Source organism: Pituophis catenifer, unplaced genomic scaffold (genome assembly GCF_029215685.1).
Source record: "Pituophis catenifer annectens isolate HBS135680 unplaced genomic scaffold, rPitCat1.0.hap2 SCAF_1, whole genome shotgun sequence".
In the NCBI taxonomy this organism is placed as follows: domain Eukaryota; kingdom Metazoa; phylum Chordata; class Lepidosauria; order Squamata; family Colubridae; genus Pituophis; species Pituophis catenifer.
In genome coordinates, this window is record NW_027256881.1 from 2,718,714 (window position 1) to 2,978,353 (window position 259,640).

A 259,640-nucleotide genomic window follows, 5' to 3' on the forward strand; every position below is an offset into this window, starting at 1 on the left:
GTTTACAAATGGAAAGACTCACGGATAAAAACAGGGAAGTCCTTGAAAGCTCTCAAGGCACCATGTTTTCGCGTTGCTATCTTTGTGCCGTTTCAAGCATTTGTTCTCTCTGTAAACTGCCGAAAGCACTTTGAGAGGGTAAAGTGTCCTTGACAATAGCAACGCACCGTTTCGGCTTTCAGCTTTTTGTGCTCCAGCTGCCGGCGTTTTACTTCTGCACAAACGGATTCACAATTTCCTTTTTCTAACCTCGTGGCCTGCAGAGCCCTTGAACTTCAGAGCTCAACCCTGCCTGGGTCACTAATCCAGCGTCATGCTGGACAGGTAGAGGATGAAGGTAAGCAAACTCAGTTTGGTCTAGTATTTAAGGCACCAGACTGCAAACCAGGAGACGGTGAGTTCTAGTCCCGCCTTAGCCATGAAAGCCAGGTGGCTGACTTTGGGCCAATGACCAGGAGATGGTGAGTTCTAGTCCCAACCTAACATGAAAGCCGGGTGGGTGAATTCAGGCCAATCACTAGGAGACTGTGAGTTCTAGTCCTACCCTAGGCATGAAAGCCAGCTGGGTGACTTTGGGCCAATCATCAGGAGATCATGAGTTCTAGTCCCATTTTAGGCATGAAAGCCAGCTGGATGACTTTGGGCCAATGACCAGGAGACTGTGAGTTCTAGTCCCACCTTAGGCAAGAAAGCCAGGTGACTGACTTTGGGCCAATGACCAGGAGATGGTGAGTTCTAGTCCCACCTTAGGCAAGAAAGCCGGGTGGGTGACCTTGGGCCAATGACCAGGAGACTATGAGTTCTAGTCCCAACCTAGCATGAAAGCCGGGTGGGTGAATTTGGGCCAATCACTAGGAGACTGTGAGTTCTAGTCCTACCCTAGGCATGAAAGCCAGCTGGGTGACGTTGGGCAAATCATCAGGAGATCATGAGTTCTAGTCCCATTTTAGGCATGAAAGCCAGCTGGATGACTTTGGGCCAATGACCAGGAGACTGTGAGTTCTAGTCCCACCTTAGGCAAGAAAGCCAGTTGGGTGACAAGAAGCAATCAAGGAGAGAAACAATTTAGAACTAAAGAGAAATTTCCTGACAGTGAGAACAGTGGAACGACTTGCCGCCAGAAGTTGTGGGTGCTTCCATCACTGGAGGTTTTGAAGAAAAGACAGGACAGCCATTTGTCTTGGAATGGTGTAGGGTCTCCTGCTTGAGCAAGGGGTTGGACTAGAAGACCTCCAAGGTCCCTTCCAACTCTGTTATTCTGTTATTGTAAGTTCCTTCCTTCAGTATATCATAATTTCAAATGGCAGCTGAATGAACGGTCATAACTCAAGGACTCTCTCTATTACAAAAACAAGATCGTCAAAAGACCTGTAGGTCATTTCAACAAATTGTCATTGGTCATTTCATCGATCTCCATCTTCGTAGGATTACTTTGGGAGATTTAAATATATATTTTAGTTCATGCAGCTATCTTTAAGTCTTGTAGTTATGGGTCATGGGTTCATGTGTTGTTACCCCTGCTTTGCAACCTAGATACGACGAAGAGAAATACACAGAGTCCTCGACTTACGACCACAACGGAGCCTAAAACTGCCATCGCCCAGCAAGACGGTCATTAGGTGAGTTTTGCTCCATTTGACGACCTCGATCGCCGCAGTTGTTAAGCGAGTCACTGCGGCGGTTAAGTTAGTAACACGGTTGTTAAGTGAATCTGACTCCCTCGCTGACTTTGCTCGTCGGAAGATCGCCAAAGGGGAACTTGGTAACCCCAGCCGGAACTTCGGCAACCGTCGTAAATACGAGTCGGTTGCCAAGCGTTTGAATTTTGATCGCAGGACTGTAATTTTTTTTTTAATTTTTTTTTTTTTTACTTTAATTTATATGCCGCCCTTCTCCGGAGACTCAGGGCGGCTTACAATGCGCTAAGCAATAGCCTTCATACTTTTGTATATTTTTACAAAGTCAGCTTATTGCCCCCACAAACTGGGTCCTCATTTAACCTACCTTAGAAAGGATGGAAGGCTGAGTCAACCTTGAGCCTTGGCGAGATTCGAACCCTGCAGTAATTGCAAGCAGCAGATGTTAATAACAGTGCTTTAGTCCACTGTACTACAGGCTCTTACTAGTAATGGTTGTTAAGTGTGAAAAACTGTCACTTTTTTCAGTGCACTATTGTCTTTAACTTCGAACAGTCACTAAATCAATGGCTGTAAATCAAGAGCTACCTGTAAAAACAAATTTCTCATTTTCTCAGGGTATTCTTTTTTAAAAAAAGAAAAAGCAGGTAGGTGTTTCTCTAAGAAGTTGTAAATGCTCCAACACTGGAAGTTTTTAAGAAGAGATTGGACAACCATTTGTAGGGTTTCCTGCCTGAGCAGGGGCTTGGACTAGAACAGCGGTCACCAACTGGTGGTCCGTGGACCACTGGTGGTCCGCGAGAAAATTTTGGTGGTCCACAGAAAAATTATTTGCATTTTTTTATATTGCACTAAATCAGGGGTCCTCAAACTACGGCCCCTGGGACATATACGTGCAATGAACATTTGTGTTGCTGCAGAATCGGCTTCAGCCTCCTGGTGTGGGGCTTTGGGCAAAGGCTGGAGGGAAGTGCCGCTGGTGGCGAAGAGCCGGAGAGCCTTGTTCCACTGGGACTGCCTCATGGCCTGGAACTGGCTGACCATCTCAGCCTGCTGAGGCTCCAGGCGCCGGTACCTGGCCTTGGACTCCCACAGGTCTGTTGTGGCTCCGTTACCTGAGCCTGTGTCATCATCAGGAGAGGACTCCGAGAGTGAAGGAGAGGAGTGGGCAAGGCCTCCCTCTCCAGGACCCTCCTCTCTGGCAATGCCTTCGGTGTCCGCCGAAGGGCAAGAGATAGGGCCAGGGCCAAGCACGTCCACGCAGCCACAGATGGACAGTGATGAGGGTAATGAGTCTTGGCTGGATCCACGCCAGCGTCGCAGAGATAAGCGCACGCAACAGAAGAAAAGGTGTGCCCGAGATTAGGCTGAGTCACTGGACCACACCCCACAGGGTATAAAAGGGAGCGTGGTGGCCAGTCAAACCTTGTGACGAACAAAGCTGAAAGCTTCCACGCCATTCTGCATTGCCGGACTTTTTGCTATAGACTTTGCTGGATTATCTCTGGACTTGATTAACTCCGTAATTATTGAGCTATTTCTTTTGATGTACCAGAAGTGGGGAGAAGTTATCTCTCCCCTTCGTAAATAATAAACTCTTGGCAGGCAGCCACTAGGTTGTTGCCAAGTTCCGTTGTCATAAGGAAAAGGATTTTGCCGGCTGGTTTGGTCTTTAACTCTTGAACGTCTGTTGGTGTGTGTGCGTGTGGTTGGGGACAGAACAAGATCTTCCCTCTGCTTGGAAAGCCTGTGCTCCTAGTCCTCAGTGAGGTGCTTCTGCTGAGCCTCCTTCTCGGTCAGATCCAATTTGAACTGAGCTGTTTTGCCAACTCTTTCTTGTGGTGGCTACTTAGCTCCAACCACTGCTTCCTGTTGGGGCCCTAAGGAGCCCGGGTGGGGAGGCGAGGAGTGGCTGGGAGGGGAGGGGCAAATAGAGGCTGGCGAGATGCTCCTCGACGTGAGTGACATTGAGTTGGCCACACCCACCCAATCACATGACCACCTAGCCACGCCCACCCCGCCGGTCATTAGGCAGATCAGTATTAGTGGTCCGCAGGATTTAAAATTATGAATTTAGGGGTCCCTGAGGTCTAAAAGGTTGGTGATCCCTGGACTCGAAGACCTCCAAACTCCCCCACCCACCCCGGCAACTCTGTTATTCTGTTCTGTTCTAATCCCCACCCAACCATGGAGGAAAGAAAGCACTTTTTGTTAAAAATAAATGAATAAATAAATAAATGGGGGAAGACCGAAGGAACCTTGATGTGGGCAGGGAGAAATTCACATTTTTGAATAGCAATGTTAGCACACCTGCCCAAAGAGTTCCCTTTTGTGCTTGTGGGTTTGGGTTCTTCTCTTTGTGTCCCAGTGATAGAAAAACAGACAAAAGAGTTCCTTTTCACTCGTTCGTTGGAAGCTTTCAAACCGTCAGTCTCTCTGCCGTTTTTGGCACGGGGCAAAAGGAAACCTCCGCAGTTAGCTACGGCTGGACCTGTGAACAGAGCAGCGGAGCAGGTGAAAGGATGAAAGAAAGGGCAGGTTTCACCAAATGGCAGGTTTTTGTGTTGGCGGGAGGGGTGGGTCCCCCCCCAAAGACCTCAGCACTACTGAGTTGTTCTGCGTGACTTTGCTTTCCTGAAAGATTGAGTCAATGGGGAGCACGGGGGGGGGGGAGGGAAGGAAGGAGGGAGAGAGAAGGAGAAAGAGCAGGAGGAGAAGGGAAATGGAAGGAGGAAGAGAGGAGGAGGAGGAGGATGGAAGGGAAGGAAGATAAGAAGGAAGGAAGAGGGAATGGAAGGAAGGGAGATAGGAAAGAAGGAAGAGAGGAAGGAAGGGAGGGAGGGAAATAAGAAGGAAGGAGGGGGGAAGGAAGGAAGAGAGATAGGAAAGAAGGAAGAGGGGAGGGAGGGAGGGAGGGAGATAAAAAGGAAGGAAGGGTGAAGGAAGGAAGAGAGATAGGAAAGAAGGAAGAGGGGAAGGGAGGGAGGGAGGGAGATAAAACGGAAGGAAGGGGGAGGAAGGAAGAGAGATAGGAAAGAAGGAAGAAGGGAGGGAAGGAAGGGAGATAGGAAAGAAGGAAGAGAGGAAGGGAGGGAGGGAGGGAGATAAAAAGGAAGGAAGGGTGAAGGAAGGAAGAGAGATAGGAAAGAAGGAAGAGGGGAAGGAAGGGAGGGAGGGAAGGAGGGAGATAAAAAGGAAGGAAGGGTGAAGGAAGGAAGAGATAGGAAAGAAGGAAGAGGGGAAGGAAGGGAGGGAGGGAGATAAAACAGAAGGAAGGGGGAAGGAAGGAAGAGAGATAGGAAAGAAGGAAGAAGGGATGGAAGGAAGGGAGATAGGAAAGAAGGAAGGGAGGGAGGGAGGGAGGGAGGGACATAAGAAGGAAGGAAGAGGGGAAGGAAGGAAGAGAGAGGAAAGAAGGAAGAGGGGAAGGAAGGAAGGGAGGGAGGGAGATAAAACGGAAGGAAGGGTGAAGGAAGGAAGAGAGATAGGAAAGAAGGAAGAGGGGAAGGAAGGAAGGGAGGGAGGGAGGGAGATAAAAAGGAAGGAAGGGTGAAGGAAGGAAGAGATAGGAAAGAAGGAAGAGGGGAAGGAAGGAAGGGAGGGAGGGAGATAAAACGGAAGGAAGGGGGAAGGAAGGAAGAGAGATAGGAAAGAAGGAAGGAAGGAAGGGAGGGAGGGAGGGAGGGAGGGAGGGAAATAAGAAGGAAGGAAGGAAGGAAGGAAGGAAGGAAGGAAGGAAGGAAGGAAGGAAGGAGAGACAATACTTTATAGATAGTCTCTGGCAAGTGTGGCTAACTCAGAGAAAGTTCATATCCATTTACTCGTAAAAACTTGCTGGCTTCCTTGTTGAACTACAGCTCCCAGCATCCTTCACTCCTGACCTGGCTTGGCACTGATGTGTAATTTCCAAGGAGAAAAGGCAGGAGACCCCCATAGTTGCTCCTACCTATCCCTTCACTGGTGGTGGTGTTCATGTGAAGTGCGATGCACCTCAGGTGTCCTGATCAGGAAGTTCTCAGCCTGGAGTTCACTGTGGGCTGCATCTGCCGTACAAGGACATGTGAAGAGCAGACAGTGAAGATGGCTAGTTGAGATCCAAACCATCAAGAATAGAGCCGGAAGAGACCTGGGAGGTCTTCTAATCCAGTGGTCCCCAACCTTTTTATCGCCGCGGACCAATCAACCTTTGATAATTTTACCGTGGCCCGCTGAGCGCGCGCAGGGGTAGGGGCTTTGGGCCACACGTGCGTACCTGCGCGGGGCTCTCTTCCCTGGAGCCTTTGCGCACGGCCCAGGAGCTTTTGCGCACGGCCCAGGAGCCTTTGCGCTGCAGCGTTCATGTCCCCCGGCCGCTGCGCGGCCCCGGTGCCAGGTACTCCACGGCCCGGCACCGGTCCGCGGACCGGGGGTTGGGGACCACTGTTCTAATCCAACCCCCTGCTCAAACAGAAGATCCTATACCATTTGAGACAAGTGGTTGTCCAATGATGAAGCACCCACAACTTCTGGAATCAAGCTATTCCACTAATTGTCCTCACTGTTAGGAAGCTTCTCCTTAATTCCAAGTTGCTTCTCTCCTTGGTTAGTTTCCACCCATTGCTTCTTGTCCTGCCTTCAGGTGCTTTGGAGAATAGCTTGACCCCCAAATCTTCTTTGTGGCAGCCCCTGAGATACTGGAACACTGCTATCATGTCTCCCCTAGTCCTTCTTTTCATTAAACTAGACGTACCCAGTTCCTGCAAGCGCTCCATGGCATAGGACCCGGGTACCTTGGAGACCGACTTCTGCCACCAGTAGCCTCCCACCGACCAGTCCGCTCCCACAGAGAGGGTCTCCTCCGGGTGCCATCGGCCAAATTATGTCGGCTGGCGACACCCAGGGGGAGGGCCTTCTCTGTGGGAGCCCCAGCCCTGTGGAATGAACTGCCCCCCGAAAAGATTTCCGACCTCCGGGTGTTTCGCTGCGCTCTGAAGACCCTGTTGTTCCGCCAGGCAGGGCTATTAACATAACGTTTTAAATTGGGGTATTTTAAATTTCTGGGATTTTAATTGGAGCCTAATTATTTAATGATTTTAAATTTTAAATTGTTGTCGTGTTTTTTGTGTTTTTAAATAGGCTGTACACCGCCCTGAGTCCTTCGGGAGAAGGGCGGTATAGAAATAAAATTATTTATTTATTTATTTATTTATTTATTTATTTATTTATTTATTTATTTATTTATTTATTTATTTATTTATTCTTCATAAGTTTTAGCCTCTGGGCATTTAATCCAAGACTTACGCATCTTCCGCCGCGCCCTAAAAACGTTTTATTCCAACAGGCTGGCCTGGCCTAACTCTCCCTTTTAAATTGGTTTTTTTAAATTGGGTTTTAAATGTTTTTTAGATAAATTGGATGTTTTTAATTTGTTTTTTGAGCCTAAATTATTTAATCTGTTTTTAATAGTTTTTTTTAACTTGTGTATGTCTCTGTATTTTATTTTGGCTGTTCACCGCCCTGAGTCCTTCGGGAGTAGGGCGGTATACAAATATGATAAATAAATAAATAAATAAATAAATCATATTAAATTAGTATTTAATAATACCAAAGAAGACTTGGTAAGGGTGGATGCTTAAAAATGGACCCTGGGATTCTTGGTTGAAGACAACGGATAATGCTTCTCCTCTTCTTCTTGAATGGATTTGCTTTCATCCCGTTTTATAGCTCTCCAAAGAGTGGACATGACCATCGCCGAAATCTCGGGGCCAAGTTAAAAATCTTAAGTTAATTACGCAGCCGAGACAGACGGCTTCACGTTATCAACCCTGTATCTTGGCTCGGTTTCATCAGGGATTGCCAATGTTTACAAGAGCCTAACACTAAGTTGGGCTAATCCTAACAACCTGATAAGATAAGAAAGATCAGAGGCAGCAAAAGAAAACAGACCCCGGTGGTAAAAGGATGAAGCTAGGATGAAGACCCATTGAAAGGATTTCAGATGCTGCCAAAGCTGGAGAAGATGGGGGGTGGCGGCTTCATTAGGTGCTAAATCAGGGGTGGGCCACGATGGCGCCTTTACATTTTGTGGATTTCAACTCCCAGAATTAATTTTGAAAATACAGGCCGTCCTCGACTTACGTCCACAGTTGGGGTCCAGGATGTCCGTTGCTAAGCAAGGCGGCTGTTTTAAAGAAGTCGTGTCCGATGTTATGATTTTTTTAAAAAAAATCACGTTTGTTAAGGGAATCACCGCAGTTGTTAAATGGATTGTTAAATGCAACCTGGAATTAAGGAGAAACTTCCTAACCGTGGGGACAATTAACCAGTGGAACAGCTTGCCACCAGAAGATGTGGGTGCTTCGCCACTGCAGGTTTTTAAGAAGAGACCAGACAATCACTTGTCTGGAATGGTATAGGGCAATGATGGTTAATCTTTTTGCCATCACGTGCCAGGAGTGGGGAGGGGGGCTGTCGCGCGCATGTGTGCCCACACTCATAATTCCATGCGCCCTGCCCCCGCACTCTCCCCGCTCTTGGCACATGATGGCATGGAAGGCCCGTTTTTTGCCCCCCCCCCTTTTTTTAAAAATTTGATTTATATGCCGCCCTTCTCTGGAGACTCAGGGCGGCTTACAATGCGTTAAGCAATGGCCTTCATCCTTTTATATATTTATACAAAGTCAGCTTATTGCCCCCACAAACTGGGTCCTCATTTTACCTACCTTAGAAAGGATGGAAGGCTGAGTCAACCTTGAGCCTTGGCGAGATTCGAACCTGCAGTAATTGCAGGCAGCTGGTCTTAATAACCAGCTTAATAACAGGGTGCCTTAGACCACTGTACTACCAAGACTCTTGCCTCCAGAGTCTTTCTAGGAGTCTGGGGAGGGCGAAAATGGCCTCCCCCACCCCCTGGGAGGCTGAAAACGGCCCATTTGCCAACTTCCGGTAGGACCGGAAGGCCCATTTTTTTGCTGTCCCCAGCCTCCAGAGCCTTTCTAGGAGTCTGGGGAGGGCAAAAACAGCCTTCCCCACCCCCCCAGAGGCTCTCCGGAGGCAGGAAACAGCCTGTTTCCCTACTTCCGGTGGGCCCAGAAGGCCCGAAAATCAGCTGGCCGGTGCGCACGTGTGCTGGAGCTGAGCTTGCGTGCCCACCGATATAGCTATGTGTGCCACCTGTGGCACGTGTGTCATAGGTCCACCATCACGGGTATAGGGTCTCCTGCTTGAGCGGTGGGCTGGACTAGAAGACCTCCAAGGTCCCTTCCAGCTTTATTCTGATTCTGAATCACTCAATCATTAAGGGAATCCATCTTTTCCCCCATTGCTTGTCAGAAGTTGGCTGGGAAGGTCACAAACGGTGATCACGTGACCCCAGGATGCTGCATCCATGGTAAATACATGCAGCTTGCCAAATGCCTGATCACCTGACCGTGGGGATGCGATGCTGCGACGGTTGTAAGAGTGAGGATTGATCGTGAATCACTTTTTCCCCTGCCGTTGTGATTTGGAACAATCATGGAACAAATGGTTGTAATTTGAGGACTACCTATACTCATACTAGTACCATGGTGGCACAATGGTTAGAAGGCAGGATTGCAGGCTAACTCTGCCGACTGCCAGGAGTTCGATCCTGACCAGCTCATGGTTGACTCAGCTTTCCATCCTTCCAAGGTGGTTAAAATGAGGACCCAGATATGTTGGGGGCAAGAGGCTGACTCTATAAACCACTTGGAGAGGACTGTGTAAAGCACTGTGAAGCTATTGCTATTGCAGGCTGACTTTGCCCACTGCCAGCAGTTCGATCCTGACCAGCTCATGGTTGACTCAGCTTTCTATCCTTCCAAGGTTGTTAAAATGAGGACCCAGATATGTTGGCGGCAAGAGGCTGACTCTGTAAACCACTTGGAGAGGACTGTGTAAAGCAATGTGAAGCTATCGCTATTGCAGGCTGACTGCCCACTGCCAGCAGTTCGATCCTGACCGGCTCAAGGTTGACTCAGCCTTCCATCCTTCTAAGGTCGGTAAAATGAGGACCCAGATTGTTGGAGGAGCAAGAGGCTGACTCTGTAAATCGCTTAGAGAGGGCTGTAAAGCACTGTGAAGCGGTATATAAGTCTAGATGCTACGGCTATGGCTATTGCTAGCTGGTAGCTAATCCACCCAGTCTCCATTTGCCTTCCAGGGATGTTTACGAGGCAGTCAAGAAAGCCAATAGCTCTATTCTATTCTAATTCTATTTCCTCCCCCCCAAATATTATAAGGGGTGGGGGGCAAGAGAGAGACAGTATGATGTTTCTACAAAGACTGAGTAAGATGGAAGAGGGAAGACAAGAGAAGATTGCTCCATGCAATAGCCTTGTGCTTTGCTGCCACCTAGTGTTCGATTAAAAGAACTGCAGCCGCTGAATCAATAGTTTGCTTGGCAATCCCCAGCGTTGACTTATAAGTGGAGTCCAATGCGGCTAGTCCTCAACTTACGATCACAATCAAGGCCAGCATTTCCGTGGCTAAGCAAGGCAGTTGTTAAATCAATGGCGGCCTATTTTACCATCTTTTTTTGCCACCGTTGTTAAGCAGATCAGTACGGTTGTTAAGTGAAGCAGGCGATAGGTTAAGCCAGTGTTTCTCAACCTTGGTAGCTTGAAGATGGGTGGACTTCAACTCCCAGAATCCCCCAGCCAGCAGCGCTGGCTGGGGGATTCTGGGAGTTGAAGTCCACCCATCTTCAAGCTACCAAGGTTGAGAAACACTGGGGGAAGCCAATGTGACTTCCCCCATTTCTTGTCAGAAGCCGGTTGGGACGGTCACACATCATGATCACATGACTCCAGGATGCTGCAACTGTCATAAGTACATGCCAGTTGCCAAGTGCCTGAATTTTGATCACGTGACCATGGGGACGTTGCAACAGTCATGTGAAAGAGTCACAACCATAACAACGATAATAATCAGAATAAAGCTGGAAGGGACTTTGGAGGTCTTCTAGTCCAGCCCCCTGCTCAAATAGGAGAACCAATGCCATTTCAGACAAGTGGATGTCCAGTCTCTTCTTAAAATCTTCCAGTGATGAAGCACACCCATAACTTCTGGTGGCAAGTAGTTCCACTGGTTAATTATCCTCACTGTTAGGAAGTTTCTCCTTAATTCCAGGTTGCTTCTCTCCTTGATTAGTTTCCATCCATTGTTTCTTGTCTTGCCTTCTGGTGCTTTGGAAAATAAGTTGCCTTCTGGCAGAAGATACAGAACAATTAAAACTCGGACCACACGTCTTCTGAATACGTCTTTTATCCCAGAGCTATAATTGTACTCAACAATGAACTAAAGGGCCACCATCGATGAGCTGTTGGACAGTATTACTTGGTCTGCTGTGTGGATGTTTGGGTGGTTTAGGGGTGGGGAATTTGTGGTGGGTGGGGGTGTGTTTGGGGATTGTTATGTGTGTGGGACCTGGTCTTTGGGTGTTAAGTGAATTTCGTTGTATGGGTATACTGTGTATACACGTACAATGACAATAAAGTTATTATTATTGGTTAATCTTTAGTGAGATTCACAGCCTTTGAGGCTGGTTAATAGCTCAGCAGCTCGAGTCCTAACCAAGGACCTAGGAACTGTTAAGGTATCATCGGAGGATGTAAGCTGTTCCGAGTAAGGTGGTTTTTTGTAGAGTCAAAATGTTCAAGTCCGGTAAATTTAGAATTTCTAAATAGCGGGGTAGCCCTTTGGGTACTGCTCCAAGGGCTCCAATTACAATTGGGACAACACACGATTTCTTTTTCCACAGTCGCTCAACTTCAATTTGAAATTTCAATTTCAAATTATTATTATTATTATTATTATTATTATTATTATTATTATTATTATTATTTAATCTTTAGTGAGATTCACAGCCTTTGAGGCTGGTTAATAGCTCAGCAGCTTGAGTCCTAACCAAGGACCTAGGAAATTATTATTATTATTATTATTATTATTATTATTATTATTATTATTAAATCTTTAGTGAGATTCACAGCCTTTGAGGCTGGTTAATAGCTCAGCAGCTTGAGTCCTAACCAAGGACCTAGGAACAACAACTTCTTCTTCTTCTTCTTCTTCTTCTTCTTCTTCTTCTTCTTCTTCTTCTTCTTCTTCTTCTTATTCTTATTCTTATTCTTATTATTAAGTTGACCCCCCCTCCTCTTCGTGGCAGCCCCTCAAATACTGGAAGACTGCTTCTTCCAGTATTTGAGTCCTTCTTTTCTGGATTTGGCCAAACCCAAATCCTTCATACGTTTTAGTTCCCAAGCCTTTAAACATCTTTTGAATCATCATTTCGAAAGATGAATTCACTTCAAATTGTCAGGTCATCAATTCAACGACTGAAACCGACAACACAACCTTGCTTGCTGCTCTGTAACACAATCAACATCCGCACCACTTTTCTGCCCCCCCCCCTCCACGAACATCTCTAGGACTTCCTCCCCTTCTCCTTCTGTGGGGGGTCATCCCCAGAAGCTATAGCAAAGTTTAGGCAACCTGCGTGATGGTCTGTTCTCTCTCCACAGTCCCATGGTGTCTCTATATACAGTTTTTAAAAATAGAATAGCACACATAACAGATTGATTTGCCAAAGCTGAAGGTCCTACGTTGCCTTCCAAACGATTGGAGTTTAAGAGAAGAAAGTTGGAGGCGTTTCTGATGCCTTTTAAAAAAAAATTTAAACTTGGACATGGAGGAGAATATTTGCAGCTCGGGGTTGAAATGAGGGGTCCTTGGTGCTCTCTGAGCTTGGTGGTTTTCTTGCAGACGTTTTATGACTCAACTTGCTAACATCATCAGTGTGAAAACCTCACTTCCTCCTAACACGGATCGCCCCAAAGGTGCTTATTTTCGAGAGGCAACTGGACTTTCTGGTTTTTCTTTGAAGACGTTTCGCTTCTCATCCAAGAACCTGAAGAAGCTTCTTGAATGAGAAGCAAAACGTCTTCAAAGAAAAAAATAAGAAAGTCCAGTTGCCTCTTGAAAAAACCATGACCTGGATGATGGAGACTCTCCGTTGTCATTTAGCTATACTAGCACTGATGTTGCTACCCAGTTGGGTCCTTTCCCTTCCCTTCCCTTCCCTAGTATTCCCTCCTTCTTTCCTTCCCTAGTATCCCACCTCCCTTCCTCCAACTTTCCTCTTTGTCTCTCCCCTCCCCTTGTCTTTCCTTCCTTCCTTCCTTCCCCTGGTATCCCTCCATCTATCTTTCCTGTTTGTCTCTCCCCTCCCCTTGTCTTTCCTTCCTTCCTTCCCCTGGTATCCCTCCCTCCATCTTTCCTCTTTGTCTCTCCCCTCCCCTTGTCTCTCCTTCCTTCCTTCCCCTAGTATCCCTCCGTCCAGGTTTCCTGTTTCTCTCCCCTCCCCTTGTCTTTCTTTCCTTCCTTCCATCCTTCCTTCCTTCCCCTAGTATCCCTCCCTCCATCTTTCCCGTTTGTCTCTCCCCTTCCCTTGTCTCTCCTTCCTTCCTTCCTTCCTTCCCCTAGTATCCCTCCCTCCATCTTTCCTCTTTGTCTCTCCCCTCCCCTTGTCTTTCCTTCCTTCCTTCCCCTGGTATCCCTCCCTCCATCTTTCCTGTTTGTCTCTCCCCTCCTCTTGTCTTTCCTTCCTTCCTTCCCCTGGTATCCCTCCCTCCATCTTTCCTCTTTGTCTCTCCCCTCCCCTTGTCTCTTCTTCCTTCCTTCCTTCCCCTAGTATCCCTCCGTCCAGCTTTCCTGTTTCTCTCCCCTCCCCTTGTCTTTCTTTCCTTCCCTCCATCCTTCCTTCCTTCCCCTAGTATCCCTCCCTCCATGTTTCCTGTTTGTCTCTCCCCTTCGTCTTTCCTTCCTCCCTTCCTGTAGTATCCCTCCTCCATCTTTCCTGTTTGTCTCTCCCCTCCCTTTGTCTCTCCTTCCTTCCTTCCTTCCCCTAGTATCCCTCCATCTATCTTTCCTGTTTGTCTCTCCCCTCCCTTTGTCTCTCCTTCCTTCCTTCCTTCCCCTAGTATCCCTCCATCTATCTTTCCTGTTTGTCTCTCCCCTCCCTTTGTCTCTCCTTCCTTCCTTCCTTCCCCTAGTATCCCTCCATCTATCTTTCCTGTTTGTCTCTCCCCTCCCTTTGTCTCTCCTTCCTTCCTTCCTTCCTTCCCCTAGTATCCCTCCCTCCATCTTCCCCTCCCTTCCCTTTGGTTCTCTGCCACTTCCCACCCCTTCCTCATGACCCCTTAAGCGTCGAGACCTGGAAAACCTTGGTTAATAGAATCTACCTGCATTATCGTTTGTACGCCACATGTGCAGGCCGGATTAGAGTAGATAGCAGTTCAGAAACTCAAAGGCAACGTAGGACAATCATGTTGTTGTTTCTAAATCCAAGGGTGATTACAGGCAGGCCTCACCATATCTGACTTAAGCTCTTTTCAGTGTTAACCAAAGAAGAGCATCCAAAGTTCAAAACGAAGAGATCAAAAACTTCTCCCAGCAATCGCGCGGGACAGGTGTGTAGCCCTTTGAGGAAGGTCACAATGAACGGTGCGTTGGAATTATTTTTTATTAAAGCCCCACGGAGGAAGAGGGTGGCTATGAAAGAGCTGGTTTAATGCTTCTCCAAACCCTAATGATGACAGCTTTCTTTCTTTTCAAGGATGAGTCACCGCCGGGAGCCAATCAAAGGCAACATGTCACACACATTACACCAAAGTCACAAAGCGTGTCTGGGCATTGAGCGAGGAAGGCTGGGAGAAAATGAGCGTGGACAGCTGGGCAGAGACGATCAAAGGAAATGCAGCAGATGCGTCATTTGGAACCTGCTAATTATTCCATCTTGGACAAAATAGTTGTCCAGTCTTTTTTTTAATTGAAAAAGACTCCAGCGATGGAGAACTCACAACTTCTGGAGGCAAGCCGTTCCATGGATTCATTGTTCTCCCTGTCAGGAAATCCCTCCTTAATTTCAGATTGGATCTCTGATGTCCTTCCACCCATTGCTTCTTGTCCGGCCTTCAGGTGCTTTGGAGAATAGCTTGACTCCTTCTTCTTTGTGGGCAACCCAAGTTCTTCCCAAGATCTGAGGACAATTATCATGTCACTCTTAAGCCTTCCCTTTGTTAAGCTAAACATACCTAGTTCCCATTCATCGAGTGATTTAATAACAGAATAACCGAGTTGGAAGGGACCTTGGAGGTCTTCTAGTCCAACCCCCTGCTCAGGCAGGAAATCCTACACCATTTCAGACAAATGGTTGTCCAATCTCTTCTTAACTATTTCCAGTGTTGGAGCATTCACAACTTCTGGAGGCAAGTTGTTCCACTGGTTAATTGTTCTCACTGTCAGGAAATTTCTCCTTAGTTCTAAATTGTTTCTCTGCTTGATAGAAAAGAAAAGAAAAGAAAAGAAAAGAGAAGAGAAGAGAAGAGAAGAGAAGAAAAGAAAAGAAAAGAAAAGAAAAGAAAAGAAAAGAAAAAAAGAAAAGAAAAGAAAAGAAAAGAAAAGAAAAGAAAAGAAAAGAAAAGAAAAGAAAAGAAATCACAGGGCTTTTAGCCAAACCAAGATGGGCTTGAGAGATGGCATGTGGTCCTAAAACCTTTGAGAAGAAGACAAAAGTCAATATAAAGGCAGTTCTCAAGTTACAACAGTTCATTTAGTGACCAAAGTTACAAGGGCACTGAAAAAAGTGACTTATGACAATTTTTCGCACAGCATTCCCCTGGTCACATGATCAATATTCAGATGCTTGACCACTGGTTCAGATTTATGACGGTTACAGTGTCCCGGGCTCATGTGATCCCCGTTTGCGAACTTCTGACAAGCAAAGTCAATGGGGAAGGCAGATTCACTTAACAACGGTGTTACTGACTTAACAACTGCAGGGATTCACTTAACAACAATGGCAAGAAAAGCCGTAAAAAGGGGCACACTCACTTAACAAGCGTCTCACTTAGCAACAGATATTTTGGGCTCAATTGTCGTAAGTCAAGGACCTCCTTTTACCTGCTGGCAATCTCTCTAATTATACGTCCCAGAATTATAAGAACAAAATCTTCATTGCAAGGGAGTCCTCGACTTACGACCGCAATTGAGCCCAAAATTTATGTTGCAAAAGTGAGAAATTTGTTAAGTGACTTTTGCCCCATTTTATGACTTTCCTTGTCCCATTTGTTAAGTGAATCCCTGCAATTCTTAAGTTCGTAACCCAGTTGTTAAGTGAATCTGGCTTCCCCATTGACTTTGCTCGTCAGAAGGTTGCAAAAGGGGATCATATGACCCCGGGACACTGCAACCGTCATAAATGTGAGTCAGTTGTCAAGCAACTGAATGTAAATCGTGTGACCGTGGGGATGTTACAATGCAATGGTTGTAAGTGTGAAAAATGGTCTTAAGTTACTTTTTCCAGTGCCGTTGTAACTTCGAATAGCCACTAAATGAACTGTTGTAAGTCAAGGACTACCTGTCTATGGAGATTCTCAGTCATCCAGGCATTGGTTGTCCCTAAGGTGCTTTTTCAGGAGACAACTGGACTTTATGGTTTTTCTTTGAAGACGTTTTGCTTCTCCTCCAAGAAGCTTCTTCAGCTCTGACTGGAGGGTGGGGAATGGAAGGATTTATATGCCTTGCAGACAGCTGGTCATTTGCATCCTTTTAGAGAGTCCTTGAGGCCACTTGGAAGTTTATCTGTGTCCTCAGAATCTGGTTTAGAAGATGGGCCAAAGAGGCCTTTATGACAAAATTGAGCAGCCCCCTCTCAACAGAGGGGGAGGGGTCAGTGGTGGGATTCAGCCGGTTCGCACCACTTTGGGAGAACCGGTTGTTAACTTTCTGAGCAGTTTGGCAAACTGGTTGTTGGAAGAAATCATTAGGGCAGAGAACCGGTTGTTAAATTACTTGAATCCCACCACTGGATATAAAGGATGGATAGATAGATAGATAGATAGATAGATAGATAGATATGGATGGATGATAGAGATAGATAGATAGATAGATAGATAGATAGATAGAGATGGATGGATGGATGGATGATAGATAGATAGATAGATAGATAGATAGATAGATAGATAGATAGATAGGGATGGATGGATGGATGGATGATAGAGATAGATAGATAGATAGATAGATAGATAGATAGATAGATAGAGATGGATGGATGGATGATAGAGATAGATAGATAGATAGATAGATAGATAGATAGGGATGGATGGATGGATGATAGAGATAGATAGATAGATAGATGATAGATAGATAGATAGATAGATAGATAGATAGATAGATAGATATGGATGGATGATAGAGATAGATAGATAGATAGATAGATAGATAGATAGATAGATATGGATGATAGAGATAGATAGATAGATAGATAGATAGATAGATAGATAGATAGAGATGGATGGATGATAGAGATAGATAGAGAGATAGATAGATAGATAGAGATGGATGGATGGATGATAGAGATAGATAGATAGATAGATAGATAGATAGATAGATATAAAGGATAGATAGTTAGATACGGATGGATAATAGAGATAATGGGAGGGATACAACATCATCTATCTTCAGTCCACAACACTGAAGTTCCAAGAAGGCTCCACACCCATTTGTGCCACTCAGGTGACCCTGAAGATAAACACAGATAAACCTCCAGGTAGCCTCAACGACTCTCGAAAAAAAGGATGCAAATGACCAAGCTGTCTGCAAGGAGTATAAATCCTTCCGTTCCCCACCATCCAGTCAGAGCTGAAGAAGCTTCTTGGATGAGAAGCGAAACGTCTTCAAAGAAGAACCCAGAAAGTCCAACTGCCTCTCGAAAAAAGCACCTTTGGTTCAAGAACTACCTATAGTAGGTAGTCTTGAGCCTTGGTGGCGCAGCAGACTAAAGTGCTATTAAGTAGCACCAGCTGCCTGCAATTACTGCAAGTTCAAATCTCACCAGGCTCAAGGTTGACACAGCCTTCCATCCTTCCGAGGTAGGTAAAATGAGGACCCGGATTGTGGGGGCAATAAGCTGACTTTGTATTAAAAAAAGACCACCACTTGGGGGGGCCCGAAAGCCTTACTAAGCAGGTATATACAAAAGTATGAAGGCTATTGCTTAACGCATTGTAAGTTGCCTTGAGTTTCCGGAGAAGGGCGGCATATAAATCGAACCAATAAATAAACAATAAATAAAAATTAACAAAAACTAAATATATAAATATAAATATAAATATAATATAAATAAATATATAGGGAAAAGTTGCAAGAAATCCTTAGCACACCAACTTTTTTCCTCGGGAGAGAGTCAACCCTTGGGCTCACCTGACAAACCGTGAGCGATTCTGTTCAGCGTCTCGCTAAATAAACTTTCGAGCTGAGTGAGCCATCCATCCATCAAACGTGCAAGCCCGGGCATTGTTAATATTTACTGGATTATAGGGTGTCTTTCCAAAACCGAACACGTTGTTTCTTTATTAAGAAAATCCCCAGTGCATTTAAATATTTTCTAAAAAGCTTTTTAACAAAACAAAAACGGCTGGGTTTTAACACTTTTAACATTACTTCAGGTAAGACCGTCACCGGTTGATCAAACAGCGGAGAGTAAAGAATGAAAGACAAGAAAAGGGGGTGCCTGCAAAACTTCTGGAGGGAGAGGCTTGGATGGAATAAGAGGCCCAAAGGAACGGGAGAAGGGTGGAGAAATAAGGGCATCCTGCATTGCAGTTATTATATTCGAATTTTATTTTTTTAATCTATTACATTTATATCACTTTATTATTTTGTAAACAGCTCAAGATGGCAAACGCACACGATGCTCCTTCCTCCTCCCGTTTTCCCCACAACTACCCAGTTGGTTTCATGCCTAAGGCGGGACTAGAACTCACCGTCTCCTGGTGATTGGCCCAAAGTCACCCAGTTGGTTTTCATGCCTAAGGCGGGACTAGAACTCACCTTCTCCTGGTGATTGGCCCAAAGTCACCCAGTTGGTTTTCATGCCTAAGGCGGGACTAGAACTCACCTTCTCCTGGTGATTGGCCCAAAGTCACCCACATGGTTTTCATGCCTAAGGCGGGACTAGAACTCACCGTCTCCTGGTGATTGGCCCAAAGTCACCCAGTTGGTTTTCATGTCTAAGGCGGGACTAGAACTCACCGTCTCCTGGTGATTGGCCCAAAGTCACCCAGTTGGTTTTCATGCCTAAGGCGGGACTAGAACTCACCGTCTCCTGGTGATTGGCCCAAAGTCACCCAGTTGGTTTTCATGCCTAAGGCGGGACTAGAACTCACCTTCTCCTGGTGATTGGCCCAAAGTCACCCACATGGTTTTCATGCCTAAGGCGGGACTAGAACTCACCGTCTCCTGGTGATTGGCCCAAAGTCACCCAGTTGGTTTTCATGTCTAAGGCGGGACTAGAACTCACCGTCTCCTGGTGATTGGCCCAAAGTCACCCAGTTGGTTTTCATGGCTAAGGCGGGACTAGAACTCACCTTCTCCTGGTGATTGGTCCAAAGTCACCCACTTGGTTTTCATGCCTAAGGCGGGACTAGAACTCACCTTCTCCTGGTGATTGGTCCAAAGTCACCCAGTTGGTTTTCATACCTAAGGCGGGACTAGAACTCACCGTCTCCTGGTGATTGGCCCAAAGTCACCCAGTTGGTTTTTATGCCTAAGGCAGGACTAGAACTCACCTTCTCCTGGTGATTGGTCCAAAGTCACCCAGTTGGTTTTCATGCCTAAGGCGGGACTAGAACTCACCTTCTCCTGGTGATTGGTCCAAAGTCACCCAGTTGGTTTTCATGCCTAAGGCGGGACTAGAACTCACCTTCTCCTGGTGATTGGTCCAAAGTCACCCACATGGTTTTCATGCCTAAGGCGGGACTAGAACTCACCTTCTCCTGGTGATTGGTCCAAAGTCACCCAGTTGGTTTTCATGTCTAAGGCGGGACTAGAACTCACCGTCTCCTGGTGATTGGCCCAAAGTCACCCAGTTGGTTTTCATGGCTAAGGCGGGACTAGAACTCACCTTCTCCTGGTGATTGGTCCAAAGTCACCCACTTGGTTTTCATGCCTAAGGCGGGACTAGAACTCACCTTCTCCTGGTGATTGGTCCAAAGTCACCCAGTTGGTTTTCATACCTAAGGCGGGACTAGAACTCACCGTCTCCTGGTGATTGGCCCAAAGTCACCCAGTTGGTTTTCATGCCTAAGGCGGGACTAGAACTCACCTTCTCCTGGTGATTGGTCCAAAGTCACCCAGTTGGTTTTCATGCCTAAGGCGGGACTAGAACTCACCGTCTCCTGGTGATTGGTCCAAAGTCACCCAGTTGGTTTTCATGCCTAAGGCGGGACTAGAACTCACCTTCTCCTGGTGATTGGTCCAAAGTCACCCAGTTGGTTTTCATGCCTAAGGCGGGACTAGAACTCACCGTCTCCTGGTGATTGGCCCAAAGTCATGCAGTTGGTTTTCATGCCTAAGGCGGGACTAGAACTCACCGTCTCCTGGTGATTGGCCCAAAGTCACCCAGTTGGTTTTGATGCCTAAGGCGGGACTAGAACTCACCGTCTCCTGGTGATTGGCCCAAAGTCATCCAGCTGGTTTTCATGCCTAAGGCGGGACTAGAACTCACCGTCTCCTGGTGATTGGCCCAAAGTCATCCAGCTGGTTTTCATGCCTAAGGCGGGACTAGAACTCACCGTCTCCTGGTGATTGGCCCAAAGTCATCCAGCTGGTTTTCAGAGTTTGAAACTTTAAGATGGGTAAATGTCATCTCCCAGAATTCCTCAGCCAGCATCTACATTCAGATGCTTGACAACTGACTCACATTTATGACGGCCGCAGTGTGGCGGGGGTCATGTGATCCCCTTTTGAGCGACCTTCTGACAAGCAAAATCAGTGGGGAAGCCAGATTCACTTAACGACCCGTGGTATTAATTTAATAACTGCAGGGATTCACTTAACAAAAGTGGCAAGAAAAGGCGTAAAATGGAGAAAGACTCATGTAACAAATTTCTCACTTAGCAACATAAATTTTCGGCCCAATTGTGGTCGTAGGTTGAGGACTACCTGCATTCAGGTGACCCTGAGAGCACAGATAAACCTCCAAGTGGCCTGAAGGACTCTCAGAAAGAGCAGCAATGACCAGAGGACTGCAAGGAATATAAATCCTTCCCTTCCCCACCATCCAGCCAGAACTGAAGAAACTTCTTGGATGAGAAGCGAAATGCCTTCAAGGAAAAACAAATAAGTCCAGGTTTTTTTTTTTTATTTATATGCCGCCCTTCTCCAGAGACTCAGGGAGGCTTACAATGCGTTAAGCAATAGCCTTCAATACTTTTGTATATTAATACAAAGTCAGCTTATTGCCCCCACAATCTGGGTCCTCAATTTACCTACCTTAGAAAGGATGGAAGGCTGAGTCAACCTTGAGCCTGGGGAGATTCGATCTTACTTTAATTGCAGACAGCTGGTGTTAAATTACAGTGCTTCTGTCTGTTGAGCTATCCAGGCTCTTTCAAGTTGTCTCTTGAAAGAAAAAAAAGCACCTCGGGACAACCATGACCTAGATGACTGAGAATCTCTATATACATTGATTTTCATTCATTCTCTTTATATCACCAAACCAGTTATGAGTTCGATCCTGACCAGTTCAAGGTCGACACAGCCTTCCATCCTTCCAAGGTCGGTAAAATGAGGACCTAGGTTGTTGGGGGCAAGAGGCTGACTCTGTAAACCGCTTAGAGAGGGCTGCAAAGTACTGTAAAGCAGTATATAAGTCTAAGTGCTATTGCTGGCCATGTATTCAACTCAGGGGTGAAATGTAAAATTTGTTACTAACGGTTCTGTGGTCGTGGCTTGGTGGGGGTGGGGGTAATGTGACTGGGTGGGCGTGGCCAATTTTTTTTAAAAAAAAAAACTTTTCAAAGCATTTTTTCTAATGCTTTGAAAAGCCTCTGCCAATCAGGCAACTCAACTGGGATCGTCAGAGACTTTTCAAAGCATTTTTTTTACCACCTCTTTGGCCAAGAGGTTGCAGAAAAATATGCTTTGAAAAGCCTCTGAGATCCCAGCTGAGCCGCACGATCATCAGAGGCTTTTTTTTTTAAAAAAAGCATGTTTTCGTCGGAAGAGGTTGTAGAAAAAATGCTTTTAAAAGTAAAAAAAAAAAAAAGCCTCTGATGATCATGCGGCTCAGCTGGGCATGGGGGGGGCACAGGGATTTTTGCTACCGGTTCTCTGAACCACCCACTGCCATCGCTACCGGATCGGGCGATCCGGTCCGAACCGGGAGCATTTCACCCCTGATTCAACCATATTCATTCAGCATTTATACATAGTCCTCAGTTTAGGAAGGCAATTGAGCACAGAATAATTGTTGTAAGTTGTGCTGGTTGTTAAGCGGGTCATCGCCGTGATCGTGACGGATTTCATGACCGTTTTTGCAGCAGTTGTAAGGAGAGCATTGCTGGTCATAAGTTGAAGGCTGCCTGTATTTACTTTTATAACGGAATGACAAAGTTGGAAGGGATCTTGGAAGTCTTCTAGTCCAGTGGTCCGTGAGAAAATTTTGGTGGTCCGCAGAAAAATTATTTGCATTTTTTATTTTGCACTAAATTCCACTAAATACTATTTATCTTTTTTAAAAAAATCATATTAGTGGTCCGCGGGATTTAAAATCATGAATTTAGTGGTCCCTGAGGTCCAAAAGGTTGGTGACCCCTGTTCTAGTCCAACCCCCTACTCAAGCAGGAGAACCTCTATCATTCTGGACAAGTGGCTGTCCAATCTCTTTCTAAAAACCTCCAGTGATGGTGCATCCACAGCTTCTGGAGTTATAGACAATATGCAAGTCTGTTGGCATGCATGCAAGTATAGAGTTCTAGATCTAGATTAGGTGTTATCAAGCTGGAATCAAGTCTTAAGACACCACAAAAATATTTTCCATGGCAATCTGACCCTAACCTGGTCTTTGAGATCTTCCAATGTAACCCATCACTAGGTTAATTGAGTCCTTCAACCTTGCTACTGGTCATCAGCTTCTTCTCTTTCCCGCCATCTTTCCCAGCATCAGGGTCTAAATAGAAAAATCAGAGTTGGGAGGACCTTAGAGGTCTTCTAGTCCAGCCCCTTGCTCCAGCAGGAGGACCAGAGGTGAGATTCACTTACCTTCGGTACAGGTTCGCAAATGTGGGAGCCTGGATAGCTCTGCAGACAAAAGCACTGTAATTTAACACCAGCTGTCTGCTATTAAAGTAAGATCGAATCTCGCCAGGCTCAAGGTTGACTCAGCCTTCCATCCTTTCTAAGGTGGGTAAATTGAGGACCCAGTTTGTGGGGGCAATAAGCTGACTTTGTATAAATATACAAAAGTATGAAGGCTATTGCTTAACGCACTGTAAGCCGCCCTGAGTCTCCGGAGAAGGGCGGCACATAAATCAAATTAAAAAAATAAATAAAAAATTCTGCTTTACTCTCATACACCTTCTCAATAAGGTCTTGTTCTCTTTAATCTTGTTCTCTTTAATTGAGAAAAAGTGCAGAGGAGAGCAACCAGGATGATGAGGGGACTGGAGGCTAAAACATATGATGAATGGTTGCAGGAGCTGCGCATGGCTAGTCTAGTGAAGAGAAGGACCAGGGGAGACATGATAGCAGTCTTCCAATATTTGAGGGGCTGCCAAAGAGAGGAGGGGGATCAAGCTACTTTCCAAGGCACCCAAAGGCCAGACAAGGAATAATGGATGGAAACTGATCAAGGAGAGATTCAACCTAGAAACAAGGAGAAATTTTCTGACAGTGAGAACAATCAACGAATGGAACAGAAGTTGCCTTCGGAAGTTGTGGGAGCTTCATCACTGGAGGCTTTCAAGAAGGGACTGCCATATGTCAGAAGTGGTGTAGGGTCCCCTGCTTGGGTTGGGTGGATGGACTACTGTGTTTTTCCCGAAAATAAGACCGGGTCTTATATTAATTATTAGGAGCCTGGTGGTGCAGTGGACTAAACTACTGTTAAAGTAGTATTTAGCTGCCAGCTGCCTGCAATTATTGCGAGTTCAATTCTCACCAGGCTCAAGGTTGACTCAGCCTTCCATCCTTCTGAGGTAGGTAAAATGAGGACCCGGATTGTGGGGGCAATAAGCTGACTTTGTATAAAATAGAACACCGCTTGGGGGGGCCCAAAAGCCTTACTAAGCAGGTATATACAAAAGTATGAAGGCTATTGCTTAAAAGCATTGAGTCTCCGGAGAAGGGCGGCATATAAATCAAACTAATAAATAATAAATAAATAAATAATTTTTGCTCCAAAAGACGCATTAGGACTTATTTTCTGGTTAGGTCTTATTTTTGGAGGAAATACAGTACTAAATGCACCCATGTGGCTGACAATCTTAACTGGGGCTTATTTTGCGGGTAGGACTTATATTACGAGCATCCTGAAAAATCATGCTAGGACTTATTTTCCGGTTGGGTCTTATTTTCGGGGAAACAGGGTAGATGACCTACAAAGTCCCTTCCAACTCTGTTAATCTAAATTCCATGTGAACCCATACATACATTGAAGCAAAACACAATTGCAAGCTGGCCAACCTGTTTATTGTGCCAACACTGCGTCTCTTGCCAATTTGAAAGAAAGACAACGGTGGCGAAGAGATGGAAATTGAGGTTACGCTGTCAACAAACATTTAGTTAGAAAACTCAATCCCATCTAATGCCTATTCAGGAAGGTTGGTCCCCTCCTTAGATTCGCCTGCTTGTACAATTGGGTAAAACCAGATTATAAAGCTAAATCCTTAACGGATGAGGATTTCGTTTCTGGGGCCTGTAAAGACTGTGCTTTTAGCCAAGTCTTATCAGCTCTGCTGGCAGAGAGATTATTCGAGATGTTCCTAGGATCAAAACGGAGCCTTACCTGGCTTAAATCAATTAGGCACTTAAGGGCGAAGCTGTCAAACGGCGAATGCCTGCCAAATCTGTACATCTCATTTTCTTGGCACGGATGCGTTTCACGTGGCATTCAAAATGCTTCGGGAGGGAGCGAAAAAGCCGCTGAGAACAGTAATATAAACCTTTATTGGGAAGCCATTTCAGGCGGGGTCTCAAATCTGGCCTCGAAATAGCATAGGACCGGCCCGTGGTACCTCTGGCAGCCGAAATGGGGCGCGGAAGGGGGGGCGATGGGAGCAGCCATGTCGTGCCCCATTTTCGTCCTGGACGGCCTCGTGTAGACCTTTGCTGGCCAAAACTGGTCTTGGCGCAGCTGTGCGCTGGCCCCCAGCACCCCGCTTTGGCCGGCAGAGGGCTGCAGGAGGCTGTCCAGGCTGAAAATGGGGTGTGGGGGGTTGTGTGCCCCATTTTGGCCAGCAAGGTGCTGCAGGAGGTGTCCGTCCCGTTTCCCCTGTGCCGCAGAGGAGAACTACAATGCTGATCTGGCCCTCGAAGAAATCCAGTTTGACAGCCCTGATTTAACACAACAAAGTTATCGCAGGAAAAGAGTTTGCCAGGAGAACAGATTTCCTCCTTAGACCCAATGCTTCAACATTGTACAGGTAGCCCTCGACTTTCAATCGCTTGTTTAGTAACCGTTTAAAGTTTGGGGGAAAAAAAAGACTTATGGATGTTTTTCACACTTAACAACTGTGGCAGCGTCCCCGTGGTCACATGATCAGAATTCAGATGCTTGGCAACTGGCATGTACTTACGACGGTTGCAGTGTCCTGGAGTCATTTGGTCACCTTCTGACAAGCAAAGTCAATGGGGGAAGCCCGATTCACTTAATAACCGTGTTGCTAACTGAACAACGGCAGGGATTCGCTTAAGAACGGTGGCAAGAAAGGCTGTAAAATGGGGCAAAACTCACTTAACCACTGCCTCGCTTAGCAACGGAAATTTTGGGGCTCAATTGGAGTCGTAAGTCGAGGGCTGCCTGTAGTTTGGAGGATACTTTTATTAAATAGCTTACATTTGTTTTCAAAAATTCCTTTTAAAAAGGAGAAAAATGCGATTGGATCAAACTGCTGTCAAATTATACTGATCTGTCCTCCTCCTGCTTTGTGGAAGCTTGAAAAAAGTGGTAAATAAAAATGTACTCCAGTGCCTTTTAGTTTTTCGCTCAGAGTTTCCCTGAAGCGTGAGACGGGAAGCAAATAAATTTGATAAATAAACAAAAAGTTCTGTTCTTCTCTCCTAGTAAACGTTTTGTGATTTGGGGAGGGGGGGGCTCATTTGCCCCCAAATATAACCCAGACCGTAAAGAAAAAGAGAAGGAAAAAAGGCACACGCTTAATACAATTTAATCTGCACGTTTGTCAAATAATCCTGATCTTTCTCATTATACTTTGTGGAAGCTTTAAATATGGCAAAGAAATATGTACCCTGATATATTTTAATTATTCGCTCAGAGCTGCCTGAGCCATGAGCTGGGCAGAAAATAAATCTGAAAGCTAGATAGATGATAGATAATAGATAGATAGCTAGATGATAGGTAGATATAGATAGATGACAGACAGATAGGTAGGTAGGTAGGTAGGTAGATAGATAGATAGATAGATAGATAGATAGATAGATAGATAGATGACATATAGATATAGATGATAGATAGATGGATGACAGATAGATATAGATAGATAGATAGATGATATATATATATGTCATATAGGAAAAACACACATAAACCCTATGAAGAAGTAAGAATATATATATATATATATATATATATATATATATATATATATATATATATATAGAGAGAGAGAGAGAGAGAGAGAGAGAGAGAGAGAGAGATGGATGATATATCTATCTATCTATCTATATATAGAGAGAGATGGATGGATGAGAGAGAGATGACAGAGATGGATACATAGATGATAGATAGAGATAGATAGATAGATAGATATGGATGGATGATAGAGATAGATAGATAGATAGATAGATAGATAGATAGATAGATAGATAGATAGATAGATTCTTCTTCTTTTCTATTAAAAGGTTTGTGATTTGGGAGTCTCATTTGCCTCAAAACATAACCCAGACCAGTGGTGGGTTCCTCCCAGTTCAGCCCGGTTCTCCCGAGCCAGTAGCGGTGACGATATGACGTCACTGAACCAGTTCTGACCCCCCGAACCCCTCCTGTGTTATTCTTACCTTTTATTTGGCCCCACCCCCAATCTATTGCTGCTTCCTGAGTCCCAGCTGATGGCTAGAGGGAAAAAAACTATTTAAACTCTTGCCTCGGGGCTTCAAAGAGCCACCCTACAGCTGATCAGTGTTAAAAGAAAACAAATGAGTAGACCGGTGCCTGCAAAAATAAATGGGTAGACCAGTGCCTGCAAAAATAAATGAGTAGACCGGTGCCTGCAAAAATAAATTGGTAGACCAGTGCCTGCAAAAATACATGAGTAGACCGGTGCCTGCAAAAATAAATTGGTAGACCAGTGCCTGCAAAAATACATGAGTAGACCGGTGCCTGCAAAAATACATGAGTAGACCGGTGCCTGCAAAAATAAATGGGTAGACCGCTACAGCTCTGCAAGCAGTTAAAAGCCTGGTAGACCAATACCTCTTCTAAATCCTAAATAATTGTCACATGACCATCAAGCCACGCCCACAAAATAAGCCACCCCCACAGAACCAATAGTAAAAAAAATTAGGACCCACCCCTGACCCAGACCATAAGGAAAAAGAGAGGGGGAGGGGAGAGAGGAAAGGACACATGGATGATACAATTTAACCTGCACGATTGACAAATAATCCTTATCTCTTCTTCTCATTATACTTTGAGGAAAGCTTGAAACAAAGATGCACTCAACTCTGCATTTCAATTGTCCTGGGGTCTCATTCACCCTGTATTATTCAAACATAATGCAAATCATTGAGGAAAAGAGAGGTTGGGGGGGGACAAAAAAAAAAGCACACGGAGGATTCAATTTAACCTCCACGATTAGCACTTACTCCCCCCCACCCTCAAAGTCCCTATTGAAACCTCCCCCACCCCTATTGCAAATCAAGGGAGAGGGCGAAAGCATTAATGAGACGTTGGCATTTCCCTCTCTCTCTCTCTCTCTCTCTCTCTCTCTCTCTCTCTCTCTCAAATGTGTGTTTGCATCATAATGAGGACCAAGCTTCTGGAAACACACACACAGACACACACACAAAGAAGAAATTAAAAAGCATGTCATTTAAAAAAAAATTGGCCTCTTTAGAGCTTTGTACAGTTTTCTACTTCGCTTGGGACAAAAGAAGGTTGCAAGGACATCCCCGGGTTATGCAACTCGAGGGGCGGGGGGCAGTTGAAATCTTTATTAAACCAAATCTCGTTAATGCACGATAATAAATAACGCAGCCGGGGGTGGGGTGGGGATGGAAGGGGGTGGCTACCGCCACCTCCAGTGGACTTCCACGGCTTTTCTCAGATTGAGGTCAGACTGGGATTCCCAAAAGACACATTAAGCTAAAAGTTGGCTCAATCTGGAGGCATAATGAAGAAGACAATATCCTGTTACAGAAAAAAACCCAACGCTGCTTAGCGGCTGATGGGCTAAATCAGCAAGGGTGAGAAGCCCTTCCTGGAAATAAATTGGTGTTCTGCCCCAGCTTCCTGAGGATATTGACACACACCAACGGTCCTTATCAAATTTATTAAGTAGCAAGAATAAAGCAAAGTCCGGTAAAGGTTGGCAACCAGCACAGAAAACAAGATATGATAAGACTTTTCCAAAAATGCTCTGATGATAATTACAAGTTGTTTCCAGCAAGAAACCTACTAACTGCGTGTGACTTAAATAGGCTAAGGGAGTGGCCAATTATCCTCAAGCCTTACTCTCGAGGAGACCTCCTCCTCCTGAGTAGCCACTCCTGCCTTTTGGCAGCCCTGCGTGCCCGAGCATTGAGGAGAGGCTCCTCCACTTCGCTCTCTCCACTTGAAGGAGCCTTTGGAGGTTCTGAAGGCCCTGGCTGAGTCTCTGCCTCTGGCACCACATCCTCTTCAGCCTCCTCGCTGTCCGACGTGAGCGCCGGCTGCACAGGCTACTGGCGCGACCCCACACCAGCCTCCTCGTCGTCGGGATCAGCCATGATCTGCGCAGGCCGCTGGCGGGCCACAACAATTGGTGGTGGTGGGGGGAAGATGTTATTTTGTTTTTTAAATAAGCTTTTGTTATTAAAAAAAGAATAATAATAATAATAATTGCCTTTAACGTAGGCCTGGCTTCGGTGGTGGTTAGTTTTTTTTTTTTTTTTTTGCTTGCTTGTTTCCGAAGCAGCCTTTGGATGAAGGCTCATTCGTTCACTTCTATGGGAATGTTGGGTTGTTGTTTTTTTGAGGGGAGTCAAACAAAGGCTGCAAGAATACTGTGCTCTCTAAGGCAGGGTTTTCTCAAATTTGGCAACTTTGAATTATCCCTGGGGAAGTCTGGGAGTCGAGGTCGACAGGACTTAAAAGCTGCCAAATTTGAGAAAACACTGTTCTGGGATGCCCTTGGAGCTAGCTAGCTCTTTGTCTATCCCTCCCCCACTTTTCTCTATCTTTTCTAACATCTATCTCTGTATCTCTATATCTACCGATCTCTATTATCTCTATCTGTCTTTCTATCTATCTCAATCTGTATATGCCTGCTTCCCCCATCTATCATCCATCCATCCATCATCCATCTATCTATCTATATCTGTGTATGCCTGCTTCCCCCATCTGTCTATCATCCATCCATCCATCCATCCATCCATCTATCATCTATCAATCTATCAATCTATCAATCTATCTATCTATCTATCTATCTATCTATCTATCTATCTATCTATCTATCATCTATCTATCCATCTATCTAAATCTGTGTATGCCTGCTTTCCCCATCTGTCTATCATCCATCCATCCATCTATCTATCTGTCTGTCTGTCTGTCTGCCTGTCCCCCTATCTCAGGGGTGAAATGTACTTACTTTCCCTATCAATTCGGAAGTGCGCATTCCGGCATCATGTGTGATTTTGGACCATCTGTGCATGCGCAAAGCCTTCTGCGCATGCGCAGAGGGTCAAAAACAGGTTACTTCCTGGTTAAAACCAGGAAATAATGACAGGTGGGCGGAGCCTCGTGCCGCCCCTGCTACCGGTTCACCGAACTACGTGCCACCGTCACTACCGGTTCTCCTGAACCGGTGTGAACTGGTAGCATTTCACCCCTGCCTTATCTCTGTCTGTCCGTCCGTCCGTCCGTCCGTCTCTCCATCTATCATCTATATCTATCTCTGTCTGCCAGCCCCCCTCCCTCCCCCCTCTCTGTCTGCCTGCCCCATCTTTCTGTCTATCATCTATCTGTCTGTCTGTCTGTCCCCCTATCTGTTTATCTGTCCGTCCCTCTATCTATCATCTATCTATGTCAATCTGTGTCTGCCTGCCCCCCTCTCTCCCCCTTTTTCTGTGTCTGCCTATCTGCCTGTCCCCTCTGTCTGTCTGTCTGTTCCCTCTATCTTTCTGTCTGTCTGTCGGTCCGTTCATCCATTGACCTGCTTGCTGCCCATCTCACCTAGTTAAACAGTTCAGGAGGTGCAGAGGGAGCCCTTGTGCATCAGCTCAGTTCTGATTTATCCTATTCAACACACTTTTTGCAAAATAACAACCCACACCGCCCCCACCCAGAAATCCTTCCAAATCAGAGGCCCCTGAAATTGGCAAAAAACACCTACTTTATTTCTGAGATAAAACTGTCCGGGAACAGTATCAGCAGAAATGGGTTTCTTGAAATACAGACTTCCAAACATTTTCAGACAATGGAACCACTTAAAATAAAATTTCCTGAAACTGTGATGTCTTTGGTTCCTCTTTTTTTTGCAAACTTTTCATTACCCAAACTGGGTAACATCATCAATGATCATCAATAACCGTTTTGCTGTCGCGTGCCAAAAGCGGGGGTCGCGCGCATGCGTGCCCATACCCATAATTCAATGCCCCCCCTGCGTCCTCTGTGCCTGCGTGGGCAACATCCCCATTCTCCCCCACGCATGCCCGCACAACCCCTCATGCCCCATTTTGGGCCTAGCAGGCCTCCCTGAAGCCTCCGGAGGCCAGAAACGGCCCATGTCACAACTTCCGGTGGGCCCGTTTTTCACCCTCCCCAGGCTCTAGAGGCTTTCTTGGAACCTCAGGAGGGCGAAAATGCCCTCCCCCCCTGGAGGCCCTCCGGAGGCTGGAAATGCCCCATTTCCAAACTTCCGGTGGGCCCAGCAGGCCCGTTTTTTTGCCCTCCCCAGGCTCCAGAATCTTTCCTGGAGCCTGGGGAGGGCAAAAGCAGCCTCCCCCACCCCCCCGGAGGCCAAAACACCCTCCCAGAGTCTCTGCGCGAGCCAGGTACTTACCTGGCATCTAAAAGAGGCCGTTTGGAGACGGGAAGGGGCGGCATGGGTGGGGCCAGCTGGCTGGCCACGTGCATTTTCACTGGAACTGAGCTAGGGCAATGGCTCGTGTGCCCGCAGATATGGCACCACATGCCACCTGTGGCACGTGTGCCATAGGTTCGCCACCACATACTAGTGGTTTGCTAGTCAGTGTTGCTAGAAGTGATCTTCCAAACTTTTGGTGGACCAAAATACTTCTCAGTATCAATCAATAAGCAGATGAACAGAGATTAATGCAAAGATTAACACTAGACCAACAATCAAGGTATACCCAAATCAAGGAACTACCAACTCAGATAAACAATCAAAGAATAAACAACAGCCTAATCGGCTGTTTAACAAATTAACAAATATCTCACTTAGTAACAGAAATTTTAAGCTCAATTGTCGTCGTAAGTAGCGGATGTCCTGTAAAAGATGGCAAGCATCCGCTTTGGTATCTTTACACTTGAGAGCTCTAAATTCAGTTCCCTAAATCCGCCCCCCACCCACTTAAAATGGACTATATTCCCAGTGTCCCTTTTCAAGTGAAGAGAAGAACCAGAGGAGACAGGATAGCAGTGTTCCAATATTTGAGGGGCCGCCACAGAGAGGAGGGGGTCAAGCTATTTTCCAAAGCACCTGAAGGCCAGACAAGGAATAATGGATGGAAACTAATTAAGGAGAGATTCAACCTAAAAATAAGGAGAAATTTTCTGACAGCGAGAACAATCAACCCATGGAACAGAAGTTGCCTTCAGAAGTTGTGGGAGCTTCATCACTGGAAGCTTTCAAGAAGAGTCTGGACTGCCATCTGTCAGAAATGGTGTAGGGTCTCCTGTTTGGGCAGGAGGTTGGACTAGATGACCTACAAGGTCCCTCCCAACTCTGTTAATCTGTTAAAAATCAGAGAAAAGAGGGCTACCTTTTCACCCCAATATAATTTTTAAGAAAGGAAAGCCTGAAGCCAATTTAGTATGTCAACAAAGTTTGAAATTCCTGCCTTCTAACCCTTCCTGTTTCTTTTGACCAGGTAAACCCAACAATCCCATAGAAGCAAAGGGATCCCGTGTGCCAAAAATGTGTTGATTTTATTGGTAGAATGCCATCGTGTCACCCCTAATCCTCCTCTTCGTTAAACTAGGCAGAACCATTTCCTGCAACTGTTCATCGTATGTTTTAACCTCCAGCCCCCTCATGCCCTCTGTTGCTCTTCTCTGCACTCTTTTTGGAGTCTCAACATCTTTTTTTGTATCATGACGACCAGAACTGGATGCAGCTTGGCCATCAGAATAGAATAGAATAGAATAGAATAGAATGGAATAGAATGGAATGGAATGGAATGGAATGGAATGGAATGGAATGGAATGGAATGGAATAACAGAGTTGGAAGGGACCTTGGAGATCTTCTAGTCCAATCTCCTGCTTAGGCAGGAAACCCTACACCACTTCAGACAAATGGTCTAATCCAGTAGTTCTCAACCTGTGGGTCGCGACCCTTTTGGGGGTCGAACGACCCTTTCACAGGGGTCGCCTAAGACCATCGGAAAACACATATTTTCAATGGTTTTAGGAATAACTTTATGGTTGGCGGTCACCACAACATGAAGAACTGTATTAAAGGGTCACGGCATTAGGAAGGTTGAGAACCACTGGTCTAATCTCTTCTTAAAAGCCTCCAGTGTTGGAGCATTCACAAGTCCTGGAGGCAGGTTGTTCCACTGATTAATTGTTCTAAGGAAATTTCTTCTTAGTTCTAAAGTTGCTTCTCTCCTTGGTTAGTTTCCACCCGTTGCTTCTTGTCCTGCCTTCAGGTGCTTTGGAGAATAGCTTGACTCCCTCTTCTTTGGGGCAGCCCCTGAGATATTGGAAGACTGCTATCATGTCTCCCCTGGTCCTTCTTTTCATCAAACTAGACATACCCAGTTCCTGCAACCGTTCTTCATAGGTTTTAGCCTCCAGTCCCCTCATCATCTTTGTTGCTCTTCTCTGCACTCTTTCTAGAGTCTCCACATCTTTTTTACATCGTGGCGACCAAAACTGAATGCAGGATTCCAAGTGTGGCCTTACCAAGGCATAATAAAGTGGTAAATACGCTCTTGTGATACGTATACATTAACCAAACAATTCATATATTTTACAAGGTTAAGATTACCAGCAAGAAAACCCCAAACCCAATCAACGTGCTTTGAAAAAACAAAGCCTAATTTATTTCTGATTCAATCCATGGTTTATCGCAAGCGTGATCAGCGAGGACGGAGTGATATAATAAATTCTCTCTCTTAAAATAACAGTTACGTCTGTATTTTTAGACACACGAGGCTTTGGAAGGTTAGGTTGTTATTTGTTTACGGTCCAGATTTAGAAAATAGGATTGACTTGTATTCTCCGCGGAGCTGAAAATCGCAGCTGGTAAGAACATAACCAGCCTAAAGTAGCTGGTAAGAGCTTAAGAGTAATCTCCTTTTGCTGTAATATTATAAACTGATTTGGGGCAGCCATCATCCTGTTTCGGAAGCGCTTCACTGCATAGGTGGGCTGCAATTTGAGAACAAACTCAAGTCCACTTACACAAAGGTTTGTTTGTTGTGAAGTTGTTTTGAATTGCAAGCTTTTCTGGAGGCCTTTGCAGGGCCTGCAATCCACTGATATTAAATTTAATTTGTTTTTACCTAGAGTACAGGTAGTCCTCGACTTACGGCCACCATTGAATCCAAAACTTGGCAGTTGCTAAGCAAGGTGGTTGTTAAACGAACTTTGTCCCATTTTACGACCTTTCTTACCACGGTTAGTAAGTGAATTGCTGCAGTTGTTGTTAAGTAGCACCGTTGTTAAGTGAGCCTGGCTCCCCTATGGACTCTGCTTGTCAGAAGGACGCAAAAGGGGATCACATGACCCCGGGACACTGCAAACGGACCACTGGGAAGCTAAGATGCTCCAGAGAGCAGGCAGAGATTAGATAGATAGATGGATAGATAGGTAGATAGGTAGGTAGATCGATCGATCGATCGAGGACAGATGAAATAGATCAGGGGTGTCAAACTCACACCACGTGCTGGCCCCACCCCTGCCCGGTTTAACGAAGGGGGGGGGGAAATCCCGATATGTAATGTGATGCCGCCGTGACACTGCGAGTCTGACACCCCTGAAATAGATGATAGAGATAAATGACAGATGAAAGATAGATAGGCATCAGGGGTGGGTTCTAATTTTTTTTACCAGTTGTGGGCCTGGCTTGATGGTCATGTGACAATTCTTTAGGATTTAGCAGAGGTACTGGTCTACCAGGCTTTTAACTGCTTGCAGAGCTGTACCGGTCTACTCATTTATTTTTGGAGGGCCCGGTCTACTTTATCTTTATCTTTATCTTTATTTGATTTGTATACCGCCCTACTCCCGAAGGACTCAGGGCGGTGAACAGCCAAACAGTAAAATACATAAATACAAAATTTAAAAACAGGATAAAATCGAATTAAACAATTTGGCCCAGACAAATTAAAACACCCCAATCATTTCAAAAACAGATTAAAATTTGCATATTAAAAGAAAAGAGGGAAAAGATTAGGCCAAAAACTCATTTGTTTTTGGAGGCCCCAGTCTACTCATTCGTGTTTGGAGGCACCGGTCTACCACTACACTGCCTTTTAACACTGATCAGATGTAGGGCGGCCCTTTGAAGCCCCGCGGCAAGAATTTAAACAGTTTTTTTCCTTCTAGCCGATCAGCTGGGACTCGGGAGGCAGCAATAGATTGGGGGTGGGGGCAAATAAAAGGTAAGAATGTTGCTAGTTTGGTTATCCTGGTTAGGCCCATATATAAGAGACTGTAGACTTTCTTGTAATAGTAATATTTATTTCTTTTCTTCCTCAGGAACACAATTAGACAAGCACTAATCTGGGAGGAGAGAGAACTTATATACAGAGAAGGCGGGGCTAATGGTAAGTACTAACCAATGGTAAGTGACACAATGACATCACACAATGATATATACACAAGCACACTTATTTACAGATATCAGGTTAGGTATTTTCATCTGTAACAAATCCCCCTCTAAAATACCTAACTAATGGTGGGTTATTAAGATTATATATGTACATCAAGTTTGGATGTCAAATACATATGTTGTTTGATTGGCAATGGCTTAGTGAGGATATCAGCAATTTGTTCACTAGTATCGCAATGGACAGCTTTAATAAATCCTATACTTGACAGTTGTCTCACATGTTTATATTTTATATCAATATGTCGAGATCGTTGACCTATTGCTTCGGAAGCAGATATATCAATTGCTGCCTTATTGTCCTCATTGATAATAATTGGATAAACAGGTTCATCCCACACATTGGTTAACAAGTCATCGAACCAAGTTAGATTGTTGACCGCTTTGGATAAACAAACATATTCGGCTTCCGCTGTGGAAGTGGCAATTAAATTCTGTTTGCCTGTGTACCAGTGCACCGCACAGCCATTTATAAGAAAAACATATCCAGAAGTACTTTTTCTGGTTTTTGAATCAGTAGCCCAATCAGCATCAGCGTAGCAGGTCAAAGTTGGTTTTTCTGAAATGAATGGTTCTAAGAATAAGCACATATCAATGCTAGACTTTAGATATTTTAGAATCCTCTTAATTCCTTCCCAGTGGTATGAGTTAGGATTGCTTACATGTCTTGATAACAAATTTACAGCAAGGGTGATATCAGGTCTGGTCCAATTAGATATGTATAATAAGGACCCAATAATTGATCGATATAACGTGTTATCCTTGAATGGTTCGTATTCATTATACACATTCCTATAAAAATCAGTTGACATAGGAGTATCACAAATTTTTGAGTTAATTAAGTTACATTTTTGTATGAGTTCCATAATCTTGTCTTTCTGAGATAATTTGAACCCCTTATCTGTTTTGTCAATTTGGACTCCTAGATACTTATTTACCTTTCCTAATATTTTTAAGTTGAAATTTTTGCCTAGTTGTTCAGCGAAATTATCACATTTAATTTTGTCGTGTCCAAAATACAATATATCATCAACATAAATCAAAACATATTCAATAGAATCATTATTTTTTTTTGTGAAAAAACAAAAATCAGATGAAGTAGCTACAAAACCCATATTTTTAAGTATCTTTGATAAGCACTCATACCACCGCTTACCGGACTGTTTTAGTCCATAAAGGCTCTTATTTAATAGCCAAATTTCTCCCTTTTTTGTATCCTTTCCTGGGGGTGCTTTCACATAAATTTCTTTATCTAGATCAGCGTGTAGATAGGCTGTCTGCACGTCAAATTGATATACTTCCAGATTTAAGATAGAAGCTAACACTAGTGCTGTTTTCACGCTTTCTGATCTAACGGTTGGGGAGTAAGTGTCTTCATAGTCATCCGGAAATCTTTGGGCAAAGCCTTGAGCCACCAACCTGGCTTTGTATAGGAATTTACCATCCTCTAGCTCCTTGATTTTATAGATCCACCTAGTGCCAATAGGGGATTTCTCAGTAGGCAGGTCTGTTGGTGTATATACATTTAGTTCTCTCAAACTGTCCATCTCTTTTTTCATTGCTTCCTCCCACTTACTTTTTTCTTCTAGGGGTAGCTTAAGTATGTCATCATATGTGTTAGGAGTCAGGTGTTTAGCTTGGATAGACAGTACGTAATCATCTAATCTTTTAGGAATTATGCCCCTATTGGATCTAATGGGCCTATTCTGGGGATGTTCATCGCTATGCATATACTTAGCTTCTTTTTCGGTTAATTGATCTACTTTCAAAGTGGGGTGTCCTTTTTTCCATTCATCATTAACTATTACTGGGCATTTGATTCTGTTAGTGGATGTGGATTTGGGGTTCGTATCTGATGTGTGATGTTTTGCGTGCGTGTGTGTAATATTTTTTGATTCTGGGTAAATTTCATTGAGATGTAATTTTGACCAGTTCATGTGTTCATGAAACACGGCAGATCTGGATACAATGAAGTGATTATTTTTATCAATGAAGCGATATCCCTTGGTTCCTGATTCGTACCCCATAAATATTAGTCTTTTGGAAACTTTCTCTCCTTTGCGCCTTAACTGTGAGGGCACATATACATCAGCAGATACACCAAACACGTGTAAATGCCCAATTTTTGGTTTCCTTCCGTACATGAGTTCGTATGGGGTCTTGTTGATTGTACTGGACCATAAGCGATTTATAGTGTAATTGGAATAATTAAGGGCTTCAGCCCAGAATGACTGGTTTAAGCCAGCATCATCTAACACACATTTAACCATGGTTTGTAGCAAACCATTTTTCCTTTCAGAAACTCCATTTTGAAATGGGGAAAATGGACAAGATTTAAAGTGTAATATTCCTTGTGATTTTAGCCAAATTGAAAATTCGTTGGATAGGAATTCCGACCCCCTGTCGGTCATTATTTGTTTGATTTTGGTATTGTGTTGTGTTTCTACCATTTTAAAGAACTCCTTAAATTTTTTGAAAACCTCACTTTTGTGGTTAAGGGTGTATACAAACCCAAATCTACTATAATCATCGACTATGGTCAGAAAGTATCTTTTTTTATATTTAATTGAAGGTTTTAATGGGCCTACTACATCCATATGAATTAGTTGAAAGGTTGATTGTGTGGTGCGAGTGGCTTTTTTGGGTTTTGGCTTGTTTTTAATTTTGGATGAATTGCACACAGAGCACTCTAAGTAATTTTTACAGTTCTTTATTTTTAAATCTTCGGAACACTCTAACATTTTTCGTATGACTGGAAAGCTCGCGTGTCCTAGCTTTCTGTGGAGTAAGTGACTACAATTATCGTGAATAGGTTTTCCATTGTTTAAATTTTCAGACATATTAGTATCAGCGTTTGATGCATTCTTATCATTATTTTCATCATGGCTATCTGAATTTGGTTTTTCGTTTCTTAATTGATAGTTTGCATATACTAGTTCGTTATCTTGTGGCAGTAGGTATGTTAGTCCATCATTTGTAAATAGTTTACCTATGTTTCTGTTGTTCTTAGTCATGAATACCTTTCCACCTCTGAAAGTGGTTTCTATTTCATTCTCTATGCTTAACTTTAGGGTTGCCAATATGTTATTTGGAATTTCGGGCACAAATAGTACCCCCTCTATTTTTCCTATACCTTTTATATGCGTGTCTCCTATTCCTCTCACTAGGACTTTATTTTGGTTTGCTACTTTAATATAATATTTCTTTTCAGTGAAGTTACTTAATATTTCTCTATTATGAGTTGTATGGCATGTGGCTCCTGAATCTATGAGCCAGGTGTTGAGTGAATCAGATATCAAAGTGTTATTATTTCTTATTCCATATAGTGATCCTTTCTTATTTTCTCTAGGGTTATTTCTGTATGTTTGTCTTTCTCTAGAGTGTGGTGATTCTCTTCTCTTATACCTGTAATCTGGGGAAGTTCTGTCTAAAAAATGTATTCTTCTATCCTTGTGTTTATATGAGTCACCGTATCCTATATTCTTGGGGCAGTCTCTACTCTGATGTCTTTCAGATCCACATGTGAGACATTCATGTGGGTATCTGTCTCTGGCTCTGAAATCAGTCCTTCTTTGATTTCTACCTTCTCTTTGTTGTATATATCGCTCTCTTCTAAGTCTATCTTCAGTAATAAGCTTATTGGTAAGGTTTTCTAAAGTAATTTGCTCTATACTTAGGTTATCTATTAAGGTAATGTAGTTATCCCAGCTGTGATCTAGTGAGTTAATTATAATGCTTTTCATGGTGTTGTCAGAAATGGTTTCTCCCCTTTGAATAAGGTCTGCTCTTACAGCGTTTAAATTCAAGATATGTTCACTCATGGATGTATCATGTTTTAGTTTGGCAGAATAGAATTCCCTAGAGATTTTTGTGGTAGTGGCTACATTTTTGCTATAGAACAGTCTGAATAATTTTTGATATACTTCAAATACAGTTAAATTATGCTCTATACTGGGGAGTATACTTGGGGAAATAGAAACAATTAACATATAGTATGCTTTGTGATGGAGGCAGTCTATTTCATAGGTCCAAGGCTTATTTGGTGGGTTATCAATAAAAAATAAAACATTTTCTTTCAAATATACAATCTGTAAACACTGATCCCATTCCATTAAGTTGCTTCCATCTAATTTCAATTTTATAAAGTCTGGAGGTATTGTCCTTGAGTGTAGTGAGGTGTTATTCATGTTTAGTAGCTGTCCATGGTTTAAGACCTTAGCATACTCACAATAAGGTCTGGGGATGGTAGATGTATGTCTGTATTTACTTATCTCTATGTTGTCTTGACTTGTATCTATGTTTCCTTTTTCCTTTTCTGCAGGCTCTTTCTGGGCATGCTCAGTCTTCATTTTCTTCCAGCAGTCGGCGAGGGAGGTTCCTTTGTTTGCAGCTCCCGGGGTGATGTCCCAGACGGCCTTCTGTTGTTCTGTTTTGTCTCCGGAGGGCCTCTGGTGGCTGGAAAATGCCTGGGATGCTGCTCTGCTCGTCGTGGAGTCTCCGGAGTTGCGAGGATCGGGGGAGAAGACACTGGAGGCTTGTCGGCCATTTTCTCTGCTGCTGTTGCCGATGGAGCCGGGTTGCTCTGCGAGTTGCTCTTCGTTAGGTGAGTATGATTGCCAGCGCGTCTTTCTTCGGGTGGCTAGGTCTTTGTTTAGGCAGTCTGTTTCTTTTTGGCTTTTTGCTGATGGTAGTTTAGAATTTTCTAATTTGTTTTCTGATAGTTCGTTTGGTATTTTTAGTTTAGTCCCGAGTGCTGCAGTCAGCACTTGTATAGCGTTGTCTATTTCTACTTCAGTAGGTTGAGCTTTGCTTTGTTTAAATAATTGTTTTTTATTTGTTTTTGGGCTCAGGTAGTCATCTTCTTGATAGTTTTCATTTTTCATTTCGTATTTTGAGGTTTGGGATTCTTTTAGTAATTGGTCAGGCATTTTAGAGGTATTAGGTGGGTAAGATGGCTGCCATAAAAAAGGCGGGAAGCTGTCGCCATCTTTGGTGTCGTTTTTGAAGTTAGGGGTTGAGTTTCTTACCTCGTAGTTTTCTTGTTTGCTATTTTCGTTATCTGCTGCTGTTCCGTGGTCTTTTATCATGCTGCGGATTTTCACAAGCAGATTTGATTCAGTTGTAGTTGTTTCTATTAATTGTAGTATTTTTCTTTTTACTTCATCTTCTTTGTTTGGCGTTGAGAAGGGTTCTTCTGCTTCAGCTAGTGGTTGTTCGTTTTGCGTTAGCTGTTCATATTCTTGTGATTGCGTTTGTTTCTTCATGTTTTCAATTGGTGTATATATGTCAGGAGTCAGCTGGGCTGCCATTCTTTTTGTTGTGTATCTGGTGACAGGTCTTCTTTTTTCTTTTTGTGAGTCTTGCATCTTTATTTTTGGTTGGGCCTACCAAACCATCCTCTTGCTACCAATTTGTTGCTAGTTTGGTTATCCTGGTTAGGCCCATATATAAGAGACTGTAGACTTTCTTGTAATAGTAATATTTATTTCTTTTCTTCCTCAGGAACACAATTAGACAAGCACTAATCTGGGAGGAGAGAGAACTTATATACAGAGAAGGCGGGGCTAATGGTAAGTACTAACCAATGGTAAGTGACACAATGACATCACACAATGATATATACACAAGCACACTTATTTACAGATATCAGGTTAGGTATTTTCATCTGTAACAAAGAATAACGCAGGGCGGGGGCGGGGCCAGCTCCCGAACAAAGAGAACTGGTTCGGTGATGTCATATCGTCACTGCTACCAGCTCAGCCGAACCGGGCCGAACCATGAGGAACCCACCACTGATAGACATAGAGATAGATGTACATGCAATAGATGAAAGATAGAGATGTTAGAAATAAATGACAGATAAAAGATAGATGATAATGAGATAGATGAAATACGATAGAGATAAATGACGGATGAAAGATGACATAGATCAGTGATGGCGAACCTTTTCAGCACCGAGTGCCCAAACCGGAACGTGCATGCATGCATGTGTGTGCGTGCGCTAGAGCGCCAGAAACCCAGACCAGCTGGCCAGCACGCCCATGCCTGTTTTTTGGGCATTTTTTGGGTCCAAAAACAGCCTAGAAACAGCCCAAAAAACAGCCCTGAAAATGGCCCCAAAAAAGGCCTAAAAACGCCCCAGAAAACTGACTGATTTTAGGCCATTTTTCGGAGCTCTGGCACCCGTGAAGACCAGCTGGCTGGCGTACTGGAAACCAGAATAGCAGCTGGCGATGGCATGCGTGCCCACAGAGACGGCTCTGTGTGCCACCTCTGGCACGCCTGCCATAGGTTCGCCATAATGTACATAGATAATAGAGATAAATGACAAAGATAAATAGATAAGAGGATTGATAAGATGATAATGACAGATAGGTATGACAGATAGATGTGGCTGATAGATGATAGATTAGATAAGACAGAGAGACAGACGGACAGACAGAATTAGATAGGAAGAAGCAGAGGAGATAGTGGAAAATGATCAAGTAAGTTAGGGCGTCCTTACACAGAATCTAGCCTGCCAAGCAATTTTTTTTTTAATTGAAGGCATTTCACACTATGTTCAAGAGTAAAAGCCTACCAAGCGATACACAGAACAAGTGAAAAAGAAGATACAATTACGGTAACGGCATCAGAAATAGACATCTGGAAATCACACGATGCCTCTGCTTCTGTTCTGCCAATTCCATATGGAATCATCAAAGCTAATGCTGCAGAAAAACCTGTGAAGCTAATTTAAGAGGAGTAAGTTGATTTGAGTCTACGTTCCATGTCGCCTGGTTTTTGCACCTTGGCAACTATTCATTTTAACAGAATAACAGAGTTGGAAGGGATCTTGTAGATCATCTAGTCCAACCCCCCGCCACCCAAGCAGGAGACCCTCCACCATTTTTGACTGATGGCAGTCCAGTCTCTTCTTGGAAGCCTCCAGTGATGAAGCTCCCACAACTTCTGAAGGCAACTTCTGTTCCATGGGTTGATTGTTCTCCCTGTCAGAAAATTTCTCCTCATTTCCAGCTTGAATCTCTCCTTGTTCAGTTTCCATCCATTATTCCTTGTCTGGCCTTCAGGTGCTTTGGAAATTGAATTTTTTTGGGGGAAATTTTTTTAATGATGATTGTTCTAAAAGGAATCCAGAGATAACTCTAAGCACTAGTGGGTTATATAACAGAATAACAGACTTGGAAGGGACCTTGGAGGTCTTCTAGTCCAACCCCCTGCTCAGTGAGTAAACCCTATACCATTTCAGACAAATGGTTATCTAGTCTCTTCTTAAAAACTTCCAGTGTTGGAGCATTTGCAACTTCTGGAGGCAAGTTGTTCTACTGATTAATTGTTCTAAGTGTCAGGAAATTTCTCCTTAGCTCTAGGTTGCTTCTGTCCTTGATATATTACTGTATATCAAGCAGTGGTGGGTTCCTCCCGGTTCGGGCTGGTTCTGCCAAGCCGGTAGCGGTGACAATATGACATCACCGAACCAGTTCTGCCCCCCCCGGCCACCCACCCTCCCCCACCCTCTGTATTATTCTTACCTTTTATTTGGTCCCACCCCCAATCTATTGCTGCCTCCTGAGTCCCAGCTGATGGCTAGAGAGAAAAAAACTGTTTAAACTCTTGCCGCGGGGCTTCAAAGGGCCGCCCTACAGCTGATCAGTGTTAAAAGCAAACAAATGAGTAGACCAGTGCCTGCACAAATACATGAGTAGATCGGTACAGCTCTGCAAGCAGTTAAAAGCCTGGTAGACCAGTACCTCTGCTAAATCCTAAAGAATTGTCACATGATCATCAAGCCATGCCCACAAAATAAGCCACGGCCACAGAACCGGTAGTAAAAAAATTTAGAACCCACCCCTGATATCAATCAACAAGTGGAATTGTTAAATTTTATGAAGCAATAAGCAACTATGTTATTTATGGTTAGACTTTTGGGGAAAACGAACAAGATTTAATTCTTTTTTTTTAAAAAAAAATGCAGATTTTTTATTCCACCAATTTCCAAAGTCTCATAGTTCTTTACAGTAAAAAACATCAACCAAAATAAAATACAGAGGTGCATATAGGTATACAAAATTATCAACAATTACAATCTTAATTCAAAACATCTGCACGTTTAAGGCTTTCAAAAATGCTAAGAAGCAAGTAGCCTTCTCAACAAAGCAGAAGGTTCTTCCTGAAGACCTTTTTTAGGTGTGTGGCACATACAAAAAGCTGGGAGACTTCACTTACTTGATTCCATTTACCATCCTGATTTTTAAAACCAGGGATGTCCACCAATCCCAGCAACTTTTAAGACTTGTGGACTTCAACTCCCAGAATTCCCCAGCCAGAATGGAATTCTGGGAGTTGAAGTCCACAAATCTTCAAAGTAGCTAACCAAAAGTAGACATCCGTGTGGAGGTCCTTAGAAAGCTATGGATCCTAGCTTGCTGGCACAATGAATGTGGGAGTCAACTTTGGGAGACACCTCAGTGGAATGGGAGTGAAATCCAGGAAGAATCATAGAGTTCTTTGCCATTCTCTCCTCACTTCTATAAGGTGAGAACCTCAATTCTTGCAGGAAAAGCCCTGCATTTCCATGAATAAATTCTGCCCTGCACTGCAAGGGCACCATTTTGAAACCGAGAATAAATGACTGTTCTACGTGACAGGAACCCAAAGGGAAGTAGTCACTAATGGGTGTAGTAATGGCCGGTCCCCCTTCCTAGGTTAGCTATAAGCTGTTGTTGGAAAAAGGAAGGAGAAAAATTACACTTAAATATTTCTGGGACATTGTCCACGTTTCACAAATCAGCAAAACTCGGTTTCTTCTCAAGATGTCACCTTGGGGATTGTCAACGTCCCCACAACCTAATTCCTCCTTTGGTTACCTGGAAGTAAAGTCACATGAGAAGACCTTGCATGATGGCTCTTACCAAGCTCACACCATCCCATTTCCGTGTCTTCTTCTGTTTGGTCTTGCACAATGCAGAAGGACAATGTTTCTAGCCAACGTTCAATCTTGAAACTCATGAGCATCAGAAGGGGTCTTGCAATTGATGTCCTTATCTATTGAGATCTTTATTTAATGGGATCTGAAGGTTTCATACAACATGGACCTCACTGGGTAACCAATATTTCCACACGTACACTTCGATCTACACATTCTTTAAGGTTACCTGTTGTTGGTGTGCCTTTCTGTTATTGGATGGCTTCCTTGCTCTTCGTTTATACCTTCTCTGCACTTTCAGCCCTTCAATAAATTCAGGATTCAATTAATTTTTTTTTCTAGTTATCACAACCCCAAAACCCTCCCTTGCTTATATTTAAATGACGACGTATTATTTAAGACGGCTTTGTTCTAATGCTGAGGTGGAGAAACATAGTCCCTTGTATGACGTGTGGGACTTCAACTCCCAGAATTCCTGAGCCACCATTTCTGAGGGTTGGCTCAGGAATTCTGGGAGTTGAAGTCCACCAGTCATCCAAGAGCCATTGTTCCCCACCCCTGTTCTAATGTTTCAGAAGCCTTCCTTCAATTCCTCCATTGTTGTCATTTGTTTCACAAAGAGGCAAACGAAAAACGATGAAACTCGTGGGTCAAAATCTAAAACGCCACCATCATTTATTTGACAAGGATTCAGAAGACAAATGTTTGTCCCAAAGATTGGGGAAAAAAAGGAAGATGTCTAACCCAGTTTGGGAGAAAGAAATTTAAAAAAAGACCCCTAACATTTTGTGTAAAAATTATACCACATACAATAGTTAATAAGCTGTTATAAAATTGCAACTAATGGATTTAGAAGTTTGTATGATACGTTCTTTACAAAGTGTTCTATTTAGAAGAAATGTATAACATGATGGACATTACTGGTGAACTAATGGATATGGGGTGGCATTACTCGTTATAAAATTAATTTCTAATGGTCTCATCGGTCTTGATATGACACAAATTTTGGCCCTCACTTAAAAGCTCTCAGACTTACATCTTTAATTAAATGTGCTTCAGTGCCCGAGACCTGATTTGGCTCCCAAAAATATTTTAAGGATGCATTTATATTTGACACAAATCAAATCATTATGCAGAAAACAATAAAGTCCTGGTGAAGAACCGTAGCACCGATTTATGCTGTTTATTTTCCTAGCAAAATAATGCCTGCAGACTTCTTCATAATAAAAATATGTTGGTGATAGGCTCATGAAATGATATTTAATTATTTCTACAGGCTTATGCTGTTAATATTCAGCTTTGCCCGTTTTGATGGTGAATGATGGCATATAAAAGTGCATAATTGTTTGCTGTAAAAAAGCTACTTGGGTTTAGTTTTCCTAGTTCATGATAGGCACACTGTGAAGTTCACGTGATTGTTTAAAGGATTGGGGATGGGAACATGTTTGCTGGTAGCTACTAAACTAACTCCACAATGGATCTGTTTGCAAGCATTGTGTTATGTTGAACAAACTACACTCGTATAACCTGACAATTTTCACCTTACCTCAAGAAAACAAAGTAGTGAGTCAAATAGGCTCTGTTATATTTATCTGGAAATGATCTCACTGACCAGAGAAACCTGATTCCTGATTCCTTTTGCAAATAGGCTGGTGAGACATAATAATAAAACAAGGGTGGGACGATCAGCTTGCAGCAGAAGAGACCAAAACCCAAGTGGTTTCTCCTGTCCTTCTGTAAAGATCTCCTAAAATTACACCAGTTGCTGTCCACCATAGGTTGGATATATTGCTGAAAGGAATGGTTCAGCCTCTTTTAGGAGAAGGACAGGCAGAGACAGGGAGTGGAGTCAAGAGAGGAATCAGCCTGGAATCCTTATGTTCCCAAAAATGGCTTCCAGGCTAGTTCAGGGGTCAGCAATCTGCAGCTCTGGAGTTGCATGTGGCTCTTTCATCTCTCTGTTGCAGCTCCCTGTCGCCAGTCAGCTCCACAATTGATAGGGCTTTTGGTTAGGACAGGTAGAGGAAAAAGGACGCTGCTCTAGGAGATGACTCTATGGTGAGGGAACCAGACTTCCAGTCAGCAGAAGAAAAAGGACGCCATGCTAGGAGGAGACTCTATGGTTGGGTGGGAGTACCGGACTTCCGATTGGCAGAGGAAAAAGGATGCCACGCTAGGAGGCTCTGTGGTGGGGGAACCGGACTTCCGGTCGGCAGAGGAAAAAGGACGCCGCACTAGGAGGAGACTCTATGGTGGGGTGGGAGTACCGGACTTCCGATTGGCAGAGGAAAAAGGATGCCACGCTAGGAGGCTCTGTGGTGGGGGAACCGGACTTCCGGTCGGCAGAGGAAAAAGGACGCCACGCTAGGAGGAGACTCTAAGATGGGGGAACTGGACTTCCAGTTGGCTCCAGAATTGAGCAGGGGGCTTCCGGTTAGGACCTTTGTGGCTATTTGAATCTTTAAGGCTGCCAACCCCTGGTGCTAATTCCTCTCTTGACTCTGCCCCATCTCTGCCTGCCCTTTTCCTACATCTCCTCCTGTTTGGTCTGCCATGTTCTGTAATAAGAATGGATCCCAATCCGTCATTGGTTGGAAACACCTGTCATCTCAGTGGATGCTCTCGTTTCACTCGTCAACACTCGTAGAGACAGGAACATGGTTGAGGGCACATCACATCTTCCTATCTTCCGGAATGTTGCAGAAGTGAACGGGAGGAGAGATGGGACATTTTGGGACAGGGTTGGTCAATCTCCATTCCGAGCCAACTTTTTCCATGAAGGCAGGCATCCCTGAAGTATGAGTGTCCCTCCAGTTTTCCCGAAACATGGATTCTCTGAAACCCGTTCCTGACCTGAACTAGAAACAGTGATCCTATTTTTTCCTCAAGCCTGATTTTTTTTACTGGTTAAGTGAACTGATTGCAAGACACACCTTTGCTTTGTGATCCAGCAAACTGGTTTTCCTTTCCCTTTTCCTCCCGCACGGTTACTTCAATGCCAACCTTATGCCCAGCTTCCTCAATGGCACTTTTGTTATTGTGGCTGTTCTCCGTGATCCCCCACCACTCTGGGCCCACTCCTGCTTCAACTTTAAACCTGGAGGTGGCATCTCCCGGCTTTTGAGCATTGGGTGGACAAGATTCTTCCACCAGAACGGTGTTTGCGGTTTCAAAGGAAGTCAAAGTACTATTGTAATTGTGAATCAAGCCTTCGTTCTTCTCTTCTTCCACCTCTTCATCATCATATAGTTCAGGCGTAAAACAGAGCCTGTCATCTCCAGCATCAGTTTTGACACCTGGATCTGACCTGGATAATTCCACATTTGCTCTCCTTGGAGAAGACACCACTTTCTCCAAGTCTTTATGTCCAGTGTGCTGTCTTTCACGGGGATATTTCTCAGTCATCGAGATAATCTCTGTTCTTGGAGAACCATTAATCGTTTCGCCATCTGGCAACTGTCTTATTGGTTGGTCTTCTTCAACCCACGAAATATTCTGCTGGGGTCCATGTGCAACAGAGTGACCGTCTTCCTCCACTGCTTTTTCTGTTGGCCCGGTAGCCTTGAAGACGTAATTCTTCTTTACTGCTGGTGTTGAATTCAGCATTTTAGTGAAGTAACTTTCTATGTTGCTGGCAGAGAAACGACCGTTTGCTCTCTTCCTCCTGTTTTCAGCAGGTGAACCCATGGGGCTGGTGGAGTCTGTAAATTTATTTTGCTTTATGGAGAAAGGTGAATCTGGGGAGGAAGAACAAATAATAATAAGATAAGAGACAGAAGGAGAGATTATTAATTCTTGTCATGAGGAGTCAGTACTTGGTGTTTAGGATAGGATAGGATAGGATAGGGTAGGGTAGGGTAGGGTAGGGTAGGATAGGATAGGATAGGATAGGATAGAACAGAACAGAACAGAACAACAGAGTTGGAAGGGACCTTGGAGGTCTTCTAGTCCAACCTCCTGCTTAGGCAGGAAACACTACACCACTTCAGACAAATGGTTATCTAATCTCTTCTTAAAAGCCTCCAGTGTTGGAGCATTCACAAGTCCTGGAGGCAGGTTGTTCCACTGGTTAATTGTTCTAAGGAAATTTCTTCTTAGTTCTAAAGTTGCTTCTCTTCTTGATTAGTTTCCACCCATTGCTTCTTGTCCTGCCTTCAGGTGCTTTTGAGAATAGCTTGACTCCCTCTTCTTTGGGGCAACCCCTGAGATGTTGGAACACTGCTATCATGTCTCCCCTAGTCCTTCTTTTCATCAAACTAGACCTACCCAGTTCCTGCAACTGTTCTTCATATGTTTTAGCCTCCAGTCCCCTAATCCTCTTTGTTGCTCTTCTCTGCACTCTTTCTAGAGTCTCCACATCTTTTTTACATTGTGGCGACCAAAACTGAATGCAGTATTCCAAGTGTGGCCTTACCAAGAATAATTGATTAAATGATAGATTTATATCCCACCCTTATTTATTTTTTTAAACTTTCTATCTTATTTTAAAGAAAGTTAAAACACAAAGTTCTAACAAATAATAATAATAAAAAAAAACGCAGCAGCAACTGGAAGTAAACATCAGTTTCCAGCAAAAAAAAATGTTGGAAATTGTTGGAAATTGTGGTCACATGTCCATGGAATGCTGCAAGTTAGGGAAGAGGAGAAGGGAAGGAGGATGGAAGCGAGGGAGGGAGGGAGGAAGGAAGGGAGGGAGAGAGAGAGGGAGGGAATGGAGGGAGAGAAGAAGGACAAGAAAGAAGTTCAGGGAGGGAGGGAGGAAGGGCATAGAAGGAGGAAGGAAGGAAAGAAAAACCATGGAGGGCAGGAGGAAGGGAGGGAGAAAGAGCATGGAGGGAGAAGAAGGAAAGGAAGGAAGGTCAGGGAGGGATGGAAGGAGGGAAGTTGGAACAAATGAACAAAGGACGGGTAGAGGAAAGGAAGGAAAACGAAGGAAGAAGGAGGATGGAAGGAAGGAAGGAGAATAGAAAGGAGGATGGAAGGAAGGAAGGAAGGAAGGAAGGAAGGAAGGAAGGAAGGAAGGAAGGAAGGAAGGAAGGAAAGAAGGGAAAAGGAGGGAGGGTTACAGCATTAAAAATGTTAACGTTGTAAATAAGGAATGCCACCCTGTGCCCAGCATTGCATCAACCCTCTACACAGCTTGTTCTTGTGTATTAGCAAAATTAAACAGCCACATTGGGGGCCTTTCCACCCTCCGGAACTTCCTCACTTTGTAGACTGTGACTAGTTTTCAAGCGAGCGGATTGACACGCCGTAATAGAACCTCCTGCCTTCAGTGTATATACAACTAAGTATGGGGAGGAACTGCTGTGGAACATTTTGTTAAGACGGGTTTAATCCCTTCTTTCCACTCGGGAACAAAAGGGAGCCCTGTGGGTGGCCCAACACATCTCTGCACGCCCAGAGGTGGTTTTTTTGGGACTTTCCTTTCCATTGGCAGATTTTCGCTCTCTGCCAACTCAGAACGATGCTTCAGAAGCCAAATGTATTTTCTTGGGATTGCAGTGCAGCCATGGAAGGCAGCTGTACTATCCCAGGAACTGCCCTTAAATCTGTCCAGCCAAGACTCAGGTGATGGGACTCTCTTGAAAAGCAAAAGAAACTCTTCCTTCCATCCATCCTTATTTTTTTTCCTTCTCCTTCCTTCCTTTTTCTTCTTTCCATCCTAATTTTATTTACTTCATTTTCCTTCCTTTCTTCTTCCTTCCATCTGTATTTTTCTTCTTTCATTTTCCTTCCTATTTTTCTTCCTCTCCTTCTTCTATTCTCCTTCCTTCCATCCTCATTTTTCCTTCTTTCCTTCCTTCCCTCTACCCATCTTCGTTGATTTGTTCCAACTTCCTTCCTTCCCTATTTTTCTTCCTTCCACCTGCCTTCTATTCTCCTTCCATCATTTTTTCCTTCCTTCCTTCTTCTTTTTCCTTCCCTCTACCCAACCTTGGTTTGTTCATTCGTTCCAACTTCCTTCCTTCCCTTCTCCTTCCTTCCTTCCCTACTTTTCTTCCTTCCATCTACCTTCTATTCTCCTTCCTTTCATCCTCATTTTTTCCTTCCTTCCTTTTTCCTTCCCTCTACCCATCCTTTGTTCGTTCATTCGTTCCAACTTCCTTCCTTCCCTGTCCAACTTCGTTCCTTCCCTTCTTTGAACTTACCAACTCACTCATCCATTGATTCCTACCTACCTACCACGTTGTCAAAAATGACCTCAGTTTTCTTGCACCTTAAAAGATTTCTGACAAGGAGATTACAGACAAAAAAAGAGCTTCCAAAAATTTTGTATAAAACTGCATGAGATGACAAGATTGCTCAGGATCTCCGAGGTGAGACCTGTGCAATCTTATGAGACTTGTCCATCTGAAACAGTTTTAGCCATTTTAAAAATTTTAGTTTTCAGATACAGGGTTCCTGATTGATGGCTTGGGATGAAACAGCTCCTGGTACTCTTTGGCTGTTGGTCATACCCAGAAGGCTGTCCAGAAATAAGCAGAATGATGAAAGAATTTGATTTTTAAAATCTTAGCAAGATTAACTTTGCTCTGGTGAGGGACCTCGTGACTAACCAGATGTTGTTGGGCGAGTCGCGATGCGTTCTGCAGCGCCTGTTTCCAAAACTGAAACTTGCGCTTCCCTTTCATGAAGAGCGCCTGGTGTTAAAGGAAGAGTTCCCTCTGGAACAGAAACTGGTGTCAGAATATTTAAACTTGTAGACATGAGCAGAGAGCTGTTGGTATCCTGAAGTGCAACTTTGGCGTCATTCTGGTTCATTTTAGCAAAGGCATCCAAAGAGCTAAGGGCAGAATCAAAGTCTTCGTAGTGATGGATCTGATGACGAATCCATTTGGACAACCCTGGGGAAATGATATAATGAATCAGAGATGAATTCCATTCCATTCCATTCCATTCCATTCCATTCCATTCCATTCCATTCCATTCCATCCCAGTTCTATTCTATTCTATTCTATTCTATTCTATTCTATTCTATTCTATTCTATTCTATTCTATTCTATTCTATTCTATTCTGCTCTTGTTCTGTTCTGTTCTATTCTATTCTATTCTACTCTTATACATTACACCAGGAGTATCAAACTTGCGATGTCACGACAGTGTCATGTGACGTATTGGGACTTCCCCCCTTCGCTAAACCAGGCAGGGGCGGGGCCAGCGTGTGACACAACCGGCCCGCGAGTTTGACACCCCTGCATTACACACGAAAGAGCCGTGGTGGCACAGTGGTTAGAATGCAGCATTGCAGGCTAACTCTGCCCACTGCCAGCAGTTCGATCCTGACCGGCTCAAGTCGACTCAGCCTTCCATCCTTTCGAGGTCTGTAAAATGAGGACCTAGATTGTTGGAGGCCATAGGCTGACTCTGTAAAACCGCTTAGAGGGGGGCTGTAAAGCGCTATAAAGCAGTACATTAAGTCTTAGTGCTATTGCTATCTTTTCCTTAACACCTCCAGGGATGGAGCATCCAAAACCTCTAGAGGCAAGCCATTCCACTGATTAATAGTTGTAACTATCTGGAAATTTCTCTCCTTCGTTTTTAGGTTGATTTCTCTCCTTGTTTAGTTTCCACCCATCACTTCTTGTCCTGCCTTCTGCTGTTTTGGAGAATAGTTGACCCCATCCACTTCTTTGTGGTAGCCCCAGAAGGGGAGGGGTGGGATTCATCTGGTTCGTACCGGTTCGTGCGAACCGGTTTGTGACCTGCGGACGGGCCGACCCACCGGCCCTGGCGCTATGCCATCCTATTTAGCTGCATTTTTTAAGCCGCACACATGCGTGCAAGCGTGCACGCTCACATTTTCGGTGCTGGGGTGAACAGTGGCTCAGTGGCTAAGATGCTGAGCTTGTCAATCAGAAAGGTTGGTGGTTTGAATCCCTAGTATAGGTCTCCTGCATGGACTAGATGACAAGCCGAGGTGGCGCAGTGGTTAGAGTGCTGTACTGCAGCAACTTCAGCTGACTGCTAGTTTAGCAGATCAGCAGATCAAATCTCACCGGCTCAAGGTTGACTCAGCCTTCCATCCTTCTGAGGTGGGTAAAATGAGGACCCAGATTGTTGGGGGCAATATGCTATTTAGTATACTGTCGATTGTTGTAAGACGCCCAGAGTCCTCGGAGAGTGGGCGGCCTAGAAATATGACTAATAATAATAATAATGACCTCCAAGATCCCTTCCAACTCTGTTACCGTTACTTCGAGAGGTGGCTAAATTATGTGAAGCCCATCTCTGGATGGGGGCCTGGTGTACTATATGGTTCATGGGGCCGCGAAGAGTCAGATGTGACTTAGCAACTGAACCACAACAAACCTAACCAGGACCACAAAGCTAAGCCTATTAGAACCAAGTAAGTTGGATCCTATTTGTTGTAACGATTACAACGATCCTTTCTGGATCGCGACGCCTTGCGCACGGTCACTCATGCCCTTGTCACCTCCTGACTGGACTACTGTAATGCTCTCTACATGGGGCTCCCCTTGAAAAGCATCCAGAGGCTCCAACTGGTCCAGAATGCGGCCGCGCGGGTGATTATGGGCGCAACTCGTTGCGCCCACATGACACCCCTCCTGCGCGAGCTGCACTGGCTCCCAGTGGTCTTCCGGGTGCGATTCAAAGTGTTGGTTACCACCTTTAAAGCGCTCCATGGCATTGGACCTGGGTACATTTGAGACCGTCTTCTGCCACCAGTAGCCTTCCACTGGCCAATCCGCTCCCAGAGAGGGTCTCCTCAGGGTGCCATCGGCCAAACTATGTCCGCTGGCGACACCCAGGGGGAGGGCCTTCTCTGTGGGAGCCCCTGCCCTTTGGAATGAACTGCCCCCAGAAATGTGTAAGATCTCCGACCTCCGTGTATTTCGCTGTGCCCTCAAAACCTTGTTGTTCCGCCAGGCCGGGCTGTCAATATAAAGATTTTAATTGGTTTTAAATGTGGGATTTTAAATTTGGGGGTTTTAAAATTGAGCCAATTATTTAATAATTTTAATTATTTTTAAATTTTGTTTGTCTTTGTGCTTTTAATCAGGCTGTACACCGCCCTGAGTCCTTCGGGAGAAGGGCGGTATAGAAATAAAATTATTATTATTATTATTATTATTATTATTATTATTATTATTATTATTATTATTATTATTATTATTAGTTTTGTAAAACAAGTTTTGCTGAATTTTCAGTCCAAATCGTACAATCTCACAAAAAAAGCAGAAGGCCGAGGACAACCAAGGATTCAAGTTCTAATTTTTTTTTTAACTGCACCATTATTATATGTCTTCCGTAGCTCAAGGCACTTGGCAAATTTGTTTTATTTACCATGTTCCCTTCCTCTCCCACTTCTCCAGGGTCAGAGGGAAGAGAAGTTTTGGAAAGGTTCTGGTGTCCTTAAATCCTCAGCTGTTCACTCAAGGACACCTCGGGAAATTAAAGGACTCTGTTGATGCACAACAGGGCCGCTTGTTCTCATGCCAAGGCAAGATCGAGGCAGCTAGAAAGACGTGTCTCAGAGATGTGACGGAAAGAGCAGCCGGCCAAGGCTGCTTTTCACAGATCTGGAGAGAAGACAATGTCTTTTGTCTGCTCGTTGAAGAGCAAAGATAATCTTTCAGCCTTGGTCGGGTCCAAGAGCCCAACTTTAACAACAAATGTTTGAATTAAGCAATGAATAAACCACAACTGCTACATAAGACATTTACTTTACTTTACTTTACTTTTATTTATATATAGGAGCCTTGGTAGTACAGTGGTTTAATGCACCCTGTTATTAACACAGCTGCCTGCAATTTCTGCAGGTTCGAATCTTACCAGGCTCAAGGTTGACTCAGCCTTCCATCCTTTCTAAGGTAGGTAAACTGAGGACCCAGTTGTGAGGGCAATAAGCTGACTTTGTATAAATATACAAAAGAATGAAGGCTATTGCTTAACGCATTGTAAGCCGCCCTGAGTCTCCGGAGAAGGGCGGCATATAAATCAAATTTAAAAAAAAAAAAAGATTTATATACTGCACTACTCCCGAAGGACTCAGGGCGGTGAACAGCCAACAATAAAATCCATACATACAAAATTTAAAAAGCAGAATTAAAATCAAATTAAATAGTTTTGGCCCAGACAAATTAAAACCTCAATCAATTTAAAACCAATTTTAAAATTTGAATATATAAAATACTAAAAAATATTAAAAATTCTTTTATAAAAGAGGGAGAAAATTAGGCCAGGCCCGCCTAGTGAAATAAAATGGTCTTTAGAGCGCGGCGGAAGGTGCGCAGATCCGGGATCCTCCGTATCTCTGGGGGGAGCTCATTCTAGATAGTAGGTGCCCCCACAGAGAAGGCTCTCCCCCTGGGAGAGCGTTACAATAGTCCAGGCGGGAGGTGACGAGAGCATGAGTGACCGTGCATAAGGAGTCCCGATCCAGAAAGGGACGCAACTGGCGAATCAGGCGAACCTGATGAAAAATCCTCAAAATTTCATGATCCTTTTATATTTTTGCTGGTGTACACGTAGTCCTCGCCCTACGACCACAACTGAGCCAATTTTCATTGCTAAGCAAGACGGTTTCTAAGTGAGCCGTGGTGGCGCAGTGGTTAGAATGCAGTATTCAGGCTACTTCTGCTGACTGCCGGCTGCCTCCAATTTGGCAGTTCGAATCTCACCAGGCTCAAGGTTGATTCAGCCTTCCATCTTTCCGAGGTGGGTAAAATGAGGACCCAGATTGCTGGGGGCAATACGCCGATTCTGTAAACCGCTTAGAGAGGGCTGTAAAGCCCCGTGAAGCGGTATATAAGTCTAAGTGCTATTGCTATTTTACAACCTTTTTTTGGCCACAATTAGATTAGATTAACAGAGGTGGAAGGGACCTTGTAGGTCATCTAGTCCAACCTCCCGCCCAAGCAGGGGACTTTACACCATTTCTGACAAATGGCAACCCAGTCTTTTCTTGAAAGCATGCAGGGATGAAGCTCCCACAACTTCTGAAGGCAACTTCTGTTCCATGGGTTGATTGTTTCTCACTGTCAGAAAATTTCTCCTTATTTCCAGGTTGAATCTCTCCTTGTTCAGTTTCCATCCATTATTCCTTGTCTGGCCTTCGGGTGCTTTGGAGAATAGCTTGACCCCCTCCTCTCTGTGGCAGCCCTCAAATATTGGAAGATGCTATCCTGTCTCCCCTGGTCCTTCTCTTCACTAGACCAGCCATGCCCACTTCCTGCAACTGTTCTTCATATGTTTTAGTTAAGTGAATCACTGTAGTTGTTCAGTGAATCATGTAGTCATTAAGTGAATCTGGCTTCCCTCGTTGACTTGGCTTGTCGGAAGCCAGCTGGGAAGTTTACACGTGATCAAATGACCCTGGGACAGTGCAACCGCGAAAAATACATGCCAAATGCCACGTGCCCAAATTTTGATCACCAGCTTGGTCGCAAGTGCAAAGTCACTTTTTCTCAGTCCTGTTGTAACCTTGAACTGTCCCTAAATCAGGTGTGGGCAAATGTGGCTCTTTTACAACCTGTGGACTTCAACTCCCAGAATTCCTGAGACAGCTTCGCTGTCCACAGGTTGTAAAAGAGCCACATTTGCCCACCCCTGCCCTAAATGAACAGTTGTTAAGTCGAGAACTTCTTGTACAATGTGTCCTGCAGCTTTATTCTGAAAAAAACAAACAAACCTGAAGCTTCTCTTCTGACAACCTGCCAGAACAGCAGGATAAAAATAAAAAAACAGAAATAATTACACAATGCACCCAAAAATTTAGCGTGAAAATTATGTGGGATCAATGTCCTTGTGTACACTGAGTGTGCCTGTACGTGTGCACAGAAATGCACGGACAAGCCAAATGAGAGGGGAGGCATTCCACATGTGGGATTACAATTCCCACATATATATTTTTTCCTGGCCTTTGGCCATACCGCCTGAGTTCCTGGGAGTTGAAGAGCCACAATACTGGGACGGCTACAGGTTCTCCGCACCTGTGAAACAGGCGCCAGCCAGCGATACTTTCTAAAGCTTCTTAGATTTCCTTGCGAATGTAATTAATTCATAAATATTTAGTGCCTCCTCTGATTTAATGGGCCTTGTTTCGACAAGAAAGAGGTTAAGTGGAAAAAAAAAAATACTGTTATAGCAAAGACCAAATTGGGAAGGGAAAAATAAAAACAAAACGCCCCACCCACCTTTGATGGCGTCTAAAATTACCGTGAAAGATTTTAAAGGAGAGTCACTGTCATCCTTTCATCTTACGCCCTTCAGTGACATGGCCCGAACGGTTCATATGATGGAAATGGAGTGCCCCCTACTGTCAAGATGAGGGAAGGGTGGGCTTTATCAATTCCATAACGTTGCTTAAAAGGTAAAGGTAAAGGTTCCCCTCGCACATACGTGCTAGTCGTTCCTGACTCTAGGGGGCGGTGCTCATCTCCGTTTCAAAGCCGAAGAGCCAGCGCTGTCCGAAGACGTCTCCGTGGTCATGTGGACGGCATGACTCAACGCCAAAGGCGCACGGAACGCTGTTCCCTTCCCACCAAAGGTGGTCCCTATTTTTCTACTTGCATTTTTTACGTGCTTTCGAACTGCTGGGTTGGCGGAAGCTGGGACAAGTCACGGGAGCTCACCCCGTTACGCAGCACTAGGGATTCGAACCGCTGAACTGCCAACCTTTCAATTGACAAGCTCAGCATCTTAACCACTGAGCCACCGCATCCCTCCTATTGCTTAGGAAGGCTAAAAAAAAGAAAAGAATGAAGAATGCATACAGTAGAATGCAGAATAAAAAAAATTGGGAGGGGAGCTTAGTGGACTTCTAGTCTAGTGGTCCCCAATCTTTCCAGCTTGGTGGATCAGTGGGGGAGAGGAGATGGTTATGTGAAAGTGGTAGGTGCTGGGAGGGGGGTCACACGCGCATATGCCCACACCCATAATTCAATGCCCCCTGCCCCCTGCGCATACGACACCCCCACGCTCCCCATGCTTCTGCCACGCGATGGTATGGTGGGCCAGGTAGGCCCTTTTTTTCATCCTCCCCAGGCTCCAGAGGTTTTCTAGGAGCCTGGGGAGGGAGAAAACAGCTTTCCACACACCCCCGGAAATCGGGAGCCCATTTCCTGACTTCCGGTGGGCCCGGAAGGGCCGAAAATCAGCTGGCTGGAGCTGAGCTAGGGCAACACTCATGTACCCACAGATATGGCTCCGCATGCCACCTGTGGCACGCGTGCCGTAAGTTCGCCATCATAGTCCTATACCATTTCAGACAAATGGTTATCCAGTCGCCCTCTTGAAAACCTCCAACAACAGAAACAGAACACCCACAACTTCTGGTGGCAAGCTGTTCCACTGGTTAATTGTTCTCCCTGTCAGGAAATTCTTCCTTAGCTCTAGGTTGGAGCTTTCTTTAATGATTACTTCTTGAGCTGCCCCTCAGGTGCTACGGAGAATAAGTTGACCTTCTCTTTCTGTGACAGCCCCCCCCCCCCCCCAAAATATTGGAAGATTGGTATCATGTCACTCCTAATCCTTCTCTTTTGTTAAGACTAGACTAGACTAGACCAGGAAGGGATCTTGGAGGTCTTCAGCCCCCTGTTCAAGCAGGAGAGTCCAGTCTCTTCTTTAAAAAAACTCCTGTGATGGAGCACTCACGATTTCTGAAGGCATGATTATCTACCTGCTGCCATTTTTCCTTGTGCCATTAGCAGACCCCAACTCTATTTGTAGCACCAATGATCAGGAGTCCATCAAATTGCCTGACGAGGTGGCTCAGTGGCTAAAACACTGAGCTTGTCGATCAGAAAGGTCAGCAGTTCGGCAGCTCGAATCCCTAGTACAGGTCTCCTGCGTGAGCAAGCGGGTTGGACCAGATGACCTCCAAGGCCCCTTCCAACTATGTTATTGTTAAATACTGTTAAATGTCCTTGATGGCCACCCTCAAAGAACATTAAAGGGAGCGTTCCTTTGTTGATGGGTTTTCTTTTGCTTTCTTAGGGTAGCTGATCCTTTAAGAAGCCTCAAATTACTCAAGCGCTAAGAGTTCTGGGGGTGAATTGCAGTCACACGATAACCGAATCCTTTTTTTATGATGATCCTAGCCAGCCTTCAAACCTAATTTCCAGAGATCTGGTTCCGCAAAGTGGAATTCCGCTAGAATTTCATGCGTAAAACCTCACTATGGTTTTGAGTACTTCCGTTGCAATGACTATCTGAAGGGCAAAGGCATTTTTAAAATATTGACGTCACCAGAGTTCCCTGGTTTAGAAGGAAAGGGAGAGGAACATGAGATATTGTTGAACTTATCCACGCCTAAAGATTTTGAAAATCTCAGAAAAACATAGAGTTGAAAGAGATCTTGGAGATCATCAAGTCCAGCCCCCTGCTCCAGCAGGAGACAATGTACCGTTTCAGACAAGTGGTTGTCCAGTCTCTTCTTAAAAGACTCCAGTGATGAAGCACCCACGACTTCTGGTGGCAAGCTGTTCCACTGCTTTATTGTCCTCACTGTTAGGGAATTCCAGGTTGCTTCTCTCCTTGATTAGTTTCCAGCCATTGTTTCTTGTCCTGCCTTCCGGTGCTTTGGAGAATAATTTGACCCCTTCTTCTTTGGGGCAGCCCCTCAAATACTGCTACCATGTCCCCCCTAGTCCTTCATTTCTTTAGACTAGCCATAGCCAATGTTCCATTCTCTTCCATTCCCCTTGCGTTCTTCAATGAAAAGAAGGACTATCAATTGGAATAGAGCTGGAAGGACCTTGGAAGTCTTCTAGTCCAATCCCCTGCTCAAGCAGGAGACCCTATACCAGTGATGGCTACCCTTTTTGCCGTCGCGTGCCAAAAGCAGGGGGAGTGCAGGGGGGGGGTCACGCACGCATGCGCCCACCCCTATAATTCAATGCCCCCCACGCATGTGCGCACAACCCCTGCTTTTGGCACGTGATGGCACAGTGGGCCCGGTAAGCCCATTTTTCACCCTCTCCAGGCTCCAGAGCCTCTCTAGGAGCCTGGGGAGGATGAAAACAGCCTTCCCCATCCCCCCAGAGGCCGGAAACAGCCCATTTCCTGACTTCCGGTGGGTCCGGAAGGCCCGAAAATCAGCTGGCTGGCATGCACATGCATGCTGGAGCTGAGCTAGGGCAACGCTCGCGTGCCCACAGATATGGCTCCGTGTGCCACCTGTGGCACGCGTGCCATAGGTTCGCCATCATGGCCCTATACCATTTCAGACAAGTGATTGTCCAGTCTTTTCTTTAAAAACCTCAACTGATTAAGCACCCGCAACTTCTGAAGGTAAGGTATTCCACTAGTTTCTTGTCCTCACTATTAGGGAATTTCTCCTCAATTCCAGGTTGCTTCTCTCCTTGATTAGTTTCCACCCATTGATCCTTGCCCTGCCTTCTGGTGCTTTGGAGAATAATTTGACCCCCTCTTCTTTGTGGCAGTCCCTCAAATACTGGAATACCGCTATCATGTCCCTCAGAATTCTTCTTTTCTTTAGACTAGCCAGACCCAAAACCTGCAGCCCGTTCTTCGTATGGTTTAGTCTCCAGGCCTTTGATCATCTTAGTTGCTCTTCTCTGAACTTTTTCCAAAGTCTTTTTCCAAAGCAGAGATTCACAGTTCCCGTAACGGTCCATCATACAGTGTAGCCTCCAGACCGTGGATCATCTTCACTGCTCTTCTCTGCGCTCTTTCTACGGCCTCAGCACCTGTCTGGATTGTGGTGACCAGAACTGGATGCAGCATTCCAAATGTGGTCTCACCAGTGCAGTATACAAGAAGTCCTCGACTTATAACCATTCGTTTAGGGACCATTCGAAGTCCCAATGGCACATTTTCACTGTTAACAGTATTCCTCGTGGTGACACGATAAAAATTGGGAGGCTTGGCAAATAAGATCAAAATAAAGCATGAACAGCAAATCGCCGCTTTTTGCTTCGCCGTCGTTAATATAAACTTGTCGTTTCTACAAACACCATCTCCGTCTAATTGGTGAAACCCAAAATCAAAGTTTTATTGCAGTTGTTAAGATGAGGCCTACCTGGACTACCAAGGCCATTTCCGGAAAAGCAGTAACAAGAGTTGGCAAGGTCATCCTTGCGGGTGGGTGGGTGGATGGATGGGAATGGTGATTAAAAAAATATATATGTCAAGATGGCAATGTAAATGAAAAAGGGGGGGCAGGGGTTTTATGACATGGCTGTAGTTGCCATCTTGACTTTTCTGACCATCTGTTGGGAACATCCCTGCTGATAACCCTGAAAAACGAATTAGGGTGAGAGGAGAGGGTTATCCCGCTCCTCCTCCCTGTGCCTTGCCAACATGTTTTCCCCAAATAATCAGATATCTTACCAGCTGTGTATTTATTGGGGTTCTTTCCAAAACGGTCATCGACTAAAATAAGTGCTCCCCAATCGTTTCGGTGGCGAATGCATCTGGAACAGAAGAACATATCAGCTTACAACCTCCGTGATATGCTTTCTTTTTTTCTTTTCTTTTTTTGGTCAATTTTTTTTATTTTTAAACAAAAGCTAAAACAACCATCATCCATTACAATTACAGAAAGTGTGTCTATCGGTTACAATTCTTTTGTGCTTAATCCCATATCCAAAGTTTACAAGTTATTTAATTTCTCTTATTATATCTCTTTGTGTTATTATTCTCATTTAACATTTATTTAACAATGGCATTTATCCCATAAAAAAACCAGTTTCACATATTATATTATTACATTTATTTCATATTTCATACTTCATTTCCATGCTTTATTATCTAGCCATTGATAAAATAAATCCCATATCATATAATATTGTTTATCTTCCTGTTTTCTAATTTTAAATGTCAATTTACTCATTTCAGCACATTCCATAACTTTCTTGATAACTTCATCTTCTGTAGGTATTTTCTCCTTTTTCCAATTTTTAGCAAATACAATTCTAGCCGCTGTTAAAACATTCACAATTAAATATCTCAGTTCTCTATTATATGTTTCTGGTAAAATCCCTAATAAAAATATCTCTGGTTTAAAGTCAATGTGTTTCTTTGTCATTTTTTCCAACCATGTGTGGATTTTAGTCCAATATCTTTTGGCTTCTACACATGTCCACCACATATGGTAACATGAGCCCGGTATCTGGTCGTGATCTGCTTTCTTAAAACTTTCAGAAAAGGGAACGAATTGGATGTCCCAAAGGTGCTTTTTTTCAAGAGGCAACTGGACTTTCTGGTTTTTCTTTGAAGGCGTTTCGCTTCTCATCCGAGAAGCTTCTTCAGCTCTGACTGGATGGTGGGGAATGGAAGGGTTTATACTCCTTGCAGACAGCTTGGTCATCTGCATCCTTTTAGAGGGTCCTTGAAGCACTTGGAGGTTTATCTGTGTCCTCAGGATCAACTGAGTAGTGCAAACGGACGTGGAGCCGTCTTGGAACTGCTGAAAAGTTTGTTTTGTAGAAGGCTCCACGCTCATTTGCACTATCGTGATCCTGAGGATAGAGACAAACCTCCAAGTGACCTCAATGACTCTCTAAAAGGATGCAAATGACCAGCAGTCTGCAAGAAATATAAACCCTTCCATTCCCCACGATCTGGTCAGAGCTGAAGAAGCTTCTTGGAGGAGAAGCGAAACGTCTTCAAAGAAAACAAGGAAGTCCAGTTTATTTATTTATTTATTTATTTATTTTACTTCAAATTTATATACTGCCCTTCTTCCTGGGAACTCAGGGCGGTGTACAGCCAGATAAAAACACATAATACAAACATTAAGAACAGATTAAAAGGAAATATCTCAATTTGGCCCAAAATTTAAAAGACATACGAATTTAAAATCATTTAAAAGGATTTGTTAGGCCAGCCCGGCTTGTTGGAAAAGGAAAGTTTTAAGGGCACGGCAGAAGTTGCCTCTTGAAAAAGCACCTTTGGGACAACCGTGATCTGGATGACTGAGAATCTCAACAGACAAGAGAATCGGATACTGGCTTCGGGTCTGGTTTCAGATACAGATAGTCCTCAACTTACAACCTACAACTTACAACCGAAGTTATAATGGCACTGAAAAAAAATGACTTCGGACCGTTTTCACACTTATGACTGTTGCAACATCCCCGTGGTCACTTGATCAAAATTCAGATGCTTGGCAACTGGCAGTGTCCCTGGGATCATCATTTGGGACCTTCTGACAAGCAAAGTCAAGGGGGAAGCCAGATTCACTTAACAACAGAGAGAGAGAGCCTGGATAGTACAACAGACAGAGCACTGTAATTTAACACCAGCTGTCTGCAATTAAAGTAAGTTCGAATTTCCCCAGGCTCAAGGTTGACTCAGCCTTCCATCCTTTCTAAGGTAGGTGAAATGAGGACCCAGTTTGTGGGGGCAATAAGCTGACTTTGTATAAATATACAAAAGGATGAAGGCTATTGCTTAACGCATTGTAAGCCGCCCTGAGTCTCCGGAGAAGGGCGGCATATAAATCAAATTAAAAAAACAAAACAAAAACAGTGTTACTAACTTAAAACTCTTTCTCAATGTTCAACTTTCAAAGGCGTACCTTAAAAAACAATGCCACTTAAACTTTTTTGATCTTTATTGTCATAGAAATATCCTTCTTTTTTCTATTTTGGATGACTGAGTGATGGATTGGTCTTAGTGGTTAAGGCACCAGGCTAGAAGGCAGGAGACTGTGAGTTCTAGTCCCACCTTGGGCACGGCAGCCAGATGGGTGACTTTGGGCCAGTCACTCTCACTCAGCCCAACCCATCTCACAGTAGGAGGAGGAAAGAGAATTGGATAGGTTCTCTGTCTTGAGTTATTTATAAAAATCAATAAAGGCGGGATACATACAAACAAGCATCCAAGTGGTTTTGAATTTCAAATGTTAAAAGAGCCATAATGGCACAGTGGTTAGAATGCAGTATTGCAGGCAAACTCTGCTCACTGTGAGGAGTTCGATCCTGACTGGCTCAAGGTTGATTCAGCTTTCCATCCTTCCGAGGTGGGTAAAATGAGGACCCAGATTATTGGGGGCAACATGCTGACTCTGTAAACCACTTAGAGAGGGCTGTAAAGCACCGTGAAGCAGTACATAAGTCTTAGTGCTATTGCTATTGCAGATTAACTCTGCTCACTGCCAGGAGTTCGATCCTGACCGGCTCAAGGTCGACTCAGCCTTCCATCCTTCCGAGGTGGGTAAAATGAGGACCCGGATTGTTGGGAGCAAGAGGCTGACTCTGTAAACCACTTAGAGAGTGCTGTAAAGCACTGTGAAGCTTTAAATGCCCTGTTTTCCCGAAAATAAGACCCAAATAAGAAAATAAGTCCTAGCATGATTTTTCAGGATGCTTGTAATATAAGCCCTACCCCAAAAATAAGCCCCAATTAAGATCGTCAGCAGACGGAGGCGTTTAGTACTGTATTTCCCCCAAAATAAGACTAACCGGAAAATAAGCCATAATGTGTCTTTTGGTGCAAAAATTAATGTAAGACCCAGTTTTTATTTTGGGGGAAACACGGTAACTCTAAGTGCTATTGCTATTGCTAAAATCAAAGTTCCAAGTTGACAGCAGTGTTTGCTTTAAGGAATAGTCAGCAGAGCTCAAAAAAAGACTTTGAGGATGAAGAGCTGAAGGGATAACCTTCACTGAATAGGTTCACTCACCTGCCAAGGGCTTGGTTCAGAGCTCTGTAGGCCTGGATTTCATACCACTGGCTTCCGGTCAGAAGTCCCCTGGCTTTTGAGTGTTGATCATTGTATTTCCTTTTCAGTTCCACCTGGAGAAATTACAACTACAGTAAAGTTCTCTGCAAAAGATTGATCGTTAACAGAATTCATTTTGTTTTCAACAATACCTATTCCAGCAGGCCGGCCTGGCCTAATTTTCTCCCCTTCTTTTAAATTTTTAAACTGAAATTTTAATTCGTTTTAAATTATTGGGAGTTTTAAATTGTCTCGGGCAAAAATTATTTAATTGGGTTTTAATCATGTTTTCACTTTTGTATTTATGTGTTTTATTTTGTGCCTGTTCACCACCCTGAGTCCTTCGGGAGTAGGGCGGTATACAAATTTAATTAAATGAAATGAAATGAAAATGAAAAAATACCTGAAACGGAAAAAATGGTACCTCCCCGACGGCAATCCATCTTTGCTGGACTAAATTACAGGTAGTTCTCGACTTATGACCATTCATTTAATGAGCGTTCGAAGTTATGATGCTCCTGAAAAAAGGGACTCAAGACCAGTCCTGGCACTGATGAGTATCGTAGCGTGATGTCGCCTGGTCACATGATCAAAATGTGGTTGCTTAGCAACAGGCGTGTTATTTTATTCATTAAACAAATTTATAGAGGCGGTCCTCAGTACACGGCTGCAACTGAGCCCAAAATTTCTGCTGCCTAAGCAAGACAGTTGCTAAGTGAGTTTTGCTCCATTTTACGACCTTTCTTGCCTCGGTTGTTTAGTGAATCACTGCTGTTGTTGAGTTAGTAACACGGTTGTTAAGTGAATCTGGCTTCCCCATTGACTTGGTTTATCAGGAGGTCACAAACAGAGGATCATGTGACCCCGGGACACACTACAACCGTCATAAATATGAGTCAGTTGCCAAGCATCTGAATTTTGATCACATCACTATGGGGATGCTGGAAGGGTTGTAAGTTTGAACAGTTGTAAATCCCTTTTTTCACTGCTGTTGCAACTTTGAGCAGTCACTAAGTGAACTGTTGTTGAGGACTACCTATATATTTTACTACAGATAGTCCTTGACTTGCAACCACTGGTTGAAGTGTCCCAGGGTCATGTGATCCCCTTTTGCGACCTTCTGACAAGCAAAGTCAATGGGGAAGCCAGATTCACTTAACGTGTGTTGCTCACTTAACAACTGCAGTGATTCACTTAACAAATGTGGCAAGAAAGGTCGAAAAACAGGGCAAATCGCACTTACTGTGTTTCCCCGAAAAGAAGTTTTATATTTTTTTGAACCCTGAAATAAGCGCTTGGCCTTATTGCCATGTGCTCAAAAGCCCGATTGGGCTTATTATCAGGGGATGTTTTATTTTGGGGAAAAACAGGGCAGCAACAGAAATTTTGGGCTCAATTGTGGCCATATGTCAAGGACTAGCTGCACTACAAATGCGAGAAGGGACTGGAACACACACACAGATCTCTCCTCTTTGCTTAACTGAAAGTAACCCATTCTTTTACTATTGAATTAGTGATTTGTTCTAAGCCCAAAACTGAATTACACTCTCACAAATGAAAGCGAATCTACATGTCCCAGGATAATGTTGCAGGATGCAATCTGGGTCGGTCATCGGGACCGAAGGTTTTATCTTCCGAGCTTTCGGACTCATGCTGGAGCCCATCCTCGGGGAGCTTCTCTCTAGCAGAGTGTGTGCTGTTCTGTGTGCAGTATTTATGGTGCCCGTTGTAAGATGGCTTTTTGGATGTTGATTGGGGTGTCATTAGCTGTTGTTTGCTTGTGCCACTCAGCCCTGGCCTTCTAAGTACTTGATAGGCTGGTGGTAAATCAGCACTCCTGGTGACTGACAAGGAGCCTGTTTCCCAGACTTCAATCATTTCCCTGGCTGTTTTTGTCCCTGCTCAGCCAACAATCTTAGTAGGCTACAAAATTGAATGTGCATCCTGGTTCTGTTGCAATACGAGGCTACCAATGAGTTAGGGTCTCCTCGCCTGGTGGCTTGCTCGTCTTCTTGCAATCTGGCAGTTAGCTTCCTCCCTGTCTGTCCTGCATAGTGACAGGGCCACTCCATGCAGGGGATCCGGTAGATTAACATTGGAAGTATCTCAGGACCCAGATTGGATCCTGAATACACCCTGTGTCCATTGACCACTGGAATGACACATACAGGGTGTCCTCGACTTACAATGGTTCACTTAGTGACTGTTCAAAGTTACAACGGAACTGAAAATAAAAAGGAGTCAGCACAGGTAATCCTCGGCTTAACAACAGTTCGTTTAGTGACAGTTTGAAGTTACAACAGCACTGAAAAAGGTGACTTATGACCATTTTTTCACACTTACGACCATTGCAGCATCCCCATGGTCACGTGATTTACATTCAGATACTTGACAACTGACTCACATTTATGACAGGGTCATATGATCACCATTTGCGATCTTCAGGCAAGCAAAGGCAACGGGGGAAGCCAGATTCACTTTACAACCATGTGACTTACTTAACAACTGCAGTGATTCACTTTAACAAATGCGGCAATGTTAAGGAACATGCGCAGAGTAACCCTTGAGTAGCAAGGTTGTGCACATGAGAAATGGCTGAGAGTGACTGTGAATAAGCACTGTCAATACACAAGACACTCTGAGTTGTGATATTCTTTCACTTTTAGGAAAAACAAAGCAAAGTCCAATAAACAATCCAGGTCATACACAGATAAAGATAGTTAAATTGTCAATCCAGGCATATTCCAAGAACAAAGTCTTCTTACCAGTTGTTGCAGTCATATGCAATAAAACAGTTCTTTTTAGAGTTGCAACAAGAATAAGTACAGCAGTAAAACAATCAGTAAAACAGTAGAAAACAACAAGTAGCAATGATCAATCAGTGATCATGCAGAAAGAACAGGCAGAGAGGAGCAGAGATAGCAATAATAATGTAATAAGAAAAATAAGTCATGATTCAAGCTTCCTCTTAAGTACATTGGCTACAGAGCTAGCCAATCAGAATACAGTATGATGCAATACAGCATTACAGTCTTAAAAGCTATACATATTACATTTTGACTGCAAACATGCATTGATGGTTTATATATATTGCCAATCTAACCAGTTAGGCAATAGCCATTCCCTAACAGGCAAGAAAAATCATAAAACAGGGCAAAACTCCCTTAACGAATTTCTCACCGAGCAACATAAATTTTGGGCTCAATTGTGGTCGTACACTGAGGCTCCCTGTACATACGTGTGCCATGTGAGCAGGGCACATACAATTCAATGGCCTTCTTTGTACCCTCACTTCGCACAGGGCACTGAATTGTATGTGCGTGGGGTGTATTCAGTGGTGGGTTTAGAAAATGCCACTTTGTTCTTTGATTTCTGCCGAGAAATTTTTCATGAACTGGTATGTTCCATTTTAGTAAAAAAAAAAAAAAAAAAAAAAGGGGGGGGGGAAGGGCTGGGAACAAGAGTGCAACAAATGGTAATTTAGAAAATCATCTTATTTTATCCTGCAAACCTGTTGTTTTGAAAGGGAAGGCACCCAGCCACACAATGGAAGGTTAATTTCACTGCTCTTTTATTCGGTATTAACCTTTTAAAACTGACAGCTGAAAGGACATGCTTCAAGAGAGAACACAGCAGACTCCTAACAGCTTCTGACAGGTAACTTTCAACTCTCGTTTAGGTAAAAGAGTCTTTTCTTTTCATGTTATTTTATGTGCCCGTGCCCTTTAAAACAACCTGTCAAATTCACAAATTCAAACTTCACAGGCAGAAAATAAATTCAGTTTGATCTCATAGATCTAATATTGGTTTCTGTCACTCAGAATTTATGAACTCGGGCAAAAGGTTTTTTTCCCCCCCAACTCTGTTTTGAAGTTTGTGGAGGGAACCTTTTCATTTTATTTTATTATTCATCTAGAACAGAGCCAGAATAGATGGTGAACAATTTCTAATTCTGAATCAAATATAAAAATCTGCACATTTTTCTGTTTGGCTGTCGACAATGCATTGGTAAAACAATATATCTAGATAAAGGCGGTTAAGTGAATCATTTGAGTTACCATGATTTGTTTAGTGACCACTGTAGCATGCCAACCGTCATGCAATCAATATTCGGGCAGGTGGGGATTGGCATGCATTTACAATGGTTATAGCATCCTGGGGTCATGTGATCGCCATTTGCAACTTTCCCAGCTGGCTTCCGACAAGCAAAATCAATGGGGAAATCTGGATTCACTTAAAAGAACCACGAACCAAGAGAACCAAAGCAAAACTCTGAGGCAGGTAGATTCCTCAAAGAATAGCTTTATTGGATATATCATATTGGCACAAAGGTCCCGTGGGTTTTCACCTAATTAAAAGTAAAAGTTTGTCACTTTCTCAAAACAGTCAGTCACATGGTCCAATCACAGCGCGGTCTGGTTGCCATGTGACATCGCTCCGCCTTCTTCCAACCGGGTGTCCTTGGTTCCCAAGAGAAAATATTTTGTTTTGGCTACAGAATCCCAACTATCTCAAATCCCCTCTCCCTGTCCCTCAGCTCAAGTGTGGCAATAGTGAAGCTATCAAAATGGCTTGCTTATTTATTTATTTATTTATTTATTTATTTATTTATTATTTGTTTATTTATTTATTGGTTCGATTTATATGCCGCCCTTCTCCAGAGACTCAGGGCAGCTTACAATGCGCTAAGCAACAGCCTTCATACTTTTGTATATACCTGCTTAGTAGGGCTTTCGCCCCCTCCCCCAAGCGGTGTTCTATTTTATACAAAGTCAGCTTATTGCCCCCACAATCCGGGTCCTCATTTTACCTACCTCGGAAGGATGGAAGGCTGAGTCAACCTTGAGCCTGGTGAGGTTTGAACTCGCAGTAATTGCAGGCAGCTGGCAGCTAAGTGCTACTTAACAGCACTTTAGTCCACTGCGCCACCAAGGCTCTGGTAAGGGTCAGCTTCAGGGTTGACAAACTGCAGTGATTCACTTTAATTACCATGGCAAAAAAGGGTGATAAAATCTGATGTATCTCATTTTACCTTGCTTAGCAGTGGAAATTCTGGTGCCAGTTGTGATTGTAAGTCAAAGACTACCTATGCAGGCAATCGGCTACAGGTAGTCCTCGACTTACCGTGTTTCCCCTGTCTTATATTTTTTTGAACCCTGAAATAAGTGCTTGGCCTCATTTTTGGGGAGGTCTTATTATTTTGGAGTGTGCGGAGCAAGACGTCTTACCTGATTTCCAGCTCTGTCTCCCTAACCCTAACCAGAGGAAATGGAGAGGACTAGCTGTGTATGTGGTTAAATATTTTCGGGGAGGGCTTATTTTCGGGGGAGGTGTTATTTTTGGGGAAACACGGTACAACAATTCATTTAGTGACCGAAATTACAACGGCACTGAATAAAGTGATTTATGACCGTTTGCAGCTTCCTTGTGATTACATGATCAAAATTTAAATGCTTGGCAACTGGCATGTACTTATGACGGTTGCAGTGTCCCCGGGGGTCACGCGATCCCCTTTTTAGAACTTCTCACATGCAAAGTCCCTGGGGAAGCCAGATTCACTTAACAATTGTGGCAAGAAAGGTCATAAAGTGGGGCAAAACTCACTGAACCGTTGTCTTGCTTAGCAAAGGGAAATTTTGAGCTCCCTTGTGTCTGTAAATTGAGGACTAGAAGAGATGGACGATCTTCTGTCCCACTGAGCACCTATAAACTGCCATGGTTGACTGTCTTAAGGTTTAATATTAAAATAAGATTTTTCAGATATATATTATTAAGATGACATGCCTACAGATGGTACAATGATACAGATGGTTTTTCTATGGGCCTCAAATATAATGCTTAAGTTTTATTTTCTTATCCCACGGGATATCAAAAAAGTCAGTCACATCAGTGTGATCAAAGTCCCATCCCTTTTTATCTGCATGCAGGTAGAAAGGGGGGCAGGATTTCACTCAATGATTGGGACAATATCTTGACTTTTTCAATCAATCAATCAATCAATCAGAATAGAGCTAGAAGGGACCATGGAGGTCTTCTAGTCCAACCCCCAGTTCAGGCAGGAGACCCTATACCATTTCAGACAGGATGCTGTCCAGTCTCTTCTTAAAAACCTCCAGTGTTGGAGCAGCCACAATTTCTGGTGGCAAGTAGTTCCACTGGTTAATTGTCCTCACTGTTAGGAAGTTTCTCCTTAATTCCAGGTTGCTTCTTTCCTTGATTAGTTTCCATCCATTGTTTCTTGTCCTGCCTTCTGGTGCTTTGGAGACTAATTTGACCCCCTCTTCTTCTCTGTGGCAGTCCATGTCCCCCTTAGTCCTTCTTTTCTCTAGACTAACAGTTCCATATCCAGTACCCAGTTTAACAAGAGCCTTTCCCGTAGACAGGCCTATCAACTAACCACGATTCCTTCCACATGTGGGGTGTTTTTTTGGGGGGGAGGGGTCTTCTCTGAGGCATGAGCTATGTTACTAGTGCTTTTAGTGTCTGCCCACAGGCAGGGTATGCGAAGATTTTTGACCCACAAATTCTGGGGAAAAAAACACAACCTCCAAATCTCGGCCTCCGCACAACCGTGACGGAGGTTTCCCTGAGCTCTTCGGAGGGCGAGGCGTTTCAACAGGTTAAGACGTCAGTTTAATGCTTCGGCATCCATTTCACTGCATCTCATTTCAACAATTGGGCATCCTCTGGACCTGACAGGACGCATATGTGGAGAAGGCAGGCTCTCTCTGCTGGCGAGCACACCCCCGCCTCTCTGACATCGCGCCGTTTTAACCACAGGCTTGACGGGATTAGCGAAAATGTCAAAAGACAGCCCTTCCTTGGCTACCTGTTCAGCCTTGAAAATATACTCGTAGCTATCGGGCGCAGTTGAAAGACAAAGAGATTCAGTGGGAGTGGCAGCAAGCCCGTGGCAAGCCACGTCGTCGTCTTGTCGCTGTCAGAGAAATGAAGCTTTGATCTATCTGGGAGGTCAGGGACGCATCCAAGATGAGATGGAGCCTCACAGCGGAATACCTCTTAACTGCCAGTTTCCTGTAAGGCTGCGTTGAGGGGATCTCGCCTGCTTCCCTCTCCCCCTCCTCCTCCTTCATTCCCACAGCCCTGGTTGCATTTTTATGGAAAGAAGGAAGAGGAAGAAGGGAAGGAAGGAAAAATGGAAAGAAGGAAAAGAAGATAAAAGGAAGATAAAAGTGGAACAGAGGGTGGGGGGGAGGGAAGGAAGGAAGGAAAGGAAGAGGAGAAAGGGAGAAAGAAGGCAGGAAGATAAAAATGGAACAGAGGGTGAGGAGGGAAGGAAGGAAAGGAAGAAGGAAAAGGAAGGATGGAAGAGAGCAAGAGAGGAAGGAAGGAAAAAACGAGGAAAGGAAGAAAAGAAGGAGAAAACAGGGAGGGAGGAAGCAAAAAATGAGGAAAGAAGGAAAGGGAGAAGGAAAAGGCAGGATGGAAGGAGGAAAGAGAAAAGTGGAAGGAAGAGAGGGAACGAGAGGAAGGAAGGAAGGAAAAAATGAGAAATGGAAGGAAGGAAGGAAGCGGAAAAGAAGGAGGAAGGAAAGACCAAGGAAAGGAAGAGAAAAGTGAAAGGGAGGGAGGGAGCAAGAGAGGAAGGAAAAATGAAAAAAAGAAAGGAGAAAAAGAAGGAGGGAGGGAGAAAGGAAGGAAAAAAGAGGAGAGAAGGAAAGGGGGAGGTTAAAAAAGGAAGGATGGAAGGAGGAAAGATCAAGGAAGGAAAGAGAAAAGTGGAGGGAGGGAGAGAGGAAGGAAGGAAGAAATGAGAAAAAGAAGAAAGGAAGGAGAAGGGAGGAAGGGAAGGATTGTAAATCATTTTTTGTCCTTCACTTCTTGGGTAAAGAATGTAAGTAACACAAGGCAGTGAAGACAGCTAATGTTTCTTCCTCCTTTTTTTTTTGCAGATATAACGCACAAAAAGATGCATCATGAAAAGGGGAAGTGAGAGAGTTCAGATCTTTGGAAACCCAAAAGGAAATGGGGAATCTGGAAGTGAATGTCCCCCCCCCTCAGCAGATTTTTCTGGGCTAAAGATTGCATTCCCAACAAGAGACCACAAGTTGGGGAAGGATGCCTTACGGCCGTGATGGCAAACTTATGGCACATGTGCCACAGCTGGCATGTAGAGCTCTCTCTGCGGGCACCCGAGCCATCGCCCAATTCAGCTCCACTGCGCATGTGCGCGCGCCTCCCGCCAGCCATCTGATTTTTGGGATGCGCAGGGGTGTGCGCAGGCGGGAGACACGCACACATGCGTGAGGGAGAGAGTTGGGGAAGTGCGGAAACGGGCCCGTTTCCGGCCTCCAGAGCCCAGGGGAGGCTGTTTTCGCCCTCCCGGAGGCTTGGGAAAAGCCTCCAGAGCCTGGGGAGGGCGAAAAATGGGTCTCCCAGAAGTCTGGAAACAGGCCCGTTTCCGGCCTCCAGAGCCCAGGGGAGGCTGTTTTCGCCCTCCCGGAGGCTTGGGAAAAGCCTCCACAGCCTGGGGAGGGCAAAAAATGGGTCTCCCAGAAGTCTGGAAACAGGCTCGTTTCTGGCCTCTGGAGGGCCTCCGGAGCCCAGGAGAGGCCATTTTCACCCTCCCAGAGGCTTGAGGCACCATGGCAGGGGTGTGTGTGTTTGTGCTGTCCCCAGGCTCCGGAGGCTTTCCTCAAGCCTCTGGGAGGGTGAAAACAGCCTCCCCTGGGCTCTGGAGGCCGGAAACGGGCCCGTTTCCGCACTTCCCCAACCCTCTCCCTCACGCATGTGTGCGTGTCTCCCGCATGCGCACACACACCCTGCCATGGTGCAGGTTGCTAAAATTTTTGAATCCCACCCCTCATGTGCATGCGCGGGGTGGGGGCAGGGGCGCATGTGCATGGTGTTGTGTGCGCATGTGTGGGGTGCACATTGCATTATAGGTGCCGGCATGCGTACACTTTTGGCACATGGAGAGAAAAAGGTTAGCCATCACTGCCTTACGGCTTTATGTGGTTTATGGCTTCCAACCCAATCGATTACGATTGCTTCAATCCAATCAACAGCTCAATGGTTGACTTCATCCCAACCCCGAGAAGAAGACAAGGGCAAAACACTTCCAGAAACGTTGCCCCGAAACCTGCAAGGACTTGTTCGAGTTGTCCTCCCTAAGATTCAAGACTTGATGTCCAAGATAGGTGGACATACACAAACACGATTTGATAGCTCCGTTGATTGTGTGATTCCTAAGGGATTGCAAAATTACACCGTTTATGAAATGGATCCAAACGATCCTGGAATAATTCTTGGATTGTATTCATTGTGTCAGCACTTCAAGCTGCATTTACTCTAGTGCTGACATAAGAAGGAGGAGCGGAGGCGTCTGGAAAGGGACGTTTGACTTTTCACCCACTTATTTTCCCTGGAGATAATATCCCCTAGGAGATGGGATGGGAGGGGGGAAATTCCTTTGAGTGGAGCAGTAGATAGGGGTAGAGTGACTTGGAAGATGGCCAATGAGTGCAGGGGAGTGGGGAACGAAAAGGGAGGGGTTTGGGTCTGGAAGTCAGTGTTGGCTACGATGAGTCGTGCTTTGAATGTCGCGCTTAATAAATGGGAGTTTTCTTCAAAGACTTTGTTTGAAATGCAATTTATTTGAGACGACCTCGAAACTTGACACATTGATTGATTAGATTTTTTATCCTGCCTTTATTACTTGATAAAGTAACTTGAGGCAGCAAACATACATACAGCCTCTTCCCTATTTTCCCCACAACAACCAGGACTGTGAGGTGGGTTGGAATGAAAGGAAGGGACTGACTTTAAGTCATCCAGCCAGCTTTCATACCTAAGGCAGGACTAGAACTCCCAATCTCCTGGTGATTGCCCAATGTCACCCAACTGGTTGTCATGCCTAAGGCAGGACTAGCACTCAGAGTTTCCTGGTGATTATCCCAAAGTCACTCACCCAGCTTCCATGCGTAAAGTGGGACTAGAACTCACCGTCTCCTGGTGATTGGCCCAAAGTCACTCAGCTGGCTTTCATGCTAAGATGGGACTAGAATTCCCCATCTCCTGACGATTGGCTCAAAGTCACCCAGCTGGCTTTCATGCCTAAGACAGGGCTAGAACTCCCAGTCTCCTGGGGATAGGTCCAAAGTCACCCAGCCAACTTACATGTGTGAAGCAGGACTAGAACTCCCAGTGTCTTGGTGATTGGCCCAAAGTCACCCAGCCGGCTTTTATGTCTAATGCGGGACTAGAATTCCCAGTCTCCTGGTAATTCACCCAAAGTTCACCCAACTGGTTGTCTTGCCTAAGGCAGGACTGGAACTCACTGTGTCCTGATTTTTAGGTCAGCACCTTAACCACTACACCAAACTGGCTCTCTTGAATTTAATTGGTTTATTTAAACAATGATTCTTTCTGTTTTTAATTTCTTTAAAAAAAAAAAACATCCTCCCACTTAAAAAAACCTAAATAAAAATGAAAATTTATGGGTAACCAAGGGTACCACTCTGAGGACTCAGGCATAGATTATCCTAGAGATGTTTTCTTCTAAATTCTGGAAGCTGATCAAAGCTGATACACGTACAGGTAGTGCTCAATTTACGACTACAATTGAGCCCCAAATTTCTGTTGCCGAGTGAGACAGTTGTTAAGTGAGTTTTGCCCCATTTTACGACCTTTTTGCCACCATCGTTAAGCGAATGACTGCGGTTGTTAAGCTAGTAACATGATTGTTGAGTGAATCTGGCTTCCCGGTTGATTTTGCCTCTCAGAAGATCACAAAAGGTGATCACACGATCCCGGGATCCTGCAATCATTGTTAAATACATGCCAGTTGCCAAGCGGCCGAATTTTGATCACGCGACCACGGGGATGCTGCAATTGTCGTAAGGGTGAAAAGAGTCATCCGCCTCTTTTTTCTAGGCGCCACTGTAACTTCAAATGGTCATTAAGTGAACGGCTGTACGTTGAGGACTACTAGTAGTTCAGATTATAAAAATGTAGTGTGCTTTTGGTTTGAACTAACAATTCTGTGCATTCAGGAGATATTTATTCTTTCTCTCTCTTTCTACCTCTTTCTCTGCCTATCCTGCTTAAGCACGGGGTTGGACTAGAAGACTAGAAGGTCCCTTCCAACTCTGTTACTCTCATTCTGTTATTATTTCAATATAGAAATGATGTATTTCTAAGAGCCCATGGTGCTCGGCACTCTAAAAATGATTACAGTGCCCTGCTATAAACAAAATGTAAGATTGGCATGGCACTGTTTCATTACCCAAGTGATAAGGCCTTTTAGGAGCAAAGGTTCAGTCCATTAAATAAATATCAGGGCTAAACCTGTTAAACAGCACAAATCCGAACCATTAAAAAAAACCTTTGCTTCAGTAAAAATAAACACACCGTCTGCCAGACACTCACGCATAAAAGTTTTATCTTTAGCCAAAGCAGCAAACTTTCGACCCATTTAAAATAAAACCACACTACAGTGTGTGTGTGGGGGGGGGGGGGCGGGAGAGGGAGGGAGGAGGAAGAGAGAATGTGCAAGAAACATTTTCCATCCACAATTAGCAGGCTGTAAACCAAATTATCAGAACAAGATCATTTTTTACTAGCAAAAGCCTACGAGTGTACCTTTTTTAAAAATATACATATACATACTAACCCTAACCAAACCCAAATGTAAGTATATGAAAGTGTGTGTGTGTATATATATATATATATATATGTCTTTTTCTTTTTCGTAGGCTTTTATGTGCATATTCTTTCTCGCCAGATTCCACCTACGTAAGCTGTAGAACAACTTAGCTTACGTAGGTGGAACGTGGCTAGAAAGAATATGCATATATATAGAATGAGATTCTACTGAGCTGGAGCTACAAAAAAAACCTTGGCTACGTAGGGAAAACCTGGCTAGAAGAAAAACATATATACACACACACACACACACACACACACACACACGCACACGCTTTCAGGGAAACTATCCAAAAAGCAAAATTGAGGCGGAGGAATGCTAAAAGAACATAGTTTAAAAACAAAACAACAACAACAGCACAACAACTATAGGTGGTTGAAAAACGGCCCTAGATTTAAAGGCATGGCAATTAAGTGATTCCTGGTGGAATGAAGGTAAATGGCATTTATCAATTTGATCCAACGATGCTTGGATTACAATTCTTGCTGTTGGTCATTTCAAAGAATTCAAGCCTCTACCTTTCATTTCAGCACTAGTTAAGGCTCTTTATCTAAGCACACTGAAGAATCTCCTTCATCCCTGCCCCACTTTATCAAAGTTTTTTGGAGAGAACATCCTGCAGTGCGCAGGGGTTGGACTTGATGACTTAGGGTTGGGGACCCCTACCCTACACATCCCATCCCATCCCATCCCTCCATCCATCCCTCCATCCATCCATTTGATAGGAGTTGAGGTTTTAATGGCTATCTATCTGTCTGTCTGTCCCCCCCATCCATCCATCCGTCCGTCCATCCATCCATCCATCCATCCATCCATCCATCCATCCATCCATCCATCCATCCATCCATCCATCCATCCATCCATCCATCTATCTATCTATCTATCTATCTATCTATCTATCTATCTATCTATCTATCTATCTATCTACAGAGCCATGGTGGCACAGTGATTAGAATGCAATGCTGCAGGCTAACTCACTGCTCATTCCAGGAGTTCGATCCAAGGTTCAAGGTTGACTCAGCCTTCCATCTTTCCAAGATCGGTAAACTGAGGACCCAAATTTTGGGCGGCAATGTGCTTACTCTGTAAATCGCTTAAAGAAGGTTGTAAAGCACTGTGAAGCAGTATATAAGTCTAAGTGCTATCTATCTATCTATCTATCTATCTATCTATCTATCTATCTATCTATCCATCCATCCATCCATCCAGTGGTGGGATTCAAAATTTTTTACTACCAGTTCTGTGTCCGTAGCTTGGTGGGCATGGCATGGCTTGGTGGGCGTGGCAGGGGAAGGATACTGCAAAATCTCCATTCCCTCCCAATCAGCTGGGACCCGGGAGGCAGAGAATAGATGGGGGCGGAGCCAGTCAGAGGTGGTATTTACCAGTTCTCTGAACTACTCAAAATTTCCGCTACCAGTTCTCCAGAACTGGTCAGAACCTGCTGAATACCACCTCTGCATCCATCCATCCATCCATCCATCCAATCTATCCATCCATTACTAGCACCAATGATGTTACCCAGTTAGGGTAATGAAACATCTGCAAGAAAACAAGCCCGCTCAGAGAGCACCAAGGATCCCCTATTTATCTATCTATCTATCCACCCATCCATCCATCCATCCATTCACCATAGAGCTTAAAGGCTCAATTCTCCTCCTCCTGCACCCTTCATCCAAGTGGCAAAGGAAACAGGTGTAACATACCATTACAAGCAAGAGAGCCCTTTCCAGGATTCTCAAACTATGGCACACGGAGGCCTCCGCAACCAAAGTTGTAACACAGAGCACATCCACAGCCTCTCCTCAGTTCCCAACCATTCATCATCAGGATCTGGGACACTTCAAAGGGCTGCAAACAAGTCACTCGATTAAAATCAGATGCAAGCCAAACTCTCCTCTGCAGAGTAAATTTACTTCCACTGAACCAGAAGTGGAGGAGGAGGAGGAGGAGGGGGAAGAGGAGGAGGAGGAGAATAAAAATAAATAAAACGGCACCCCCAGAGGAACAATGTGCATCTGGAACAGCGTCTCTGGAACAGCGTCTAAGGTGAAGTGGTAAGTGTCAGCCGTCCTTCCAAGTCCCCCTGGTGATAACTTTGCTTTTCAAGCCTTCAACATATTTGACAGTAAAGTAAAGGTCAGTGCTGCTTGTTAAGGACAAGCTGAATACAGGGGAAAAAAACGCACACACATCGTTTTGGAGTTTCCTCCCCTTCCTCTGCAATCCGAAAAGTAATCTTCCCCAAGATAAAAGGAGAAGTTTCTTCCTTGCATGGATATTTTATCTAAATAGGCCTATTTAGGAGGAAAGGTCTTTATGGATCCAGGCAATAACCAGGAGATCAGATTCTTTAGTAAAAGTGGTAAGTGATTGGCTTTTTGCCACGATGTAAAAAAGATGCAGAGACTCTAAAAAGAGTGCAGAGAAGAGCAACGAAGATGATTAGGGGACTGGAGGCTAAAACATATGAGGAACGGTTGCAGGAACTGGGTGTGTCTAGTTTAATGTAAAGAAGGACCAGGAGGGTGACATAATAGAAATCTTAAAAATACTTGACACTCAAGAAAGAGTGCAGAGAAGAGGCAACCAAGATGATGAGGGGACTGGAGGCTAAAACATATGAAGAATGCTGGTTGTAGGAATTGGGTATGTCTCGTTTAATGAAAAGGACGTGTTGACATGATAGCAATCTTCAAATATTTAAGACTCTAGAACAGGGGTGTCAAACTCAAGGCCCGGGGGCCAGATCTGGCCTGCGGGGTGCTTAGATCTGGTCCACAGGCCCACCCTGGAAACAGCGATGCACCGGCCCGTGGTGCTTCTGCCAGCGAAAACAGAGCTCAGGAGGGCTGCGTGAGGCCCACTTGGGCTCCATTTTTGGCAGTGACAGCCTCCTGCAGCCCTCTGCCAGCCAAAGTGGAGCCCAGGGAGGGTGCAGTTCCATTTTCGCTGGCAGAGGCACTGCGGGAGCCCATCAGGGCCAAAAATAGAGCTGTCAGGTTTCGATGTCATCTCAAATAAATTGCACTCCCAAACAATTAATCTTTGCTGAAATATTCCATTTAGTGAGTACGACAGATCTGGCCCCGACTTCGTCGTAGCCGATACTAATCCTCTGACCCCCAAACCTTTCCCTTTCTGTTCCTCAATTCTTATCTTCTCATTGGCCATCTTCCAAGTCAGTCTCCCCAGCTTCTGACCTCACCCCACAGGAATGTCCCCCCTCCCATCCCATCTCCTAGGGGATATTATCTACAGAGAAAATAAGTAGGTGAAAAGTCAAGCCTCGTCTCCTCCTTTTTATGGCAGCATCAGAATGTTGACAGGAGCCTGGGCAGACCTCGCGTGGTATCCCCGAGCTCCGTTTTTGCTGGCAGAGGGCTACAGGAGGCCGTCTCAGCCGAAAATGGAGCCTCGATGAGTAACGTTGCCCATCCTGGCCACACACCCTGGGCCCCCAAGGTCAAACACAACCCTGATGCAGCCCTCAATGAAACTGAGTTTGACAGCCCTTCTCTAGAAAGAGTGCAGAGAAGAGCAACCATGACGATTAGGGGACTGGAGGCTAAAATATACAAAGAAGGGTTGCAGGAATTAAATATGTCCAATCTAGTGAAAGGAAGGACTAGGGGTGATATGATAGCATGCCAATATCTAAGGTTCTGTCACAGAGAAGAGGGGGTCAACCTATTCCCCAAAGCACCTCAGGAGAAGAAGTAACGGGAGGAAGATCACTAAAGAGAGAAGCAACTTGGAATGAAGGAGAAACTTCCTAACAGTGAGGACAATTAACCAGTGGAACAGAAGTTGCCACCAGAAGCTGTGGGCGCTTCATCACTGGAGGTTTTTAAGAAGAGACTGGACAGTCACTGGTCTGAGATTGTATAAGTTCTCCTGCTTCAGCAGGGGGTTGGACTAGAAGACCTCCAAGGTCCCTTCCAATTCTGTTATTCTACTTTCTTGCAAAGGTAGTCTATTCTAGTAAAATGGCAGGCAGTTTCCAGCACCCCTGGCTGGCAACATCCTTTAAAGATCTATCCGCGATTCTAATCTTTACAAAATCAGCAAGGATGGTGCAGGTTTAGATCATAAAAGACTATTTTAAGTTCAGGTCACATGATGAAAATTTGGGCGCTTGGCAACTGGCACGTATTTGTGACGGCTGAGGTATCCTGAACTCGTGTTGTTGCAGGAATAATGGGACTCAGACCGTGGAATCAAAAGGAGTTGTATTTATTTGCGCAAAAGGTTCAGAGCAATAAAGCCGTAGCAACATCTGACCCCCCCTCTTACGAACAACAAGCACTTATATACTTATCAAAAGCAGCAAAATGCGAAAATATAGCATATCAGCGTTGATTGGTTATATTATTTATAGCCACCTGTTGCTCTGTTAAAGAAGCTAAACATCTTATTCCCCCTTCATACAGAATGAGGTCACAGGTGTCTTGCAGGAAGTACCTAAGTTTCCAGCAGCTCGTTGAATAACTTTCTTTCTTTTACTTTTATTAAATTTCTATACCGCCCTACTCCCGAAGGACTCAGGGCGGTGAACAGCCACAGAGTAAAACACATAAATACAAAAATTTAAAATAGAATAAAAACGAATTAAATAATTCGGCTGAACAAATTTAAAATACCCCATAATTTAAAACAAATTAAAATTTTCATTTAAAAAGGGGAGAAGATTTAGGCCAGGCCACTGGGAACTTTGAAAACGGGGCGAAAGTCGCTGAACAAATGTCTCGCTTAGCAACATAAATTTTGAGCTCCATTGTGGTCATAAGTTGAGGACTACAGTACCTGAACACCACAAGGGACTTTAAGGTCCTTTAACCTACCTGAAGGTCCTTCAAGTTTGGAAACGGGATTCCAATGGTGAGAACCGCCCGGGCGTTGTCATCGGAGAAATCCAGACCTTCACTGACTTTGCCTCTGCACACAGCAATAAGCAGCGCTCCGTCTGAAGCAAAAGAACACAGCTGTCTAACATCATCCAGGTAGTCCTCGATTTACAACCACTCCTTTAGTGACCACTTGAAGTCACAACAGCAGTGAAAAAACTGACCTACGGCCGTTCACACTTAAGAACGGGGCAGTGTCTCCCAGGTCACGTGATCAAAATTCCAGACGCTTGGCAAACTGGCGCGTATTTATGACTGTTGCACTGTCCCAGGGTCTCGCGATCACCATTTGCGAGTTTCCCACGGGTCTTTTGACAAGCAAAGTAAATGGGGGAAGCTGACGCTGCTTTTGCAAGCCTTTCTGCTTCGGCAGAGAGTGGTGAGGACAGCAGAAAAGGCCACTGGCAGTTCACTTCCTTTCTATCCAAGACAGGGCACGTAAGCGATGCTTGCACAGGGTCTGCGAGATTGTCTGGGACCTTAAACATCCCCTTGACGACCGATTTTCCTTGCTACTCTCTGGGAGGGGGCTTTGTTGGTATCCGAAGCAGAACATCCAGATCAGGGGTGGCCTGTTGGGGGCTTCGGGAGAACTTCTAGCTAAGATTCTGGGCAGTTCGGAGAACCCCCAAATCCCACTCCTGACTGGCCCCGCTCACCCCGCTCTGCCCCTCCCAGGAGTCCCGACGTGGCCCATTTTGGATGTGAAGTAAGCGCAGGGCGCGTGCGGAGACTCAGGGAGGGTGATAAACAGGCCTACCAGAAGTTCAGGAAGGCTGTAAACAGGCCCGTTTCCGGCCTCCACAGCCTGAGGAGGTTCTTTTTGCCCTCCCGGAGGCTCGAAGAAAGCCTCCGGAGCCCGGGTAGGGCAAAAACGCCACCCTCACCCCCTGCCGTGGTGCAGGAGGCTGACTAGGCCACGCCCACCATGGGCACACCCACCCAGCAACCAGGCAGAGAACCCCTTGCTAAAATTTTTGAAGCCCACCCCGATCCAGATTCATTCACAGTTTTCTTTTGTTCCGTATAGCATCAATCTTGTGAACTCTCAAGTTTCCTTTCTGCTATGTATTCAAATGTACAGTGATTACATATATGTATGTGTGTGTGTGTGTGTGTGTGTGTGTGTGTGTGTAGAAATGTTAATATAATAAATATAAATATAACATAATGCATGTGTGTGTATGTGCGTGTACGTATGTATATGGTGTCACAGTGGTTAGGATGCAGTATTGCAGGCTACTTCTGCTGACTGCCAGCAGTTCAACAGTTCGATTCTCACCGGCTCAAAGTTGACTCAGCCTTCCGTCCTTCTGAGGTCAGTAAAGTGAGGTCCCAGATTGTTGGGGACCATAGGCTGACTCTGTAAACCGCTTAGAGAGGGCCGCAAAGCCTTGTGAAGTGGTATATCAGTCTAAGTGCTAATAATGCTAGTCCTATAGCATGTGAATATGGCTGTTATGCACTTGTATGGATTGATATATACTTTCTTTTGAGAGCAGGCAACAGAATTTCATTTTTAATGTGTGCCAGTGTGCTTATAGTAGAAAGTGACAATAAAGGTTATCTTACCTTATCACCTCACCTCACCTACCATGTGCTTTACTTAACAACAACGGTGATCCACTCAACAACACTGGCAAAAAGGTCGTAAAATCGGGTGCAACTTGCATAGTAACGGAGATTTCGGTTCTAACTTTGATCGTAAGTTGAGGATCACCTGTAATATTGTGGAATCTTGTTCCAGTCAACCTTTATCCGGACCAAGATTTACACTTTCTGCATTTTGTAACTTACCTTTGCCATTTTGAGATTTGATGGCATCGGAGTATATTTGAAGCAGCTCATCAAAATCAGCTTTGTCGCCTCCTTTGGGTTCCACGATGACTATTTTAATTAGCTCAAGCTTCTCCCACAAGCTCGTGTGCAGCCAGCGATCCTTCAGTTTATCTAGCATCTCCACAGAGGATCCAAAAAGAAAACCACGGGATTATAAACCAAACAAGAAAAGAAAGGGATACAGGCAGTCCTCGACTTACAACCATTCCTTTAGTGAAAGGTTCAAAGTGACACCGGCACTGAAAAAAAAAGCTATCTATGACCGTTTTTCACACTTATGACCATGGCAGCATCTCTGTGGTCACATGATTTTTAAAAAGTGGACGATCACTTGAATATGAGCCAGGAGTATGCAGCAGCAGCCATACTCTGTATGTATAAATGTGTATAAATGTTTATACAATCTCTGTTTATACAATCCAGGATTATACAATCCAGGATTGTATAAACAGAGGCATAGAATCAAGATCATGTGAAGTATTAGTACCACTTTATAAAACATTAATAAGGCCACACCTGGAATACTGCAACTAATTTTGGTCACCATGCTACAAAAAAGATAATGAGACTTTGGAAAAAGTTCAGAGAAGAGCAACTAAGATGATCAAAGGCCTGGAGACTAAACCATATGAAGAACGGGCTGCAGGATTTGGGTTTGGCTAATCTAAAGAAAAGAAGAATTTAGGGGTGACATGATAGCAAACTTCCAGTATTTGAGGGGCTACCACAAAGAAGAGGGGGTCAAATTACTCTCCAAAACACCAGAGGACAGGACAAGAAACAACGGACAGTGGGTTGGGCAGAGAGAAAGCGATTGCCCGCAAGATCACCCAGTCGGCTTTCATGCCTAAGGCAGAACTAGAACTCACTGTCTCCTGGTTTTATTTATTAATTTATTTATTAATTTAATTTGTATACCGCCCTTCTCCCAGAAGGGACTCAGGGCGGTGAACAGCCAAAATTAAAAAACATACAAATGCAAAAGTTAAGATAATTAAAAGAATTAACATGGTGACAGGACACCATGCCGGCTTTCATAGCTAAGGCGGAACTAGAACTAGAAATGGTATAGGGCAGTGATGGCTAACCATTTTGTCATTGCGTGCCAAGAGCTCGCCCACGCGCCCACACTGCAATGCAACTGCGACCCTCCCTGTGTGCCCTGGCCCCCTGCGCATGTGCCCTGGCCCCCCCTCACCCATTTTTGGCTTCCAGGTTGGTGCAGGAGGCCTTCCAGGCCCAAAATGTGGTGCAGGGGGGTGCGTGCCCCCCATGCATGTACGGCAGAGACCTGAAGACCAGCTGGCTGGCAGGAGGTGCACGGGCATGCGTGGTGGAGCTGGGCTAGGGCAACGGCTGGCGTGCCCGCAGAGAGGGCTCTGCGTGCCACCTGTGGCACGCGTGCCATAGGTTCACTATCACAGATATAGGGTTTCTTGCCTGAGCAGGGGGTTGGACTAGAAGACCTCCAAGGTCCCTTCTGTTATTCTATTCTATTCCGTTCCGTTCCGTTCCGTTCCATTCCTCCCGTCTCCTGGCTACTGGCCCAAGGTCACCCAGCCGGCTTTCATACCTAAGACGCAACTAGAACTCCCCATCTCCTGGTGACTGACCCAAGGTCTCCCTGCTGGCTTTTATGCCTAAAGCCGGGCTAGAGCTGACGGTCTCCCACTTTGTAGCCTGGTGTCTTAACCACTAGACCAAACTGTCTCTTATATATACACAGTACATAAAACAAGTGGGAGCATGGTTGCTAAATTCTAACAAGCTCTATACATGCAGTGGATTGGATGCGTAAATCCCACGAATTTCAATATATTTATAAATCTTATAGACTTAGCTACATATATCAATATATCCATGCTGTTGTTGTGACCTAGGCTTACTGAGTCATTACAAGACACAATTAGTTCCAAACAAACCTATTTTATTGTAACAGCTGAGAATTACCATTCATTCCCAGCTGAGTCCCAACTAATAGCAAAACAAGTCCTTCGGAAGAAGTCCTTCGGGATAATCACCAACCTTTATCTTCTTTGACACCCTGCCAAAGGCCTTACTAGGCAAAGCCCCACGAAGTTCTGAAACAAACAAGAGATGCCGACTGGAAACAGAGTTAGCAACGTTGCTTTCCTGTAAAAAGGCCCAAGTGCCGTTATTTCTCTTTTAAGCCTTATGAGAGGGGCCAATCATCTCCTAGCTTTACTCCCGAGTCGTCCCTTTTGCTTTAGCTGCTCTTGCCTTCTGGCAGCTCTGCACATGCATGCACTAGGAACAGGCTCCTCCGGTTCCTCTGCCTCTCTGCTGTCCGACTCTGGGGGCTCCAGAATCCACGCATCACTCCCAGATGGCCCTGGCCCCATCTCTGCCTCCGACACAGAGCCCTCGCCGGACCTTCCTCAGACTCCAGGACTGGCCCATGTTCCTTCCCAGCCTCCTCACTGTCTGACTCTGCTGCCAGTTCCGCAGGCTGCTGGCGGATCACAACAGCTGTTATGACTAAACCCGGATCCAACCCATATTTATCAGACACACATTTGAGGAAAAAGCACCCCTTAAGTCCACTTCCTAACTGCGCCGACTAAATGAATGATTTCGGATAGAAGATCTTGAGATCTTAGTGCAACTTTCCAAAAAAAAAAACCAGCTCGCTGCTCCTTTTTCGATCACGACTTCCACAGAACACAAGCTGAGATGCCACAATTAATTTTTCATTGGAAGGAATAAATATTCCACGTGAGCCAATACGCTGTTTATTCACAAGAAAGGAAGAAAAACAAGGAATCTTGATTTTTATCGTGAGCAAATGTACTTCTTGGCAGCGTGATATATATTTTTTTTCCTATCACTCCATCGATACATTACAACATAGCGTAAGGAAAGGAATTAGCACGGACCAATCTTATTTTCGCTTACTACCTGGCATCCGTTAAAGGTTGCCCATCCATTCATTGGATAGCCTTGAAAGGCAAGGGATATTGCCAATGAACCATTAAATTGGTTTCATACATCCAAAACAGCCACTTTTCAAATATTTCCAGAGCCTGTATCACCCCAAATGCCTTTGTTAAGTTCTTGGCTTACTCAATTTTGGATGTATGCCTAGGCAAAATTCCGGGGAAGAAACCTATTCAAGATCCATCCTGGGTCGGTCATTGGGACCAGAACTTGAGTCTTCTCAGCTTTCGGACTATGGGTGGGATCCATCTTCAGGGAACTTCTCTCTATCAGAATGTGTGTTTTGGGCTATTCTATGCTTCAAATGTATGTGGTGCCTTCCTATTGGTTGATTGGTGTGTTGATGGCCAGCGATTGGCTGTTCTTTCCTTGTGATGCCAAGCCCTTGGCTCCTAAGTACCCGATAAGTACCTCCTCACATCCTACTAGTACTGATGATGTTGCCTAGTTTGCTAATGAAACGTCTGCAAGAAAGCCACCAACCTCAGAGAGCACCGAGGACCCCACAATTCAATCCTGAGCTACAAATATTTTCTTCTATTGAAAAAAAAAAAAAACATCCCAAGATCTCCTGTACCGTTTTCTTTTTAAAACATCACACGCCCCATTTGCATTCTATAATTAAACCTGGTCCAGGAGCAGGGCGACAAACCGTATTTTACAAACAAGATGATGACGATCATTGTGCACACACCAACACCCTCAATATTGAATAATTCATCGCCGGTTCTGAAGATAAAGAGTATGCATCACTCAACTTTGAAGGAACGCGAGGGATTTCGCGGGAACGATTTTTCTTTAGGGACCGCGATGAAGTGCCAGTTGCCAGCAGGAAACCAAGACACGAAACTGTGTTTCCTGCAACACAGCGACCTGCGGGATGTCTCAGGGTACCAACACGGCATGAATTTTTCAAGAAAGCTTCTAAATAATGGAAAATGTGAACACCGGCATCGGTAATGAAAAATGAAATGTTTTGCACGCCAAAGATTCCACAGCTAATACAGCGAGCCTGACAACGCTGATGTGGAAAAGGTGATTTTTTCCCCCCGAATGGAATTACATCTACCTTCTGTGTAACTGACTTATCCCATGCTAGAAACCGTTCCAACATTTAAGAATTACCCCAAAGGTGCTTTTTTTTCAAGAGGCAACTGCACTTTCTGGTTTTTTTTCTTTGAAGACGTTTCGCTTCTCATCCAGGAAGCTTCCTCAGCTCTGACCAGGTGGTGGGGAATGGAAGGATTTATACGCCTGGTCATTTGCATCGTTTTAGAGCAGGGGCGTCACGCTCGAGGCCTGCGGGCTGGATGCGGTCCATGGGATGCTTAAATCTGGCCAGCGGGACTGAGCTGCCGGCCAAAACGGGCTGTGTGTGGGGCCCCCGCGGTCCATTTTTGGCCTTCTGCAGCACTCTGCTGGCCAAAAATGGGCCGTGCAGAGCAGTGGTGAAATCCACATATTTTTTTACTACCGGTTCTGTGGGTGTGGCTTGGTGGGCGTGGCGTGGCTTGGTGGGCATGACAGGGGAAGAATGCTGCAAAATCTCCATTCCCACCCCACTCCAAGGGAAGGATACGTCAAAATCCCCATTCCCTCCCCTCTCCTGGGGGGAAGGATATTGCAAAATCCCCATTCCCTCCCCACTCTGCGGCCAGCCAGAGGTGGTATTTGCCGGTTCTCCAAACTACTCAAAATTTCCACTACCGGTTCTCCAGAACCTGCTAGATTTCACCCCTGGTGCAGAGGCTTAAATGGGCTGCGCGGGGGCCTCAGGAGGCCTTCCTGTAGCCCATTTTTGGCCAGCAGAGTGCTGATGGAGAGGGAAAATGAAGTGCTGGGGGCCACGCGCCGCCCCCCCCCCATGCCCTGTTTTGGTTGGTAAAGTGCTGCAGGAGGCTATTCAGGCTGAAAATGGGGCAGATTTTCTCCCCCCCCACCCCTTGTGCCTCATTTTGGCTAGCAGGGGGTTGCCCACGGAGACCTACAATTGTTCTGTCCCCGTCCCACATGCACACACACCAACAGATGTCCAAGAGTTAAAAACCAAACCAGCCGACAAAATCCTTTTCCTTATGATAACGGAACTTGGCAGCAATCTAGTGGCTGCCTGCCAAGAGTTTTTTACTCACGAAGAGATAACGTCTCTCCGCTTCTGGTACATCAAAGTAAAATGTTCAATAATTACAGAGTAAATCAAGTCCAAATATAATCCAGCAAAGTCCGGCAATGCAGAATGGCGTGGAAGCTTTCAGCTTGTTCGTCACAAGGTTTGACTGGCCACCACGCTCCCTTTTATATCCTGTGGGGTGTGGTCCAGTGACTCAGCCTAATCTCGGGCACGCCTTTTCTTCTGTTGTGCGCGCTTATCTCTGCGACGCTGTCGAGGATCCAGCCAAGATTCATTACCCTCATCACTGTCCATCTGTGGCTGCGTGGACGTGCTTGGCCCTGGCCCTATCTCTTGCCCTTCGGTGGACACCGAAGGCATTGCCAAAGAGGAGGGTCCTGGAGAGGGAGGCCTTGATAACTCCTCTCCTTCACTCTCGGAGTCCTCTCCTGCCGATGACACAGGCTCAGGTAATGGAGCCACAACAACAATGCTGATCTGGCCCTTGGAACAAATCCAGTTTGACACCTGTTTTAGAGAGGTTTTAGAGAGTCGTTGAGGCCACGTGTGTGTCCTCAGGGTCACCTGAGGAGTACAAATGGGTGTGGAACCTTCTTGGAACTGTTGAGGGACAGGGTTGTAAACTGGAGATAGATGATGTTGTATCCCTCCCCCTCTGGTGAGGGAAGACTGTTCAATTTGGACATAGATGGCCTCTTCGACCCCTCTTTCAAACCATCGCTTCAAACCATCGAATCGCTGCAGTTGTTAAGCGAATCATGAAGTCATTAAGGGAATCTGGCTTTCCCCCCATTGACTTTGCTTGTCGGAAGGACGCTGGGAAGGACGCAAAGGGTGATCACGTGACCCCAGGACACTGCAACTGTCATAAATATGAGCCAGTTGCCAAGCATCTGAATTTTGTTCATACGACCATGGGGATGATGCAACGGTCGCTAAGTGGGGGGAAAAACGGTCCCAGATCACTTTTTTCATTGTAACTTTGAACGGTCACTAAACGAATGGTTGTAAGTCAAGGACTACCTGTATCTCAGCCATATCCAGCACTGAATCCTTGAAGAATAGATTAGAATAGAATAGGAGCTGGAAGGGACCTTGGAGGTCTTCTAGTCCAGCCCCCTGTTCAAGCAGGAAAACCTATACTAGACAAGTGACTGTCTGACTCTTTTCTTAAAAACCTCCAGTGATGGATCACCCACAATATCTGGTGGCAAGCTGTTCCACTGGTTAATTGTCCTCACTGTTGGGAAGTTTCTCCTTAATTCCAGGTTGCTTCTCTCCTTGATTAGTTTCCAATAGCTTTTATCATTTTTCCCCTTCATTTTCAAATTTTGCGGTTGCTACAAAGCGCTCCAGAAGAGAAAAAAAAGGAAAAACAAAACAAAAAGAGAAATGTTTGTGGATGGAGGACAGCCAATAATTTACACCCCGTTTTCTTTGCTTAAATTTTGCGCCAAATCCATCCGTCAGATGCAATAATTGAAGAGGAAATTAGACTACATCTTCAAGCAAGTTCTTTTGAACCCCTTTTGCTCAAAACGAAAGGAAGTGGGGCGACGGTGAATTCTTCTTCGCTTATTTTCCTGTTGCTATGCGTATGAGATAGTTCAACGAACGGCGTGGTTAATTATTAAACGAAGCTGCCATCCCGGGTGGGAAATTGGGTGGGAAAAAAAAAATCCCATCTGCCAGTTCAGCATGTAATGTTTTTGAGACGTCATGTCCAATCATCTGTCATCGACTGTCACCAGGCCTGCTGATTTATGCGATGTGAAGTCACGGCTGGAAAATATCCTTCCGCGTGTAAAAAGCCAAGTGCCAGCGGTCACTCAAGAGTCTAGATCCTTGTGTGTAGCTGCTGAATGCATCTGTGGCTAAAGATGCGGTAAATTTGGTCTCTGGAACATCTAGACACCATTGCCATAATGCTTATTGACAGAATGACAGAGTTGGAAGGAACCCGAGATCTTCTAGTCCAAATCCCTGCTCAGGCAGGAGATATCATTTCTGACAAATTCTCTCCACAACTTCTGGAGGCAAGTAGTTCCACTGATTAATTGTTGTCATTTTCAGGAACTTTTTTTCCTTAGTTCTAAATTGCTTCTCTCCTTGGTTAGTTTCCACCCATTGCTTCTTGTCCTGCCTTCAGGTGCTTTGAAGAACAGGTTGACCCCTTCTTTTTTTGTGGCAGCCTCTCAGATGTTGGAAGACTGCTATCATGTCACCCCTAATCGTTGTTGTGACCTCGGCTTCCTGAGTCATTAAAACACATGAGTGATCCCAAAAACCTCTTTTATTGCAACAGCTGTGAATTACGTTCATTCACAGCTGAGTCCCAATTAGTTGCAAAAAGTCCTCCGGGAGAAGTCCTTCAGAATAATCACCAACCTTTATCTCCCTTGACACTCTGCCAAAGACCTACTTGGCAAAGCCATACGGAGTCCAGAATCAAACAGAGATGCCGACTGGGAACAGAATTAACAACGTTGCTTTCCTGCAAAGGTCCCACATGCCTTTGCTCCTCTTTTAAGCCTTATGGGAGGGGCCAATCATCTCCAGGCCTTACTCCTGAGTTGTCCCTTTTGTTTTAACTGTTCATGCCTTCTGGCAGCTCTGCGCATGTGCACACTAGGCTCCCCCTGTTCCTCTGCCTCTCTGATGTCCGACTCTGGAGGCTCCAGAGTCCACACATAACTCCCAGATGGCCCTGGCCCCATCTCTGCCTCCGACGCAGAGCCCTCATCTGGGCCTTCCCCCAACTCCAGGACTGGCCCATGTTTCTACCCAGCCTCCTCACTGTCCGACTCTGCTGCCAGCTCTGCAGGCTGCTGGCAGACCACAACAGTCCTTCTCGTCATTAAACAAGACATTGGTTTGTGTCTAAACCCCACTGGTGGCTTTTCACGATTTAGTTAAGCCCACAACTGATTGTCCCATTCATAGTCCAACTTTCTCAAGCGACGGGTTTGCGGTTTGGATGCTTATCTTAAAAGAAACTGTCGAATTTCATCTTGGAAAATGCCAGAGAAACGACAATGGTCTTTATGTAGGAGGGAGAGGAGAAAGGGAAGAAACATTTAATTTTTTTTTTATTTATATCCTACTATTATTATTTTTTTTAAATATAATTGAAGGTGGGGAACACATCCAAGTCACCTCCCTCGTCCTATTTACCCTACAACAAAACTGTGAGGTGGATTGGGCTGAGGGTGAGCGATTAGTCCAAAATCACCCAGCCAGCTTTCATGCCTAAATGGGACTAGAACTCTCCATCTCCTGGTGATTGACACAAAGTCACCCAGCTGGCTTTCATGCCTAAGGCGGGACTAGAATCCACTGTCTCCTGGTAATTGGCTCAAAGTCGACCCGCTTACTTTCATGCCTAAAGTGGGTCTAGAACTCTCCATCTCCTGGTGATTGACACAAAGTCACCCAGCTGGCTTTCATGCCTAAGGCGGGACTAGAATCCACTGTCTCCTGGTAATTGGCTCAAAGTCGACCCGCTTACTTTCATGCCTAAAGTGGGTCTAGAACTCTCCATCTCCTGGTGATTGACACAAAGTCACCCAGCTGGCTTTCATGCCTTAGGTGGGACTAGAATTCACCATCTTTTTGTGACTGGCTCAAAGTCAACCAGCCAGCTGTCATGCCTAAGGCTGGACTAGAACTCTCCATCTCCTGCTGATTGGCCCAAAGTCACCCAGCAGGCATTCAAACCTAAGGCAGCACTAGAATTCACAGTCTTCCACTTTCCAAGCTGGTGCCTTAACTGCATTGCAAACTTCTTCAGTTTTTGGGCTGTGTTGACTGAAATGATGGTGCTTTATGGATTTATAGATCTGAGATCTGAGAGGTAACTTGTTATGTTTTAAGACAAAGTGATCTTGCTAAAATTATACTTGTTTTACAAGCAAATCTTACTTTTCTTTTCTACCTCTCATTTTGTTCCATATATCTTCTGCACTTTCTTTTTAAAAGTTTGCACAGAAGTCCTCAACTTATGACCACAACTGAGCCCCACATTTCAGTGGGTAAGCAAGACATTTGTAAAGTGAATTTTGCCCCATTTTACGACCTTCCTTGCAACCAAGATGATTAGGGGAGTGGAGGCTAAAACCTATGAAGAACGGTTACAGGAACTACTGGGGATGTCTAGTTTAATGAAAAGAAAGATTAGGGGAGACATGATAGCAGTCTTCCAGTATCTCAGGGGCTGCCCCAAAGAAGAGGGAGTCAAGCTATTCTCCAAAGCCCATGAAGACAAAACAAGAAGCAATGGATGGAAACTAATCAAGGAGAGAAGCAACCTAGAACTAAGGAGAAATTTCCTGACAGTTAAAACAATTAATCAATGGAACAACTTGCCTGCAGAAGTTGTGAATGCTCCAACACTGGAAGTTTTTAAGAAGATGTTGGATAACCATGTGTCTGAAATGGTGTAGGATTTTCTGCCTAAGCAGGGGGTTGGACTAGAAGACCTCAAGGTTCCTTCCAACCCTGTTATTCTATTCTATTCTATTTTTAAATTTAAAATCAGATCGTTGAAGAGGACATGCTGTTTCAATTCCATTCTGAGAAAAAGCTGATCAGCAGAGGAAGATGTGTATTTGTACGACTGTCGTTTGCTATCCAGGTTTAATGTTCTTTTTGTTCAAACGTGTGGGTTTTTTTTTTAAACTGATGTACTGCTGTCCAAAGCAATAAATGTGAGTTGGGCGGCCTTACACATTCCACAAACACAGATAATCTATTGTTTCCAGAAATGTTCCTAGCCTCTTGATATCACGGGCCAAAATTCAATCTAAAAATGGCAATATTTCAGTAAAATTCTCTTAATAATTACTTTTTTAATATTAGATGGGAAAGTCTCCCACTACCGTTCTTCCCCTTAGCTCCTCTAAAATGTCCTGAAGCCAGATATTTGTGGTTTTCTTTCCTTCCTTTTTTTCTTTTCTTTTTTCCCCTTCCTTCCTCTCTTCCTCTTTCTTTCTTCCTTCCTCTTCCTTTCCATCTCTTTCCTTCCTTCCTTCTTCCCTCTCACCTTGACTTCTTTCTTTCTTTCTCTTCCTCCTCCTTGTCTTGCTATCTTTTTCTTTGTTTCTTTCTTTTTTTCTTTTTCTTTCTCTCTCCTTCCCTCTCCTTGCTTCACCATCTTCCTTCTTACTTTTTCTTTCTTTCCTTCCCTTTGGCATCTTTTTCTCCTTTCTTTCTTTCCTTCTCTTTCTTACTATCCCTCCTTCATTCTCCTTGCCATCTTTCTTTTTCTTTCTTTCTTTCTTTTTTCTTTATCTTTCTTCCTTTCTTTTTCTTTCTTCCTCTTTCTGAACAGTTTGCTCCCAATGTTCTCCCATTCCAACCCCAATATTCCCCAAAAGACATTTTTAAAAAAAGACAAGGAATCACAGGATTCCTGCATTCCCACACATCATTCCTAAATGAAACAATTTCCCCTCCTAGGCTGCATATGTAGATACATTCATCCCATTTCGCCATTATCCCCTCTCCATTAAAATCTTATTTAAGATATGCTCCATGAGGAGAGAGTAAACAATAATTAAACCCCAGCCCACCGATGCTCCCTGCATAAACCAATCTCTCGGATTGGTGAGGGTGAAAAAGAATGAAATAGAATCAAATATCGTAAATGGGGGGGCTTAACTGTTGGCTGGTCCCCCAACCGAACACATGCAGGGCTCCTTCTTTCTTATTCCATTATCGTTCACATTTTTCAAAAAGAAGCATTGATGGGAAACGGCTCAGCTTAGAAGTGACAACTTCATCAAGAGGTTTACAGTCACACACCTCCGAAACGTTACCGAAAATATGAAATGGGTTGATCTGTATCTGCCCACATTAATCAATAGGCGCAACCAACCCACCAAGGAAGCAGATTTAATCAACAGATTAAAAAAATATAAACAGGATGCCAAGCCCAGCCACACTTTTAAGGTATCAACTTTAAAAATTTAAGAGCCATTATTTCTTCTGGCTCCATACTTAATAACATGTCAGCCATGCCTTCCGATTCTTGTCTCGCTGCTTTTCTTGGCAATAAGATATGGATGAAAGCCAATCATGATGAGGGCAGGAATTGATCTCGGATTGTGTGGAAACTCTCTGCTCCTTCCTGCAACCATAGTTTTTGGGGGTGGGTGGATGGGTGGGAAGCGGGGAATTGGAAGTTGTAAGCATTGAGGCAACAGATGAAGTTATATAAATAGGCTGAAAAAAATAATTAAATTAAAAATAAACTAGTGGTTACAGTCGTCTGGTAGTTAAAGCTTTCTGGCTTTAGAAACAAGGAGTTCTAGTCCCACCTTAGGCATGAAAACCAGCTGGGTGACTTTGGGCCAATCACCAGGAGACGGTGAGTTCAAGTGCCACTTAGGCATGAAAGCCAGCTGGGTGACTTTGGACCAAACACCAGGAGATGGTGACTTCTAGTTCTGTTTTAGGCATGAAACCTATCCAGGAGCCTGGATAGCTCTGCAGACAAGGCACTGCAATTTAACATCAGCTGTCTGCAATTAAAGTAAGTTCGAATCTTGCCAGGCTCAAGGTCGACTCAGCCTTCCATCCTTTCTAAGGTAGCTAAATTGAGGACCCAGTTTGTGGGGGCAATAAGCTGACTTTGTATAAAATATACAAAAGTATGAAGGCTATTGCTTAACGCACTGTAAGCCGCCCTGAGTCTCCGGAGAAGGGCGGCATATAAATCAAATTTAAAAAAAAAAAAAAACAGTTGGGTGACTTTGAGCCAATCATCAGGAGCTGGTGAATTCTAGTCCTGCCTTAGGCCTGACACCCAGCTGAATGACTTTGGCCCAATCACCAGGAGATGTGAGTTCTAGTCCTGTCTTAGGCATGAAAGTCAGTTGGGTGACTTTAGGCCAAACACCAGGAGACGGTGAGTTCTAGTCCCACCTTTGTCATGAAAGCCGGCTGGGTGGCTTTGGACCAAACACCAGGAGATGGTGAGTTCTAGTTTTTCCTTAGGCATGAAACCAGTTGGGTGACTTTGAGCCAATCATCAGGAGCTGGTGAATTCTAGTCCTGCCTTAGGCATGACACCCAGCTGAATGATTTTGGGCCAATCATCAGGAGATGGTGAGTTCAAGTCCTGTCTTAGGCATGAAAGTCAGTTGGGTGACTTTAGGCCAAACACCAGGAGACGGTGAGCTCTAGTCCCACCTTTGTCATGAAAGCCGGCTGGGTGGCTTTGGACCAAACACCAGGAGATGGTGAGTTCTAGTTCTTCCTTAGGCATGAAACCAGTTGGGTGACTTTGAGCCAATCATCAGGAGCTGATGAATCCTAGTCCTGCCTTAGGCATGACACCCAGCTGAATGACTTTGGGCCAATCATCAGGAGATGGTGAGTTCTAGTCCTGTTTTAGGGATGAAAACTGGCCGAGTTTAGGCCAATCATCAGCAGACCCCGGGTTCTAGTCCCACCTTCGTCATGAAAGCTGGCTGGGTGACTTTGAGCCAATCATCAGGAGACGGGGAATTCTAGTCCCATCTTAGCTGGGTGTCCTTGGGCCAATCCTAAAGAGACCCTGAGTTCTAGTCCCACCTTAGTCATGAAAGCTGGCTGAGTGACTTTAGGCTAATTGCTCATACTCAGCCCAACCCACCTCACAGGATTTTTGGTCTAAGGAAAACAGGAGAAGGAAGGAGTATTGTGTATGTTCGCTACCTTGAGCTACTTATAAAATAATAAAAACAGGATAAAAGTCTACTTTTTTAAAAAAACGATAACCTATGAAATTGTAGACATTGCCAAAAATCATTGCACAACCCTAAGTCGAGTCTAACAGCCTTTGCTCTAAAATGCTCTTTTTGTTACAGATGTTCGATTTTCTGGACCCAAATAATATGTATTTCAATTTCTTGTCCCAAAGGTGCTTTTTTTTTCACGAGGCAACTGGATTTTCTTGGTTTTTCTTTGAAGACGTTTTGCTTCTCATCCAAGAAGCTTCTTCAGCTCTGACTGGATGGGGAGGAATGGAAGGATTTATACTCCTTGCAGACAGCTTGGTCATTTGCATCCTTTTTTTAGAGAGTCGTTGAGGCCACTTGGAGGTTTATCTGGATTCCTCGTGTCTTCTAGCTGCTAGCTTAGAACATAAAATAATAGCGTTGGAAGAGATCTTGGAGGTCTTCTAATCCAACCTCCTTCTCAAGCAGAAGCCCTATATACTATTTGAGACAGGTGGTTGTCAAAAAACCTCCAGTGATGAAGCACCCACAACTTCTGGTGGCAAGCTGTTCCACTGGTTAATTGTCCTCGCTGTTAGGAAGTTTCTCCTTAATTCCAGGTTGCTTCTCTCCTTGATGAGTTTCCATCCATTGTTTCTTGTCCTGCCTTCTGGTGCTTTAGAAAATAAGTTGACCCCTTCTTTTTCTTTGTGGCAGAGCCTCAAATACTGAAATATTGCTATCATGTTCCCCCTAGTCTTCGTATGAATCTCCAAGGTCCCTTCCAACTGTTATTCCGAGGTTGGTTCCATCCCTGTCAACTTTCTGTAAGTTTCTCAAAACTTTATTGGGTCAACAGGATTGGGAGTCTCAAGGGAATGTTGAGTTGATGACATGGCTTCATTGTCTGGAATATCAGATGTTCTCTCCCCTTGCCTTTCAGTTATAGACTAATGGCTTCATTATTGATTGTTTTTGATATTTATTTATTTATTTTATTAGTCATAGTTCTATGCCGTCCACTCTCCGAGGACTCTGGGCGGCTTACACCAAAGACAGTATACTAAATAGCTTATTGCCCCCTAACAATCTGGGTCCTCATTTTATCCACCTCGGAAAGATGGAAGGCTGCGTCAACCTTCAGCCGGTGAGATTTGATCTGCTGATCTGCTGAACTAGCAGTCAGCTGAAGTAGCTGCAGTACTGCACTCTAACCACTGCGCCACCTCGGCTCTTTAACTGGATATTGCCAGTTTTATAGCTCTTCATTGTGTATTGCCCAGAGGCACACTTTGTGAGATGGGCAGTTCTATAAATAAGGATAATTAAATAAATATCATGAATACATCAAGTCTGGGATAAGGCAGGACAAGTAGTCCTCAACTTACAATCACAACAGTTCTGAAGTAGATTTTAACCCATTTTATGACCTTTCTTGCCACAGTTGTTAAATGAAACACGGCGTTTGTTAAGTTAGTGACACGGGGGTTAAGTGAATCTGGCTTCTCCATCGACTCTGCTCATCAGATGGTTGCAAAGGGGGGATCCCTTGACCCTGGGACATTGCAACCGTCATAATACTGGGCAGTGGTGAAATCCAAATTTTTTTACTACCGGTTCTGTCGGCGTGGCTTGGTGGCCATGGCAGGGGAAGGATACTACAAAATCTCCATTCCCTCACCTCTCCTGGGAAAAGGATATTGCATGGCTTGGTGGGCGTGGCAGAAGGATACTGCAAAATCTCCATTCCCACCCCACCCCAGGGGAAAGATACTGCAAAATCTCCATTCCCACCCCACTCCAGGAGGAAAGATACTGCAAAATCCCCATTCCCACCCCACTCCAGGAAGAAGGATACTGCAAAATCCCCATTCCCACCCCACTCCAGGAGGAAGGATACTGCAAAATCCCCATTCCCACCCCACTCCAGGAGGAAGGATACTGCAAAATCCCCATTCCCACCCTATTCCAGGAGGAAAGATACTGCAAAATCTCCATTCCCACCCCACCCCTGGAGGAAGGATACTGCAAAAACCCCATTCCAACCCCACTCCAGGGGAAGGATATTGCAAAATCTCCATTCCCACCCCACTCCAGGAGGAAAGATACTGCAAAATCTCCATTCTCACCCCACTCTGGGGCCAGCCAGAGGTGGTATTTGCCAGTTCTCCAAACTACTCAAAATTTCCGCTACTGGTTCTCCAGAACCTGTCAGAACCTGCTGGATTTCACCCCTGACCCTGGGGGAATCCTGCAACTGTCGTAAGTACGAAAACCAGCTGCAGGTCACTTTTTTTCAGTGCTGTTGTCACTTCAAATGGTCACTAAATGAATAGTTGTAAGTCGAAGACTACCTCTTACATGCCGGTTGTCAGGCATCCAAATTTTGATCACGCGGCCGTGGGGAATGCTGCAACGGTCGTCATTGTGAATAACAGCCATAATTTATTTTATTTTATTTTATTTTATTTTATTTTATTTTATTTTATTTTATTATTTTATTATTTTATTTTATTTTATTTTATTATTATTTTATTATTTTATTTTATTTTATTTTATTTTATTTTATTTTATTATTTTATTTTATTTTATTTTATTTTATTTTATTTTATTATTTTATTTTATTTTATTTTATTTTATTTTATTTTATTTTATTATTTTATTTTATTTTATTTTATTTCAAATTTATATACCGCACCTTCTCCCAAGGGACTCAGGGCGGTGTACAGCCAGATAAAAACATACAATACAAACAGTAAAAACAATTAAAAAGAATATATATTAATTTGGCCCTATGTTAAAATGACAAACCAATTAAAATATTTAAAAATATGTTAAGCCAGCCCGGCTTGCTGGAAAAGATGGGTTTTAAGGGCACGGCAGAAGGCACCGAGGTCTTGGATTCTCCTTATCTCTGGGGGCAATTGATTCCAGAGGGTAGGTGCCCCCACAGAGAAGGCCCTCCCCCTGGGGGTCACCAGCCTACACTATTTGGCTGAAGGCAACCCGAGGAGGCCCTCTCTGTGGGAGCGCACGGGTCAATGGGAGGTTGTCGGTAGCAGCAGGGGGTCTCGAAGATAACTAGGTCCTATGCCATGGAGCGCTTTAAAGGTGGTAACCAACACTTTGAAGCGCACTCGGAAGACCACTGGGTGCCAGTGCAGCCCGCGCAGGAGCGGTGTTACATGGGAGCACCATGCTGCTCCCGTCACTACCCGCGCTGCTGCGTTCTGGACCAGCTGGAGCCTCCGGGTGCTCTTCAAGGGGAGCACCATGTAGAGAGCGTTGCAGTAGTCCAGGCAAGAGGTGATGAGGGCATGAGTGACTGTGCACATGGAATCCCGATCAAGAAAGGGCCGCAACTGGCGAATCAGGCGAACCTGACAAAAGGTCCCCCTGGCTACAGCCGTCAGATGTTCCTCCAAGGACAGCTGCGTATCCAGGAGGACTCCCAGATTGCGCGCCCTCTCCGTGGAGGTCAAAGACTCGCCCCCAATAATCAGTGATGGAGTCAACTGACTATATCGGGATGCCGGGAACCACAGCCACTCAGTCTTGGAAGGGTTGAGCTTGAGCCTGTTCCTCCCCATCCAGATCCGCACAGCCTCCAGGCACTGAGACATCACTTCAAGGGCATCGTTGAGGTGGCCTGGGGTGGAGATGTACAGCTGGGTGTCATCAGCGTACTGGTGGTACTTCACCCCAAAGCCACGGATGATCTCACCCAGCGGCTTCACATAAATGTTGAACAAAAGGGGTGAGAGGACCGACCCCTGCAGCACTCCACAAATGAGAGGCCTCGAGGTTGACCTCTGCCCCCCTGCCAACACGAACTGCGACCGGTCAGAGAGAAAGGAGGAGAACCACCGTAACACGGTGCCCCCCATCCCCAACTCTTCCAACCGGTGCAGCATGATACCATGGTCGATGGTATCAAAAGCCGCTGAGAGGTCTAACAGGGCTAGAACAGAGGAGCAACCCCTGTCCCGAGCCCTCCAGAGATCATCTACCAACGCGACCAATGCCGTTTCCGTGCTGTGCCCAGGCCTGAAACCCAACTGGAACGGATCTAGATAAGACGTTTCCTCCAGGAATTGTGGAAACTGTCGCGCGACCACACTCTCAACAACCATTTTTATTTATTTTTTATTTGTTTCCATTTCTATACTGCCCTTCTCCAATAGGACTCAGGGCGGTGAACCATAAGTTACTTTTGTAAGTGTTGTGGGTTGTTGTCCCTTTGAATGGTCACTAAACGAACAGTTGTAAGCCAAGGATTAATCCGCATGCCTGGGTACGAGTTCAAAGTTAAGGACAACGCAAGTGAAATTCCAAACTCTCGCTGTACACGCCGTCCCTTTTCTTCCCAGCCCACGCAGTCTTCGGCGCTCTCTCACACATGTGCACGCTGCAAAAAAAAAGCCTTATCTGGATATTGTCATTTTATTGTTTCCAATTTTTTTTTTTTAAAAAAAAGAAGGCATCTCACCAGGGCGGAAATGGGTCAGCGTCAGACCTAGCTGGGGAAGCACTGCACTTGCTCAACGTCTGTGGCTTTTACTCAGTTCCAGATGTTCGGGCGCATTAATAACGCACGACCCCAAACTCTCTTTTTGAAACCCAAGAACGTGCAAATTGCATTCAAGCCTCTTTGCCCTCATTAATGGGCCCGTTACGAGCCCAGCACTCTGGAAAATGCTTTTTTTGGCCTTTGTTTCAAGCTTGTGATGTTGCCATCGGCTCACTTTTAACAGCCAGAGCTCAAATCCTAATGCTTTTAAAAGCTGGGGAACTCAACAGGCTCAAAAAAAAATTTTTTATTTTATTTTTTTGGGGGTGGGAAGAAATTTATTGAAGTCAATTCAGATCACTCTCCTTTCTTCCCCGCACCTGAAACATTCCTGCTCAAGATACCTAATATGGGAAATATTTGGCCGTTTCCCGCGTTATTTCGGATACCCTTAGGGGCGTGAGTATGTTCTTCCAACATAAACGTAAGGAAATGTAGGGGGGATTTTTTCCCCCCCAAATAAGAAGGGGCAGAAAAACCTAAAAAAGAAAATAGAATAGAACAACAAGAGTTGGAAGGGATCTTGGAGGTCTTCTAATCCAACCCCCTGCTTAAGCAGGAAACCCTATAACATTTCAGACAAATGGTTATCCAATCTCTTCTTCAAAACTTCCAGTGTTGGAGCATCTACAACTTCTGGAGGCAAGTTGTTCCACTGATTAATTGTTCTCACTGTCAGGAAATTTCTCCTTAATTCTAGATTGCTTCTCTCCTTGATTAGTTTCCACCCATTGCTTCTTGTCCTGCCCTCAGGTGCTTTGGAGAATAGCTTGACTCCCTCTTTTTTGTGGCAGCCCCTGAGATATTGGAAGACTGCTATCATGTCTCCCCTAGTCCTTCTTTTCATTACACTAGACCAGGGGTCAGCAACCTGTGCCTCTGGAGCCGCATGTGGCTCTTTCACCCCTCTGCTGCGGCTCCCTGTCACTCAAAATATGCGTCACAACCACCAATGTGTGACACCCGCCGGCACGCGATTTATTGAGCTTTCCAACCCCCGATAGGCTAATCATGGATAAATCCAAGAAAAGAAAAGTTTCAGAAGAAAACAAAACGTTTAATTCAACTACATATGCTAATTTTGTGGCCGCTCAAGAAATAATCAGGCACGGGAAGGGTTTTGTGGCTCCCGGTGTTTCCTTTTCTGCGGGAAAGAGTCCAAATGGCTCTTCGAGTGTTTAAGGTTGCAGACCCGTAACCTAGAGTCTAGCAGTGTTTTCCATCCATTGCTTCCTGTCCTGTTTTCAGAATAGAACAGAACAAAATAAAAGAGTTGGAAGGGACCTTGGAGGTCTTCTAGTCCAACCCCCTGCTCAAGCAGGAGACCCTATGCCATTTCAGCCCAATCTCTTCTTAAAAACCTTAAGAACAACTTCTGGAGGCAAGTCCTTCCACTGATTAATTGGAACGAAATTCCTGCTTAGTTCTAGGTTGCTTCTCTCCTTGATTAGTTTCCATCCGCTGCTTCTTGTGCTGCCTTCAAATGGTTTAGAGAATAGCTTGACTCCCTCTTCTTTGGGGCAGCCCCTGAGATATTGGAACACTGCTATCATGTCTCCCCTGGTCCTTCTCTTCATTAAACTAGACATGCCCAGTTCCTGCAACCGTTCATCGTATGTTTTAGCCTCCAGTCCCCTAATCACCTTTGTTGCTCTTCTCTGCACTCTTTCTAGAGTCTCCACATCTTTTTTACAACGTGGCGACCAAAACTGAATGCAGTACTCCAGGTGTGATCTTACTAAGGCTTTAGAGTGGTATTAGTACCTCACATGATCTTGTTTGAATCCCTCTATTAATGCAATTTAGGATTGCTTTGGCTTTTTTGGTTGAAAGATTTGTGAGTGTTCTTGGTAGTTGCTTGAGTGCTGTTAGCTTGTTTATCCGAGAAAATAATAATTAACAATATCCCAGTCAAGGAGCTACCAAACTCAGACAAACAAGGTAACAATGAATAACACACTAACCAAAGAACCACCAAGAAGAAACAACACCTCTATCAACACTGATAGGGCAAGTCACTTGTATACAAATAGAGAGCAAACCCCATTCCCTTGTAGCACTGATGATATTACCTAGTTGGATAATGAAACGTCCGCAAGGAAACAAGCTCAGAGAGCACCAAAGACCTCACAGCTCAACCTTGAGCTACAAACATTCTCCTCTTTCGGTGCCAAAATATTTTGTATTTCACGACACAACTGAAAATCCCCCACTAGCACCCAGAATTTTGGTTTGCAATACAAGTAGTCCTTGACTTACAACAATTGAGCCCAAAATTTCTGTGGCTAAGTGAAACATTTGTTAAGTGAGTTTATGGCCTTTTTTTTTTTTTTTTTTTTTTTGCCAAAGTTGCTAAGTGAATCACTGCAATTAAGTTAGCAAGACGGTTATTAAGTAAATCTGGTTTCCCCATTGACTTTGCTTGTCAGAAAGTTTCAAAAGGTGATCGCTTGACTGCCACCGTCATAAACGCGAGTCAGTTGCCCAACATCTGAATTTTGACGACAATGACCATGGGGATGCTGCAATGGTCATTAAGCGTGAAAAATGGTCATAAGTCACTTTTTTCAGTGTTGTTGTTAACTTCGAATGGTCACTAAATGAACTGCTGTATATTGAGGACTACCTGTATTCCTAAACCAGTGTTTCTCAACCTTGGTAGCTTGAAGATGGGTGGACTTCAACTCCCAGAATCCCCCAGCCAGCAGCGCTGGCTGGGGGATTCTGGGAGTTGAAGTCCACCCATCTTCAAGCTTCCAAGGTTGAGAAACACTGTCCTAAACTGTTTAAAAAAATGATCAAGGACAGAAAACTAAAAAGAATAACATTGTTTGTGGTGGAAGAGAAAAAAAAGAGAGAGGATGCCACAGGGTTACAACGGGGCGGTTATAAACCTCACCGAAAAATGCAACACGCAGACAATATTTATGCTAAAACCAAGATGGACAAAAAAACGTAAGTTTTGGTTCCTCGGCAAGGAACTAACAAAAAAAGTTCACCAACGTCCCAAGAATGCTTTGTAAGCTCTCTTTTCTCCAATTCCAATTTAATTTAGAACGAAACCGAGGGGGGTTAATTCTCAGGGTTTTTGTGGGCCCCAATTGACGCAGCCGGGATGAAAAATTTGGTCGCTCACCATCTCCCTTGCACGTCATTTATTTTTGCAGAAATGCTTACGGTTGTATACTTAACGCTCTGGCCCTTGTCCAAATCAACGTTCGGGGGGAAGAGTCATCACTAAGAACCGTCGAAGTTTCCCCAATAATAAACGAAGGAATAGTAATATCTCGGCGTTGGAGTCTATCGGTACCATGCAAAGTTCCCATCGCTGAAGATCCCTGAGATGTAAAACAATTTAAGACTCCCCCCACCCCCAATCTTGACTTGGGATAGGAGACATATTGAATGAATCATGCCAAGATGCAAGCACCAGGCAGGATGTATTTGAAAAGCAGACAGCTTGGCGACAGGCATCTTAATGACCCCTTATCTTAATCTTGTTTAAAAGCACCTCAGGTTTTTCTGAGTAATCTTTTCGCTTTATAATATTCTCCTTTATGGGGTATGTGTGCTTCTTTGGGTTGCTACCCATTGGAGTAAAATGTTTTTTTTATCACTCACGTTAATTTATACCGCTGTTCCCGACAGAAAGGCGTGTGAGACTTTGGGATCAGAGGCCATTTTTTAAAAAAATTGGTCACAGTTAAAGCATTGATAGGCTGGCTTAAATCGGGAGACTGAATCAATCTTTGGATGGCAACGGATATACAAAAGGCCACCCTTTGAAGGAGTAGTAAAAGTGAAGGGGATAAAATGGGTGATTTGGAGCAGCCCTTCCTCCCTTTTGGGGAAAAGAAAGGAAGTTGATGTATATATCCATTAAGGCATAGACAAACAGACCTTTAAATTTTTAATGAATAGAATAGAATAGGATAGGGTAGGGTAAGAGTCATCAAGGCGCAGTGGTTAGAATGCAGTACTGCAGGCTACTTCTGCTGACTGCCGACTGCAAGCAGTTCGTCAGTTCGATTCTCACCAGGCTCAAGGTTGACTTAGCCTTCCGTCCTTCTGAGGTTGATAAAATGAGGACCCAGATTGTTGGGGGCAAACTCTGTAAACTGCATGGAGAGGGCTGTAAAGCCCTGTGAAGGGAAGGGATGGGAAGGGAAGGGGAGGGGAAGGGAGGGGAGGGGAGGAGAAGAGAAGAGAAGAGAAGAGAAGAGAAGAGAAGAGAAGAGAAGAGAAGAGAAGAGAAGAGAAGAGAAGAGAAGAGAAGAGAAGTTGGAAGGGAGCTTGGAGGTCTTCTAGTCCAACCCCCTGCTCAGGCAGGAAACCCTATAACATTTCAGACAAATGGTTGTCCAATCTCTTCTTCAAAACTTCCATTGTTGGAGCATTTACAACTTCTGGAGACAAGTTGTCCCACTGATTAATTGTTCTAACTATCAGGAAATTTCTCCTTAGTTCTAAGTTGCTTCTCTCCTTGATGAGTTTCCACCCGTTGCTTCTCGTCCTGCCCTCGGGGGCTTTGGAGAATAGCTTGACTCCCTCTTCTTTGGGGCAGCCCCTGAGATATTGGAATATACTGCTATCATGTCTCCCCTGGTCCTTCTTTTCATGAAACTAAACACACTCAATTCCAGCAACCGTTCTTCATATATTTTAGCCTCCAGTTCCCTAATCATGTTTGTGCAATGGTACCTCGGTACTCATCGTTAATTAGTTCCGGGAGGTGCGATAGGTTTGACAGAAACAAGAAAAGTCTCACACACACACACACACACACACACACACACACACACACACACACAACACACACCTCTATGGAAAAGAGTGGTGGCCTTTACCTTGTAAGAGGGTAAAAAGCACAAAACCCCACGTCGCACCGTCTGACAGACCGATAGCAGGAGCTCACCGACTTCATCTTGAAACTCAAAGGTTTCTGTGTGCTGAAAAGTTGCTCGTAACTGCCTGTGTTTCGGGCCGGCTCCAATGGTACCAACCCAGACCTGTTGGGATATTGCATTGGGCATTGTTAAGCAAGCTTATTCAGGAATATAATTTCCAAGATGAGCAAAACAGCAAAGAAAACAGGATTTAAAAGGAGATGGTGCACCTCGTCCAATAAAGTACAGTAGACTTTAAGGACTACAGTTTAAAGGACTACAGTAGATAGTCCTTGACTTACAACGAGTGGTGCAGTAGCCTAGAGGTGGAGCTGAGAATATATCTGCTGGAAAGAAAAACTCTGCATTGGCGACAGGAAGGGCATCCGGCCAGTAAACCCTCAGCTCCATTCAGCTGCCCAGACTCCACCCCGCAAGGGATTATGGGGTCGTTAAAAGAGGATGATGATGAAAAGAGTCCTTGACTTACAACAGTTCATTAGTGACTGTTCGAAATTACAACAGCACTGAAATAAAATGTCCATTTTTCACACTTACGACCATTGCATTATCTCCTGGCAACTGGCTCTTATTTACGACGTTGGCTTGTGGACGTTTGGCGACCACAAGCAAAGTCAATGGGGAAGCAGGATTCCCTTAACAAATGTTTAACTATCTTAACAACTGCAGGGATTCCCTTAACAACGGTGGCAAGAAAGGACAGTAAAACGGGACAAAGCTCCCTGAACCAATGTTTCACTTAGCAACAAAATGTGGGGGCTCAATTGTGGTCGTAAGTCGAGGACTATCTGTACCCTGTATTGGAAATACAGGTAGCCCTCGACTTACGACCGTTAACTGCGCCCGGAATTACGATTGTAAAGTCATGCCGGTCATTAAGTGGGTCACCATGTGACATTGCTGATTTTTATTATCTTTTTTTTTTTTTTTTTTGCAATGGCCATTAAGCAAGCACCTTGTCTGCAAAGGGCGATTTTTTTGCTGGAAATCAGAAGGAAAGGCCAATTTCTGACAAAAAATGCGGGACATTGCAAACAGCCGTAAATGAAAGCTTGTTGTTAAGTACCTTAAAATGTGATCACATGACCACGGGGAGAGGGGAGGGGGGAGAGGAGGCCATCAGAACTTTAAATCCAGATTGTAAGCAGCCTGTCCATATAATTTCGAGCAGTCGCTAAACAACCTGTCGTTAAATTGTACAGTACTTTAAAGAAAAAAAAAAGATCTTAACATCCAAGTCTTCCTACCATCCTTAACATCAGAGGGAATCAGCTGCTGAGCTTACCTGTGAATTTCTAATGACATGGTTCGCTTCAAGCTGAATGGAAAAGTTCACCCCGAGCTCGGATGAAAAGGAATCCATGGGAGAAAGCGTTCCCGAGGTTAAAACGATGGATCGGACCACGCTGCTCAAATCGGAAAAGGCCTACAGAGAATAAATGAGAGAAAAACATTTCAAGCATTTGCGGCTTTCATTCTTAAATCCCCAAAATGTGGCTACAGGCAGTCCTCAACTTGTTAAACAAGGTCCCAAAGTTGCTTTTTCAGGAGGCAACTGGACTTTCTTTCTTTTGAACATGTTTCACTTCTCATCCAAGAAGCTTCTTCAGCTGTGACTGGATGGTGGGGAATGGAAGGATTTATATTCCTTGCAGACAGCTGGTCATTTGCATCCTTTTTAGAGTCGTTGAAGATACTTGGAGTCCCAAAAGTGCTTTTTCAAGAGGCAACAGGACTTTCTGGTTTTACTTTGAAGACGTTTCGCTTCTCATCCAAGAAGTTTCTTCAACTTTGTCAGAGTTGAAGAAGCTTCTTGAATGAGAAGCGAAACGTCTTAAAAAGAAAAAAAAAATAAGAAAGCCCAGTTGCCTCCTGAAAAAAAGCACCTTTGGGACAACCACGACCTGGATGACTGAGAATCTCTACAGACTTTAAGCAAGGCAGTTGTTAAGTGAGTCACGCCTAATTTTACAACCTGTTTTGCCATGGCTGTTAAGCAAATCACTTGCATTTGTTAAGTTAATAACATAGGAGAAAAGTGGCTTGAGCGGCTGGAACGCTGGGCAGGAGGAGGTTAGCAAGCCCGCATTTGAGACCCGAGAGCTGCTATAAGGCAGGGTTGAGCTCCCGTCCGTCACTCCAGCTCCTGCCGGGAACATGAAAGGAGTCCCCAAATGGGTGTCCCCAGAGCAACGGTGATGTCACTGGCTAAACCTTTCAACCCGTGTGCAAAAAACCCAAACAAACAAGAAAAAAACCCAGTTAATAGTATGGTTGTTAAGCAAATTTGGCTTCCCCCACTAACTTTGCTTGTTGGAAGCCAACTGGGAAGGCTACCGTGGTGATCACATGACCCCGGGACGCTGCAACTGTCTTAAGTTCATGCCAGTTGCCCAGTGCCTGAATTTTGATCACGTGACCATGGGGATGCTGCAACATTCGTGTGAAAGAGTCCCTTGTTTCAGCCATTGTAACTTTGAATAGTCACTAAACAAATGGCTGTAAATTGAGGACTACCTATAGGCAACTGCTGAGTGGGGTTAAGGGTTTGGGGGAGATGGGAGGGAGGACCTGATTGATGGGAGAGAGGTGGGTCTTTTTCCCATGTCGTCATCGAAATAATAATAATAATAATAATAATAATAATAATAATAATAATAATAATAATAATAATAATAATAATAATGGAGCTGGAAGGGACCTTGGAGGTCTTCTAGTCCAACCCCCTGCTCAAGCAGGAGACCTTACACCATTTCATACAAGTGACTGTCCAGCCTCTTCTTAAAAACTTCCAGTGTTGGAGCATTCACAACTTCTGGAGGCAAGTCGTTCCACTGATTAATTGTTCCAACTGTCAGGAAATTTCTCCTTAGTTCTAAGTTGCTTCTCTCCTTGATTAGTTTCCATCCATTGTTTCTTGTCCTGCCTTCAGGTGCTTTGGAGAATAAATTGACTCCCCCTCTTCTTTGTGGCAGCCCCCGAGACATTGGAACACTGCTATCATGTCCCCACTAGTCCTTCTTTTCTCTAGACTAGCCAAACCCAAATCCTGCAACCGTTCTTCATACTATGTTTTAGTCTCCAGGCCTTTAATCATCTTTTGACTCATCAATTCAAAAGATGAATTCAATTCAATTCAAATAGTTGCCAAGCATCCAAATTTTGATCATGAGGATGCTGTAACAGTAGTAAGTGTGGAAAAAAAATCATAAGTCGCATTTTTAGCGCCGTTGGTCACTGAACAAAAGGTTGTATGTCAAGGACTAGCTCTATTCTCGTTTGATATTATGCTAACGTGGCCCTATTCAGCCAATCCAGAAATATTCGAAGCCAAGAGTTCCTGCTGGGTTTATTTCGTTTGTCCCTAAAAGCACCGATATTATCACCACATCCAACCAGCTTACCACAGCTGGATTCAAGCACCAGAAGTTGAGGCTGTTTACGGCTATTTTGTGCCGCAATTTTTTCCGGGGACGGGCCAAGAAACCGTTCTTATCCAGAGTGTCAGGTGGATTTTCATTCATCCAGGTGAAGGTTTGCTGCAGGGCAACTCGGTAATCGTCAGCAAACCTAAGGAGAAGCAAACTGAAAATGTAGTTAAATCCCCGAAATATCTGTGATTATGAGGACCGCAATTGGTACATTGGAGAAAAAAAAAATGGCAGGGAGAGCTTTACTGACCTGTGATTTTCTTTGAACAGACACTGGGTGACCATAAATAGACCTTTGAGGATAACCTGAGTTGAAGGACTTATAACTGGGACAGAAACCAGTTTTTCTGACCCAGAGAACTTTTCTTCCTTTTCGAGCACAGCATGAAGATGTTTCTAGAAAAGAGCAAAACAGTTGCCACAAAGAAGAGGGAGTCAACCTATTCTCCGAAGCACCAGAAGGCAGAACAAGAAGCAACAGGTGGAAACTAATCAAGGGGTAAAGCAACCTAGAACTAAGGAGGAATTTCCTGACAGTTAGAACAATTAATTGCTGGAACTACTTGCCTCCAGAAGTTGTGGGTGCTCCATCACTGGACAGGGGGCTGGACTAGAAGCCCTTCAAGGTACCTTCCAACTCTGTTTATTCTATTCTATTCTATTCTGTTCTGTTCTGTTCTGTTCTGTTCTATATTTTCTATATTCTATTCCATTCCATTCCGTTCTTTGTATTGTATTGTATTCAATTCCATATTTTGTATTCTATTGTATTCTACTGCATTGCATTGCATTACATTGCGTATTGTATTGTATTCTTTTCTATTCTATATTTTCTATATTCTATTCCATTCCATTGTTTGTATTGTATTGTATTCCATTGTATTGTATTCTATTGCACTGCATGTTGTGTTGTGTTGTGTTGTGTTGTGTTGTGTTGTGTTGTGTTGTGTTGTGTTGTGTTGTATTGTATTGTATTGTATTGTATTGTATTGTATTGTATTGTATTCTATTCTATTCTATTCTATTCTTTCTAAGTTAAACAGGGACTTTAAAGAACCCACATATTTATTCCATGGGGATGGGATTTCTGTTTCCACTGTATTCAAAATAACAAGAATCGTACAATTGTGCATTAAGAAAATTGTTTTGGTCCTCCAAAGCTTTTGAAGAACACTCCCTCCAACACTGAGAGGGCTGGTTGCTAGTATATCAGCAGAGAGTAACCCCATTCTCTTCTAGCAATGATGTCGCCTAGTTGGGTAATGAAATCTGCAGGAAAACAAACAAGCTCAAAGAGCATCAAGGACCCCACAGTTCAACCCTACAATTAGGAGACTCCAATTCAAGTCCACCTTAGCCATGAAAGTTAGCTGGGTGACTTTGGGACAGTCTCTCTCTCTCCCTCTCTCTCTCAACCCAACTCAGCTCACAGGGTTGTTGTTTTGGGGAAAATAGAAGGAGGAAGGATTATTCGATATTTTCACTGCCTTGAGTTATTTGTAAAAAATAAAAAGGACGGGATACAAAGAAAGAGCCTTGGAGGCGCAGCAGACTAAAGCACTGTTAAAGTAGCACCAGCTGCCTGCAATTACTGCAAGTTCGAATCTCACCAGGCTCAAGGTTGACTCAGCCTTCTATCCTTTTGAAGGTAGGTCAAATGAGGACTCGGATTGTGGGGGCAATAAGCTGACTTTGTATAAAAAAAATTGTGGGGGGGGGGCGAAAGCCCTACTAAGCAGGTATATACAAAAAAGTATAAAGGCTATTGCTTAATGCATTGTAAGCCGCCCTGAGTCTCCGGAGAAGAGTTGCATATAAATTGAACCAATAAATAAAAAATAAGATAAATAAACAAAATAAACCCTGAGCTACAAATATTCTCTTCTATTAGTATTTAATTAATGAATCAATTATTAGGTGACTACAGAGCAAACTCCAAACAACATAAAAACAAAGGGTAAGTTTGTTTTAGCCAGATGAATGTTAAAGAAGGTAGTCCTCGGCTTACAACCGCAATTGAGCCCCAAATTTCTGTTGTTCAGTGAGACATTTGTTAAGTAAGTTTTCTTTTCTTGCCACACCTGTTAAGTGAACCACTGCAGTTGATAAATTAATAACCTGGTTGCTAAGCGAATCAGGCTTCCCTTTTGACTTTGCTTGTCAGAAGGTCGCAAAAGGTGATCACATGACCCTGGGACACAGCAACTGTCATAAGTACATGCCAGTGGCCAAGCATCTGAATTTTGATCACATGATCACGGGGGTGCTACAAAGGTCGTAACTGTCAGCCCCAGACCGCCAAATGGCCCAGGGTCACCATTCGGGCGAGGAAGGAGTGGACAACTAGGATGTGTGCAGCCAGGATGCGCACGCACAGGCATCAATAGCCACGCCGGCCTGCCACCCTGAAGGTGAGGAGCCACTGCCACCTGAGACGTCGCTCCTGCCTCCACGGGGCTGCCGCCTGGCTAGGGGAGCCCAGACTGTACCTGGCTCATCACGGAGCGGATTTCGCAGAGGGAAACAGCTGATCGTCAGACCATGGGTGGAAGCAGGAAATGGAGCAGGATAAGCCGGGATGACATTTATATCTCGGAGGACCTGTCATGGACTATGAATGCTAACATGCTTGTGAAGAAGGCACAGAAGAGGCTGTACTTCCTGAGAATGCTCATCTATCTCAGCATCTATTTCTGTCCTACTATCGCAGCACCAGTGAGAGTGTCCTGACATATGGCATTCTTGCATGGTATGGGAGCAGCTCTGTAGCAGACAAAAAAGCTCTACAGAGAATCATTAAAACTGCCCAGAATATCATCGGACTCCAGCTACCAGCCCTGGACGACATCTTCGAATCTCGCTGTTTGAGAAAGTTGTATAACATTCTCAGAGATTCTTCCCATCCTGCTTACAATCTTTTTGGACTGTTGTCTTCTGGCAGAAGATGCAGAACAATTAAAACTTGGACCACAGGTTTTCTGAATAGTTTTTATCCTAGAGCTATAATTGCACTCAACAATGAACTAAAGGGCCACCATCAGTGAGCCGTTGGACAGTATTACTTGGTCTGTTGTGTGAATGTTTGGGTGGTTTAGGGATAGGGAATTGTGGTGGGTGGGAGTGTGTTTGGGGATTACTTTGTGCGTTGGACCTGGTCTTTGGGTGAAGTGAATTTTGTTGTATGAGTATACTGTGTATACACGTACAATGACAATAGTTATTTATTTATTTAGGGGTGTGGCCAGCCTGCAGCAGCCGTATTGACAGCAGGTAGCAGGGTGGATTTGATTTAAATCGAGTTGATTTAAAACACAATTTAAATCATGATTTAAATCATTAGTAAAAAGGCTTGATTTAAATCAACTCGATTTAAATCATAATTTTTAAAGAGCAACTGTCATCTCTGCTACTCCTTTGACGCACTGTTGACTCACCGATAGTCCCAGTGTTGCAGAATATACAGCCTCATGCTACATAACTAAGCTCCATTTCATGCTGAATAAGCTAAATTATTTATGTATCTTAAATAGAAAACTATCTTACGATAGATTTTTACCCCAAAAGTTTTTTATTAAAATAAATTAGATAAAAATCAAAAAAATCCAATTTAAATAAAAAAAATCCAATTTAAATAAAAAAAATCTGATTTTTTTTTAAAAAAATCATTGATTTTTATCCACCCTGGCAGGTAGTCAATAGGGGGGAGGGGTGTACACAGAAGGGAGGTGGAGCACAATATAAGCGGTGGGTGAACTAACTAACAGTAGCACAACTTCTAACTTCGAACGGTCACTAAACAAACCGTTGTAAGTCAAGGACTACCCATGTGATATTTTTAACCACTGAGTTCCGAACAGCTTTGAAGATGGCATCTTCAAACTGATTTTCATGTATGGTTAAAAATTCCCACCTGTAAAATGGGAAACGTAGCATCCGTTATTCCCACGTCATGGAAAATGGTCACCATCTGACTTCCGCTCCAGACTTTACTCGAGGTCTCGTAACCGCTTTGGATCAGCTGACCGCAGGCACGTCTTAACCAACTGCAAAACAACAGGAAATAATTTGCGTTTATTTTTGTTAACAGGGAACCTTTAATTGGTCCTCCCACTTATGACCGCCGCAGCCTAAAAATGGTCACGTGATCAAAATTTGGACGCTTGGTAACTGGTGTGAATTTATTATTTTATTTTTATTTATTTATTTATTTAAATTTCTATACTGCCCTACTCCCGAAGGACTCAGGGCGGTGAACAGCCAGAGGATAAAACACATAAATACAAAAATTTAAAATAGAATAAAAACGAATTAAATAATTTGGCTGAATTTAAAATACCCCATAATTTAAAAACAAATTAAAAATTTACATTTAAAAAGGGGAGAGGATTTAGGCCAGGCCAGCTTGATGAAATAAAAAGGTCTTTAGAATGCGACGGAAGGTGCTCAGATCCGGGATCCTCCGTATCTCCGAGGGGAGCTCGTTCCAGATTGTAGGTGCCCTCACAGAGAAGGCTCTCCCCCTAGGGGGCGTCAGTTTATGGTTTCATCTCCTTTTTATGACCCCATAATCCCTTGCAGGGTGGATTTCAGCTGCAGAATATGAATGTGTGCAGTCAGTGGCAACCACGGGAAAGTTTTTTTTTTAAAAAAGTAAAGATGGTGATTGGAAATGCATGATCAAAAGCCCGCCCCTTTTTATAGGTGGGGCAACCCATGTTTAAAAAGAAGGCGGCCCTTCATTCATAGGACTGAGGCCACCATCTTTTTTTTCCTCTCTAATCCTGTCCAATAATCATTTCTTTTTAATTACCTCATAATCCCTTGTGGGGTGGAGTCTGGGCACCTGAATGGAGCTGAGTGTTTACTGACCGGATGCCCTTCCTGTTTCCAATGCAGAGTTATATTCAGCAGATATATTCTCATTGTGCCCAGAGAGAGAAATATCTGCCCCTACCTAGGATCGAACTCACAGCCTCCTGATTGTGTGGCAAGAGCTCCGCCTCTAGGCTACCGCACCACTCGTATTTATTATGGTTTATTACTATGCATTTATTATGGTTGCAGGGTCTCGACGTCATGCGATCGCCGTTTGCAACCGGCATCCGACAAGCAAAGTCAATGAGGACGGATGCCAGAATCCCTTAACATGTATGTGATCGCCTCACAGCCATGGGTAGCGATTCACTTACCGACTGCAGCAAACAAGGTCATAAAATTGGGCGTGACCCATTTAACAACCACCTCACTTAGCGACAGAAGTTCCATTCCCACCCAATTGTGGTCGTAAGTCCAGGACGACCTTTAATAATAGTACTAATTTGTAATATCTTACAAAGTTCAGTGAGATTTGAAGTAAATTTCCACTGCGGTGTGAACCACTCAAGCCACTGTTAGAAGTCACAGGTCTTGTATAAAAAGATGCTTAAAAAAATAAACAGGGAAAGAGAACCCAAATCTATGGTCCCTCAAAGCTTTTAAGTTAAACAGCTGAAATACTTCTCATTTAAAAGTACAGGTAGTCCTCAGTTTACGACCACAATTGAGCCCAAAATTTATGTTGCCCCATTCTGGGAACTTGGGGCCCGATTTAAAAGATGTGTGCAATGATTAATAGGTGAAGGAACCCTCTCTTTTTGAGTCACCGAAAGAGCAAAGTAGGTGTAAACTCTCTGTCAGAATATTCATGAACTGGCAGAGACATGGTAACAAGGTCAGCCAATGAATAGGCATAACAACGGGATCAGCCAATGAGGGCTGTTTAGAAACAGAAACTAAAGGAGGGAGCCTGGGCGTGGCTTAGCAAACAAGTATGGTCTAGTCTGTCTGCTGAATTGAAACTGGAAACTGTTTTCTCTGCTGCCTGTGTTTTTTGCCTGTAACAACTACCACGTTGGAAGAATCAGCTGTTGGTATTGTACATTTACTTCATGTGTTATTATGTATATAAAGAAGTTAATGAATCCTGCTGCATCAGTCTGCCTGTGTGTGATTTCTGGATTTAATTTCTGCAACAAACTCGGACACTCTCGCACACATGCAAAAGCAGACTTTGAAACAACTACCCAAAACAAAATTGCCTACCACAAAGCACTTTGGTCAAACACTCGACACAACATAAATTCATTTTTAAAGCATGCAATGTGAAAGGGATCCAAAGCCATCCAATTCAGAGCCTCGATAGCTCTGCAGACAAAGGCACTGTAATTTAAGACCAGCTGTCTGCAATTAAAGTAAGTTCGAATCTTGCCAGGCTCAAGGTTGACTCAGCCTTCCCTCCTTTCTAAGGTAGGTAAATTGAGGACCCAGTTTGTGGGGGCAATAAGCTGACTTTGTATAAAATATACAAAAGTATGAAGGCTATTGCTTAACGCACTGTAAGCCGCCCTGAGTCTCCAGAGAAGGGCGACATATAAATCAAATTAAAAAAAAAAAGTCAAATGCTTTGTCCAGGGGGCGTGACAGCTCAGTGGTTAAAGATCCTGAACTTGTCACCTGGAAAGCAGTTTTGGTCACCACACTACAAAAAAGATGTTGAGACTCTAGAAAGAGTGCAGAGAAGAGCAACCAAGAGGATTAGGGGCCTGGAGGCTAAAACATACAAGGAATGGTTGCAGGAACTGGGTATGTCTAGTCTGATGAAAAGAAGGACCAGGGGTGACATGATAGCAGTCTTCCAATATTTGAGGGGCTGCCACAGAGAGGAGGGGGAGGTCAACCTATTTTCCAAAGCACCCAAAGGCCAGACAAGGAACAATGGATGGAAACTGAACAAGGTGAGAATCAACCTGGAAATAAGGAGACATTTTCTGATAGGGAGAACAATCAACCAATGGATCAGCTTGTCTTCGTAAACTGTGGGAGCTTCATCATTCGAAGCTTTCAAGAAGAGACTGGACTGCCATCCCCGTCAGAAATGGTGTAGGGTCTGCTTGGATGGGGAGTTGAACAAGTTGACCTAGCAGATCTCTTTCAACTCTGTTAATCTGTATCTGTATCTGATGAGGAGCAACTTCATTGCTGCCACCCATTTTACATCTTTTCTCCTGCTTTCTGCTTTTACTACGACAAATTTACAGGATGATCAACCTCAGTTTTCCTGATAAGGTTAAAATGCTCGGGGCATTCCAGGTTCAGCTTCATGCTTTTCATCTGCTCAAAAGCTTTTGTAGAGTTGTTGTTTTTTAACATTCCCAAAGAGCTATGGAAGAATTCCCCATTGTGCTTGAAAAAAATATAAGTCTTTTTTTTTCCCTCCAAGCAGAGAAAAAGCAGGGATCTCAACAGCAGGAAAACAAAAAAGGAATAAAATCAGCCCAAAAGAAGAAGAAAAAATTGAAGCACTGGATCTGACCTAAATATTCTTATCAGCAGTTTCCTTCACGCTCATACGGAGATAGACCCATCGAGATAATGATTGTTGGGAAGAGCAGCTTTCAACTTTCTGATCCTCACTTCAGATAAAAGATGCATTTCAGAGAAACTGAGGGTGGTTTTTTTTCCTCCCCAACACTGCTAGTCTCTAGGTTCACAAGACCAAGTCTGGAATGCCAGCCTCAGACAGGGCAGTGTGTCTAAATCAGAGATATCCAATTTTGGCAAGTAGAAGATTAGTGGACTTCAATTGTTTGTTTATGTTTATGTTTTATTAGATTTATATACCGCCCTACTCCCGAACGACTCAGGGCGGTGAACAGGCACAAAATAAAATACATGGATACAAAAGTTAAAAAACATAATTAAAACCAGATTAAATAATTTAGCCCGAGACAATTAAAAATCCCAATAATTTAAAAAAGATTAAAATTTTGATTTAAAAGAATTTTAAAACAGGGGAGAAAATTAGGCCAGGCCGGCTTGCTGGAATAGGAGAGTCTTAAGAGCACGGCGGAAAGTGCGCAGATCCGGGATCCTCCGTATCTCTGGGGGGAGCTCGTTCCAGATAGTGGGTGCCCCCACAGAGAAGGCCCTCCCCCTGGGGGCCGCCAGTCAACATTGTTTAGCTGACGGCACCTGGAGGAGCCCCTCTCTATGAGAGCGTACCGGCCGGTGGGAGGCTGCTTGTGGTAGTAGGCGGTCCCGTAAATAACCAGGTCCTAAGCCATGGAGCACTCTAAAGGTGGTGACCAAAACCTTGAAGCGCACCCGGAAGACCACCGGGAGCCAGTGCAGCTCGCGCAGGAGAGGTGTCACAATTCCCAGAATTCCCCAGCCAACCACACTGGCTGGAGAATTCTGGGAGTTGAAGTCCAGAGGGCTTAAAGTTTCCAAGGTTAGACACCTCTGGTCTAAACAGCAATAGCAATAGCACTTAGACTTATATACCGCTTCACAGTGCTTTACAGCCCTTTCTAAGCAGTTTATAACGTCAGCCTCTTGCCCACAACAATCTAGGTCCTCATTTGACCCACCACAGAAGGATGGAAGGCTGAGTCAACCTTTGCTCTCCCATGTCCACACAAAGGGGTCACCACTGCTTCCATCATCACTCAATAAGACAGAAGGAGGGAGATGCTGTATACCCGTGATCATCAGCATCGTTCTCAGCAAGACCACTTTCAGCAGCCATAAGATATATGTGAAAACGAGGAAATCAAACGGTCTTAATAATCATCCCATCAAAGAATATTTATTTATTTAATTATTTGTATCCCGCCTTTATTATTTCTTTTTCTAAAGAACTCAAGGCAGCGAACGTATCTAACACTCCTTCTTCCTTCTATCCTCCCCACAGCAACTACCCTTGAGGTGGGTTGGGGGGGAGCGGGATAGGCCCAAAGTCACCCAGCTGGCTTTCATGCCTAAGGTGGGACTAGAATCCACAGTCGCCTGATCATTGACTGAAAGTCACCCAGCCAACTTTCAGGCCTAAGGTGGGACTAGAATTCACTGTCTCCTGGTGATTGGCACAAAGTCACCCAGCCAGCTTCCATGCCTAAGGTGGGACTAGAACTCGCAGTCTGTTCTGCCCCAGCTACGGACCCCAAAGAACACAACACACACAAAGTCCGTAAAAACCTTAGTTTACTAATTAAGGACTACTAATAAGCTTTTTTAGTAGTTGTTCGAACTTAAATCAGTCTTTTCTGAACAAGGGCTGTTAATTTAACTTCATTAACAGCCGACAAGAATCCAAAGAATAATAACTCAATTCTGAGGCACAGTGTTTCAGATAACCATAATCTTACTGTGGTTGGCAGAATGCCCAGAAGCAATTTGCGGGAACACTGACAAGAGATATACAAGAGCCGAATCAAACGTTTCTGGAATCAAGACGCAAAGGAATATGAACGAAGTTGTTTCCTGCAAATTGCATCAGTCGTCGGCCTTCCTTAAATAGGCTAGGGGAGTGGCCAATTAGCCCCAAGCCTTACTCTCGAGGAGACCTCCTCCTGAGGAGCCACTCCTGCCTTTTAACAGCTCTGCCCGCTCGTGCATCGAGAAGAGGCTCCTCCTCTTCTTCCTCTTCCCTTATGGGAGCTTCTGGAGGTTCTGAAGGCCTTGGCTGAGTCCCTGCCTCTGGCACCACATCTACTCCAGCCTCCTCATTGTCTGACTCGAGCCCCAGCTGCACAGGCTGCTGGCGCAGCACCACACCAGCCTCCTCGCTGTCAGAATCAGCTTGTCAGCACTCCAAACTACATTCGTTCCAGTGCTGACATAAGGAGAAGAGGGGGCAGCTGGCAAGAGGACGCTTGACTTTTCACCTACTTATTTTCCCTGAAGATAATATCCCCTAGGAGATGAGATGGGAGGGGGGACATTCCTGGGAGCTGAAGTAGTAGATACGGGGAGAGTGATTTGGAAGATGGCCAATGAGACGCAGAGAATTGGGGAACGGAAAGGGAAGGTTTGGGGTCAGGAAGTCAGTGTTGGCTACGACATAATCGGGGACAGATTGTCGTGCTTAATAAATGAAAGATTTCATCAAAGACTATTTGTTTGGAAATGCAATTTATTTGAAGACGACACCAAAACCTGACACAGCTACTAACTGCACAGGCCGCTGATGGGCCACAACACAATCGCCTGGTCATTGATGAAAAGTCACCCAGCCGGCTTCCATGCCTAAGATGACTAAAACTCATTTATTTACTAAATAAATTTAGATGACCACCAGTAGCACAATCGTTTCCGCCTCCAAGGTCCAGACGCTCATTTTCACTACCCTGCTCAGTGGTCTTCACTTACTTTGTCAGACTGTAGCACACAGCAAGCAAGGGCTGGTGGTCCTGTGGTCTAATGTTGTTGTTCACCATGGCGTCCAGCTCCTCTTGAGCCAGCTTGAGCTGTCCTTCCGTCACGCTGTAGCTGGCTGCCTCTCGTGCACAGTCCTCGATATTATGAGCCTCGTCTAAAATCAGCACCTGGTCTTTCAACTCAATTTCCATCTGCAAAGATTGAGATCGATCAGCTTATCAACTAACAAAAGCAGCTCCCTCCTCCACATGCCTTCTTTTTATTTTTTGTCATTTTAAATAAAACTGCCGTCGTGGCCTTGTTATAATTCCATGTTGTGGTTTCAATATTACAGTACTTAATTTAGCACTGATCTACCTGGCTGGGTAATGAAATGTCTGTAAGAAAACAACCAAGCACAGAGATTACCCAGGACCCCAAAGTCATCCTCCTTCTCCTTTCCACAAATCCTTCTCCCTTCTAGCACTGATGATGTTACTTAGTTGGGTAATGAAATGTCTGCAAGAAAACAATCAAACTCAGAAACCATCAAGGACCCCATAAGAAACTAACACACTAATACTGACAGGGCAAGCTATTTGTATATAAACAAAGCAAGCACCGCTTCCTTCTATCACTGAGGACGTTACCTAGTTGGGTAACAAAATGTCTGCAAGAAAACAACCAAACTCAGAGAGCACCAAGAATCCCCCATTACTTAATTTACTTTACTTTTCCTATAAAATTTTTTTTTTTTTTCATTAGTTTAACAGCGGTAACTCAGTCACTGTTCCCCCAACCTCTCTCATGAAAAGTTTTTCAATTTCAAAAGCTTGCGACTGAATTGGTAGTTATTGCCCTGGACATAATATTCGCCTATAGCTTCTAAAAACTGGACCCAAGTATGCTATGGAAGGACATTTTTTACATGAAAGATATTGCTGAAAGAAAAAAAATTGTTCGCCTTGCTGCAAAGGAAGATTTTTACCTGCGTGCACGTTAGAAGCTTTTAAACTGCAGAACACTTTTTTGTTATTTGCTGCTGCTTACAATGTGACACAAATATAGGCAGTCCTCAACTTACAGCCATTCATTTAGTGACCGGTCAAAGTTACCACGGCACTGAAAAATATGACTTACAACTAGTCCTCACACTTACAACCAATGCAGTGTTCCCAGTCACATGAAAAAAAATTTGGTTGCTTAGCATCCAACCTGTATAGGGAATCCCTGACTTACAATAATTCATTTAGTGACCTTTCATATTTACAACTGCACTGAAAAAAGGGACTTATCACCATTTTTCACACTTATGACCAGCATCCTCATGGTCGCGTGTATTACATTCAGATGCTTGATAACAGACTCATATTTATGATGGTTGTGGTGTCCCAGGGTCATGTGTTCACCTTTTGCGACCTTCTGACAAGCAAAGTCAATGGGGGAATCAGATTCACTTAACAATCGTGTTACTCATTTAACCACTGCAGTGATTCACAACTGATTGATCTGGAGTTCTGGTATCGGCTGCAGAGGTCTTTAGGAAAGCCTTGCCGGCTGCAGAAGAAATGGGCCAGTAAGGCAGATGTCGGGGTGTGTGAGGCCTGGCTGCAACTGTCCAAAGGTAAGTAGGGTAGCCCCACCCACCCACCCAGCTTAATTTTTACCCATGTACCATGGAGTGGGAGGTGTCAGGGTTCCAAGTAACACCCCCAACGAAAGAAAACTCTGAGGCTTGAGTTTCCTCAAAAGTTCCATTTTATTAGAGATGTCATATTGGCACATCTGGGGAAACCCGAATCTGGAAGCTTCCAGGTTTTCCACACCCAAAAGAAAGTCCAAATCCCTGCCCCAGCACCCACATGTCCATCACATTGTCCAATCAACGCACCGTCCCAACTGGCAATGCCTCCCAGTCACACACCTCCATGTGTAGGGCAGAGTGGCCTTGACTCTCGGGAGAAAAGAACGTTATTTTGACTACATATCTCCCCAGCTCCATACAATCCCCCCTCCCAGTTTCCCACAGCACTAAATGTGGTAGGGCTGAAGATCCAATGTCCAAGATGGTTTCCAGTACTGACAGGCAGGATGTCAGCATTCCAAACTATGATTTCCCAAGCGCTGACATGAATGAGTAGGAAAGAGCCTGTCAGAAATAGTAGCTTGACTTTTCACCCAGTTCTCCTCCCCCCCCCCCCCCGGCAGATAACGTCACCTAGGTGATGAGAGGAGGGGGGAATTCCTGTGACTTGTAGTAACTGAAATGAAAGATGGACTTGGAAGGTGGCCAATGAGACACTGAGATTTGAGGAACGGAAAGGGAGGGGTTTGGGATCGGAGGATCAGTTTCAGCTGCAAATGAGTTCAGGACTGGATCGCTATTCTTCAATAAATAAGAGATTTCATCAAAGACTTTGTGTTTGAGAATGAAATTTATTTGAGATAACATCGGAACCTGACACAGGGTCTTAATCAGGGCTTATTTTGGGGGATAGGGCTTATATTGGGCGCAAGTGTAAAAATCAAGCTAGGACTTACTTTTGGAGTAGGTCGTATTTTCGGGGAAACACAGTAGAGAGACCAGTAAAGGAGAATTGTTCTACCAATGGTGTGGCCTCGTTTTTTACTGGCTGGGCTCGGAACTGTGACTAACAGATAATCAATACAAGATATTCGTACTTACGCTTTGTCTTATCTGGGAGTCCAAAAGGTAGTTGTAAGGGCAGAACACAATCTCGGCGCACGCCATGAGCTCACGAGCTGCAAAATAGGCACAGGATCGGAATTTCTTTCCCAAGCTCACCAGCTCTTCTAAATCCCAAGCCTGGTGTTTTTTACCCGCAAATGGTATGGAGAGATGCTCAGTAAGCCTGTGGGCTCCATGGTAAAAGGAACAAGACACGCCCTGGAAGCAGACAATTGAGGAAGTTTGAAGAACCACCACGCACCTTCGGGTACAAGTGGTCCTCAAATTACAACCATTCCTTTAGTGACTGTTCGAAGTTAGAACGGCACTGAAAAAAGGGACTAATGACCAGCATCTTCATGTGATCAAAATTCGGGCGCTTGGCAACTGGCATATATTTATTAAAGTTGCAGCTGTTCTGATCTAGGCTTCACCAAATCATGAAACAGACTCCTTGTCCCGAAAAAAAAACACCCTTTTTATTTGGCAAATGTGAATTCCTAGCATTCACATCCAGCAAAGTCCCAGCAAAAAGTCTTTCAAGGATGAATTGCAACAACAGACCTTATCAGTCCTTGGATAGTTGCCAAGCCGATAGTTTCCAGGCGCAATGCTGTACAATGAAATACTTGGCACACGAACTCAGATAAGCAAATCTTCACACGAATAAACGAACTAATTGTCTCCTGCAAACACCACTCCCCTTTTGCTCCTATTTATTCCCTATCGGAGGGGCCATTCAGCGTCCCCTTGTGCCTTTACTCCCGAGTCGACCCGTTTCTTAATTGTTTTTTTTTTTTAATTTGATTTATATGCCGCCCTTCTCCGGAGACTCAGGGCGGCTTACAATGTGCTCAGCAATAGCCTTCATCCTTTTGTATATTTATACAAAGTCAGTTTATTGCCCCCACAAACTGGGTCCTCAATTTACCTACCTTAGAAAGGATGGAAGGCTGAGTCAACCTTGAGCCTTGGCGAGATCTGAACCTGCAGTAATTGCAGCCAGCTGGTCTTAATAACAGGGTGCCTTAGACCACTGTACTACCAAGGCTCCTTCATTGTTCCCTTCTACTGACAGCTCTGCGCATGCGCACATCGGGAACAGGCTCCAGCTGTTCTTCTGCCCCACTTATCTCCGACGTCGAAGGTAGCTGATAACTGTTGGACGGCCCTGTCCCCCTCTCTGCCTCCGATGCAGAGCCCTCATCAGAGCCTTCCCCAGACTCCAGGACTGACCCATGTTCCTCCCCAACCTCCTCACTGTCCGAGTCTGCCGATGGCCGACCACAACAGCACCATCCCGGGATCACACGATCAACATTTGCACCCTTCCAGCCAGTTTCCGACAAGCAAAAGTCAATAGGGAAGCCGGATTTGCAGTGATTCACTTAACAACTGTGGCAAAAAAGATTGTAAAAAGGGGAGCAACTTTCTTAACTTTCTTGCTTAGGAATGGAAATTCTGGGCTCAATTGTGGTCATAAGTGGAGTATGTCCACCTGAATGTTTTATTTCATGAGGATCCGCTGAGTTCAGGATGGATAACTGAAACTGAAGTCATTCTTGGATTAATTCTTCTCTTTGTACAGGAGCTCAAAATGTATTTATTCGTTTAGTAGAGTTTTATCTCACCTTTATTAATTTATAAGTAAGTCAAGGTGGCGAACATATCTAACGTATGTCAGGATACTGCTTATAAACGCTATATGGTTAGAGCTCAAAGCATTGTTAGAGACCTCACACACCTATTTTATGGTCTATTCCTGTTGCTCCCCTCTGGGAGAAAGTTTCGAAGTATTTCTAGCAGACTACCAGATTCTGTAACAGCTTTGTTCCTTATGCTGTCCGTATTTACTGTGTGTGTGTGTATGTGATACACACACACACACACACACACACACACACACACACACGAAGTAGACTGTGATGTTTCTCTGTATCGCATATGTGTGTCTATGTGGGTCTATGCATAATGGTTATCCTTTGAGAGCTGAATGCAATGCAATTTCATTTCAATGTATGCTGATTAGTGTATATTTAAAGGGACAATAAAGATTCATAATCAGACACCAGGTTCATATTATCATATGTGGTGGACATGCCCAAATGCAAAAAAACATTGGACTAAAATACATATTTGGTTAGAAAAAAATGATAAAACAATACACAGATTTGAAACCAAAAATATTTCTGCTACTACTGTTCTATTACCAGAACATTATAATAAAGGGAATACATTTAATTTTGCATGTAGTAACAACAAGAACAACATTTTCCCATTGTACAACAATGGGAAAATGATGAGGTCCAGATAGATGAAAGTGTAATAAAAAAAATATTAGACTGTGCTGAGATGGATAGACTGACACTTAAGATAAAAGAAAAGGAAGAAGCAGAATACTTTTTAACATGGCATATATTTCACCAATGGTTAACTAACAAAAACAGAGGTTAGAATTTAAAAAGAATTCAAAGAGATAATAAAAATCCGTATTGAAAATATTGCAAGATGGATAAACTGTTTTATTACTTTACGATTGATATTGATATGTTTATTAAGATTACTAGAATGATTATGGTTCTTGTTGTACCTTTACTTACAATTAATTATGCCCAGACAACATGCTGTTCAGATAGACATGGAATTTTTTATGTTTTTAATGAAAAAATGTACCAATAAAACATATATTTTTTAAAAAAAGATTCGATTTGATTCTTCTATTCTGTTCTAGTCTAGTCTAGCCTCAATAAAGATTCTCTTCTCTTTTCTTCTCTTCTAATTTAATGCTCTTTCCTCCTCATCTTTTGCCTCACAAAGTGAAGTCAGTTGGGCTGAGAGTGAGTGACTGACCCAAAATCAGACAGCGAGTTTTCCTAACTAAGTGTAAAGTACAATCTGGGTCACCCTAGTGCTAAATCTAATATCTTAACCCAGAGTTTCCTAACTTTAAGACGGGTGGACTTCAACTCCCAGAATTCCCCAGCCAGCCATCTACCCTAACTGCCTTCTATTTACAAGTAGGCCTCAAATCAAGACCACAATTGAGCCCAAAATTTATTTTGCTAAGTGAGACATTTGTTAAGTGAGTTTTTGCCCCATTTTACAACTTTTCTTGCCACAATTGTTAAGCGAATCACTGCAGTTAGTAAGTTATTAACAAGATTGTTAAGTGAATCTGGCTTCCCCATTGACGTCAGAAGGTCACAAAAGGGGATCACATGAACCCAGGACACTGAAAGCGTCATAAATATGAATCCGTTGCCAAGCATCCAAATTTTGATCATGTGACCAGGGGGATGCAGCAACAGTTGCATGAAAAACAGTCAAATCACCTTTTTCAGTGCCATTGTAATTTCGAAGGGTCACTAACCCTAACCCTTTGTCTGAAATGGTACAGCTAGTCCTCGACTTACAACAGTTCATTTAGTGACCCTTTGAAGTTACAACGGCACTGAAAAAGGTGACTTTAGACCATTTTTCACATTTATGATCATTGGTCACGTGATTTACATTCGGAAGTTTGACAGCTGGTTCATATTTATGACGGTTGCAGTGTCCCGGGTCATGTGATCCCCTTTTGTGACTTGACAAGCAAAGTCAAGGGGGAAACCAGATTCACTTAACAACCGTGTGACTAATTTAACAATTTTAGCGATTCACTTAACAAATATGACAAGAAAAATCGTAAAATGGGGCAACACACACTTAACGAATGTGTCACTTAGCAACAAACATTCTGGGCTCAATTGTGGTCGTAACTCGAGGATTACCTGTATCTGGTCTCCCTGCTTCAGCAGGGGGTTGGACTAGAAGACGTCCAAGATCCCTTCCAATTGTGTTATTCTGAAACCACTCACCTCTTTTCCTTCCAGCAACTCTGCGCATTTTTCATTCTTGTTGCTGCCTCGGGAGATCCTCGGATGGACGCAGGAATACTCCCTACTTGACAGAATGGTCATGCGAACACTTGAATAGCCCGTCCTGTGCAGCTCCTTCACAATCTGAGCTATTTGCTTGTGAGTCCGGGTGCCAAAAAATATTTTGGGGATGGGTGGCTTCCCTCCGTTCTCCTTCTTGGCCTCAGCAGCATTTTTGGCGTTTTGCTCGATGGCGGAGCAGGAACACGTCGTGCAGGGACTGGAAGGCTGTAACTAGGGAAAAACAAAATCCCATTTAAAGGTATTAATTTGGCAATCTTTTTCCCCTTCTAGAAAAAGTTCCTTTTCATCTGATTGCAAACTTTCAAAGAGGAATTAAAATTTCAATTCGACATTTCATTAAGTATCAAATGGGGTTTTTTTTGTTCCATTTAGTTATGTCCAGTTTTTGAAGTCTGCCTTGTCAGTATATTCATGAACTGGAATAGGGCATAGCAACAGGTCAGCCAATGGGAGACTGTTTGGTAACTGAAACATAGTATTTGTTGTATGGGGCCATAAGAGACAGTTTGGAGCCTGGGCGTGGCTTAACTGTTCTGTATATAAGTTTGAGGGCACTAGCTTCTCTCTCTCCTCCATTTTGCCTTCTCCATTTTGTGCTGTGTTTGTACTTGCTTTTCCTCTTCTCTACAACGTGGAAAAACTTACAAGGGCATCGTATGCCTTGTGTGTTGTTATGTATATAAAGAAGTTTTGAATCCTGCTGAATTGTCTGATAGTATTTATTTATCTTATTTATTTTATTTGATTTCTATACCGCCCTACTCCCGAAGGACTCAGGGCGGTGAACAGCCAACAATAAAATCCATACATACAAAATTTAAAAGCAGAATTAAAATCAAATTAAATAGTTTTGGCCCAGACAAATTAAAACCCCAATCAATTTAAAACCAATTTTAAAATTTGAATATATAAAATACTAAAAAATATTAAAAATTAAAACTTCTTTTATAAAAGAAGGAGAAAATTAGGCCAGGCCCGCCTGGTGAAATAAAAAGGTCTTTAGAGCGTGATGGAAGGTGCGCAGATCCGGGATCCTCCGTATCTCCGGGGGGAGCTCGTTCCAGATAGTAGGTGCCCCCACAGAGAAGGCTCTCCCCCTGGGGGCTGCCAGTCGGCATTGTTTGGCCAACAGCACCCGGAGGAACCCCTCTCTGGGAGCGTACCGGCCGGTGGGAGGCTATTGGTGGTAGTAGGCGGTCCCGCAAGTACCCAGGTCCTGAGCCATGGAGCACTTTAAAGGTGGTAACCAAAACCTTGAAGCGCACCCGGAAGACCACCGGGAACCAGTGCAGCTTGCTCAGGAGGGGTGTTACATGGGAACGCCAAGTCGCTCCCATTACCACCCGCGCGGCCGCACTCTGCGCCAGTTGAAACCTGTTGCAATATTTTCAGGATCAGACTCAATAAAGATAATAAGAGTTAGAGGTTTAAATATATTTCTCTTTAATTATAACAGGCATTCTATATTCACTGAATATTCACAGATAGAAGCAAGGAAAATGGTGAAGGTGGCTCCTTATATATACAAGGGGTGGAGCCAAGAATGGGAGTGGTGAATTATGAATACATTAGGAACCAAAGAATAAGTTAACCCCCGATGTCCCATATATACATTATTTACACATTAGGGAATAAGGCATTTACATCTCACAAATCCCCCTCTAAATGCCGGTTCGCTATACAACACCAATTACATTCAGATTCAGGACAATATAAGACATATAATTTTGATGTTAAATATTTGTGCTGTTTAGAAGGTAAAGGCTTCGTCAATATGTCAGCTAATTGTTCAGAGGTATCACAATGCACTGCTTTGATAAATCCATCTTGAGACAATTGTCTCACATGCTTAAATTTTATATCTATATGCCTGGACCTTTGTCCAATGGCATCGGATCTGGATATTTCAATGGCTGCTTTATTATCTTCATGCATAACAAAAGGCAAAGCAGGTTTTTTCCAAACATCTGAAATCAAATCATTAAACCATACAAGGTTATTTGCAGCTTTGGACAAACAAACATATTCCGCTTCTGTGGTCGAAGTGGCTACCAGTTCTTGTTTACCAGTGTACCAGTAAACTGGACAGTCATTTAATAGAAAAATATAACCAGAAGTGCTCTTTCTGCATGATATATCTCCAGCCCAATCCGCATCTGCGTAACATGTAAGTTTTGGTTCTTTACCATTACTAGGTTCTAATACTAAGCAAAAGTCTAATGTACTTTTCAGATATCTTAGAATTCTTTTGACTGCTTCCCAATGATACATTGTTGGTTTGCTAACATATCTTGACAATAAGTTGAGTGGTAATGCAATATCTGGCCTGGTCCAATTAGATATATAAAGAAGTGAACCTATGACTGATCTATAAAATGTATTATCCTTGAATTCAGGGGAAGATTCATCAGTGTTTCTAAGGAAATCAGTTTGCATAGGAGTGTCACAGGGTTTGGCATTGTTTAAATTGCATTTGTTCAGAAGTTCAATGATTTTATCTTTCTGAGTAAGTTTGAATCCCCTTCTAGTTTTGTTAATTTGTACACCAAGGTATTTGTTTACTTTACCTAGAGATTTCAACGAGAAATGTTCGTTTAGCTTATTTACAAAGGTTTCTCTTCTCTCCTTGTGTTTTCCTATATATAAAATATCATCTACATAAATTAATACAAATTCAATATGATCATCACTCTTTTTTACAAAGAAACAGTTATCAGCAGTGGTAGCGTTGAAATCCATGGTCTTAAGTACTTTTACCAAGCAATCGTACCATCTTTTGCCAGATTGCTTTAATCCGTATAGACTCTTGTTCAATAGCCAAATTTCATTCTTATTAGTGTATTGACTGTGTGGTGCTCTTACATATATTTCCTTATCTAGTTTTGCGTGTAAATACGCAGTCTGTATGTCATATTGAAATACATCAAGATTGAGTGCAGATGCCACTACTAGAGCTGTTTTAACACTCTCTGTTCTCACTGTGGGGGAGTATGTGTCAGTGTAGTCCTCCGGATATTTTTGTGCATAACCTTGTGCAACCAATCTAGCTTTGTATAGAGTATTGCCTCCTTCTAGATTCTTAATTTTATAAATCCACCTGGTACCTATAATCGTTTTATCTTTAGGTGCAATCGCAGGTGTAAACACATTTAATCCTTGCAAACTTTCCATCTCTTTTTTCATAGCTAGTTCCCATTTTTCCTTTTCTTCACGAGGGAGTTTTAATACTTCCTCATATGTATTAGGTGTCATTTGTTCACCATCCATATGCATTATGTAATCTCTGTATTTATTTGGTACTTGATTTCTATTGTTTCTAATAGCTCTTTCGGGTTTGCTATGGTTATCATGCAAATATCTTGCTTCCTTTTTTGTTAATGTGTCTGTCTTTATTTTGTGCTGACTATTTGTCCAAGTTTTGGTTTTGTTTTTATTTTTGTTGATATTTTGATTTTCTATTGTCCCTTCCTCACAAGATTTTGTATCTTTGCATTTATTTGGAAATATTTCATTAAGATGTAATTTAGACCAATTGGCCTGTTCATGGAACACAGCTGTTCTGGAGACTATAAATTTGTTATTATTATCAATGAATCTGTACCCTTTGGTGCCAGTTTCATATCCCATAAATCTTAATCTTCTGGATACGTTTTCTCCCTTTCTTCTCAACTGCTTAGGTATGTGTACGTCTGCAGTGACTCCAAATATGTGCATGTGTGCTAATTTGGGTTTCCTATTATACATCACCTCATATGGTGTTTTATTCACAATACTGGACCAGGTTCTATTTTGAGTGTAATTTGAATAATGTAAGGCCTCTGACCAAAATTGTTTGCCTAAACCAGCATCCTCTAATGTGCACCTAATCATGGTTTGTAGTGTGGAATTCTTTCTCTCTGCAATCCCGTTTTGGAACGCAGAAAATGGACTAGACGTGAAATGTAGCATTCCTCTATCCTTTAACCATTGGGAGAATTCTTTAGACATGAATTCACATCCCCTATCTGTCATAATTTGTTTTATTCTGATATTATGTTGTGTTTCTATGCGTTTGTAGAATTCCTTAAATTTCTGAAAGGTTTCATCCTTGTGTTTTAATGTGTAAACAAAACCATAGCGACTGTAATCGTCTACTATTGTTAGGAAGTAACGTTTTCTATAAGTGATTGATGGAGTTAATGGACCAACTAGGTCCATATGTACTAAGTCAAAAATTTTGTTAGTTGATCTGTTGGATTTTTTTGGTCTGGGACTAGTTTTTAGTTTAGTGGATTTACATACTGAGCATTCCAAATAATTTTCACAATTTTTTATTTTGACACCTTCTGCGTGTTCAGTCATTTTTTGTACTACAGGAAAACTTGCATGTCCTAACTTCCTATGCAAGATGTGAGCACACTCATCATGAATTGGTTTACCTATTCTTGGTTTCTTCTCATTGTGTGTATTTGCGTGATCATGAGATATTTTACATTCATCATTGTCACTGTTACTAACATTTTCATCATCTGCCTCAATACAATCTTCCATATTTGAATCAATGTTATGTAACCATCTTTCTTTTGTTATTAGATAGGGTAGGCCTCCTTTAATCATCACAGTGCCTACATTTGTTTTGTCCTTCTCTAAAGTTGCTTTCCCCTTTGAGAAAACTATATTGATGTCAGAATCTCTGCTTAGTTTTATGGCACTTAGTATGTTATGAGGTATTTCTGGAATTAACAATACCCCCTCTATTTTTCCTAGGCCAGGCAAGGTCACATTTCCTCTGCCTAATACTTGAACCTTTTCTTGATTAGCTACCTTTATTACAAATTTATCTTCTGTAAATGAAGACAATATATTTTTGTTATTAGTGGTGTGGTTGGTTGCCCCAGAATCAATAAGCCAATTATTGTTCTCATTTTGTTGTGTTTTAGTGCTGTTTTGTTTATTTAGTCCATTCAGTGAACCAGATTTTCTCTCTTTTGAATTTTCTCTACCCCCTCTACTATCTCTGTAATTTGGTGGGCTTCTATATTTATGTCTATCTGTGGAAGACTGTCTATAATTGTATTTGCTCCTATACTCTGACCTATGTCTCTCCTTTGAGATTTTGGGACAGTCTCTTCTATTGTGTTCCCTGGACCCACAATTATGGCATTTAAAAGCTTCATTGTATTTTTCCTGGAAAGCTACCTTCCTAAAAGATTTGTGTTCTGTGTGATTGCTGGAACGATTTTTTCTTGAATTGTCTTCTGCTATCAATTTGTTAGATAGACTTTCTATGGATAAATATCCTAGATTGATGGTGTCTAAGTGTGACATAAAACTATCCCATGATGAATCAAGTGAATTGATAATAACACTTTTCATTGTTTGATCTGAAATCACTTCCCCCCTCAAATGCAGCTCAGCTCTTATTTTGTTTAGAGATATCAAATGCTCACTTATGGAAACCCCTGGTTTTACTCTGGAAGAAAAGAAATCCTTAGACATTCTTGTAGTGGTAGCTACACTATCGCTGTGAAACAGATTAAACATGCATTGAATTATTTCTGAAACAGTTAGGTTTGGTTTGATGCTATGATACATTGCAGGAGACACGCTAGATATTATTAAGAAAAATGCTCTATGATGTAAACAATCTATTTTTAAAGTCCAAGGTCTTCTTGGAGGACTAGTGATAAAGAATAGCAAATTTTCTTTCATAAAGACAACCTGGAGCTGTTGATACCATTCTTGCAAATTAATGCCATCAACTCTAAGTTTTGGGAAGTCACTGGGTAAGTTTCCCACATTATTTTGTCCATTACTTACAACCTGAGGTAGTCCGTGGTCTCGCAAGTGCAGGAAATTGCAAAACGGCATGGGGATGCTCGCAACGAGTCTGCGCGGTTCTCTGGCCAGTTCAAGTCTTTCCGGACCGTCTACGTAGTTTCGCACATGCGCGTTGCTCATTTCTTCTTTGGCGTCGTCGTGGAAGGTTCTCTCCATTGCAGCTCGCTCGCTCCGCTCCTCTTCAGACGAGTCGGTTTCTGGCTCGGTTTTAGGAGTTTTGATGGCGGCGACTGCTCTTTTCTTTCTTTTGTGTGCGTTGGTACTTGATCCGGTCTGCGGTGTAGGGCGGAATCGACATGGCTCTCTGGGCTCGGGCGTCGTCGCTCTCGAAGTCAGGATGGGAGCGTGCAGGTCTTGAGGTATCGGCTTGTTCTCTAGCTTCTTCGTTGTCGCTTTGGAAATTTTTAATTTTGGCCCAAATGCAGCAAAAAGCGTCTTCATTGCTGACTTTACTTGGGATTTCGTTAAGTCGTCTTCGCTTTCTGATTCTGGTTCTTCTGAAGAGTTTGAATCTTCCTTTTCGCTTTCGTTGTCTGATAACGTTTTTCGCGCCAGAAATTTTGAACTGAGCATTTTGATTGGCTCTGCTTCGCTCACTTTGGAGGCTTGTTGGAACCAAGATGGCTGCCATTCAAAATTTCGCGCGGGATCACATCTTTTCTTTTTCATAACGACTTTCTCTGTAGTCATATCACTCACAGTTTTTTGGTCTTTGGGTTTCTCTTTAGCAATGTTTTTCTCTCTCGCTGCTCCGCTGTTTTTCAGCATTTCTTGGAGATTCGCGATGAGGCTTTCATCATTCTTCTGGCTTTTTAATAGTTTTAATATCTCTGACCTGAGTTCGTTATTTTCTATTTCGATTTCCTCCTGGTCATTATTTTCATTTATTAGTTCTTCTTCTTCAGTGGTGTATTCTTCGGATTCTCTCGAAATCGCGTTTGTGGATTCGTTGATTATTTCTTGTTCAGTTTCTATTTCTTTGCTGTAGGCCCTGGTGTTGGGCCTATCTTTCTTAGACATCTTTAAGTATTTATTGAGTCAATTAACCATCCTCTGCTACCAGCTTGTTGCAATATTTTCAGGATCAGACTCAATAAAGATAATAAGAGTTAGAGGTTTAAATATATTTCTCTTTAATTATAACAGGCATTCTATATTCACTGAATATTCACAGATAGAAGCAAGGAAAATGGTGAAGGTGGCTCCTTATATATACAAGGGGTGGAGCCAAGAATGGGAGTGGTGAATTATGAATACATTAGGAACCAAAGAATAAGTTAACCCCCGATGTCCCATATATACATTATTTACACATTAGGGAATAAGGCATTTACATCTCACAGAACCTCCGGGTGCTCCTCAAGGGGAGCCCCATGTAGAGAGCGTTACAATAGTCCAGGCGGGAGGTGACGAGGGCATGAGTGACCGTGCGTAAGGAGTGCCGATCCAGAAAGGGACGCAACTGGCGAATCAGGCGAACCTGATGAAAAATCCTCCCGGTCTGTGCTGTATGTGCTTCAACTAACTCTGACGTGCCTGGATAAAGGTTTTTCAGAAGTGGGTTGCCATTGCTTCTATCCTATGGCTGAGAGAAAGTGGCTGGCCCAAGGTTACCCATCTGGCTTTCATGGTTTAAGATGGGACCGTAATTCTTTGTCTCCTGGTAATTGGCCCAAAGTCACCCAACCAGCTTTCATGGCTAAGATAGGACTAGAACTCACTGTCTCCTGGTGACTGGCTCAAGTTATCCAGCCAGGTTTCATGCCTAAGGCGGGACTACAACTCTCCATCTCTTGGTGATTGGCCCAAAGTCACCCAACCAGCTTTCATGGCAAAGATAGGACTAGAACTCACTGTCTCCTGGTGACTGGCTCAAAGTTATCCAGCCAATCTTCATGCCTAAGGCGGGACTAGAACTCACTGTTTCCTGGTTTCGAGCCTGATGCCTTAACCACTATACCAAACTGGTTCTGTGATCGTTACAAAAATAATACCAATCAAATAAAGATGCTGTATCATCTCTTCTCATTTATAACCCTTCACTTTATTTCTTTTTAATTCTGATAAAGAAAACATCACTTGGGAAAATAAATAAGTTCTCTTATCATTGCCTAATAACCTACATTTTTATTGAACCGAGCACCTGTGGGAATATAAAAATTTACTCTCCTTTACCTAGCATCGTCTATTAACCTGCATTTCTGACAATGAGTACCACATTTCAGAGAGCACAAAAATCTCCAAACAAAACAGCACATTACATAGCCGATGCATCTTAAGATGCTTTTATTGCAATTTCACAGTCACTCCGCTTAGAATCAAACGACATGGACAATAGAGTAACACTGAAATAAATGCTGCTAAAAATGAATGAATATAAGAAACAGAGTTCAGAATGCAGTGAAGTTACAAACCAGCAAAGCATCTATTTTCAGCAACAGTGGTTTGAGATCTTCACTTCTTTTTTAACAAGCAAAATTAAATTACCAAACCAGAAATGGGCCAGAGAGTTATAGCTGAAGCAGCTCAGGAAATGTTGGATAAAATGCTGAATGTGTTAAAACTAATCTAAGCACATTTTCCTAGCTATAAAAACTACTGAATGCAGACCCCTGAACAGACGATTGCAATGTTAAATACTTATTTCAAAGAACATTTATAAGAAAGCTTATAAATAACAGAATTCGGAAATCTTAACAGCAGCTTCTTCAAGTGTGGAATTTTGATTTTTCTCTGGAGAAGTCAATTGATTGCTCAATTAGCAATTGAGCAGTTCATTTTATTTGCTTAATTTATATCCCACCATTATTATTTTTGTGAGTAACTCAAGGCAGTAAGGTGGCGGTGGAGACCCCCAGGCTTATGGTCATGGGGGACTTTAACCTTCCATCTGTCGGCGAAGTGTCTGAGGCGGCCCGGGAGTTCATGGCTTCCATGACGGCCATGGACCTGACCCAATTAATTCATGGACCCACTCACACGGGAGGACACACTCTGGACTTGATTTTTGTCTCTGGACAGTGGATGAATGATCTCGAGATAGGGGAGTTAGTGATTGAGCCCTTGTCATGGTCGGATCATTCCCTTCTTAGGCTTGACTTTCTAACTGCCACACCCCGCCGCAGGGAGGCGGAACAGACCAGATGATTCCGCCCCAGGCGCCTGATGGATCCTGATAGGTTCCAGATGGAGCTTGGGCCACTTCCTGAGGCTCTGACTCATGGCTTGGCTGAGGAGCTGGTGGCCGCCTGGGATAGGGTGGTGGCCGCCTGGGATAGGGCGGCCGCTGACGCTTTGGACCGAGTCTTGCCTGTGCGGCCTCTGACCTGTCGCCGAGTCTACCTGGCTCCTTGGTTCTCCGAGGAGCTGAGGGAGATGAAGCGCCGGAAAAGACGCCTAGAGAACAGTTGGAGATCTAGTCGCTCCGAATCCGACCGAACACTGGTAAGGTCTCATATTAAGACCTACCTAGTGGCGATAAAAGCGGCAAAATGTAAGTATTTTTCCGCTCTTATCGCATTGGAAAGAAGGGCGACGGTTCAGGTAATGGCCATGTGGGCTTATCAAGAACTCCAACCTAGTCAACCTGGAGAACCTGAGTACGTGACTCTTCTGGATATGTCAGATGAGTCACGAAGGGGGGAGTGAAGAGGTTAAAGTTCAGGTACATAAACATTCTTTGGTCAAATCCCAAAGCCTCAATAAATAGGCCTGAAACTTTGGTCAAGGTTAAATATTTTCTTTGTGCCAGTAAGGAGTTGCTGAGATGACAGAGAGTATTTTTATCTGAAAAGAGCAGACTGACCCAGACAGATGCATCCTGTTGCTGACTTCTGCATTTAACCCCAAATGTCATATATAACGTGTGTTATGTATAATTATACCCCAATATATTCATGTTATTTCCTCTTTCTTGTTATCTATTACTAAATGTCTGGACTAGATATCTTTCGTTTCCTCTAGGACCAAATATGTCTTAATGCAACCTCGACAAATGTATACGTAGTCTAAAAGTATAAAAGCAACACCTCTGTACACCCTTCGGGGGTCAGACAATTTGCTGTGTTAACTGCTGTTTGAACCTTATGCATAATAAACCTTTCCTGCATTGAAGTGCTTGGTCTGGTCCCGTGATTTTCCTACAACAGCCCGGCCGCCCTGTTTAGGGTGACCCGCTCCCTCTTCCATCTGGGAGTGTGGGAGGATCCCTTGCAGGATCGTGCTGAGGATTTTGTGCAGTATCTGCATGACAAGATCGCTCAGATTCGGGAAGGCCTGGCCTCTGACTGGGTAAGTCCAGACGAGATGACTGAGGCAGGTCTTGAGAGTGTTATCTGGGAGGAGCTTGATCCTGTGGCTCCCGAGGACGTGGACAGGATTCTGGGACGGCTGAACGCAACCACATGTTTATTGGACCCGTGTCCCTCCTGGTTGGTGCTGGCCTCCCGGGAGGTTACGTGAGGCTGGCTCCAGGGGATTATCAACGCTTCCTTGAGTGAGGGTGTCCTGCCATTGAAAGAGGCAGTGGTGAGGCCCCTCCTCAAGAAGCCTGCTTTGGATTTGGCTGTTTTGGCTAACTACCGTCCGGTCTCCAACCTTCCCTTCTTGGCGAAGGTTGTTGAGAGTGTGGTGGTGCGACAGCTTCCTGGGTACCTGGATGAAGCTCTCTATCTGGATCTGCTCCAGTCCGGCTTCAGGCCTGAACAGAGCACGGAAACGGCATTGGTCACATTGGTGGATGATCTCTGGAGGGCTCGGGATAGGGGTTGCAACCTCTATCCTGGTCCTGTTAGATCTCTCAGCGGCTTTTGATACCATCGACCATGGTATCCTGCTGCGCCGGTTGGAGGGGTTGGGAGTGGGGGGCACCGTTTTGCGGTGGTTCTCCTCCTATCTCTCCGACCGGTCACAGTCGGTGTTGGCAGGGGGGCAGAGGTCGACCCCGAGGCTCCTTGTTTGTGGGGTGACGCAGGGGTCAGTCCTCTTGCCCCTTCTGTTCAACATTTATGTGAAGCCGCTGGGTGAGATCATCCGTGGCTTTGGGGTGGAGTTCCATCAGTACATTGATGATACTCAGCTGTACATCTCCACCCCAGGCCATCCCAACGATGCCCTTGAAGTGATGTCCCGGTGCCTGGAGGCCGTGCGGATCTGGATAGGGAGTAACAGGCTTTGACTAAACCCTTCCAAGACCGAGTGGCTGTGGCTTCCGGAGTCCTGATATAGCCAGCTGGTGCCATCACTGGCTATTGGAGGCGAGTTATTGGCCCCCACAGACAGGGCTCGCAACTTGGGCATCCTCCTGGATGCACGGCTGTCTTTAGAAGAGCATATGACGGCTGTGGCCAGGGGGGCTTTTTATCAGGTTCGCCTCATTCGCCAGTTGCGTCCCTTTCTGGATCGGGACTCCTTACGCACAGTCACTCAGGCACTCGTCACTTCCCGCCTGGACTGCTGCAATGCTCTCTACATGGGGCTCACCTTTAAAGCGCTCCATGGCATAGGACCTGGGTATTTGCGGGACCGCCTTCTGCCGCCAATAGCCTCCCACCGACCAGTACGCTCCCACAGAGAGGGACTCCTCAGGGTGCCGTCAGCCAGGCAATGTTGGCTGGTGACCCCCAGGGGAAGGGCCTTCTCTGTGGCAGCTCCTGCCCTCTGGAACGATTTGCCCCCGGAGATACGAAGGATATCGGATCTCCGGGTCTTTCGCCGTGCCCTAAAAACTTTTCTTTTCCATCAAGCAGGGCTGGTGTGAAAACCCCCCCCCTTTTTTTAGCTTTTTAAATTGTCAATGGGTTTTAGTTTGAATGTTTTAAATTCTGGGCCAAAGTCATGTAATTCTTTTAAAAATTTTAAATTTTGTATTGCTATGTGTTTTAGTTCTGGCTGTGCACCGCCCTGATCCCACTAGGAGAAGGGCGGTATACAAACTGAATAAAATAAAATAAATAAATAAATAATAAATAAATATATCAAATGCTCCTTCTTCCTCCTATTTTCCCCACAATAACAACCCCGTGAGGCAGTGGTGGTATTCAACCAGTTCTATCCGGTTCAGGCAAATCAGTAGTGGCGGCTGCGGGAGGCTCCGCCCACCCACCGGGACGTCATTACATCCCGTTTTTGACCCTCTGTGCATGCGTGGAGGTGGTGCGTGCGCTCACATTTGCGAACCAGTAGTGAAGGTAAGTGAATGCCACCCCTGCTGTGAGGTGAGTTGGGCTGAGAGAGAGGGACTGGACCAAAGTCACACAGCTGGCTTTCACAGCTAAGGCAGGACTAGAACTCTCAGTCTCCTACTGATTGGTCACTCAGCCAGTTTTCATGTCTAAGGCGGGTCTAGAACTCTGAGTCTCCTGGTGATTGGCAATCTCTCTCTCTCTCTCTCTCTCCCCCATCTCTCTCTCTCTCCCTCTCCCCCCTCCCTCCCTCTTGTGGTCGTAAGTCGAGGACTACCTGAAATTTGACTGTGGAACCAACGACCCACAGAGGCGACAGGTCCTTGGCTGAACATTGTAAATCAGAAGGTAGAGAGCTATCTGTCAAGTCTGCTTTAATTTCGATTCCTGCCCTGAGTTGGTGATTGATCTCCAGGTCTAAATGGTTCCTTCCATGACTTAAGACTTAGAATAACTTTATTGTCACTTTGAATGTACACTAATCAGCACATATGAAAATGAAATCCTGTTGCCTACAGCTCTCAAAGGGTCACCACTTTTGTGGCCCACCAGCAGCCAGCAGAGCTAGCAGCAGATTCAGACAGTGAGGAGGTTGGGGAGGAACATGGGCCAGTCCTGGAGTCTGGGGAAGGCTCGGACGATGGCTCTGAGTCGGAGGCAGAGAGGGGGCCAAGGCCCTCTGGTAGTTCTTTGCTGCCTTTGGAGTCTCAGGAGTCTGACATCAGGGGGCAGAAGAACAGTGGGAGCCTGTCCCCAGTGTGCGCATGCGCAGAGCTGCCAGGAGACAAGAACAATTAAGAAAACAGGGTCAACTCAGGAGTAAGGCTTGGAGATGATTGGCCCCTCCCATAAGACATAAAAGAGGAGTGAATGGGACATGAGCTTTTGCAGGAAGCAATTAGTTCATCTGGTCGATTAAAGCTTTGGAAAAGTTCTGTTTGACTCTGTCCTAAATTTGGCCTTGCCCTGCATGTGGCGATTTGTTCTCTGGCAGCATTCCAAGGGAGATAAGGTGGGTGTTTGTAAACATTCCCCTGAAAGACTGTTTGAGAAGCCTTTCGGACTGTGAAGGACAATAATTCACAGCCGTATGAATAAAAGAGGTTTGCCGGGACTAAGATTGTGCTGTATACTTTCTAAGGAAGCTTAGATCAGAACAAGCACCTCCAATATACGCTACATAAACAGGACAAAATAAATAAATAAATACAAAATTATGTGTATACCCACATATATTATATGACACAGAGAAACAACACAATCTACTTCAGATGTGTACATGTACATAGCGAGAAAAATGAATCTTACGAGTTTATCAGACGGCCGGCCTAGGAAACAAAGCGGTTACAGAATCTGGTAGTCCTGCTAGAAATACTTTGAAACCTCCTCCCAGAGGGGAGCAACAGAAACAGACTGTGAAGTGGGTGTGTGTGGGTCTCTTGACAATGCTTTGAGCTCTAAGCACATAGCGCTTATATATGCAGTATCCTGAATGACAGGAAGCAAGCTTCCTCTAATCTTCTCGGCTATCCTCACCACTCTCTGTAGGGACTTTCTATTTGACGCACTGCGGCCACCAAAACAAACAGAGATACAATTGGTTATAACGCTCTCAATCATGCCTCTGTAACAGGGGTGGGTTCTAAATTTTTTTACTACTGGTTCTGTGGGTGTGGTTTATTTTGTGGGTGTGGCTTGGAGGTCATGTGACTAGGTGGGCGTGGCTAGCTGGTCAGAGTCATTTCTGGAAGGTCCTCGCACTTACGACCAGTCCTCGCACTTACGACCCGACTCATTTGTTTGCTTTTAACACTGATCAGCTGTAGGACAGCCCTTTGAAGCCCTGCGGCAAGAGTTTAAACAGTTTTTTTTCCCTCTAGTCATCAGCTGGGACTCAGGAGGCAGCAATAGATTGGGGGTGGGACCAAATAAAAGGTAAAAATAACGTGGGGGGGTGGGAGGGGCGGGGGGGGAGAACCGGTTTGGTGATGTCATATCGTCACCGCTACTGGCTCGGCCGAACCGGACTGAACCGGAACCCACCACTGCTCTGTAATAAGTGGCCAGGACCGAAGGAGAAAGATGCGCTCTCCTCATCTGATGCAGGAAATGCAGATGCTGGTTTGCATGCTTCACTAAGGATGACGTGTGCAGAGACCAGTTCATTGTTAGTTATCTGCACCCCCAGATACTTAACACCGTCGACCATCTCTACAGCTGCATCCTTGATACTGAGTGGAGTATGACCATGCCGGCTCTTTCTAAAATCTACGATGATCTCTTTTATTAACATTTAGAACCAGGTTACTTTTATTTTATTCCCTCTCCGATATTCCAGCATTCACTCTGATCTGTGATCCTTACAAGGGCAAGAATAACAGGGACAATAACAGGGAGACGACATTGTCTAACCGGCGTAAAAAAAAATGTCACACTAACACGGAGAAGCAGACACACAGTATTCCTGTCCAAATTCCCCCCCAAGCCCCCCCCATCCTCTTAATTGTAATCAGTAAGATTATCCCCCGTAAGCAAATGCTAAGTCACTGGGCGCGTTATGCTACAATAGTCAGGATCAACTATCTCTTCGCCTCGGCTCTATGGAAAAATGGGTTCAAATTACCGCCTGCTCCCACTGGAGCTTGTCTGCCGTTAAAAAATGACAATGCAGGCTAGAACGGACGTCAATGCAACCCCTTCAGAAGCTGCCAGTCAGCGGGAGAAAAGGCCGGTTGACGTGCCAAAGAAACGGGCCGTCCATCTGGATAAAGTTACCGTCTGTGCTAGAATTGTTACATTCCTCTCTCAGGTCGCCAGAAATGGCAGGTTTCATTATGTCGTCCTGCCACATTCAATAGAGGCTTCCAAATAGCCGCTCTTCTCGATATGGAATAATTACTTATTCACCCCCCCCCAAGGATAAAAGGGAGGCTTATGAATGAGCCTCTTGTCGGCCGGCGAGGAGGACAACAGCTGACGGAGGGTGTCCATTACATACCATGCTATTTTGGCCTCGGCTCTACAGTCGGACAGAAAAACTGGAACGCAAAGCAGGCCGTGTGATATTACAGTCGATGCTCCTGTTGGCTTTTTTTTCAGGAAAGAGGGAGGAAAGATATCGCTAGGTGCACGTGGCTGGGCACACGAGCGGACAAAACTAGGATAAAGCGCCCGTTGATGGAACGTTTGGTAGGCGCGTTTGACCCAATGGGGAACACCTAGAGAAGGGGGACTAGTTAGGAACCAGTCTGTGGGGCAGATGGTTTCAGGAAATACAGGTAGTCCTCGACTTACAACAGTTCGTTTACTGACCATTCAGAGTTAGAACGGCACTGAAAAAGGTGACTTAGGACCGTTTTTCAGAGTTATTACAACCTTTGCAGCATCCCCGTGGTCACGTGATCAAAATTCAGATGCTTTGCATATTTGTGATGGTGGTAGTGTCCTAAAATCTGTTGGTTCCATCCAGTTTTGGTTCTTTACAGCTTTCCGTAGGTCCTCTCTGCTTTTAAACTGATGTGACATTTAAAGTGACAATAAAGTCTATTCTATTCTGCTCCAATTCTATTCTGCTCCTGTTCTGTTCTAGTCTAATTGCTATTGCTATTGTCTATTCTAAAAGGGACGCGGTGGCTCAGTGGCTAAGACACTGAGCTTGTCGATCGAAAGGTCGGCATTTCAGCAGTTCGAATCCCTAGTGCTGCATAACGGGGTGAGCTCCCCATTACTTGTCCCAGCTTCTGCCAATCCAGCAGTTCAAAAGCACGTTAAAAAATGCAAGTAGAAAAATTAGGGACCCCCTTTGGTGGGAAGGCAACAGTGTTCCATGCGCCTTTGGCATTTAGTCATGCCGGCCACATGACCACGGAGACGTCTTCAGACAGCGCTGGCTCTTCGACTTTGAAATGGAGAGGAGCACCGCTCCCTAGGTTCGGGAACGACTAGCACATATGTGTGAGGGGAACCTTTACCTTATTCTATTCTATTCTATTCTATTCTATTCTATTCTATTCTATTCTATTCTATTCTATTCTATTCTATTCTATTCTATCCTATCCTATCCTATCCTATCCTATCCTATCCTATCCTATCCTATCCTATGTAGGTGAATCTACTCTATTGTGTTCCCCGTAGCTACCTATGGTTGTGAAAGTTGGGCCTTGAAAAAGCAAGACAGGAAGAAAATCGATTCGCTTGAACTCTGGTGGTCTTTTGTGGTCGTATGTCAAGGACCAGGGGTGGAGGAGACCCCCTGACCCAAACAACAGCCCTTTCAGGCCAGGGTTGGCAAAAATCCCTGCCTAAAATTCCAGGATAACCCTCAACGGATCCACTGTCTAATTTACCAGACAGATCAGTTATCTATGCCTGGCAATTTCTTAAGGAAGAAGCCACAGTTTTACCTGAAAAAAGATCTCGTGTGCAATTACTGATATTATCTCGGGAAGCTGGGAAAGATGCAAGCCACGAGATAGAGAAAGCCTCTGTTAATGTGGTGATTTTTGTTTCTGAAGTAAGAAGCGTACACTAAACAGAAGGGTGCTTTATTGCAAGATCATTGGGTACCCTGCTTTCCAAGAAAGAGACCCTGAACAAAGGACAAGCATAAGTTTCTTTTTTTTATAGAAGTTGAGAGAAAGGCAGGAGGAAAATCGACTCGTTTGAGCTGTGGTGCTGGAGAAGGCTCCCCCTATTGCTATATTGACACCTAGGGTGGAACTGACTATGGGTGTCTCCTATTAGGAGCTTGGCAAACACCGAAGCGAGGAGTTATAATCTTTTTGGGGGGTTTTTTTGCTTTTTTTAAATTTATATGCCGCCCTTCTCCGGAGACTCAGGGCGGCTTACAGTGCGTTAAGCAATAGCCTTCATCCTTTTGTATATTTATACAAAGTCAGCTTATTGCCCCCACAATCTGGGTCCTCAATTTACCTACCTTAGAAAGGATGGAAGGCTGAGTCAACCTTGAGTCTGGTGAGATTTGAACTTGCAGTAATTGCAAGCAGATGTTAATAACAGTGCTTTAGTCCACTGTACTATCAGGCTCTTGAGGTATATTTATCAGTATTGAACTAGAGGGGACGATTTATGTATATGTCTGTTTTGTTTTTTTAATTTTATGCACTGTTTTTTGTGTGTGTGTCGTCTTTTTTTTTTTTTTTTTTTTTTTTTTTTTTTTAAATTTATATACCACCCTTCTCCCTGAGGACTCAGGGCGGTGTACAGCCAGAATTAAAAAACATGGAATACAAATATTAAAAACAATTAAAATATATATAAATTTGGCCCAAAATTAAAAATACAAACCAATTAAAACATTTAAAATTGTCTTGTTAGCTGTGTTCCGCTTTTGTATCTTTTTTACTTTTGTTTTGAAGAAAATAAAAAAAAAATTGATTATTTAAAAAAAAGGAACTTTGCAAATACCGGCAACTCAATCATAACCAAAAAAGATATGGAAATCCTCTGCGACGTATTCTCCCGACACCTGTCAGGCACAAGCAACTGTAGCCTCGGTGGCACAGTGGTTAGAGTACAGTACTACAGGCTACTTCTGCTGATTGCCGGCTGCCTGCAATTTGGTAGTTCAAATCCCACCAGGCTCAAGGTTGACTCAACCTTCCATCCTTCCGAAGTTGGTAAAATGAGGACCCAGATTGTTGGGGGCAATAGGCTGACTCTGTAAAACCGCTTAGAGAGGGCTGGAAAGCACTGGAAAGCGGTATGTAAGTCTAAGTGCTATTGCTAAATGCTATTGTAAATAGCCAAAGTCACTAACTTCAACTGTTTCAAAAATCTCCCCAGACCGTTCGCCGTCCCCTGGGAATGACCAGATAAGGCTTCATGGGTCTTGAGGCAGGTCAGGTTTATGCCTCTTGCAGCTGCGCAAGGACTCTAAGCTAGGCCCTCGCTTGACCTCTCTTTCTAACCTATCTGGCAGTTTCCCAACATCACCCAGACACCTGGACACATAAAGGAGCAAAGGTTATCATACCCTGCAGTCCCACCCATCCCTATCATCTATCTACCTACCTACCTACCCACCCACCCACCCATCTCTTCATATATAGTTACAGGTAGTCTTTGACTTATGACACAATTGAACCCCCAATTTCCATTACTAAGCAAGATGGGCATTAAATGAGTCACACCCCATTTTACGCCCTTTTTGCCATGGTTGTTAAGCGAATCACTGTAGATGTTAAAACGAATCGTGTGGTCATTAAGTAAATTCAGCTTCACCCACTGGCTTTGCTTGTCAGAAGCCGGCTGGAAATAGCAATAGCACTTAGATTTATATCCACCTACCATCTGGAACGGGCTTCCCCCGGAGTTACGAAACATCCAAGACTTACGCATTTTCCGCCGAGCCCTGAAAACATTTCTATTCCAACAAGCTGGTCTGGCCTAACTCTCCCTTTTTAATTGGCTTTTAAACTGTCTTTTAAATTGGGTTTTAAACCTCTTTAGATAAATTTGGATGTTTTTTAATCTTTGAGCCTAAATTACTTAATCTGTTTCTTAATAGTTTTTAACTTCTATATGTATTTGTATTTATTATGGCTGTTCACCGCCCTGAGTCCTTCGGGAGTAGGGTGGTATACAAATATGAAAAATAAATAAATAAATAAAATAAATAAATATACCTCTTTAAAGCCCTCTCTAAGCCTCTTGCCCCCAACAATCTGGCTCCTCATTTTACCCACCTCGGAAGGATGAAAGACTGAGTCAACCTTGAGCCGGTCAGGATCGAACTCCTAACAGTGGGCAGAGTTAGACTGCAATAGCAATTAGCACTTAGACTTATATATTGCTTTACAGCCCTTTCTAAGTGGTTTTTACAGAGTCAGCCCCAACAATCTGGGTCCACCTCAGAAGGATGGAAGGCCGAATCAACCTTGAGCCAGTGAGATTCGATCTGCTGAACTGTAGCTAGCAGTCAGCTGAAGTAGCTTGCAGTACTGCACTCTAACCACTGCGCCACCTTGGCTCAGGTTGCAAAAGGGGATCATGTGATCCCAGGACACTGCAACAATCATAAATGTGCGCCAGGTATCAAGTGCCTGAATTTTGATTGTGTGAGGACTGACTTTAAGTCACCTTTTTCAGTGTTGCTGTAACTTTGAACAGTCACTAAACGGATGGCTGTAACTCGAGGACTACCTGTACTTAAAAATCAAAGACAATTCACACTAGCACTGATGAATGACCCAGTTGGGTCATGAAATGTCTGCGAGAAAACAACCAAGCTCAGACGGCGCCAAGAACCCCTCCTCCTGAGCTACAAATATTCTCCTTTATTGAGACAAAAACAGAGATATCACCCTGCCAACAAAAGTGTGTATAGTCAAGACTATGTTTTACCCAGTTGCAATGGATGGCTGTGAAAGTTGGACCATAAGAAAGGCTGAGCGTCAAAATAATGGAGGCCTTTGAATTCTGGTGCTGGGGAAGACTCCTGCGAGTCCCTTGGACTGCAAGGAGAGCAAACCGATCAGTCCTAGAGGAGATCAACCCTGACTGCTCTTCAGAAGGCCAGATCCTGAAGAGGAAACTCAAATACTCTGGCCACCTAATGAGAAGGAAGGACTCACTGGAGAAGAGCCTAATGCTGGGAACGATGGAGGGCAAAAGGAGAAGAAAGGGACGGCAGAGAACGAGGTGGCTGGATGGAGTCACTGAAGCAGTCGGCGTGAGCTTAAATGGACTCCAGAGGATGGTAGAGGACAGGAAGGCCTGGAGGAATGTTGTCCATGGGGTCACGATGGGTCGGACACGACTTCGCAACTAACAACAACAAATCAAGACAATTCTTTCTCCAAGCCCCCCAAGCTGCACATTATGGGGAAACAAAAACTGAGAGTGCCGGCTGTGCGAAACCTCACACAAGCACACTCGGCCGAGATCCTGAAGTGGCCTGATTGAAAGCTTTCCTTTATATATATAAAAAAAAAGGAAAAAAAATAGCCTGGGCTTCTTGATTAAGCAGCACAAAGCATCTGTTTATCCCCTGGCAGTAACCAGCAGATGAACCCAATTCAATATTTATCGAGAGCTTCGCAGATCACCGCTAACCAAGCAAACATTTTAATTAAGCCGGGACTCCCTTCAAAGGCTTCATTCAGAACATCAATCAACGGCAGCCCAGCATCAGATGCGGGTCAGGTGGCAGAAGGTAACACAAATCCACAATTTTGCTTCGTCGCACCCGGCAGTGAGCTTGCCCAGCCCCAAAGCCTGGGCTCTCGATTGTCGTAAGCTGCCATTCTCCGGGAATGTGTAACTGAAATCCCTCGCCTCCCTTTGTGAGGTTGGTAAGCAATACGTCTTACCACAACAGGCAGGGGCATTAAGCGAGATGCTTGTCGCAGCTGTTTCTTGATACCCCGAGTGTTTGTTTCACGCTTCTCCGTTTACTATTTACTTTCCTGCCTTTGGGGACCTCGGGATTCCTTCCTGCGTGCAACCGGCCCTTGCTTCTTGGAGAGAAACGATTACGAGAGCGTTCGCGCTTGGGTGGCACTAATTAACAGGGTTTTTGACCTGAATCTTTGTTGCCTTCTGTCGATAAGGGGACAGTTTTACGGGTAGAAGAGAATATTTGTAGCTCGGGGTTGATATGAGGGGTCCTTGGTGCTCTCTGAGCTTGGGTTGTTTTTTTTCTCTTAACAGACGTTTCATGACCCAACTTGGTAACGTCATCAGTGTTACAAAGAAGTGGGGTTTGTGACTAGGAAGTGGAGGTGGAGGGAGGAGGAGGAGGAGGAGGAGGAGACTGGATAAATCAAGGACTATGGGATCCTTGATGTTCTCTGTCTTTTTTCTTGCAGATGTTTCACTACCCGACTAGGTATCATCATTATTTTATTTATTTATTATTTATTTAATTGGTTCGATTTATATGCCGCCCTTCTCCGGAGACTCAGGGTGGCTTACAATGCTTTTTTAAGCAATAGCCTTCATACTTTTGTATATACCTGCTTAGTAGGGCTTTCGGCCCCCTCCCCAAGCGGTGTTCTATTTTATACAAAGTCAGCTTATTGCCGCCACAATCCGGGTCCTCATTTTACCTACCTCGGAAGGATGGAAGGCTGAGTCAACCTTGAGCCTGGTGAGATTTGAACTCGCAGTAATTGCAGGCAGCTGGCAGCTAAATACTATTTTAACAGTAGCTTAGTCCACTGCACCACCAGGCTTTGTGCTATAAGAGAGCGGGGTTTGGAAGGAGGAGGAGGAGGAGGTTGTGCCTAGATAAATCAAGGACTATGGGGTCCTTGATGTTCTCTGGGCTGTTTTCTTACAGAGGTTTCACTACCCAACTAGCTAATTTCATCAGTGCTAGATGGAGTGGGGTTTGTGAGGAAGAGATGGTGGAGAAAAAGGAGGAGGAAGAAGAGGAGGAGGAAAAGGAGTGTGAGCTCCTTGGTGCTCTCTGAGCTTGGTTGTTTTTTTTCCTGGCATTTCATGACCCAACAGAGAAGAAATATATACATATACACAGTGTTGGGATTCAGCCGGTTTGGGAGAACCGGTTGTTAACTTTCTGAGCAATTTGGCAAATTGGTTGTTGGAAGAAATCCTTAGGGCAGAGAACCGGTTGTTAGAGTACTTGAATCCCACCACTGCATATACATATACATATACATATACATATACATATACATATACATATACATATACATATACGTGTATGTGTGTGTGCATGCGTGTGTGTGCGTACACATACCTAGGGGATTCTTAGGAGGAAGGATTTAACATGGTAATCAGAAATTCCATCAAAACTAAATAGCAATTGACTTAAGTTAAAATCACCTTTGTAGGTGACTGGATAAATCCGTGCTTTCCGCCGTGCCCTCAAAACCCTGATGTTTCCAACAAGCGGGGCTAAACATATGAACATGTGAATGTTTTTAAAATGTTATCTAATTTTAGGTTCTATTTAATTGGGCCAAACTATGTTATAATAATAATTTTAATTAGCAATTTTATGATGTTTGTGTATCTATATTTTTCTTGACTGTACACCGCCTTGAGTCCTACGGGAGAAAGGCGGTATAGAAATATAATAAATAAATAAATAAATAAATAAATAAATAAATAAATAAATAAATAAATAAATAAATAAATAAATTTTTGCCTAGTTCTTCATTCTCCTTTTTGGTCTGTTCACTTGTCACAACTACTTAGCACAGGTTTAGATAACCAAGTCAACAGGGGAAGGGAACAGTTCCTTAATACCTTGAAATGTGTCTTGGGGGGGCTACTGCAATTTACACCCAGACACTCCTCGACTTACAGCCACCTGTTTAATGACGGCCTGAAATTACAACAGCCTCTGAAAGGATGATTTACGGCCCGTAAAACACTTCTGGCTGTCACAATATTTGTGACACACATACCCGTGGTCACAAATATTGTGATCTGGGTGCTTGGCAGCCTGTTCGCACTTAGCACAAAACACCTGCATTTTTGTGATAGCTACAGGTAGTCCTCAAGTTATAACCACAATTGAGCTCCAATTTGCTTAGAAAGACAGTTGCTTAAGTGAGTTTTGTCGACCTTCCTTGCCAAGTTATTCAGTGAATTACTGCAGCTGTTTGGTTAGTAACACAGTTGTTAAGTGAATCTAGTTTCCCCATTAAATTTGCTTGTCAGAAGGTCGCAAAAAGGGATCATGTGACCCCGCAACCATCATTGCTAAGCGTCTGAATTTTGATCATATGACCACGGGGATCAGCGGTGGGTTCTACATACCTTTACTACCGGTTCGGAAAAGGAGCAAGCACATTCTCTCACTTTGCTTGCGCGCTTCTGTGTATGCGCAGATCGTCAATTATGATGTGCAGGCAGGTGGGCGGAGCCTCCCACCGCTTTTACTACCGGTTCTAAAGAACCGGACAGAACCAGAAGCAACCCACCACTGACGGGGATGCTGCGATAGTTATTAAGTGTGAAAAACAACCACAAGTCACTTTTTTCAGTGCAGTTGTAACCTTGGACGGTCACTAAATGAATGGTTGTAAGTCGAGGACTACCTGTATTTGCAATCTTCTCTGCAATGGGGAAGCTGGCAGGGAAGGTTAAAAGCTGCTGCCACCTGCTTAGAGGGCTCCGTATGTGGTCTCTAAAGGCTGGTTGAAAAAGCTGCCTACCAAAAGGAGGAGCCTTGGTGGCGCAGCAGACTAAAGTGCTGTTAAGTAGCACCAGCTGCCTGCAATTACTGCAAGTTCGAATCTCACCAGGCTCAAGGTTGACTCAGCCTTCCATCCTTCCGAGGTAGGTAAATTGAGGACCCGGATTGTGGGGGCAATAAGCTAACTTTGTATAAAAAAGAACACCACTGGGGGGGGGGCGCGAAAGCCCTACTAAGCAGGTATATACAAAAGTATGAAGGCTATTGCTTGACGCATTGTAAGCCGCCCTGAGTCTCCGGAGAAGGGCGGCATATAAATTGAACCAATAAATAAATAAAAGATTTCAGCTCCGTGTGAAGCTGAATCCCACCGGCAGGCAGCCCTGTTGCTCTCAAAGAGCTGCCTGCCAGACCGACTCACCCACCTGTGAAGCTAAAATCCTTCAGCAGGCAGCTCTTTTGCAATGCCCATTTAATGACCTGGGAGACTGCTCAATGACCACAAATGGGAGCGCCCGGATTGAGGTCATGAAATGAAAAAGCCACGTGACACCTCGCTTTAACCCGCTGGACTCAACAACCAAGATTCCTAATTGTGGTCGTAAATCAAGGACTACCTTTACAAAGGTAGTCAACGAATATGAGCCAGCTGTATGCTGTAGCTGCCAAAAAAGCCAACTCTGCATTAACAGAGGGATAGGATCAAGATCACATAAAGTGTTAATACCACAAGTGTTAATATAATGCCTTGGTATGACCACACTTAGAACACTGCATCCAGTTTTGGTCGCCACGATGTAAAAAAGATGTTGAGACTCTAGAAAGAGTGCAGAGAAGAGCAACAAAGAGGATGAGGGGCCTAGAAGCTAAAACATATGAAGAACGGTTGCAGGAACTGGGTATGTCTAGTTTGATGAAAAGAAGGACTAGGGCAGACATGATAGCAGCCTTCCAACATCTCAGGGGCTGCCCCAAAGAAGAGGGAGTCAAGCTATTCTCCAAAGCACCTGAGGGCAGGACAAGAAGCAATGGATGGAAACTAATCAAGGAGAGAAGCAACCTAGAACTAAGCAGGAATTTTGTTCCAATTAATCAGTGGAACAACTTGCCTCCAGAAGTTGTTCTTAAGGTTTCTAAGAAGAGATTGGATAACCATTGGTCTGAAATGGCATAGGGTCTCCTGCTTGAGCAGGGGGTTGGACTAGAAGACCTCCAAGGTCCCTTCCAACTCTTTTATTTTGTTCTGTTCTATTCTGAAAACAGGACAAGAAGCAATGGATGGAAAACACTGCTAGACTCTAGGTCACGGGTCTGCAACCTTAAACACTCGAAGAGCCATTTGGACCCGTTTCCCACAGAAAAGAAAACACCGGGAGCCACAAAACCCTTCCCGTGCCTGATTATTTCTTGAGCGGCCACAAAACTAGCAGATGTAGTTGAATTAAACGTTTTGTTTTCTTCTGAAACTTTTCTTTTCTTGGATTTATCCATGGTTGGCCTGTCAGGGGTTGAAAAGCTCAATAAATTGCGTGCTGGCGGGTGTCACACATTGGTGGTTGTGACGCATATTTTGAGTGACAGGGAGCTGCAGCAGAGGGGTGAAAGAGCCACATGCGGCTCCAGAGGCACAGGTTGCTGACCCCTGGTCTAGTGTAATAAAAAGAAGGACTAGGGGAGACATGATAGCAGTCTTCCAATATCTCAGGAGTTGCCCCAAAGAAGAGGGAGTCAAACTATTCTCCAAAGCACATGAGGGCAGGACAAGAAGCAGCAGATGGAAACTAATCAAGGAGAGAAGCAACCTAGAACTAAGCAGGAATTTTGTTCCAATTAATCAGTGGAACAACTTGCCTCCAGAAGTTGTTCTTAAGGTTTCTAAGAAGAGATTGGATAACCATTGGTCTGAAATGGCATAGGGTCTCCTGCTTGAGCAGGGGGTTGGACTAGAAGACCTCCAAGGTCCCTTCCAACTCTTTTATTTTGTTCTGTTCTATTCTGAAAACAGGACAAGAAGCAATGGATGGAAAACACTGCTAGACTCTAGGTCACGGGTCTGCAACCTTAAACACTCGAAGAGCCATTTGGACCCGTTTCCCACAGAAAAGAAAACACCGGGAGCCACAAAACCCTTCCCGTGCCTGATTATTTCTTGAGCGGCCACAAAACTAGCAGATGTAGTTGAATTAAACGTTTTGTTTTCTTCTGAAACTTTTCTTTTCTTGGATTTATCCATGGTTGGCCTGTCAGGGGTTGAAAAGCTCAATAAATTGCGTGCTGGCGGGTGTCACACATTGGTGGTTGTGACGCATATTTTGAGTGACAGGGAGCTGCAGCAGAGGGGTGAAAGAGCCACATGCGGCTCCAGAGGCACAGGTTGCTGACCCCTGGTCTAGTGTAATAAAAAGAAGGACTAGGGGAGACATGATAGCAGTCTTCCAATATCTCAGGAGTTGCCCCAAAGAAGAGGGAGTCAAACTATTCTCCAAAGCACCTGAAGGCAGGACAAGAAGCAATGGATGGAAACCAGGGTGGATAAAAATGAATGATTTTTTTTTAAAAAAAATAAAAAAAAACAGATTTTTTTTATTTAAATTGGATTTTTTTGATTTTTATCGAATTTATTTTAATAAATTGACTCAGCCTTCCATCCTTTCTAAGGAAGGTAAATTGAGGACCCAGTTTGTGGGGGCAATAACCTGACTTTGTATAAATATACAAAAGGATGAAGGCTATTGCTTAGCACATTGTAAGCCGCCCTGAGTCTCCGGAGAAGGGCGGCATATAAATCAAATTAAAAAAAGAATAAAAAAATAAAAAATAAAAAACTTTTGGGGTAAAAATCTATCGTAAGATAGTTTTCTATTTAAGATACATAAATAATTTAGTTTATTCAGCATGAAATGGAGCTCAGTTATGTAGCATGAAGCTGTATATTCTGCAACACTGGGACTATCGGTGAGTCAACAGTGGGTCAAAGGAGTAGCAGAGATGACAGTTGCTCTTTAAAAATTATGATTTAAATCGAGTTGATTTAAATCAAGCCTTTTTACTAGTGATTTAAATCATGATTTAAATTGTGATTTAAATCAACTCGATTTAAATCAAATCCACCCTGATGGAAACTAACCAAGGAGAAAAGCAACCTAAGAACTAAGGAGAACCATTCATCAGTGGAACAACTTGCCTCCAGAAGTTGTGGATGCTCCATCACAGGAGGTTTTTAAGAAGAGATTGGAGAGCCAGTGGTCTGAAAAGGTATACAGTCTCCCCCTTAGATTAGAAGACCTCCAATTCTGTTATTCTGTTAAAGGTGAGCAGATGGGCTGTCTTTACTGAACGCTATCAATTCTCTTTGAATCTCTGGAACCATCTTTGGCTGCCAAACCCCAGATGCGGGCAAAGGTCAACTTTATAAAACAGGCATTGTTTTCCGATGAAAGATCGCGCCCAGCCCAAAGAGTGCAGCACCCTTTTAACTGTGAATATACATGCAGCTCGGCTCAAAACAACACAACCGCCAGTTTCTCTCTCTCTCTCTCTCTCTCCATTCTCCTTCCCTTCTCCCGAAAACGGATGACAAGTCTTTTTAACTGAATAAATATGCTTTCAATTACGGTAAGGGAAATACATGCCCTGCGAATTTGAGGACAAAAGAGGATCTCCAAAACCAACATCTGCGTAGTTTCAATAAAAAAAAAAGAAAAGGAAGAGGGGGGGGCTGTTGTGCGTTAGCCTTGCTTGGAGGAGTCATTGTTAGCATAAGAGCAGAAGTGAAAGAAAAACATCCATTAAAGGGTAGATTGTCAACAAACACCAGGCTGGCACAATGCACATCCGTTGTGCTGGTGGGGGGGGATCAAAAGGGGAATAGAAGGAGAAGGTTGAGTGGGTGGCTTTAGCCTCCTCCTTCTCCTCACTTTTGTCTCCTTTTCTAAGAAACATTAGAATCGCGGCTTAAAAGAGAGCTCGCTTCAAGAGAAAAAGAGAAATGCGCAGCTGAAGGTCGGCAACCCAAAGCTCATTCCTTTGGATAATATTTTTTTCTACACCACAGCTAGTCCTCGACTTACAACCCCAACTGAGCCCAAACTTTCCCTCGCTAAGCGAGGCACTAAGGGAAGTGGGTTTCACACCGTTCGACGACCTTTTCTTTCTTTCTTTTTTTTTAAATTTGATTTATATGCCGCCCTTCTCCGGAGACTCAGGGCAGCTTACAATGCGTTAAGCAATAGCCTTCATCCTTTTGTATATTTATACAAAGTCAGCTTATTGCCCCCACAAACTGGGTCCTCAATTTACCTACCTTAGAAAGGATGGAAGGCTGAGTCGACCTTGAGCCTTGGCGAGATTCGAACCTGCAGTAATTGCAGGCAGCTGGTCTTAATAACCAGCTTAATAACAGGGTGCCTTAGACCACTGTACTACCAAGGCTCTTTGCCGCAGTGGTTAAGTTAGGACCACGGTTGTTAACCGAAATCTGGCTTCCTCATTGACTTTCCTGGACAGGACACTGTGGCCATCAGTTGCCAAGTATCTGAAGGAAGGAAGGAGCTGATTTGGGGGGGGGGGGAAGAGAGGGGGGGAATGAACTCAACTGAAAAATGGAGGCTGCACCCTTTTCTTCTTCCTTCTGGGTATGACCAAGGTCAGGCTCAGTTCCTTTCTTTATCTAATCCTATCAGACCCAGGTTGACCCTCCCTGCCCCAGTGAAGGTACCCTGCAATCCCAGCTAGACCAAAGAATAGGATAGGGATAGGGATAGGGATGGGATAGGACATTAAAAATAGGATAGGATAGGATATTAAGGATAGGATACAAGAGGGACGCGGTGGCTCAGTGGCTAAGACGCTGAGCTTGTCGATCGAAAGGTCGGCAGTTCAGCCGTTCGAATGCCTAGTGCCACGTAACGGGGTGAGCTCCCGTGACTCGTTCCAGCTTCTGCCAACCTAGCAGTTCGAAAGCAGCTAAAAAATGCAAGTAGAAAAATAGGGACCACCTTTGGTGGGAAGGAAGAGCGTTCCGTGCGCCTTTGGCATTTAGTCATGCCGGCCACATGACCACGGAGACGTCTTCGGACAGCGCTAGCTCTTCAGCTTTGAAACGGAGATGAGCACCGCCCTCTAGAGTCGGGAACAACTGGCACATATGTGCGAGGGGAACCTTTACCTTTACATAGGATAGGATAGGATAGGATAGGATAGGATAGGATAGGATAGGATAGGATAGGATAGGATAGGATAGGATAGGATAGAACAAGACATTAAGAACAGGATAGGATAGGATGTTAAGGATAGGGTAGGGTAGGGTAGGATAGGATAGGATAGGACAGGATCTTTATTGAGAATAGGATATGATAGGACAGAATCCTTATATAGAGTAGAGCAGAGCAGAGCAGAACAGGAAGGGATCTTGGAGATCTTCAAGTCCAACTCCCTACTCAGGCAGAACAAAATCTCTACCACTTCAGATAAATTGTTGTCCAAGCTCTTTTTTTTTAAAAAAAGCTTCCAGTGATGGAGCACCCACAACTTCTGGAGGCAAGTTGTTCCACTGATTAATTGTTCTGACTGTCAGGAAATTTCTCCTTAGTTCTAGGTTGCTTCTCTCCATGATTAGTTTCCATCCGTTGCTTCTCGTCCTGCCTTCAGGTGCTTTGGAGAATAGATTGACCCTTTCTTCTTTGTGGCAGCCCTTCAGATATTGGAAGACTGCTATCATGTCACCCCTTCTTTTCACTAGATCAGATATACCCAATTCCAGAAATCGCTCTTTATAGGTCTTAGCCTCCAGATAGGACTATAGATTAAATTTTACTGGTGAACATGGACAAAGGTGAAAATGGCTAGGAAATATTTTCTTATCTTCTTTTTTTCTTAGGGAAATAAAATGAGAAGTGAAAGAATAGAAGATGAATTATAGAAAAAGAACAGTAATTATCCACTTGTCTTGATAAAAAGATACTTTAAGTCACTGCATATGAGTAGCTTTTTCTCATCCTTTAATTGCCACTTAGAGCTTTCTGGATTTGAAAGTATACAAATTAGGTAAATAAATAAAACAAAAATTTGAAACAAACTCAAGTGCTCCATTTTCTATTTGCAATAACATGAGTTTTGAACTATTGGGAAAACCTGCAAATAATCCATTGATTCACTTTTGATTTCAAACAACAATAAAGATTTGTGAATAGAAGTTACAACTGTATTTTTGAATTGGAAATCTTACTGTACGGCAGCGATGAACATATTGCTAAGGTTTATAAAATGTTCCTGAAACTGAATCTGGAAAGTGAACATGTAAAAACATGGTATAGTTCAGTGGGCAAGGAATTTTGGATATAATGTGAGGCTTGAACAATGGGAAAATACGTGGACGAAAGGTTTAAAATTCACATTAAACTATAATTTAAAAAAAAAGTTTTATAAGATGATGTATCGCTGGTATTTAACAGGATAAGTTATCTAGAATGTATAAAAGTATTTCAAATGAATGTTGGAAATGTAAAAGTAAAGGACCTCTTATCTAATCCTGGGTTATATAAACAGAGCATAGAATCAAGATCACGTGAAGTATTAGTGCCGCTTTTCAAAACCCTAGTAAGGCCACCCCTGGAATACTGAAACCAATTTTGATCACCATACTACAAAAAAGGTGTTGAGACTTTGGAAAAAGTTCAGAGAAGAGCAACTAAGATGATCAAAGGACTGGAGGCTAAAGCATATAAAGAACATTTGCAGGATTTAGGGCTGGCTAGTCTAAAGGGAAGAATAATTAGGGGTGACATGATAGCAGGATTCCAGTACTTGAGGGGCTGCCACAAAGAAGAAGAGGGGGGGGTCAACATGTCCTATTATTAATTTATTTATTTATTTATTTATTCAATTTGTATGCCACCCCTCTCCGAAGACTCAGGGAGGCTTTCATTTGCTTTCATATTTTATAATATTTATATTTAAATATTTATATTTATAATATTCTATAATCTAATTTAAAAAATGTTTGAAATTGGGGGGAAAAGAAATTAAAACTATATTTGGCTGCTTGAAAGCAGAAATTCTGCAGCCGGTGGCCAATATTATTAATTTTTTTTATGAACGGTTTATAATTCTGGAGCCTGTTCAATCAGATAAAATATGGTGTGTATATACAAATCTTCACACTGTGGTTTACCACTGCTACCTATATATGCCCTAACTTGCCTTAGCAATCATGGGCTTGTCTTAAATTTTTTCAGGAAACTGAGCAGGTTAATGATTTTTTTTTTTTTTTTAGGATTTGCATCTGAAAACCAACAGCACCCCCTGCTGGCATTCAAAATTATTTGACATGAATTTGCAAAACTCGACCGATTTCAAGTTTTATACTTTTTTTCAGCCTGCCAACGCAAATCCTCTTCCGCAAGAGACGAACCGTTTAATAAAAGGCACAGTTTAGCTTTTTATAGATATCAAGACATAAACCCTAAGTTTCCAATGATTTGAACAATCACCGAAACAAGAAAAAAAAAAAACCCAGATAATGGGTAGTCCTCGACATACGGCCACAACTGAATCCAGAATTTCCATTGCCAAGCGAGGCAGTTGTTAAGTGAGATTTGCCCCATTTTACAACCTTTCTTGCCACCGTTGTTAAGCGAATCGCGGAAGTTGTTCAGTTAGTAACACGGTTGTTAAGGGAATCTGGCTCCCCCGTTGACTTTGTGGGTCAAAAGGTCGCAAAAGGGGATCACGTGACCCCCCCAGGTCACTGCAACCGTCATAAATATGAAGCGGTGGCCAAATTTTGATCACGTGACCACGGGGATGCTGCAACGGAGGTAAATGTCTTAAGTCACTTTTTTTCAGTGCCCTTGTAATGTTAATTGGCCACTAAACAATTGGTTATAAATTGAGGAGTACCTATGTTTCTTATGGCAAAAGTGGAACAACTTGCCTGCATAAGTTGTGAATGTTCCAACACTGGAAGTTTTTAAGAAGATGTTGGATAACCATTTGTCTGAAATGATGTAGGGTTTCCTGCCTAAGCAGGGGGTTGGACTAGAAGACCTCCAAGGTCCCTTCCAACTCTGTTCTTCTGTTCTATTCTAAAAATTAAAGCCTCTATGCAAAAGAAGGGGGAAGCGCCGAATGACAATCATCCACCCACATTTTTGGCAGGCTGTTCTGGATCCCAATCAATACGTCTACTCCAGGCTAAACAAACCAGATTCACACTAGTTAAGAGTGTCATATATTATTAAAAGTTTATGCAGTGGTTCACAGGGCCAGATTTTTATGCTGACAGGTTTTCAGTGAAGTGGGAAGAAAAATCAATGCGGATTATTGCCTTGGCAGACAACCCGTCCCATTTGCATTTAATGGAGTCTCAAAATGATTCCGTCCTTATTTTATTTATTTAAAGCATTTACTTAAAGCAGAGGTCTTCAAACTTGGCAGCTTTAAGACTTCAAGCTTTAAGACTTTAAGGCAGCTTTTCTTTTGTATTTTTGTATTTTATATTATAAACTTATTTTTTAATAAAAAAAAAAGAAAAAAAAAGAAGGGTTCTAAAACTGTTCCTTGGGGTCTCCAAACTTGGCAGCTTTAAGACTTGTGGACTTCAACTCCCAGAATTCTCCAGCCAGCTGGCTGGAGAATTCTGGGAGTTGAAGTCCACAAGTCTTGGGGACCACTGACTTAAAGGAACAGTTTTAAAACCCTTCTTCTTTTTTTATTAAAAAATAAGTTTATAATATAAAATACAAAAGAAAATGGTAGGAAAATAAGGGAGGAAAAAGGGAGAAAAGAAAGAAAAGGCATTGACTTCCGACTCCCTTTGACGCGCTGCTGGCTGGGGGATTCTGGGAGTTGAAGTCCACCCATCTTCAAGCTTCCAAGGTTGAGAAACACTGCAGTAGAATAAGATCAAAGCACAGCTTTTTACTTTTACATAATAATACAAACTAGCCATTTCACTACAAATCCATCTCATCGGTAAAACCCAAAAATCAAAGCGTCATTTCCCCCCACCACCACCTCGAGCACAAAGTCCAGAAACGGTTTCCAAGTAGAAACAAAAGTAATTGTTTTATTCTTTGAATCCAAGCAGCCAATTTATCCACCTCTGCTAATTCCATCCACTTTTGCAGCCATTCGTCCATTCTGGGAATCAAACTGTCCTTCCGTTTTTGTGCATAAAGTAATAGCAACAGCCCTTAAGACTTATATACCACTTTGCAGTGCTTTACAGCCTTCTCTAAGCGGCTTATAGAGTCAGCAAATTGCCCCCCCCCCCAACAATCTGGGTCCTCATTTTACCGACCTCGGAAAGATGGAAGGCTGAGCCAACCTTGCACATGACTCATAATTGTGACCACGGTGGCGTCCTGGGGTCATGTGATCCCCCCTTGTGACCTTCTGACCAGCAAAGTCGATGGGGAAGCTGGATTCACTTAACAAGTGGATTCACTTAACGACGATGTTGCTAACTTAACAGCTGCAGTGATTCCCTTAGCAACTAAGGCAAGAAAGGTCATAAAACGGGGCACAAAACCAACTTATTAAGAGCCGCGGTGGCACAGTGGTTAGAGTGCAGCACTGCAGGCTACTTCAGCTGACTGCTAGCTGCAGTTCTGAAGTTCAAATCTCTGCAGGCTCAAGGTTGACTCAACCTTCCATCCTTTCGAGGTGGGTAAAACGAGGACCCAGATTGTTGGGGGCAATATGCGGACTCTGTAAACCACTTAGAGAGGGCTGTAAAAGCACTGTGAAGCAGTATGTAAGTCTAAGTGCTATTGCTGTTGCAGGGAAACTCTGCCCACTGCCAGGAGTTCAATCCTAACCAGGTCAAAGTTGACTCAGCCTTCCATCCTTCCGAGGTGGGTAAAACGAGGACCCAGATTGTTGGGGAAAAGATGTTGACTCTGTAAACCGCTTAGAGAGGGCTGTTAAAGCACTGTGAAGCGGTATATAAGTCTAAGTGCTATTGCTATTGCTACTAACAACTGTCTCACTTAGCAACAAAAAATTTGGGCTCAATTGTGGTCATACAGGCCACCTAAAACCACCGTTTTGGCACTAGGGTGTGTTCTTGTCACTGTTGCCTGCCATGGCTCCAAACGTAGAAAATTTTCCCTACCGTAAAAAGATCAGAAAAGCAGCGGGATCAACCAAGCATTGTCTAGGTGGGGTGCGCCTGTGTATGTACTCTTCTGAGCTATGCAAAGATCTTGTCCCGCTTTCAAGATCTTGAAAGGGCCCGTATCAGCAGAGATATCGCAGCCAAGACCAAGAGACAGCCAAGAAGATTGGGGGGGGGTGCAATTTACTTCTGATTAGGGGTCATCAGGTCAAAAATACACAACACACACTCGCCACGGCCTGTTTCTGTTGTTCCCCTCTGGGAGGAGGTTTCGAAGTATCTATAGCAGGTCTAACAGATTCTGTTAAGGGCTTTGTTCCCTAGGCCATCCGTCTTGTAAACTCGCAAGATTCATTTTTCTCGCTATGTACAGTATAGATCTGAACTAGACTGCGATGTTTCTCTCTGTCACATATGTGCGTGTCTGTGGGGATATGCATAATGATTGTTATCTTTTGAGAGATCAATACAATGAAATTTCTTATTGTATGCTGATTAGTGTACATTTAAAGTGACAAGAATGCTTCTGTTCTATTTCTATTCTTGTTCTATTCCGGTTCTGCTCTATTCCATTTTTGTTCTATTCCATTTTTTGTTCTATTCCTGTTTTGATTCTATTCTATTCTACCATGTTTCCCTGAAAATAAGACCCTGTCTTATAATTTTTGAACCCTGAAATAAGCGCTTGGCCTTATTGCCATGCGCTCAAAAGCCTGATTGGGTTTATTATCAGGGGATGTCTTATTTTGGGGGAAACAGGTGTATTGTATTGTGTATTGTATTGTATTGTATTATATTGTGTATTGTGTATTGTATTGTATTGTATTGTATTGTATTGTATTGTATTGTATTGTATTGTATTGTATTGTATTGTATTGTATTGTATTCTATTCTATTCTATTCTATTCTATTCTATTTTTTTCTTTTTTCTTTTTTTAATTTGATTTATATGCCGCCCTTCTCCGGAGACTCAGGGCGGCTTACAATGCGTTAAGCAATAGCCTTCATCCTTTTGTATATTTTTTATACAAAGTCAGCTTATTGCCCCCACGAACTGGGTCCTCAATTTACCTACCTTAGAAAGGATGGAAGGCTGAGTCAACCTTGAGCCTTGGCGAGATTCGATCTTACTTTAATTGCAGACAGCTGGAGTTAAATTACAATGCATTAGTCTGCTGAGCTATCCAGGCTCCTTTTATTCTGATGCTATTCCACTTGCCCTGGGCCTAATCTTGATTTCTAAGATTTCATGATTCTAATAAAGGAGAATATTTGTAGCTCAGGGTTGAAATGAGGGGTATTTTGGAGCTCTCTGAGGTTGGCTGTTTTCTTGCAGATGTTTCATGACCCAACTAGGCAACATCATCAGTGCTACAAGAGAGTGGGGTTTACAGAGAGGAGCAGGAGCAGGAGGACTGTGGGGTCCTCGTTCTCTGAGCTTGGTTGTTTTCTTGCAGACATTTCATGACCCAACTAGGTAACATCATCAGTGCTAGAAGGGAGTGGGGTTTACAGAGAGGAGGAGGAAGAGGAGGACTGTGGGATTCTTGGTGCTCTCTTGAGTTTGGTTGTTTTTCTTGCAGATGTTTCATGACCCATCCTAGGTAACATCATCAGTGCTCAATCAGTCTGCAAGAAAACACCCAAGCTCAGAGACCACCAAGGACGCCTGTTTTCATGATTCTGATTCCAGAGCGCCTCAAATAAATAATGAAGATGAGGGTGAGATGCTGAAACCCACCACTGTGGGAGCCCCTGCCCTTTGGAATGAACTGCCCCCAGAAATTCGTAAGATCTCCGATCTCCGTGTATTTCGCTGTGCCCTCGAAACCTTGTTGTTCCGCCAGGCGGGGCTATCAATGTAAAGATTTTAATTGGTTTTAAATGTGGGATTTTAAATTTGGGGGTTTTATAATTGAGCCAATTATTTAATAATTTTAAATTATTTTTAAATTTTGTCGGTCTTTGTGCTTTCAATCAGGCTGTACACCACCCTGAGTCCTTCGGGAGAAGGGCGGTATAGAAATAAAATAATAAAATAATAAAATAAAATAAAATAAAATAAAATAAAATAAAATAAAATAAAATAAAATAAAATAAAATAAAATAAAATAAAATAATAAAATAAAATAAAATAATAAAATAATAAAATAAAATAGTTTAGTTTAGTTTAGTTTATTTGATTTGTATACCGCCCTACTCCCGAAGGACTCAGGGCGGTGAACAGCCAAGCAATGAAATACATAAATACACAAAATTTAAAAACCAGATAAAATAAAATAAATAAAATAAAATAAAATAATAAAATAATAAAATAATAAAATAAAATAAAATAAATAAAATAAATAAAATAAAATAAAATAATAAAATAAATAAAATAATAAAATAAATAAAATAATAAAATAAAATAAAATAAAATAAAATAAAATAAAATAAAATAAATACTTGCTTCGGACGGGTGACCTAAAGTTATAGGGATGGATGAGGAACCCCAGGGCTGAAATTGAACCCTGGCAAGACGGAATGGCTCTGGGGGTTTTAAGGCTCTTTGGTCCATGGAGAATTGAACCAAATGAGTTCAAAATCATCCGTCTCGGAGGAGATCCCAAGTAACTGTCTGGGGGGGGGGGAGGGAAATGTCACCAATTCTTAGATCTCCCAATGGATGAATTCAACCACCATCCCAAAGGCCCAAGTCTTTAGGAGACACAATGTCAGGAAGATCTGAACCACTGATGGGGAGACGGCTTCTGATCTCAGCCTGACCCTCAACAAAGCCTCAAAGAGATTAAGATGGAGTGATTCAGTAGGTCTGGGGTCACCAAATTGCTGGAAAGGTTTACTAGGGATTAACGGGTTTACTTGTGCACACAAACAGTCCTTTTTTTGGGTTAATCTCCAAGGATTAACAGTTGAGTTTTAGAAGCGTCTCAAAAAGCAAGAACATTAAAACAGCAAAGCCCATGAATGTAAAAATAAATGAATTTGGGTCTAAATTAGCTACTCGGGGGTTCCAATCTTTGACCTTTTGTAACCCCTGGAGTCTCGATTCTCTTGAATTACACTTTTTGCTCACATGGCTGGAATTGTGGTTTTTTTGTTTTTTGTTTTGTAATGACTTTGTGGCTGATCTTCTGACTGTTAATGTTTTTGGTGCTTTATTGCTTGGTAAAATGGATTTCTACTGCTTCTCTAATACAACTTGTAAACTGCTATCTAAAATTGCCCAGGCATTTTTGCCAGCCTGAATTGTTTTAGGGAAGGTAAAGAATGTTTTTCAAACTTGGCAACTTTAAGACATGTGAATTTAAAACTCCCAGAATTCCCCAGCTAGCGTGGCTGGGAGTTGAAGTCCAGGTGTGTTAAAGCTGCCAGCAATGTTTGAAAAACGTTGCAATAAATCCTCAAAAGAAAACGAACAAGGAAGTCCAGTTGCCTCCTTGAAAAAGCACCTTTGGTCATTTCTACATATATTTTGGGTAGTTCTCTCTTTTCCCCCCCCCCCCTTTCTTCTTTCCCCCATTGTAGTCTTTTTGATAATCTGTTATCGCATTATAATCTCCTATGATGCAAATATTTTTTCTTTCTAATTCAATAATTTTATCATATAAGGTTTTGTAAAATTCTTTTTGATTGTCATTGGGGGCATAAATTACCACTAATAAATTTTTTAAAAAAATTATCTTTATTTCTATTGCCAGAATTCTTCCTTTGGGGTCTGCAAATATTAAGTTTGCCTTTATCTCTTCTTTAATGTAGACAGCTATTCCTTTCTTTTTCTCCTGATCTGCAGAAACTGTAAACAGAGTCCCGAATTTGGGGCAATCTAAATATTTTTCATCTGTTTTTAAGATGTGTGTTTCCTGTAAACATATAATATATGCATTTTGTTTTATTAAGTTTGCCAAAATCTTTTTTCTTTTTGTCGTTGAGTTTGGTCCATTTATGTTAATAGATAAGAGTTTCACCTCTTTTTCCATAACCCTAATTATATCTCGTTTTTTGTCTTCTCTTTGCTCTTATTTCCCTTTCTGTTCTGATCGCTGTCTTAGGCTCTTCTCTTTCTTGTTGTTGTTGATTGGTATCTTTTACTTCTTGTTCTTCGTCTTTATTTTTTGGTTGGTCTTGTTCTTCTTGAGAATTTGAATCTCTCAAGCACCTTTGGGACAACTGTGACTTGGATGACTGAGAATCTCTAAACTTTTAGCTATACAATTTGGGATGAACCCCCTTTGAACGTGTGGGAGTAGGAATGGATTTCCAGAGGAAAAATGGCAGACTACAGGAACCAGGAGCACCACTCCGGTGACCCGGAGGTCACAGATAAACCTCCAAGTGCTTCAACGACCCTCTAAAAGGATGCAAATGACCAGCTGTCTGCAAGGAACATAAATCCTTCCATTCCCTACTATCTTGTCAGAGTTGAGGAAGCTTCTTGGATGAGAAGCGAAATGTCTTCAAAAGAAAAAAAAAAACCAAGAATGTCCAGTTGCTTTCTGAAAAAGCACCTTTGGGACAACCATGGATGACTGAGAATCTCTAAAAAATGAAGGTAAAGGTTCCCCTCGCACATATACATATGTGCTAGTCATTCCCGACTCTAGGGGGCAGTGCTCATCTCTGTTTTTAAGCCAAAGAGCCAGCGCTGTCCGAAGAAGTCTCCGTGGTCATGTGGTCGGCATGACTCAACAGCGCATGGAACGCTGTTACCTTCCCACCAAAGTGGTCCCTATTTTTCTACTTGCATTTTTTACGTGCTTTCAAACGGCTAGATTGGGAGAAGCTGGGACAAGTAACAGGAGCTCACTCCATTACGCAGCACTAGGGATTCGAACTGCTGAACTGCTGATCGACAAACTCAGCGTCTTAGCCCCTGAGCCACTGCATCCGAGAATCTCTACAGACGAATGAATCCTCAAGACTCCAAAACATACTTTCTAAGAAATTACTACATGATTTCTTTCAGGGGCAATATTTATTTATTTATTTATTTATTTATTTATTTATTTATTTATGTATTTATTTATTTGTTTGTTTGTTTGTTTGTTTGTTTGTTCGATTTATATGCCGCCCTTCTCCGGAGACTCAGGGCGGCTTACAATGCTTTTAAGCAATAGCCTTCATACTTTTGTATATACCAGCTTAGTAGGGCTTTCCCCCCCCCCCAAGCGGTGTTCTTTTTTATACAAAGTCAGCTTATTACCCCCACAATCCGGGTCCTCATTTTACCTACCTCAGAAGGATGGAAGGCTGAGTCAACCTTGAGCCTGGTGAGATTCGAACTTGCAATAATTGCAGGCAGCTGGCAGCTAAGTGCTACTTAACAGCACTTTAGTCCACTGCTCCACCAAGGCTCCTACTACATAATTTCTTTCAGGGGCAATATTCGCGCGAGTGGGGCCGCAAGGGTGAAAATGGGGATGATTTTGTGAGAGGGGCATGTGTGCGCATGTGTGAGTGCCAGCAGTGGGGCCACGAGTGCCTGCAACAAGACACACGTGAGAGGAGCTGCAAGCGCCTGCAACAGGGCTCGCGCAAGTGTGAATGTGAACGCCTGCAATAGGTTTTGCACGAGTGTGGGCACGAGTGCATGCAAGTGAGGGGCTGGCCAGATGCACACCCAACAACCAGCCACTCATAAGGCCCAGTTGCAATTAGGCTGCGGCCCACAGTTTGGGGACCCCTGTTTTAAATCCCCCAGAAAACATCCATACAACAATATGAGCTGTTCAGTGCTGAAGTTGCAAAAAAATTTCCACAGTTTCAAAAAAAGGAAGAGATGAAAGAAAGTACAAATATTTGCTCCTCGGGGTGACGCAGAGAAACAGGAAGCGTAGAGTAGGGAAAAAGAAACATAATACATAGAATTTCAAGCCACAATTTCCGTAAAGAGTGCAGGGCTGAACACAGCCAAAAGCTCATCTCGGTTTTAAAGCAGCACAGGTAATAGGTAGTCCTTGACTTGAGACCACAATTCAGCCTAACATTTCTGTTGTCAAGCGAGACAGTTGTTAAGTGAATTTTGCCCCATTTTACAATGATTCTTGCCACATTTATTAAGCGAATCACTGTAGTTGTTAAGTTAGTAACACAGTTACTAACTTAACTTCCCCACTGGCTTTGCTTGGAAGAAGGTCACAAGAGGTATTCCATGACCCTGGAACACTGCGACCGTCATAAATAGGAACCGGTTGCCAAACATCTCAATTTTGAGTAGGTGACCCTGGAGGTGCTGCAACGGACGTAAATGTGAAAAGTCACCTCTTTCAGTGTTGTTGTAACTGCGAACGGTCACAGAACAAACTGTTGTAAGTGAAGGACTACCTCTAGAAGCCTGCCTATTACCATAAGTCATGAGGGTTGTAAAAGGGTCTCCAACATAATAATAATAATAATAATAACAACAACAACTTTATTGTCATTATACGTGTATACACAGTATACCCATACAACGAAATTCACTTAACACCCAAAGATCAGGTCCAACATGCATAACAATCCCCAAACACACTCCCACCAGTGGTGGGTTCTAACCAGCTTTACTATCGGTTCTCTTCGTGCGCGATCGCCTCTTCGTGCACGCGCTGCGCTCGCATGCGTGCCAAACTTGCGCTCTGCGCAAGTGCGTTACAAATCTGCCCAGCTGAGGTGCAACAATCCACTCTGCCGCACCTATCAGCTGGGCTAAAAAAGAAGAAATAAAAGGTAGGAATAACGCAGGGACGGGTGGGAGGGCCCAGCTCCCGAACAAAGAGAACCAGTTCGGTGACGTCATATCGTCACCGCTACCAGCTCGGCCAAACCGAGCGGAATCCACCACTGACTTCCACCCACCACAATTCCCCACCCCTAAACCACCCAAACATCCACACAACAGACCAAGTTAACAGACCAAGATAAGCCACCTGATTTTATCATCTTTTTTTGCAGCAGTCGTTAAATGAATGCTACGGTCGTTAAGAAAAGCCCTTAAGGCCTGAAATAGAAATTACAAAATGACCAAAGCCGCAACATACAGGGGAAACCATTATAAGATGCTCCATAGGTGGCACCTAGTGCCAGCTAGACTTGCGAAGATGTTTCCCAACGCTTCAGCAACTTGTTGGAAGTGTGGTAAGGAGTTCGGCACTTTCTATCATATGTGGTGGACCTGCTCAATGACAAAAAGGTTCTGGTCTAGAATTCAAATCTGGTTACGAGAGATAATTGATGTGGAATTAAATTTATCCCCCAAAATTTTTCTTCTGGGAATAATCAGCAATGGATTGACTAAGGAAAAAATTCAACTTATTATACATATTACGACAGCAGCCAGATTAGTCTATGCGAAATTTTGGAAAGAAAAAACCATACCACCGGAGGAAATTTTAATAAACAAAATTTTAGAATGCGCAGAAATGTCAAAACTAACGAATGAGCTAAACAATGACGAGGAGTCTAAACACCGAGTAGAAGGGGGAAAGTGGTATGAATGGTTAAATAATAGGATAAAATCATGATGTCAGGGTATGCTTATTATTGTGCTTATTACTTGCAATTTAAGTGTGTAGTATATCTGATATATATCTTGTAAATATGTACAAACACTGCACTGCTGATCTTAGTAGAGATCTGTTATGTTTTTTTTTTAATTACAAAACCAATAAAGTATATTTAAGAAAAAAAAGAAAAGCCCTCGTTCTCTACGGGGCGTTTTTGCCAAAAACCGGAAGTGAAGTTTGCTTTGGATTAGCGAGGGATGGCATATAAATTTAATAAATAAAAAATAAAAACAAAAACATGTCACTGAGGGAGGTGAGCAGTTAAGGAATACAAAATATAAACAAACAACACCTAAAAACGTGGCCATATGATGAGGGAGGGGGTGTTGTAACTTTAGAACTGTAAATTTTGGGGGGGGTCCGTCATAACTCGAATGGTCATAAGTCAAGGACCACCTGCAACTAAAATAGGAGGCAAGAAAATCCAAGCACCTTTTCACAAAGCTGAACTCTGAGCTCTTCCAAAGCAGTGCAATTTGTATTTACTTTATTTTTTATTTTTTAAAAAATATCCTAGTATTACCGCACTTACTGTTTTAAGTGAGGGAGGATCTGCTTTTCCGGGAGTCACTGTCAATTCCCCATTTTTCTGCTGTTCATGAACTTCCAAAGCATCCACTAACTGGGTTCCTATAGTCAGCCGGTGTCGTTTTCTCACCTATAAGCCATGCAAACATGCGTTTGAACTGGGGATGCCAAAAGTCTAAAAAAAGCAATGTTTTATTTTTTTTCCTCCCCAAATAGCAAGAGCAATAGCACTTAGACTTATATACCACTTCATAGTGCTTTACAGTCCCTCTCTAAGCGGTTTACAGAGTCAGCCTCTTGCCCCCCAACATAAAATGGGGGGGGGAGTTTGGTAATAAAAACAAGCCATTAAAAAAAGAAACAGCAACAGTGTTGGGAAAGTTAAAAAGATGAAGTTGTTGTTGTTATTATTAGTAGTAGGAGTAGTATATGGCAGGGTGGATAAAAATAAATGATTTTTTTAAAAAAATCAAAAAAATCGATTTTTTTTAATTTAAATCGGATTTTTTTTAATTTAAATCGGATTTTTTTGATTTTTATCGAATTTATTTTAATAAAAAACTTTTGGGGTAAAAATTTATCATAAGATAGTTTTCTATTTAAGATACATAAATAATTTAGTTTATTCAGCATGAAATGGAGCTGAGTTATGTAGCAGGAGGCTGTATATTCTGCAACACTGGGACTATCGGTGAGTCAACAGTGGGTCAAAGGAGTAGCAGAGATGACAGTTGCTCTTTGAAAATTATGATTTAAATCGAGTTGATTTAAATCAAGCCTTTTTACTAGTGATTTAAATCATGATTTAAATTGTGATTTAAATCGACTCGATTTAAATCAAATCCACCCTGGTATATGGCGTTTTTATAGTAGCCAGGAGACCACAATGCAATTGCTGAGTAGTAGTTTGGCTGTCAAGGTACCAGCTCTGTTTGGGCCTACAACAACTCACCACAACCAATTCACCCAAGGGTTATACTAATATCGAAGAAATAGTGGAAAAAAATAATTAAAGGACGCCAAAGGAAGGACGAAATGAAATGGAAATGACAAAATTTTAAATTGTTTTTTAAAGTTATTTTAAATAATTAAATTGAATGGTTGAATTGTCCTGCAACGAATTGGCCACGGCAAGTTGTCCCATGTTCTAGGAAATGCCCGTGTGCTTCCCAAGGTGTGTCAAAGGAGGGTGAGCTGGCTTTGCACCAGAAAAGAAAGGCAAGCAGCTCTTCCTGCAGTGCCACCCGAGGCCCCTTCCCTTCCCAGAAACCACCTCGCAAACAGGCATCGCAAATGGGAAGGTTCAGAGCCAACAGGAATCTGACTGCCTGCACAGAACACCAACTTGTCTCCCCACTGAAGTGGTACATATTTATCTATTCCAGGGGTGCTAAATTCAAGCCCTGCGGGCAGGATTTAACCCGCAGGGTGCTTAGATCTGGTCTGCAGGGCCGCCTTGGAAACCGCAAAGGACCAGCCCGTGGTATCTCTGCCAGAGAAAACAGGCTCCATTTTCACTGGCAGAGGGCTGCAGGAGGCCAGTACAGCCGAAAATGGAGCCTTGGGGGGGGGGGGGGGGGGGCTGAAGGCTGCAGAACGTCAAACTGGCCACGCCTACCCCAGCCATGCCTACTCAGCCCGAGGTCAAACACAACCCTGATGTGGCCCTCAATGAAATCAAGTTTGACACTCCTGATCTACTCGCAGAGAACATGCTTCCAAACTGTTCGGTGGACAGAAGCTGAGGCGAGTGACGGGAGCTCACCCTGCCACACAGTGCTAGGACTCGAACCGCTGGAGCAGAGACCGTCTTCAGCGTCATTAAGCCACTGAGCCTCCGTGCCTCAAGAGATGAGGTCACTGTCAGAAAGCACAACAGCCACTGGGAAAAAGGTCTCTTTTGCGCCAAGTACCACATTGCAGGCAATGGCATGGAAAGATCTTCCCTGAAGAGGAAAAGGTGTTGAAAAGCTGGCACAATGGGACATGTTCTTCACCAGGGGTGTCAAACTCACGTTGTCACGGCAGCGTCACATGACATATCGGGACTTTTTTTCCCCCTTTCGCTAAACCGGGCATGAGTGTGTCGAGTGTGTGACGCATCCAGCCCGCAGCCTGGGAGTTTGACAGCCCTGTTCTTCAGTGCCATGCACTCGTTATTTAGGATTTATAACCAGTATTTGTAACAAATGGATGTAAGTTGAGGACTACCCAGGGACACGGCAATCATCATAAATATGAGACAGTTGCTAAGCATCTGAATTTTGATTATGTGACCACAGGGATGCTGCAACGGTCGTGTGAAAAACAGCCAGAGGTCACTTCTTTTAGTACCGTTGTACCTTCAAACGGTCACTGAGCAAACAGTTGTAAGATGAGGACTGCCTGCATATATTTTGCCCACCTGCTGCTCTGTTTCAAGTGAACGAATCCTCTTCCTTTCCACTTTAAAATCATTGTCGCTGTCATCTTCATAGAATGAGGCCTGCTGTTTGGCAGAGAGTTTTGAAGCCAATGTAGTTCGTGAGACGCTTTCTGCAATAACAATAAATCAAAGGCAATCCTCTAGAATAACAGAGATGGAAGGGACCTTGGAGGTCTTCTAGTCCAACCCCCTGCTTAGGCAGGAAACCCTGCACCACTTCAGACAAATGGTTATCCAACATCTTAAAAACTTCCAGTGTTGGAGCATTTACAACTTCTGGAGGCAAGTTGTTCCATTGGTTGATTGTTTTCCCTGTCAGGAAATTTCTCCTTAGTCCTAGATTGTTTCTCTCCTTGATGAGTTTCCACCTGTTGCTTCTCGCCCTGCCTTCAGGCGCTTTGGAAAATAAATTGACTCCCCCTCTTCTTTGTGGCAGCCCCCCGAGATATTGGAAGATTGCTATCATGTCCCCACCAGCCCTTCTTTTCTCTAGACTAGCCAAACCCAAATCCTGCAACCGTTCTTCATACTATGTTTTAGTCTCCAGGCCTTTAATCATCTTTTGACTCATCAATCCAAAAGATGAATTCAATTCAATTCAAATAGTTGCCAAGCATCCAAATTTTGATCATGTGACCATGAGGATGCTGTAACAGTAGTAAGTGTGGAAAAACAATCATAAGTCGCATTTTTAGCACCGTTGGTCACTAAACAAATGGTTGTATGTCAAGTTTTTTTCAAGTAGTGACCTCCGAGAAAGGAAAAATAGTTATACAACATATACCTATGTTTTCATCGAAAAATGCTGGACAAACTGGACTGTACAATATTTATACGTGCAAGGCATAATAAGTGCAAGGCATTACAGAGCCTGTAGTACAGTGGACTAAAGCACTGTTATTAACATCTGCTGCTTGCAATTACTGCAAGTTCAAATTTCACCAGGCTCAAGGTTGACTCAGCCTTCCATCCTTTCAAAGGTAGGTAAAATGAGGACCCAGATTGTGGGGGCAATAAGCTGACTTTGTATAAATATACAAAAGTATGAAGGCTATTGCTTAACGCATTGTAAGCCGCCCTGAGTCTCCGGAGAAGGGCGGCATATAAATTAAAGCAAAAAAAAAAAAAAAAAAAGGACTAGCTCTATTCTCGTTTGATATTATGCTAGGAAAGACTAACGTGGCCTTATTCAGCCAATCCAGAAATATTCGAAGCCAAGAGTTCCTGTTGAGTTTATTTCGTTTGTCCTAGATTGCTTCTCTCCTTGATGAGTTTCCACCCGTTGCTTCTCGCCCTGCCTTCAAATGGTTTAGAGAATAGCTTGACTCCCTTTTCTTTGTGGCAGCCCCTGAGATATTGGAAGACTGCTATCATGTCTCCCCTGGTCCTTCTTTTCATCAAACTAGACATCCCCAATTCCTGCAACCGTTCTTCATATGTTTTAGCTTCCAGTCCCCTCATCATCTTTGTTGCTCTTCTCTGCACTCTTTCTAGAGTCTCAACATATGTTTTTTGTATTGTGGCGACCAAAACTGAATGCAGTATTCCAAGTGTGGCCTTACCAAGGCATTATAAAGTGGTATTAACACTTCACGTGATCTTGATTCTATCCCTCTGTTTATGCAGCCTAGAACTGTGTTGGCTGTTTTGGCAGCTGCTGCACATGGCTGGCTCATATTAAGCGATAATCCACTAGGACTCCAAGATCCCTCTCACAGTTACTACTATTGAGCGAGGTACCACATATACTGTACCTGTGCATTTTGTTTTTCTTCCCTAAATGTAGAACCTTAGAGGAGTCTATGAAACAGAAAACAATTTTATAAGCATCCAATTCAACAGAAAAATGTAACCTGGCACACAAGAAGGAAATACAGGTAGTCTTCCTCGACTTACAAAGTTCACTTAATGACCACTCAAAGTTAGAACGGCACTGAAAAAAGTGATTTATGATCATTTTTTATGACCATGGCTAGTCTAGTGAAGAGAAGGACCAGGGGAGAAAGGATAGCAAGTTTTCCAATATTTGAGGGGCTGCCACAGAGAGGAGGGGGTCAACCACTGGTCGATTTCTATCGGTTCTATCCGGTTTGGGTGAACCAGTAGTGGCGGCGGGAGGCTCTGCACATGTGCAGAAGGCTCTGCGCACACACAGATGTGGCACATACGTTCACATTTGCAAATTGGTAGCAAAGGTAAGTGAATCCCACTACTGGGCTCAACCTATTCTCCAAAGCACCTGAAGGCCAGACAAGGAACAATGGATGGAAACTGATCAAGGAGAGAAGCAACCTAGAACTAAGGAGAAATTTCCTGACAGTTAGAACAATTAATCAGTGGAACAACTTGCCTCCAGAAGTTGTGGATGCTCCACCACTGGAGGTTTTTAAGAAGAGACTGGACAACCACTTGTCTGGAATGGTAAAGGGTCTCCTGCTTGAACAGGGCGTTGGAGTAGAAGACCTCCAAGGTCCCCTTCCATCACTGTTATTCTAGTATAAAGGAGGGTTGTGTCCTTTAAAGCCCCTTAGATGATACCTTTGTTGGTTGAGCTACTTCCACCGTCTAGTGAGGTCTCCATTGCATGACTGGGGAAGAAAGAAGACGTGGTTTGGCAGCCTCCTTCTGGATCCTGACCGGACGATTTAGCATGGCATGGGCATCGGCAGAGTTTCAAAGCCTCGGTCTTCTTGCATTCTTTTGAGCACAAGTCATCCAGTGGTTTTTCTAAACAGCAGACAAGGTAGATAATAGATAGATGATAGATAGATAGATAGATAGATGAGAAAGAGAGAGAGACAGATGGATGATAGATAGATAGATAGATAGATAGATAGATAGATAGATAGATAGATAGATATGATATATATATATATATATATATATATATATCCCCTGGATGGGGAGGAACAGGCTCAACCCTTCCAAGACTGAGTGGCTGTGGCTCCCGGTATCCCGATATAGTCAGTTGACTCCATCACTGACTATTGGGGGCGAGTCGTTGGCCCCCACAGAGCGGGCTCGCAATCTGGGAGTCCTCCTGGATATGCAGCTGTCCTTGGAGGAACATCTGACGGCTGTAACCAGGGGGACCTTTTGTCAGGTTCGCCTGATTCGCCAGTTGCGGCCCTTTCTTGATCGGGATTCCCTGTGCACAGTCACTCACGCCCTCGTCATCTCTTGCCTTGATTACTGCAACGCTCTCTACATGGGGCTCCCCTTGAGGAGCACCCGGAGGCTCCAACTGGTCCAGAACGCAGCAGCGCGGGTAGTGACGGGAGCAGCATGGCGCTCCCATGTAACACCGCTCCTGCGTGAGCTGCACTGGCTCCCGGTGGTCTTCCGGGTGCGCTTCAAGGTGTTGGTTATCACCTTTAAAGCGCTCCATGGCATAGGGCCTAGCTATCTTCGAGACCGCCTGCTGCCATCGACGACCTCCCATCGACCCATGCGCTCCCACAGAGAGGGCCTCCTCGGGGTGCCATCAGCCAAACAGTGCAGGCTGGTGACCCCAGGGGGAGGGCCTTCTCTGTGGGGGCACCTACCCTCTGGAATCAGTTGCCCCCAGAGATAAGGAGAATCCAAGACCTCAGTGCCTTCCGCCGTGCCCTTAAAACCTTTTTTTTCCAGCAAGCCAGGCTGGCCTAATTTTTTAAGTGTTTTTAATTGTTTTGTTTATCGTTTTTTAATTAATGGGGCCAAATTTATATATATCTTTTAATTGTATTTTAATATTTGTACTTGATGTTTTTACTTGGCTGTTCACCGCCCTGAGTCCTCAGGGAGAAGGGCGATATACAAATTCAAAATAAATAAATAAATAAATAAATAAATAAATAAATAAATAAATAAATAAATAAATAAATAAATAAATAAAAGAGAGAGAGAGAGAGAGAGAGAGAGAGAGACGGATGATAGAGATATAGAGATAGATAGATAGATAGATAGATAGATAGATAGATAGATAGATAGATAGATAGATAGATAGACAGATAGATATGGATGGATGGATAGAGATAAATGAGACAGACAGATAGATGACAGACAGACGGCAGATACGGTAGGTAGGTAGATCAGATAAAGACAGATGGATAGATAGATATGGATAGATGGATGGATAGAGATAGATGACAGATAAGTAGGTAAGGTAGGAGAGAGACAGAGAGAGAGAAACTGACAGACAGACCAACCAACAGATAGTATAGATAGATGGATGGAGATAAATAATGGATAGATATGGACAGATGGATAGACATAGATAAAATCAGCAGGAAGAATGAAGCCAAAAGGAGAGTCTTGATGGGCTCAAACAGGCCCACCCAAGGCCTCACCATAGAGCGACTGCTGCCAGGCCAGCGCAGAGCAGAGCAGGGCCAAGCTTTTCCCACTTCCAGTGGGACTCTCCAGCAGGCAGTGTTGCTTGGAGCTCAGCCCCTTCACAATCTGTAAAGAAGGAAATGAATTTCGCCAGCACGGAAAACAAGCTGCCGCCTTTTTTTTTTTAATATATGTTTTGCTGTAAGATGGCAACTAAGAAGATCTGCTTTACCTGTCGCTTTCCAACCGTTTCCCTAATTTGATTCACAGCAGAAACAAATTTGAAAAATAATAATAGACGGCTATCTATTTCAAAACATGGAATTTCGACGGCAAATGCAATTTCTACTCTGTGTGAAAGGCTGGGTCCGGACTCCCCGACCTCAATACTATATTAAAAACTTTCCATTTCTGACTTAAATAGACTGCAGAATCCCAAGATCATGCGCTCACCATTTGCGACCTTCCCAGCCAGTGCCCAACCAACAAAGTAATGAGGGAAGCCAGATTTGCTTAACGACCATATGATCCACTTAACAATTGCAGTGATTCAATTTAACCACCAGGGCAAAAAAAAAAAAAATGGGGCTAATAATTTTCACTATGATTTAAAAGGTTTGAATTTAATCCTGTTGCTTTTCTTTTTTTTATTTTTGAAAAACAAACACCAAGCAAAGCTTTTAAAAGTTGAAAGACAGGGGAAAAAAATTACGGAAGCTGGAGAAAATCCTTGTTTACAACTGTAAAGTGATGTTTCTCAATTTTGGGAATTTTAAGAAGGGTGGACTTCAACTCCCAGAATTCCCCATCCAGCATGCTGATTGGCTGCATGCACCTAACAATTCTAGGAGTTTAAGTTGCCAAAGTTGAGAAATACTTTTGTAGAGGCTTAAGCATAATCTTACAATCATCATCCTCTTTTAACAACCCCATAATCCCTTGTGGGATGGAATCTGGGCAACTGAACGGGGCTGAGTGTTTACTGGCCAGATGCCTTTCCTGTCGCCAGTGCAGAGTTATATTCAGGAGATATTCTCATTGAGCCCAGAGAGAGAAATATCTGCCTCTACCTAGGATCGAACTCACAGCCTCCTGATCGTGAGGCAGGAGCGCCATCTCTAGGCCACCGCACCACTCTTAAGCATAGCCTTACAACGACTGCTATAAAATCATTGCTTTTCAGACTTACTGCGTTCATCATAGCAAGTTGCGATGGATACGCCTTACAAGGGAAGAGAATTTTTACACCGCCGATGGTGTATTCTGACGTTCGTAATGCCATAATCGCATTGGCTTATCAGGACGTCTACCTTCAAGAAAAAAGAAGCAGTGTTTTAAATTATAAACTTTTGAGCTCCAATCCTGCCTCAGGCATGAAAACCAGCTGGATGACTTTGGCCACGGCTCTGGAGCCGCATGTGGCTCTTTCATCCCTCTGCTGCGGCTCCCTGTCGCCACCACAATTTTGAGAGGTGCTTCCGGTTATGGGGAGGAAAAGCACAGCGCACCAGGAAGAAACTCTATGGAAAGGAGCAGGTTTTCCGGTCAGCTCCACAATTGATAGGGTTTTCAGTTAGGACAGGTAGAGGAAAAAGGATGCCACGCTAGGAGACTCTATGGTGGGGAACCGGACTTCCGGTCGGCTCCAGAATTGAACAGGGGGCTTCCGGTTAGGACCTTTTTGGCTTTTTGAGTGTTTAAGGTTGCCGACCCCTGACTTTGGCCAATCACCAGGAACCTGTGAATTCTAGTCCTGACATAACTGGGTGACATTGGGCCAGTTACTGTCTCTCAGTCCAACTCATCTCCGAGGTTTGTTGTGAAGATAGGAGGAGGGAGACGTATTGGATGAGTTCACCACCACCTTCAGTTATTTCTAAAAATAATAAAAGGCGGGATACAAACAAATCTAAAAAGAAAAGTCTTCAAAGAAAAAACCAGAAAGTCCAGTTGCCTCCTGAAAAAAGCACCTTTGGGACGACCATGACTTGAATGACTGAGAATCACTACAGACTTTTAGCTATGCAATTTAATATAATACTGGTAGTTCCCCTCTTGGAACTGAACCCAGATGGACATTTCTTCCAACAGTCTAGGGCAGGGGTTCCCAACCCCAATCTTTGAACTGGCATCGGTCTGCATGATGTCAGCAACTGGGCCATGCAAACAAGCAAAGCCCCATCTGCGGGATGCAGGCAGCATGTAAAAGCACGCCCTCTCCGGTCCGCAGAAAAACCTCTCTCCATGGAATTGGTCTGTGGTTCCCAAAAGGTTGAGGGGCCACTGGTCTATGGAGATTCTCAGTCATCCAGGTCATGGTTGCCTCAAAGTCCAGTTGTCTTTTGGAAAAGCACCTGTGGGACGACCAATCTTAAATTTTAATTGTTTTGATTGTCTATTTGATATCTTGTAAGGTGCCCAGGGTGTTTGGCATAGTTATTAATATTGTTGATCGCACACTCAACCTAAAGTAGGGCGTAAAGTGAAATTTGAATATAAGAGCGAAATAATACGGGGTCAGCCTGGATGATCTCTGAAGGACCCCTTTGACTTGAGACAGTTGCAGAGTTCAAGAAGTCAAATCACAGGCAAAGAGACAGTTGCTGGGTTCAAAAAGTTAAACCACAGAGTTAGCTAATTCCTCTTGCCATGTCAATAAGGGAAGGGGGTGAGCCTAACATGTAGGAGGTTTATTTCACATACTTCCTGTTTTTCTACTAATGAAGGGTATAAAAATGTGTGTTTATAACAGAACATTGTTCAGAACCTAATTAATCTGTCTGAACCTTTTGGCCAAAATAAAAGCTTTTTCTTGATTTCGAAATTCATCTCCTTTATTTTTCTGCAACAAGCCAGATATTTAGAATGCATTTGGCTTTTAAATTCACCTATATCATCCTTCCCAAGGAATCAGGATAGGCAAATGACGTTCTTGGATGGTGTTAAAGATACCATCGCAGGATGTCAGCTGTTCCAAGTAAAGCTGCCTTTTGCAATTGACTGGTGATGAATTTGTCAATGCCGATGGGTGTTCAAAGGATGCTCCAGATGTTGCACCCAAGGCACCTATCACTATTGTTACTACCTTTGCTTTCTTTTGTCACAGTCATTCTATTTCTATTTGGGGGTCTTTGTATTTTAATTATCTTCTCCAGTTCTTTCTCTTCCGCTGTCTCCAGGTACTGCCACATCCACTATCTTAACATTTTTGCCTTTGTCTTTTAACGACAATTGTTAAGTCTGAGGTATTCTATGGCAGGTACCTGTCAGTTTGTATTCTAAAGTCCCAGTCTTCATTTTCTATGTTTTTCTCCATTTAATGATCCCACCAGTTTTTGCACATGGTATTTCTTGCAGTTCTTCCGATGCAGTTGTTGCTACTTTTGACATGCCGCTGCTTGTAGTCAGTCTCTATGAATCTATTATTGTGGTTTGTTGCACTTTCAGCCTGATGTGTCGATGGGATTTGGCATTTTATATTCAACCTTTTATTCATAGGCAGATGTGGATGTTTATGGGCCTGAAAAGTATGATTACTACTAGTATTATATTAAATTCCATCTTTTTATATATATATATATACATACACATACATACATACATGTATGGGGACAATTCTTAACAATTCTCTATCTGTGTGTGTGTGTGTACAGTTAATATTTCGGGTTTCTTCCCGTGTAATTGTGAACATATCCCTAAAAGGGATTTTACACTATTAAACAATCACAATTACACGGGAAGAAACCCGAAATATTAACTGTACACACATATATACCCGTGAAAATATATATATATATCGATATATATATATATATGGCGATTTGAATATTATTGAACCGACTATGGAAAATTAAAATTAAATAATTAATGGAAGTTAGGCTGCCTGGACCCAAATTTTAGGATTTAATTTTTTTTTATATGGAATTGCACCATAAAAAAACAAACTTTACTTGAGGGACTGGTGGTTTCTTTCCAACACCCCTCCCCCACATGAAAATTAAGACTTTTGACTCACTAAACGCTGGAGGGGGCATTTTATTTCCCGCCCCCCCACGCCCCACTTTTCGATCTTTCAAAAATCCTTTTATGGCGCAGAAACTGAAAGGCGCAAAAACGAGCATGGTTTAAAACAATTTCCACCCCCCTCCCTTCGGAATGGAAGAGTCGAAAGGCGCTGTACTCCCCACACCATCCCCCCCACCTGCCACCCGGTTTTTGGACTCGTCTAACGCGGAGGGAGCCAATACGCGCCCCTCTTCTCAGCGCGCGCAAGGAAAGTTACCTCAGGATTCCAAGCGCTTCTTCGCTCGTTTTCTCCGACTTCGATCCTTTTCCTTCCCGCCTCGGCTGCGTCCGCCCTCTTCCGGCTTTTCTGCCAATCACTGGCGAGCTGGAAGCGCCAACGAGAGCGGCCCGGTAGCGCGGCTTCCGGTATCCTTCGGTTGCCTAGATACCTCGCGGCCTAGCTCTCCCGGGCTTCGTTTTGGTAACAATTTACTAGTGGTCTCCTATAGGGGCGGCGTGAATTCCGCCGGCTGATCCAAGAATTTGAAGAATTCACATTCTGTTGGCTGCGAGGAAGACCCCCTGACGCAATACCATGAAGGAAAAGGGCCTTTCATATCCTTGGTCCCTTGACGCTAACTCTATGGCAGGGGGTCTCCGCTTTTAAGACTTGTGGACTTCAACTCCCAGAGTTCCTCAGCCAACTTTGCTGGGCTGGGGAATTCTGGGAGTTGAAGTCCACAAGTCTTAACGTGGCCAAGGTTGGAGATCCCTACTCTATGGCACCTCATGATCTTTGAGCCTGCAAGATAGACAGTGGGGATTATGGGAAAGAGGGTTAAAGAGGGTTAAAGATTGAGGACAGCGTTAACTTCGACAACTTTTAAAACTTGTGGACTTCAATTCCCAGAATTCCCCAGCCAAGCACAGTTTGAGATGGGTTGGACCGATCGCCTGAGTGCTGGAGATGTGGTTACAAGCAGGGAACATTCGACCACATGTGGTGGACCTGTCCCAAGGCCAGAAAGTATTGGCGTAAGATAAGAAAGTGGCTGGAAGAGATAACTGAACAGAGGATAGAGTTGAAGCCGGAATTGTTTCTCTTCGGTATTTTTGATGGGAAAATAATTATAATACATAACGTTATATATATTAACGGCAAGTAGAATTGCTTTAGCACAGAATTGGAAACCGACTGACACTCATCCAGACCAGGGGTCTCCAACCTTGGCAACTTTAAGACTTGTGGACTTCAACTCCCAGAGTTCCTCAGCAAAGCTGGCTGAGGAACTCTGGGAGTTGAAATCCACAAAGCTGGCTGAGGAACTCTGGGAGTTGAAGTCCACAAGTCTTAAAGTTGCCAAAGTTGGAGACCCCTGAGCCAGACCACATGATAATAAGGAAAATCTATGAAGGTGCAGAAATGGATAGACTGTCTATGGAAATGAAGGAGAGGGAAGAATCCGAGTACTATCAAATTTGAAATAGATGGTATTCCTGGCTCGAGAGTAAACGTAAAACCTAAGGCATAAGTCGTAAAGAGTATAATATATTTAGAATGTAAAATTTATAAGAAATATATGATATGGATTTGTGAGTAGATATTATTATAATTTATTATAATTTAAATAAGGATATAACATAGGATAGCGATGTATATAAGTAAAATTTTTGTAAATAGGATTGTTACAAAAGATATGGATATGGAAAAGCTGTTATAAGTGTAAATATGTGTTTTGTGTTTTAAATGTTGGAAAATGCAATAAATACTATTTTTTTAAAAAAAGAGATGGGTTGGACTTCAACTCCCAGAAATCCCCGGCCACAGTTGCAAAACATTGATTTATTCTACTGCTCCTGCTTGCTCTTCAATCCTGCCTTTCCCCCCACCCCCAAACAGCTTGTGCTCTCTGACTTGATCCTTATTATGTAATTTTATGCAGAGAAATCCAAGCAGTCCTCGATTTACAACGGAAAGGATTAGAGCATATAGAGTGTATCTAACTCAGCTTTTGATATTCCTTGCTGCTGAGAGGAGCTCCATCGTGACCTAATGCTTGATCTGTATAGATAAAGCCTCCAGGCTGCCAAGTTAGCTTGTTGCTTCTAACTTAAAATGTGTATTCTCAGCAAACCTAATGTGAGATAGCACCCCCTAACAAAACTCTGGGCTATATGCCACAACCAGGGGTGAAATGAAGCAGGTTCTGACAGGTTCTGGAGAACCGGTAGTGGAAATTTTGAGTAGTTCAGAGAACCGGCAAATACCACCTCTGGCTGGCCCCAGAGTGGGGTGGGAATGGAGATTTTGCAGTATCCTTCCCCCAGGAGTGGGGTGGGAATGGTGATTTTGCAATATCCTTCCCCCTGGAGTGGGGAGGGAATGGGGATTTTGTAGTATCCTTCCCCTGGAGCGGAGTGGGAATGGGGATTTTGCAGTATCCTTCCCCTGGAGCGGGGTGGAAATGGAGATTTTGCAGTATCCTCCCTGGAGTGGGGTGGGAATGGGAATTTTGCAGTATCCTTCCCCCTGGAGTGGGGTGGCAATGTGGATTTTGTAGTATCCTTCCCCTGCCATGCTCACCAAGCCACACCACGCCCACCAAGCCACACCATGCCCACAGAACTGGTAGTAAAAAACAAATTGGATTTCACCACTGGCCAGAACCCCTTCATGGATCGCTGCCTTGTGTGTGGCGAAGGGGCTTGTGTAGCCCAATGAAGCTATGAGCTCTGCCGTGCAGGGCCTCCCAAGACGGACAGGTCATAGCAGAGAGTTCTGACAAAACGTGATCCACTGCAGAAGGAAATGGCAACCCACTCCAGTAATCTTTGCCATGAAAACCCCATGGACAGTACCAAAAGGAAAAAGGGATATGATGTCAGAAGATGAGCCCCTCAGGTTGGAAGGTGTCCAATATGCTACTGGGGAAGAGAAGAGGGCTAGTACTAGTAGCGCCAGAAAGAGTGAAGCGACTGGGCCAAAGCCGAAAGGACGCTCAGCTGTGGAAAGATGGAGGGCAAAAGGAGAAGAAGGGGACGGCAGAGAACGAGGTGGCTGGATGGAGTCACCGAAGCAGTCGGCGTGAGCTTAAATGGACTCCAGAGGATGGTAGAGGACAGGAAGGCCTGGAGGGACGTTGTCGATGGGGTCGCGATGGGTCGGACACGACTTCGCAACTAACAAAATATGCCAGAAAATGTATTCTTTTCCTCCTTTGTTTTCAGAGCGCTGAGAAAATCATGAGGTTTGCGTGAACGAATGGCTATGAAATAATGTTTCTATAGCAATGACAATCTGCGCAAGCAATATGTGAAGTAGACTATAAAAAGAAAAAAAGTTTTAGTTAGTGCGCGCACACCTGTTTTTCTCTCTGCCTGCTCTGCTTAAGGTGGGAGACAAAAAGGTCGCCCAGTTTTGCTTTCCGATCAGAAAAATAAAAGTGGTTATCAGTTGCCTCGTGTTCAGAGTTTCATTGGACTTATCAGATTCTGAGCTGCACTCAAAAACCTTACACGACCATTCATTTAGCAACCTTTTGTAATTGTAACGACATTGAAAAAAGTTACTTTTAACCAGTCCTCACCCTTATAGACAACTGCGACGGCGTACTCACAGTCCTGTGATCAAAATTGGGGCGCGTGGCAGCCCGCAGGTACAGGTAGTCCACAATTGGGGCTCAATTGTGGTCATACGTTAAGGACTACCTGTATTGACAAGGATGGCACGATATCAGATCATGTGATGGCCATTTGTGACTTTCCCAACCGATTCGCAACAAGCAGAGTCAATGGGATGCGGTTTTGACACAACTCTTGCCACCTTATGGTAAACCTATAGTGACATCTTGTGGAGAGGAATGGAGTTGTGGAGAAGAGAATACTCTGAGCACCAACACCGACACAGTATTCAAGAGACAATCAAAAAGTCAAGAAGGAAACAAAACATCCAAAATATCTCTTTACCAGCAATCAACATCCAGACAGGCAGAGATTTAACATCAAAATTAATATTCGACCAACAATCAAGAAGCAAACAGTACCCCAATCAAGGAACTACAAACTCAGACAAATAAGCTAACAGCAAATAATATCCGAATCAAGGAACTACCAAGAACACCCACCAACTTAGATAGGGCAAGCCACTTGTATATGAACAGAAAGCAATCCTCATTCCTTACGAGCACTGATGATGTTACCTAGTTGGGTAATGAAATGTCTGAAGAAAACAACCAAGTTCCGAGAGTGCCAAAGACCCACAGGAATAAATATAGCCACGTATCCTATATTTAGGGATTTAGGGAAGGGGTTCACAAAGTTAAAATTACAAAACATGAATATATATAAGTATTCAGAACCACAAAAACAAATTAAAATAGCTAAAATCATATTTATTTATTTTTAATTTGATTTATATGCCGCCCTTCTCCGGAGACTCAGGGCAGCTTACAATGTATTAAGCAAATATTAACCAAAAGCATAAAAAAATGGGACAGTGTCAACCAGGATCTTATGAGTAATACAGCCATCCTGCAGGCTCCTTACCTCCACAGGATATCTAGTGGTGTCTTCAGCTGAAACACCAAGAGCCTTGGTAGTACAGTGGTCTAAGGCACCCTGTTATTAAGCTGGTTATTAAGACCAGCTGCCTGCAATTACTGCAGGTTCGAATCTCGCCAAGGCTCAAGGTTGACTCAGCCATCCATCCTTTCTAAGGTAGGTAAATTGAGGAGCCAGTTGTGGGGGCAATAAGCTGACTTTGTATAAATATACAAAAAGGATGAAAGCTATTGCTGAGCACATTGTAAGCCGCCCTGAGTCTCCGGAGAAGGGCGGCATATAAATCAAATAATAATAATAAAAAAAAAATACAGCTGAAGCTGATCTGATCTTAGGCAAGGTGGTACTTCAAATAATTTTGGGTTATTTTTTTTAATGCTCTGCCCATTAGTTTTTATGATCATTTTTTTTTCTACTGGAATAATCAGGTCACGGTTATCATGCTACACCACTTATTCAACTCCCACTCTAATTGTAAAATAATTGACTATTTCATTTGAATCGGCTTCAAGAACACAGCTAGTAGGGGTCATTTCACGGTTTTGGAAAAGTTGGGCTATTTTTTTCTCCTCTTCAGCGATAAATCTCCAGGTAATAGAAACAGGTGGTTGTTTTGTACTGTAATTTCACTTTACAATAATTTGTCCATCCAAGTAAGCAGGCTCAAGGTTGACTCAGCCTTCCATCCTTTCTAAGGTGGGTAAAATGAGGACCCGGTTTGTGGGGGCAATAAGCTGACTTTGTATAAATATACAAAAGTATGAAGGCTATTGCTTAACGCACTGTAAACCGCCCTGAGTCTCCGGAGAAGGGCGGCATATAAATCAATTTTTTTTTAAAAAAAGAAGCATCTGCTAAAGTAAGTTCTTACTTGACTGATGAAGTAAATTTTACCCTGCTATGTCATCCATTTATTGCATTTCCATCCTGCTGTAATCAATTCAATTCTCAGCAGCTGCCAGAGGTTGAAACTGGGAATATCTATCCTAAAAGCTATGATCTGCTGCCTTCTATGCTATGCATTCATAAGGATGATGCAAAAAAAAATCTACAGCTGAAATCTGCAGCGGGCTGAAATATACCAATTTATTAGGCAACAGCTGCAGTTTTTAAGCGATATCACAAAATAGAAACGTGTTTGATTTGGGGTGGCATACTAAAAGGAGTAACTATTTTCGTATTTTAATACAGTGATTTCTAAACAACAGTGCACAGCAAGAATTATTTTCAATTAACATATAAAATACATACCCCACTCTCAGGCAGTCCTCAGCTTATGATCATAATGGAGCCTGCCCATCAGGTCGTAAGTCGTGAGGCTTAGTAAATCAGGTCATCCACATGACTGACCCGATTGTATGACCTTTTTTTTTTGTGGTGTTAAGTGAACCCATGGTTCTCCACAGGATGGTTTTGCCAAAAACCGGAAGTGTAAAATGCAGTCACATGACCGTGGGATGCGGCAGGAGGCCACAAATGTGGGGAAAGTGCTCATGTGATCACAGGGGGAGGCTGTGGGAACTTCAAATTGAATCATAAGTACTCCCCAGATACGTCCACTGTAATGTCAATCAGTTGCTAAGCAACTGGTCGTAAATCGAGGATTGCCCCTAAATAGTCTTGGTCCCCAAAGAGTAACTTTATGTTGTGGCCCATCAGCGACCTGTGCGGATTGTAGCTGATTCCGACAGCAAGGAGGCTGGTGTGGTGCTGCGCCAGCAGCCTGTGCAGCTGGCACCCGAGTCAGACAATGAGGAGGCTGGAGAAGATGTGGTGCTAGAGGCGGGGATTCAGCCAGGGCCTTCAGAACCTCCAGAAGCTCCCTTAAGTGAAGAGGACGAAGAGGAGGAGCCTCTTCTCGATGCACGGGCACACAAAGCAACCAAAAGGCAGGAGTGGCTCCTCAGGCGGAGGTCTCCTCGAGAGTAAGGCTTGGGGCTAATTGGCCACTCCCTTAGGCTATTTAAGGAGGAACCCCGACTGAACCAATTTGTAGGGAACAACTTTAGTTCACTCTCCTTCGCGTCTGGATTCTCCGCAAATTACTTCTGGGCTTTCTGCCAACCTTCGTAAGATTGTGATTATTTTATCTTTGGTTTCTTGTACGCTGTTAAGAAAGCTTATTAACAGCCGTTGTTTTGAAAAAGACTGAGTTATTTTAGTAAATTAAGTTTGGTACAAACTTTGTGTGCGCTGTGTTCTTTAGAAGCAGACTTCCTACCTGTCTGAAAATATTGGGGTCGCTGTTCCTGCAAGCTTCTAATACATTCTCTCTTGTGTGAATTGGATCTGTTTGAATACATAAGAATCCCCGTACAGAGAATCTGCTACAACTGTACGAAAGACATTTTTTTTTTTAAAAAAAAGAATGAATAGAAAAACTACACCCGTTTATACAGTAAGAAACATATTCTTTCCAATGAATCTCTTTGAAATCAAACCCTTCCCAATTGTATGTTAAAACGCTGCAGCCATTTTGAAACGGCAGCCAAGGAAAAACAAAAACTCTTGTACAAATATTACATCAGTATCCACAAGACCCCTACCCATACGATTAAAAACTACATGCTAATGCAGTGGTGTCAAACTCAAGGACCGGGGCTCTGATCCGGCCCGCCGGCCCACCCTGGAAACAGCAAACTGCCCGCAACACCATTAAAAGGAATAAAAATGGATTTCAAGGTTCTGCTTAGAAATGATTTCTGCTCCCTCCCAATTTTCAAAGGGGGGGTTAAACCTTTTCCTACTTAGCAAGAACAAACATGGATTTATTACGTTCTGCCCAGTGGTGAAATCTAAAATTTGTTACTACTGGTTCTGTGGGTGTGGCTTGACTGGGTGGGCGTGGCCTTTTTTTTTTTTTTTACTTTATACAACCTCTTCGGCGAAGAGCTTGTAAAAAAATGCTTTCAAAAGGCTCTGACAATCCCAGCTGAGTTGCCTGATCGGCAGAGGCTTTTTTTTTAAAAAAAAAGCCTCTGATGATCAGGCAACTCAGCTTGGATCGTCAGAGGCATTTAAAAAAAAAAAGGTTTTTTTTATTTTAAATGCCTCTGACGATCCAAGCTGAGTTGCTTGATCGGCAGAGGCATTTAAAAGAAAAAACGGGTTTTTTTCTTTTAAAAGCCTTTGATGATCCCAGCTGAGCCGCACGATCATCAGAGGCTTTTTTTTTTTTTACTTTTAAAAGCATTTTTTCTGCCGAAGAGGTTGTAGAAAAAATGCTTTTAAAAGTAAAAAAAAAAGCCTCTGATGATTGTGCGGCACAGCTGAGCATGGGGGGGGCAGGGATTTTTGCTACCGGTTCTCCGAACCACCCACCTCCATCGCTACCGGATCGGGCGATCCGGTCCAAACCGGGAGCATTTCACCCCTAGTTCTGCCCCTTCTTATAGCTTAAAAGCTTGAAGCAAGACAAGGCGTCAAAACAACTGAATTGCACTGAATCTCCCTGGCATCTTTAGTTCCTTCCTTCCCTAATCAACATTCCAAACGCACACCAATTGTCTACATCCAAGTACAGGTAGTCCTTGACTTATGGCCGTTCGTTGAGTGACCATTCAAAGTTACAACAGCACTGAAAATAGTGACTTGTGACCATTTTTAACCCTTATGACCGCTGCAGCATCCCCCATGGTCACAGATAAAAATTCAGCCCATGGCAACTGACTCGTGTTTATGACGGTTGCAGTGTCCTCAGGTTTACGTGATCCCCTTTTGCGACCTTCCGACAAGCGAAGTCAATGGGGAAGTCTGATTCACTTAGCAATAGCAATAGCACTTAAGACTTTATATACCGCTTCATAGAGCTTTTTACAGCCCTCTCTAAGCGGTTTTACAAAGTCAGCGTATTGCCCCCAACAATCTGGGTCCCCAACTTAAAAATCCAGGTTACTAACTTAACAACCGCGGTGATTCGCAACTAGAAATGTCATAAAAGGGGGCAAAATTTACTTAACAACCATCTTGCTTAGCAATGGGCATTTGGGCCAAATTGTTGTCGTATATCAAGGACTACCTCTAAGGGGATAGAAACAGTGGTGGGTTGCTCCCGGTTCGGACCGGTTCTATAGAATCGGTAGTAAAACCGGCGGGAGGCTCCGCCCACCGACCCCGACGTCATCAGGAAGCTTCTGCACATGAGCAGAAGCGAGAGAAAGAGAGAGAGAGCAAAGCAAGCGCGCGCACGCAGCCCCATTGCAAACTGGTAGTAAAGGTAAGTAGAACCCACCCCTGGATAGAAAGTAGATCTTTTCTTCAAATTGGCACATCCAATTGATCTGTCTCCCCCCTCTCTCTTCCTCCCTCCCCTCCCTCCCTCCCTCCCTCTCTGTCTCTCCCCACACTCTCCCTCCCTCTCTCCCTCTGTCTCCCCAATCTACCTCCCTCCTCTCCCTCCCACTCTGTCTCCCTCTCTCTCCCCACTCTCTCCCTCCCTCTCCCCGTCTCCCCTCTCCTTCCCTTCTCCTCTCCCTCCGTCTCCCCCTCCCTCCTCCTCTCTCCTCCTGTCTCCCTCTCCCTCCCTCCTCTCCCTCCCTCCCCCTCCCTCTGTCTCTCCCTCTCCCTCCTCCTCTCTCCCCCCTCTCTCCCTCCCTCTCTCCTCCTCTGTATCCCCCCTCTCCCTCCCTCTCACTCCTCCTCTCTCCCTCCCTCTCCCTCCCTCTCTCTGTCTCTCCCTCTCCCCCCCCTCTCCCTGTCTCTTTTTATCAGCTTCCTTTGAATGCTTGCTGGGAAGGTAAGAAACAATGTCTGTTTCATAGTCCCACAACTCTTTATGAAGTCATTTCCACAGATTAAAGTTCTATCTGAAACTTAAACCTTTTCAGCTTTAATCCAAGATATGATGGAGCCAGTCGAAGAAATATAAGACTTTTTTTTTTTTTTACAAAAACTGAATCCAATTCTCCAAATGATGTTACATGAGACATTGGCAATCATTGTTTGTATGGCCTCCTCTCTGAAACGCAAGGAAACCTAGATTCCTGGCAGCAGGAAAAGGGTAACCCTGGACCAGCTTTCCCTGCTCTTGACCCCCCCCCCCCGCTCCTCTTCTCACAATCTCCAGCCAGGATGGCTTGTCTGAAGAGAACAGATCTTAATCACCCCAGTCTAGAGTCGCTTTCTCTGAAAGCAGCAGTGGTTGACTTGTGGTTAATGCTGCAGTGGTGAAAAATGTTCCACACGTTTCCAATCCTTGGTTTTACTTCAGCAAAAAAATCCACGTACATCCTGCAATTTTGAGACAGCATCGACCGACCCATCCGGATGTCCTTAAACAGCTCCGACGCTCATGTTAATGATTTCAACGAAGGTGTTTTCAATGCAGTGACAGAGTTGGACGTTGGGGTCGGCGCTAGGGGTCCCTCCTCCGGTTTTGTGAGTCGTAGGAAGTCTCGTCTGTTCCGTAGGCTTTTCCTTCAGTTGCTGGAGGCCTAGAGGTAAACATTCATGGCAGGAAGGGAAAAAATAAATGGGCCCATTTCCAGCCTCCGAAGGGCCTCTGGAGCCCGGGGGACGCCATTTTCGCCCTCCCAGAGGCTCAAGAAAAGCCTCTGGAGCCTGGGGAGGACAAAAAATGGGCCTACTGGAAGTCTGAAAATGGGCCCATTTCCGGCCTCTGAAGGGCCTCTGGAGCCTGGGGGAGGCTGTTTTCGCCCTCTTAGAGGCTCAAGGAAAGCCTCTAGAGCCTGGGGAGGGCAAAAAATGGGCCTACTGGAAGTCCGAAAATGGGTCCGTTTCCGGCCTCTGGCGGACCTCCGGAGCCCAGGGGAGGCTGTTTTCACCTTCCCAAAGGCTTGCAGAAAGCCTCCAGAGTCTGAGGAGGGCGGAAAGCCCCCCGTGGTGCAGGAGGCCGAGTAGGCCACGCCCACCATGGCCACACCCACCCAGCAACCGGGCAGAGAACCGGTTGCTAAAATTTCTGAATCCCACCCATGGATGTATCTCTCTCCCCCACCCTTTTCCTCGGATTACTACAACCGAAGACAGGAGAAGCCCACGGGCAAGCGAAGAAGACTGAAACCGTTGGGACCCAATGGCTTACGTGTAATAATCGGATCGAAATCCCTGGTTTCCGTGGCAACGTCGGAAGCACAGACTTGTCCAACCTGAATGAGCAGGGACATGATGTCTTCATACAGGGGAGGGAAGGCTTGGCAGAATGAGACCAAGCAGGGCAGGGTAGGCATAAAAAATGTGTAACGCTTGGCCTCGGTCAGAACTGTTGAGACAAAAGAAAGTTTGAAATAACAGTAGTGAATTGCAGAAGAGGTTTACTTAACTACGGGTAGTCCTCGACTTATGACCAACATCGGCTTCCGTGGTTAAGCAAGGCAATTATTAAGTGAGGCGTGCCTGATTTTACGACCTTTTCTGCCAGAGTTGTTGAGTAAATCATAGCGGCTGTTAAGCGAATCATGTACTCATTAAGCAAATCCGGCTTCCCGCAGGGATTTTGTCAGTCAGGAGCCGGCTGGGAATGTGGCAAAACGTGACCACATGACCACGGGATGCTGCAACCATCATAAATACACATGAATTGCCAAACGCACAAATTTTGACAACGTGACAATAGAAATTTTGGGCTCCATTGTGATCGTAAGTCTTCTTGAGCCAAAAATTTATGTTGTTAAATAAGACATGTTAGGAAATGGCTATTGTCTAACTAGTTGGTCAGGCAATATATAAACTATCAATGCATGTTTGTCAAAAGGTATTATATTGCTTTAAGACTGTATTGCATCATCCTGTATCCTGATTGGCTAAGCTCTGTAGCCAATGTACTTAAGGGGAAGCCTGAATCATGGCTTGTGGACACGACACCATTTTATCTGCTTATTTGCTGTTACTCTCTACCCGTTCTCTCTGTATGATCACTGTTTGATCATTGCTACTTGTTGCTTTCTACGATTTATTGAATGTTTTAATACTGAGCTTATTCCTGTTTGAAACTCAAGAAGAACTGTTTTATTGTGTAATGACAACAACTGGTAAGAAGACTTTGTACTTGGAATATCCCTGAATTGATATTTTAACTATCGCCTTATCTGTGTATGACTTGGATTGTTATTGGACTTTGCTTTACTTTTTTCTTAGAAGTAAAAGACCACCACAACTCAGTGTGTCAGTATATTAACTGTGTTTATTCACTCTCAGCCGCTTTCATGTGCATATTCAAGGGGTACTCTGCTCAATAACCCATTACATCGGTTATGAGCCAAGAATATCCTTAACAAGACATCTGTTAAGTGAGCTTTGCCCCCATTTTACGACCTTCCGTTTTAAAGTGAATCACTGTAGTTGTTAAGTTATTAACATGGTTGCTAAGTGAGTTTGGCTTCCCCATTGACTTTGCTTGTCAGAAGGTCGCAAAAGGAGATTGTGTGATCCAAGGAAACTGCAACCGTCATAAATATGAGTCAGTTGCCAAGCAACTGAATTTTGATCACATGACCACGGGGAATGCTGCAACGGTTGTATCTGTGAGCAACAGTCAGAAGCCATTTTTTTCAGTGCCATTGTAACTTCGAACGGTCACTAAATGAACGGTTATAAGTCAAGGACTACCTGTAAATATATACTAATTCATAATGACAGACAATGTAAACAGATTGGGGAAAGCAATGCCACTCACTCAGCAGGAAGGATGAAGTGGGTGCTATATTTTCCCCACTACAAGTAGAGATTTGGTTCCAGAAATGGAATCATACAGACAGAAATTCCCTTTTGACTTTCCAGCACTAACTACCGTATTTTTCAGACTATAAAATGCACTTTTTTGTCTCCCAAAAGGGGATGAAAATGTCTGTGTATCTTATAGGCTGAATATTGCCGAAGCCCCGCCCACACATCGGCCTCCGCAAGCGCCGTTTTTGGGCCTTTCTCAGGCCTTTTTTTGGCCTGTTTCTGGGGCTTTTTCAGCCCGTTTTCGGGCCTTTTTTCAGCCCGTTTTTGAGGCTTTTTTCGGCCCGTTTGGGGGGCTTTTTTTGGCGTGTATTTGAAGCTTTCTTGGCCCATTTTTGGGGCTTATTTTGGCCCATTTTTGAGGCTTTTTTCAGCCCGTTTTAGGGGCTTTTTTGGGCCCGTATTCGAGGCTTTTTTGGCTCGTTTTCAAGGCTTATTTTGGCTTGTTTTCAAGGCTCTTTCCAGCCCATTTTTAAGGCTTTTTTCAGCCTGTTTTCGAGGCTTTTAACCCTCAAAAACAAGCCCCCCAAAGCCCCAAAAATGGGCCAAAAGAAGGCTGGAAAAGGGCCGAAAAAAGGCCCCCAAAAAGCCCGCCAAAAACTTTTTTTTTGTTGTTTTCCTCTTCTAAATTTAGGTGCGTTTTATAGTCAGGTGCATCTTATAGTCCGAAAAATATGGTAGGTTCCAGGGCCAGATTTTCCAGGGCTAACTTGGCTTACCTGTCAGTAGGGTTCCCATGACATTGATAGCCAAACGTGCCACGCTCAGAGACTTGGGTAGCGCATACTGAATGCACAAGTAAGAAAGCAACTGGATAGCGAATATCTGGAAAGGGAGAAACAAAACCAGAAAAGCAGTCACGAAAGACCTTTAAAAGGAGCTACAGGTAGACCTTGACTTACGACCACAATTGAGCCCGAAATTTATGTTGCTAAACGAGACATTGGTTAACTGAGTTTTGCCCCGTTTGATGGCTTTTCTTGCCACCGTTGTTAAGGGAATCTTGTGGCCCGTCAGCGGCCTGTGCAGCTAGAAGGTGATTCTGACAGCGAGGAGGCTGATGTGGTGCTGCAGCCTGTGCAGCTGGCACTCAAGTCAGACAATGAGGAGGCTGGAGAAGATGTGGTGCCAGAGGCGGGGATTCAGCCAGGGCCTTCAGAACCTCCAGAAGCTCCCATAAGTGAAGAGGACGAAGAGGAGGAGCTTCTTTTCGATGCACGGGCGCGCAAAGCTGCCAAAAGGCAGGAGTGGCTCCTCAGGAGGAGGTCTCCTCGAGAGTAAGGCTTGGGGCTAATTGGCCACTCCCTTAGCCTATTTAAGGAAGGCCGACGACTGAAGCAATTTGCAGGGAACAACTTCGTTCACTCTCCTTCGCGTCCTGATCTTAGTTCTCTTATCTGTTTCCTGCAAATTGCTTCTGGGCATTCTGCCAACCCTAGTAAGATTACGATTATTTATTCTTTGGATTCTTGTAGGCTGTTAAGAAAGTTAATTAACAGCCTTTATTTGGAAAAGACTGATTTAATTTAGTAAACTAAGGTTTGTACAGACTTTGTGTGTGCTGCGTTCTTTGGGGTCCGTAGCTGGGACAGAACAGGGAATCACTGCAGTTCTTCGCTTAGTAACATGGTTGTTAAGTGAGGTTGGCTTCCCCATTGACTTGGCTGGCCAGAAGGTGGCAAAATGGGGATCACATGACCCCCCCCCCCCACCTGGGAGGCTGCGATCGTCATAAATGTGAGTCGGTTGCCAAATGTTTGAATTTTTATCATGTGACCACGGGGATGCTGCAATGGCTGTATGTGTGAAAAGTGGTCACAAGTCACTTTTGTCAGTGCCGTTGTAACTTCAAGTGGTCACTAAATGAACTGTTGTAAGTTGAGGATTACCTTTAGTTTGACTGAGCCAGCAAAGAGGCCCATGGCTAGATTTTAATCCTGGGAGAAGCATACTTATGGTCTGTATTACAGAATGAGATGGGTGGTACCCTAAAATGTGCTGTTTTAAGTACAGATAACCCTCAACTTACAACAGTTCATTTACTGACCGTTCAAAGTGTGATCCCCTTTTGCAACTTTTTGACAAGCCAAATCAATGGGGAAACCAGATTCACTTAACAACGGTGTGACTCATTTAAGAACCGCAGCGATTCGCTGAGCAAACGTGGTGAGCAAAGTCGTAAAATGGGAGCAAAACTCACTTAACAAACTTCTCACTGAGCAACATAAATTTTGGGCTCAACGGCGGTCGTAAAGTGAGGACCAGCTATACAAGCAGTCCTTGATTTATACTTGGAAAATGTCTATAGATTTGGGGCTCTATTGCAAGAGGCCAATAGATTTAGGGACGTCCACGTTCCTGGGGAAAGCTGTTTCACAAACAGGTGCTAGGACCAAAAAGATGCTTACCGTACTTTTCGGAGTATAAGATACACTTCCCCCCCCCCAAAAGAGGGTGGAAATGTTGGTGCATTTTATACACTGAATACATTTTTGTATTCAGTGCATAATTTTTGGCCTCCCGAAACCCCGTCCTGTGCGTCCCGTTTTTGCCAAAAACTGGCCCGTTTTTCATGAAAATGGGGCCTGCAAAGGGTTTGGGAGGCCTGCAGAGTGCTCCTGGGGCCTGGAGAGGACAAAAATGCAATGTGTGGAGGGTATGAGAGGCCAAAAACGGGGGCGTTTTTGCCCTCCCCAGCCTCCAGGAACACTCTGCAGGCCTCCCAAGCCCTCTGTGTGTCCCATTTTTGTGAAAAACGGGATGTGCAGAGGGTTTGGGAGGCCTGCAGAGTGCTCCTGGGGGCCGGGGAGGGCAAAAACTTTTTTTTTTCTTGTTAACCTCTTTGAAATCTTGGTAGTCTTATACTCCGGTGCGTTTTATAGTCCAAAAAAATACAGTACTTCCTGGGGACCCACTAGGGAACATTGCTTCATTGAGAGGGCCCGGAACAGGGCCACTCTTCCAGATTGGGTTGAAAACAAATTAAACCTCTGAACCTTTGCACAAGTTCGCCTGATGCACCAATTGCGACCCTACTTGGATCAGGAGGCTCTCCTCAGTCACTCATGCCCTTGTCACCTCACGGTTAGATTATTGCAACATGCTCTACATGGGGCTACCTGTTGTGGCTCCGTTGCCTGAGCCTAGGCTATCGACAGATGCAGACTCTGAGAGTGAGGGAGAGGAGTTGGCAAGGCCTCCCTCTCCAGGACCCTCCTCTCTGGCAATGCCTCCGGGGGACACCGAAGGCCAAGAGATAGGCCCAGAGCCAAGCACGTCCCCGCAGCCACAGGTGGACAGCGACGAAGGAGATAAGTGCTGGCTGGATCCTCGACAGTGGCGCAGGGAGGAGTGTGCACAGCAGAGGGGAAGGCGTGCCAGAGATTAGCTGAGTCACTGGACCACACCTCACAGGGTATAAATGTGGGTGTGGTGGCCGGTTCAGTTTGTGACGAGCAAAAACTAGAAATAATCCATGATCTCTGTGTTACTGGACTTCTGCCTGCCTTGTCGGACTGCATTTGGTCTAATCCTTGTATTGCTGAAACTTTGCCTGCTTTATTGGAATGCTTGCAGTCTAATCTTTGTTTTGTGTGAGTAAAGTCTGAATTGGCAGCTAGCCACTGGGTTGCTGCCAGCTTTATTTTCAAAGACTTTGTCGTGTGGCTTATTAACTCGGGGCCGTCTGTGGGGGTGCGTGTGTGGGACGGGGACAGAACACTACCCTTGAAAAGTGTTCAGAGACTACAGTTGGTCCAGAACGCAGCTGCGCAAGCTGTTGTGGATGCACCTAGGTATACCCACATTACACCAATTCTCCGCAAGCTGCACTGGCTCCCTATTGGTCTCCGGGCACAATTCAAGGTGTTGATTATTACCTTTAAAGCTCTACATGGCTCAGGGCCAGGTTATCTTCGAGACCGCCTTCTACCGCATAGCTCCCAACGACTGGTAAGATCCCATAGAGTTGGTCTCCTCCAGGTCCCGTCAGCTAAACAATACCGGCTGGCGGGCCCGCGGGGGAGGGCCTTCTCTGTGGCTGCCCCGGCTCTCTGGAACCAGTTACCTCCTGAGGTCCAGACCATCCCTACCCTATTGGCCTTCCGGAAAGTGGTGAAGACCTGGCTTTTCCGGCAGGCCTGGGGCCGTTGATCTTGCTCTTGCGATCCGGCGAGATCCAGCCATGAATGGTGTGAATGGGTTTTAATATTTTTAATTTAAGGCTATTGCTTAACGCATTGTATGCCGCCCTGAGTCTCCGGAGAAGGGCGGCATATAAATCTAATTTTTATATATATATATATATATATATAATGTTTTTAATTTTTAAATGTTTTTTATAATGATTTTAAATACATCGTGAGCCGTCCTGAGTCTTCGGAGAGGGGCAGCATACAAATTGAATTAATAAATAATAATTAATAAATAAATAAATCTAAGACGCAGACCCATACATACGGGGAGGAGAAGCGGGTGGGAGGCAGCTGTGTGAGCCAGTACCTGTTTCTCCAGTTCAGGCTGAGCAATCAGTTCGGGGATGAAGTCCAGGCAGATATGCATTGAGGGGATGCCGGCCACAGTTAGGGGAAGTAGCTCACAAGGGTAGCCCTGTTTGGAGAGAGAAAGGGAAGAAAAAATGGCCCATGCGAGAAATCCAGCTTAGCCCTGCCTGTTTCAAGCAAAACCAAAGGAGAATATTTGTAGCTCAGGGCTGACGAGAGGGGTCCTTGGTGCTCTCTGAACTTGGTTGTTTTCTTGCAGACGTTTCATTACCCAACTAGGTAACATCATCAATGCTAGTAAGGAGTGCTGTTTGCTGTCAGTTTATATTCTGGTGTCTTTAACAAGATCTATAGACCATGCAAAAACGTCATAAAAAAAGCACAACAAAGAATGTTTTTTCTGTGCCAACTCAGGAAGCTCAAACTGCCCAAGGAGCTGCTGATCCAGTTCTACAGAGGAATCATTGAGTCTGTCATCTGCACCTCCATAACTGTCTGGTTTGGCTCTGCAACCCAACAAGACAGACACGGACTTCAGAGGATAATTAGAACGGCAGAAAAAACCATGGCTACCAACCTGCCTTCCATTGAAGACCTGTATACTGCACGAGTCAAAAAGAGGGCTGTGAAAATATCTACAGACCCCTCGCATCCTGGACATAAACTGTTTCAACTCCTACCCTCAAAACGACGCTATAGAGCGCTACACACCAGAACAACTAGACACAAGGACAGTTTTTTCCCTAAATGCCATCACTCTGCTAAACAACTAAGTCCCACAATACTGTCAAATAATTTATTAAGACTGTATTACTATTATTCTTCTCTTTCCTACTAGTATCTATCTCTTCCCACTTATGACTATAACTATGTTGCTTGTATCTTTCAATTTATATTGTTTTTATTTGTTTCCTAGTACGATTTGATAGCTTATTAGTAACCTTGACTATCACTAAGTGTATTTTTTTATTCTTGATGAATGTATTTTATTCTCTTTATGTACACTGAGAGCATATACACCAAAGACAAATTCCTTGTGTGTCCAATCACACTTGGCCAATAAAGAATTCTATTCTGTTCTGTTCTGTTCTGTTCTGTTCTGTTCTGTTCTGTTCTATTCTATTCTATTCTATTCTATTCTATTCTATTCTATTCTATTCTATTCTACTTTACTCTACTCTACTCTACTCTACTCTATTCTATTATTAATTCTATTTCTATTCTATTTCTATTTCTATTTCTTCTCCTCTCCTCTCCTCTCCTCTAATTCTAATTAATTCTAATTCTAATTCTAATTCTAATTCTAATTCTAATTCTAATTCTAATTCTAATTCTAATTCTAATTCTAATTCTAATTCTAATTCTAATTCTAATTCTAATTCTAATTCTATTCTTCTGAAAAGGGACAATCAACCAGCCCAAAAGAGAACAAAAAACCTCCAGCATCTCTCCACCAGCAATCAGATCAGCATAAATCAGGGGTGTCAAACTGGCGGCCTGCGGGCCGGATGCGTCAAATGCAGGCCACTCCCATCCCAGCTCCGCAAAGGGAAAAAAATGTCACGAAACATCACATGAAGGCAGCGTGAGGCCGCGAATTTAACACCCATGGCATAGATTAACTCCAAGGTTAACCTCAGTCCAACAACCAAGTAAACAATATCCCATAGGATATTGGTGGTCCTCGAGTTACGACTGAAATGGACCTTGCTCATTATGGTCGTAAGTTGTTAACAGTCATAAAACGGGTTGGTCATTAGAGTTGTAACTCGAGGATTACCTGTGTAATCTGATATATTTAACTGATGGCACTTTGAGCTCAAGTGGCAGACGCCAGGAAACACCTACCCACACACCCGTTGAAAGCTATAGATCAGTGATGGCGAATCGTTTTGGCACCGAGTGCCGAAAAGGGAGTGCTTGCACTCGTCTGGGATGCGACCCGGAAGAGGAGCTGCCCAGTGGGCATGCACGCACTTGAAATTGAACTTCTGGTTTCTGGCACGCACATGCACACCAGAAAGCCAGTCTTCTGGTTAATGGCGCGCATGCCATCTGAACCTATGGCATACGCATGGTCTGGCATGGCATGAGCAGCCAAGTTGTCCAAAGAAACACAAACACACTGAAAACACAAACACACACCTGGAAGTGAACCAGCTTAGCAATGTTGGGGTCGGCGATGAACATCTGGTGCACAAGACAGCAAACCAGGCACTGGACTTCTCTCAAGTTGCAGAGAAGGCTGTCTTCGACTTCTTCTCCGTCTCCTCCTTCCTTCTCCTCCTCCTCCTCCTCTTTGAACTGCTTGTTTGGAGGACTGCATGCGGCACTTCCCGGCTGGTTCTTTAACAGTCTGCTGGACTTCCTGCCTGGAGGGCTTTCTTCTTCCAAAGGCAAGCAAATTTCCAGAAGGATCTGCACCGCGGCACTATCCTGGAAGAAGGTAATGTGATGACCCGGGGCGTGGCACAAAGGCAACACAGCCAGAGAACCGGTATGAGTCCCTTTATTGGCACCAACTTTGTCCCCAACGTCCCGTTTACTCTCTGGCCTGGAGAAAAACTCTCCCACAAACCTGCAGCAGCTTCTGGCTGCAGATACTCCAGTCCAAATGCTATAAGCAGAATGACTGCAATCAGTCACTCCAGCAGGACAAGATAATGAATCCCAGAAGCGAGGAATAACGGCACTAATTCAAACAGTCAGGAGGAATGCCAGGAATGCAGGCCACAACTCTCAACACTAGATGAATTCAGCATTTGTTCCCAACAAACGCCCCTCCCAACTGCCTCTCCTTTAAACTCCATCCCCAGGTGTGCCTTGTGAAGGGAATCAGGGCCCTTTCCTTCCTCATAAGCCACACAACCCACATTGCTCTCTTCTGAGTTCTTCCCTGCGCGCCCTAAGATGAGGAAGGGGTGGGCCTTGGTCTCCATCTGAAACCCCCCTCCCTTGTTCTACCTCTCCCCTGCTCTGCCCAGTCTGACTTTGCCCTTCCCCAGTTTCCTTCACAGCCAACGGAGCCACTCTCCCACTCTCTGTCAGCTATTCGTCTTCCGTCTCAGATACAGACTCTTATGGGGGAATGACAGGTAAGTCAAGAGCAACCAAGCAGGTTGAGACTAGGCCATGGCTCACGATGTAATGCAATTAGGAGTCAACATCCAACTCGAGAATACAAATAAAACTCCAATTTCATTTTTTTTCTGAAAATCTTACTGTTTACGAATACACTGACTGGTAATGTCGAAGCAAAACTAATTCAGAGGTTCTCAGATGCTAGTTCATAGAATTAAACAATAATTTCCCCCGCCAAACCCCCAACCTCTCACATCATCCATGTAAACAAGTACACTTTGTTATGGGAACCGTCTGCTTCAACTCCACACTTGCTAAAAAGTCCTTGAAAAGGTTTCAGGCTCTCACCATCTTCAGCGGAATTTTGGAGGTTTTGTTTCTCCAGCTAACCAATTCTAAAGCAACATCTTCCCCCCCCCCCCCATGCTTACTCTACTGTCAAGTTGAAACGTAGTTGGCACGTAGTTGTCCAAGTTTCAAACTTGACACTAGGATTCAAAGAAACCAGGAGTGAATTCTAGTTCCACCTTAAGCACCAAAGCCAGCTGGGTGACTTTGGGCCGATTACCAAGAGATGGTGAGAGTTCTAGTTCCGTTTTAGGCATGAAAACTGGCTGGGTGACTTTGAGCCTCTCTTTCGCTCTCCCTCTCCCTCCCTCTCCCTCTCTCTCTCTCCCCCCACCCAACTCATTGAGTTGCTCTTGTGGGAAAAATAGGAGGAGGAAGGAATATTAAGTATATTCACCATCTTCAGTTACTTATAAAGTAATAAAGGTGGGATAAAATGAAGGCTCCTTGGTGCTCTCTGAGCTTGGCTGTTTTCATTATCCAAATTAGGGAACATCTTGAAAACTCCGCTTCAGGACAATGGTTCTCAACCAATCTGCCCAACAGCTGAATGTTTGTAAGATTACCTGGGCTGCTAGCAATGCGTTTTTCAGTTCTTCCCGCGTCACTTCGGGGCCTTCCAAACCCGTTACGCTGTTTTGCAAAGGCTTGACGTCCTGATCGGCCGTTTCTTTGAGGTGGGCGCTCAGGTAGGCTTTTGAAGCCAGCAGGTAGCCATTCAGCATATGCAGGGTGATATCCATCAGAGGCGGACACCTGAGGAGACACAAACAGGGGAAAGAAATAGAAGGCAGGAGAGAGAAGAAGAGAATAGAGGTCTATGGGCAGTCCCGTTTAGCAACCGTTCAAAGTTAAAACAGCACTGGAAAAAAAAAAGGGACTTATGATCAGTTTTCCCACTTACGACCGCTTCAGCGTCCCCTCGTTCATGTGATCAAAATTCAGACACTTACCAAGCGACTCCTATTTATGGCAGCTGCAATGTCCCAGGCAGTGGTGGGTTTCAAAATTTTTTACTACTGGTTCTGTGGGCGTGGCATGGCTTGGTGGGCATGGCAGGGGAAGGATACTGTAAAATCTCCATTCCCACCCCACTCCAGGGGAAGGTTGCTGCAAAATCCCCATTTCCTCCCAATCAGCCTGGACTTGGGAGGCAGAGAATAAATGGGGGCGGGGCCAGTCAGAATTTTTACTACTGGTTCTCCGAACAACTCAAAATTTCCGCTACCAGTTCTCCAGAATTGGTCAGAACCTGCTGAAAAACCCACCTCTGGTCCCAGGGTCACGTGATCCCCTTTTACGACCTTCTGACAAGCAAAGCCCAAGGAGAAGTCAGATTCGCTTAACAACCGTGTCGCTAACCTCCCACAACTGCAAGCGATTCACTTAACCAGGGAGGTCGTAAAAGGAAGCAAAACACGCTTTAACCACTCAACCGGCTTGGCAAGAGAAATTTTGGGCTCAATTGCTCAATCGTAGGTCGAGGACGAACCGCACCACCCGGACTTGACGCAATTTTTGAAATGTTGTGCCTGCGTATTTGTGGTTGGCTGCGCCCTGTGCGAGAAATCAAGGTCACCATGTTGTGGTTGAGGAAACGGGGCGCGGGGGGGGAAACAGCCCTACCTGTGAACCCTTGGATCACACCTTAACACAATCAGGGGATCAATGAGAAGGTCTTTCTGGGTGTACTTCTGCTGTCGGACCGTCTTGCCGGACGGCTGCAGGGCATTCACTGTCATTACCCACAACCTGGAGGAAAAAAACAGCTGTAAATATAAGAATTTCCAGAACTGCCAGGCTACATCAGAGCAAAGCCCAATTAGAACAAATCTCACTCTTCCACTGGCCATCCAGGTGTAATAGACAGAAGGAATCACCTGGAGGAACCGTCAGGTACAAAGAATCAGGAATACCTGGTTTGTTATTGCTATCTATATAGAGGTAGTCCTCGACTTGCAAATGTTGTGGTCCGTACGCGGCCTGTGCAGCTACTAGCTGATTCTGACAGCGAGGAGGCTGGTGTGGTGCTGAGCCAGCAGCCTGTGCAGCTGGCACTCGAGTCGGACAATGAGGAGGCTGGAGAAGATGTGGTGCCAGAGGCGGGGATTCAGCCAGGGCCTTCAGAACCTCCAGAAGCTCCTTTAAGTGAAGAGGACGAAGAGGAGGAGCCTCTTCTCAATGCACGGGCGCGCAGAGCTGCCAAAAGGCAGGAGTGGCTCCTCAAGAGGAGGCCTCCTTGAGAGTAAGGTTTGTGGCTAATTGGCCACTCCCTTAGCCTATTTAAGAAGGACCGCCAACTGAAGCAATTTGCAGGGAACAACTTAGTTCACATACCTTCTTGTCTTGTCTTATCAGCTTCCTGCAAATTGCTTCTGGGCATTCTGCCAACCACAGTAAGCTTTCAGTTATTATTCTTTGAATTCTTGGTGGCTGTTAATGCAGTTAATTAACAGCCATTGTTGTAAAAAAACTGGTTTATTTAGTAAACTAAGGTTTGTACAGACTTTGTGTGTGCTGCATTCTTTGGGTCCGTAGCTAGGGCAGAACAGCAACAGTTCATTTAGGGACCGTTCGAAGCGACAACGGCACTGAAAAGAGTGACTTAAGGCCGTTTTTCACACCGACGACCGCGGCAGCATCCCCATATTCAGATGATTAGAATGGAGATGTGAGTCAGCAACTGACTCACATTTATGACCGTTGCAGTGTCCTGGGAGGGTGTCACGTGATCGTCTTTTGCGACCTTCTGACAAGCAGAATCCCCGGGGAAGCCTGGGTTCATTTAACAACCGTGCTACGGATTTAACTACTGCAGTGATTCACTTAAGAACTATGATGAGAAAGGTCGTAAAACGGGGTAAAAATTCACTTAACGAATGTCTCGCTTAGCGACAAAAGTTTTGGGCTCAGGTGTGGTCATTAAGTCGAGGACTACCTACATACTACAGGAATCTGGCTTGCCCTTTCAGATTAATACCAGACCAACAATCAAGAAGTAATAAGAAGAAGCAGCTACCAACTCAAGGCAAACAAGCTAACATTAAACAATAGCCTAATCTGCCCCAGGAGTTGCTGATACAGTTCTACAAAGGAATTACAGGTAGTCCTCAATTTACGGCCACAACTGAGCCAAATAGGACAGGTAGAAAATTCAACAGATAGTTAAGACTGCAAAAAACCCCAATGACTACCAGCCTGCCTTCCAGTAAGTAGATCAGAAAGAGGGCTGAGAAAATATCTACAGATCCCTCACATCCGGGACACAAACTGTTTCAACTCCTCCCCTCGGGATGGCGCTATAGGGCATTGCATGCCAAAACAACTAGATAGAAATCCCGGTGCCATCACTCTGCTGAACACCTAATTCTCACAACTCTCTCTTACGCCTAAGGATATTTACCCATGTATTATGGCTGTATTACTATTATCCTCCTCATCTTTTCTACCACCTTCTCCTATTGGTATCTTATGATCATATTACCTTTTTTGTATGTTCACTTGTCCTTTGTATATACTTGTGGTTTGTATGCTTATATGTACAGTGATTATATTACCTTGTTGTTTGTATGTACACTCAGAGCTTATGCACCGGAAACAAATTCCTTCTGTATCCAATCACATTTGGCTAATAACTTATTCCAATTCCAAAATCCAAATCCAAATTCCAATTCCAAATTCTAAATCCCAAATTCTAAATCTAAATCCCAAATTCCAATTCCAAATTCCAAATTCCAAATCCCAATTCTAAGGGCTACCAAGACTGCCAAGCCTGCATATAAATAGGGAGCAAGTCCCACTACCTTCTAGCACTGATGATGTTATCTAGTTGGGTCATGAAACGTCTGCACGAAAACAAGCAAGCTCAGAGAGCACCAAGGACCCCACAATCCTCCTCCTCCTCCTTCCCCTTCCTAGCACTGATGATGTTACCTAGTTGGGTCATGAAACGTCTGCAAGAAAACAACCAAGCTCAGAGAGCACCAAGGATGCTCTCTCCTTCCATCTATCCGTAAACAATCAAGGGACACAAACACAGACAGGGTAAACCTATATATAAACAGAGAGCAAACCCTTCTGGCACTGATGATGTTTGTTAGGAAATGGTCATTGCCTAACAAGTTGGCCAGGAGTATATAATCCAACATTGTATGTTTGTAACATGTAAATGTATTATGTTGCTTTAAGAACATTGCTGAGTCATTCTGCATCCTAATTGGATGAGCTCTGTAGCCAATGTATTTAAGGAGAGCTTAATTGTGGTTAGTTGTGGACACTACACCATATTTTTACCTGCTACTATGCTGTAACTATTTTTGATCTCTCTAAATGGTCAATGTTTGATCATGGTTTATTTATTACTGTTTCCTGATATTTATTTGTCAAGTATTTGCAAGCCATTGGCACATGTGTCATATAGTCACCAGTGGAGGCAGAGAGTGTCTCCACCCCTATGTGGAAAGAAGGGGTTTACCCTGAGTATAAAACCCCCTCCAACATTTTCCACTTTGCTCTCTCCATCTCTCTCTTTTCATGTTTGTTCCTCATGAGACTTGATCTCTGTTGTACATAGTTAATATGATTTATCATATGAATAAATACGTTTAAGAAATTAATTTATGCATCTGCCTCTGAACTCTTCTATGCTCCTAGGTGTTTCTACGATCCCAATTCCACATTATTGAACTGTTTTTATATTGTTTCTGAATGTTCCTTGTATTTTTCTACAAACTGGTAAGAAGATTTTATATCCCTGGATTGATCTTGTATTGCACTTTATGTGGCTAAGACTTGGATTGTTAAATGACTTTGATTTCGCTTTACCCTCAAAGTAAAGTAATATAAAACCAGTTTGTCTGCATGTTATTCACAATTACTCTCAAAACCGTTTCCGTGCGTAAAAACTTCTGATGGTACTCTGCTTTATGAACCATGACTCTGGTGGTGACACAACAATATCCTTAACAATGTTATCTATTTATTTTATTTTTTATTTAATTTGATTTATATGCCGCCCTTCTCCGAAGATTCAGGGCGGCTTACAATGTGCTCAGCAATAGCCTTCATCCTTTTGTATATTTATACAAAGTCAGCTTATTGCCCCCACAACTGGGTCCTCATTTCACCTACCTTAGAAAGGATGGAAGGCTGAGTCGACCTTGAGCCTGGCGAGATTCGAACCCTGCAGTAATTGCAGGCAGCTGGTTTTAATAACCAGCTTAATAACAGGGTGTCTTAAACCCCTGTACTACCAACACTCATGTTGGGTCATGAAACGTCTGCACGAAAACAAGCAAGCTCAGAGAGCACCAAAGACTCTCTCTCCTTCCTTCCATCTCTCCATCCATCTATCCGTAAATAATCAAGGGGCACGAACACGGACAGGGTAAACCTATATATAAACAGAGAGCAAACCCTTCTGGCACTGATGATGTTATCTAGTTGGGTCACGAAACGTCTGCACGAAAACAAGCAAGCTCAGAGAGCACCGAGGACCCCACAGTCCTCCTCCTCTCTTTTATTTGTTTGTTTGTTTGTTTGTTTGTTTATTTATTTATTTGATTTATATATGCCGCCCTTCTCCGGAGACTCAGGGCGGCTTACAATGCGTTAAGCAATAGCCTTTTTACTTTTGTATATACCTGCTTAGTAGGGCTTTCGGCCCCCCCTTAAGCGGTGTTCTTTTTTTATACAAAGTCAGCTTATTGCCCCCACAATACGGGTCCTCATTTTACCTCCCTCGGAAGGATGGAAGGCTGAGTCAACCTTGAGCCTGGTGAGATTCAAACTCGCAGTAATTGCAGGAAGCTGGCAGCTAAGTGCTACTTTAACAGCACTTTAGTCCGCTGCGCCACCAAGGCTCCTTAGCACTGACAATATTCCCTAGTTAGGTCATAAAACGCCTGCAAGAAAACCACCTAACTAAGGGAGCGCCAAGGGCCCTACAGTTCCAACCCCAAGCTACAAATATCCCATTCGATCGGCAACGGCGCTCCATTGCTACCATCGCTACCTTCCTAACATCTCCAGGTGAAGCTCAAGCCAGACCACCCACCTTCGTGGCATGACCATATTCAACGCCATCCAAATCCTGTTGACCGTCTGGAGGATTCGCCGTGGGACTCCAGGATGGAAGAGCTGGTGCATGTTGGAGGTCAACACCTCGGCGTAAGGAATTAATTCGGCAGCCGAGAGGAGCGTTAGGTGCTCCAAAATCTGCAGGACCTGAGTGTGAGTTCCTTGCAGCGCTGAAAAAGCTTAAAAAAAAAAAAAGATATTGGAAAAAAAAAAACACCTCAAGTTTGATTTGGCCTACCTCAGGGGTGGGCAACTGTGGCCCTTTTAACAACCTGTGGACTTCAACTCCCAGAATTCCTGATACAGCCAAGCTGGCTCAGGAATTCTGGGAGTTGAAGTCCACAGGCTGTAAAAGGGCCACATTTGCCCACCCCTGGCCTACCTCAAAGGGCTTTACACCTCCACCGAGGTGCCTCGTTTTTTATTTCTGGCATCTTATCCTGGGAAAATCAGCACAGGTAATCCACGACTTACAACCACTCGTTTAGTGACTGTTCGAAGTGACAACGGCACCGAAGATAGTGATTTAGCAATAGCACTTAACACTTATATACTGCTTTACGGTGGTTTTTACAGCACTCTCTAAGGGGTTTACAGAGTCAGCCTCTTGCCCCCCCAACAATCTGGGTCCTCATTTTATCCACCTTGGAAGGATGGAAGGCTGAGTCAACCTTTGAGCCGGTCAGGATCGAACTCCTATTGCAGAGTTAGCCTGCAACAGCCATAGCAATAGCACTTCGATTTATATACCGCTTCATAGTGCTTTCCAGCCCTCTCTAAGGGGTTTACAGAGTCAGACTATTTCCCCCAACAATCTGGGTTCTCATTTTACCCACCTTGGAAGGATGGAAGGCTGAGTCAACCTTGAGCCGGTCAGGATTGAACTGCTGGCAGTGGGCAGAGTTAACCTGCAATACTGCATTCTAACCACAGGGAGGGAGGGAGGGAGGGAGGAAGGGAGGGAGGGAAGGAAGGAAGGAAGGAAGGAGAGGGAAGGAAGGAAGGAACGGAAGGAATGAAGGAGAGGGAGGGAGGGAGGGAGGGAAGGAAGGAAGGAAGGAAGGAAGGAAGGAAGGAAGGAAGGAAGGGGAGGGAGGGAGGGAGGGAGGGAGGGAAGGAAGGAAGGAAGGAAGGAAGGAAGGAAGGAAGGAAGGAAGGAAGGAAGGAAGGAAGGAAGGACAACAGCAGACTTATCTATTGCTACATAGTGCTTTTACAGCCCTCTCTAAGTGGTTTACAGAGTCAGCCTTTTGCCCCCAACAATCTGGGTCCTCATTTTGCCCACCTTGGAAGGATGGAAGGCTGAGTCAACCTTCAGTGGTGAGATTCAAACTCCCAAATTGCAGGCAGCCAGCAGTCAGCAGAAGTAGCCTGCAGTACTGCATTCTAACCACTGCGCCACCGCGGCTCATAATCTTAATGACACTAGCATGTATGCAAGCGAAGATAGCAGAAACATATCAACAATTGCCTAAGCAGTGGGTTGGACTAGAAGACCTCCAAGGTCCCTTCCAACTCTGTTATTCTATTCTATTCTATTCTATTCTATTCTATTCTATTCTATTCTATTCTATTCTATTCTATTCTATTCTATTCTATTCTATTCTATTCTATTCTAAATGCTTACTTAATTGAGTTGTTCAGTACTGCACTCTTAACCACTGTGCCACCGCGGCTCATTGATCCCGATTGGTTTTTCACATTTATGACCGTTGCGGCATCCCCTTGGTCACGTGATTGAAATTTGGAGGCTTGTCAACTGGCATGTATTTATGATGGTTGCAGTGTCCTGGGGTTTTGCGATCCTCTGACCACAACTGCACTAACATTTCTGTTGCTAAGCAAGACAGCGGTTCGGTGAGTTTTGCCCCGTTTTACCACCTTTCTTGCCAGAGTTGTTAAGTGAATCACCGCCGCTTTTAAATTTGTAACACCGTGGTTGAGCGAGTCCGGCTTCCACCTTGACTTTGCTCGTCAGGCGATTGCAAAAAGCGATCACATGATTCCCGGACTCTGCAACCGGTGTAAGTCCATGCCAGTTGCCAAGCGTCTGAATTGTGATCATGTGACTTCGGTCAAAAGTGTGAAAAACGACTCTGGCTCTCTGATTCGACTCTGGCTTTCTGAAATAACGGGACAGGAGATGGTCCTAGCCCCAGAATCCTTCCTCTTGGGTATGACTGAAGATGGCCTTAATAATAACAAAACGCAACTCATAATTCAGATTACAACTGCGGCTAGACTAGCCTTTGCGAAACTCTGGAAAAATAAATCTACGCCCTCAGAAGAAATATTAATAAATAAAATTCTAGAGTGCGCAGAAATGGCAAAATTGACGAGCGAGTTAAAAAATGAGGAGAATTCTAAATATTATGAAGTATGGGGAAATTGGTATAACTGGTTGAAGAACAAAATAAAAGTATGATTGTAGGATATGACTTGTTATGCACTTGAATTTGACTTATATTGCGTAGAACATTGTATAACTAAGGATGGAATTTATTTAACGTATGATTCACCAAATTGTACAAACACTGTACCTCTGATCAAGATAGAGATTGTATATTATCTTTTTATTATGGAAAAATTCAATAAAGTATTTATAAAAAAAAAAAAAAAGAAAAACGGTCAGAAATCACTTTTTTCAGTGCTGTTTAGTGCGGTCACTAAATGAATGATTGTAAATCAAGGGCTACCTGTAATCTCTAGTCCCCTGGCCCCATTTCAAGTCCCTTTATTAGCTCCAAACTTTGCCCCCAACGTCCCTTTACTCTCCAGTCTGGAGAAAAACTCTTCCACAAATCTATAAGCAGACAAAACTTCCAACTTTGCATCCAACAGGGCAAGATAAGGTAATTAACCCAGCAGGACAAGCAAGATAAGAAGTCCAGACTTGAAGTAGCACGGCAGTAAATCAAACCAGTTGGGAGGATGCCAGGAACTCAGATAAAGCAGTTAATATGAGATGAACTCAGTGTTTGTTCCCGACAACCGGCCCTCCCATTTGCCTCTCCTTTAAACTCCATCCCCAGGTGTGCCTTGTGAAGGGAGTCGGGGCCCTTTCCTCCCTCATAAGCCACGCAACCTATGTTGCTCTCTTCTGCGTTCTTCCCTTCACGCCCTAGGACCGTGATGGCGAACCTATGGCACGGGTGCCACAGGTGGCACGTGGAGCCATATCTGTGGGCACGTGAGCGTTGCCCTAGCTCAGCTCAAGCATGCCGGCCAGCTGATTTTTGGGCCTTCCGGGCCCACTGGAAGTCGGAAAACGAGCCATTTCCGGCCTCCGGAGGGCCTCTGGGGGTGTGGGGAAGGCTGTTTTCACCCTCCCCAGGCTCCAAGAAAGCCTCTGGGAAGGGCGAAAAACGGGCCTACCGGGCCCACCGTTAACCTTTTTGCCATCACATGCCAAAAGCGGGGGTAGCACGGGGAGGTCATATGTACATGCGTGGGGGTGCGGGGTGGCATTGAATCATGGGTGTGGGCACGTGTGCGCGCAACCCCCCCATGCTCCCCACTTTTGGCACGCGATGGCAAAAAGGTTAGCCATCACTGCCCTAGGATGAGGAGAGGGGTTGGGCCTTGGTCTTCATCTGAACCCCCTCTCCCTTGTTCTTCTTGTCCCCTGCTCTGCCCAGCCTGACTTTGCCCTTCCCCAGTTTCCTCCACTGCCAACGGAGCCACTGTCTAGCTCTCTGTCAGCTGTTCCTCTTCCGTCTAAGAGTCAGACTCCGACAGGGGCATGACAATGTTACAGCGGTGCCACGGCTTTGGAAGCCATATTAGGCCGGGTTAAGAGGTCATGTCCAAGGTGTTAACCCCTTCTTTTGTGTTTTGTCTGTTTTATTTTTCAGGGTGTGTTTTTTCTGGGGGGGGGGGGCGCCTGTCAGCTTTGGAAGCCATATTAGGCCGGACATTTCCATGCTGCCACCTTCTCATGCGTGGGAAAGTAGGAAGAGAGATTTAGTAGTGGGGTTGTCTGTAGACATAATAGCATTCTTCCTGTCCGTCAAGATCAGGCCGATCCTTCATCTGGAGAAGGAGTGGTCGGAGTGATGTCTCGAGATGGGACGGATGGTGATTGGAGCATATGATCGACTAAGAAGTGAGGGGATGGTTTGGGGGTTTTTGATTTACTGAGGGAAAACCCAGATCTCTCAGATTCAGGTTTTCCCAGATGTGCCAGTTTACCTATTCTAGTAAACAGAATTTTGAAAAATGCTTGCTTCAGAGTTTTTACTTGGAGTTGGGGGGTTTTCTGGAACGCTGACACAACGTCTGTCATGCCCCCATCGGAGCCTAAGGCTGAATCTGCTGGGGAAGACGAGCTGACAGAGACTGAGGGGGAGGCTTCGTTGGAAAATGGGGAAGGGCAGGGCCAATCAGGTCAGGGCCTTTCAGGATTAGAACAGCTTGTAGACAGGGAGGAAAAGGGGCAGGATGAACATGAGAGAAAAAGCTCAGGGAAGGAGCAAGGACACCCCCTCCTGATCCGAGAGCATGGAGAGTGGAGAGAAGGCAAGAACTGAGCAGGCTACTCGGGAGAAGAATGCCCTGCCCATCTTCACAAGGCACACCTGGGGAATGAGATTTAAGAAGACGCTATGGGGAGGGGCATTTGTCGGGAACAAACACTGAGTTCCTGAAGTGTTGAGTGCCGTCGTTTGAACTTCCCAAGAGTCCTTGCATTCTTTCTGGTTTTCTGGCTTAATTACCTGGATCCTTTGCTTCCTGAACTCCTTGATTTGCCCTGCTGGATTTATTGCTGTGGTGTACACAGCACTGGGCTGGACTACTTGGAGCCAGAGGCTGCTTGAGGTGTGTGTGTGGGGTTTGTCATCACTTTGCTCTGGGACTTGCCGGAAAGGTGGGAGAGTTTGGGGGAAATTTGGAGCAATAAAGGGACGGTTTGAACTGACAGCTGCCTGTGTTATCTCTGTGCCGTGCCCCAGGTCGTCACAAAGTCACTCAGTGTTACTTCTAAGGAGACCCACCTTCCTGCAGTTGTTCCGGGGAGTGTTTCTTGGCAGCGTTGGTCAGAAGCATCTTGCGCAGCAAAACATCAGTACCCGTGATGTGTTCCTCACAGATCCAGTCGTCCACGATGCAGAGGTGGGGATAGTTGGTTGCCAGGAGGCGCAGCAGAGCAGAATGCAAGCCTGGAGAGAGAGGAGCGGAGAGAGAAAACGCTTCCACTTTCTAACCTGGTGCCTTAAACCAGGGGACTCCAACCTTGGCAACTTTAAAACTTGTGGTCTTAGGTAATTAATTAATTATTTGTTCGGGTCCGCTATTTACCATTTCCTTCTTTTGTTTTACTACAACCTTTCCTTTTTCTCTTCCCTTCTTTCTCTTCCTTTCTTTCTTCTTTCCTCATTCCCCCTCTCCTTTTCTTTCCTACTTCCTTTCCTCTTTCCCCTCTCCTCTCTTCTTCCTCCCCTTCTTACCCTCTCCTGCTCTTCTTTCCCCTTACTTCTTCCTCTCCTTTTCCCATTCTTCTTTTCTCTTCTTCTCACCTCCCAACTCCCCTACTTTCCCCTTTCTACTCCTCCCCTTTTTCATTCCTTTGTTGTTTCCTTTTTTAATTCAATCTGAGATGGTATGCGAACAGACCCGATTTCTATTTACATACCAGCTTTGCTGGCTGAGGAATTCTGGGAGTTGAAGTCCATAAATCTTAAAGTTGCCAAGGTTGGAGACCCCTAAATTCTAACAATGACAGTGAAAGCTATTTTCCTCTCCCCGGGGGGGTTTCACATTTCAAACTAATCAAATACTTTTAGATTTGGTGTGTTTGCATTGTGTTGTCGGTGTTTTTCATGTTTCTTTTAGCCTTCCAGCAAATATGCACCGTCAGGTGCATTTTGTCCATCCGTACCAGTGTTGGGTTTCAAATTTTTTTACTACCGGTTCTGTGGGTGTGGCTTGGTGGGCGCGGCATGGCTTGATGGGCGTGGCAGGGGAAGGTTTCTGCAAAATCCCCATTTCCTCCCAATCAGCTGGGACTCAGGAGACAGAGAACAGATGGGGGCGTGGCCAGTCAGAATAATTACTATCAATTCTCCGAACTACTCAAAATTTCCACTACCGGTTCTCCAGAACTGGTCAGAACCTGCTGAAACCCACCTCTGATCCGTACACACCATTTTCTCTCACAAGTGAAGGCAAATAGACGTGTCCCAGGATAATGATACGAGATCGGATTTGGGTCGGTCACCGGGACCAGAGGTTTTACTCTTCTGAGCTTTCGGATTCCTGATGGAGCCCATCCCTCGCGGAATTTCTCTCTACTGAAATACGTGCTTTGGGCTGTCTGTGAGTCGTGTTTATGGGGTGACTTCCTATTGGCTGATTGGTGTTGACTGACAAGGTGCCGAATTACCACCAGCTTATCAAATACTTAGGAGCCGAAGGCTTGGCAGCACGAGGAAATGACAGCCAATCACCAGCCATCAACGCACTAATCAGCCAATAGGAAGGCACCCTATAAACATATACCCTGTTTTCCTCGAAATAAGACATCCCCTGATAATAGGCCCAATCGGGCTTTTGAGCGCATGGCAATAAGGCCAAGCGCTTATTTCAAGGTTCAAAAAAATGTAAGACAGGGTCTTATTTTCGGGGAAACACGGTACTTTCAACACTCACTAAACGACCAGTTGTAAGTCAAAGATGCCGTTGTGATTAAAAATTCCTTTTTTTTCTCTCTCCTAGTGAAAACATCTAGTGTGACTAAAATCACACTAGATGCTGTTTTAGGACCTCTTTCCAGAGCACGATACCATAGTCTCTTGAGACCGAAGGATGCCAATGATGAGTGAAAACACAAAGGACTCTATTACTGGACCACAGAACTCCATCGGTCAGAGATGCTTCAATCAGAATTCCAGAAAGTTTTAATCAAAAACTCTCGGGGGGGGGGGTAAACCTAGATGACCTTAAGGGACCCTTCCAAATCTAGGATTCCATGATAAAACGGTAGCTAAACCTACCTCCCAATTCTTGCTGCAGTCCTTGAGCCTGCCGGATGAGGAATTTAATCGGGATCTGATCCATCAGCGCAGGAGAATAAGACTTGGGCTTCTTTTGCATGGCAGCTGCGCAAGACACAGCAACAAAAAGACAGCAACAGCCTTGTTGTCTATGGAGATTCTCAGTCATCCAGATCACGGTTGTCCCAAAGGTGCTTTTTTTCCAAGAGGCAACTGGACTTTCTGATTTTTCTTGGAAGAAGTTTCGCTTCTCATCCTAGAAGCTTCTTCAGCTCTGACTGGGTGATGGGGAATGGGCGGGTTTATATTCCTTGCAGACAGCTGGTCATTTGCATCCTTTGAGAGAGTTGTTGAGGCCACTTGGGTATCGTATCCCTCCCTCTCTGTTGAGAGAGGGCTGTTCAATTTGGACACAGATGGCCTCTCTGACCCCTCTTTCAAACCAGAGAGCGGCCCTCTCTGTTCAAAATGTGGACTTTTGCTGTCTTTAAAAGAATGACCTTTCAGACGCTAAAAGGATGCAAATGACCAGCTGCCTCAGGGGTGGGTTCTAAATTTTTTTACTACCGGTTCTGTGGGCGTGGCTTATTTTGTGGGCATGGCTTGATGGTCATGTGACAATTCTTTAGGATTTAGCAGAGGTACTGGTCTACCAGGCTTTTAACTGCTTGCAGAGCTGTACCGATCTACTCATCTACCCCGTAGGGTGGCCCTTTGAAGCCCCGCGGCAAGAGTTTAAACAGTTTTTTTCCTTATAGTCCCTCAGCTGGGACTCAGGAGGCAGCAATAGATTGGGGGTGGGACCAAATAAAAGGTAAGAACGCGGGGGGGGGCGGGGGGGGGCAGGGGGGCAGAACCGGTTCAGTGATATCATATCGTCACCACTACCGGCTCGGCGGAACCGGAAGGAACCGGGAGGAACCCACCACTGAGCTGCCTGCAAGGAATATAAATCCTTCTGTTCCCTGCCATCCAGCCAGAGCTGAAGAAGCTTCTGGGATGAGAAGCAAAACGTCTTCAAGGAAAAAAATCAGAAAGTCCAGTTGCCTCCTGAAAAAGCATCTTTGGGATAACAGCCTTATTGTATGCAAAAGTCACAGGACTGCAACTAATGCAGTCTTTATGCTCTCTAGAGGACCCCATTCAGGCTCTCTAGAGGACAACCCCCCCACCACCACCACCATTCTCTGCCTCATACCCAAAGACTTTGAACTGGCCAGGATGGATTCTTCGTAAGACAGAATGTAGTACAGGACCAAGAGCTGGGCTGTGATTCCGTAACGGGGATTCAGCCGAGCAGCCTCTCCACCCTACAGATGAAAAACACAGAAGGTGCATCGTGTGGTAAATGTCAATAGTATGAGGGAGAGACCTTGGGAGACAGAGGGAAGAGCCACAGACTAGGCAACAATCAGGTAAGAGGCCGGTGAACCCTGAGAAGGAAAGGGCAGCCCTCTTTAAGCGGTTTACAGAATCAGCACATTGCCCCCAACAATCCAGGTCCTCATTTTACCCGACCTCGGAAAGATGGAAGGATGAGTCAATCTTGAGTCTATCAGGATCGAACTCCTGACTGCGGGCAGAGTTAGCCTGCAATAGCACTAAGACTTATATACCGCTTCACAGTGCTTTACAGCCCTCTCTAAGCAGTTTACAGAGCCAGCATGTTGCCCCCAACAACCTGGGTCCTTATTTACCCCTCGGAAGGATGGAAGGATAAGTCAACCTTGAGCCCATCAGGATCGAACTCCTGACGGTGGGCAGTTAGCCATAGCAATAGCCATAGCAATAGCACTAAGACTTATATAGCGCTTCATAGTTTTTTACAGCCCTCTCTAAGCGGTTTACAGAGTCAGCATATTTTCCTCAACAATCTGAGTCCTCATTTTACCCACCTCGGAAGGATGGAAGGCTGAGTCAACCTTGAGCCGGTGAAAGTCGAACTACCGGCAGTCAGCAAAATTAGCCTGCAATACGGCATTCTAACCACTGTGCCACAACTCAGTAATTTTAATGTAACCTTACAATAAAGTAGAATTGGTTCATTCTGAACATGCTTCCTGTCTGGACAACCTCGCAAGGATGACACCTATCTTGCAAGTCTCAAACCTTTTTCCCCTTTAGAGATTCTAGTATCTACATACTAACTGAGCCGGATAACAGCTCCCATTAGTCTCACAACTACGTCCCAATTGTGGATCAGTTCAGAAAGACTGATCTAGGAATCACATCTTTTTGGAGAGCTAGCAGTTAAAAAGCGAGAATAAGGATCCTGAGGCTGAGATGTTATTCTCATCTTTGCTCCAAATTTGTTTATTTGTAAAATTTCTTGGCTGCCCATCTTACAGAATAAACAGACCCTACAGAATAACAGAGCTGGAAGGGAGCTTGGAGGTTTTCTAGTCCAACTCCCTGCCTAGGCAGGAAATCCTACATGGTTTCAGACAATTGGTTATCTAATCTCTTCTTAAAAATTTCCAGTGCTGCAGCATTCACAATTTCTGGAGGCAAGTTGTTCCACTGATTAATTGTTCTCACTGTCAGGAAATTTCTCCTTAGTTCTAGGTTGCTTCTCTCCTTGATTAGTTTCCACCCATTGCTTCTTGTCCTGCCTTCAGGGGCTTTTTGGAGAATAGCTTGACTCCCTCTTCTTTGTGGCAGCCCCTGAGATACTGGAAGACTGCTATCATGTCACCCCTAGTCCTTCTTTTCATCAAACTAGACATTTAGACATCTTACCACAGGGCAACTCTGGGCAGCTTACAATCTTGAAGTCCCCTTTCAAAAGGAAGAAAGGAAGGAAACATCATACCAGTGTTTCTCAACCTTGGGAATGTGAAGTTGGTGGACTTCAACTCCCAGAATTCCCCAGTTAGCCACACTAGGGAATTCTGGGAGCTAGTCTGTTCATCTTCCAGTTGAAATATAAATCAGACACATCCACAGATACATTTAATTCAGCGTTTCTCTACTTTAAGATGAGTGGGTTTCAACTCCCAGAATTCCCCATGCTGGCAGGGGAATTCTGGGAGTTGAGGTCCACCCATTTTAAATTGGCCAAAGTTGAAAACACCAATTTCTATAGTTGGAAGTTATAATATGAGCCCCTTCTGGAGGCAAGTCTAGGACAAAATAAACCCGACAGAATCAAAATAATTGCAGTAGAAACACCTCCACAAGCTTAACATCACCCTTAAATGTTAATTAATTTTGTTTTCTCATTTATACCCCGGTCAGTCCTTTGAAAACATTCAAGATTTCCTGCTCTGTGATGGGTTGGTTGGTGGCTTCTGGGTTGGATTTAGAGGCAGGTGTCAGAACAGAGTTGATGTAGACATCGATGAGTGGAAGCAACTGAGGGTGGAGGGGGGTTGTCGTTTCACACAGTTGTCTGTAAATCCAATCCTGAAGAGAGAGAAAAACATAAAAGAGGAAAAGTCAGCTGGCTAGAATAAGAAGAGGAAAATGGGTGCCTTCAGATGTGTGTCCGTAGAGATTCCCACTCATCCAGGTCATGGTTGTCCCAAAGGTGCTTTTTCAGGAGGCAGCTGGACTTTCTGGTTTTTTTCTTTTCTTTTTTTTAAGACTTTAGAGTAGAGTAGAGTAGAGTAGAGTAGAGTAGAGTAGAGTAGAGTAGAGTAGAGTAGAATAGAATAGAATAGAATAGAATAGAATAGAATAGAATAGAATAGAATAGAATAGAATAGAATAGAATAGAATAGAATAGGAGCATAATAGAATAAGAGCATAATAGAAGAATAGAATAGAATAGAATAGAATAGAATAGAATAGAATAGAATAGAATAGAATAGAATAGAAGAGAATAGAATAGGATAGAATAGAATAGAATAGAATAGAATAGAATTCTTTATTGGCCAAGTTTCGCTGATGTGAGCCGCTCTGAGTACTTTGGAGAGAGGGCGGCATATAAGTCCAATAAATAATACTAATAATAATAAAAGTGTGATTGGACACACAAGGAGTTTGTCTTTGGTGCATATGCTCTCACTGCACATAAAAAGACATTTATCAAGAATCATAAGTTACAACACTTAATGATAGTCATAGGGTACAAATAAGCAATCAGGAAACAATATCAATATAAATCGTAAGGATACAAGCAACAAAATTAGTCATACAGTCGTAAGTGGGAGGAGATGGGTGGTGAGAACCATGAGAAGATTAATAGTAGTGCAGACTTAGTAAATAGTTTGACAGTGTTGAGGGAATTAGTTGTTTAGCAGAGTGATGGCGTTCGGGAAAAAACTGTCCTTGTGTCTAGTTGTTCTGGTGTGCAGTGCTCTATAGCGTCATTTTGAGGGTAGGAGTTGAAAAAGTTTATGTCCAGGATGTGAGGTGTGTAAATATTTTCACAGCCCTCTTTTTAACTCGTGCAGTATACAGGTCCTCAACGGAAGGCAGGTTGGTAGCCATGGTTTTTTCCGCAGTTCTAATTATCCTCTGAAGTCTCTGTCTGTCTTGTTGGGTTGCAGAGCCAAACCAGACAGTTATAGAGGTGCAGATGACAGACTCAATCATTCCTCTGTAGAATTATTATTTATTGATAATAGAATTATAATAAACAAATAATACATAAATAAATAGAATTATTTAGTGATGCAATTTGGGATGAACACCCTTCGAATGATGTGGGAGTAGAAACGGGTTTCCAGAAAAATTGTAGACTACAGAAACCAACTAAGTAAGATCATCAGTGCTAGAAGGGAGAGGAGGAGGAGGAGGAGGAAGAGGAGGAGAAGGAGGAGGAGGAGGAGAACTGTGGGGTCCCTTGATGCTCTCGGAGCTTGGTGGTGTTCTTGCAGACATTTCTTGACCCAACTAAGTAACAACATCAGTGCGAGAAGGGAGTGGGGTTTGCTCTCTGTTCATATAGAAGTGGCTTGGCCTTCCTGTTGGTGAGAGTGTTCTTGGCACTTCCTCAATTAGCTTATTGTTTCCTGTTTGAAACAGCCTTCTAGCACTGATGATGTTACCTAGTATGGCTCATAAAACATCTACAAGAAAACAGCCAAGCTCAGAGAGCACCAAGGGAGCACCTCATGTTGTAACTATGAATGGTCGCTAAGCAAACAGTTGCAAGTCAAGGATTACCTGCACCCCTAAGGTGGCCTGTTGTAATTCTGAACGGTCGCTAAACAACCAGCTGTAAGTCGAGGACTACCCGTACTATGGGACCATACTTTCAGAGAGCAATCTTTTCCCAGCCCTTCTTGGAGGTACCGAAGATTAACCAGACAATCCTTCCCTTTTAATTTTCTCTTCGTTTCCCCCACCCAAAACTGTTGGTGCAAACAGCGCAACCCACCTTGATGGAGACTTTGTGCTTGGTGAACGAACGGCTCCTGAGAAGCTGGTAAATGCAATGGATGGGTAGGAAGCCGGTGATGTTTGCGCTCAAGTTGCTCGTAACGGCCACGCGCACCGCATGAGCTGTCACCACCTAGGAGAAAGAAAGGTGTTTAGCGCCCCATCTGTTGTGGCCTGCCAACTGCCAGCAAAGCTGGCAGCCGACTCGGATGATGAGGAGGTTGGGGAGGAACTTCGGCCAGTTCCAGATTCTGGGGAAGGCTCTGATGGATGCTCTGTGTTGGACACAGAGTGCTGTGGCCCGTCAGCGGCCTGTGCGGATTGTAGCTGATTCTGACAATGAGGAGGCTGGTGTGGTGCTGTGCCAGCACCCTGTGCAGCTGGTACTCAAGTCAGACAATGAGGAGGCTGGAGAAGATGTGGTGCCAGAGGCGGGGATTCAGCCAGGGCCTTCAGAACCTCCAGAGGCTCCTTTAAGTGAAGAGGACGAAGAGGAGGAGCCTCTTCTCAATGCACGGGCACGCAGAGCTGCCAAAAGGCAGGAGTGGCATCTCAGGAGGAGGTCTCCTTGAGAGTAAGGCTTGGGGCTAATTGGCCACTCCCTTAGCCTATTTAAGGAGGAACGCCGACTGAAGCAATTTGTAGGGAACAACTTTAGTTCACTCTCCTTCGCGTCTGGATTCTCTGTAAATTGCTTCTGGGCTTTCTGCCAACCATAGTAAGATTGTGATTACTTTATCTTTGGTTTCTTGTAGGCTGTTAAGAAAGTTTATTAATAGCCTTTGTTTGCAAAAGATTGAGTTATTTTAGTAAATTAAGTTTTGTACAGACTTTGTGTGTGCTGTGTTCTTTGGGGTCCGTAGCTGGGGCAGAACACAGAGATAGAGCCAGGGCCGTCCGACATTTCCCAGCCACCGAAGAGGCAGCTGCCTTTGGAGGCTGATATGAGTGAGGAGGAAGAACAGCTGGGGCCTGTTCCAGATGCACGTATACGCAGAGCAGTTAGGAGAGGAGAACAACAGAGGACAAGGAGTCGACTCGGGAAGCAAAGCACACATTTTACCTAACAGATTTTACCTGTTCGGTGAAAATCTCCTGGGTGAAGATGGTTTTCATGCGACTCAGAGAACTGGGCTTGATGACGATCTGGAATAAAGGGAGACCAGGAACACCAATGTTGTCAGATTGGAGTTTTTGCTTGTCCCCACAAGTAGTCCTCGACATATGACCGTAAGGGAGCCTGCCACGTGACCAACCCAATTTTTACGACCTTTTTTTGCAGCAGTCAGTAAGCAAATGCGACAGCCCTTAAGTGAACTCGGAGGTCGCTTCGCTACGGATGCAGTTTTGATGGCTAAGGTGGGACTAGAACTCACAAGTCTCCTGTTGATTGACCCAAAGTCACCCAGCCGGCTTTCATAGCTAAGGTGAGGCTATAACTCACCGTCTCCTGGTGTGGAGGGTCTTTCAGAATAATAACAGAATTAAGAGTTGGAAGGGACCTTGGAGGTCTTCTAGTCTAGCGGTCCCCAACCTTTCTGGTTTGACGGCCCGGCAAGGGAGAGAAGAGGAGATAGGTTCCTTATGGGTGGCAAGCAGGTGCGTGCGAAGCTCCATTTGTGTGAGCACCAGGCGCACACACACGGCTCATGCAAAGGAAGCTTCGAGGCTCACACAAGTGGCCACCACTCACGCAAGAGAAGCTTTGTGCGTGAAAGACAGCGCCGCTTCCACGAGCTTCACGTGTGCGCATACACTCACCCACCGCCCTCACAGCCTTGTTCCAAACAGGCCATGTCCCAGTAGTGGGCTGTGGCCTGGGGGTTGGGGACCCCTTTTCTAGTCCAACCCCCTACTCAAGCAGAAGATCCTATAAAATTTCAGGCAAATGGTTGTCCAGTTTCTTCTTAAAAACTTTACAGACCTTCCTTCCAACTGGATCTGCTTCTTTTTGTGTACACATGATTTAGAATAACAGAGTTGGAAGGGACCTTAGAGGTCTTCTAGTCCAACCCCCCATTTAGGCAGGAAACCCTACACCACTTCAGACAAATGGTTATCCAACCTCTTCTTAAAAAACTTCCAGTGATGGAGCATTCACAACGTCTGGAGGCAAGTTTATTTATTTATTAATCATATTTCTATGCCGCCCACTCTCCGAGGACTCTGGGCAGCTTACAACAATCGACAGTATACTAAATAGCATATTGGCTCCTAACAATCTGGGTCCTCATTTTACCCACCTCGGAAGGATGGAAGGCTGAGTCAACCTTGAGCCGATGAGATTTGATCTGCTGATCTGCTGAAGTAGCAGTCAGATGAAGTAGCTGCAGTACTGCACTCTAACCACTGCGCCACCTCGGCTCTTTTGTTGTTCCACTGATTAATTGTTCTCACTGTCAGGGAATTTCTCCTTAGTTCTAGGTTGCTTCTCTCCTTGGTTAGTTTCCAGCCATTGCTTCTTGTCCTACCTTCAGGTGCTTTGGAGAATAGCTTGACTCCTTCTTCTTTGTGGCAGCCCCTGAGATATTGGAAGACTGCTCTCATGTCTCCCCTGGTCCTTCTTTTCATCAAACCAGACATACCCAGTTCCAGCAACCGTTATTTATATGTTTTAGCCTCCAGTCTTCATGGGATTGGCCCAAAGTCACCCCAGCTGCCCTTCAAGCCTAAAATGGGACTGGAAGTCACCATCTCCTGCTTTTTTTTTTTTTTTTATTTGATTTGATTTATATGCCGCCCTTCTCCGGAGACTTAGGGCGGCTTACAATGCACTAAGCAATAGCCTTCATCCTTTTGTATATTTATACAAAGTCAGCTTATTGCCCCCACAAACTGGGTCCTCAATTTACCTACCTTAGAAAGGATGGAAGGCCGAGTCAACCTTGAGCCTGGCGAGATTAGAACTTACTTTAATTGCAGACAGCTGGTGTTAAATTACAGTGCTTTAGTCTGCAGAGCTATCCAGGCTCCTTTCTAGTTGCTTTCTAGTTGGTGCCTTCCCCACTAGACCAAACTGACTCTTGGATTAAAGCTGATGTTTTGACCGATTGTAGAGGCAGCTTTAGGGAAGTCGAGCAGGGAGGCCTGCAGCTCCAGGCCCCCACGGTGGGATTGGACCACTTACCTTCATTCCCAAAGTAGAGCACACCAATTCGATGATAGCGCTGAGCTGGTTGCTATGGAAATACATGGCGACCAATAACAGCATCTCACCAAAGGAAGCGGAAACTCCAGAAGTGCTGTCAGAAAAGGAAGGGTGGGGGGGGGGGAGAGAAGAGGAAAAGTTTTCATTGAGAATATTTTACAGAATCAGAATCAGAATAGAGCTGGAGGGGACCTTGGAGGTCGTCTAGTCCAACCCCCTGCTCAAGCAGGAGACCTTATCCCATTTCAGACAAGTGGCTGTCTAGTCTCTTCTTAAAAATCTCCAGTGATGAAAAGCAGTCACAACTTCTGAAGGCAACTTCTGTTCCACTGGTTAATTGTCCTCACTGTTAGGAAGTTTCTCTTTAATTCCAAGTTGCTTCTCTCCTTGAATAGTTTCTGTTAGGTTCAGCTTGTAGCTTACTCCTAACTTGTTGGTCAGGCAATATATCTGTTTCTTTAAGAAACAACTGAGCCACGTAATCAGGGTTTGGTGAACCCTGTAATTAGGCTACAGTGCATAAATAAGCAGCGCAGAGAAGCGTTCTTTGTTCCTGATTGTTCCTGTTGCTTCCTGCGTCTTTCTGCTGATTGGTGTTAGACTGAATTGTTCTATGGTACTGTATACCAAGACTTACTAAAGTCTGTTTGCTTTGGTAAGGGAAGATAATTACTGGACTGATATTACTGTTTATGACCTTGGACTGTTTTACCTACAACGAGACTGCTTATTATCTTGTATATAAAGTATTTTTCTCACACAAGCTGCACGTTTATCTCCTTCCCTGTGTGTTTCCGCTCTGCTCGTTGCACAAGCAACAAATACTATTTACAAACACCCTAACAGTTTCCATCCATTGCTTCTTGTCCTGCCTTCTGGTGCTTTGGAAAATAAATTGATCCCCTCTTCTTTGTGGCAGCCTCCCAAATACTGGAATATTGCTATCATGTCCCCTCTGGTCCTTCTTTTCTCTAAACTGGCTAAACCAGCGGTCACCAACTGGTGGTCTCTGGACCATTGGTGGTCCACGAGAAAATTTTGGTGGTCCGCAGAAAAATTATTTGCATTTTTTATATTGCACTAAATCAGGGGTCCTCAAACTACGGCCCCTGGGCCGGATACGTGCAATGACCGTTTATGTTGCTTCAGAGAGTCTCCCCCTTTGGGGTCTTTTTGTGGGAGTGGGGCAGAAATTCCAACTTGGGGTCTGCTTCAGCCTCCTGGTGTGGGGCTTTGGGCAAAGGCTGGAGGGAAGTGCCATTGGTGGCAAAGAGCCGGAGGGCCTTGTTCCAGTGGGACTGCATCATGGTGGCCTGGAACTGGCTGACCATCTCAGCCCACTGAGCCTCCAGGCGCTGGTACCTGGCCTTGCACTCCCACAGGTCTTCCCTCTGCTTGGAAAGCCTATGCTCCTAGTCCTCAGTGAGGTGCTTCTGCTAAGCCTCCTTCTCGGTCAGATCCAATTTGAACTGAGCTGTTTTGCCAACACTTTCTCGTGGTGGCTGCTTAGCTCCAATATCTGCTTCCTGTTGGGACATTAAGGAGCCCGGGTGGGCAGGCAAGGAGGGGCTGGGAGAGGAGGGGCGAGTAGAGGCCGGCGAGGCACCCCTCAACATGAGTGACATCGAGTTGACCACGCCCACCCAGCCACATGACCACCTAGCCACGCCCACCCAGCCGGTCATTAGGCAGATCATATTAATGGTCCGTGGGATTTAAAATTATGAATTTAGTGGTCCCTGAGGTCCGAAAGGTTGGTGACTCCTGGGCTAATCCCAAATCCTGCAACCATTCTTCATATATATATAATCTCCAGGCCTTTAATCATTTCATTTCATTTCATTTATTAGATTTCTATACCGCCCTACTCCCGAAGGACTCAGGGCGGTGCACAGCCAAACAATCTTATTATCTTATTATCAAACAATCATCTTAGTTGTTCTTCTCTGCACTTTTTCCCAAAATCTCAACATCATTTTTGTAACGTGGTGACCAAAACAAGATGCAGTATTCCAGCTGTAGCCTTACTAAGGCTTTATAGAGAGGTACGAATACATCACACAATATGAGAGCACACACTGTATGTTGGCAAGGGTGGGAAAAGACCTCTAACCTTTCAAAATAAGCTTCTTCCTTGATCATCCAGCTCAACCACATCACCATCAGCTGCTCCTGTTCTGGGGTACTGAAGAGATAATTGTGTTAGAATTGGAAGTCGGACAAAATAACAGGATTGGAAGGGACTTTGGAGGTCTTCTAGTCCAACCCCCTGCTCAAGAAAGAGACTCTACACTATTCCAGACATGTTGCTGTCCAGTCTTTTCTTGAAAGCCTCCGTGTCAAGTTTCGAGGTCGTCTCAAATAAATTGCATTTCAAACAAAGTCTTTGATAGAAACTCCCATTTATTGAGCACGACATTCTAAATCCTAGCTCATCGTAGCCAACACCGAATTCCAGACCCAAAACCCTCTCTTTCCGTTCCCCACTCCCCTGCACTCATTGGCCATCTTCCAAGTCATTCTACCCCTAATCTACCGCTCCAGCTCAAAGGAATTTCCCCCCTCCCATCTCATCTCCTAGGGGATATTATCTCCAGAGAAAATAAGTAGGTGAAAAGTCAAACGTCCCTTTCCAGATGCTTCCGCTTCTCCTTCTTATGTCAGCACTAGACTAAATGAAGCTTGAAGTGCTGACACTCCGGTGATTAGAGATTGCAAGCAACCGACTTGCAATCAAGTGTTGGGGCAAAACGGGGCAAAATCTCACTTAATCGCTGTCTTGTTTAGCAATGGAAATTTGGGGCTCAATTGTGACTATAAGTCAAGGACTACGCATAGCAGCAGATTATTCTGCTGCTGTAGGAATGGGGACTTCAAATGGGAGTCTGGGAGAATTAAATCACTGTCCCACTCACATTGTCCTGTTCACCAATATATAAAAATAAAGAAAAAGCCAGCCTCCCAAACTTAAAAGGGATCACACTCGGGATTTAAAGCTTGGGATGGGGTCTGATCCCAGCTGAGGCCACCATTCTCCAACAATGAAATGAACGGCTCTCTCCCCCTTTTCCCTTTCTTCAGGAGATAATCCGGTTACTCAAAAGGGTACCTGACCAGCGTGGAGAAAGCAAGCAGCATGCAGAAAGAGAGTGACACAAAGCGGACTCCCGCCGGAGTGGCCGGTGGGCGGCTGGTCATGAGCTGCAGTAGCTGTTCCGCTTCTTCGTCGGTCGGCCTGCAGGATGACACAAAGAGAGGATCAGCTGCATCCTATGGGCGGGGCATATTTCCTCCCAATGCCAGGGTCGTTTGCAAAACAGGTCTTCTAAACCCAGGGGTCCTCGACCTTCTTAAAGCATGCTGGCTGGGGAATTCTGGGACTTGAAGCCCACCCCTCTTAAAGCATACAGGTCAGGGATGCTATTCAACAGATTCTGACAGGTTCTGGAGAACCGGGTAACGGAAATTTTGAGTAGTTCGGAGAACCGACAAATGCCACCTCTGGCTGGCTCCAAAGTGGGGTGGGAATGGAGATTTTGCAGTATCCTTCCCCTGGAGTGGGGTGGGAATGGAGATTTTGCAGTATCCTTCCCCCTGGAGTGGGGGATTTTGCAGTATCCTTCCCCCTGGAGTGGGGTGGGAATGGAGATTTTTACAGTATCCTTCCCCCTGAAGTGGGGTGGGAATGGAGATTTTGCAGTATCCTTCCCCCTGAAGTGGGGAGGGAATGGGGATTTTGCAGTATCCTTCCCCCTGGAGTGGGATGGGAATGGAGATTTTTGCAGTATCCTTCCCCCTGAAGTGGGGTGGGTATGGAGATTTTGCAGTATCCTTCCCCCTGGAGTGGAGTGAGAATGGAGATTTTTGCAGTATCCTTCCCCCTGAAGTGGGGTGGGTATGGAGATTTTGCAGTATCCTTCCCCTGGAGTGGGATGGGAATGGAGATTTTGCAGTATCCTTCCCCCTGGAGTGGGAAGGGAATGGGAATTTTGCAGTATCCTCCCCCCGAAGTGGGATGGGAATGGAGATTTTTGCAGTATCCTTCCCCTAGAGTTGGGTGAGAATGGGGATTTTGCAGTATCCTTCCCCCTGGAGTGGGGAGGGAATGGGGATTTTGCAGTATCCTTCCCCTGCCATGCCCACCAAGCCACGCCCATAAAATTTGAATTCCACTACTGATACAGGCTGGGGAATTCTGGGAGCTGAATTCCACCCCTCTTAAAGCATGCTGGCTGAGGAATTCTAAAGAGCTGAAATCCATCCATTTTAAGGTTAAGAAACTGATGGGGAAAATGCGACCCAATTGAGATATTGATCTTTCCTCAAACAACCTTACCCAGAAATCCTACCACACGAACCTCAGCTGCTACCATCCCATGAATGGCTACGAAAGGGACCCCTGGGACCCCCACCCGCAAATATGGCCCATCGTAGGATGACTAAGTCCACGGAAGATTGAGAGCTGCTCACTTTAAGCCGGCAATGCCCATCAGAGCACAGTAGAGGCGCAGGAGGGCGCTGGCTTTGACGACGTGTTCCTCCTTCAGCCCAGAATAGACCGAGATGTTGGGCTCCATGTCTGGCTCGGCCTCCTCGGGGATGTGCAAACTCCGGACGGTGGGCAGAATCTCCATCAGTTCGAGGAGCAGCTGCCTCCTCATCCGCCAAAGCACGGAGCTGATGTTCTCCCGTTTGCGCTGCACAAGAGAAGGAAAATGTGGCTCCCTTTAAACATCGATCAAGTGAGCAAACCCCGAATTAGGGTTTATCGCCACACAGGAACACCACCAGATACCCCCCCTGGGCTTTCGAAATAAAATTTCTTTTAAAAAATAATAATAATAATGTTTATTGAATTTTCAAACATTAAAATACATATAAAAAATAGAAAAGAGCAAAAAATAAGAAAACCATAACACACAACAAAAACAAACAAACTCATCAAAATTTAAACACTAGTAACAGCTTTTCTACATCGGTATCTCTATCCTAATTAACTTCCATACACAAAGTCTACTTCTATCTATCACTATCTTAACTTACATCCTTATCTAAGTTATAATAACTTCTATTCACAATTCGATTTGCCATGAAATCGAAATAAAATTTCACAAAGATCATTTAGAGATCCAACCTAGAATGTAGGAGACATTTCCTGTGTTGTGGCCCGCCGGTGGCCAGCAGAGTCGGACAGTGAGGAGGTTGGGGAGGAACTTGGGCCAGTCCTGGGGGCTGGGGAAAGATCGGATGAGGGCTCTGTGTCGGAGGCAGAGAGGGAGCTAGACAGCAGTGAGGCAGAGGAACAGCTGGAGCCTGTTCCCAGTGTGTGCATGCGCAGAGCTGCCAGAAGACAAGAACAACTAAGAGAGCAGGGTCGATTTAGGAGTAAAGACACACCTTGGAGGTGATTGGCCCCTCCCATAGAAAACAAAAGAGCAGCAAATGGACGTTTTGAAGAAGGAAGAGCCTTGGTGGCGCAGCAGACTAAAGTGCTGTTAAATAGCACCAGCTGCCTGCAATTACTGCAAGTTCAAATCTCACCAGGCTCAAGGTTGACTCAGCCTTCCATCCTTCCGAGGTAGGTAAAATGAGGACCCGGATTGTGGGGGCAATAAGCTGACTTTGTATAAAAAAAGAACACTGCTTAGGGGGGGCCGAAAGCCCAACTAAGCAGGTATATACAAAAGTATGAAGGCTATTGCTTAATGCATTGTAAGCTGCCCTGAGTCTCCGGAGAAGGGCGGCATATAAATAAATAAATAAATAAATAAATAAATAAATAAATAAATAAATAAATAAATAAAATGGATATTTCTCTGAAATGGTATAGTTCAGTGATGGCGAACCTTTTACTTACCGAGTGCCGAACAGGAATGCACTTCGCGCCCTGCGCATGCTCGCCTGCCATCCACAGTAACGCGCGGCTTACCACCCCATGTGCTGCGTGCGCAACTGCACCATCTGTGCATGCGCACATCTTTTGTGCATGAGCACTAGCGCATGCTGCACGCACAACCGCATATGCACATGCGCACAGCTTTCTCACATGCAATGCACAGACGCTGTCTGCGCATGCGTGCACAATCTTGCGTGCATACAGGAGAGCTCTGAAGGCCAGCTGGGTTCCCGGAATTGCACAAATGCGCACCAGAGGCCTGAACACCAGCTGGGGTGCGCGCGCATGCAGAGTTTCATTCGCCAATACGGGTATAGGTTCTCCTGCTTGAACAGAAGGTTGAACTTAGAAGACCTCCAAGGTTCCTTCCAACTCTGTTATCCTGTTACAGTGATACCTCGGTACTCATTCTTAATTGGTTCCGGGAGGCACGATGAGTACCAAAAACGATGAATACCAAACAAACATTATTCCCATAAGGAATAATGTACGTGTTTCCCCGAAAATAAGACCCTGTCTTATATTTTTTTGAACCCTGAAATAAGCGCTTGGCCTTATTGCCATGCGCTCAAAAGCCCGATTGGGGTTATTATCAGGGGGTCTCTTATTTTGGGGAAAACAGGGTCTATCTATCTATCTATCTATCTATCTATCTATCTATCTATCCACCCATCGCTCTATCCATCTATCCATCCACATCTCTATCCATCTATCCATCCTCATCTATCCATCTGTCTGTCATCTACATTTCTATCCCTCTCCATCTCTCAACACATCTGTCCATATCTATCCATCCACATGTCTCCTATCTATCTATCTATCTATCTATCTATCTATCTATCTATCTATCTCTATCTACCGTGTTTCCCTGAAAATAAGACCCTGTCTTGTATTTTTTTGAACCCTGAAATAAGCACTTGGACTTATTGCCATGCACTCAAAAGCCCCATTGGGCTTATTATCAGGGGGTGTCTCATTTTGGGGGAAAACAGGGTCTGTCTATCTATCTATCTATCTATCTATCTATCTATCTATCCACCCATCGCTCTATCCATCCACATCTCTATCCATCTATCAGTCCTCATCTATCCATCTGTCTATCATCTACATTTCTATCCCTCTCCATCTCTCATCTCTCTACACATCTCTCCATATCTATCCATCCACATGTCTCTCATCTATATCATCTATCTATCTATCTATCTATCTATCTATCTATCTATCTATCTATCTATCTCTATCTACCGTGTTTCCCTGAAAATAAGACCCTGTCTTGTATTTTTTTGAACCCTGAAATAAGCGCTTGGACTTATTGCCATGCACTCAAAAGCCCAATTGGACTTATTATCAGGGAATGTCTTATTTTGGGGGAAACAGGGTAGTGAGTCACAAGGCAGCCGACTATGACAAGTTCTAGCTTGTGCCTCGACTACCAAACAAACGATGAGTACCGGGACCAAATTTTCATGTCAAAAATGCGTTGAGGACCAAATTCGATGAGTTTCAAAGCAGTTGAGTACTGAGGTGCCACTGTATTCTGTTATTCAGTATAATTAGAAGTGGTTTTATATATGTATTCATTGCTTTAAGCTTTGTTGTGCATTGCTTGGATTGAGCAGAGCGAAATTAACTACATCAAATGGTAACCTTCTGATGCTATTCTTTTCCTAAAACGTTAAAAAGCCCAGCATTGGCATAAAACCTCATGCTGTTAACCAGTTGATGTGGCATTTAAAAGGCGAGGTGTACTTCCCACCTGTTTTACAGTTAGGCCTCAACTTATGACAATTGAGACCAGAATTTGCATTGCTAAGCAAGGCGGTTACCTAAGTAAAACATCCATGATTTTATGAACTTTTTTTGTGTGTACCACAGCTGGTTTTTTTTAAAATTTATATGCCGCCCTTCTCCGGAGACTCAGGGCGGCTTACAATGTGCTCAGCAATAGCCTTCATACTTTTGTATATTTATACAAAGTCAGCTTATTGCCCCCACAAACCGGGTCCTCATTTTACCTACCTTAGAAAGGATGGAAGGCTGAGTCAACCTTGAGCCTGGTGAGAATTGAACTCGCAGTAATTGCAGGCAGCTGGAAGCTAAATACTACTTTTTTTTTTTTTAAGTCTGCTGCATTAGTCTGCTGTGCCACTCAGGCTCTTTTTTGTTAAGTGAATTACTGTAGTTGTTAAGTGAATTGCGCAGTCCTTAAGTGAATTCAGCTTCCCCCATTGACGTTGCTTGTCAGAAAGTGGCTGGGAAGATTGCCAATAATGATCACACGACCCCGGGATGCTGCCACTGTCATTTATACATGACGCTTGTCATGTGCCTGAATTTTGATCACATGACCATGGGGATGCCACAACAGTCATAAGCGCAGGAACTGGTCGTAAGTCACTTCTTTCAGGGCCATTGTAACTCTGAGCAGTCGCTAAATGAATTGTTGTAAATTGAGGAGTAAGGTTCTACATTCAGGCAAGAAAGGGACCTCTGAAAAGTAAGGTTCGACATTTAGCCAAGAAAAACAAAATGCACAGGTACAGTATATGTACAGAATAACAAGAGTTGGAAGGGACCTTGGAGGTCTTCTAGTCCAACCCCCTGCTCACGCAGGAGATCCTACACCATTTCCAACAAATGGTTGTCCAATCTCTTCCTCTTAAAGACACCTCCAGTGTTTGGAGCACCCGCAACCCCCGGAGCCAAATTGCTCCACTGGCCAACTGCTCTGTCAGGAAATTTCTCCTTTGTTCTAGGTTTGTCTATGGAGATTCTCAACTTTCTCTTTGTTCTAGGTTGCTTCTCTCCTTGATCAGTCCCCATCCATGGCCTCTTCTTCTGCCTTCAGGTGCTTTGGGAAACATAGTTGACCTTGGATTCCTAGGATGAATGTCTTCCTGGCAGCTGGCAGTTTATTTATTTTATTTTATTTTTATACCGCCCTTCTCCAGCAGGACTCAGGGCGGTGGACAGCCAAAGTAAAAACACAGCATACAAAAATTAAAACAGTTTAAAAAATATTAAATAATGTCGGCCCACAATTTAAAACAACCCAGTTAAAATTAATTTCAAATTAAAATCAATGGATGGGATTAAGCCAGCCCGGCTAGATGAAATAGGTGAGTTTTAAGGGCCCAACGAAAAGTCCGGAGGTCCAGTATCGTGCGTATCTCTGGGGGTTGTGATTTATTGATTCAAAATAGGATTTATAGTATAAATACTGGGTCATCTCCCTTCCTATTCTGCCAAGGCCATTTTCTCCTATTTTTAATATTCCTATAGTAGTATTCTAGAAAGCCAGTTTGGGCTACTACTGTAGGGTTGTCCAACCTTGGTGACCTTAAGACTTTTGGATTTCAAAATGTGGTACCTTGCTCAATAGTAGTAACTGTGAGAGGGATCTTGGAGTCAAAGTGGGCAACCGTTTAAATATGAGCTAGCCGTGTGCAGCAGCTGCCAAAAAAGCCAACACAGTTCAGGGCTGCATCAACAGAGGAATAGAATCAAGATCACGTGAAATGTTAATACCACTTTATAAGGCCCTGGCAAGGCCACACTTGGAATTCTGCATTCAGGTTTGGTCGCCATGATGTAAAAAATATGTTGAGACTCTGGAAAGAGTGCAGAGAAGAGCAACAAAGATGATTAGGGCACTGGAGGCTAAAACATAGGAAGAACGGTTGCAGGAACTGGGCATGGCTAGTTTGATGAAAAGAAGGACTAGGGGAGACATGATAGCAGTCTTCCAATATCTCAGGAGTTACCACAAAGAAGAGGGAGTCAAGCTATTCTCCAAAGCACCTGAAGGCAGGACAAGAAGCAATGGGTGGAAACTAAACACTCATCTTAAAGTAGAGAAATGCTGAATTAGATGTATCTGTGGATGTGTCTGATTTATATTTCAATTGGAAGATGAACAGGTTAGCTCCCAGAATTCCCTAGTGTGGCTAGCTGGGGAATTCTGGGAGTTGAAGTCGACCAACCTTCACGTTCCCAAGGTTGAGAAACACTGGTATGATGTTTCCTTCCTTTCTTCCTTTTGAAAGGGGACTTCAAGATTGTAAGATGCCCAGAGTTGCCCTGTGGTAAGATGTCTAAATGTCTAGTTTAATGAAAAGAAGGACCAGGGGAGACATGATAGCAGTGTTCCAGTATCTCAAGGGCTGCCACAAAGAAGAGGGAATCAAGTTATTCTCCAAAGCACCTGAGGGCAGGACAAGAAGCAACGGGTGGAAACTAATCAAGGAGAGAAGCAACCTGAAACTAAGGAGAAAATTCCTGACAGTGAGATCAATTAATCAGTGGAACTACTTGCCTCCAAAAGTTGTGAATGCTCCAACACTGGAGGTTTTTAAGAAAATGTTGGAAGACTATCAGTATTAGCTATTTTCCTTACCAAGCACAGATGTTCTCACCTGTTGACCGTTCCGGATAAAAGTTCCAAACCACGTCCGAACTTTGGCATTCGTTCCAAGCAACAGGCCACTCACAAAACAGACCAGGTCACTGACACCATCCTCCGCAAACTCATTCTTGGTGTGATCCAGAGTCAAAGCCACACCAAGTCCTGGTAAGTGGCATTCCTCCACCTAAGCACACAAGAACATCTTAAAATTTGGCTGCATTTTTACATCAGAAAGGTGTCTCCCTTGCCAGATTACTGGAAGATACGTACATAAGAACCAGGTAAATTTATTGCACAAGGAAGGAAAGCCTCATCGTTTTAACCATGTTGCTAACTCAATGGAGTTTGCACATCACCGTGAACCAAACAGCAATTTCACAGATTAGTTTTATGAGGAAACAAAAACCAAAAGATCGTGCACAGATAGATTGCTTAAAGAAATCGCTTGGACTTTTTCTCTCCCACTCCTTACAGAGAGTTTGGAGAGGAAGGGACTACAAGAGAGTAAGCAGGCACACAATGGAGAATACAAAGGGCTGTTTGCATAGTCAAACATGACCTTCGCACAGTCACTCATGCCCTGGTTACTTTCGGCTTGGATTACTGCAATTCCCTCTACATGGGCCTGCCCCTGAGATGCACCCAGAGACTCCAGCTGATCCAGAATGCAGCCGCACGGGTTGTTACGGGAGCCCCTTGTTACTCCCATATAACACCCCTCCTGCGTGAGCTGCACTGGTTACCAGTAGTTCTCTGGGTCCATTTCAAGGTGGTAGTCCTCACCTATAAGGCCCTACATGACTTAGGTCCGGGATATTTGCAGGACCTTCTCCTGCCTGCCTCTCACAGTCCTGTTCGCTCACATAGGGCCGTTCTCCTCAGGGTTCCGACGGCGAGCCAATGTCGTCTTGCTGTGCCCAGGGGTAGGGCGTTCTCTGTGGGTGCTCCCACCCTCTGGAATGAATTACCTACCAAGCTCCGGACGGCTCCTGATCTCCGTTCCTTCCATCGGGACCTGAAGACTTGGCTGTTCAAACAAATAGGCTGACTCTGATTCCGGGTTTTATTATTTACTACTAATTAGTTATTTGGTTTAAAATGGGATTTTATTGTACTTGTTTCTTAACTTGTGTTCGCCGCCCTGAGTCCTTCGGGAGAATGGCGGCATATAAATACATGTAATAAATAAATAAATAAATAAATAGTGAGCTTGCAGTTGCTGGCACCAGTGTTTTGATTTGATATGTACTCTCTATTGCGTGCCTGCTTATTCTCTTATAATCTCTTCCTTTCCAATATCTCTGCTTTGCGTGTGGGGGGAAAAGAAAAAGTTAGGTAAGAGGACACACATTTATTTTATTTATTTATTTATTTTGTCGAGTACATATTAGATAATATATATAAGTATAAGCATGAATTGAATACATAAAATGAATACAATTAAAGGGAACATTAGGACAGGGACGGTAGGCACGCTGGTGTGCTTATGCACGCCCCTTACAGACCTCTTAGGAATGGGGTGAGGTCAACAGTAGACAGTTTTAGGTTAAAGTTTTTGGGGATTTTGGGATGAGACCAGAGTCTGGTAGTGCATTCCAGGCAGGGGTGAAATGTAAAATTTGTTACTACTGGTTCTCTGGGCGTGGCTTGGTGGGGGGGTTAATGTGACTGGGTGGGCGTGGCCAACTTTTTTTTTTTTTAACTTTTCAAAGCATTTTTTCTAATGCTTTGAAAAGCCTCTGCCGATCAGGCAACTCAGCTGGGAGTTGCCAGAGACTTTTCAAAGCATTTTCTTTACCACCTCTTCAGCCAAGAGGTTGCAGAAAAAAATGCTTTGAAAAGCCTCTGACGATCCCAGCTGAGCCACGCGATCATCAGAGGCTTTTTTTTTAACTTTTAAAAGCATTTTTTCTTTGGAAGAGGTTGTAGAAAAAATGCTTTTAAAAGTAAAAAAAAAAAGCCTCTGATGATCGTGCGGCTCAGCTGGGCATTGGGGGGGGGGGAGGGGGCGCAGGGATTTTTGCTACCGGTTCTCCAAACCACCCGCCGCCATCGCTACAGGATCAGGTGATCCGGTCCGAACCGGGAGCATTTCACCCGATTCCAGGCATTAACAACTCTGTTACTCAAGTTATATTTTCTGCAATCTGAATTTACGCTGACCATAATGGTAATCACAGGACTAAGGAAACACTGCGAAAGTTGTAAACGTGGTCACTGCTTGTCAAGTCATTTTTTTTACATCATAATTTCATTAAATATTATAATTACAATAGTAAAAAAAAAAAGAGTAGAAGTTGTAGAAAAGAGTGAAAAAGGGGAAAACAATGTAATGGAAAGAAAGAAAATATAATGAAGAAAAAGAAAAGAAACACAGTGTCCTTCGTACTCTCTGAGCTTGGCTGGTTTCTTACAGACATTTCATTACCAAACTAGGTAGCATCATCAGGGCTGCTTAGAAAGTAGGGTTTGGTCTCATTTTAGATGCAAGTGGCTGGCACTGTCAGTGTTGGTGGGAGTGTTGGGAGGGGGGTTTTCCTTGATTGACTGTTAGCTTGTTTGTCTGAGTTGGTCGTTTCTTGATTGAGGAATTGTTTGCTTCAAGATTATTGGCCTGCAGACTAAAAGCACTGTAATTTAACACCAGCTGTCTGCAATTAAAGTAAGTTCGAATCTCGCCAGGCTCAAGGTTGACTCAGCCTTCCATCCTTTCTAAGGTAGGTAAATTGAGGACCCAGTTTGTGGGGGCAATAAGCTGACTTTGTATAAAAATATACAAAAGTATGAAGGCTATTGCTTAACGCACTGTAAGCCGCCCTGAGTCTCCAGAGAAGGGCGGCATATAAATCAAATTTAAAAAAAAAAATTGTTAAGGATATAGTTGTGAGATAACCAGGAATGGTTATGGAACAGAGCATTGAGTTTTGCACACGGAAACGGTGCTGAGAGTGATTGTGAATAAACTGCATACAAACTGGTTTTTAAAGTAGTTTAAAGTAGTTTACTTATAGAGCAAAGCAAATTCATAGTCTTTTACCAATCCAAGTCTTAGCCATGCATAATCAATCCACAGATACAAAACTTCTTATCGGTTTGTATAACAATACATGAATCTGGGCCTGGTGGCTCAGCAGACTGATAGCATTGTGATTAACACCAGCTGTCTGCAATTACTGCAGGTTCGAATCTTACCAGGCTCAAGGTTGACTCAGCCTTCCATCCTTTCTAAGGTACGTTAAATGAGGACCCAGTTTGTGGGGGCAATAAGCTGACTTTGTATAAATATACAAAAGTATGAAGGCTATTGCTTAACGCATTGTAAGCCGCCCTGAGTCTCTGGAGAAGGGGGCATATAAATCAAATTAAAATTAAAAAAAAAAAAACCATTCAGGAACGATATTAAAACAGTTCATAAAAGCAGTAATAAATAAACCATGATCAAAATGACCATGTAAAGAGATCAAAGATATCTACAACATAGCAGCAGGTAAAAATATGGTGTAATGTCCACACTGACCACAATCAAGCTCTCCTTAAATACAGTTGCTACAGAGCTCATCCAATCAGGATGCAGAATGACTCAGCAATACTCTTAAAGCTATATTATACATATTCATACTATAAACATATAATGTTGGCTTATATATTACCTGGCCAACTAGTTAGGCAATGACCATTTCCTAACAAATATTGTCGTTAATCTCTGTTCATTTGGGTGTTGATTGCTGGTGAGGTGCTTACATCTTTTTGGATCATTTTTGGCTTTTCGATTGTCTCTTTTGGATAGTATGCACATGTTGATAATGACGTTATCTCGTTTGGTAATGAAACGTCTTCAAGAAACGTCTTCTGAAAGCTCAGAAAGCACCAAGGACCTCACAGTTCAACCTTGAGCTACAAACATTATCTTTTATCAGAAAAAAAAATAATGTAAATAAGTTATTTCCCATCTTCATCACAAGTTGCAAAAGGACTTACCACCATACCACGAACTCTCAGTGCCTGGGAAGGGTTCATTTTGCAAAGGTGACGCAGGGCATCGGTTCTGCGGCGGCCTCCAAAACTCTCCTCATCTTGCCTCTCACCGTTCTTAATCAAGCCCCTGCATACTGGAATCCATCAATTTTAAAAAAACAACAACCAAATTTTCAACTCAGTTCACCTTTAGTTGCAAAAAAAGTGGTGGGAGGAACAGAGTATCATGACCCCGACTAACGAACTCAAGCAAATCAGAACTCCGAGGCTAAGGTCTTCTTCTAGGAACTTCTTTATTGGGTACATCATATCGGCACAATCAAATGGAAAAACCAACTCTAAATGTTTCCTGCTGTTTCAGTGTAATTAAAAGAGGAATTAACTCCCTGCACAAAAGTCACAGATCATGTTGGCCCAGTTAGGTTAATTGGCGGGATCTCCAGACACTCCTCCCCGTCTCTATCCACCACCTGTAGAGGTGACCTTGGTTCCCACGAGAAAGTCCTGTGTTTTGTCTAGCAAGTATTTCATCCTCCTTCCCCCTCCCTATTCTGTGTGACAATTGAGGAACAGAAAAAAGGCTTTTGACCGGTTCGATTCAAAGTTGACACAGAGGACATGTGAGATTGCAAGGCACCCATCCTGACCTAAAAGTCCAAGCTTATCCAGGATTCAGAAAATGATTTAAAGGCAATCAGGAGCGATATAATTGCCATGGTGGGCCACGTTCTCATTCCAAAGTAAGTTTACAATTTTCTGGAATTATTGATGAAGTGATGAATATTGTATTCATCAGTGTATGAATTATTGATGAAGTGATGAAAATTGTAAGTTTACAATTTTCTGGAATTATTGATGAAGTGAATTGCATTCTTCCTTTCTTCCCATCTTTTGAAACATACACAGGGAGTCCTCGACTTACAAACAGTTCATTTAGTGACCGTTCAAAGTTACAACGGCACTGAGACATGTGACTTATGACCGTTTTCCATTGTTACGACCTTTGCGGCATCCTCATGGGTCACTTAAATCAAAATTCAAACGCTTGGCAGCTGGTTCGTATTTATGACCTTTGCTGTGTCACAGGTTGTGTGATCCCCTTTCATGACCTCCTCACAAGTGAAGTCAATGGGGAAACCAGATTCACTTAACAACCAGGTTACTAACTTATCAACCGCAGGGATTCACTTAACAACTGTGGAAAGAAAAGGTCGTAAAATGGGGCAAAACTCACTTAATAAACAACAGAAATTTGGGGTCCAGCTGTGGTCGTAAGTCGAGGACTAGCTGTACAGTGCTTTTCATTCAATTTACAGTCCATACACAGCATTCAAATCAAAGTAAATTGAATGCAATAAGTATGCTCAGGTCCTACTCAGCTGCATGGCTACTTTTCTTACCCTTTTAATGTTTTTGTGGAAAAATGTGCTCCTGATGCACAACCGATGGTGCCTTTGCAACACACAGGAACACACAAAAATCACTGCCCAACAAAGTATTAAAGTACGTAACATACCTTCATTAAAACTGTCCGGGACGTTGGCTACTAAAAGGCAGAGGAACCAAGCTCCATTCTTCATGTGGAGCAAAGCTTCAGCCACATCGACGATGGGCAACAGCGAAGGAAGTTCTGAACACACAGAGTTCAAAGGTTGTTTATTGGTCTCAGAAGCATTACAATTAAAATAAGGCGTATGTCAAGTTTCGAGGTCGTCTCGAATAAAATGCATTTCAAACAAAATCTTTGAAGAAAAATCTCCTATTTATTGAGCATGACATCCTAACATGACTCCAAACGAAGCCAACACTGACTTCCAGCCCCAAAACCCTCCCTTTCCGTTACCCGCTCCCCTGCACTCATTGGCCATCTTCCAAGTCATTCTACCCCTAATCTACTCCAGCTCAAAGGAATTCCCCCCTCCCATCTCATCTCCTCGGAAACATTATCTCCAGGGAAAATAAGTAGGTGAAAAGTCAGCCGTCCCTTTCCAGACACCTTCGCTTCTCCTTATGTCAGCACTAGAGTAAATGCAAGTTGAAGTGCTGACAGCGTACTCTTCAGCCATAACGTTTAAAATATAAAATACCAGATTAAAATATGTACAAGTTAAAACAGATTCTTGCCCAAAAAGTAGCAGCATTCAACAAGTTCAAAATGAAGCCAGTGAACAGTAGGCTAGGGATAACTGCCTTTTACATTATGACAACTATAGCAATAGCATTTAGACTTATATACTGCTTCACAGTGCTTTTACAGCCCTCTCTAATCGGTTTATAAAATCAGCGTATTGCCCCCAACAATTTGGGTCCTCGTTTTACCCACCATGGAAGGATGGAAGGCTGAGTCAACCTTGAATCAGTCAGGATTGAACTCCTGACAATGGGCAGAGTTTGCCTGCAATAGCATTTAGACTTATATACTGCTTCACAGTGCTTTTACAGTCCTCTCTAAGCAATTTACAGAGTCAGCCTCTTGCACCCAACAATCTGGGTCCTCATTTTAACCACCTCGGAAGGATGGAAGGCTGAGTCAACCAGATTCAAACTGCCAAATTGCAATCAGCCGGCAGTCAGCAGAAGTAGCCTGCAATACTGCACTCTAACCACTGCGCCATCGCGGCTTATCTATGTATACAATATACCCTGTTTCTCAGAAAATAAGACAGAACCGGAAAATAAGCCCTAGCATGATTTTTCAGGATGCTCGTAATATAAGCCCTACCCCCCCACAAAAAATAAGCTCCAGTTAAGATTGTCAGCCAGATGGGTGCATTTAGTACCGTATTTCCCCAAAATAAGACCTAACCAGAAAATAAGCCCTAATGTGTCTTTTGAAGCAAAAATTAATATAAGACCCAGTCTTATTTTCGTGGAAACACGGTAGATAAAATATAAACAATATAGATTTAAAAAGTTGAAGATGCATATGTCTCTTAAGATCAGATCTGGGCCTTTTATGGTCCCCGGGCCACTTCTGGCCCTTTGGCTATCCCTGTCCGGCCTCTGCATGAGGACACTTGGAAATTAGAAGTCAAATGTAAAGAAGTAGATTGTCCCAAAGGTGCTTTTTCAAGAGTCAACTGGACTTTCACAATTGTGGTTTTGAAAGAGAGAGTGGGACGCATACTGCAAGAGCTGAAATCACTTCTACCAACAGAAATATCAGAACAGGTCACAGAATTTATAAAGAAGGCACAACAGCTGTTCTGAATTATGTTCATTCCCAGCTGAGTCCCAATTAGTTGCAAAAAGTCCTTCGGAATAATCACCCACCTTTATCTCCCTTGACACGCTGCCAAAGACCTACTTGGCAAAGCCACACGGAGTCCAGAATCAAACAGAGATGCCGACTGGGAACAGAATTAACAACGTTGCTTTCCTGCAAAGGGCCCACGTGCCTTTGCTCCTCTTTTTTATTTATTTTTTTTATTTTAAATTTATATTGCTTAACGCACTGTAAGCCGCCCTGAGTCTCCGGAGAAGGGCGGCATATAAATCAAATTAAAAATATATATATATATATATATATATATATATATATATATATATATGTATATATATATATATACATATACCGCCCTTCTCCCTGAGGACTCAGGGCGGTGTACAGCCAGAATTAAAAAACATAAAATACAAATATTAAAAAACAATTAAAATATATATAAATTTGGCCCAAAATTAAAAATACAAACCAATTAAAACATTTAAAATTTCTTCTTAAGCCAGCCCGGCTTGCTGGAAAAAGTAGGTTTTAAGGGCACAGCGGAAGGCACTAAGGTCTTGGATTCTCCTTATCTCTGGGGGTAACTGATTCCAGAGGGTAGGTGCCCCCACAGAGAAGGCCCTTCCCCTGGGGGTCACCAGCCTTATGGGAGGGGCCAATCATCTCCAGGCCTTACTCCCAAATCGTCCTTTTTGCTTTAGCTGCTCTTGCCTTCTGGCAGCTCTGCGCATGCGTGCACTAGGAACAGGCTCCTGCTATTCCTCTGCCTCTCTGCTGTCTGACTCTGGAGGCTCCGGAGTCTGTGCATCACTCCCCGATGGCCCTGGCCCCATCTCTGCCTCCGACGCAGAGCCCTCACCCGGGCCTTCCCCAGACTCCAGGACTGGCCCATGTTCCTCCCCAGCCTCCTCACTGTCTGACTCCGCTAGCAGCTCCACAGGCTGCTGGTGGACCATAACAAGGAAAAAAACCCACACAAAACAGAAAAACCAACCCAGATGGACAGTGGCATGTCTCAGAAAACTGACTGATGGGTGAGAAATCTACCTGATAGAGAGCTTATCCAAACAGAAAAATGACGCTTTGGCCAAAGGACTGAATCTTGCAGTAACACCCAGAAAGTTCAGTTGCCTCTTGAAAAAGCACCTTTGGGACAACCAACACCTGGATGACTGAGAATCTCCATAGAGGTAAAGAAGTATATACGGCTTGTATTTTGAAGGCAACTGCTATTTATTTTTCAATTTACATACGTGCGTGCATGCGTGCCTACGGGCCTTGATAGCAATCAAAACCATGTAATTTACTCCTTTTTATAAAGCAGAAAAGCTATTCAGCAGGATTGAGTTCAGCCTATTGGTTCAATGGCATTAGCGCTTAAGGCTTATATACCGCTTCACAGTGAATTGCAGCCCTCTCGGAGAGAAACACACACCTGCCTGCAAAATGCAGAGGACATCAGCCGCCTCTTCCAAATAAACTGGGCTCTCAAACAGCTCTGGGGATTTGAAAAAAAATTCGCCGGTGGAGTCGGCCACCTGTTCGGAGAGAAGGACCTTTGTTTTGAAAATGGAAAGCGAGTGAGCGAGCAAGGAAGGAAGGAAGGAAGGAGCAAAGGACAGAAGAAGGAAGGGAGAAAAGAGAGATGAAAGAAAGAAAGGGAGAAAGAAAGAAAGAAAGAAAGAAAGGAAGGAAGGAAGGAAGGAAGGAAGGAAGGAAGGAAGGAAGGAAGGAGCAAAGGACAGAAGAAGGAAGGGAGAAAAGAGAGATGAAAGAAAGAAAGAAAGAAAGAAAGAAAGAAAGAAAGAAAGGAAGGAAGGAAGGAAGGAAGGAAGGAAGGAAGGAAGGAAGGAAGAAGAAAGGGAGAAAAGAGAGGGATGAAAGAAAGAAAGGGACAAAGAGAGAAAGGAAGGAAGGAAGGAAGGAAGGAAGGAAGGAAGGAAGGAAGGAAGGAAGAAAGGAAGGAAGGAAGGAAGGAAGGAAGGAAGGAAGGAAGGAAGGAAGGAAAGAAGGAAGGAAGGAAGGACGGAAGAAGAAAGGGAGAAAAGAGAGGGATGAAAGAAAGAAAGGGACAAAGAGAGAAAGGAAGGAAGGAAGGAAGAAAGAAAGAAAGGAAGGAAGAAAGGAAGAAAGGAGCAAAGGACGGAAGAAGGAAGGGAGAAAAGAGAGGGATGAAAGAAAGAAAGGGACAAAGAGAGAAAGGAAGGAAGGAAGGAAGGAAGGAAGAGGAAGGAAGGAAGGAGCAAAGGACAGAAGAAGGAAGGGAGAAAAGAGAGGGATGAAAGAAAGAAAGGGACATAGAGAGAAAAGAAGGAAGGAAGGAAGAGGAAGGAAGGAAAACAAGAGAACAGGGAGGGAGGGAGGGAGGGAGGGAGGAAAGGAGAAAAGAGAGGGATGAAAGAAAGGGACAAAGAGAGGAAAGGAAGGAAGGAAGGAAGGAAGGGGAAGAAAGGAAGGAGGGAAGGAAGGAAGGAAAGCAAGAGAACATGGAGGGAGGGAGGGAGGGAGGAAGGAAGGGGAAGAAAGGAAGGAGGGAAGGAAGGAAGGAAAGCAAGAGAACATGGAGGGAGGGAGGGAGGGAGGAAGGAAGGAAAGAAGGAAGGAAAACAAGAGAACAGGGAGGAAGGGATGGAGGAAGGAAGGAAGGAAGGAGAAAAGAGAGGGATGAAAAAAGGGAGAAAGAGAGGGAAGGAAGGAAGGAAGGAAAGAAGGAAGGAAGGAAGGAAGGAGGGAAGGAAGGAAGGAAAGCAAGAGAACAGGGAGGGAGGGAGGGAGGGAGGAAGGAAGGAAGGAAAGAAGGAAGGAAAACAAGAGAACAGGGAGGAAGGGATGGAGGAAGGGAGGAAGGAAGGAAGGAGAAAAGAGAGGGATGAAAAAAAGGGAGAAAGAGAGGGAAGGAAGGAAAGAAGGAAGGAAGGAAGGAAGGAAGGAAGGAAGGAAGGAAGGAAGGAAGGAAGGAAGGAAGGAAGGAAAGCAGGAGAACAGGGAGGGAGGGAGGAAGGAAGAAGAAAAGAGAGGGATGAAAGAAAGGGACAAAGAGGAAAGGAAGGAAGGAAGGAAGGGGCAAAGTAGGGAGGGAAGAAGGAAGGGAGAGAAAAGAGAGGGATGAAAGAAAGAAAGGAACAAAGAGAAGAAAGGAAGGAAGGAAAGAAGGAAGGAAGGAAGGAAGGAAGGAAGGAAGGAGAGAAGGACGGAGAGAAGGGGGGGAGTGGGGGGAGAAGAAAACCAAAAGCTTTAAGCATCCCGAAAAGAGAGGCGATCTTGTCAGGGAGGACTGAAGGAAAAATTTCACCTTATTCATAATTGCCAGCAGCTCGCTCAGCACGAGGCGGAGCCTCCGGGGGGCATCGCTGTGTTCAAACTCCAGAGTCAGGCCGTGCTGCAGCTGGGACACCAAAATGCTCTCCCCGCTGCCTCCGCCAAGCTTATGTCTAAGAAGAGAAGAACAGGAAAAAAAAAAAAAGGCCTTTTCCGATCCGTTACAGCACTTTTTAAAAACCGTCGCGAGGAAACTAAAACCGTAGAGCCGTTACCTCAGCTGCTGCTCTTTGTTCGCATCCTGTTCCAAAGCGTGAAAATCCACAGAGAGCAAAGCTACAATGGAGTTGACGGCTTCGACCCCCGAAAGCAGGCGGAGGATGAGCTTCTTATCCTGGGCCCAACTCTGGCTCTGGTCAGCTGGCGCGCACAAGGCCATTCGCACCAAGCAAGGCAGCAACAATCGGAGCTCCGGGTCGCTCAGCGCCGCTAAACGCACCACATCCACCTTCTGCATGGCTTCGAAGGTGTAAGGACTGACAAACTGAAGGGCTGAACATTCCGCCATTTTGCCAGGGGGTCCTGAAAAACCACCAACAATGAAGAGTTTGGAAAATAAAATAGTCAAACATCAAGCAATGGATTTACGTGAACAACACATTAAATCAGGGGTCGGCAACCTTAAACACTCAAAGAGCCACAAAGGTCCTAACAGGAAGCGCCCCGTTCAATTCTGGAGCCGACCGGAAGTCCAGTTCCCCTACCATAGAATCTCCTCCTAGAGCAGCATCCTTTTTCCTCTACCTGTCCTAACCGAGGGCCCTATCAATTGTGGAGCTGACCCTTGCCATAGAGTCTCCTCCTAGCGTGCTGTGCTTTCCCCCCACAAACCGGAAGCTCCTCTCAAAACTGTGGCGCCGACCAGTGACAGGGAGCTGCAGCAGGGGAATGAAAGAGCCACATGCGGCTCCAGAGCCGCAGGTTGCTGACCCCTGCATTCAATAAAAGATCAGTGCATAAGTGAAGTGGAAGTGGGATATTACCTAATCTACCAGCCAATTCGGCAATGGGACACTCCCATCTGGGCCTCAAGAGAGAGCCAAGTTTTTCGGTCTTTAGCAAAGGACAAAATTATGATATGGATTTTTATTGCTAAGATATATGTAGAGGAAAAAGAAAGCAACGATTGCAAAAGGCAAGCATTATACTCCAAATAAATCTAAACCATGAAAAAATGACAATCCTCTTTTCCCATCTAGGCTAGAAAAAAACTGTTTTGGAAACTTAGCAGTCGGTATTGTGTGCTTTCCAGTTTCTTTAATTTCTTTAATCCACGAACCAAAGGTGTAAGTATAGCAAACTACTGAGGTTTACCACATTCTTTCTTCCTGAATGATCAATATGTACAACACTACACCAAAAACCCACTATTTTACATTACACGTTATTAAACAGGACTCTTAAGTGTTGTGATAATTTTCAGTTTTAAATATGTACCTGCTTAAATAATTTTTTCTTTGGGTCATATAGAAATCTATTTCGCATACGTTCAAACTAAGTAGCTTTTTAAAAGTTTGAGGCAATGTCATTTTTATTTTTACTTTTTTGAGCACCCAATTGGACGAACAGTACCTTGCAATATGACATAAGTCTGGATATTTATCAAGTCATTCCGGTAGAAACAACTTTATAAATGACCGGAAATACTGGCTAACTATCAGTTTTATCCTTCTTGCCTTGATCCCTGCACTTTTGCTATCTTATCTGTCTGCTCTTAGACTGATGCATAGGATACCATGTAGGCGGAGGGAGCAATATCAGAGATCACATACAAAAATAAAAGCATTTTGCATATTTTCTCAAACCAGAAAATATTCTTTTCTTCCCTCACAGTGACAATCCCTTAAGATTAACCTACTGTACAGGATTATGGTGAACTTCATGGGAGAAGAGAGAAGTTGGGAGATCGTTTTAAGTTTATCAGAAAAGCATTATTACAGAATAACAGAGTTGGAGGTCTTCTAGTCCAACCCCCTGCTTAGGCAGGAAACCCTACACCACTTCAGACAAATGGTTGTCCAATATCTTCTGAAAAACTTCCAGTGTTGGAGCATTCACAACTTCTGGTGGCAAGCTGTTCCACTGGTTAATTGTTCTGTCAGGAAGTTTCTCCTTAGTTCTAGGTTGCTTCTCTCCTTGATTAGTTTCCACCCATTGCTTCCTGTCCTGCCTTCAGGTGTTTTGGAGAATAGCTTGACTCCTTCTATTTTGTGGCAGCCCCTCAAATACAGGTAGTCCTCAACTTACAACAGTTCAATTCAGTGACCGTTCCAAGTTACAACGGCACTGAAAAAAAGTGACCAATGACCGTTTTCTGCACTGACGACCGCTGCAGCACCCCCATGGTCACCTGATCAAAGTTTGGATGGCTTGGTGACTGACTCATATTTAGGATGGTTGCCGCGTCCCGGGGGGGGGGGGTCACGTGATCCCCTTTTCTGACCTTCTGACCAGTAAAATCAACGGGGAAGCCAGATTCACTTAACAACCGTGTTCATTCACGAACTTAACAACTGCAGTGATTCCCTTAACAAGGGTGGCAAGAAAGGTCGTAAAATAAATGGGAGAACACGCACTCAGCAAACGTCTCGCTTAGCAACAGAAATTCTAGGCTCAAATTGTGGTCGTAAGTTGAAGACTACTTGTATTGCAACACTAATATCTTGTCTCCCCTAGTCCTCCTTTTCATTAAACTAGACATACCCAGTTCCTGCAACTGTTTATTTATTTATTTATTTATTGGTTCGATTTATATGCCACCCTTCTCCGGAGACTCAGGACGGCTTACAATGCATTAAGCAATAGCCTTCATACTTTTGTATATACCTGGTTAGTAGGGCTTTCCCCCCCCCAAGCGGTGTTCTTTTTTATACGAAGTCAGCTTATTACCCCCACAATCCGAGTCCTCATTTTACCTACCTCGGAAGGATGGAAGGCTGAGTCAACAGTCAACCTGTTCTTCCTATGCTTTATCCTCCAGTCCTCTAATTCTCTTTGTTGCTCTTCTCTGCACTCTTTCTAGAGTCTCCACATCTTTTTTACATCGTGGCGACCAAACCTGAATGCAATATTCCACGTGTGGCCTTACCAAGGCCTTATAAAGTGATATTAACACTTCACGTGATTTTGATTCTATCCCTCTGTTTATGCAGCCTAGAACTGTGTTGGCTTTTTTGGCAGCTGCAACACACGGCTGGCTCATATTTAAGCGATTGTCCACTAGGACTCCAAGATCTCTCTCAGAGTTACTACTATTGAGCAAGGTACCACCTATACTAACTGTACCTGTGCATTTTGTTTTTCTTGCCTAAATGTAGAAGCTTGCTTTTTTCAACCATTGAATTTCATTTTGTTGGATAGTGCCCAATGCTCAAATCTGTCAAGATCCCCTCTCTGGCTTTTTTTGGCAGCTGCTGCACACAGCTGGCTCATATTTAAGTGATTGTCCGCTAGGACTCCAAGATCCCTCTCACAGTTACTACTATTGAGCAAGGTACCACCTATACTAACTGTACCTGTGCATTTTGTTTTTCTTGCCTAAATGTAGAACCTTGCTTTTTTCAACCACTGAATTTCATTTTGTTAGATAGCGCCCAATGCTCAAGTCTGTCAAGATCCCCTCTGCAGTAACACTGCTATCATGGCACCCCTAGTCCTTCTTTTCATCAAACTAGACATACCCAATTCCAGCAACCGTTCTTCGTATGTTTTAGCCTCCAGTCCCCTAATCATCTTTGTTGCTCTTCTCTGCACTCTTTCTAGAGTCTCCACATCTTTTTTTTTTAATAAAAATCAGAACAGCAGATCTAAAATAAAGCCCATCCTCAACCAGGAAAGGTACCTGCAGGTTTTGGGGCCAGTCTCTCTCCCTCTCTCCCTCTCTTTCTCTCTCTCAGCCCGACCTACCTCACAGGGTTGTTGTGCGGGGAAATGAGCAGGAGGGAGTGCTATGAAAACCCCCTTGAGGGCGCCTGAAGGAAAGAGGGATATATATATATATATAAACCTAAAATATAGACGTGGAGGAAAGCCAGAAGGAAAGCAGGGCCGCCCTCAAAGGGGAAGCTCCACTTCCCCGCCCGCCATAAGAACGGGGCTCTTTCGCGGCGAGGAAAGGCTTCGCATCCACTCTTCTCCTCCTCCTGCTGCAAAGCGAAACCGCTTGGGAAGCACTACTTCCGGGTTAAAACAATTCTACTTCCGCCAAAAGGGAGGCCATGGCTCCAAAGGCAAGGGAAAGATAACTTCCGGCGAGGAGGGGGAAAGAGCACGCAGCCCCGCCCCGTAAGGGCGGAAGTCGCTCCTTACCGGCTTTACTTCCGCCCTCAAATCGATGCCAGTGTAAGATTGGTGAATGCTGGAGCCCAGGGAAGCGTTGTTGTTGTTGTTTGTTGTTGTTGCATGTACGTGTGTTGTGCTGCGTGTGTTTTGTTGGGTTGTTTTATATGTTTTTGTTCTCTCTTTTATTACAGTTCTGAGCCAGCCAGGTTTCTAAACGGGAAGATAGGCGGTATCCAAATGTTTTAAATCTGGGGTATCCACTATTTGTAACTTAGACCTGTGGACTTCAACTCCCAGAATTCCTCAACCAGCCATGCTGGCTGGGGGAATTCTGGGAGATGAAGTCCACAAGCCTTAAAGTTGCCACTCTCGGATACCCGATTTAAATAAATTGATTTAAAAAAAAAAAAAAATCTGGGGCTACTTATATTTCTAACCTAAATATTTGGAGGGCTTTATCGATTGCCGGAGATCGGTGGAAACCGTGGGAATATTGGTGGTTTTTAGTTTGCTGTGAAACTCAACAAGATTTAAATCGTTTAATATCGGTTATATGGCGGGGAGGGTGTGGGAATTGGTGGAAGTCTTTTATATTTTACATTTCAAAATAGCGCAAATGGTTCCTGTAGTCTGCAATTTTTCTGGAAATCCGTTCATATTCCCACCCCGTTGGGATGAGTGCCATTCGAATGGCGCGGGAGCGTGAACGGATTTCGAGAGGAAAAATTGCAGACTACAGAAACCATTTGCGCTTCAGTTTTGAGATGCAGGCAACACAGACTCCAACACATCTCAACAATCTGCGCCTGTGTTCAACAGCGAAGGGGCACCGGACAGAAAAACATCCTGCAGCCAAGAAGGCTCCACATCCATTTGCACTACTCGGGTGACCCTGAGGACACAGACAAATCTCTAAGTAGACTCAACAACTCGCTAAAAGGATGCAAATGACCAGCTGTCTGCAAGGAGTATAAATCCTTCCATTCCCCACCATCCAGTCAGAGTGTCAGGTTTCGATGTCGTCTCAATTAAAATAAATTGCATTTCCAAACAAATAATCTTTGAAGAAACCTTTCATTTTATTAAGCACGACAACCTGTCCCCGATTGTGGCGTAGCCAACACTGACTTCCTGACCCCAAAACCTTCCCTTTCCGTTCCCCAATTCTCTGCATCTCATTGGCCCTCTTCCCAAATCTCTCTCCCCACATCTCCCACTTCATCTCCCAGGAATGTTCCCCCCTCCCATCTCATCGGAAACATTATCTCCAGGGAAAATAAGTAGGTGAGAAGTCAAGCGTCCTCTTGCCAGCTGCCCCCTCTTCTCCTTCTTATGTCAGCACTAGAGTAAATGCAGGTTGAAGTGCTGACACCGAGCTGAAGAAGCTTCTTGGAGAAGGGAAGCATCTTCAAAAGAAAAATCAAGAAAGTCCAGTTGCCTCCTGAAAAAAGCACCTTTGGGAGAACATCTAATAAGTGATGGTCACAGACAGGAGAATTAGTCAGTAGGAGGCAGCACCAGGCTGTCTGTGAGGCTTCTGGAGGTGAGCAGGCTTGGTTTAATACCTAGAAAGGGTACCGAGGGATACCAAGCAGAAAAATGTCCCAAGGGGTGATGAAACAGATCCTCAACTTATGATTACGATTGGGACCACTGCTAAGCAAGGCGGTTTGTTCAATGAATCGCGCCTGATTTTACCACCTTTTTTGCCGTTTTTAAGGTCAGACGTTTTATCGTTCCCCGAAATCAAGACATGAACATCAAGGAAGACTTCATGAATAATTTTATTCCATTCGAATGTTCGTTCTTAAAAAGTATAGAAACCGGTTTCCATTTCCTGAATCACAATTTGTACAAGTTGGCATTCTGCAACAACACTTTGTTCCTAATTTCTTTTTTTTAAATTTTTTTCATCCCGTTTATCATAATGTTCAATGAAGACTTGAAGCATTAAATACTGGAGGAGGGGGAAAAAAGCATTAAATGATACTGAAATAAGAATTCTCCATCCATCCCGTTAAAGTGATCCAGCTTTTGTTTTTAAAAAAACAAAACAAAACAAAACAAAACCAGCTGTGAAACTAATATTTCCAGGAGCTGTTGGCTTCTTTTAATGCCAAGTTCTCAAATGCAGTTTATTTGGAAAACCTACTAGTTATTAACATTTTCTTGAAAGTTTGAGTCGAAGGAATTTATTTTCTTCCGCTGAAATGTTACTCGCATAGCAACAAGTGCAAACTAATATTTCCTGCAAGTTATTTAGGGACTTCGCTTCATTGAAGACAGACGCTATTTTTAAGATCACAGTCAACTAAGGAGAAATTTCCTGACAGAACAATTAATCAGTGGAACAACTTGCATCCAGAAATTGTAAACGCTCCAATACTGGAAGTTTATATGAAGAGATTGGACAACCATTTGCCTAAAATGGCATAAGGTTTCCTGCCTAAGCAGGGGGTTGGACTAGAAGACCTCCAAGGTCCCTTCCAACTCTGTTATTCTATTCTATTCTATTCTATTCTATTCTATTCTATTCTATTCTATTCTATTCTATTCTATTCTATTCTAGTTGAACTTCACTTGGAGCGACATTTCTTTTATTATTCTTCTCCCAAATTACTCGCTCTGCCCTGGTGTTTTGAAGTCCTAGAAAGAGGTTGGGGTGGAAAAACCCGTTCTGCTAGTACGTAAAAGGGCAGACACTATGTATAAAATTCAATCGTTGGACAATCTTGAGAAATCAAGTCCAAAGGCATCTCTAGCAGAATGCCATTGGTTGAGGAACCTTGCGGAGTATTAATAGAATTAATAGAATAATATGCAAATATTAATAGAATAATATGCAATGCCACAGGACTGCTATGCTAGAACAGAAAATGTTAATAGAATTAATATTAATAGAATAATAGACAATGCCACAGGAATAGAAAACCGTCAAGTGCAACTTTTGAACAAGTTTATATCTGAAAGTGTTATACAGGTAGTTCTCGAGTTAGAACCGTTCGTTTAGTGACCATTCAAAGTTGCAACGGCACTGATAAAAGGTGACTTATGTCCATTTTTCACACTTACAACTGTTGAAAGCATCCCAGTAGTCACATGATCAAAACTTAGATGCTTGGCAATTGGCATGTACTTATGATGCCCGCAGTTTCCCAGGGCCGTACAAATAACCCTAAGCAACAAACATGCCTTAATATTCCTTTCTCCTCCTATTTTTCCCCCCATGGGTTGAGCTGAGAGAGAGGGGCTGGCCCAAAGTCACCCAATTGACTTCCATGCCTAGGGTGGGACTAGAACTCACCGTCTCCTGGTGATTCACCCAAAGTCACCCAGCTAGTTTTCATGTCTGAGGCAGGACTAGAATTCACCATCTCCTAGTGATTGGCCCATAGTCACCCAGCCCAATTATAATCTACCAGGTGTTTCAACCACTGACTAGAGCAACAAGGGAGGGTGGGAGGGAGGGAAGAAGGAAGAAAGGAAGAGGGAAGAGAAGGATGGAGGAGGAGAGGGACGAAGGAAGGAAGGAAGGAAAGAGATGAAGGGAGGGAGGGAGGGAGGGAGGAAGAAAGAGGGATAGAGGGAAAGAGAAGGATGGAGGGGGAGGGAGGGAAGGAAGGAAGGAGATGGAGAGAGGGTAGAAGGAAGAAGGAAAGAAAAGGATGGAGGGAGAGAGACAGAGGGAAGGAAGGAAGGAAAGAGATGAAAGGAGAGTGGGAGGAAGGAAGATGGATAGAGGGAAAGAGAAGGACGGAGGGGGAGGGAAGGAAGGAAGGAGGATCGAGAGAGGGAAGAAGGAAGAAGGAAAGAAGGATGGAGGGGGAGAGACGGAGGGGGAGAGGGACAGAGGAAGGAAAGAGATGAAGGGGGGAGGGGGAGGGAGAAAGAAAGATGGATAGAGGGAAAGAGAAGGACAGAGGGGGAGGGACGGAAGGGGAGAGGAACGGAGGAAGGAAGGAAGGAAAGAGATGAAGGGAGGGAGGGAGGAAGATGGATAGAGGGAAAGAGAAGGACGGAGAGAAAGAGGGACGGAAGAAGGAAGGAGAGGAAAGGGAGGAAGAAAGGAAGGAAGGAAGGGTCTATTGATAGAGTTAAAGGTAGCAGTGAAGAGTTTGTGGTTTTTTCACATCCTTTTGCGTTTTCATCCCACCAGGACACAACCGCTGAGTTAAAAGAGGAAAGGCCATGTACAGATAAGATTAAGAGTTTCCACTACAATGTGCAAGCAACGAAGATTAAATCAAGGCATGGAGAGAGGTAAGGGTTGGGTTGGGTTTTGTTCTGTTTTTAAAAAAGAAGACTGAACTTGCATTCATGGAATCAATTCTGAAAGCGTCTAGTGAAAATCTATTTAAATTAATAACAAACTGCAGTCTTCAGATATCAAAATCAACTAGTTTTCTTACAGCTGCAATGGCTTTTACCATTTTTTTTAAAAATGGCTTGAGCTAAGCTAACATTTCAGCCTGAAAGAGAAAGGTTTACGAGAGAAGCGATTTCCCCGTAATTCCGACCCCCCCCGGAGAAGTTTGATTAGTGACAAACACAAATGCTTGAAAATGAAAGTGACACAGTTTATTGAGGGCAAGGGATTTCTTTGTTTTAGAAAAAAAGTGTCGCAATTTCATCAGATGACACAGATTCTGTCTTGGCTAAAATGCACACAGGGAAAAAAACATCAGAGGCCCTTGTAGTTAAAGCACATCCTCCTTCCTCCCGAGAAACAGGGAAGGGAATCTGCCAAAGTTAGTCTCGGCCCTCAAACAGAAATACCAATAAAATAAAATAAAATAAAATAAAACAATTTATTATTATCTTCTTCTTTAAATTCTCACTACAAGTTAAACCACCTAACAATATCACTTTTATTTTTTAATATATTGCCATTATGTTAACTCTGCAAATGTGTGATATAAAATTGCTGTAAGACCTGGTACCTTTATTTTTTTCTTCAATTTTATATAAACACAGTGAACTTCATTACTGTACACGTATAATCTGCAACTACAGCTTAGCTGTAAATCTCCCACACACAAAGGTATGGACATTTCTATCCCTCCCCACCTTCCTATATTCCCCATTAAACTGTACATCAAGACCAAATACAAATTTTTGCGGTTCCCCAGCCCTCCCCACCCGCTTACAAAAAAATAACACTCTAAAAGCAATCTACCGCAACTTTCAATTAAGACGATTACAGATATAATTTTAGACCAATTGCTTTAAAGCAAGAAGGCAGTATAAACCTTCTAGGAATTTTTTTTTTTATAAAAGAGGTTAAGAAATATAAGACAATTTATACATTTAAAAACTTACAATAAATAAGAGATGCAGGCATTTTTTTTTTTGAATACTAGATACTATAATCCAATACAAGAACATTGCAATGTTCCGAAAACGTTCCATAAATTTTTTTTTTTTGTCATTTCTCCCTCATTCATCATTTTTATGGTCTCCATGCTCATTCTTTTTTTTTAAAATATTTATTAACATGGCAGGGGCCTATGGCTCATAAACTCTTCACAAATACTGTGACAGGTTGATGGGCTGAAGGAGAATGGATACTTGGCTACTCAAAAGATGCGTTATAATACATGTCGACTGACCGGTTCACCATTTCGGCCAGTCAGATATACGCAGTACACCAACCCAAAAAAAAAAAAAAAGAGAGAGAGAGAGAGGGGAACAAACAACCAGGTTATGCACCTCCCACTGAAAGTCACAATCCTTGGTAACAATGAAGGATGATTAACAGCTTCCCCCACTTCCATCTGCCCTCCATCACAAAAAAATGACGTTACAGAGAAGAATTAACTTTTGAGTCCTGCAGTGGAATCCTGTTTTCCCTTTTTCGGTTGTTGTGTCTGTTCTTCATCTCGCAAAGTCGGTTTTGGATAAAGATCACAGCATATTCATGATAAAGTTATACAACTGATTCAGCACCACAAAGTGAATTGGGAGACACGACCGCCGGTCCTGGGTCGCAGGATCACAGGTGAGCCACGAGAGTGCATTGTACTGTTCCAACACAAACCTTGAGACGGAAACAAATCAAAACAGATAATTAAAAAGGGAGGCCTTTTTGGTTTTCAGAAAAGCTCAGCAGGTAAAAAAATCCAGTGACTCAACTTCCAAGCAAACTGAAGTTCTACAGATAACAAGAAACTGAACATCCGTCAGGAGACAAGAGAGCTGCACTCAGCCCAAAGGTTATAGATGGTCCTCGACTTATGACCCACCTTTGAGCCCAAAATTTCCATTACTAAGCAAGACAGCTGTTAACTGAATTTTGCTCCATTTCTTTAGTGATAGCGGGTAAGGGAGGATAGGGGTTAAGGGAGAATCCTAGGGAGGATTCCTTTTGGGGTTGCTCGCTCTGGCCTCAAACCACAAAATGAGTGGCAAATTAATTTAATAATAATAAAAACATGCCTATTCCAGGATCTTAGGAGGAACATGATAGGAGTAAAAATGCCAAATCCAGTTTGAACATCTGGCTGACTGTGCGGAAAGGAGGAGGAGAGGAGGAGAAAGAAGAAAAAAGAAGGAAGGAAGGAAAGAAGGAAGGAAGGAAGGAAGGAAGGAAGGAAGGAAGGAAGGAAGGAGAAGAAGAAGAAGAAGAAGAAGAAGAAGAAGAAGAAGAAGAAGAAGAAGAAGAAGAAGAAGAAGAAGAAGAAGAAGAAGAAGGAAGAAGAAGGAAGAAGGAAGAAGGAAGAAGGAAGAAGGAAGAAGGAAGAAGAAGAAGAGGAGGATGATCTTACTCCACATCCAGTTAAGGGCTTTACTGTCTGTTATCTGAGTTGGCTTTGTCTCTTGACCCAGTCTCCCAAGGTCTATAGCCATGATGGCGAACCTATGACACGCGTGCCAGAGGTGGCACACAGAGCCCTCTGTGTGGGCACGCGTGCCGTCACCAGCTGCTCTTCGGGTTTCTGAAAAATGGCCCGAAAATGTCCTGAAAAAGGCCCTGAAAACAGCCAAAAAACAGCCTGAAAATTGCCTGAAAAATGGCCCAAAAAAGCCTGAAAATGGCCCAAAAAAAGGCCTGAAAATGGCCAAAAAAACAGGCATGCACGCGGCAGCCAGCTGACCTTCAGGTTTCCGGTGCTCCAGCACATGCACACGCATTTCAGTTTGGGCACTCGGTGTCGAAAAGGTTCGCCTTCCCTGGTCTATAGACTATATCAGGAGTCCCCAAACCTAACAACTTTAACACTTGTGGACTTCAACTCCCAAAAGTTGAACAGCTGACTGGGGAATTCTGGGAGCTGAAGTCCACAAGTCTTAAAAGCTGCCAAGTTTAGAGACCCCTGGCTTATATGGAGATAAAAAGGCAAAATAAAACAAACAAGCAGGAAGCTACTTGACAGGTCCAAACTGAGAAGCGCCCAGTAGTGGATCTTGAAATAATGAAAACGCATTTCCGCGATAACCACACGTGCACACGCAGGGAACGTGCATACCTGAGGACATCGGAAGTTTGATTCGAGTCAAGAGGGTGGGAGTGTTTACTGTGAAGTAGCTCGTCCGATTGCACTGAAGGCACGTGGAGGTGCAAAGAAGCCTGTAAGAAGAAGCCAAAGCCCAGAGTCAGTGCTCAGCGTGAATCAGCTCATATGATCCTTTATCTCCCCATTCAATCTGCAATGGATACTCTTATCTATGGGGCGAAATCTCAGAAGAGAAAACACTAGGAATTGTAGCTTAGGCCTCGGAAATAAAAGCAGCAGTTCTGTGCTAGGTGTCCTTGGTTACAGCCGTCTCTTAAGGCTCGTGACTTGTTACCTCTTCGGGCAGAGAGACGGAAGTCCCCTCCTGCTTTGGAAAAGCAGCAGTGAGCTGTAAATTTCATGAACCTATTTTTACAGGTATGCTGTAATACAGCATATATAGGACACTTCTTTTCTACCTGCCATAATCACAATGTCTTCCTTTACTATTCTTTCTTTTCTCCATTCTCTGTTTCTTCCTCCATTCTCTTTTCCTTTCTTTCCATTTCCTTCACTGCCTCAATCTCCTTTCCTTCCCTTTCATTCCTCTACTCTACTCTCCTTTCCTTTCTTTTCCTCCCTTCCCTTCCCCTCCTCTCCCCTCTTTCCTTTTCTCTGCCTCCTCTTTCTTCCCTTCCATTTTTTCCCTTCCTTTCCTCCCCTCTCCTCTCCTTTCCTTTCCTCTCCTTTCCCCTTCCCTTTTTCTTTTCCTTCCCTAACCTCTTCCTTTCCTTTTCCTTTTTCCTTTCACTTTCCATTCTCCTTTTGTCCCAAAGGTGCTTTTCAGAACTGAAGGAGCTTCTTGGATGAGAAGCAAAAGCTTAAAAAAAAAAAAAAAAGACCCAAGAAAGTCCAGTTGCCTTTTTGGAAAAGCACTTTTGGCACACAACCTTGGCTCTCCATAGCCTTGGCCCTTTCCTTTCCTTCCTCCATTCGCTTTCCCTTTAAAAAAGCATCCCTCGGAAATAACGTGAGAAAAAGAAAAAGCCCCGCCCTGTTTTATGGCTTTAGCTCCCCGGTTTTTCCACATAATCTTCGACAAAACGCCCTTCCTATCCCCCAGCAACAGGAACTCCTTACCTTAAGAAACAGAGGACACTGATTTTGTGCTTGAGGACATGCCGACCAAAACCAGTCAGGCAACGGACCTGCTTTAGCAGTGGAGACGAAGTAGCCGAGGGCCAACGGCTGCTGAAGAATGTTGGGGACTTCATCGTGGGATTCGGTGGAGAGCAGCCGGTCGGTACCTTGACCCTGATACGACCAACAGAGAAAAACCGGCATTTAGAATCAGCCTCAAATTCAGCAATTCAATGTTCTGTTTTAGCTAGGGATCAGCTAGTTGTTTCCAGGAAACTTACAAGCAAGACTTGGGGAGCAGACACACACACACACACACACACACACACACACACACACACACACACACACTTCCTTACCCCTCCCAGCCACAGAGTCTACAGCCATCAATAGCCTCGTCGCTTAGAAATCTGTTAAATTCACCTTAAAAAGAATTTTAAGTTGCTCACCGTTGCCCTATCTTCTGCTGGTCAATTTCATCAGGCACTATGTGAGTTTAACTATATAGTCTTTGTCTTACGACCGTTTGTTTCGTGACCGTTTGAACTTAACGGCATTGAAAAAAGTAATGTATCTCTCTCTCTCTCACACACACATATTTCCTTATCTCTCCCAGCCACAGAATTTGTAGCAGGGGTGCCTATTCAGCAGGTTCTGACAGCTTCTGGAGAACCGGTAGTGGAAATTTTGAGTAGTTCAGAGAACCGGCAAATACCACCTCTGGCTGGTTCCAGAGTGGGGTGGAAATGGAGATTTTGCAGTATCCTTCCCCCTGGAATGGGGTGGGAATGGAGATTTTGCAGTATCCTTTCCCTGCCACGCCCATCAAGCCACACCCACAGAACCGGTAGTAAAAAAAATTTGAATTCCACCACTGGTTTATAGCCATCAATAGCCTCATCGCCTAGAAATTTGTTAAATTCACCTTAAAAAGGAGTTCACTTCCTCGCCATTATCCTAGAATTCTGCTGGTCAATTTCATCAGGCACCATGTGAGTTTAAGCATGTACTACAGGTAGTCCTTCGTCTTACAACCATCTGTTTTGTTACCGTTTGAAGTTGTGTGTTGTTTTTTTTTTGCTTTAATTTATATGCCGCTCTTCTCCGGAGACTCAAGGTGGCTTACAATGCGTTAAGCAATAGCCTTCATACTTTTGTATAATCCCTGCGTCCTCCCCAGGCTTTTAGAAGCCTCTGACGATCAGGCAACTCAGCTGGGATTGCCAGAGACTTTTAAAGGCATTTTTTTCCCTATAACCTCTTCAGCCCAGAGGTTGCAGAAAAAAATGCTTTGAAAAGCCTCTGACGATCCCAGCTGAGCCGCGTGATCATCAGAGGCTGTTTTTTTTTTAACTTTTAAAAGCATTTTTTCCGGCCGAAGAGATTGTAGAAAAAATGCTTTTAAAAGTAAAAAAACCAGCCTCTGATGATTGCGCAGCTCAGCTGGGCATGGGGGGGAAGCAGGGATTTTTGCTACCGGTTCTCCGAACCACCCGCCGCTATCGCTACCAGATCAGGAGATCCGGTCCGAACTGGGAGCATTTCACCCCTGTATATACCACTTCACAGTGCTTTACAGCCCTCTCTAAGCAATTTTACAGAGTCAGCCTCTTGCCCCCAACAATCTGGGTCCTCATTTTACTGACCTCAGAAGGATGGAAGGCTGAGTCAAGTTCGAGCCAGTCAGGATCGGACTCCTTGCAGTGGGTAGAGTTAGCCTGCAATTCTGCATTCTAACCCATGCACCACCATAGCTCCTATTAAGTATTAGTTATCTGATAATCGTTTCGGTCTTGAATTAATTACTTAATATTAAAACAAACCTATAATTGTATATTTGGATGTTGAAAGCCCCCCCACTCTCGCCCCCAAGTCTTTTGAAGTGGATGGACATAACAACACCATCAAAGAATAGCAATAGCACTTAATATTTATATACCGCTTTGAAGCCCTCTCTAAGCGGTTTACAGAGTCAGCCTCTTGCCCCCAACAATCTGGGTCCTCATTTTACCGACCTCGGAAGGATGGAAGGCTGAGTTAACCTTGAGCCGGTGAGACTCGAAGTGCCAAACTGCTGGCCGTCGACAGTCGGCAGAAGTAGCCTCCAGAGAGCGGTGAAAATAATCTTGCTTTAGCAGGCATCTGGTGACTAATTATTAATATTCGTATTTGACTGTACCGCACTAGGCTGCCAACTTTTTATCCTGCTGATGTGGAATTACACATATTATTTGTGTTTATCGTACTGCAAACTTCTTAGCGCATTGTGTTTATTTTTACAGGTAGTCCTTGAGTTACAACAGTTTGTTTAGTGAGCGTTCGAAGTTACAACAGCACTGCAAAACGGGACTTATGACCATTTTTCACATTTAGGACTGTAGCAATATCCCCAGGATCACATGATCAACATTCAAATGCTTGGGAACTGACTCATATTTATGACGGTTGCAGGGAGTCACGTGATCCCATTTTGTGATCTTCTCACAACCAAAGTCAATGGGGAAGCCGGTTTCACTTAACAACTGTGTTACTAACTTAACAACTGCAGTGATTCTTTTAACAACTGTGGCAAGAAAGGTTGTAAAATGGGGCAAACCCCCACTTAACAAATGTTTTGCCTAGCAACAGAAATGCTGGGCTCAATTGTGGTCATAAGTCAAGGACCGCCTGTATAGATATATCCTTCCCATGCATAATTCCATAAATGTGTATTACATTTTCCCTTACTTCCCCTTTTTCCAGAATAATATTTGCTTGTGAGGAATGATAGTTCAACCTGCTGATAATTTTGGTTGCTATTTTTGCCACCGTCTCCAGCTCTATATTTTCCTTTTAACATGCTACAGTTAGAGCTGAGTAGCATATTGTAAGGGTGATCACACTATAAGTAACGTTGCTTTCAAGTCGTATTTAATTCCTGGTGGCTAGAATGGCCCCTCCCTGCTCTTATCTTGACAAAAACATGGAAGTTTTTGTCTTCTTCCAGGGTTCTGTTTTTTGATTCCCAGAATAGCCTACAAACCTAAAGGTTTAGGAGTTGAGCAGGCTGAATTGGAGAGCGGGGTTAAACGCGTCATCAATTTGGAATCATTGCACATCCACAAAAGAACCAAGTCCAGCCCTCCATGAATTACACTGACCTTTATCTAACGTCAACTGAGCTTCAACTGTTAACTGACCAGATTGTGGTGTATAGGTGACAAAAATAAACTCTTAGTGCTTTGAATTCCACTCCTCTCCCTGGTTAATTGCGGCTGATAGGAGGTTTCCCATTCAAGTGCTTACTTGGTGGAACCCTGCTTAGCCTTTTCAAGATTAGCTCGGCCACCTACTATGATAATCAAATTATAGTTTTCTAGATCTGATCACCCTGCCAAGCATCATCATCATCATCATTACTGTAAACTTGTAAGCATTGGCTGCAGAAGCATTTAAGTATTCTGAAGTAATCACTATATCCAAGAAGAAATTTCAATCAGGTCAAAAAAAAAACCTGTTTTCTCATGCAAAGTTACCTTGCCCATATCACCTCCATGGGGGAAGTGAGAACCTGGTGAGTGAACAGGGGACCCTGTTGGGGACGCAGGAAGGATGTTTATGATATCAGGGTCCAGGTCATCTCCAGTGTCCAGCAAATCAAAGATTCCCATTCCATCTGCTCCATCTTGAAAGAAAAGATTCACAGAAATAGAAAAAAAAACGTTGACTAAGGAGGAGCAACTCACGTTTTTATTTTAAAAAAGAAGAAAACATACACACATCCATCCAATGTTAGACCCAATGATTGTGAATTGACTTTTTTTTTTTTTAATTTGATTTATATGCCGCCCTTCTCCGGAGACTCAGGGTGGCTTACAATGCGTTAAGCAATAGCCTTCATCCTTTTGTATATTTGTATAAATATCAGCTTATTGCCCCCACAAACTGGGTCCTCATTTAACCTACCTTAGAAAGGATGGAAGGCTGAGTCAACCTTGAGCCTGGCGAGATTCGAACCTGCAGTAATTGCAGGCAGCTGGTCTTAATAACAGGGTGCTTTAGACCACTGTACTACCAAGACTCTTATAGAATTGATGTGATTTGATTTGATTTGCTGTGATGCAAATGGCTGCCTGTCTTGAAATATTTCTGAGCAGCTCACAAGAACAATAAAATTATATTTAAAAAAACATATAACAAAAACTAAGAAACCTGGGACTGTAATCAACCCCCAACCCCAGGTTTCCTCCACAGGCTAAAACACGACCACAGAGCCTACATGACGAGACAGATTTTATTGGCTTTCCAGAAAGCTAAAGGGGGGTGTATTCCATAACCTGCTGCGATGTGTTTCCAAGGTCAATTAAAGAGGCTGGTTGTCGCCTTTAAAGCCCAACATGGCTTGGGGCCAGGTTCCCTAAGGGACTATCTTCTCCCAGTAATTTCTGCATGTCCAATTTGATCCAGCAGAATGGGTATGCTGCAGATAACGTCAGCCAAAAAGTGAGGACCAGAAAACAGGCTTTATCCCCAGTGGCCACTGCTCTATGGAACGTTTTCCCTTCAGAGACTAAAATGGCTCCAATCGATAGCCTTTTTCAAGGCCTTAAAAACCTGGTTATGTTTCCTTAACCTGGGGTCCTTCAAGTGGCCCGTGCTCTTTGGCTGTATTGCTACTAGCCAATATCTCGGCTGCAATTTATATTTATTTAATTTGGATATTTTTATTGTTTTAAAAAGCTTTAGTGCCTCATCTCATTGACTGAGATGAGCGGCTATAGAAATTGGATGGACGGAATGAATGAATGAATGAATGAATGAATGAATGAATGAATGAATGAAGTGGGGCAGTCACAGTAAAGGCTCCTTTCCTAGGTCCCACTATATCAGGGATGGGCAACTATAGCAACTCTATGACCTGTGGACTTCAACCCCCAGAATTCCTGAGCTATCCATGTTGGCTCAGGAATTCTGGGAATTTAAGTCCACAGGTCGTAAAGTTGCTACAGTTGCCCACCCCTGCCCTACATGCTATTACTTCAGGGAAGGGACTGGAGTGTGCCCAACCTATCTGACCTATATTACAACAGTTACTATTTGGGGCTGAACTACAAAGGCAGGATCAGTGGTGAAATGTAAAATTTGTTACTACCGGTTCTGTGGTTGTGGCTTGGTGGTGGTGGTGGGGGGGGTAATATGACTGATTGGGCGTGGCCAACTTTTTTTTTTTAACTTTTAAAACTATTTTTTCTACAACCTCTTCGGCTGAAGAGGTTGTAAAAAAAATGCTTTTAAAGCCTCTGACAATCCCAGTTGACTTGCCTGATCGGCAGAGACTTTCTTTTTTTTTTAAAAGCCTCCGACGATCCCAGCTGACTTGCCTGATCGGCAGAGGCTTTTTTTTTTCCCTTTAAAAGCATTTTTTCTATAACCTCTTCGGCCGAAGAGGTTGTAGAAAAAATGTTTTTAAAAGCCTCTGATGATCCCAGCTGAGCTGCGCGATCATCAGAGGCTTTTTTTTTTTACTTTTAAAAGCCTTTTTAAAAATGCTTTTAAAAATAAAAAAAAAAGCCTCTGATGATTGTGCGGCTCAGCTGGGCAATTGGGGTGAGGGGGGGGCAGGGATTTTTGCTACTGGTTCTCCGAACCACCCGCCCCCATCGCTACCAGATCGGGCGATCCGGTCCGAACCGGGAGCATTTCACCCCTGGGCAGGACCTAAACTGTTATGCAGCCAGGATATTCACTGGCTAACATAGCAACTGAATTGGCAGTTATTAAGTCTGCCTACGTTTGACCTTTTGCCAATCTCTTTTGTTTAATTTATCACATTTGTTTCCAACTTCAAAGAACTGGCTTGACATATTTTCTTTCATCGCTGTGTGAACAGTCTACTACATTATGAGCAAAATTTTCAGTTGCCGGTGGCATAAATTTCCTGACAGTGAGAACAGTTAATCAGTAGAACAACTTGCCTCCAGAAGTTGTAAATTCTCCAACGCTGGAAGTTTTTAAGAAGAGACTGGACAACCATTTGTCTGAATTGGTATAGGGTTTCCTGCCTGAGCAGGGGGTTGGACTAGAAGACCTCCAAAGTCCCTTCCAACCCTGTTATTCTATTCTATAAGTTCTTAAAGCGCTCAGTATAGATTCTGCAAAATAAATTAAAAGTCTGCTTCGTTACAATGAAGGACTTCTATAGAGGTAGTCCTCAACTACCAGGATTTCCATTGCTAGGCAGTGGTTAAGTGAGCTGAGCCCGATGGTTGTTTAAAGTAATCACCGCAATTGTAAAGTGAATAGTGACCTTGGGGATGCTGCAATGATTGTTAAGTGCAAAGACTAGCCGTAAGTTATTTTTTTCAGTGCTGTGTGATCTGGATGCTTAGCAGCCAGCATGCATTTACAATGGTTGCAACATCCCATAATCGCAGGACCACCGACTGCAACACCACACAGCCAGCTTCCAACAAGGGAAGGCAACGGGGAAGCTGGCAGGAAGTCGCAAGTCACAGTCACGTGGTGTCTCATTGAATGACCTGTGATTTGCTTTACAACCGCAGCCGGAACTGACGTTTTAAGTTGGTTGTGTCCAAATGTAATGACCTGAGTTGCCAGTCCCAATTGTAGTTAGTAAGTGAGGACTACCTATCCTTGTAGAGTTTGGGAGTCCTGAACCAGCAGAAGGAAGGAAACCCCCACACCCAGAGATTGCAAATAGTCCTCGACTTACAAACACTCATTTAATGACCGTTTGAAGTTACAAGGGCCCTGAAAAAAAAAAGTTACTTATGGGCAATTTTCACACTTACAACCCTGATCATGTGATCAAAATCGGTGCTTGGCAACTGGCGTGTATTTATGACCGTTGCAGTGTCCTGGGATCAAGGGATCGATTCCCTTTTGCGACCTTCCCAGCTGGCTTCTGACAAGCAAAGTCAATGGGAAAAGCCAGATTGGCATGATTCACTTAACAACTGCAGTGATTCACTCAACACCCAAAGCAAAAAAAAAAAGGTTGCAAAAATGGGGCAAAACTCACTTAACAAACGTCTTGGGCTTTAGCCACGGAAATTTTGGGCTCAATTATGGTCGTAAGTGGAGGACTACCTGTACCAAGAAAAAGAGTTCACAGGCTGTTGGGAGCCAATGGGCACAGCTGCTTTCCACATCCTGACCCAATAAAAGGCTGCATCTTAACCTGCCGTTCTCTCCCTTTCCCATCAATTGAACTATCAACTAGTTAACATTCCCACACACGCCCATGCAGGCACACGCACACGTGCTACACGCACACACACAAACCATTGTTCGTATTAAAGGCCAGTTCCAAACCAGTTTCAGTGGTGTAGGTGGATGGTGCCAGCTGCACGGACGCAGAGGTGGGGAACACGAGTATATGAGTGCACGAAGTGTCCTGCGGGGTATTGAGCTGGGAGGTCTGCATGTTTAAGGTGGTGCTGCGTCCAAACACTGAACCAGTGGATACGGAGTCTTTAGTAAAAAGAAGAAGAACGGAGGAGAATTACCCATGCGATCAATAGCAAATAGCAATAGCACTTAACACTTATATACTGCTTTACAGTGCTTTTTACAGCCCTCTCTAAGCGGTTTACAAATTCAGCTTCTTGCCCCCAATAATCTGGGTCCTCATTTGACCCACCTTGGAAGGAAGGAAGGCTGAGTCAACTTTGAGCAGGTGGGAATCGAACTGCTGGCAGTTGGGAAAGTTTGCCTGCAATAGCGGGTAGCACTTAAAAGACT

The 259,640-nt window shown here is 44.0% G+C and overlaps 3 protein-coding genes across 3 annotated transcripts in view; all 3 read right to left on the minus strand.

Moving 5' to 3' along the window:
* Positions 1–43,337: 43,337 nt before the first annotated feature.
* Positions 43,338–173,783, minus strand: BRIP1 (BRCA1 interacting DNA helicase 1). The gene is made up of 20 exons (XM_070945084.1): positions 173,691–173,783; positions 172,516–172,627; positions 170,723–170,911; positions 168,164–168,294; positions 165,764–165,889; positions 124,351–124,644; positions 120,491–120,712; positions 117,817–118,016; positions 111,539–111,671; positions 107,879–108,024; positions 107,602–107,767; positions 105,483–105,623; positions 104,138–104,299; positions 81,890–82,049; positions 80,030–80,151; positions 63,479–63,591; positions 60,181–60,263; positions 50,421–50,708; positions 46,794–47,597; positions 43,338–44,163 (listed from the first exon to the last, which is right to left on the minus strand). The coding sequence occupies exons 1-20, from the start codon at positions 173,781–173,783 to the stop codon at positions 44,069–44,071; spliced, it is 3,780 nt and encodes a 1,259-aa protein (XP_070801185.1). The 3' UTR covers positions 43,338–44,068.
* Positions 173,784–185,870: 12,087 nt separating this feature from the next.
* Positions 185,871–243,181, minus strand: INTS2 (integrator complex subunit 2). Its single transcript, XM_070945072.1, has 25 exons — positions 242,950–243,181; positions 239,259–239,565; positions 239,018–239,156; positions 237,161–237,263; positions 234,019–234,132; positions 232,506–232,636; positions 228,538–228,711; positions 222,697–222,923; positions 221,336–221,461; positions 220,340–220,411; positions 218,206–218,320; positions 216,156–216,224; positions 215,077–215,211; positions 212,979–213,155; positions 210,949–211,060; positions 209,751–209,855; positions 207,753–207,917; positions 202,736–202,937; positions 198,307–198,432; positions 197,247–197,436; positions 195,397–195,687; positions 193,250–193,357; positions 189,469–189,574; positions 187,110–187,286; positions 185,871–186,498 (listed from the first exon to the last, which is right to left on the minus strand). Exons 2-25 carry the CDS (start codon positions 239,549–239,551, stop codon positions 186,338–186,340), a joined length of 3,618 nt encoding a protein of 1,205 aa, XP_070801173.1. The 5' UTR covers positions 239,552–239,565; positions 242,950–243,181; the 3' UTR covers positions 185,871–186,337.
* Positions 243,182–247,880: 4,699 nt separating this feature from the next.
* The window catches only part of MED13 (mediator complex subunit 13), a 173,823-nt gene continuing 162,063 nt past the window's right edge, over positions 247,881–259,640 (minus strand). The window contains 5 exon segments of the mRNA XM_070931998.1: positions 247,881–249,361; positions 250,791–250,891; positions 251,898–252,071; positions 255,413–255,561; positions 259,182–259,370. Of these exon segments, the coding sequence (XP_070788099.1) occupies positions 249,229–249,361; positions 250,791–250,891; positions 251,898–252,071; positions 255,413–255,561; positions 259,182–259,370 (746 nt within the window). The 3' untranslated portion in view covers positions 247,881–249,228.

What these genes read in the sequence shown, in the direction of transcription:
- INTS2 (XM_070945072.1), bottom strand. Translation starts at nt 239,551, where the DNA reads ATGGCGGAATGTTCAGCCCTTCAGTTTGTCAGTCCTTACACCTTCGAA. An exon ending in GGCCAGTTCAAAGTCTTTGG is followed by an intron (nt 209,856 to 210,948) that starts GTATGAGGCAGA and finishes TGTCTTGCGCAG; the next exon opens with CTGCCATGCAAAAGAAGCCC. An exon ending in ACGCATTGCTAGCAGCCCAG is followed by an intron (nt 195,688 to 197,246) that starts GTAATCTTACAA and finishes ACCTTCTTCCAG; the next exon opens with GATAGTGCCGCGGTGCAGAT.
- BRIP1 (XM_070945084.1), bottom strand. Translation starts at nt 173,783, where the DNA reads ATGGCATTACGAACGTCAGAATACACCATCGGCGGTGTAAAAATTCTC. An exon ending in GCTTTTTACCCTCTTACAAG is followed by an intron (nt 82,050 to 104,137) that starts GTAAAGGCCACC and finishes TCCTCTGTGGAG; the next exon opens with ATGCTAGATAAACTGAAGGA. An exon ending in GACTCGCCCAACAACATCTG is followed by an intron (nt 47,598 to 50,420) that starts GTTAGTCACGAG and finishes CTTCCTCCCCAG; the next exon opens with ATTCACCTTTCTCCATAAAG.